This window comes from Schistocerca gregaria, chromosome 1 (genome assembly GCF_023897955.1).
Source record: "Schistocerca gregaria isolate iqSchGreg1 chromosome 1, iqSchGreg1.2, whole genome shotgun sequence".
Taxonomy (NCBI): Eukaryota; Metazoa; Arthropoda; class Insecta; order Orthoptera; family Acrididae; genus Schistocerca; species Schistocerca gregaria.
This window is the reverse complement of record NC_064920.1, coordinates 809,260,433-809,548,790: the sequence shown is the minus strand read 5'-3', so window position 1 is coordinate 809,548,790 and position 288,358 is coordinate 809,260,433. Positions and strand designations below refer to the sequence as shown.

Genomic DNA, 288,358 nt, shown 5'->3' with positions numbered 1-288,358 from the left:
GGGATAGGCTACAACCCTGTCTCACTCCTTTCCCAACCACTGCTTCCCTTTCGTGCCTCTCGACTCTTATAACTGCCATCTGGTTTCTATACAAATTGTAAATAGCCTTTCGCTACCTGTATTTTACCCCTGCCACCTTCAGAATTTCAGAGAGAGTATTCCAGTCAACATTGTCAAAAGCTTTCTCTAAGTCTACAAATGCTAGGAACGTAGGTTTGCCGTTTCTTAATCTTTCTTCTAAGATAAGTCGTAAGGTCAGTATTGCCTCACGTGTTCCAACATTTCTACGGAATCCAAACTGATCTTCCCCGAGGTCGGCTTCTACCATTTTTTTCCATTCGTCTGTAAAGAATTCGCGTTAGTATTTTGCAGCTGTGTCTTATTAAACTGATAGTTCCATAATTTTCACATCTGTCAACATCTGCTTTCTTTGGGATTGGAATTATTATATTCTTCTTGAAATCTGAGGGTATTTCGCCTGTCTCATACATCCTGGTCACCAGGTGGTAGAGTTTTGTCATGACTGGCTTTCCCAAGGCCGTCTGTAGTTCTAATGGAATGTTGTCTACTCCCAAGGCCGAAATAGCGCACATAAACCAACAATCGAAATCTAATACGCGTGAAATGCACGTCTGAACGGCAAATTGTGCAAGCAGTAGAGGAAATCAAGGAGAATGTGGAAAGTAATTAAAGCTCAAGAAGAAGAAACTGAAGCTATAAATACGGGAACGCAGCTGCGAATATGAACCGTCATCGGTTGTATATCGGAATTACAATATTGAAAATCGGTGCTAGATAGGGTTCGAACCTAGATTTCCAGCTTTGCGCGAGCGGTCTCCTTAATCGTTTCGGCTATCAGTGCACGAACGACGGCCAGACCTGAAATTCCATATTTCGTTGTCCATGTGGCACAACCTGCACTCGTATGTTACACATGTTACCGTCCATGAGAGTCGGCGTCCTGGCACTGGCGAATAAACACGAAATAGCAGTGCCTGTGTTATTAAGAAGTACGAAGCAATGTTACTTGGACACACATGCATGTTTGTCCGCAGGAACAGTGCTTTGTATTTCTATATAACAAAGTCTCATTTTATTTCATATCAAAAGTTAAGGTTTGCTGCCGATACTGCAATTTTGTCAGAGACAAAAAAGGACGTGGGAGATCAGTCGAACGGAATGTAGAGTGTCTTGAAACGAGGTTATAAGATGAACAATAACAAACGTAGAACGAAGGTTGTTGAATTAAATCAAGCGATTCTTAGAGAATTATATTAGAAAATAAGGCGCTAGAAGCACTAGAAAAGTTTAGCTACAGTATTTGGGCAGTTAAAATAACTTACGGTGGTCGTGTTAGACAGGATACGTAAGGTGTAGCTAAATAAAAAAAAGACAGACGGGAAAAAGTAAGTAAGCTGTTTATTATTTGAAAAGTAATCGCCATAACTGTTAATACACTAGTGACCATTAAAATTGCTGCATCACGAAGATGACGTGCTACAGACGCGAAATTCAACCGGCAGGAAAAAGATGCTGTGATATGCAAATGATTAGCTTTTCATAGCATTCACACAAGGTTGGCGCCGGTGGCGACACCTACAAGGTGCTGACATGGGGAAAGTTTCCAACCGATTTCTCATACACAAACGTTGTTGAGACGCCTCGTGTAAGGAGGAGAAATGCGTACCACCACGTTTACCGAGCGAGGTGGCGCAGTGGTTAGACACTGGACTCGCATTCGGGAGGACGACGGTTCAATCCCGCGTCCGGCCATCCTGATTAGGTTTTCCGTGATTTCCCTAAATCGCTCCAGGCAAATGCCGGGATGGTTCCTTTGAAAGGGCACGGCCGACTTCCATCCCCGTCCTTCCCTAATCCGATGAGACCGATGACCTCGCTGTCTGGTCTCCTTCCCCAAAAACCAACCAACCAACCAACCATCACATTTCCGACTTCGATAAAGGTCGGATTGTAGCCTATCGCGATTGCGGTTTATCGTATCGCGACACTGCTGCTTGCGTTGGTCGAGATCCAATGACTGTTAGCAGAATATGGAATCGGTGGGTTCAGGAGGGTAATACGGAACGCCGTGCTCGATCCCAACGGCCTCGTATCACTAGCAGTCGAGATGGCAGGCATCTTATCCGCATGGCTGTAACGGATCTTGCTGGCACGTCTCGATCCCTGAGTCAACAAATGGGGACGTTTGCAAGACAACAACCATCTGCACGAACAGTTCGACGACGTTTGCAGCAGCATGGACCATCAGCTTAGTTACCCTTGACGCTGCATCACAGATAGGAGCGCCGGCGATGGTGTACTCAACGAGGAACCTGGGTGCACGAATGGCAAAACGTTATTTTTCGGATGAATCCAGGTTCTGTTTACAGCATCATGATGGTCGCATCCGTGTTTGCCGACATCACGGTGAACGCACATTGGATGCGTGTATCCGTCATCGCCATACTGGCGTATCACCCGGCGTGATGGTATGCGGTGCCACTGGTTACACGTCTCGGTCACTTCTTGTTCGCATTGACGGCATTTTGAACATTTCAGATGTATTACGACCAGTGGCTCTACCTTTCATTCGATCCCTGCGATACCCTACATTTCAGCAGGATAATGCACGACTGCATGTTGCAGGTCCTGTACGGGCCTTTCTGGATACAGAAAATGTTAGACTGCTGCCCTGGCCACCACATTCTCCAGATGTCTCACCAACTGAAAACGTCTGGTCAATGGTGGCCGATCAACTTGCTCGTCACAATACGCCAGTCACTACTCTTGATGAACTGTGGTGTCGTGTTGAAGCTGCATGGGCAACTGTACCTGTACACGCCATCCAAGCCCTGTTTGACTCAATGCCCAGGCGTATCAAAGTTATAGTGTAATGTATTTGTCCAATGGATACCCGTTTATCATCTGCATTTCTTCTTGGTGTAGTAATTTTACTGGCCAGTAGCGTACATTTAACCCACTGTGAGACAAGGCGGTCAGTGCCTTCTTGGTAAAATGTATGCGGTTGCCAACGGAACCAAGATTGTGCCCAGGGGTGCATCTCTTCATCCGAAGCAAATCGATGGGCATTAACGTCTTTCTTGAGAGCTCCAAAACTATGGAAATCGCATTGGGAGAGATGGGGACTGTGCGGAGGGCGTGTAAGGGCTCCCGGCGGATGCTGCGTCGTAATCCAAACAACTTTGGCGACATGTGGGATGGCATTTCCTGCAACAGATGCCGCTGTCCGTCAAGATTCGTGAGTTTAGACTTCATCGCGAGCTTTAATTTTCAAGAAGTGTCCACGTATCGCTGTGCGTTAATCGAGGCGCGCCATGACGTCCACATGCCCAGGGATGTTGACGCATGGTATCATTCTGTTGTGGGATAACGCCCGTCCAATGTTGCCAAGGCTGTTTCGACAAAGCTGCAGAACTTTCGTTGCAATGTCCTTACACGTCCTCCACACAGTTCCGTCTACCTTTGCGATTTCCATATTTTTGAAGTCCTAAAGAAAGACATTCGCGGCCGTCGATTTGCTTTGGTCCAAGAGGTGCACGCTTGGGTAAAATAGAACCACAAACATTTTCCCGTGAAGGCATTCACCGTTTTGTTTCACAGTGGGATAAATGAATTCATAGGTATGGCGATTACTTTTGAAGTAATAAACAGCTTACTTACTTTTCCCCATCCGTCTCCTCTTCATTTGACTACCCCTTATAAAATCTAGACTGGCAATGACAAGAGAAGCGTTTATGAGAAAAGAGCAATTTGTCAACATCTAATATTAGTATGATTGTCTGGAATGTAGACTTTTACGGAAGTGAAACGTGGGCAATCAACACTTCAGCACTTCAGACTAGACTACAATAGAAGTTTTTGATATGTGCTATACAAGAACGTTAAAGATTAGATGGGAAGATTGGATAACTAATGAAGTAGTACTGAGCTGTTTTGGGAAAGAAACGAATGCCATGACTAAAAGAAGGGACTGGTTGATGGGACACACATCCAGGGGCGTTAAAGAAACTCAAGGAGACCAAAGTTACAAAGTTATAGCATGCAGGTTAAAATGGATGTATATTGCAGTAGGTATGCAGAGATGAAGACGCTTGCACAAAATAGGCTAGTGCGAAGATCTGCATTAAACCATCATTATTCTGATTGACGACGAAATTCAATAACAGGTACTCCATCCTATAACATAACTTTTTAACCTAACCTAGGTATCTGGTTTCGCTGCAGCCAATGTCACCACACGCACAAGATTCCAAACAATAGAAGCAAAATGATTATTGCCAGTGTTCTCTCTCTCTCTCTCTCTCTCTCTCTCTCTCTCTCTCTCTCTCTCTCCCCCACAACCCCTCACCATTACGTCACGGATTACAACCGAATCCTGATATCGATAGGTTCACTCCTTGTATTCTTGAAATTCCGCACTCAATTGCAGTAACACCCTCAGAAACATTGTTTTTTGTTAGTGGAGGTGTTGCGTGACACAGAAGCACCACCCTACTGAGCAAATGACCGACTATTAATTATTACATTGTCCATTTGGTGATTAAAACAATTTTATGTAAGTACATGAGCGGCACATAGTAAACACCAGATCCTAAAAATATGTCATAGTAACAGGCAAGGTCACTGTGAAGAAAAAGGTTAAGAACAGTCTGATGCAGTAATTTTTTCTGGGGTGATATTCCGAAATAATGTGTTGAACGAGGGCTTTTGTGAAGTAATTATGAAGCAAGAGGGTGGAGCAATAGAGAAAAAAAATGTGAAAGTGCTAAACACTCGAAAGTATGTTACAGAAGCTCTTAGAGGGAACAGGCATTCAGTTATATATTCAAGGTTCAAGCTATAATCTATTGAAATGTTCATGAAAGTTCTGCAAGCTGTAACATTATTTGATGAAAGGATACGGTACTGGTGCGAAATTGATGTATCGACGTCGGCTATATGCTGATGCTATAGGAGTCACAAGGATAGAATATGTGAATTGAATCACTTGATGATTTTGAGTTGCGCGAACAAGTTGAAGAGTCTCTAAAGTCTATTCTGTGAACGTAATTGTAGACGTTCAGATGATGGAAAGGAATCCTTACACTGAAAGATAGGTGTCGTCCACAACATGTAGCTTCCATCATTACTGTGTCATTAGCGAGAATTGTGTCATGTAAGATCGACAAAACATATAAATTCTGACAATGTTGTCAATTGCTGTCGATCTTCGGGCCTCAACTGCTGTATTAGCGGGGAGTGTTTGTCCCTGCTGTCATCCTTCCCAGCCAGGGTCGAAACCAGTTAAGTAGTGTGTAAGTCACGGGGTCAGTGACCTCAGCAGTTTGGTCCCTTAGGAATACACACACATTTTAACATTTTATGAGTAGACTGCAGCTTCAGGGTAACATCAACTTATGCACTCAGCGACGTAACCAACGTAAAAAAGGCGATATTTAGGAATATTGGGACACTGGGCAGTCTTACGCGTAAGATGTATAGTGTAATGGTGCTAATGAAATATTGACTGTTCCACTCTAGTACGCAAGGGGCATTGGAGCAGACTTGGGTACGACATGTATGACGTGTAATACTGGCTTTAAGGTTTCGGGGAATTGATGGGATGTACTGAATTCGGAGATATTTAAGTGTGTCTTACGTGCTACGTCCTTTGCGGCGTGTCGATTTTTAAAAGATACTGACTGTCAAACTGAGAGTGAAAGATTTGCATCATGATGCTAACGTGTGTGTTTCGAATCTTGCCTCGGGCATGGATGTGTGTGATGTCCTTAGGTTACTTAGGTTTAAGTAGTTGTAAGTAGTTCTAAGTTCTAGCGGAATGATGACCTCAGAAGTTAAGTCCCATAGTGCTCAGAGCCATTTGAACCATTTTTGAAAAAGTCCGCACTGACAAAGAGGCGTTGTTGCATTGCTGCCAACCTTTTTTGGGGCGTTTTTCTGTTTCTCGTACCGATCATCCCGTGAGCTAAATCTGACTTCGCGTGGCGGAGAAAAATGTTATGCACAACAGGTGCGAAACTGCTTCTTCGAGGATCAATCTTGGAACAAGAAAATACTAATGCATGGATTTTCAAAAAATCCATCAAACTATTATTTTATGTGCATTTGCTAAGCCATCCTCCGATAACTGAGTGCGATGATTTAAATTCAGCATTTTTAACAGTGATATTAATCAGCTGTGGGGAGCAACATGATACTGTAAAGGAATGCATGCTGGAATTTAGTGTCGTCGTCATCGTCGATAGACTAAGCGCTGTGGTAAACGTAAGAGGACGACGGACGGGGGCAGAGGTAGCCCGTTTTATGAAACGGCCCGTTGTGCGTTTGGCATGTTTGAGGACAACGGCGGGAGAAAAATACGACTGTGAGGGGCAGACTCCACTTCCTTTAGAATACGTGTCCGTGTCTTGGACACTGAGTCGTATTACGTGGGTCTAGTCGTGGAAGGTAAAGGACTGTATTTGACCCCAGTAATCGGGAGTAGTACAACAGGAGCACAGCAGTTCAGCACAGGTTAGTAGTGAAGGAGTGCGAGAGTAGCGCAGTGGACCTGCCGTGTGGGCTGAAGCTGTTCAGAAGGTGAGCATAATGAAACAGTGGGGGTTAGCGGTGGAAATCGGCTTCAGGAATGTAAAAGCTGGTAGTACAAGCCGGGGAAAAAGGAGGATAATGCGAGGAGGAGATGGCTTGGTAGCCGGGAGTGACGGGTAGAGTGCGTCCCAGCAGGGAGCCGGCAGTCCGTGGTGGCTGTGGCTGAGGCTGGGGGCTCGCTCCATAAATTAAAAAACCGGCCGGCTGGCGGCCGGGCGGAATGCGGCCAGCAGCCGCGGCGGACCGCCGGCGCCGTAAATCCGCGCCCGCACGCGACCATCGCGTGGCCGGCTCTCCCCAGCGTGCCTCGCGTCTCACCTTACAGTGCAGCGCACTTATCGTGCACCAGCCATTAACCCGATAATGATCGGGATCTACCGAGGGCGCGCCACAATCTTAACGTAAACAGTCGCGACACCACTGATCTGGCCCAATGCCCGCTGGGGTGCGTAAACTTGCGACAAAGCGTCGCACGATTTTTGACGTCATTGCGTGGATAAAACAAACACGTGCGGAGGAATGGGGGCACTACCACTGCAGACGATCCGATTGTCCGTTGTCGACCGACCGTGCACAAGCTTCAAATCAGTATGAATTTTCCTAGCCAGTCATGTGACATGGTGATGCGATATGTGAGACCATAAGCAGCCCCGGTATCACATGAGCAAGTTGTGGGAGGAGGTAGCACTGGAATTCGAACGAAAAAGTAATTTTCTTTGCTCTCGTGTGTTTAGTGCCTGACGGAGGTTTTATGAAATGGTTTGCTCCAAATTCATAAAAGCGTTTTGAATTATATTTAGAGAATTATTACGGTAGCAATTCTTCATGATGTTGAGGTGGTGGTGTAGTCTGAGTCCTTCCCCGTGTCCTATAAACTGTTGTTGTTGTGGTCTTCAGTCCTGAAACTGGTTTGATGCAGCTCTCCATGCTACTCTATCCTGTGCAAGCTTCTTCATCTCCCAGTACCTACTGCAACCTACATCCTTCTGAATCTGCTTAGTGTATTCATCTCTTGGTCTCCCTCTACGATTTTTACCCTCCACGCTGCCCTCCAATACTAAATTGGTGATCCCTTGATGCCTCAAAACATGTCCTACCAACCGATCCCTTCTTCTGGTCAAGTTGTGCCACAAACTTCTCTTCTCCCCAATCCGATTCAATACTTCCTCATTAGTTATGTGATCTACCCATCTAATCTTCAGCATTCTTCTGTAGCACCACATTTCGAAAGCTTCTATTCTCTTCTTGTCCAAACTATTTATCGTCCATGATTCACTTCCATACATGGCTACACTCTATACAAATACTTTCAGAAATGACTTCCTGACACTTAAATCTATACTCCATGTTAACAAACTTCTCTTCTTCAGAAACACTTTCCTTGTAATTGCCAGTCTACATTTTATATCCTCTCTACTTCGACCATCATCAGTTATTTTGCTCCCCAAATAGCAAAACTCCTTTACTACTTTAAGTGTCTCACTTCCTAATCTAACTCCCTCAGCATCACCCGACTTAATTCGACTACATTCCATTATCCTCGTTTTGCTTTTCTTGATGGTCGTCTTATATCCTCCTTTCAAGACACTATCCATTCCGTTCAACTGCTCTTCCAAGTCCTTTGCTGTCTCTGACAGAATTACGATGTCATCGGCGAACCTCAAAGTTTTTATTTCTACTCCATGGATTTTAATACCTACTCCGAATTTTTCTTTTGTTTCCTTTAGTTCTTGCTCAGTATACAGATTGAATAACATCGGGGATAGGCTACAACCCTGTCTTACTCCCTTCCCCACCACTGCTTCCCTTTCATGTCCCTCGACTCTTATAACTGCCATCTGGTTTCTGTACAAATTGTAAATAGCCTTTCGCTCCCTGTATTTTACCCCTGCCACCTTCAGAATTTGAAAGAGAGTATTCCAGTCAACATTGTCAAAAGCTTTCTCTAAGTCTACAAATGCTAGAAACGTAGGTTTGCCTTTTCTTAATCTAGCTTCTAAGATAAGCCGTAGGGTCAATATTGCCTCACGTGTTCCAACATTTCTACGGAATCCAAACTGATCTTCCCCGAGGTCGGCTTCTACCAGTTTTTCCATTCCTCTGTAAAGAACTCGCGTAAGTATTTTACAGCTGTGACTTATTAAACTGATACTTCGGTAATTTTCACATCTGTCAACACCTGCTTTCTTTGGGATTGGAATTATTACATTCTTCCTGAAGTCTGAGGGTATTTCGCGTGTCTCATACATCTTGCTCACCAGCTGGTAGAGTTTTGTCAGGACTGGCTCTCCCAAGGCCGTCAGTAGTTCCAATGGAATGTTGTCGACTCCGGGGGCCTTGTTTCGACTCAGGTCTTTCAGTGCTCTGTCAAACTCTTCACGCAATATCGTATCTCTCATTTCATCTTCATCTACATCCTCTTCCATTTCCATAATATTGTCCTCAAGTACATCGCCCTTGTATAGACCCTCTATATACTCCTTCCACCTTTCTGCTTTCCCTTCTTTGGTTAGAACTGGGTTTCCATCTGAGCTCTTAATATTCATACAAGTGGTCCTCTTTTCTCCAAAGGTCTCTTTAATTTTCCTGTAGGCAGTATGTATCTTACCTCTAGTGAGATAAGCCTCTACATCCTTACATTTGTCCTCTAACCATCCCTGCTTAGCCATTTTGCACTTCCTGTCGATATCCTCAGTAAAAATTAACTAAGGGTGTTGGGATTTGCTAGCGTCACATGTCAAAACTGAAGGTGAATACGCGGGTAGAGCCTCATTGTCCGGTAGTTTCTTAGACAGCTTCTGAAGGAATCTGATAAGTTTATGTTAAATTACGTTTGTTTCTAAACAATAAAATGCGAGAGGAATTTTTAATAATGTAATAACAAAAATGAACACACGAAAAACAAGATTTTATCCTTAGATAGTTTACATAAGCAGTCTACTTGCTAATTTCAGCTTTTAGGGGAATTCACTGTCTTGTAAAATCATTGCAAATGTCCTCTGCAGTGTCTCACCGCAGTATTTTGTTCCACGTATCGACAAATAAGTTCCATTTTACAGTACCATACGTATTTAAATGATTATTTAATAACAATAAATGGTTAATAATATACTTCGGAGTATAATCTTATTTATTCGTTACATACCTTTCTCGACAGAAAGTGCTGGAAGCTTTTCTCTCACGTGCGATGTCACAGCAGTACTTCTATTATGCAGTCAACAAAGTTGTTAATGTCTGTACGCGTTGATACCGTTAGATGTCAGGCGAGCCTTCTTTGTATATCTCTGTGTTGTATACCAGAGTAATACATTGTACAATGTAACAATAATACATCTTGCAAGGAAGCGAATACGTCTGAATAGTGGCCTTTTTCACTTACTTGGTCTTCCTGACGGACGCCATCAATCCAAACACCACTCGAAGAAGCATTAACGATGAAACGCAAAGTCTGCTTCTGATCACGAGGAAACAAGGAATAATGAGATTGACTCAAATGCATCTTGTCGTAGTGAAGAGCAGTTTACTGATAATGGAGATCATTTAGATGAAATAGATGATACTCTAAATACAGGAGTTCCAATCTGAAACTCGGGCAAAACGTACAATACAAGAAAAAAGTTTACGTGCTCGTGCAGAAATAACATTCAGAAGATTATGATGAGAAACTACTTGAAATTGAAAATAACAAGCTTTTTTTTTTTTCCTCAGGAAAAGGCTTCAGAAAGTGAAGATAGTTAATACCGATTTTTGATGAGTACGTTGCTACATTTCTGTGAGGTTTCTTCGTCTAGCAAGCCATAGTGTGCCCAACACATATATAGATAGTAAATCGTATGTCTATGGAAACCTGACTCACAAAAATGCCGACTGTACTGATTCGCTCCGACGACGTCGCCGGCAAAGTACGCGGTGTTGTCGCACGATACGATAACGCACGACAAGGGCGCGTGTTTACGCTTGCGGTGGACACACAGTTACCGTTTTGTTGTACTCTGCGACAGCAGCGCTCTAAGCGACCATCAGGCTAAATTTCTCAATACGATATCGGATGAGCGCGAATAATATCGTTTATATTGATTTGTAACATATCTACATTGGCGAGCGGATGTAATGCCATAAAAAATCGAAAGTTATATGATATCTGTCCCAAATTTCGGTTATCCCAAGGGTCCTCGTAGATCTTGATTTGTTATAACTTAAACTCTGTCAATGTAGCGGGACAGGATTAGACTTCGGTTCGTGAAGATCATTCCTTTTTCCAGAGGTGTAGATGGCGGTTGCGCCCCTCTGGGTACATCCATGAGGTCTGCAGATAGCCCGAAATAATGAAAAGTCAGAGGACGCGTCATACTGCTCGAAACCAGAATACTTGCGCATTTGCTGACACTAACTAGCAGGAAAGCAAACGATGAACTTTGCAGGGTGACCGTTTCATGTTCACCAGGTGTTATGCTGGAGTTTTAGCACTGTAACTAGTTTTTTTAAAGGTGCATATTGCTCAGAGAGTAATCGGTATTTAAGCGCTTTTTAAGAATTGCAGCTGGCATATGTGAGATCTCCAATTTGGCGATATCATTTCTTCAGATAACGTTCTGTATTCTTATTTAGGTTGTTAGGAAAATGTCATATTAACATTTCGAATCCTCCGGGTTCGAACTTCGGTTGCAGGCGGATTTTTTGTGTGACTAATGCCGGATAATGAAGTGTTTTGGATTATACGCAATGCTGAAGTTCTCCACATAAAGGTTGCACGAGCGCATTCGCTTTTCAAAAAAAAAAAAAAAAAAAAAAAAAAAAAAAAAAAAAAAAAAAAAAAAAAAAAAAAAGAATAGTATAATATATTCCATAGACCCGTGGCTGGTAAAACACTGTGGAGATTAAGCGTAATCGTATCTGTGGCTGCTTAATTTATGCGTATTTATTTACCTTACTTCGAATCTATTTACGAAACACAGAATACACAGCAGAAAACAAACTGCAAATGACAAACTGTTTCATGGATGTATTACATTGCAGAACTGAGCGGCCGTAGAGCAGAAGAAGCAGATTTTCTCTAGGGTCTTCTCGATGGAACAACGTTCGATTTGATATCAGTTTTAGGGCCTTCCGGGTTTCGTGAAATCGTACTGTTATAGTCGTGACGAAAAATTGCGAAAAATGATTTATGTATCGTATTCATAGGCAAAAGAAATACATGTGTAGTGGCGATGGCTATTTTCAGATTGTCAGTCAAGTCCATTCAGAGAATATTTCGTTCAGCTTCAACAGTAACAAATATTAAAAGTTATATAAAGCGGACTGAATGCCTCCTTTGGTGGAAATGTAGGCACAAACTTTTGGTCTTCGATAAGAGAGGAGAATAATAGAACGGTTTACCCTGTGAAACTACGTAATCTTTTTCTAGAGGAGTGTATTTGGTAGACTATTGTAATCAAAATTTTGTAAAATGAGCCGTCAACCACGTGGATCCCACGACGCTGAGAATGTGTGTAGTAATATGTCCTGACAGAAGATACGGTATAGGAAGCCTCAACTACACAGACTGGTAGTGTGGCCCCCTCGTCGTAACTCTTTAAGAGCTTTCAGAGCTTATCGCCAAAACAGGCGGGGGAAGGTCGCTTCTGGCGCGACAGGCTGTTCCGTAGGAGCGCGCTGTCAACTCGTGGCCCAATGTATCAACCGCTCTTATTTTGTAATTCCGTTTGCGGCAGAAAATCGTGCGTATCTGAGAGGATGAATGATGGGGAAATAGGAACAAGAAGCTAGACCAGAGGATACACATAACCTCAGCATAGCTCCATTTTTACTTCGACAATTTAGCCCCAGTTTTGCTATAGCAATCAGAAGCAGCTGTCACCTGCGTCTAACTTGTAGAGTTCGGAAACACCAAACTATCGTATTTCCAGCGGATACAGATATGGCCATTGTTTGAATATTTGCCAGGGGTACACGCAATTAAAATAACCTGGGCAGTGCGAGACAAATATACGAAATCGTGCAACAAAGTTATTAGAGCATATAACAACATTCATCTCTTCGGTTTAAATGAGAAATGAAAGAATTAATTTGAGACTCAGAATGCTGTTACTTGATGAGAGCATGAAAGGAACTGCCGAGAACTTAAGCGAAGTTTATATATAACTAAAAATTTGACGGCGCGTCCGCAAGGAGAAGGGGTGAGGGGGAGAGGAGGGGGGCAGTAACGAGACGATACCTTGCCACTTCTTGGTATCTGGAACACAGAATTTTCTTTTCTTCCCCACAGAATTCTCATACATACCTAGATATTGTTGTCGTTGACTCTACTAAACTGCAGCTTCAGTCTGGTCTGGTATTACAGTGCAGAAACAAATCAGAAACGCTGTGTCTGCTTTCACAGCAATTTATGCACGTTCCTTTGGCTCGGCGATGGTTTACACGTTGTCCTACATTGTAACAAATTTAAACTTTTGCAGGACAGTACCAAAATAGAATCCCTACAGTTTTTATCGTTGCTTAATTGTACCCATCCTTTTTGAACAACTGAAAAGGACGTGTGCAACATACACAGTACGTTACCAATTTCCGCGGGATTTCCCTCTTCACCTTTCTAAAACAAGCATGACTGTGATATGAGCATGGCTGGCTAATAATTTTCACCATCTCCAACCCGCCTCCCCCCCACAAACTTGTAGTACACACTGCAAACCGTGGCCGTTTTATTCCTTTCCTATGCTTCACCTGTGGATGAGGATGCATCAGTTGGTAATAAAGTATGCAATTTTCTGCACTTGTAGTACAGTTTTTATCAAGTTTGTAGAAGTGTGACCTCCGGGAGTTATCTAAACCAAGAGCGTGCCAATACCCCACAATATGTAGGGTTGAAATGACAAATGTCTGACAGCAAATGACCATATTATCCTTCACTTGTATGTATACTTGCATAGACTCGTTGAACCATAGACATCTACAAGCTTTCCACACTTTGGTTAAGTGTTTGTGCATTAGGTAATATCAATGACGAGTACAAATTGTGTTACATGGTCCCACATACAACAATCAGATGGACAGAGTTCAGCTGAGCACGCAGATCGTAGAACTGGTCCTCCACAACCCATCCATATATCATCACAGAAGTCGCCCTCTACACCCCCAACAATGTGACTGAAATGTACTGAAAACCCCAAAATGCATAAGCAACTTGCTTCCTCTTATGGTTAGGTGCTCATATGGTTGAAAGTCTGGAAGAGTACCTGGGGTAAAGTTCTTGTAGAAAGCAACTGTTAGGTGTGTTGGGGGAATACATTAACCTACCAGAACGTTACCTATAATTCCAATCCACATATTAATACTAAACTGCTACTCATTTATAACCTCAATTGCAGCATGAGAATTTTCATCGCCTTCTAATAATTATTTGTGAAAGTTTGGGTATGTTACACTGAGCCACTGTTGGTGATGCTATCACGGATTCTATCACAGCAATGCAACGATAACTGTGAGCTACTAGTTTCTATTTGGAAACATATTTTCATACAGCCCAATGCCTATTAATTATTCTGCCGCATCACATAAAAATTTTGTATTACAGTTATGGGTACAATTTTTTGATATATAGTACTTACTTACACTATATGTATAAAATGTTAAAAACAATATGTATTTAAAATATACAGAGAGATGATTATTATTAAAGCCCTAGTTTCAAAACACTGAAGGGGAACAAACCACTGCTCTGGATGATGTCAAATTTGAATGGAATGTAATTGAAGAAGGGGAAAACATAACGGAAACAAAAAAAGTATAATGGAAAAGTTTACCACTGGAGCAGTGGAATGTGTAAAATGAGACACAGGGTACGCTGTTCCTAAGTTTACATCTGACACAATGACACACGTGACTGTCCCCAATGGAGGATAGTACGCTGGTGGTATAGCTCTTTTACAAAAATAGTGACTGTGCGCCAGTAGCTCTCCAGAATTTTCAAGGGTATAAAAAAAAGACATCTGATGTCTGCAGAGGGCCTGGAGGAAGTGAATACCAAGAAACATGTCTCTTGGAGCACAATTTGGCAGGGGGAGGAAAACAGTTGAGGAGATATCAATAGAAGATGTGGCTCCATCATTGCAGGTGGATTCGAGCGGTGGTGTGTAAACATGCAGTGCAAGGGAATTGCCCAGATGTTGGACATTGCATTGCTATCTGTACAAAATTACCCATGTTAAAGAGCCACTTCATGCTGACCTGTTGGCAAGACAAACATTGAAACTTCCTGGAAGATTAAAACTGTGTGCCAGACCAAGACTTGAAAATGGGACCTTTACATTTTGCGGGCATGTGCTCTACCAACTGAGCACCCAAGCATGACTCAAGACCTGCCCTCACAGCTTTATTTCTGCCAGTATGTCATCTCCTGCCTTCCAAGTTTCATATAAGCACACATTCTGACAAAGTGTAAATTTCACCCAAGACAAATTTTTGCTCTACAATTTCTTGTTTGCGTGGAAGTGGATGATGAATGCCAACGAAACATTCTGTGCACAGACAAAACCCATTTCCACCTCAAAGGACATGCCAATACAAAGAATTGTAGAATATGGGCAGCAAAAAAATCTGCTTGCACATCAAGTGGTACTACTACATTCTGCAGAGATATAGATTGGGTTGACAACATCGTTTATTGTAAAGCCATATCTTTTTGAGGGGTTAAGTCCTGTGGATCCTTCTACCTGTACCATCGCTGGTAAATAGTGTGTGAGTCTGTTGCACATCTACGTCATTTCAACCCTTCTACAGCATGGAACTGAGTGAGGTTCTGCAGTGGCTAGCACGCTGGACTGGCATTCAGGATGATGACAGTTCAAACTTGCATCTGGCTGTCCTGATTTAGGTTTTCCACGATTTCCCTAAAGCACTTCAGGCAAATGCTGAGATGCTTCCTTTGAAATGACACAGCCGATTTCCTACTCCATCCTTCTCTAACCCGATGGGAATCATGGCATCACTGTTGGTCCTCTCCCCCCCCTCCCCCCAACCAACCAGGCTATAGCTTGGGTTTGATGGTAGGATCATTTTTATGCGAGATTGCACCCCTGCACACATTACACAGCCAGTGAAGCAGCTGCTACAGAGGCTTTTTGGAAATGTTAGAATTATGTCATTGTTTCCCTACAGGCTGCTATCCTGATAACCTGATCTTAATCCATGTGACTTCCAGCTGTGAAAGATTCTGTGTTCAGTGCACTGATTACAAATGTAGGTGAACTGAAGGCACGCATTGCACAACACATTTTGAAAGTGACTCCTGAGACACTGTGACATGTCATGGAATATGCTGTTTCTCTATTTCAGCCAACAGCAGAGAGCAATGGACAGCATGTCTTGTTCCAGTCTCATAGCAAAAACAAAATTTCATTCTTGCTTTAGCAATACACTATCATTTAGTCTGAAACAATGCTGCCTAGTATTGATGTTATAACAAAATACTATGTTATTTATGGTAATATACTTCATTGGTTAATTTATTAAATTGAACATATTGATCCTACCTTGTAATTATAACTAAAAAACAGCGAATTTTTGGAAGCACATTTATCTGGCCTAGTTTGTGTTTTGATAAGAGGAATAAGCCACCAAAAACTGATAATGTATTTCAGGAATATTCTGTAGATAGCATTAAACTGTGCAGTAGTAGTTCTAATGTAACATAGTACTTTACCTATGATAGCTAATGAGAAGGAACTCTCAATAATTTTGGTTGTAATTAGTTTTGTGTACTTCTTGTAAGCTCTATTTCTTGGGGCATGACATGTCATCGGCCTAATCGACTCAGTTACACACACACAAAAAAAAAGCCAATTTTAGAACACATCTCACTTGGCGAGTGAGCAAATGTAGCCAGACCATGTTTTTTGAACAGTAGAATGTTTATTGTGTTTAAAATTTTATGATCAAATGTAACAATACCAGACAATTGATACTAATTTTCTTATATTTCAGTGGTGGCAAATTCATTAGTATTGGTGAGAAGATTAGATTGCCAGATGATGTAACTATGGGTTACATAATTGGTGAGTAGTACTCCTACCACACATTTGTAAGCAGTTATATAACTGTTTGAATGTTGTTAATTCTCACTATGTTGCTGAGTTTGTTTGTTATATTTATTTACACAAAGATTCATAATATCTCATGTTAAAGTACTCAATAAATAGTTCTCATCCACAGCAGTTTGCACTGGTTTTTAGAATCTTCTAAAACATTTAATAAGCAACATACCGGTACACCACTACAAAACTTTTATTGCAGTTTTCAAAAGTTTAACATCCTTTTCTTTGGAGTGGGATCTAAAACATTGTTGTTGAAATATATTTTAAATTTTTTGCGTGTATGTACTATAAAAAGAAGCAACTAATATTAACACAGATGTGCAGAACAGTTTTTTGGGAAGATTTTGCGAATTATTTGGGTGTATTAAAACTGGCAAATTTCACTCCAGTAATCAGCTACTCAAATATTATAATTTTAGAGACCAAAATCCAAAACATAAAATTTATTAGTATTATTTCTTGGAAGGCTTGAATTTTGTGAAATGCTCAAGATTACTGTTCACTGCAGTCAAAATATAAACTTGAGTAACAAATTATTATTTTCTATCAAATGTCACTGTTGACATCTGTCTGTTTGCCATTCACATTTCTGCTGATAGTATTGTCACGCATGCATGTCAACAGTATTATTCCAGTGTGTTACTGGTAATTTTATAAGTGATGGAAAGTGAAACATATGAAAATCTATGACTGAAGGAAAAAAATTTGATCATTTGCGCAAAAGTAGTCTGGATCAGACATAACTCCAAATCTTCAATCCCTTTTATATTATTTGCATGGAGGTAGGCAAGAAACTACTGCAAATTCAGTTCAAAGTTCAATGTGTAGTTTACATTGCAGTAAGGCAAACTATCCTAGCAAGAAAAAAATATTCATATACACATTTTGCCTGTGTGTCCTTACACATATTCATTTTGAAATGTACTGTAAAACTATGAAATTAATGATGTTTTGTTATGTCTTTTATACATCACCTATTATGTATTTTAAATGGCACTACATGTGTCAAGACTGCCAATCTTTGTTATTTGATAAGTGATGATGGTCATTCCACCGTACAATTATAGAGCAAAATATAAACTGTAGTTCTTATCACAATAATTATTCTTTACTTTCAGAGCATATGCTTCAAAAACCATTGACTGTAATAGAGCAATTTCATTCTCATCTTGAGCCTATGAAATTCTTGAGACCTGACACAATACAGGATCAGGTGAGTAGATACAATGTACAATATATCTTTGTATTTTAGTTTTAACATGTTCTTCTTCCCTTGTTGTTCAGCTCCAGCAGTAATTCTAAATTTGGTAGTCTAAGCTCTAGCAGATATTAGCCAAGGTCCAATGTTTAAGGCATACAGGTAGTAATGACATTATAAGTCATTTTTATAAAACGTAATGCAATGAAGTATAGATTGTACTCCCTCCTTACCTCAGTAATACTGAGGGCATGGTGAGATATGACCCCACAAGGGTGCAAACACAGGGAGGTGGAAAATTGTCTGGAGATCAAAATTAAGTATTAACAAGTAGAGAAACGCAAGTTGTTCTACCCATCATGTTCCTACAGTCTGCCCAAGACAAGAAACCTTATCCTCAGCTCATGACTGTAAGTGCACACTGTTGTCTTTTATCCAAGTAGTATCGTAAAGAAATGATTGTTACCAGACACATAGCTATTGATAACATCACTGCATTTGGCGCACACAGTAGCTGCACATGGTCCACAAGTTCAACAATGGGGTTCCTGCTGCCACTTCGCTACAGTATTCTAGGATCTAAATGGTCTGTAAGTGGGTGCCAAAGCAAATCTGCTGTTTCAATTAACGCTTCTGATGTTGCCCTGATTTCTGCCAACTGATGACTTGTGCGAGGACCAATAATGGAGGAAACAAGAAGAAAAGGTGGAGAATACATCTAGTAAACTAGATCCTCCTGCCAGTACTTTTACTCTAAAACTTGATCTTCTCCCATTGTGCTGAATGTTAAAAAAACTTACGGGAATACAAACCGATAATGTCCTTGACAACCACTGATATTTTAACACGCGATCACTCCATTGTTTCCAAGACACAAATGAAATAAGAGTTTGCTATGCATGGCAGCTGATGCCAGAGTACTTTCCAAATAATGCTTCATCTTTGTTAAAGCTATTTACAAAATAAAATTTTGTAGATCTGTAGGAAATATTACCGAAAGGTAGTTTTGCAAGGGAGGAGGGAACAGCTTTGTCATTTCAGCCAAAGGTACTAGATGACCTTGCTATGGCTCTGCCTCCTTTTCCCCAGGGAGGAGGCAGGGAGGGGAGGGGAATTTAATTTTCTGTAACACTTGAAGATACTCTTGAGAGCTACCATAAATGTTAAAATTTATTAAAGTCGTAATGCATTGATTCATTATACTGTACTAAAATAGAGGGTGCACATTTTACTTCTTTTCACATTCTAGAGACTAGTTTTCATGGAAATTGCCATGAAATTTGCCAATGACTTTTACTGTATTCATAATTGTATTTGCTAAATACCACATTTTTAATTCTAGAGCTGACTTAGAATGTTGTTACAAGAAATTCAACTTGCCCTTCAGGTTTTTTTTTTACTGACATTTTCTTGTGTCTATCACTATGACAATTGGTGTTTAAGTCCAAAACTGGATTTAGAGATTGAAGATACACAATAATAACAATAAAAGGGAAACTGAAGTATTCAACAAAATTTGCTAGGACACAGTATTGTTAAGGCTAAGCATAGGAGGGTAATAAATAAAGAAATTTGGAACTGTAATTTTGTATTGTATGGACAGAAGAAGACCAAGAGAACAAAACAAATAATTCAGAATATAACTATAAGAATTCCACACGTTAGTCTCTTTTCTTTCATGAACACAAACAACTTGTAGTATGAAATTTTACACAAGGTTTCTATAATCATTCTACAGCTATTTGTCTACTGATCATAAAAAAGTCATAGACATGTGAGAGGATAAATTACACTTCATGGTGACATGTTTTTAAAATGTTCCTTCTATGATTGAGAAGAGAGTTGTACAACAGGTTTTAATTTCTTTCTCATCATTTGACTTCATTTCAGTATGTTCTTAAAACAAAGGAAGTTAAAAATTCTGTGACTTATTTTGTTTATACTCTGCTGTTTGAATTCCTCTTCCTGTTGCCATTACTGTGATAGTCATACCTCCCATACATGACAAATTTTTAATGTTGTCTTCATTTCTGTCCAATATTAACATATTAATTTCCAGATAGGACAAACATTTGAATTACTCTTGATTATCTGCTACATTCTAATAGATCATGTTGAAGTGATACTGTAGTGATATTCTTACTGTAAAATTCAAGCAGTTTCTGTAAAGAATTTGCTGCCAACATGAAAGTATATTATAATGTATTCTGATGTAAAAGAAGTAAGTACCTTAAAACAAGATCTTGTGCACAAACATAGTATTTGGTAGGATATGAGTAAGTTACTCACTGGGACCAATGACCTCAGCTGTTTGGTCCCATAGGAATTCACAAATTCACACACACACACACACACACACACACACACACACACACACACACACACACACACACACACACACACACACCATAGTGCACTTTAAACTGTAGATCGCCCTATAACTGGGTGTGCAAGTAATTTCTGAAGTCAGAGGAAGACACCTCCAATAAGACCATGACTAGTAAAGCATTTCAGTTCGATGGACTATTCAATAAGTTCACTCTGTGTATTGTGTAGTTGCTGGAATTTCAAAGTACATACAACATAACAGCTGATGTTCAGGTGAAAACAAAAGAAACTGTAGAAAATGGTGAATGCAAGAAAATGTCAAGGACCTGTAGTGAAATTTATCAGAAGTTTATATTATAATCCATTTAGATGGTCATTAATCAAGACTGTAGGCATGTTTACACTTGGTGTTCAGATAGCATGGGAATGTAAAGCCCTGGAAATAATGCCGTTGTAGTTGTACCAGATTATTTAATAAAAGAAAACTTGTTAATGTAATGTGTGGTTATTGTTTATTGTTCCATTTACAAAATGTAGTTCATGACACAATTTAATGATGTATGAATTTAGAAATTTCAACATAAATTTCAACTTGCAATTCTATCGTTTGATTATGAATAATTCTACCTCTTCAACTTAAGATGTCATTTGTCAATGCCTACATCCAATTTATTTTTTCCATTACTACTAATAATGACTGTATTAGTTTGACGGATTCCAAAAGAGTTAACTTTTGTCATTATTTTTTTACAGATCACATTTAGCTACTCACATTATAGCAAAGATGAAATGAATGTTGTGAAAATTGATGGGTTTGACAAAAGGATAGACCCAACCAGGTATGTGAACTAAATACTATGTAAATGCCTGTGCAGTAGCGTAGATTCTTATTAGAAGACAATGTTTCATACTAATAACCATTAAAAAATTGCTGAGACTATAAATTACTTTTGGTACTGAAAGTTTGTCACAGTGAGTGGTTCCCAAATCATCTGGATTGGCTAACTACCATTTCTGCTAATACTAGCTGAGATAGTACTGCTGACAACCTGCATAATATCTATTGTAATTATGTAGTTTGAATAGACAGAAAATATACTCACTAAAATGAATAAAATTTAATTTATTTATAATTGTACACTAAACTGTGGACAATAACACTTCATTCTGTAAAGAGTTCCGGTAAATGTTAAAATGACATCAAATACTTCTTTTGAGGCAACTTTTTTTCCAGTTACGTTATTCAGATTCCATTCATTATGTTATATTGTCAAAAAGGATAGACCCAACTAGCCAACTAGCCTACAGCTGATTTATGATAGTTTAAATTTCACTCTCAAAGAATCATTTTGAGCAGTTTGGAACAAATAAAACCAAGCAAGAGGTTCAGTTTGGCAGATTTTCCACTTTGAAGTGTGGTCTGTCCATTGCTTTGAATACCAGGGTACTTTTTTCTTCTTCGCAGTTTCATTCTGCATTATCTTCTGGTTGAAAGTCTCAACAGATCCCAGCTTAAAGGTAATATTTTACAGTAAAATGTTCACGGGCACAAGGAATTTATAGAAAGGATGTAGAAGAAATGACGAAGAAAAGCAATGATAGGTTCACTGAAGGAAATCACAATCTATGCAAGGCAGCCTTGGACACGATGAATGCACACAGAAAGAAACCTTTCCCTTCTTTAAGTTTATGTGGTTCAGATGACTTTGAAAAATATTTTTTTGACATTGTGAAAAAAATTACAGGTACAGTCCTAGAGCTGAATGTAGATTCAAATGATTTAAGGCTCTCTTGGACAGTTCTTGCAATTTGCAGATAATTTTGTACTTGAATGGCATCAGTGTTAGCAAGGCTAAACAAATAGCCAGAAGTTTCGTATGATGTGATAAAGGAGTGATTTGTTATAAATAAGATAAGTCAATGAAGAAAAATGCAAAAATTGGTGAGAAAGGAGACTGGGACTACATAGGGACTGTGAAACTTGTGAGTTTTGCGGTGGAAAGCAAATTTATTTGGCATGAACACACAGCACATGTGATGAACTGAAACTGATTGGTATCTGCTAATGGCACTGTTTCGTAACCAGGTGAGTTATGGCCTCTTACTATCGGATAAGTGTACAGGCTGCAAGACCTTACTATTACTAAAAAAACAATAATGATCATAACATCTAGCAGGAAACTGAACAACTGAAAACTCATCTTCACGTCTAGGAGTGATCACAATTTACAGTCTATCTTCAGCTGTCTCATATACATGAAGGAAAACTATGAAACAGTCAGTAACAGAAGTGATATACACTATTATAACATGCATAATAAGGAAAACATAGAAATGCTGATCTGTCAAATCTTGATGGCAGCAAATAGTTTTCCAGTAGTGGTTATTAAATCATTGTCATCTACAGATCAAAATGTAGTCCTTAGAACCAGTGGAATTCTGAGGAAAGGTATCACACAATCTATGCCAAAAACCACGGTACAGATTGAATGAATTTAACAGTAAAACAGCAAGTCGAACTGCATAAACAATGCACTACTGCGCAAAAGTGATTGCTGGTTAATGAAGACATACTTAAAAAATTGTCACTTTATATGTTACTATTCTATCACACATCACTGATTTGTTGTTGTTGTAATCTACATGTTTGAGTGGTCTTAACTTTGTAATACTGATCTAATCTGTCCAATCATGGCTACCAAATGATGTAGCCATGGTAATAATGGTAAATACTATTGAAAGTGAGCACTCTGCTGTGTAAGCAGCACCTTTTGCAGAAGCCAGTCCAAAGATCCTCGAATTCATTACTCCCTAATGGTATTTTTTGCTAATGATGATGGGCGCTTCAGTTAAATTATGATTTCCCAAACCAAAATAAAAGTGAGAGAAATTACCCACAGGCTTTTGGTCCCTTTCCTAGGCTCAAAATGTGTGTGTTTATTCTTGTGCAAAAATCTTTAAGCTACTCTCATCGGACATTATCTATGCATTGAAAAATATAGTAGTAGCCACACTTTCTAGAAATTATCTGCTCATCTGGAATTAAGGTCTGAAGATGCATTTTAGCTTCACAACAGAAAAATGCTCATTGTAAAAGAGTCATGCAGTGAATATTAATGTGCCCGTGTAGATATTAAGTAGCAATAGTAGATAAACTATAGCTATTGAATATAAATAAGGAAGTAGCAGCTTCCATACCACATTTTGCAATATGATGTTCAGCATGAAAATTAGTAAAAACCAATTAGTGCTTCACTTTAATGTACACCATAATTTTTTCTACACCCTAGAAGATTCTCCTTAAAGATGGAATCTATTGCATGTCATGAATGATTTGTTCTTCATGTTCTGTAGATCCATTCTGAAGGGAAACCTTCAGGGATAGAACAAGTCAAGGTACATAAAAACAAAGAATAGTGAACTGACATATTTCATTAGTGAATTAAACTGTGATAAATACACATTGTTGCTTTTGTGTGCACTGGTAACAAATTTATTTGTTTCCTTTTCCAGGTTCCTATCAATACACTGCTTTTTATTTCCATACTTCAGTTTCTGCCCAAGGTAGCAGAAGAATGGGCAAAAAATCCGTGATACGACATTTATGGAAAGACTGTGTTCAATGAACAGCTTCTTTATAGGTCAACATTATTAAACCTTATCAAGTGCAATGTATTTTCAAAGCAAATTTGTCAGCATTACATATTATTTTGCATTCTGAGAGAGAATTAAAGTCATATTTTATCTGTTCACACTACTTAGTAGTTATTAAAAAAAGATGATTTATTAAGGCAGTGTTATTAATAATAGATCTGATATTTTTGAGAGCCTATGTACAATTTTGCAAGTGTTGGTGCTGAGTCCATTACTCTGAACTGCGACACAATGGCTGATTTAACTGTTGGAAGTCTTTCTTGAGGCTTGAGGTGCTGTGATGGAAATTGTATAAAATTCTATAAATATATAAATTTATGTGATGTTGTATTAGATGTATATAGATATATTTATTGAAGTCGGTGTTCATATATGGTAAAAGTTATATTTTGATGCAACATTTGTTTGTCATCAAAGTAATAGCATGTTTTAAAATTCATAGCAATTGCTAAATGTGCATCATTATTCATTAAGTGGATGATCTCAGTGCCAGAGTATTCTGTTGGAGTCTGCTGATACAAGTTTTGTTTTATGGTAGTTGTGACCTCCAAAATTAAATTTTAGTATGTCTTCAAGTTGCCTATGAATTCAAATTTAGGACATACTGCATTGTGTATCCTGATTATCTCTAATACAGTTACAGGTTCTGGAAAACATGTGATAAGGGCCCACATTAGCATAGTTTTTTATGCATTTTAATAGTGTACCATTTAGGCATGCTCAGTATAATCTGTATTCGAAAAATCTATTACATTTCATAAGAGAATAATGGAAGAGTGTAATTTGTGTCATTTTATAAAATTTCTTTTCACTCTGTATGTTCCAATCAGCATCTTGTTTTACATTGTGAAAAGTATCAATGCTGCTGCTGTGTCAGAAGAAATGTGAATTGTTGATTTGAAAAAGATTTACTAGTTATAGAAATGCAATGTTCGAATATAATGAGAATCCGCTATTAAAGTCATAAAATTAGAGCATACTGATGGTTAAAATAGACAAAACAAATTTTTGGTAAAATGGGAAATACTCAAGTACATTATACGTAATGATATCTGACTTAAAATACCATATCTTAGACAACATTTATTGATAAGTCCAGCAGAAATATGGGCTTCAATTTAGGTTGCCATTGCAGACTATTAATTTTTTTAAAAATGTGTGAACTTAATTTTTGAACATTGAACTTAACAGTTAAAATACTGAAAAAGTAAACTCTGTCTTGTATGCATGATTTTTATCTTCAGTATTTGTACACACCTTTACATTAAAATTAGCAGTTCGTGCTTTTCATTTCTCCTTGCATATAAATATTGTTGTAAATTGAAATTTGATTGTTTTATTTTTCTATTAATAAATGCTGAAATTATGTGAGAAACAAATGAAATCTTTTGATGGAATTGTCATGAGCTGTACATAAAATATTGTGTAATATTTTGTAAATAATGGTTTGTACATTCATTTTTATTTTGGTGATCCAATAGTAGAATTCGCCATAAGGTTTCATGTGAACCATGGAAATACTGAAAATTATTAAACAAATTTTCTTTGTTTACAATAGAAGTCTGCTCTGATATGCATACAGATGTTTCATTCACTCTAGTATTATTTTTGTAAAAATATGTTGCTCATAAAGATCTATATATGGAAGTTACAAATAAAAATGTTTTGTTACCTTTCCCTGACTTTTTATTTCAAATTGTTCATATGGAATGAAAAAATTATTTTGCAGAAATTCAGCATGCAGATACCATTAAGAAATACAGATCTCTTATAAATAGTCTAAAATGGTGGAAGAAGAACACAAGTTAATGAAGATAATTAGTTAGTAAATAATGCCTGTCGTAACACTGTTTCAAACAACATAAACTCCAGGTAGGAATATCAACAATGTAGGAAAAGACAGATTGCTATGTACCATAAACAAGACACACAGAGTTGCAGACTGGCATAATTAAGACAGACCCATATGGCTTTCGGCCACACAGGCTTCATCAGTAAACACACACACACACACACACACACACACACACACACACACACACACACACACACACACACACACACACACACGTGCGATCTGCTGATGAAGGCTGTGGTCGAAAGTTATATGTGAGTTGACATGTCTTCTTTACAGTAAGTAGCAATCTGCCTTTTCCTATATTGTTGGTACTCGTATATCTTTGTTTCGTGGCTAAGTTCAGAGAAAGCTTGTTTGAGAAGAATGAGTGTACACACAATCACATTACATTACTTGTCTGGACTTTTTAAACAAACGGCAAAACAGAAGTTTCAGTGAAGCTGGTTAGTGAAAAAAGAATAGAGTACTTCATAGAAAGTTTTATTAATAAATAAGGCAATAAGTATGATACTTGTAACCAGTGATAACTACTGGTCTTGGTCCATCTCAGAAATAAAAAAAGGGGTAAAACATAATAGAATAAGAATGAGCAATGGTCTCAAGATACTTTTTAAGTGTGAACACTAATGAAACTTGTATTAGAAATTCAAGCACACACGTCACCTTCACAAAAACAATACTCAAATCAATTAACTGCCACAACCAATTCCTATCTTCGTGTTTTTGGTTGTATAATAAGGTTGAAGTCCCCCAAAAACCTGTGTCCAGACGCAAGATGTTGATGCAATACTCAAAATGGATAAATAAAAAAATGAAAGCTGAAATTTTTAATTGCAACATCAAATATTCCTTCAAAAAAGAACTTGGCAATTTTGCCATCGTACAAATGCTGTTCCATAACCAGGATGAATAAGAAAAATATCATTATTAGTGGCATTAAAAAGTAGCTAAAAGCCATTAAAATTCAAAAGAGACTGATAGACTCTAAACAGAATGCACAATTTTATCTGTTGTTAAGTATAACTTATCGAGGTCTTTTAACATGTTGACTGCCACACAGTTAGGGATGGACCTAGGCCAGGTGCGGAGCATGAGGCATGAGGCTCCACTGTGACAGCTGGCAGCAACACAGCAGTCAACATGCTAAGCAGCCAATGTTTCCCAGTAAATGGAACAGAGCATGTGTTACACCAGTCTGCAAACTGGCAACCAAATTAAGCAATAAAATACTGTGCTATAACATATCTCCACATGCAGTATAATTTTAGAACATAATTTGAATTCAAACACAGTGACTGATCTGAGGGGGAAAAAAGGTAGCTGCTACATGAAAACCAGGATGGAATCACAAGTTATATAAAACTCAGCTCCTACTATTCACATGTAATATCCAGTGGGTTATCACCCTCTCCGTCTATGTGAATTCTGCATTTCTAAATATCAGAAAAGCATTTGATATGGTACCATACCAACTCCTACTAAATAAAAGTCACAGGGTGTAGATAAACAGTGTGAGAGTTGAATGTCTTGTTCTGTCAGTTGTAGTTTTGGCTATTTACACTTCTGTACAGCCAGTTTAAATGCTGAAAAATGTGCAATATTTATAAAAAATGCCTTGTAAGGTCCATCAAGAAGATATTTGGTTTGAACGAGGCAGACTGGATGCTTCAAGAGGATAATGATCCAAAACATCACAGCCATCTCTGTACAGTGTGGGAAAAAGACAATGGATGTCCACCATGGATTGGCTTTTAATGTCTCTGGATGGAAATCTGACCATAAAGGTTTGGTTGTGTTCTAAGATGAAGCTTAAAGGAAAGCCAGTATATACTTTGAAGCAGCTGTCATATAAAATCAGGGTGTTGTGGAGATCGTTATTGGGAGAAAATGCACAAAATCAGGTGAAAAGCATGCTAAAAAGATACAAAGGTGTAATTGATAATGGCAATGATTGGAGTAGCAATTAGTAATAACGCATGGCTCTGTAAACTTTAAGGGGTGTCCTTTATCCTTTAAATGAGAGTTGGCACCCTGTTCTGTTAAAACATTAAGAAACAACAGTCCTTGTCTCAGTCTTCAAAAACTGTCAATAATGTTTGTAAGCGATTTATCATTTCCATGAGCTTTTACCACTGGTGCGCTGTTGTGCATATCACTGGAGAGCAGTTATGTTTGCACACGCGCGGTGGACCCATGGTTGTTGTATGAAGGAGCCGCCGTGGCATGTTTGATTCAGTTCCGGGGAGATAGTGTGATGGCCTACTCACCTGAAGTTGGCTGCCAGGTGGACTGCCAAAATAGTGTGTCTAGATGACGAGATGTTCCAGCTGGAGACCTGATATGCATACGACCAGTACTAACATGTATTTTCATGTAAACATATATTTAAAATAGTGTCTTTATTTCATACAGATAACAATGGACACTTTCTTGTGGGACTGACTGGAAACTAAGATTAAAAAGTCTGCAATGAAACTTGTACATTTTATTCCATACAACCAATATAGCCAACTGATAGTCATACATTAGGCTCTCTTTTGACAGTTTCCATACTGATTTAAGTACTTGGAATGAGTTTGAAATACCCTCTGGTAAAATTCCTGTCCTCACATATTTAAGGCATTGTTATGAAGTGCTTCATCTCCTTCTTCAAAACAAATCATTGCTAGATTCTCCTTCAAGTGATCCTCTGGTTGTTCTGAATCAGCTCCTTCACTGTGATCCCTTTGACATCCTTCTGTGACATGCTGGGCAGGTGAATTTCAGCTATGGTTAAACATTTTACCCAAAGAAATTGAATAACTGAGCAGATTTCTTCATAAAACCAGTTTTCCAAACAAGCTGCCATTTGTATTTACGTAAACCTATGCTAAAGGTGACAGGTGGCCAAAATTCTACATAATTGCCAACCACAGGTATTAAAATTACTGCACATTACTAATTCCTTTTTAACAGATGAAACTCTTCAGGCTTGTAATCTTATTTTCTGATCACCCCTTGTACATTTGCAGATCATTTCTGATTCCATTTGTGAATGCTGCATAGGAAGAATGACTCTTGAAAATCCTCCAACTGAGATCCCATTTCTCTCATATTATAATAATAGTGTCTTGGCAAGATGTATATGGTGGAAATTAATGTGTTGGCTCTTCAAAAAAGTTCGCTTTCATAATTTTATCAAATTCAGCAAATCTTTTGCAGTGTGGACCATTGGATTTGAATGAGTATCTCTGAGACATTGGTTTTACTAAGTTAATCTGACACAAAGCTCTCACCTTTTCCTTGCAATTTCCTTTATCATCTTAATTAGTCCCCTTTGGTAAGGGTCCCAGACTGACAAGCAGTATTTGAGAATCAGTTTTCTTTCTTTATTTCCTTTCATTGTTCTTACTGGTATTTGTCCATTGTCCTAGGGTTGAACAGCACATTTAATGATAAAAAACCCTCAGGTTTCCTACCAGGTAGCAGCATTAAGATGCCATGACATTTTGACAATTTCTGTGTTCCACTCCTTCTGGCAAAGAGTTGAGATACTGTGGATGTCTGTCTTCATACTTAAGCTTGGTCCAATGAGGCCAGTGAATGAGAAGGGGTGGGGAGCAGGTGCACTGATGGGGTTGGTGGGTGGATCAGAGCCTGTGCCCTTATCTCTGCATGGGTATTTTGGATGTGTGTTGTGTATTGGACTGTGCAGGGTACACTCCTTTCATATTGCCTCTAATATGAGATCCATGCCAGAACATGTTGAAGAGGCACATTGTTGGTATTCTCAGTATTAGGTTTGAGCCGTTCCTGTGAAGAGTTCTTCAACAACTTGAAAGATACATTATCATGTATTCTGATGTAAAAGAAATACTGTCCTCAGCATGTATGTCTAAATATTCAAACAATTCAAGCCGTGACTGCACCCCCTCATACTTCTCCATTATCTTTGGCACTGTTATAGCGTTTCACGTTGAATTTTGTTGCAAAAATTAACAACAGCATGAGGCTTGCTTTCACCACCAAGCGTGTCGCAATTGGTTTCTTTCTTAGGACTTTGTCCATCAGGGAGAGCTAGTGGTGGGGAGCTACAGCAGAAGCAGCAGTTACAATGACTTCGAATTACAAGCCCAAGGATAACCAGATCAGGTACTTACCTCTTAGATGCTCTGTGCTGATGCGGCTAGCTGCATCTATGTACTGCTTTGATGGAACTCGTCACTGCTGTTTCACCAGTGGCTGTCTGCCACTGCACTTTCTTCATTGAATGCATCATGATGTGGCCCAGAAGGGGCCAAAATGTTTACATCCACAGAAGAAAATGGAAATTGCAAATGTTACCAGAGAACTATGAATTTAGAAGGATTGTATAATGTTTCAGATCCATTCAGATTATAATGAATGAAGATAGGTGTAAGAGTATCTCTTACTCTTCACATAAGTTAACACTGACAAATAAAAATATATATGATGCCCTTGGAGGGGTAGCTTGCTGACTATTTTTTTGACCCTCAGGTACAAAGGACTCAAGAGAGGGCAGCACCTTCCAGTAAATCAGTTAAAGGCAGTGATCGAACAGATTGTATGTAGCTGGTCGCAGATGCTACACACCAATTTGGTTAGCCATTTGGTTGCCATTTTCCCCCAATGATTTTAGAGATTCCAATGGAATGTTATCTATCTCATCAAATCTTCCATAGCTCTTTTAAGTTCTGACTCTAATACCAGATCCTGTATTTCTTCCATTTTGACTGCAGTTCCTTCTTTTATCACATTTCAGACAATTCCTCCTCTTTGCAGAGGCCCTCGGTGTGCTGTTTTCACACATCTGCTCTGTGTTCAACAGTGGAATTCTCATTGCCCTCTGAATGTTGTTGCCTTTGCATTTTATTTCACTGAAGATTGCTTTGAGTTTTCTATATGCTGAATCAGTTCTTCTGATGGTCATTTCTTTTCCAATTTCTTAATATTTTTCCTGCAGTGATTTCACCTTGGCTCCGTGCACTTTGTAATTATTTTGTTCTGAGTGATGTATGTTGCTATATTCCTGCTTTTCTGTGAACATTTTTGTACTTTTCTCTTTTGTAAATCAATTGAAGTATTTCAGCAGTATGTTGTTGCAATGCCTGTGTTGTTAAGAACAATATTGGTATGTTCCTTTAGACATGCATATGTATCTGAAAGAAAATGCACTATGGCAACTACAGCAATGAAACTACATACACAAAATGTATTAGAATTTGTGAATATGAACAACAATCAGCTGGATAAGAGGATGGCAACAATAAAAATTTATGCCAGACCCACATTATTGTCATTTCCTTTCTTATGATGGTTGCTTGTATTCAAAACTGTGAATACATTTCATGTACTTCATAATGGCTGCTGTCACCACTGTGACTGATCATTTGAACATGCAAAACAACACAGGTACTGCAATATATCATATTTATCCTCCAATACTGGGTAACAAATTTCAATTAAAAATGTCTTCCCCCGTACAGGCACTACATAATGTGTATATGAGTACAGCTCCTGAATCAGGGAAGATAACCTACAGAAGTTTGGGCCTGATTGTGAATTGTGCACAGACAGCCAAAGCGGTTAAAGTGACTGCTCCTGTAAAGTGGGAAATCCGGGCCCGTGTCCTTGTCTAGGACATATTTTCTTTGTCATTGTTCCCTTATACAATTGATGGTTGCTTGTATTCACAAGTGTGAATACATTTTATATATTTCATCTGTTAGCCAAGGTTTTTTCGCCGTTACCTTCCTAGTCCTTGAATTTGTCTTTCCAACATCTGTGAGTGCTCTATTCAGATATGTCCATTCCTCATCAACTGAACTGCTTACTGTAATATTTGTTATCCCAGGACCCACATCCTTAGCAAACTTCAAACTCATCTCTGTATTCCTCAGTACTTCTGTATCCCAGTTTCTTTCCCAGTGATTCTTCCACACATTCTACTCTTCATCAGTACTAAATTGTGATCTGAGTCTATATCTGTGCCTGGGTACATCTTACAATCAAATACCTGATTTTGGAATCTTTGTCTTTGTGACAGCAGAAATGCAGCCAATGTTAACAGGCCAAAAACTACTTTAATCAAGTCGCAGATGAAGATGATTGTTGTATCTTTCTTCATTGCAGGAAATTCATAATGGAGATTCTTTCTATCCTATACAGAACAGGCAAAATGGAAATTTGCCACAATTTAATTGCATACACATAATTGCTGCTGCCTTCTATTTCAAGTGGTAACTTATGGAGATATACTATTTTAGGTTGCAGCTTGCCGTTGTACACTATACTTGAGATATTCATCTAATCCAATTGCATCTCCCAGTCATCATTTCACCCTTTGTTATTGGTTAAACTCAGCGTTTCATGGTAACAAAGTCGGTCATTTATGATTTTGACTAATTTGTTGCTCATTTGGCTGAGCTGTCCCGTGTGTCATTATGAAAGATGCCACTGTCAGATGGAACCCACAAAAACTTTTTACCATTTCTGTTGGTTCCTTGCAGTAAACTCTTTAATGATACAGGGTGTACATAAGGTCCGGGAACACTTTCAATTATTTATTGCACAAGAACTGAACACTGTACAGATATCATACATATGTCATTTTGAAGCGAAACCCTGAAAGTTGTTTTCATGTATACTGCCACAGCACAGTTTGGTAATTTGCTGATAGTCAGCACTAGTCGCAAACATGGCGAGTGGAGGTGCCGTGCTACAGAAGGGGACAGTTGTTTCATGAAATGGCCTCCCCGAGCACCAGATCTCACTCCATGTGACTTTCTTCTGTGGGTACACATTAAAGATCTGGTGTGTGTACCACCTCTAGCATGTGATGTAGCATAGCTCTGGGAGATAATACAGGAAGTGACTGCCACAGTCGACAATGCCCTGCTGGGACGGGTACATCAAGAATTCAATTACCGTATGGACATCTGCTGAGTCACTCATGGTTCGCATATCGAATTTTGTAAAAAACATTTTCAGAGTGTTGCTTCAAAATGCAATATGTATGACATCTGTACAATGTTTAATTCTTGCGCAATAAATAATTTAAAATGGTCCTGATCTTTATGTACACTCTGTATATATATTTGCAGCTGTCATTATTTTTTTAGGGTCATCTGTATGCTCAGAAAATTGATTAAAATTATGTGTGGGAGATTTCACATCTTGTACTGCCTTCCTAAGCCGACCATCGCTTTCTTAGTCAAAGAGTATAGGGCAAGAAAATTTTCAGCAAAGTTGTCAACATTAGTGGTCTTCCATAAATCTGCATCAAATGCAAGAAGATGGCATTAAGCAAAATGGATATTTCAGTCTTCAAGTTTGGAGCACCTTTAAATTGGATGATGTTATTGAGGACTAATATATTTACCTCTTGGTAACTAAAAGGGCTATGGTTTCTGGTAAGATTTTGTGCTCCATTTTATTTTCATACCAATTCCATCATACAAGCGATTTTATAATCGGTGACCTTCTTATATGTATTTCGTATTTGAGATTTGTTTAAACAGGGATTTGATTGCAGGTTTTTCCCTCCTGAGACTCAGTGATACTCCTGTCTCAACAAGAAGTTTATGTGAATCACAAGGCTCTACTGCATATTTGAATACAGCGATCTTGAAGTCTGTTCAGTTTGGCTGTCAAATTTCTTGCTTTGTCATTAGAAAATGATCATTATCTTGTGTGTTCATAATCTAAGGCTAATCTCACTATGGTCTTATTCAAGGTGAGCAGAGTTTCTGATCTCAGTGCGTTCGTCCTTGATCTTACTAGAAATACTTTTTCCACACACAAGTCAGTTTTCATTCCTAAAATCAGCTTGACTCCTGAATGGGACAATCATTCCACCAGCTTCTTCTTGGAGTAGGTTCTTCTTTCTGACAATGAAGGTTTCAAGCTACAGGTAGAAAATGTAAATGTTGTGTGACTATGGCCTCCCACTGGGTAGACCATTCGCCGGATGCAAGTCTTTCGATTTGACGCCTCATCGGCGAGTTGCGCTTCGATGGGGATGAAATAATGATGATTAGGACAACACAACACCCAGTCCCTCAGCGGAGAAAAACTCTGACCCAGCCAGGAATCGAACCCGGGCCTTTAGGATTCATTCTGTCACACTGACCACTCAGCTACCAGGGGCGGATGCCACAGGTAAGTTTAAGTGATAATCTGGTTAAATCAAGGCTTCTATGTATAATTTTGCTTTCTCACAATGTCAGAGGATAAATCGATGGTTTCTGTTACTGAGTTTTCAACAGCATCATCCATCCAAAACAGTACTCACAGAATGCAAACATCCTAAAGTGACAGTTTATGAATAGGTGAAGTCATTATTAAAATACCTGACTTGGTAAGTCAGTTGAGAGGTCCGAAGTAGGCAAGGACATGCCACATCCAACAAGACCTTGTACAAACCAACTTTTGGCTTGATGGCAGTTATAATTTACTTGCAAAAGTGGGAGTGATACTATATGGGTTTTGTTATATCTGTCACCAGAAGTGACCCTCTTTGAACTACTGGCAGAACAGTACCTTTTTGGCTGTGGGAACTAATTGTATACTCTCATAATTCATGTAATAAATTGAAGACCATAATATAAATCCAGTTGTTGAGCTGGAAGACTCTCTGTTAAAGAGTACAACCCAAGCTGGAATGTAAATTGGCACCCAAAGAAAGTATTTGCGTTACCCATTCAGCTACAAAGTATATCAACAGAAAATTTTGTATTTAGTTACTATGTATTACAACAATAGATAATAACAGTATATTCCATTTGCAGAATAGTATTTGTATTTTTTGAAAAACGACTTGAATACTAATGAGGACAATTTATGTAATTTTTTAAATAATTTTCCTCTTCTCATGCTAATGGAATGTTAATGGAAAAATTGACATATTGCATTTCACTAGTTGCAATCGAATTCTTTATAGCAATAAATATGCCTCCATAATTGGCTCTCCACCAACTATTACAATATAAATTCCAATCAAAATTTAACTGCTTCTAATTTCTTGTTAGGTGCAAGGCCTGTCCAATCTACCTACCTTGAACTTCCTATTCCATTTCTGTCACAGGCTTATCCTACCCCATAAGAAGACAGGCCACCTGTGAAAGCAGCTATGTCATATACCAGCTCTCCTGCAATCATTGCACTTTTTATATTGGCCTGACTACCAACCAATTGTTCAGCAGGATGAATGGCCACTGCCAAATTGTGGCCAAGAGCAGAGTGGACAATGTGGCACAACATGCAGCTAAACAAGATATAAATGATTGCAATGGCTGTTTCACTACTCCGGCCATCTGGATCCTTCCCCCCAACATCGTCTTTTCTGAAGGTGGTAGTTATCCTTCAACACATTCTCTACTCCTGAAATTATCCCAGTGTACCATCCACACATCCTCCACCAATCAGTTTCCACACCCTCTGTCCTATCATCCCCTCCCAATTCACATCCCTTCACCTTCATCGCGTGCCACTCTCTTCCAACGCACCCACCAGTCTTCTCCCCTCTCTGCTCCTCTCATATTCCTCCTCCCCCCCCCTCCCCCTCAAATCTCCCAATGCCGCATCTGGCAGCCCTGCCCTGGCCTGCTCCATTCCATATTGCTGCTTTCATTTAATGCAAAAGTTGCTATCTGGACAGAGCACTCACAGTTAATGGTCATGTATGCGTAAGGTGTGACTGCTTGTGTGAATGTGTGTGCGTTTTCTCTTTTCTTTTCTGATGAAGGCTATGTCTGAGAGCTCAGTGTGTGATAGTCTTTTCATTGTGTCTGTCTTAAATGCAGTATGTCATCTGTATGGTGAATAGCATTCTATCCTTTTCCTAATTGTTGACAAATTATATTAAATAGTCACACTGTTCAAATGATCATTTCATCATTGATAAATTCCTTCATTGTGTAGTAGCACTTTTCCACCAGGACATCATGTAGTTTTCTCTTCAGTGAACCTATCTCCACGCTCAGTACATTTCTGCCCTTGAGTTTATGGTAGATTTTTATTGCCCTGTTTCAGATACTCCCGTGGGCATCGTTCTCATTAATGAGTGAGCCTAATTTTGGGGTCTTACCATGAACACTCCTGCATTTAGCTAATACCATATGGAAATTTTTACCTAGTATATTGCAAGAATGAATGTTGGCTTCTGTACTTAATGTTGCTAGTACTTTTCACTCTGAATGGGGCACTTCATTCATAGTGGGTGTGCAAGGGGGTTTTCTAACATAAAAATCCATATGTAGATACCACATGACCCTGCTACCTGTGTTGCTGCTTCTGTTTTGCGTAAGGACAAACCTGCCTCAGAGTGCCTGACTATTCTCCACCTGACTCTAAACCAGACATCCATGCTTGGCCCATCATGTGCCACTTTCTTTCAACACACCCACCAGTCTTCTGCCCCCCCTCCCTCCCCCCTCTCTCTCTTTTTCTTTTTCTTAGTTTTTGTTTCTGATTGGTTCAATGTGGCCTACCAGTTATTCTTATCCTGCGCCATCACTTTCATTTTAGAGTAGCACCTGGTGCATCCAAAGACCTCAGTTATTTGTTGGATATATTTCAATCTCTGTCTTCCCCTGCAGTCTGTGCCCTCTACAGCTCCCTCTAATTCTATGGGAGTTATGTCTTAATACATGTCAGGAATTGTGAAGATGATGCCTTTCAAATCTCCTGTCTCACACAGTCTACAAACCATCTTAAACAGTCATTTGGTTGCCATTTCTCGCATAATATTATAAATTACAAAATAATGCTATCTTTGCCATCCACCATATTTGACCTCAAGTCTTCCAAAGCTTTGTTAAACTCCAACTCTTATAAAGATCACCTATATCTCCATATTGATTTCCATTTCTTCATCTATCATGTCATCAGACAGTTCCTCCTTGTAGAGGCCTTCATTGTACTCTTTCCTCCTGACCATTCTTTCCACTGAGGTAAGAGTGGACTGCTTCTTGCACTAAAGTCAATGTCATTGTTTTTAATTCTGTATTTATCTTATTTGTAAGTTACTTATATTACTTTATTACTCTCTTATTCCTAAAATTTTTGTATTTCTATTGTTTGTGAAGAAGCAAGCTGGGATATTTTTACTTCCCCACTTGTTTTGCACTCTGCCTCCTTAAATTCATTTTTCATTTTTTGACTAATACTGTTAACATATGGGAGTACAATATGCATGTCCATAAAAGAGAAAGGTTGTTCCTCAGTTTTAAAGAATATAACACCAGATCTAATTTGGTGCTTACTTTTATGTATGTAATTGATTTTCTAATTTATTTCGATGATGCCCAGTTAGTATCTTTCGTTATAGGGTGAAATCAGTAATTACTTCGTAACTTCAATTCTATTGTTGACTTTAAACAAATATAAATTCTATAATAATTATAAACATTTGGAAGATGAAACAGTAGCATTCTTTAAGTATTTATTTGGCACTATTCAAAAACATGTTAGCAAAGCCATCCCTTAATTAATTCCAAAGTAATTAACAGTTTTGTCAAAAGTATATATGTTAATTTCACGATTTCAACAAATAATTCGGCTTAACCTGCGTAGTAGAAGAAACTGCTAAAAAGAACAAATTTTTCGGTGTATTCAGTTAATGTAATGAGTTAAGTTTTGTAATTTCTGTAAAATAACTTGGAACAATGTGTAGTTTCAGTATCTATTATTGTGAGAATATATAAGGGCCCGATTTTTGATCCCGAGACAGTCAGTCCACAGACGAGTTTCAGACGAGAAACCTGTGTTGGTTAGAACAACAACAATGCTTCAACTTAACTGTGAAATAAGTGTTACAGAATTATGCCATGTGTTAAAACAATGACAGTGTCTGCTCCATATGTAGCTTTCTATTCTTCAAGAACTGTGAACTTTGTGGTTAGGTTTTTAATGCTCGCAGATGTTCAATAGTAAATTATTGTAGCAGTATGTGGATGTTTGCCTGCAAAGTATTAATGAGGCTTATGGAAAGTTAAGAAATAGTGCACTGGCCATATAAATGTGTATATGGGGGGTTTTGAACAGTTAATGGTGAAAGTAAACAACTGTGAAACACAAATGCGTGCCTGTCAGCTAGATAATTTAAAGTAGTCCGTGTTTGACTTCCACCCCTCATTTTTCATCCAGTATAGCAATGCAGTACATCAACAACAAATGAAGAAATAAAGAAGGCGAACATCACATGAATTGAAGTATTTCTTCTGTTACCCGAGGCTTCTTTGCAGTTACCTTCTTTCTATCTATAATTGTATCTCCAACTCCTCTGATTGCCCATTTTAGAGATTCCCATTCCTCTTCAACTGAACTTTTTGTTGTGGTATTCATCTACAGCTTAGAGAACATCAAATGCACCTCATCACTCCTCAGGACTTCAGTGTCCCATTTCTTCAAAAATTGTTCAAATGGCTCTGAGCACTATGGGACTTAACATCTATGGTCATCAGTCCCCTAGACCTTAGAACTACTTAAACCTAACTAACCTAAGGACATCACACAACACCCAGCCATCACGAGCCAGAGAAAATCCCTGACCTGCCGGGAATGAAACCCGGGAACTCGGGCGTGAGAAGCGAGAACGCTACCACACGACGACGAGATGCGGGCCATTTCTTCCCACACTGATTTTTCTGGGCTACTCTTTTGACTTTGTCAACTCTTCATCTACTAAATTGTGATCTGTATCTATATCTGTTCCTGGGGACACCTTATGATCCACTATGTCATTTCAGAATCTCTGTATCATTATGTCGTAATCCAGCAGGAATCTTCCCCTTTTCTCAAGGTTTTTTTTTTTTTTTTTCATGTATATTTCCTCCTCCTTGTGATTCTTGAACAGCCTATTCACTATTACTAGCTGAAATTTACAGCAGAATCCCAATTCTTGTTAGATTTTCATCTCAATACTGTACTGTTGTTGTTGGAATTGGTTTTCTGCCAATTCTGATGAAAGCAACCCTATCACTGAACTGTTTGCAGTAACTCATTCTTTTCTCAACCTTTCTATTCATAATAAAATGTACTCCCCTTTAATGATTTACTGCTGCTGCTATTATGACCCTGTACTCGCCTGACCTGAAATCCCCATCTCCTTTCCATTTCACTCTGATGACCTCCACTACATCTAGACAGAGCCTTTGAATTTACTTTTGAGATTTTCTACCATCCCTACTGAATCCAGACTTCTGTTAAATCTTTTTTCTTTTAGAATCTTTTTCTTTCAAAACTTTTTGTTTCAGTTATCTCACCTTTGGCAGTCCCACCCTGGAGATGCAGCTGGGGCTTAAACTGGAATCTTCTGCCAATGGAGAGGTCATCATGGTTCTTTTTTTCCACTTACATCCCTCTGTCACATAATCATAATTAACTAATACTTAAGGTCAAATAAACTGCTAGCACATAACATGCAATCAATAATCAATAAGTGTTATCGCATTCTGCGACATTACGAAGCTTAACATACAAGTAAAACTGAGACACAATAATAGAAAATATCTGGAATTAGCAAATTTAGTAAATTACTACTTCTCAGGCATTGCAGACAAGTTGCAACAGAATCTTTCTAAAACATACGTAGCACCCATGATGACTTACACAGCTTCCCACAACAGAGTTTGAAGTCGGCGAGGAAGACAATACAGAAATTAAAAAATTAAGAAGTTGGCAGATATTGATGCTGTTCCACTCTCTATACTGAAGGCAAGCGTAGATTAGATTACATTAGGTTAATACTTGTTCCATAGATCATGAATATGACACTTCATAATGGTGTAGAACATGTCAGTTTAACAAAAAATGACATAATTCAGTTTTTTAAAAAGTTGTAAAATTATTAATTTATATCTAAAAATTTATTTTTTAGTAGAAAGAGTTGTCATTCAAAAATTCTTTTAATTTGTTTTTAGAATGTTGGTTGACCTTCCTCGTTGTGTTGTAGGTATGCACATTGCTATTGCTTTTGCACTGGGATGAGTTATTAATAGCAAATTTCACAAGTGTGTGTATATGCATCTTTGTCAATAGAGAATGGCAAGAGATTAATGTATATTACGAACGATAAGGGCCCCAAGACTGAACCCTGTTGGATCCCATTCTTGATACCTCCCCAGTTTGAGGAATCTGCTGATTTTTATGGATTACATGAACTGCTTCTTCTTTCCAGTCTTCTGCACTCTTACAGTTAAATATGAATTATGCCATTTGTGTATTGTCCTGCCCATATCACACTACTTAAGCTTATCTAGAAGAATCCCATGATTTACTCAATCAGAAGCCTTTTAGAGATCACAAATAAAATTAATATTTGACCAGTGAAAGCAAATATAGCATTTTATGTTAAATAGCCTTTCTGAAAACCGTACTGACATTTTGTTAGTTCTTTATTTTTACGTATGTGTTAATCTACTCATGAATACATTAATTTTTCAATAATTTTTGATAAACCTGTCAGAAGTGAGGTTGGGTTGTAGTTGTTGGCAAGGACCTATCCCCCTTTTTATGCAGTGGTTTAGCAATAGGATATTTCAGGAAAAGTATCCCATTTCAGTGAGAAATTACATAACTGTCTGAGAATCCCACTTATTTGGTGGGAACGAGCTTTTAGTACTCTTTTGGAAATGCCATCAATTCCATGTAAGCTCTCTTTTGCTTTTGAGTGAGTTTATTACACACTTCAAAATAAAGTTTTGCATCACCTTGGTTCTGAGAGTTCTGGAATCTGTACAGAAAATTGGAACAGAGATCAACATAAACATCATTTCTGCCCTTTTTATTGCTAATGAAAACCACACATTGCATGTTGTACCACCATACAGCAGGACCTTCAGAGGTGTTGGTCCAGATTGCTGTACACACCGGTACCTCTAATACCCAGTAGCATGTCCTCTTGTATAGATGCATGCCTGTATTTGTCATGGCATACTATCCACAAGTTCAAAAAGGCACTGTTGGAACAGATTGTCCCACTCCTCAATAGCGATTCAGCGTAGATCCCTCAGAGTGGCTGGTGGGTTATGTCATCCATAAACAGCCTTTTACAATCTATCCTAGGCATGTTCAATAGGGTTCTGTCTGGAGAACATGCTGGCCACTCTAGTTGAGTGACGTCGTTATCCTGAAGGAAGTCATTCACAAGATGTGCAAGATGGGAGCGCTGGGAGCACGAATTTTCATTCACGAAGACCAATGCCTCACCAATATGCAGCCGATATGGATGAACTATCAGTCGGATGCTGGCATTCACATATCGAACAGCCACTACAGCGCCTTGCATGACCACCAGTGGCATACATTGGCCACACATAATGCCACCCAAAAAAAAGCAGGGAACCTCCACCTTGCAGCACTCAGTGGACAGTGTGTGTAAGGCATTCAGCCTGACCGAGTTGCCTCCAAACACATTGCCGAATATTGTCTGGTTGAAGGCATATGTGACACTCATTGATGAAGAGAACTTTATGCCAATCCTGAGCGGTCCATTTGGCATGTTGTTGGACCCATCTGTTTGCGCTGCATGATGTCATGGTTGCAAAGATGGATCTCATCATGGACATTGGAAGTGAAGTTGTGCATCATGCAGGCTATTGCACACAATTTGAGTCGTAACATGACATCCTATGGCTACACAAAAAGCATTATTCAACATGGTGGCATTGCTGTCAGCATTCCTCTGAGCCATATTTCACAGGTAGCGATCATCCACTGCAGTAGTAGCCCTTGGGCAGCCTGAGCGAGGCATGTCATTGACAGTTCCTGTCTCTCTGTATCTCCTCCAAGTCCGAACAACATCGCTTTGGTTCACTCCGAGACGCGTGGACACTTCACTTTTAGAGAGCCTTTCCTGGCACACAGTAACAATGCGGGTGCAATCTAACTGCGGTACTGACCATCTAGGCATTGTTGAATTGCAGACAACATGAGCAGTGTACCTCCTTCCTGGAGGAATGACTGTAACTGCTTGGCTGTCGGACCCCATCCATCCAATAGGTGCTGCATGGTTGTTTACATATATGGGTGGGTTTAGTGACATCTCTGAACAGTCAAAGGGTCTGTGTCTGTGAAACAAAGGGACTGTGTCTGTGATACAGTATCCACAGCCAACATTTATATTCAGGAGTTCAGGGAACTCTTATAACTGCCATCTGGTTTCTGTACAAATTGTAAATAGCCTTTCACTCCCTGTATTTTACCCCTGCCAACTTCAGAATTTGAAAGAGAGTATTCCAATCAAGAGTGTAAAAAGCTTTCTCTAAATCTACAAATGCTAGAAATGTTGGTTTGCCTTTCCTTAATCTTTCTTCTAAGATAAGTCATACGGTCAGTATTGCCTCACGTGTTCCAACATTTCTATGGAATCCAAACTGATCTTCCCCGAGGTCAGCTTCTATCAGTTTTTCCATTTGCCTGTAAAGAATTCACGTTAGTATTTTGCAGCTGTGACTTATTAAACTGATAGTTTGGTGATTTTCACATCTGTCCAGACCTGCTTTCTTTGGGGTTGGAATTATTATATTCTTCTTGAAGTCTGAGGGTATTTTGCCTGTCGTATACATCTTGCTCACCAGATAGTAGAGTTTTGTCAGGACTGACTCTCCCAAGGCTGTAAATAGTTCTAATGGAATGTTGTCTACTCCGGGGACCTTGTTTCAACTCAGGTCTTTCAGTGCTCTTTCAAACGCTTCACGCAGTATCATATCTCCCATCTCTTCTTCATCTACCTCCTCTTCCATTTCCATAATATTGTCCTCAAGTACATCGCCCTTGTATAGACCCTCTATATACTCCATCTACCTTTCTGCTTTCCCTTATTTGCTTAGAACTGGGTTTCCATCTGTGCTCTTGATATTCATACAAGTGGTTCTCTTTTCTCCAAAGGTCTCTTTAATTTTCCTGTATGCAGTATCTATCTTACCACTCGTGAGATAAGCCTCTACATCCTTATATTTGTCCTCTAGCCATCCCTGCTTAGCCATTTTGCACTTACTGTCGATCTCATTTTTGAGACGTTTGTATTCCTTTCTGTCTCCTTCACTTACTGCAGCGGAGTGTGCGCTCACTTACAGAAGTAAAGCTGTGAGGACGGGGTGTGAGTCATGTTTGGGTAGCTCTGTTGGTAGAGCACTTGTCCGCGAAAGGCAAGGCCCCGAGTCTCGGTCCGGCACACAGTTTTAATCTGCCAGGAAGTTTCATATTCAATCTGTCCTTTGAACAAGCAGTAGAGAAATTCCACCTTTCTGCTTTTCCTTCTTTGCTTAGAACTGGGTTTCCACCAAAGCTCTTGATATTCATGCAAGTGGTTCTCCTTTCTCCAAAGGTCTCTTTAATTTTCCTGTAGGCAGTATCTATCTTACCCCTAGTGAGATAAGCCCCTACATTCTTACATTTGTTCTCTAGCCATCCCTGCTTAGCCATTTTGCACTTCCTGTCGATATCATTTTTGAGATGTTTGTTTTCCTTTTTGCCTGCTTCATTTACTGCATTTTTATATTTTCTCCTTTGATCAGTTAAATTCAATATTTCTTCTGTTACCCAAGGGTTTCTACTAGCCTTCGTCTTTTTACCTATTTGATCCTCTGCTGCCTCCACTATTTCATCCATCAAAGCTACCCATTCTTATTCTACTGTATTTCTTTCCCCCATTCCTGTCCATTGTTCCCTTATGATCTCCCTGAAACTCTGTACAACCTCTGGTTCTTTCAGTTTATCCAGGTCCCACCTTTCTAAATTCCCACCTTTTTGAAGTTTCTTCAGTTTTAATCTACAGTTCATAACCAATAAATTGTGGTCTGAGTCCACATCTGCCCCTGGAAATGTCTTAAAATTTAAAACCTGGTTCCTAAATCTCTGTCTTACCATTATATAATCTATCTGATACTGAAAGGTATCTCCAGGGTTCTTCCATGTACACAACCTTCTTTCATGATTCTTGAACCAAGTGTTAGCTATGATTAAGTTATGCCCTGCACAAAATTCTACCAGGCAGCTTCCTCTTTCATTTCTTAGCCCCAATTCATATCCACCTACTATGTTTCCTTCTCTCCCTTTTCCTACTCTCAAATTTCAGTCACCCATTACTATTAAATTTTTGTCTCCCTTCACTACTTGAATAATTTCTTTTATCTCATCATACATTTCATCAATTTCTTCGTCATCTGCAGAGCTAGCTGGCATATAAATGTGTACTACTGTAGTAGGCGTGGGCTTCGTGTCTATCTTGGCCACAATAATGCATTCACTATGCTGTTTGTAGTAGCTTGCTCGTACTCCTATTTTCTTATTCATTATTAAACCTACTCCAGTATTACCCCTATTTGATTTTGTATTTATAACCCTGTATTCACTTGACCAAAAGTCTTGTTCCTCCTGCCACCGAACTTCACTAATTCCCACTATATCTAACTTTAACCTATCCATTTCCCTTTTTAAATTTTCTAACGTACCTGCCCAATTAAGGGATCTGACATTCCACATTCCGATCCCTAGAACGCCAGTTTTCTTTCTCCTGATAACGACGTCCTCTTGAGTAGTCTCCACCCAGAGATCCGAATGGGGGACTATTTTACTTCCGGAATATTTTACCCAAGAAGACGCCATCATCATTTAATCATACAGTAATACATTTCCCTCTTCTGGATACAATATATTTTTATCCCTTTAGTAAGCCATGGCTTTTTGCATGGTTTCTTACAATTATATTTCACTGTGTTCCTACGGAAACTGTTTTCAAATATGTTTTTAAATGTATCACAAAATAATTAGCATCAGGTTCTCAGTACACCCCATCCCAATCTGATACAAGCTTTCCCTAAAATTTGCAGTTATTATATTGGTAATAGTATGTACCATTTTGGACCACTGTTTTATGTTACTGTATGGAGCTATGTCATATACTACAATTAGCTGCACATCATAATCAGGACAATTCTTAACAGAATAATTGTTTATTTGATTAAATTTATCTTGATCTATGAAAATATTATCTATCAGTGCACTTATTTCATTTACTGCCCATGTAGGAAAATCAATAACCGACGTCAAATTGAAAAAAAAAAAAGAAAAACTGAGTAATAGTTCAAGGTCATTCTCCCTATCAGACCTTTTTCAGAAAATCTACATTGAAATCCCCATAAACAATAGTTTGCTCTCTGCTGTCTGACACAGAGCAACAAACAAGCCAAACTTTTCAGAAATAGTTGAAAATTTCCCAGATTGAAATGTATTGGATCCAGTTCTGTCCTTAATGTCTATCAATGACTTTCGAGACAGTATGATGTAATACATTAACACTGAACATAAAGGAAACAAACAGTATGCACATCAGCATAAAGAGGGAGAAAATTCTGTTGCATTAAGAATAGATGACAAATTTGTGGGTGGTGTAACAAGTGCAGGGGTTTTACAGATGAATATTGATTGCCAGTTAAGATGGAATGAACATACAAAGATGCTGGCATAGAGACTGTCACCAGCATGGTTTGCTCTTGGGGAGTTCTGTCATCTGTTTGTAACAGCCAGTGTCTTTTGGGTACATACTATTCTTCACACACTTGATTCTCAGTTATGGTATTATTTCCTGTGGATAAAACAAAGATACAATTGTTAAACTGCCCAAGGGCCATAAGGATAGTAGCTATGACTAATAGTGGGTTTACTGCACAAAACTTTTTAGAACAATGAGTGCTCTTACTGCACCAAGTGAGTACATCTACCACTCTGCTGTTCATATGAAGGAAGACATTCCAAAGTATTTCCACTAACAGTTCTACACATAATCATGAAACAAGTGCCCGTTTGGACATAAATTTACAAATTTAATCTCACAGGTTTCAGTTCTGGGTCCACACCTATTTCTTGAATACATACATGTGAATAACCTTCCACTTAACATTCAATGAGTAGTACTACAACTTTTTGCCGACAATAGCAGTCTTGTAATAAATCCTGTAGAGAGCCCAGAAAGGATTGTTTATCATGGTTTTCAAAAAATTATTTAGCTAGTTTCGTAAACAAATGAGTTAACTTCCTAACATGTTTTGCATATTGTACTCTGTAATGTCTTAGAGAATAATTTTGAGGGTAACTCATCACTTACAAAACAAAATACCGACTGCCCAAAACTGAGCAGTAAGAATAATGTGGTGTTTACCCACAGTTGTCATGTAGGTACCTCTCCATTGAGTTAGACATTTTAACTGCACCATTGCAATACATATACTCACCAATGTGTACCACACTAGAGGAAAAAAAAGATCTTTATTCCCATTACTAAAGCTGTCAGCTGCTCAGTAAGGAACTCAATATATAGCAACAAAACTTATTGATCATTTGTGCAATACCATAAAATGTCTGACAGGTAGCGAAACAAATTTTAAATCCAGTCTAAAATATTTTCTTTTGGTCAACTCTTATTCCACAGATAAATTTCTATTTATTTATTTATTTACATTTTCTTTGCGTGGAGCCATCGTAATGATGGCTTTTGCAAACATCAGACGTAATACTATGGTTATATTTATGCTTATAAAATATACTATATTCTGTAGCTGTTGCTTCTTATGTCTATTTTTTACATTTATCACATTACAACTGATATGCTAATGCCTCATGTTATAATCAATATCTTAAAATTCATTGAAAGAATATGGACATTTTTCTATTAGAAAAGATTTTAATTTTGTTTTAAAAACATTTCCCATGTACGTTACTAGAGAGTTTGGTAGCTTGTTATACCAAATCAAACCACTGATATATGGACTTATATCAGTCATTTTTAAAGTTGTTCTGTTACGGAAATAGTTACACTTTGTTCTAGTGTTGTGATCGTGTACATCACTGCCCTTGATAGCTTCTGTTGGTTGACTTATAAAAAATACAACTATTTTGAAGATGTACAGAGAATATATTGTCAGATATTCGTGCTGCACAAACACTTCATGACATGAATCTCTGTGTCCCATCCCATGTATAAGTCTTATTGCTCTTTTCAGTAGTAGTAGTATTCTTTTCGAATGTACATCAGCTGCACAGCCCCATAGTTCAATTCCGCAATTGAGAAAGGGGTAAAGTGTTCCATAATATACTAATTTCAGTGCTTGGCTAGGAACTATCTTTGCGAGCTGGCTGAGGAGATATATGGCACTACTGACTTTTCCGCATACGAAATTAATGTGGTATGTCCACCGCAAATTTTCATCAACATATACACCCAGGAATTTAAAAACTGGTTGCCTGAAAAAAAAAACCTTGATTGTAGTGTACTTACATGAGTAGAACTAAAAAAATAGTGCATTCATTAATATTAACACTAACTGTGTATACATATTTTGCAAAATGATTCATTCCCCATCATTCTGACAAGATAATCATTTAAATGATCTATGGAACATGTCAAAAGTTAACAAACATTTATCAAGGAAAAATGAACAAAAAGTTTGAACCAGCACTTTCTCTCAGGGAATAAAATTGTATAATTAATTGCCCACAGAGATGAAAAAATTACTTCAATAATTATGTTTAAAAAGGCAACTGAAATGTGCTTCATATGCAATGCATACCACACAATCAAAGACTGCTTAGATGATTGAGATCAATGGTTAATATTGACAAGGAATAATTACAATACTTCCTCACATTACAGTATTGAAAGAAAACCCGTATGTTGCCAAGTTTGTTTCAACTATGCTGCATAAGTTTTGCAGGGAAGCCCTTACAGATGCTTCATACAGACCTGATTTCTACCACATGTGATTTTCATATTTTTATTGCCCTGAAGAAAGATATTTGTGGCTGTCAGTCTGCTCCAGATGAAGAAGAGCAGGCCTAGATACAGTCATGGTTCCATAGGCAACCCCAGACATTTTTCCATGAAGGCATTACCTAACTTGTTTAATAAACGTATTAACAGTTATTGTGATTATTTTTGATGAGGTGAAACTCTGAAATATAGTAAGATCTTGATCACACAATTTTTTTATTAAGCATTAAGTGTTTCAAAATTTCATCGTCAGAATGAAGCTGTGGAATGAAGTGTAAATGAAATTCCCCCCCCCCCCCCTCTCTCTCTCTCTCTTTCTCTCTCTCTCTCTATCTCTCTCTCTTTTTCTCTCTCTCTCTCCCTCGCTCCCCCCCCTCTGCATCCTAACAGTCCTACCCCCAACCCGCTGTTGATGATCAATGCTCAAGAACAGGTCAAACAAGCACCTTCATAGATGAATTACATTTCCTTAAGGTTCTTTCAAGGACCTACAAACCTCATTCTGTCATCTGCTTCTCCTACTATTTGTTTTATGTGGTCATTCTACTTAAAGTCCCTCTGGATAGTTACTACTAGATATTTCCCAGTAGATATTGTTTCCAACAATTTCTCACTGGTAGTGTAGTTGTACAGTAGTAGTTTTTGTTTCCTGTCTATGCACAGTATCTCACATTTATTTATGTTTAGGGTCAACTGCCAGAGCCTGCACCATTCATCAATCTTCTGCAGGTTATTCCACAAATATATACTACCTTCTAGCACAGCTACTTTGCTACAGACAACTGCATCATCTATACACAGTATTGAAGAGCATCCAATATGTTGTCTACCAGATCATTTGTACATGTTGTAAACAATAATGGTAGTATCGCACTTCCTTGGTGTACCCCAGAAATTACCTTTATGTTTGTCAATTTTGTTTGATTTAGAGTGGCACGTTGAGTTCTGTCTGCAAAGAAGTCTTGAATACAGTTGAAAATATGATCTGATACTCAATAAGCTACACAGCAGTACAGGATGGTGTCAAATGTCTCCTGAAGTCAAGGAACATAGCATCAACCTGAGCACTGTTGCCTTCAGTGCTATGGGTCTTAAAGAGGAACAGAACAAACGGAGTTTTCCAAGATCTCTGTTTGTGGAATCCACATTGGTTTTTACAGAGAAGATTTTCATTCTCCAAGAAGTCATAGTTCATGAGCATAAAACAATTTCAATAATTCTACAATAAGCTGACATCAATGATATAGGTCTGAAATTGTGTGCATCTGTCATATGGCTCTGCTTGAAAACAAGAATGACCTGCACTTTTTCCCACTCTTTCGATTCTGTTCAATGCTCGAGGGATCTGTTGTAAACTACTGCTAAAAGAGGAGCAAGTTCTTTTGCATAATCTTTGTAGAATCTTATAAGTACCTCATCTCATCCTGATGCTTTTACTAATAAACAATTGTAGATAATTTTCTACTCTGTGATAGGTTATCTCAGTATCTGCCATTTCAACATTCATATGGTGACTGAAAGAAAGGACTGTTTTATGATCTTCTGTGGTGAAACTATTTTGGAAGACAAAATTCAGTATTTCATCCCTCTCTCGATTATCTTCCACTATGAATAGTTGATTTCAAACGGCTTACCAATTTTACATAAGACCAAAAACTCTTAGGGTTTTTACTCATATTGCTTGACAAGATTTTATTTTCAAAGTCATTGAACAATTCTCTCATTGCTCTTCTTAAATGCTCATTTTTCCTTTGGTCAATTTTTGACTGTCTGTTAGGTTTTGATTTTGAACTGGGCCACAGCGCAGGGTGATGGATCTATGAGGATTGCAAAATGTTACATTTTAATATGGCCCATAAGGATGAATTAACCAAGACAATCAAAGCTTTGCATAAATGAAGAAATGTGAGAATAAGTTGGAATCACAAAGTATTCATAAAATCTAGTGCCTGGAAATTATCAATGGTGTTGAAATGCTGGAGTCGGTCACCTTCAGTGCATCTTTCAAAACATCAAAACTTGCTAGTCACAGTGTCACCAACTCAGTCTCTACCATGTGACTGCACAACACTGAAACATACCTATATCAGCATAAAAGGCCCTACAGAAGCAAAAACCTTTCTAATGAACAAATAAAGATGACTGTCAGAGTAGATGACCTAACAGTTCCTATAAGCAATCTTAAACACCTACAGCAGTATTACTGAGAAAAATACTTTGTACCAAATAAGTAATCAATAAGCAAAAAATGCTCTGCCCATCACGCAGCATAGAGTTTTCAGTTTGGACATTGTGATTAAGTGGTGTTTACGCATGGAAAAGGTAGGAATTTAAGGAGATGGTACCTGGATAAACTGTCAGAACCAAGGGCTGGTGGAGTTTCAGGGAGAGCATTAGGGAATGATTGACAAGAAGGGGGGAAAGAAATGCAGTAGATGAAGAATGGGTAGCTTTGAAAGAAGGGGGGAAAGAAATACAGTAGATGAAGAATGGGTAGCTTTGAGAGATGAAATAGTGAAGGCAGCAGAGGATCACCTAGGTAGAAAGACGAGGGCTAGTAGAAATCCTTGGATAACAGAAGAAACATTAAATTTAATTGATGAAAGGAGAAAATATAAAAATGCATTAATTGAAGCATGCAAAAAGGAATAAAAATCTCTCAGAAATCAGATCGACAGGAAGTGCAAAATAGTTAAGCAGGGTTTGTTAGAGGATAAATGTAAGGATGTAGAGGCATATATCACTAGGGGGTAAGATAGGTACAGCCTAAAGGAAAATTAAAGAGACCTTTGGAGAAAAGAGGACCACTTGAATGAATATCAAGAGCTCAGATGGAAACTCAGGTCTAAGCAAAGAAGGGACAGCAGAAAGGTGGAAGGAGTATGCGGAGGGTGTATACAACGGTGATGTACTTGAGGACAATATTATGGAAATGGAAGAGCATGTAGATGAAGAAGAAATGGGAGATATGATACTGCGTGAAGAGTTTGACAGAGCACTGAAAGATCTAAGTTGCAACAAGGCCCCGGGAGTAGGTAACATTCCATTAGAACTACTGATAGCCTTGAGAGAGCCAACCCTGACAAAACTCTACCATCTAGTGAGCAAGATGTATGAGACAGACGAAATACCCTCAGACTTCAAGAAGAATATAATAATTCCAATCCCAAAGAAATCAGCTGTTGACAGATCTGAAAATTACTGAACTATCAGTTTAATAAGTCACAGCTGCAAAATACTAACACGAATTCTTTACAGATGAATGGACAAACTGGTAGAAGCCGACCCAAGGGAAGATCAGTTTGGATTCCGTAGAAATGTTGGAACACATGAGACAATAATGACACTACGACTTATCTTATAAGATAGATTAAGGAAAGGCAAACCTACATTTATAGCATTTGTAGACATAGAGAAAGCTTATGACAATGTTGACTGGAATACTGTCTTTCAAATTCTGACAGGGGTAAAATATAGGGAGCGAAAGGCTATTTACAATTTGTATAGAAACCAGATGGCAGTTTCAAGAGTCGAGGAGCATGAAAGGGAAGCAGTGGTTGGGAACGGAGTGAGACAGGGTTGTAGCCTATCCCTTATGTTATTCAATCCGTATATTGAGCAAGCAGTAAAGGAAAAAAAAAAAGAAAAATTTGGAGTAGTTGTTAAAGTTCATGGAGAAGAAATAAAAACTTTGAGGTTTGCCAATAACATAGTAATTTTGTCAGAGACAGCAAAGGACTTCGAAGAGCAGTTGAATGGAATGGAGAGTGATAGAAGGTTGTGTTCAAAAAATGAACAGCATAGAGAGAGAAGTGATGACACTTTCTGCAGGACCTGACCATCATTTTGCAGGACATACAGTGCAAGCTGTTACTGATTTGTTTGACTGATGGGACTGCTAAGTGCTGTACCACCTACTGCACTCCCCTGACTTAAGCCCTCGTAAGTTAAATTTGATTTCTAAACTGAAAGAAACACTTCACGGCATTTGCTTCAGAACTGCTACAAATTCATTGGGCAGTAGACCATGCCGCTCAAACTGTCAACACAATTGGTACTGCTAAGAGTATCCTACGACTTCCACATCACTGGTAACAGGTTATACACAATGCTGGTGACAACTTTGAAGGTCAGTAAAACTTTGAAACACGTATCTGTTTTGTACAAGCTGTAAACAAATAGTTGCCACTATTAAAGTTCCAACCCTTGTATAAAGTGCGGACTGTCACAGACAAAGACGGAATTCTTTGCAAAATAAGGTCTATTAGTATCAAACACAGGCATTTAGTTAAGGAACACATTTCCGGGAATGTACGTCTGGAGCGCAGCATTGTATGGTAGTGAAACATGGACTGTAGGGAAACCAGATAAGAAGACAGTCGAAGAGATTGAGGCATGGCCTACAGAAGGATGTTGCAAATTAGGTGGACTGATAAATGAGGAGGTTCTCCGTAGAATGGGCGAGGACAGAAATACGTAGAAAATATTAACAAGAAGAAGGGCCAGAATGATGCGCATGTGTTAAGACATGAAGGAATAACTTCCATGGTATTTGAGGGAGCTGTATAGGGTAAAAACTGTTGGGGAAGACAGATTGTGATATATACAACAAATAATGAAGGAAAACTTTTTCCAATTCATAGCGGGGATGGTATACCAAACAGTAATTTACGATGGAGAAACGAACGGTCTTGGTTGGAGGGATGTAATTATTTACAAATTACAATTCTGTAACTGAGATAGTTTTTTTAAAAGAACTTTTCACCACTTGAGTGTTCATTTATTATGTACACTAATGATTTCAGTTTTATAGCTATGTGAAATGTGAAAATATATCTGACCTGTCTATGACATGTCATCGTCAAAAATACATGTTTCTTATCTTATAGACCAGTTGTCGTATTATGGGATATGAATACAAATCGAAGATACACAATATGGCTGACATTGTGCACCATGAATAACTTAACAAACAGTATGGCGTATTTAACAGTCAATATATATTGATGTGACAAGTGACATGAAATAGTGATATTCAAATATGCAGAAGGTGGTAGTATCGTGTGCACTATATACAAAAGGACAGTGTCGTGGTGGAGCTCTCATTTGTACTCAGGTGATTCATGTGGAAAGGTGTCGGACGTAACTGGCCGCATAACGGGAATTACAAGACTTTGAGCGCGGAATGGTGGTTGGAGCTAGAGGCATGGGAGATTCCATTCGGAAATCATTAGAGAATTCAGTATTCAAGATCCACAGTGTCAAGAGCGAGTCAAGAATAACAAATTTCAGGCATTACCTCTAAGCACAGACAACCAAGTGGCCAGCAGCCTTCACTTGGCGACCCAGAGCAGCGGCGTTTACTTAGAGTTGTCAGTGGTAAGAGGCAAGCAACACTGCGGGAAATAACCAAAGAAATCAATGAGGGATGTGTGACAAACCTATCTGTTAGAACTTTGCAGCGAAATTTAGCGTTAATGGGCTACGGCAGCAGACACATAACGCGAATGCCTTTGCTAACACCAACATCACATGCAGCGACTCTCCTAGGCTCATGACTGTATCGGTTGGACCCTAAACGACTGGCAAATCATAGCTTGTTCAGACGAGTCCAAATTTCAGTTGGTAAGAGCTGATGATAGTGTTAGAATGGCGCAGACCCCACGAAGCCGACATGTACTCTTCCCGTGTAATAAGACACCTGGTCTGTAAGACTAGAAATGGGTTTTTCGACGATGGCATGTCACAGACAGGTCAGACATATTTTAACATTTCAACATGCACTTGAAAATACCTAAAAAGCCAAAATCTTATTTGTGTAAAATAAATTAACAATTAACAGCCAAATATCGGAAACTTATTTCAAAAAATTCTACCTGACTAGTTCTCCATAAAGGAGAGATCAGTAGTGGTCTCTGTAAAATTACACAAGGCTTTGTTTGAAGTATTAGATAAAAGTAGCAGTGAGTGGTAGAATGAGAAAAGCATTAGATCTTTTTGGAAGTAGTTCTCTTTCCTAATGGGTGAGGTGTGTTCAATTTATTCACCTGCATCAATTTTATCTCCTCCAGACGAGTCTCCATTAGAATTTATACACATAAGCTAGCGGATTTTCCGATTCCACAGGCACTTCTGGAACGCGATCTTTGAGAATAATCTTAGTTCACTAAGTGGTGTGTTTTTCTTTAATTTTTTTGTTTTTAAAATGGCGGCTGTTGCTTTATTTTTGGGAACATCAAGTCACAGTGACCATGACTACCGAAGATGTAGGCTTGTGAACTATTAAGTTATTGTACTTGGCCAAAAATTCGCGAACACACACCGAGCTGCGTTATCGTGATAGAAAAGCCATGAATTGTTTCGCCACGAATCCAGGCTTTATTTCGGAGTTTTTCACACAAACGACATTGAACTTGGAAGTAGAACTCTTTATTGACAGTCCCATCTTTTGTCAAGAACTCTTTGAGCATTATGAGTTAAAATCGAAGAATACAATTGATCGCATTTGTCGAGCTTTATCTTGGCGATTCAGAATGCTTCCACTGGGACGACTGAGCCTTAGTTTCGACATTTCACTACCTTTTATGATAGGTTTCAGTGGTTCTACATCGCTGACTTCATCTAGCTATACCTGAACAACTTGCACTAGCCGCTGTTTTTGTTCTTAATTTAACAGTTTTGAAACAAAGTTAACTGCAAAGTTTCAAATGCAAAACGTGTGAAAAAATTGATGTTATGAGCCAATCGATACGTCAACATACTTCTCTGACTATGAGTCAACGATCGTTCATAATCACTTCTTTCATTTTTTCACGATTCCATCGGTCGATGATGTGCTCAGCCGTCCAAGGAGCTCGTTATCTTCAACATTTTCACGGCCTTCTTCGAAATGCTTATGTCACTCAAATCCTAGTTTTACTCATAGTACAGGGTGTTTCAAAAAGAATGAACTGATTTTTGACAGTAATAATTACGAAACATAGGATGTGCCGCCAAGGAAATGTGTGTTTACATGGACGTGACCCAGAGATCCAGAAAATCGCCGTTAGATGTCAGTCAATGCGTATTCTCAGTTTGCAATCATTCAGAACTTCAGAAGAGGGCGATGCAGTTTGTAAAGAGTCAGTCAACGATTTCGGCCCAAAACATTCGTCGTTGTTATCGCCATTCTGAAGAGACAGAATGCTTGTGCAAAGGTAAGACTCCAGGTAGACATCGTATTTGTGATGACTTGGTGTAAAGAAGTCGGCAAACATTTGAGCGGAGTTCACTAAAGTCTACTCGCCGTGCAAGCAGGGAACTGGCAATGCCTCATACGAATGTCTGGAGCTTAACTACACGTCACAACGTACGTTACTTCCGCAATGGCACGCTGCCTCAAAGGTGGATAGGGTGCACGGTGTCCCTAAGCCTTGTCCTGCTTCTTGGCCCCCAAGAACTCCCCATTCTATTTTTTGTGAGGATATGGGACGGAAAGTGTGTTCACCTCACCTTTACCTAGTGATATAGAAAAAGGTGAAGCACAGAATAGCAGTCGTCATAACTTCTGCAAAAGCGGATATTGTGTTAACTTTATGACGAATTTAGCAACCGACTAGATGTTTTCTGTGCTGCTGCTGGTGGACAAAACATTTGTAATAGCACAGGAAAAACTAATATTTTGTGAGTATTTTGTAATTAGTCCATGTTTATAGCATGTTTTTATCAATAAACTTGGAGTTTTGAAATGAGGCCATTCTTTTTGAACACCCTGTAGATTCAGCAAAAACCATATTTGGTATTTATAATACTCCTCTGTATATTGTTCTGATATTGCAGCAAAATTTTAATACAAATTAATCCTTTTTCTACAAAATACTACAAAAGCACTTATAGCCTTTTTGACAGCTGACAAGACTATATATCTTATATGAACAGCAGTATAGAGATACTTTTTAGGCATGTTTACCAGCACAATAATCAAAAAATAGTACGAGTCTAATAGGACATGCGATATTATGTAATCCCATTACTTAAAAAAAAGAACCTTGTAGAAGAATTCCGCATTCTGGCTCAAGACGTTTTGAAATGTAATGAACATGTAGGGATTGTAGGGATGGCAAATGGTCGATTTTGGCTTATTGGGGGAAGAGCGTGTGGTTCTTGTGCAGAGGAGGCCACCTACAGGACATTACTGTGACCCACTGGTGAGAATTGTTCGAGTGTCCAGGATCCGTAACAGATCGGATTAATGGAAGCAACTCAGACACGGGCTGCTAGATTTGTTACCAGTAGGTCCGAACAATATGCAAGTATTACGTAGAAGCTTCGGGAACTCAAATGGGGATCATTGGACGGAAGGCGACATTCTTGTCGAGGAGCATTGTTGAGAAAAGTTTAAGCAATCGGTATTAGAGGCTGACTGCAGAACGATTCCACTGTCGCCAACTTACGTTTCTTGTAAAGAACACGAAGATAACAGAGATTAGGGCTCGTGTGGAGGCAATTTAGGCAGTCATTTTTCCCTTGCCCTATTTGCGAATGGAACATGAAGAGATATGACGTTGTGGTTCCACTGTCGCCTGCGCCACGTGCTATGTGGTGGCTTGGGGAGTATGTTTGTAGATGTAAACGTGCCACATCGTTAATTTACAACTGTCTCTGTGACTTCATTAAGTTCTTGGTTCTTTCTTATTTACTAGCTGACAAACTCGGCATTGTCGGATTATTTATATCGCTAGTTTTCTATTAGAAATGAAAACAGAAAGAACTGCTTTTGCAATCAAGCTTCGAAAAAATTTCATTTCCGTGCATTCTCGAAAACACCTTTGAGATTACGAAAAATTTGTACAAAGAAATATACATCACACCTTTCCCCATTGGTATTAACGTCAACAGCCGGCCGGGGTGGCCGAGCGGTTCTAGGCGCTACAGTCTGGACGACCGCTACAGTCGCAAGTTCGAATCCTGCCTCGGGCATGGGTGTGTGTGATGTTCTTAGGTTAGTTAGGTTTAAGTAGTTCTAAGTTCTAGGGGACTGATGACCTCAGAAGTTAAGTCCCATTGTGCCCAGAGCCATTTGAACCATTTGATTAACGTCGACACCTTGCTCCTGGTCCCCTCAATGAAGAAGCAGCATTTACTGTTGCAGGGCCCCCATCCTGAAATTTTTGTACTATGGGCAATGCTCAAGGGTTTTTAGTATCACTACTTATAACGCGAATTCTGTTTGCTAGATGGCCTGACAGAGCTCGAACCTGACTTACTTGATTTTTAGGTGGGGGGGGGGGGGGGGGGGGTGGTAACTTCGAAAGCTGATATGTCATCCTGAAGACCACCCAACAACTCCTTACAAAATTCAACAGCTTCACTCACCTCACCTCACCTCCCTGACGGATTCGATGGTAATTTTTAGCAGAATCGTCAAAGCAACATGTAAGCACTGGAAAAATTCAGCCATGCTGTCCTCTTCGCTATGTGCGCATATGCGGAGCTCATACTGTGGACAGGGTTTTCTGAGGTCTGCCACGCCAGTGACCTTCCTAACCTTTTGAGTATCCACGCTGTAACGCTACCACCCCCACAACAACAACACGGTATTCCACTAAGGTGCCACCAACACAAAAATCACAAAAAAATCAATATGCTAATTGAATCACTGATTGGAAAAAGGAAGTAAGTCCGATCACCTCTGTTTGGAGAAAACTAAAAAAAAAGCGCATTAACACTTCACGATACTGTTCGTACAGTTTTGTCATCCATTACAGACTGATAGAACTTGGTTATCTGAACACAGTGATGAGTCGTTCCAGCGTATTCGATAAATATTTTTGAAGCTATCCTCTTTGGAAATTGGTGGACATTCGTCCCTTTCCACATAAATGATCTTCTTGTGGGGAGTTTGCAAAGAATGTCATAGTAACATAGGTTTACACAGCTATTTATTTTTATTTATGTTATTAACCATTTGAAAACATTGATATTTATTTAGTGAAACAGCTTGAGAACAACAATATACTGCGACACAATATAAAAAATTCTCATTAACAATATTCTTTAACACTTTTTAATCTTCATCAGATTGTACTATGTTGTCTTTTTCGAAGTCCTCATCTTCTCCATTGGACTGGAAATCATTATTTCCTGTGGGCCACTGAAGAATGTTGTTAAAAATCTCTCGATACTCTAATGGAATGTACTTTACTATTTTATTAAGATGTCGCAGCTTCTTCGTATTTATAGGAATCTTATTGTTGTATGCCATAGTCCTGGGATAATCAGGTATTTGTTTTCCTCTAAAAAACCTGTATGTATTGCGAAGCACTCCAACAATCCTTTCTGAATAAACAACATACCATACATTCTGATGGTTATAGGTCAAATGCCGAAATTTAGCAACCGAAAATACACTCCTGGAAATGGAAAAAAGAACACATTGACACCGGTGTGTCAGACCCACCATACTTGCTCCGGACACTGCGAGAGGGCTGTACAAGCAATGATCACACGCACGGCACAGCGGACACACCAGGAACCGCGGTGTTGGCCGTCGAATGGCGCTAGCTGCGCAGCATTTGTGCACCGCCGCCGTCAGTGTCAGCCAGTTTGCCGTGGCATACGGAGCTCCATCGCAGACTTTAACACTGGTAGCATGCCGCGACAGCGTGGACGTGAACCGTATGTGCAGTTGACGGACTTTGAGCGAGGGCGTATAGTGGGCATGCGGGAGGCCGGGTGGACGTACCGCCGAATTGCTCAACAGGTGGGGCGTGAGGTCTCCACAGTACATCGACGTTGTCGCCAGTGGTCGGCGGAAGGTGCACGTGCCCGTCGACGTGGGACCGGACCGCAGCGACGCACGGATGCACGCCAAGACCGTATGATCCTACGCAGTGCCGTAGGGGACCGCACCGCCACTTCCCAGCAAATTAGGGACACTGTTGCTCCTGGGGTATCGGCGAGGACCATTCGCAACCGTCTCCGTGAAGCTGGGCTACGGTCCCGCACACCGTTAGGCCGTCTTCCGCTCACGCCCCAACATCGGGCAGCCCGCCTCCAGTGGTGTCGCGACAGGCGTGAATGGAGGGACGAATGGAGACGTGTCGTCTTCAGCGATAAGAGTCGCTTCTGCCTTGGTGCCAATGATGGTCGTATGCGTGTTTGGCGCCGTGCAGGTGAGCGCCACAATCAGGACTGCATACGACCGAGGCACACAGGGCCAACACCCGGCATCATGGTGTGGGGAGCGATCTCCTACACTGGCCGTACACCTCTGGTGATCGTCGAGGGGACACTGAATAGTGCACGGTACATCCAAACCGTCATCGAACCCATCGTTCTACCATTCCTAGACCGGCAAGGGAACTTGCTGTTCCAACAGGACAATGCACGTCCGCATGTATCCCGTGCCACCCAACGTGCTCTACAAGGTGTAAGTCAACTACCCTGGCCAGCAAGATCTCCGGATCTGTCCCCCATTGAGCATGTTTGGGACTGGATGAAGCGTCGTCTCACGTGGTCTGCACGTCCAGCACGAACGCTGGTCCAACTGAGGCGCCAGGTGGAAATGGCATGGCAAGCCGTTCCACAGGACTACATCCAGCATCTCTACGATCGTCTCCATGGGAGAATAGCAGCCTGAATTGCTGCGAAAGGTGGATATACACTGTACTATTGCCGACATTGTGCATGCTCTGTTGCCTGTGTGTATGTGCCTGTGGTTCTGTCAGTGTGATCATGTGATGTATCTGACCCCAGGAATGTGTCAATAAAGTTTCCCCTTCCTCGGACAATGAATTCACGGTGTTCTTATTTCAATTTCCAGAAGTGTATTTCCTTTGATTAACAATTTTTGGCAAATGAAGATTTTTTTAGGGTGGCGTGGCCACCATTCCTTGAAGTCAGTAATATCTTTACGTTCAATAATCTTGAAACGAAGTCAGTGTTTTTCTTGAATCTCAACATACTGTTTGACAGAGTAGATTCTATCTTGTTGTCGTATGACTCTTTATTAGCTACGCAACAATCCCTATCACATGGGAGGAAGGAGTGACCTCGAACAGGAAAATAATACTGAATTATTTGAAATTTCCCAGTCCCTGTGAGATACATCAGGTACGATACAACATCGTTGTTTTCATTTTGCCCACCACAAGAATCACTGAACACATGTAGTTCTTTCACTGAGTCAAGTAGTCCACTTACGTAGTCACTGAGAAATGTGTACACTTCATTGGGACCTCGATTGCCCTGCCCTTCATGGTAGCAATAAAACTGTGCTGTATTGTCTTTTAGATTATGGATTCCATATACAAAAAGCCATAGTTATCGTAAGTAGAACATTTCCTATACAGGAAGACAAGGAAGAGGAACATTTTGCATATAAATCAAACACCAGGCCGAGTACACCACTCCTTTCAGCACACAGTTTTATCCCGCTCGTTGTGTTTAATAAAGCTTAGATGCTCGTGGCCCGTGAACCATCAATTCTGCCACAGCCACTCGTTTTGCAACTTCATTCAGGAACGGAGAATTTTAGCTAGAAGCTCCTCACAGTAAGAACATAATCTACTTGTGGGCGCCCGAATCTATGATGAAAATTTTCACTTAATTATTTCAGATAATATTCATACTTCACTGCCAATTCTGGGGTTTTATCACAAAACAAGTCACGTTTAAGTTGGAATCAAAATATACAACACTCTGGCCACTGTAGTGTGACTGGTGGGCTAGGAAAGATCGAATATGAGCATCAGTCTTGGCAATGACATCAGATCGAACTGTATTTTCCTCTCTGGGTCATCGGGAGGCTGGCCATTAACAAGGGGCGATGTTAGGTGTACAACAGCCTTATCACTCACAACATGCAAACTACAAAACGCTTTGTGACATACCTGTATCCTTTGTCTGTTTCATAACAAAGAATCTGTATGTACCTTTCTTCACAAATGTCGGATTTTCTTTTCTGCTCCTTCTCCTTTGTACAGGAGAATGTGTATCAGTCCCATTCAATATAGATCTTTTTCCCTCTGTTATACCATCGTTCAATCTCCTAATTATTGCCATTTGATCCTCATCTTTGAAATGTTCAAAACACATTTTGGAACAACTGCAATAAAACAGAATTTTGGAGCAAGATACAATATACTGGTACTTCATTTAAACATTTAGCAGTAAAATGTAGGCAAATTTCACATGAAAACGTTTACATAAAACTTACTTGCATGGTGTACCAGACCGTTTTGCTGGCACAACTAATCCTTTAGAGGTTATGTATTCCTGCCCAAGTTATCTACATCTCTTGCGTTTTTCTTTGGTATAGTCACCTACATTTCTTATACCTTTTCTTCTCCCGTGCACTTTTGCAATTTCAGAGTCACTTTCACTCATTATGCTATGAGTTTACAAACGGCAACTTACGTAAACACACTGGCAATAATGTGCGACAGTAAAACTGAAACAATATTTTTAAATTCCACTTAGTAGCATTGTTGTAACATTATTTGCTTGACATCTGGTGATGATGCTTACACTAGTGAATGGAAAACAGATGATGTCCGAACATTCTTCTCTATTCCACTAATTACGGTATTTCCGTGTTATTACTGGTTTTGGCCTGCAGCTCGTGGTCGTGCGGTAGCGTTTTCGCTTCCCACGCCCGGGTTCGATTCCCGGCGGGGTCAGGGATTTTCTCTGCCTCGTGATGGCTGGGTGTTGTGTGATGTCCTTAGGTTAGTTAGGTTTAAGTAGTTCTAAGTTCTAGGGGACTGATGACCATAGATGTTAAGTCCCATAGTGCTCAAAGCCATTTGATTTTTATTACTGGTTTTTTCTTCCTGTTTCCACTCTTCAGTGAGTGGACAGCTCCAAAATTAAATTATTATTATTTTCGAAAAAAATGGACTTTCTCCCTTTTCCCAATGAGTGATTCAATTACTAATGACGTTACCAGTGTTCTAAACGTCACACCCATAAATATCGCAACCATGGACTGATATGTTGTTAGCAGGTCTCAAGGCTGTGGGGAATGAAAGGACCAACCATAGAGGATTCTCAACAACAAAGCTTATTTACCACAACAAAATAGCGTAGCATAGACATTCAGACTACAGTAACTGATTCTTAGCTGGCGAACTTTATTTAAATAAAATATAACAAAAGGAAGAACTAAAACTGACAATATATTGAATTTATAGATCGGAGCCACCGGCGATTAGCCCGTGAAATATAACACAGGGAGTAATTGAAATCGTAAATTCTTAAGAAAAAAATAGAATGTCTATGAATGCCTCAGTGTAAAACAAAATCAATACTAGGCACGGGTAGTGAAATTTTATCTCAACTTAATTTAAACTTCAGAATCAAATATCGCAATTCCAATATTAGTTATCACAACGATACAACCAGTCCCTTGTAAAGGGACTTCAAGCAAGAAAATTTTGTAGCACATAAACTTATTTTAGAGACAAATAGAAAAATACCGAATCCTTCAAACAGCAATTTTAGTTTGTCTATTCTGCACCCTGATGAGCCCAGTAGAATCAGATACCCTCTACTTCCTCTTACTTAAAATGGCATGATTTGCAACTAAAATTTATTTTTTAAAGAAAGCAGTTCCGGATCGTTGTGTTGTTTGTTACAGCACAGTATCCTTGAGAGAGCGTAGACCCGACGGTGGCAGCGCGTAAGGTAGCCCAAGATGACACATACAACACATGGAAAACCAATAAATTTATAGCCAAGCGTAGTGACTCTTGTGAAGCCGTGGGTCTTTTACATAACACTAAATTAAGGTAGCAAACACTGAATTAACAGATCAGAGCAGTCAATTATTCGGTAAATACCACACATTTCATTGTGTGACTCATAAATACCAACTTTTAGACAAGAAATTGTGTTAAGGTATTATGGGAACAAACTACTGAGGTCATCTGTCCCTAAGCTTACACACTACTTAATCTAACTTACGCTAAGGACGACACACACACACACACACACACACACACACACACACACACACACACACACACACCCATGTCCGAGAGAGGACTCGAACCTCCGACGTGGTCCGTGACAAGACACCCCAGACCACGCGGCTAAAGTTAATTATGACTAATCCGATTCTATCTATACTCTTTGGCTAATCACAGTGAAAACTGCCAGCGTATTAGTATTTAATTACACAATACAAGTTATGGAACCACTGGGCGATTAGAAGGCTTAACTAACCTAGGTAACACCGAATACCAGTAACGTTCAGTAGAAAGATTTGAAAATTTCAATGTTTATAATGACAATCCAAATTCAATGTAAAAGTTTCTCTTCATCTTTTTGACCGAACAAAACCTATTGCTTTCAAGGAATTAGGTTCCAGACATAATACTGAAAATGATATTGCAAATTTAGTTGAGATAGTTTGGAATTGGTGGGATGTAACTAATGTTCGAACTTCGATAGAAGATCAGAGGTTGTTAAATGGCTTTCAAGAACCAGCAACCTGGAATTCTAAAGGCACACTAGAGTTCCTATGCCAGTTCGCAAACTGGTTAATGATGAAAAATTCTGAGGATATACCTTTAATTAGTGTTAGCAGACAAGCTCATTTAGCTCGTAGACGTACGACTCTTCGCTTGGTGGATCTGACTGTACACTGGCTCAGAGACAGTACTTCCTAACAGGTAAGATGCAAACTAATGGCTTGGGAAGCAGGTTTGGAAAGTGTCGTCAGTTGAGTGGTGGTAATTACCACGTCTCAATCGGATAGATTTTTGAGACAGAAAGTAAATTGAGGTTACAAAGCAATGTGTCATAAATATTAAAGTCACAAAAAATGGTTGATGATGCAGTATCCAAGGATGATATTTTGTTTAATGAGTCAGATATAAATGACCTTTCACAAGTGATATTTAATGAAGAGTTAAATTTAATTGCAGACGATGCTGACATACAGGAGGTAGATAAGAACATGTCGCCTGTATCACATTACATAAGTGGCTACTGCCCATATCGTGTGTTTAAGAAAAATAAATATATATAAAATGTTTCTGACAGCAGATGTTGAGGACGGGAAAGACTATCGACATCTGTTAACAGCTGTTACCAGTAGAGGTGGTCTGTGTTATCCTAGTCAGGGTGTCGTAACATGTACAGCATACGCATATGTTAGTTGCAGAGAAATTGATTACTGAAAAAGAAGAACTGCTTCGTCGGGAAAGCTGCCAAAGAAATATATTGTTTTGTGTATGTTGTAGCAACTTGCCTGTTATCGTATTTGTTGTGTTTGACTATACTGCAAATCACACTGTGCATGAAATCTTGACAGTATACTTGGTCCTGCAGACAATATTCTTTTGAAAAATTATACCAAAGGGGCCAATGACATTGTAAATACAAATAGTGTTAAAACAGTCAAGAGAAACACATATGTGTACTGAAAATTTGGTTCTGTGAAAGTTTCTGTATTTTTAAGCGCAAGTAAAAAATAAATACTTATCTAAACATAAGTGCTAATTCATTGTTATCGATTGCCAAACCTTTCCTTGATTCCCCGAAAAAAGTATTGGTACAGATAACTCAAAATTTCACTTAACTTCAAATTAAGTTTCAATGTGATTTTACGAAAAACAGGCAGTGCATCACAAAATTTAGGCAGCAAATATTCATTATTTAAAGTATCAGAATTATTTATTTTAGTTACAAATTTGATGAACGTAGAGTTCAGTATAGGCCGGCAGCTGAAAGCATCTCGCATAGTAGTATGACGCCTATTGATGACACCGTGCACGGACTGTTGCGGTCTTATTTCTGGGTGGATCTGGTTAGACTCACTATCGCCTTTGCTGATACGGCTTTTACTGTTTATCCCCTGTTGCTATGCAAGGTCGTCTGAAAGATCTATTATCGTGAAAATCGCCTGTAGATTTGAATCGTTTTATTAAACGGCCAATGATTACGGGTTCGTTGGTTTCGATGTCGCCCGTGGCATTCTGCTGCAGCTTCCGGTTGACTCATGGCTGCTGCCTGGATGAGAACCATTTCCGCCTTCTCCTCGTGTTTGTACATTGCACCAATGCAGAACAGACCACACTACAGAGCTGTGGTAACTGGTGCACCTTCATTACCCTTCAGTCGAACAACCTTATTCAATTGCCTCACAGAAAAACCAACCATGTGGCGCTACGCATTGCACGCGATTAATCGTTACGTCAGTGTGGTCGTTGTGGTGGGTCGTTCCTTTCGTTGTAGTTTTCGTTACCTCCAATAATGCCAAATTTACCCTACGGGACATGTCTTTTCTATTCTTTTGTATTATAACTATTAGACTTAAAGAAAACAGAGATTCGATAGGGAAAATTCTACTACGTTTTCAAGTATTTCACGTCTTTATTGATAATATGCAGTACATTATAGGATATTACAGAAAAGTGTGCGATATATGGTTACAATTGATAAAACCAGAATAAATAAGTAAATTATTAAATACAAAGAATATCACACAACCTCAAACAATGAATTTAAAATTTTGATGTATGAGGAAAATATATGTTTCTTTTTTATTCTAATGTCTGACAACTGCAGAAGTTCATTTTAAGTAAATTGTCTTTAGTGTTTTCCCTTAAGACAGTATGCCTAGCCTGCGTTATTTTAAGTAATTCTGAAGACATTTGCAATAACCCACAGCCTTCAAAAGCTATCACTTGACTCATTTTCTTTGAAGAATACTAAACTGTGGATTCACGGCATCAAAATTTTATAACAACAACCATCAACAACGTATTCAACTAAATAATGAAAATAAATATTATATAAGCTTAACTGTATCACTGGTTCTAAATTAATTTTCCCCTCGATAACAAATCATTAGTAGTTATATCTAACCTCATACGCCAGTTTTTACACAAATCATATTGTACACACGTGTGTCAACAAAACACACACACACACACACACACACACACACACACATTGAAGTACTGGTATATATAAAATGAGCCATGATAGAAGCTGCTACAACTAGCGTGTACTAATGAGTTGTGATCTCCGCTTCACTTAAATAATGAAATTATCTTAAGTAGTTCTTAGACTCTAGCAGAATCACAAAATATGTTTATCCATCGTTTTTATTTGTACTAGAGACTATATTTTTATTACAGCACTTAGAGTCACCAGATGGAACTGTATTAATATATGGAATATTTTCATTACACTTGTACGTCTTTTTAAGTTTCTTGATATCCTTCTCACTAAGCCCTTTCCGTTGACCAATGGTAGCATTTTTGTCCTGTCAACAAAAATCTGTGGTTATTAGAACGACAGTTATTGTTTCGCATAACAACGAGTTTTGTGAGTAAGAAAAATTATTACATATATTACAACTGTTTCTTGGAAATCAGGTGACTTCTGTGTGCAGATATGGTGCCAACTCCCTCCAGCGACCTACCAAGGCTTCATTGCTTTCATGCCACAGCGTGCCGCCGCTGTTATCTGTGCGAAAAGTGGACATACCGGCTATTGGGTAGATGGTCATAATTTGTGTATATTGAGAGGAAATTCTGGTACAGCAAAGTTATGTACGTTGAGCCGAAATTCTGGTACAGCAAAGTTATGATTCGCTTATGGACTCTGAGCATACATTTCCCCATAAATCTATTTGTTGGGCCATATCCTCCACATTTTCTCTTTTGCTTACATTAATAACGGAACATTCCAAACACACAACAAATGCCCGCTCTGTAAGAAAGAAATGAAAGATTATGTCACTGGCGTACACAGATCTGTTACTACAAAAGTGGGAAACTTTGTGGCTTAGATACTACTAGGTGACAACAGCTCACTATAACTTTTTATTCTTAAATTCTGCAACCCGGGTCAACACTTGACATGTAGTTCTAATGCAGCGTTTTATTGTATAGTGCTGCCGTTAGTGAATGAAGTTACAAATACATGCATTACCCTTGAGCTGGTCACAATGCTATTTTGTTCGCGGGCGGAAGAACGCATTTGCAGGTTTCTTGGAAACAATAATTTTTAAGAACTAACTACCTTAAGGTAAGCTAATATAAATAAGTCGCATATGTTGACCATTCTGTACAAGAGCTAAATCTTACATAAAATTTTCTCTAGCAAGTGGAAAGCGAAAAGAAATTATCTACCTATAAGGCAGAAGAAAGTGGATGCAGAAAGCAATGCAAACCACTACATGAAAGACACATAATGTATATCGATAGGAAATGTGGCCGGTAATTTAAAAGTGTAATGATGATCTCTCCTTTGACAAAAGATTATTGGTAAGTCCCGCATTCGTATCTTCGGGAGGGGAATGTGAAGGGGGAGGGAACCACGAGAAAAAGATTCAGTAACCAACGAAAGCATAACATTGTACGAGACAGAGTGCGGGATATCAGAAGTTTGAACATGCTAGGGAACCAAGAAAACAACTGAAGAGAAGTGAAAACGCTCGCTCTAGAAATAATGTGATTTAGCGAAGTACGATGGGAACAATATAAGGATTTTTGGTAATAAGAATATAGAGTAATATCAATAGCAGCAGAAATTGGTTTAACTGGAGTACTGTTCGTTAGGAATAAGAAAGTAGGGCAGATAGTGAGATACTATGAACGGTTCAGTGATAGGCTTGTTCTCATCAGAATTGATGACATGCTACGCCAACGTATGCAATTCAGGTATACATGCCGACGTCACAAGCAGAAGATGAAGAAGTAGCGGAAGTATATGAGCTTATTAAACATGTGATTCAATATATATGAGGAGCATATAATCCAATTATCATGGGGATTGGATTGCAGTAGTGCGAGAAAGAACAGAAGATCGAGACAGAGTAGAATACCGGCTCGGAAGTAGGAATGAGAGAGGAGAAAGACTGAATGAGTTGTGCAAAAATTTTGTTAGTAGTAGCGAAGACACGGTCGATTCCACTTGGATTACGCCATGGCCCGACAGACGTTCTGCTCTGGGGAACATTCACGTGGGCATCCATGGGTCCAATGGAGCTCGGGTAAGGGCGTAACTATAAGCAGATGTAGACTCGGATCACAACGAATTTAGTAATGAAGAACAGACTGAAGTTTAAGAGATTCGTCCAGAAGACTCAATGTGGAAAGACGTGGGATACTGAAATGCTGAGGATTAGTGACGTACGTTTGAAGTTCTCTAAGGCTGTAAATATTTCGATAATGAACACCACAGTAGATATTTCAGATGAAGAAGAAATGACATCTCTAAAAACGACTGTCACAAAAAGTTGAAATGACGAAGATAAGTACAAGGAAGGCAGCTGCAAAGAAATTTTGGTTAACGGAAGAAATACTTCAATTAATCGACGAAAGGAGGATGTACAAAAATGTTTAGTGGAAGACAACGATAAAGCAATGGAAGACAACAGTCAAGCAATATATGTTATTTGGGAATAAAAAAGTGCTGAGAAGCCAAGGCGAAATGCTCTGGGGAAAATGCAAAAACGTGAAGAAACTGTAAAAGTAATCGTCGTCGGAAAAAGTGATTCAGCATACAGAAAAGCAGATAGAAAAGTCCAAACAGCCTTCGATAACATTAAGAACAAGAGCTGCAACATTAAGAACCCCACGTGAATTCCATAATTAAACACAGAGGAGGAGCGAATACGCGGAACGAGTAAATTGATCTACGCGGCAGAGGACTTGTCTGCTGATGTGATGAAATAAGAAACTGCAGTCGATATGGAAGACATGGGGCATCCAGTATTAGAGCCAGACTTTAACAGAGTTTTGGAAGATTTGCAATCAAGTGAGGCTGGAGGGACAGGCAACATACCTTCGGAATTTTTAAAATCATCAGAGGAAGTGGCAACCAAAGGGCTATTCAAGTTAGTGTGTAGAATTTTTGAGACTGGAGACATATCATTACTCGGCAAAATAGCATCCACACAATCTCGAAGATGGCAAGGGGAGATAAGTGCAAGAACTGTCGCACAATCAGCTTAACGACTCATGCATCCAAGTTGCTCACGAGAACACTATACAGAAGAATGGAAAAGGAAACTGAGAATCTGTTAGATGAGGACCAGTTAGGCTTTCGGAAAGGTAAGGGCACCAGAGGAGCAGTTCCGACGATGAGGTTGATAATGGAAGCGAGACTTAAGAAAAATCAAGACACGTTGATAGGATTTGTAATCTTGGAAAAAGCGCTCGACAGTGTAAAATGGTGCAACATGTCTAAAATGCTGAGAGAAGACGAGTAATATACAATATGTACAAGAATCAAGAGGGAACGATAAGAGAAGTCAGGGATGCCGTCTTTCGCCCCTATCGTTCAGCCTATACATTGAAAAACAGTGACGGTAATAAAGGAAAAATCCAGGAGTGGGATTAAAACTCATGGTGAAAGGATATCAAGGTAAGATTCGCTGATGGCATTTCTATTCTCAATAAAAGTGAGGAAGAATTACAGGAACATGTTGAATGGAATGAACAGTCGATGAATACATGACATGGATTGAGAGTAAACCGAAGAAAGACGAAAGTAATGAGGAGAAGCAGGAATGAGATTAGTGATAGATTTAACACCAAAAGTGATGAATTAAGAATAACTTAATGAATGATTTGAAAGAAAATTACGCTATGGATTCTTGTCCGAATTTTCAGAGACAAACAGAGAGAGGGAAACGGACAAATGGGATATCAAACTGACCAACGTATGTAAATGAAGTGTCGAATAGGTGATCTCTTCAAGGCCTAGACATTTTGCACATAAAAAAGTTGCAGCTGTGTGATATTTAACTGTCAAAGTGGGTTCCTTCGAACAAAGTACTGACTTCAGGGCGTTACAAGAACAAAAGATGGTATGTAAAAGTATCTAAATTTTGTCTGAGATTGTACTGATCTCCTGGTGTCGAAGTACATGATAGAATCGAGATACAAATTTCAAGGTTTTCAGGCTACTAGACAACACAAGAAAAAGAGACAATAACCCCGTCCCAACCAAAAAAGAAGAAAAAGGAAGAAAAAATATCAATGGTGGAGAGAGAGGCAGGAACACAAAAACCTGGAAGAATGACACGTGTCAAAAAACTAGGTTTCTGAGCTGTAGTCTCCTTTGTGAGAAATATATGGTTATCACGTGAATGGAAAAAGATTTTTTTGTAGTGTCAAATGCAAACTACTTGTAAAAGAGTGACAAAGTTTCATCATTATAGTTGAATCAGAATTACCAGCTAATTTCGATTGTTCCCTGTTAGAAACATTTCATTATAGTTTACTGAAAAAACTGGTATGCATGTTCGCATAGCTGTCTATTAATAACTTTTATGCTGCGTTTAGGAGCTTTGTAAGCATAGGTTGATAATACTTACTTTTGGCACAATTGTAGGCTCACGATTTTTAGAGAATGCTCTCTTGCTGTAATGCATTACGCTATCGTAGTCGTAACCAATTCCATAATCCGTTACGATCGTCTCATTGTATTTCTTAAAATTGTTTTCGTGACCTGATTAGAAAAGAACCAGAAAGATATTTTTTAATCTTAAGAAAAGTCATTCTATTGTAACAGGTGACATACTAAAACATCTCGTGCAAGCAGACAAAGGGAGACAAGCAAATGAATATTTTATTGCTTTGCATAATATCCCTCGCGTTACTGAAGGACAATTCTCTTAGCTCCCACCTAAACTATGTTAATCTGTATTGGCATTTTCCACAGAAATCTTTTGTGGATACTAGTTGACGCGTGAGAATAATGCCCACTCTGTCCTGATCAGTCACCGGTAGGTAATATAGTAATGGAGAAATAAGTAAGTGCAAGCATTTATTAATAAAAGGTGTTGTTATTTTGAGTAGGGGTAACAGATATTAGTCTCACTGTAAAAAATCGATACCATTATATACAATATGTTTAATTGTAAAACCTATAAAAGTCAGATATTGTCTTGGTCATATTGATTTCCTTTTTTTAAAAAAAACTCTGTATTTTACAAAACTTCTTTGAAAACAATGTTGAAAGTTATAACAGCACAAATATAAATATCAATAAATGCGTGGACTCGTGAAAAAGCCAAAACCTCTGTATTTTACAAAACTTCTTTGAAAACAATTTTGAAAGTTATAATAGCACAAATATAAATATCAATAAATGCGTGGACTCGTGAAAAAGCCATGCAAAAAAAAAAATTAAAAATATTCTGATAAATGCAATCCAGCCCTTTGAAGCGCCTGCCCTTGTGCTATTATTAACGGTCATAGCGAAAACCACTTTTATTGGGAGTAGTTTTCTTATCTTTTGGAAAGGCATGGTGGATCAATGGTATGAGTTTAATGCATGGTGTTAACACAGTTTTATCGGAATCAGTGAATTTGGCAGTGATGATGTACTTGCCTAAATGAGTTATAACTAATCTTGCACCACTAATTAATACCTGATTAGTGTTATGACTTATAATTAACATAATAATAACATTTTAAAGCACCTGATGAAATGGTAAACTGGGCGCATTTAGTTAAAGAGTTCAAGAATTCTACAGGAGGAAATTTTCTGAGAGCATAGCACGCGCGAATAAATCGTGTACCAAACTTCTACAACAACTGGCGTCAATGATACAGACCTGTAGTTATGTGCAATTGTTCGACCGATCTGGTTCGTTCACATGGCAATCTACGACAGTTTGCTGCCAAAAGAGGAGCAGGTTCCTTCTAACACACAAGGGACTCGTTGGTTCAAATTACGAAACTCTTACAGGATCATTCTGTTGTTCGTCTGTCTGTCTATTTGTCTCTCCCACTGTTAAAACCATTTTTCTCAAGAACGACTGGACGTATAAAGTTTAAATTTATGTCTCACATCAATGTCTACGGTCCACTGGCGGTTCAAAAAAGTGAAGCTTCTAAGTAAATCCAATCAAAAGCTACAGCCACTTAAGTCACATATTTTGATACTTGAAAATTCTCATCGGAACTTGTAGCGTACTTCCATTGAACTAGGTCATGAAATTTGTCAAGAAGCAAAGTTTCACAGTACAAGTAAAGGGAAAAATCCTAAAGTTGTGAATCTTGAAATATACCATGGGAAAAAAATGTGTTTTGTTATCCGACTGCCTGTACGTCCGTCCGTCTATTAATATTCCTTTTCCTCAAGAACGGGTAAACGTCTCCAGTTACAATTTGTCACATACTAAGTCTATAGTCCCTTGGCGGTGTAATAATGTAAGTTCCAAAGTCAATGCAGTTATTTATATCACACATTTTGATATTCGCAAGCTCACTCATTAAAACCTGTAGGATGATCTAGAATCGTGAAATTTGGCAAGGAGCAATGTTTCACAGTATGAGTAAATGGGAAAAAAACAGAAAACTGTTAGTTTTCAATTATATCACACAAAAAAATATTTTTTTTCTCTTTTGTTATCCGACTTCAAACTTAGAATCAAAGCATTCCCGAAAGTCTTGGTATTCCCGGGCCCGTTATCTTGCCATTATCGATGTCGATAGCATGCAAAAAATTGTCGAGATTCTCCGTTCCCGGGATAGATGAACTGTCTTTATGGCAAAAAATTAGGTTTGTACGGAACCCTCGGAGCGTGAGCCCTATTCGCACCTGGCCAATTCTTTCCAGTTCCGGCTTTTATGTTACAATGTCCCGAAAAACCTGGTCAGAAGCGGGGAATGGAAACTATTTTTGGTTTTCCTTCGGGCAGCTGCCACAGCCTTATGAAACTTCTGAAATGAAAAAAATTTCCGCTTTCGACTGTGATTATAATTTACTTTGAGCTATTCGCCAGTTGCGGCTGTTATACCATTTCCGAGTAGTTGCTGACGAGCAAGAGTACAGCCACTAAGCTGTCTACTTTGTGGGCAAGCATAAAACGCGGTAGTAGTCATGCCCAGCCTTTATGTTTGTCCGCTGTATGCTGCTGGCTGAATAGCTTCGTGGGCTGTGCTCGTGCATGTCAGATACCACTTGGGGATACCAGAAGAGTGAAGCCTGTCGAATAACTAAAAGTAAATAATAACTACAGTCGAAAGCGAAAAATGTCATTCACCGTGAGCCCAAAAAGTTTCGAGAATGGATTAATAAAAACTGCAGAAAGTTAAGATGTTGGTTTTAATGCTTTAGGTGTTTTACAAAGTCTCCTCCCTGTCAGAAAAGGCCTTCTTTGAGATGTTCTTCAAATGACACGTCATGGTGGATTGAACGTCGGTTATATCGTCGTAGCGTTGACCCTTAGTGTGAATTTCCACGCTCTGTCGTTTTATGGTAGGTTTGTATAACACCAAGGCTCCATAATCGTGGTAGTTTTTTTTTTTCAGGAAATAATTGTTTGCATTTTGTATTTCAATCCAGTTGCGGCAGGAGACCATGCCTCGTTCTTTTTGTTGATGTGGGAGAATCTTTGTACATACTTTATCTTCTTTAAAACATTCTGGAGAATGTCTCGGTCACTTGATTTAGAGACTATGCTCCATTGTGATTTGTGGCACAAAGATGTTGACACACTGCGGCCGCTCGCCGACTACTTCACACTGCCTGCTCACAATTCACTGGTCGAATGCAGATATGTTGTTTACAGTTGGTAGTGTGAGCTGCCACCCTACTAAGTGCGCTAGCCGGGAATAAAAACCTTCCTTGGCATTTTTGGGGGCGGTGTATTTTTAATTTAATTCTGGCACAAAGGGTACCACGCAAAAATATGAAGCCTAGTGTATGTGCAAGTGTACTTGTCTTTGTGTGAACGAAGTAAAGCCGATCACTTGCTAATACGTCTTCCCGGATGGGTAGAGCTAGCTGTTCGATATCCGATCCAGCGCGGTTCTTTACAAATAAATACCAGATCACCTGAAAGAGGTGCAGAGGACGCCCCAATTGGAAATATTTTGGAGGGATTTTCCAGCTACGTCATTTGACTCACATACAAGGAAAACAGTTCAACAGTGTGGTCCGATCCGTGGTGCCTCAACTACTTTTAATCAATTTTGAGACGACGCATCTGAGGCAAAATAGACTCTAAGACGGAATCAAACTTCGCACCACGAACGAATTATCCGAATGGGACGAAAATTTGAACCAAGATAATGCCCACCTTCACACGGTGAGAGTTTCTACAGCTTGTCTTTGTGTTTGCCAAACCCTACCTTGTCCAGCTAGGTTACTGGATTCTCCCCAATTGAGAACGTTTGGAGCGATCTTTGCTGTTATTTCTGTGATACATTCATCGATTTCCGCATATTCATGGCTGCTTCGTCTGCACAGTGTATCTACCTGTGATCTTTGAGGCGTGCGTGGATTTGGCCGACGTCTAGTGAGGGCGTGACAACCATATTCATGGCTGCTTCGTCTGCACAGTGTATCTACCTGTGATCTTTGAGGCGTGCGTGGATTTGGCCGACGTCTAGTGAGGGCGTGACAACCATACACGGCTTGCTTGCCTTGAAGGAAAACAAGACGGTCTGCTACAGTCTATTCCGTTTGAGCTGCTCTATACTTTGTAGGAATGGTATGTTTTGCTCGTCTCGTATGGTGAAACTTGGTACTTCCACCAATGCGTTAATGTTGAACCGATTTACGTTGGAAAAAATTAGTTTTTCTTTCAGCCACTACGTGCGAAGATGGCGTTGTACATCATCTCGAAGAATTCTCATGTGCTCATAATGAATAAATTATGTAAGTGACGATTAATAATGAAATCAACATTATGCCTTTGTCACTTGTTTGACCCATTCTGACCACTTCCTGTTCCTAGCTTATTACATACGGAAACATTTCTGTAGGTCTTTCTAGCATTCACAGCGCCAGATGTGCACCTGGTGACCAAAATTGGAACGATTTTTTTCGCTGCGCGAATCGGGTCAGCATTGTTACATTAGAGCATCTACCAAGTTTCGGTACCATACGATAACTACTGACCTTTGTGAGTAGCTACTCTTTAATCCATTATAAACACACATCATATATACAGCTCCGTTCTATGCATGTATTCTGGAACATAAGGTACGGCATTTCTTCACTACACGACATGCTGAGCTGCACCGAAGTGACAAATGTCATGGGATAGCGATATGCACATGTACTGTAAGGTGGCAACGGTCTTGCACCTTACATGAGTCCATTTAACGTGACTGTAGTCACTTTTCGAGCACTTTAGGTCAATAAAAACGACTGACAGCGGCGAAATCGCTTTGTAGATAAATAGTTGTTGTTAGTTGGAGTAATACTCTAAATTACGGCGTAGAAAATCTATGTGGAAATGCATTGGCCCGCTGACTAGGTAATACAGCGAGAATTACGCAATTTTGTAATTATAAGATTTTGCGGAGATGCAGAATGCGAGACAGAGCTCGGCTACCTCCCCGGCTCGCCGCCGAAGGCCACAGCCTGTCGGCATGAATGGGGAACTGGGGAAGTTCTGTAATCCGTTTAGAGAGGCTACAGCGGCTGACAGCCTCTGGGGGACGCGCGGCTGCAGGCGTTCGAGTGTTTACCAAAACAGCGCAGTGGATAGCTGGACGGGCTTTCCTGTGCATGCTCTCGCCTATGTCCCGCTAATTTTACACCTTCGAGTAACTCAAGTGGGGCAGGCCAGGAGTTCCGAATAACGAAACTTTCAATGAAAGAGTCTGTGTTTGCTACATCGTGGAATCTTGCCTGGAAAATCTCGAGTGATCTCTTAGGAGAAAAATTCCAGTATACGTGTTATTGCCCACAGCTGTGGTTCTTCCCAGCCGGCGTGGACGGAGTTTACTTGTGAAATTTTGTAGAAAGGGAAGAATTGTGGAAAAGAGTTCTATTTCCAGACCGTGCATTGGTCAGCACTGGCAAACTAAGTATTTTGAGAGCTTCTAGTGATGTGATTCTGTCGGTAAAAGTTGAGATGGGAAAACAGAGGTGAAGAGCGATCTTGCTCGACTCTCTGTAGAGGTCTTCCTTTCTGGGATCTCGTACCGAGAGAACGTTAGCCAACTCGTCTCCCGTCTTGGTCTTTCGCTCTGTGAGGACGTTAGCCGCGCCAGCTCTTTGCTGCCGGGAAGATCGTTGCAATTAGAGAAGTTTACGGACAGCGGTCTGTTGTACGAGTATTGTAGGAATGTACTTTCCGAGACGCCACACGCCAACCGCACAGCCGCGCTGTCGCCGTCAGAGACCGCCTCTGGAACAGGAATATTACGGTGAGGTCGCTGCCACTTCGGCCTGTGTTAGGAGTAACGTTAAATAGTTGGATCACGTGCAAGTGCTGTTTCCACAGAGGTTTCACGATAAATTGGGGTGTAGTGGTTCTTCGTATTTTACGTTTTGTGTCGATGTCAGTCGGTCAGCCAAGTTACAAGAGACCGCGTTTTGGACCAATTTTAACACAGTTCACAGCCAATGCAAGTTAGGAGGGTAGTGTGTGAATTGTTCATTGTGTTTTATTGAGCATTGATTTGAAGGTTATAGTAAAATTATTGTGATTCAGTAGAGCCTTTACATTCAGTACTTGATCCTGAATTCAGCCTTATGCTTATTTTTTTATTTTTGTGTATATGTTTGATGTCACTGAACACCCTAAGTGTTCGTGATCGTTCATATTCGGAAGTAAAAATAAGTGTGATTCTTCGTCAACACTACCACCGTCGATTAATTACGGGTGACAGGGCCACATTTAAATCTAGCGTTGTCCATTTTTGCGCACAGTTCCACTCCCTATTTCTCTGTAAGTTGTTTGTCAGGAGCGGACACACGCAAAATCCAGACAAGCAACGGGTGGGGTGTTACAATACAAATGACAATACAAAAGGCGCCAGTATTGCGTACACAAGGTATAAAAGGACAGTGCATTGGTATTGTCATTTGTACTCAGGTGATTGATGTGAGAAGGTTTCCCACGCGAATATGGCCGCACGACGGGAATTAAACAGAATTTGAACGCAGAACGCTTGAGACATTTCATTTCTGAAATCGTTAGGGAATCAAATATTCTGAGATCCATAGAGTCAAGAGCGTGCCGAGAATACCAAACTTCAGACATTCTCTCTCACGGACAACGCAGTTTGCGTCGAGATGTCAGTACTAATAGACAACAAGCACTGCGTGAAATAACCACAGAAATCAATGTGGGACGTACGACGAACGTATTCGTTAGGACAGTGCGGCGAAATATGGCGATAATGGGCTATGGCAGCAGACGACCGATGCGTGTGTCTTTCATAGCAGCACGACATCGCCTGCAGTGCCTCTCCTAAGACTCGTGACCATATCGGTTGGATTGGAAACAGTGGCCAGATCAGATGAGTCCCGATTTCAGTTGGTAAGAACTGGCGGTAGTGTGTTGAAGATCCCACGAAGCATGTGACACAAGTTATCAACAAGGTACTATGCAAGCTGGTGGTGGTTCCATGATGGTATGGGATGTGTTTACATGGATGACAAGGCGCCATATCACCGGGTCGTTTGCGGTTGGTTGGAAGAACATTCAGGACAATTCGAGCGAATGGTCTGGCCGCCCACTTCTCCCGACGTGAATTCTGTTTTCCCTGAAATACTAAACACCTTTTTTCAAAGTTGTTTCACAGAGGAAGACCGCACTGCAGTTCCTTCTCTAAATCCTCGCACAAACGAAAAAATGGCTGACATCGAAATAAGTGTCCAAGGAATAGAAAATCAACTGGAATCACTCAACAGAGGAAAGTCCACTGGACCTGACGGGATACCAATTCGATTCTACACAGAGTACGCGAATGAACTTGCCCCCCTTCTAACAGCCGTGTACAGCAAGTCTCTAGAGGAACGGAAGGTTCCAAATGATTGGAAAAGAGCACAGGTAGTCCCAGTCTTCAAGAAGGGTCGTCGAGCAGATGCGCAAAACTATAAACCTATATCTCCGACGTCGATCTGTTGTAGAATTTTAGAACATGTTTTTTGCTCGAGTATCATGTCGTTTTTGGAAACCCAGAATCTACTCTGTAGGAATCAACATGGATTCCGGAAACAGCGATCGTGTGAGACCCAACACGCTTTATTTGTTCATGAGACCCAGAAAATATTAGATACAGGCTCTCAGGTAGATGCTATTTTTCTTGACTTCCGGAAGGCGTTCGATACAGTTCCGCACTGTCGCCTGATAAACAAAGTAAGGGCCTACGGAATATCAGACCAGCTGTGTGGCTGGATTGAAGAGTTTTTAGCAAACAGAACACAGCATGTTGTTATCAATGAAGAGACGTCTACAGACGTCAAAGTAACCTCTGGCGTGCCACAGGGGAGTGTTATGGGACCATTGTTTTTCACAATATATATAAATGACCTAGTAGATAGTGTCGGAAGTTACATGTGGCTTTTCGCGGATGATGCTGTAGTATACAGAGAAGTTGCAGCATTAGAAAATTGTAGCGAAATGCAGGAAGATCTGCAGCGGATAGGCACTTGGTGCAAGGAGTGGCAACTGACCCTTAACATAGACAAATGTAATGTATTGCGAATACATAGAAAGAAGGATCCTTTATTGTATGATTATATGATAGTGGAACAAACACTGGTAGCAGTTACTTCTGTAAAATGTCTGGGAGTATGCGTGCGGAACGATTTGAAGTGAAATGATCATATAAACTTAATTGTTGGTAAGGCGGGTGCCAGATTGAGATTCATTGGGAGAGTCCTTAGAAAACGTAGTCCATCAACAAAGGAGGTGGCTTACAAAACACTCGTTCGACCTATACTCGAGTATTGCTCATCAGTGTGGGATCCGCACCAGATCGGGTGACGGAGGAGATAGAGAAGATCCAAAGAAGAGCGGCGCGTTTCGTCGCAGGGTTATTTGGTAAGCGTGATAGCGTTACGGAGATGTTTAGCAGACTCTGCAAGAGAGCCGCTCTGCATCGCTTTGTAGTTTGCTGTCCAGGTTTCGAGAGGGTGCGTTTCTGGATGAGGTATCGAATATATTGCTTCCCCATAGTTATACTTCCCGACGAGATCACGAATATAAAATTAGAGAGATTAGAGCGCGGACGGAGGCTTTCAGACAGTCGTTCTTCCCGCGAACCATACGCGACTGGAACAGGAAAGGGAGGTAATGACAGTGGCACGTAAAGTGCCCTCCGCCACACACCGTTGCGTGGCTTGCGGAGTATAAATGTAGATGTAGAATCGAGAGGTCTGTTCGTGCACAAAATCCTTCACTGGCAACAAATTCGCAATTGCGGATAGTTATAGAGGCAGCATGGATCAATAGCCGGCCGCTGTGGCCGAGCGGTTCTTGGCGCTTCAGTCCGGAACCGAGCTGCTGCTGCGGTCGCTGGTTTCGAATCCTGCCTCGGGCATGGATGTGTGTGATGTCCTTAGGTTAGTTAGGTTTCAATAGTTCTAAGTTCTGGGGGACTGATGACCTCGGTTGTAAAGTCCCAAAGTGCTCAGAGCCATTTGAACCATGGCTCAACATTTCTGCAGGAGACATCCAGGGACTTGTTGAGTCCATGCCATGCCGACCTGCTGCACTATGCTAGGCAAAAACAAAAGCAGTTCCGTTGCGACAATAGGCGGTACCCCGTGGCTTTTGTCGCCTCGGTGTATGATGGAACGGTGTGGTCGCTCACTACATTTTATCGAATAAGTATCAGGATGAAGCTTGCGATTACGATCTCTGTGAGACACGTTCCGTTTTGGTGTGTTGTTCCTGATTCGTAATCGGGTTTACCATGCCACTGTCTCATTCACCAAATAGTTTTCACATTTTCTATTCCTTTTCAAACGTAGGTTAACGAACTAGTCTTTGCATTACTGCGTTGAGAGTAGTAAGTGTTTTGAGCAACCTTAATCGATTTGCGCTATGTAATACTTCACTAATTTTGAAACACAATAATAATGATGAAGTTAATGCAAATGTCGTACCCTTATTTCAAATTCGCACCTTTGATAAATTTAGTTAGTTAACGTACTGTTTTTATCAGATAGTAGAATCGGGCACCCAGAGGGCGAAGCACACTGCCTGTGTGTAAGTTACTAACTAAATGTTCTGGTGTCTAATCCAAATCAGCTTTTTCAGTCAGAACCATTGCTGCTCGTAGTAGATATTAACAAAGACGGCAAGTTTACTCGACAGTTAATATACTAACTTTGCAATACTGTGGTGCTACAAGACCATTTGAGTGAAATATAGCAACTTAATATTTGAAAGCATTAATTTAAGTTTCTGTATTGCCTGCTATGTAAATATTGAACATCGTCAGGAAATCTTCTGGAAGAAAAAATAAACAGCCTGTCGGTTGGAAAATTGAAGGTTTATTTAAACCCCTTGACCATGGTTTCAATGTTTATAGAAACGCTTTCTTCATAAGGACATGGTGACAAAAGGATTACATGTTGTGGCGGAGGTACATTAAAATATAGCCGAAAGGCTTCGAAAAATATAAAATTTCACCTCCATAATGATTAAAACATGAACAACGTGGTGGCTGTCGTTTAGTATTATCTTGCCGCTATACAACTACGGCAATTTTATATTTTACAAAGCTTTTCGGTTATATTTTAACGTACCTGCGCCTTATCATGAAATACACTTGTCATTATGTTCTCCTGAAGAAGACTTTTTTTTTTATAAACGTTGAAACAATGGTCAAGGGGTTAACATAAATCTTCCATTTTGCAACTGACTGAGTTTTTATTATTTCTTCGACAAGTTTCATCTCACAGTTGCTGCTCTAGCCGTGTACAAAATTTTGCCATCGTTAGGAGCATTCAAGTTGGATTCAGCAATGGGAAGGTTAACCAATATAACACTAAAGTCTTACAGATACTGGAATGATGTTACGTTGCGTTGTATAGATGCCTGCAAAACCATAACAGAGAATAGGAAGAGTGAATTTTTTAAAATTTGGGCCTTATTCATTTTTGAAGGAAAATGGGACTTAGTACCATAAAGCGTTGCAGTTAAGATAATAAGTAATATCCATTCACTATGACGACACCATACAAGGTGCATACTTTCTCACCTGGTCTAATATTTTCCCAGTGTATGTCTATGAAGGAGTCGCGGTCGTGGGAGCTATGCTGATGGTGGAATCCAAGGACGTGAAGAAACTCGTGAATGACAGTGCCCTTGCGAAGACACGCAGGAGCTTGCAGGTTGACTACCTGGCCACCACGTTTCCTTCCTATGTAAGACCAGCAGCCTGTAGCATTTCCTTTTATTTTAACGAAGTCCTCGTCACCTTTTTGAAATTCACGAATGACTACGCAGGTACTGTCGCTGATTTCTTTTAAGGCACTGCGAATTCGACTTGTTTCTTCTTCCGCTATAATATAAGAATAATGAAACAGAACTTATTAATTTTGTGTAATAGTAGACATTGTAGAAAGTTAAGATATTTGAATATAATGACTGATTACAGTGCTGCATACCAACAGTAACGATATTCCCCATGATTTCAGGCGTTCCCCAAAGTAGTGTTATAGGCCCTTTGCTGTTCCTTACCTACATAAATACATAAACGATTTGGGAGACAATCTGAGCAGCCGTCTTCGGTTGTTTGCAAATGACGCTGTCGTTTATCGATTAATAAAGTCATCAGAAGATCAAAACAAACTGCAAAACGGTTTAGAAAAAATATCTGAATGGTGCGAAAAGTGGCAGTTGACCCTAAATAACGAAAAGTGTGAGATCATCCACATGAGTGCTAAAAGGAACTCGTTAAACTTCGCTTACCCGATAAATCAGTCTAATCTAAAATCCGTAAATTCAACTAAATACCTAGATATTACAATTACGAACAACTTAAATTGGAAAGAACACATAGAACATGTTGTGGGGAAGGCTAACCAAAGGCTGCGTTTTATTGGCAGGACACTTAGAAAATGTAAGATCTACGAAGGAGACTGCCTACAGTACGCTTGTCCGTCCTCTTTTAGAATACTGCTGCGCGGTGTGGGATCCTTACCAGATAGGAATGAGGAGTACATCGAAAAAGTACAAAGAAAGGCAGCACGTTTTGTACTATCGTGAAATATGCGAGAGAGTGTTACAGAAATGATGCAGGATTTGGGCTGGAAATCATTAAGAGAAAGGCGTTTTTCGTTGCGACGGAATCTTCTCACGAAATTCCAATCACTAACTTTCTCCTCCGAAAATATTTTGACACCGATCTACATAGGGAGAAACGATCACCATGATAAAATAAGCGAAATCAGAGCTCTTACGGAAAGATGTAGGTGTTCATTATTTCCGCGCGCTACACGAGATTGGAATAATAGAGAATGTGAAGGTGGCTCGATTAACTCTCTGCCAGGCACTTAAAAGTGATTTGCAGAGTATCCATGTAGATGTAGATGTAGATGATAACAGCCACAAGATGAAATATGGGCAGCCTAAAGTTAGAAATATTTTAATCCTTAGACAGTTAAACTGGAGCGCACCCAATATCTATACTGAGGAAGGAGCGTAAGAAACGGAAAAAAATCGTGACACCAAAAAACAGAGTAATGAAATTTCGGTAATACGTTTGTCTAGGTGATTTATTTAAGTGATTAACATGGCAAGACCACACTTTAATTTAAGCGCGAGATAAGTCATTCAAATGTGAAATGCTGGTACAGTAATAACCGACGTAACAGCCAGAACGTTGTATGCAAACTTGTAAACGTGCCGTGCATGCATTGTGTCGTACAGGTGCCGGATGTCAGTTTGCTAGATGGAGTTCCACGCTGTTTCACTTGTTCGGACAATACACGGACAGTTAATGCTGGCTGTGATGACACTGCACTCGTCGTCCGATGCTGTCCCATATGTGCAGACATACATGCTGACACTCTGTGGAGCATATTGCGCTACAATAGCGGCATGTGAGCGAGCGTTATCCTGTTGGAAAATACTCTCTGGAATGATGCTGTTCATTCTTCTTCTAATAATTTCCGGGTATGCAGCCGGATACCGTCGACATTCTGCCACGATATTTCGGCCCAGAGACGTCCGGCCATCATCAGGTGAGTACACAACTACTGAAGAGCCCAGGTGCAGTCGCGGTATTTATGCCGATTCTCGCGCACGTGTTGACATGCGCGGCATAGCCGAGTTGTACGTGCTGCCCTCGGTGGTGAAAGTAAAAGATCATCTAGTCATTGAGTATCGAATGACGCTGTCTATTCCGCTGTGAATCTATAATTTTAATAACAGGATTCCAATTTTTATCCAGTTGAAAGCCGTTGTCACGATTTATAAGATTATCGGCAAGACGTATTTCCACGGGATACATGCGGACGTGCATTGTCCTGTTGGAACAGCAAGTTCCCTTGCCGGTCTAGGAATGGTAGAACGATGGGTTCGATGACGGTTTGGATGTACCGTGCACTATTCAGTGTCCCCTCGACGATCACCAGAGGTGTACGGCCAGTGTAGGAGATCGCTCCCCACACCATGATGCCGGGTGTTGGCCCTGTGTGCCTCGGTCGTATGCAGTCCTGATTGTGGCGCTCACCTGCACGGCGCCAAACACGCATACGACCATCATTGGCACCAAGGCAGAAGCGACTCTCATCGCTGAAGACGACACGTCTCCTTTCGTCCCTCCATCACGCCTGTCGCGACACCACTGGAGGCGGGCTGCACGATGTTGGGGCGTGAGCGGAAGACGGCCTAACGGTGTGCGGGACCGTAGCCCAGCTTCATGGAGACGGTTGCGAATGGTCCTCGCCGATATCCCAGGAACAACAGTGTCCCTAATTTGCTGGGAAGTGGCGGTGCGGTCCCCTACGGCACTGCGTAGGATCCTACGGTCTTGGCGTGCATCCGTGCGTCGCTGCGGTCCGGTCCCAGGTCGACGGGCACGTGCACCTTCCGCCGACCACTGGCGACAACATCGATGTACTGTGGAGACCTCACGCCCCACGTGTTGAGCAATTCGGCGGTACGTCCACCCGGCCTCCCGCATGCCCACTATACGCCCTCGCTCAAAGTCCGTCAACTGCACATACGGTTCACGTCCACGCTGTCGCGGCATGCTACCAGTGTTAAAGACTGCGATGGAGCTCCGTATGCCACGGCAAACTGGCTGACACTGACGGCGGCGGTGCACAAATGCTGCGCAGCTAGCGCCATTCGACGGCCAACACCGCGGTTCCTGGTGTGTCCGCTGTGCCGTGCGTGTGATCATTGCTTGTACAGCCCTCTCGCAGTGTCCGGAGCAAGTATGGTGGGTCTGACACACCGGTGTCAATGTGTTCTTTTTTCCATTTCCAGGAGTGTATTTTAAAAAATGCCATTCCTGGGAAATCAAGTTTAAACATTTTATTTGATATTATCTTACATACGGAGCCATGCCAGCTCCCTTAAACGTTGTCATATCATCAAAAAAGCCAAGCGTAGAGTTTTCATGCCTAAAAAGACATTTTTAAATTTTTTTTTTTTGGATACGAGCCCGACGACTGATTTGAAGGCCTTCGAGTCACCATCCCTCAAGACTCAGTGTAGCACACACCTCGTTCCTGCTGTGAGCGTCTAAACATAGAAACAACTGTGCGGCACCATAACCCCACTAGTTCCCTCATAATTCTTGGCACAATTTGTTTTATGACTTTCACTTGTTTCATTGTCAACTGATTTACACTGATGGCAGTCCTTAGTTAGTAACTTCGATGTCTAAAATTTTACCTGTGTCTACACCAGTGGCAGTTGCAGCTGTGGCCTCTCTTCTGCCGTGTACCATCAACTGCCACATAAGTCCGTCGTGTTATTTAATTCTACTGCCTCTTTAGCAGCGGCTTGCATAGAAGCAACAACAACAGGAGGAGATTTGAGTTTAACGTCCCGTCGACAACGAGGTCATTAGAGACGGAGCGCAAGCTCGGGTGAGGGAAGGATGGTGAAGGAAATCGGCCGTGCCCTTTCAAAGGAACCATCCCGGCATTTGCCTGAAGCGATTTAGGGAAATCACGGAAAACCTAAATCAGGATGGCCGGAGACGGGATTGAACCGTCGTCCTCCCGAATGCGAGTCCAGTGTGCTAGCCACTGCGCCAACAGATTTGACACATTCACCAATTACTTCGGTGCACTTATTTGACCTGGTTTGTGGTTCTGACAAGTTCAGCATCGCACATAATACTTGACTTGCAGTCAATCCTTTACCTATTCATCTCATTCCACACAAGAATCTAACATTGCTCTCAAACAATTCATTCTTGTGCCTTTGAGAAGTCAAAAATGACGTAGAGAGCCTGTAGATTTGCACTGAGTAACAAGTTTGTTAGCTAGTCCAGTCCTTGCAGATGTTTCCCCAAAGATGCTAATTTGCCCACCACAAACCTTATATGATACAGCATATTGTAAAACGTATCCTAACACACTCAAATCTAATAAAAGATAACCCAAACTATTTACATGATCCCCTTTGTCAATAAATAAATCCTCATGGTTTCCCAGTTTCCTCCTCCAAGCACTAGTAGACGTGTCCTATTTGTGTGTCTGTGAAACATCTGTTTCAGGATCAGCATTGTATTCAGATCCAGTAGTATCCTGGTTTCCACGGAAACGTCGCTTCTTAAAAGAACTCTTTCTTTTCGTCATGTTGAAAAGAGGTATAAGAACGTGTACTCCAAACCACTACGTTTACAGTTCAACCCTTATAAAACACTACACTCACAAAGTAAATCCACAAGATGCATGTGCAATGCTGTCATTTCTGTTTACACAGTGCATCCACCCTTTTAACATGAATGCAAGGAATAAATAGCTGAAAATCACAGGCTTGTAGGTGGAATAGTTCCAGAGATAGCAAGTCAATTCAGAAAGACCAGATGCTTTTACTCTTGCACTATTAACTTTGAAATGATAAAAAGTGTATTTCTAATTGGAATTAATCGACAAATGACGCATCAAATTATTCAGGAGAGATCAAATACTACTAAGAGATAATAATCAGAAAATGTCACTGTTTGACCAATTTCACCATACGTACTCCCCTTAAATCTTTCCGTGCAAGCTCTGATTTCTCTTATATTATCATGGCGATCATTTCTCGCTAAGTAGGTGGGAGCCAACAGAATATTTTCGGATTCGGAGGAGGAAAGTGGTGCCGGCCGCTTTAGACGAGCGGTTCTAGGTGCTTCCGTCCGGAACCGCGCTGCTGCTACAGTCACAGGTTCGAATCCTGCCTCGGTAATGGATGTGTGTGATGTCCTTAGGTTAGTTAGGTTTAAGTAGTTCTAAGTCTAGGGGACTGATGACCTCAGATGTTAAGTCCCATAGTGCTCAGAGCCATTTGAACCATCCGGACGGCCACGTGGCACTACCGAAACGGAAGACCACTGTGTTGGGCGTATGGCTCTGGCGCATCGTACTGCACCTGCAGCAGCAATTTGTGCAGCAGTTGGAACTCCAGCGACACAACGATCTGTTACAAATCCGATGCTTCAAATACAGCTCCTAGCCAGCCGCCCTGTAGCGCTCATTTCACTGACCACAAACCACCGCCATATGCGACTTCAGCGGTGTCAAGCGACGAATTATTGGAAGGCAGGGTGGAAGTCTATTGTGTTTTCTGATGAAAGCTGGTTCTGCCTCGGTGCCAGTGATGGGTTAGGAGGAAGCCAGTTCCATAGTGCTTAGAGCCGTTTTGAGAAAGTTGGTGATGAAATTTCACGGCAAGATTCTGCCGCAACGAAAAACGCCTTTGTTTTAATGACTGCCACCGTAATTCACGCATCACGTCCGTTACATTCTCTCTCCTGTTCCACGGTAATACAAAACGAACTGCCCTTCTTTGGACTTTTTCGATATCCTCCGTCAGTCCCATTCGGTGCAGATCTCGCAAAGCACAACATTACTCCAGAAGAGGGCCGACGAGCGTGGTTTAGGCAGTCTCCAGTCGATCTGGTGCATTTTATAAGTGTTCTACCAATAAATTGCAGTCTTTGGTTTGCTTTACCCACAACATTATCTATGTGATCGTTTCAATTGAAGTTATTCGTACTTGAAATCTCTAAGTATTTAGTTGAATTTACAGCCTTTAGATTTGTGTGATTTATCGTGTAACCGAAATTTAGCGGATTTCTTTTAGTACTCGTGTGGAGAACTTCGCACTTTTCGTCATTTAGAGTCAATTGCCACTTTTTGCACCATAGATACATTGTCTCTAAATCATTTTGCAGTTGGTTTTGATCATCTGATAACTTTATAAGACTGTAAATGACAGCATCATCTGCAAACAATCTAAGAGGGCTACTTAGATTGCATCGTATGTCGTTAATATAGATCAGGAACAATAGAGGGCCTATATAGCACTTCCTTGTGGAACGCGGGACATTACTTCTGTTTCACTCGATGACTTTCCGTCAATTACTACGAAATGTATCATACCTGACAGGAACTCACGAATCCAGTCGCACGACTGAGACGATACTCCATTGGCATGTAATTTGATTAAAATGGTTCAAATTGCTCTGAGCACTATGGGACTTAGCTTCTGAGGTCATCAGTCCCCTAGAACTTAGAACTACTTAAACCTAACTAATCTAAGGACATCACACACATCCATGCCCGAGGCAGGATTCGAACCTGCGACCGTAGCGGTCGCGCGGTTCCAGACTGTAGCGCCTAGAACCGCTCGGCCACTCCGGCTGGCGCAATTTGATTAGAAGACGCTTGAGAAGAACGGTGTCGCAAGCCTTCTGTAAATCTAAAAATACTGAATCAATATGACAACACCTGTCAATAGCACTCATTACTTCGTGAGAATAGAGAGGTATTTGTATTTTGCAAGAACGATTTTTCCTGAATTCGTGGTGACTATTTGCCAATAAATCTTTTTCTTCGAGAAGATTCATTATGTTCGAACATAGAATATGTCCCAAAACACTACTGCAAATCGACGTTAGTGGTATGGGTTAGTAATTCTGCGGATTGCTCCTATTTCCTTTCTTGGATACTGGTGTGACTTGTGCCACCTTCCAGGCCTTAGGTACAGATCTTTCGATGAGCGATCGGTTCTATATCTTTGTTAGATATGGAGCTATTGTGTCAGCATACTCTGAAAGGAACCTGACTTGTATGCATTCTGGACCGGAAGTCATGCCTTTATTAACTGATATAAGCTACACTGAGGAAATCTACTTCTAAGTTTCTAATGTTGTCAGTCCTTCTAGATTCGAATTCTGAAATATTTACCTGGTCCTATTTGGTGAATTAGTTTCGAAAAACCGTGTTTATTTACTCTGATTTAGTGGCACTGTCATCAGTGACATAACCATTGTTATCGCATCTGAAGGTATTGGTTGCGTCTTGCCGCAGGTGTGCTTTAAATATGACCAGAATCTCCTTGGGTTTTCTGCCAGATTTCGATAGAGAGTTTTGTTGTGGAAACTGTTAGAAGCATCTCGTATTGACGTTCGCGTTAAATTTCGGGTTTATTTACTGAAGTCTGTAAACTACTAGGTCTCAGGGAGTGTAACTGTAAATAGTGAGTCGAAGCGTCCGTGAAAGCTAACTTACAAGGTAGCACATCTGCCGTACATGGCTCATCAGATTGAAAACATTTGGGTACACCTGAAGATGTGGCAGAGTCCCTGAATAACTGTACAACTGCAAGCGGATGTTTTAATCGCGAACAAACTTTACACTGAAGAAAAAAATCGCAACACCAGGAAGGAGTTGTGCGATGTAAGCGAAGTTGGCAGGCATTTTCCAATAACTGAAAGATGATGTCTATTGAAATTTCGCACTAGTCGCTTAAGAATGGTTCTAGTCGCGCCACTATGAGGATACAAATCAGGTATGCTACAAAATACAGGGCGTAACGGTCGTGAGAGCAAGTTACCTTTGAGATTGGACGTGGGAGTTAATGTCAGTCAAGAATGCCTTTAAGGCGACATAGACACTATTACCAGAACCTCACTGACTTTGAAGGAGGTCGTGTAATAGGGCTACGAGAAGCTGGATGTCCCATCTGAGATACTGCAGAAACACTTGGCAGGAATGCAGCCACTGCAAATGACTGCTTGCACCGGTGGTCACGAGAATATACGGTCGCAAGAAGACAGGTCTCCGGACGGCCACGTGGCACTACCGAGAGGGAAGACCATCGTGTTCGGTGTAAGTTTCTGTTGCATCATACTGCAACTGCAGCGGCAACTTGAGTAACAGTTGGCACCACAGTGACACAACGAACTGTTACAAATTGGTTGCTTCAACGACAGCTCCAAGCCACACGCCTTGTAACATGCATTCCACTGACCCCAAACTACAGCCATTTGCGACTTCAGTGGTGTCAAGCGAGAGCTCATTGAAAGGTGGGGTGGAGGTCTGTTGTGTTTTCTGATGAAAGCTGATTCTGCCTTGGTGCCAGTGATGGCCGTGTGTTGGTTAGCAGGAGGCCCATTGAGGGTCTGCAATCAACCTGTCTGTGTGCTGGACACACCCAGAGTCATGGAGCGGGGCGCGATTTCGTATAATGGTAGGAGCTCTCTTATGGCTGTTCCACGTACCTCGACTACGAATTTCCTCGAGCTGTTTTGCTACCAATAATGAACAGCAAAGGAAAGGCAAACCTACGTTTCTAGCACTTGTAGACTCAGAGAAAGCTTTTGCAAAGTTAACTGGAATACTCTCTTTCAAATTCTGAAGGTGGCAGGGGTAAAGTACAGGGAGCGAAAGGCTGTTTACAGTTTGTACAGAAACCAGGTGACAGTTATAAGAGTCGAGGGACATGAGAGGGAGGCAGTAATTGGGAAGGGAATGAGACAGGGTTGTAGACTCTCCCCGATGTTATTCAATCTGTATACTGAGCAAGCACTAAAGGAAACAAAATGAAAATTCGGAGTTGGTATTAAAATCCACGGAGAAGAAATAAAAACTTTGAGGCTCGCCGATGACATTGTAATTCTGTCAGAGACAGCAAAGGACTTGGAAGAGCAGTTGAATGGAATTGACAGTGTCTTGAAAGGAGGATATAAGATGAACATCAACAAAAGCAAAAAGAGGATAATGGAATGTAGTCAAATTAAGTCGGGTGATGCTGAGGGAATTAGATTAGGAAATGAGACGCTCAAAGTAGTAAAGGAGTTTTGCTATTTGGGGAGCAAAATAACTGATGATGGTCCTGTCACAGGTTCGAATCCTGCTTCGGGCATGGATGTGTGTGAAGTCCTTAGGTTAGTTAGGTTTAAGTAGTTCTAAGTTCTAGGGGACTGATGACCTCCGATGTTATGTCCCATTGTGCTCAGAGCCATTTGAAGACAGAGATTGGAATACATCCATCAAATAACTGAGGACGTAGATTAAGTCGAGATTGTTCTATAATGGTCTCGAGGTTTTACGAATATTCTCGAATGTTAACTGTTGTAAAATATTCTCGAATGCTGTAGAACGCAACATGGAAACGGCCCATATCGCACTGATCCGCACTCCGACAAAATCATGTTAACCGATGAGTTTCACTGAAAAGTGTATACGCCTGTAGAGAGATACTCGTATAGTATGACTACGAAGCTCTAGAGCAAGCATTCCAATGGTGGTCAGTGAATTTAAAAGAATCGTGTATCTTGCACGAAGAACTGTCTGTATGTAGCGTGTTCACATGTTGGACAACCACAAAACTTATTCATGTTTGTACCCGAAAGCAAAACATCAGTGTAATTTACAACAATATACAAAGAACAAGTTAGATGTTACACAAATGTGCGAAAGACCAAGTGAAGCGGGTCGTTTTGAGCCAGTACTTGATAAAGGCAGAGTCAGTAAGTAACTTTCACTTGACTATTAAGAAGATGGTACTGTATGTAACGATTCTGTGCTATGCACATATTAAAGCTACAAAGGTACAACCTTGAGCTATACCCTGAACTTCATAGTGGTGGACAAGCTAATGGTTGATCTCGTTGATCTCGGTTGCTGCCGTAATTCAATGGCGTCTTGAAGCTCATCATCATTTTCTTCGTGTAGGGGAGGAAGTGGCTATCTTTGGGAGCCTAAAAAAATCTATAGCCGTCTTTTGGAGCCTAAAAAAATCTATAAGATACAGAAGAGGGTCAAACTACTCCATCTGAAACTTATCAAGAGTTCGTGAATTTTGATAACAGTAAATGAACAAGCGTTGTCGTGCACCAGGACCATTCAGAAACTATAGTTAAGTGTACAATGTTGCTTATTATAATTAATCTTAATAATGCGCCTTATATACTCAAAGGCGAGTACGGCTGTCTGCTGATATATATAGTTCTGTAAAGAGTCATTAGGCACCGTTAGAAGCAAAAATCCAGCAGCAAACATGCATTAACAAACATAAAACTCTTCTAAAATATTTCATGTTAGCTTTTTATTCTCTTTAAGCACGGCTGCTGGCATTTTATTTCTGGTGGTGGCTAACGGCATAGAAGCTTTAAGTATCTGATAACGTGATAACGTAGCCCCAAAACATGTTGTGCTAAAAATACCACACATTTGACAACTGTTAGCGTAACATTCTTGGTACCGACACGAAACAGTTGTAAGAGGGCTGCACAACAGATAAGATAAGAATTAAATAATTTGTGAAACGCCTGTTGTCCAAAGAAAAAGGCTGACAATGGTACGATCTATGGAACAAGGGAAAAAAGACAGGGAAGGAGGAGGTAGCACATGTAGAAGTGAATAATCTCATGGAGCCGAAAAAGGAAATGCATTTTAAAATCAGTGGAAGTTCAGCACTACAGCACAACTGCTTTGGCCTTTTTATGATACCACGTATAATTATTTTCAGAGATGGAGAAGTGTTGCTAAGTAATTATTCGATTGTTTCAGTGGAGAGTAAAACTGTGGGAGGAGGTGAGACTTTATAATAACAGCGTAGCATTTGTTATTTGCCAAATACTAATGTTGTGGGGATTAATGTTTCCCTATACATTACAGTTTCCACTAAATGTAACGAGCCATCTTCGAATTCATTTCTAAGTTTTTAATTACCCTTTTCCTAGCCTTAATTTGATTGGCATGCTTGTTCAGAATAGGTATGAATTGTATGTATCTAACTGGAGTGGGACTGCGAAATAGTTTGATATTCAGAATGCTCCCGAAATCATAACAATTAATAGTCTGAATTAAGGTCAGAGATTATAATCTAGCTTACGAAATGTTGTCGAGAAATCTTGTTTTATGTTCTTTTCAGTAATTTTGTGTTCAAGCACAGTGATTTTTAAAGTATTTTTCTCTGTCACTTTCAATGCATTTCTAGCCAGTTCTCAAATATCATCACTATTACCCTTAACTACGTGCGCAGTAATTCTTCGCTTCTGGGAGCAGCTTAAGGCCGGCAGCGCTCCCAAATACATGACTGTCTTTCAACCAGAGCCGATTTTCTCCGCTTTTGGCAGCACTAGTAAAACAGTCAAGTTATTATGAACAAACAGTACACTAGTGTGCTCTTCTGTCTCGCTGAGTGTCACACAAAAGGCTGTAGACGTATGCCCCCGGCAAGGGCGCAGACACTTAGAGGTCGCAAATAATTATCGAAGAAAGCAAGGCTGTTTTAACAGAGAGGACAGAATAAAGTATAAATTTTTTGCATTTTTTTTTAGTTGACAGTGAGTCTTATAGTTCTATAATTTACAAATCATTTCGCTTTCCACTGGAAGAAGTGCGGAAAAGCAAAACAAATGTCATAGTTTTTTATTTAAATAAATGAAAGACACTGTTTAACTGTGTAAGCTGTGTGTTAGGTCTGAGGAAAACTCACCAATAAGTAGTTATATTTTAGAAAATTTCTCATGAAAGTGGTTGACAGTTGATAAACATGTTCAAAATATTTATGTCTACAACAGTAAAGGAAAACGCAGATTTATCTGTGACACGAAAGATAAATATTTTATAAATTAAGTTATGCATAACTTTGCAGTTTTTAAGAATATATACGTTGCTGACTTACATTCCCTGAAATACTATATTGAAAATACTGTATCGAAATTTTAATCGTAACTTTCTCAGCGGGACAAAATCAACATATGTAAAAATAATTAGGCTACAATATTTCGTGATGAATCAATGTTAGAAGACTGAATTTAATATTTTGCTGTGGACAAAGGCATCCATTTTGATGCCACGTTCATTGAAATTTGGAAAGCATTCAAACAGTTTTATTTAGTCACTGGATTTAGGATACCTAGGAATTTAATTCTTTCCTGAAAATATTACTAAATTTCAAATACATTTGTATTGAGGACAATAGTTCATACTGAAGTCAGTGTTGGCTCCTAACCATACATTCTTAATTTTCTTGCAAAACAGTTTGTTTGCAAACTTTTGTTTACTGGCATGTTCTTACTTTCGTATACTTAACTCGTGTCAGTATTTTACACTAATTCTGATATGCCCTGTATGTAAATTTTGCGTATGGGCCCCTCTGGCGCTCTTCTTAGCAAGGTGCTCCAGTTGGTCGCTTGCGTCAATTGGGCCTAAACCAACCCTGGATATTCTTCAGCCCCTTTATATATTACTTCCTTAAGGACTGCAGGATTAGATTGATTACAACACACACAGAGGACCATTAATTGATGGATAAATAGGGCCATGGTAGAGGCATACGACCATGAATGACAAAACTTTGAAATATGGAAAGGTCGTGATTGCACAATTCTATATAAAGCATTAATCATTTCAAAGCTTCATCGTCAGACCGAAGCCGCAGCATAAAGTATACAAAGAAGTTAATGACAACAAATATATAGCTTACATACTAACATAAGTACCAGTATGCATAATAGTGAATAATATTCAGAATTTTCAGTTAACGTCATACTTACATTTAAAGGTTCAAGAATGTGAGCTCTAGACTGAATATAACACAAAACCTTAACTCATAGGGATGTTTGACTGTGTGCTGTTGTCTGTTTGAAAAGGACCAGTGCCAATCTGGCTGTAGCTATCTATGGTTCTGTTGTGTGTCATTTATTATATGTTGAAAAATTGTGATATGAGTACATTTGATCATATTTGTGTAACATTTTAGCTTGTTATGGTTGGAAACTCATTCTATCACAATTTATTTTTTATTTTTTGGCTATGTTTGTTTTATATTTAAGTTACATTGTACTACAACGCTTTAATTGTTGCAACTATGTCTTCCGGTTTGATTGTTAACTGACTATTTCTGTTAAGTTGTTCATGATGTAATCTTTTAACACACATTTTATTTATTTATTTATTTATTTATTTATTCAGCCATCCTTGGACATTTTAAGATGTATGGATGTTGTCAGTTTGTGTACATTCATATATTTATACAGTTTGCTGTTACATGTAGTTAAACATTGTTACATGTAGTTAAACATTGTGACATATAAGTTACTTACAATCCTTATAGTTAAATATTATGAAATAAAAGTTATTTACAATCATTTTGCACTAAGGAATTCACTTATAGTGTAAAAGCAGTGTTCCTGCAAAAACAGTTAAAGATTTTTCCTAAAATGGTACATGTTACCTGTTTCTTTTATTTTCTGTGGCAGTTTATTATACAGTTTTACACCTTCATATAAGAAGCTATTTTGAGTCTTACATTTATTTTTCCTGTCTAAGTGAAGACTATAGTTATGAAAACTGCTATTTGTGCTATAATTTTCTATGTTTTTCTTGATGTACACTATGGTTTGGAATATAAATTCACAAGGAACAGTTAGAATGTCTAACATTTTGAAAAGTTCTCTGCAATGGGCTTTGTTATAATTCTTACTGCCCTCTCTTTGCATTTTAAATACTGTTTGTAAATTCTGAGCACTGTTTCCCCAGAAAATAATACCATAACTGATCACTGAATGAACATAACTAAAGTATACAGTTCTCAAACATTCATTACTGCATGCGGATACAAGGACTCGTAAGTACATAACATATTGTGGATATCTTTTTCAAGAGTTTCATAGCATGTTCATTCCACTTCATTTGGTTGTTAGTTTGCAAGCCTAAGAATTTCGTTGTAGGTACATCATCTATGGAGATGTTATCGAGTTTTAAATTTAAGGGACTCTGTTTTCTGTTCATTCTAAAGCATATTGTATTTGTTTTCTTTATGTTGAGAGTTACTTTATTTTCCTGAGACCACTTGTGATCATGCCTCAGCACTTCAGTAGAATTTTCCAGCATTTGTGCTGTTGTCTTACTGATGATTACTATGTTGCTGTCATCAGCAAACAATATCTTTTCTCCATGGCTGATATGTTGTGGGAAATCATTTACATACACCAGAAACAATACTGGCCCCAGTACACTTCCTTGTGGGATCCCAATATTGATATATTGTGGATCAGATGTATATTTCTCAATGTAATTTGACCCACTGGCATAGTGTGATCTCTACTGACTGTACACTGTTTTCTAGATATGAATGAAACCATTTGAGAACCACTCCCCTTGCTTCTAGTGCCTCTAACTTATGTGAGAGCTTCTGGTGGTCAACTGTATCAAATGCCATAGACAGGTCTAGGAAAAGGCCACTTACATAGCTGTTCTCATCTAGTGCTTCTAAAACTGTTTTTATAAATTGTGCTATTGCAGATTCTGTAAATCTACCAGGCCTCAAACCATGCTGGTCATTGCAGAGGAGGTTGAATTTACTTAGATAGCTTTCATTATTGTTTCTGTCAGTTTGGAAAAGCATGACAGTAGGGCTATTGGTCTGTATCCTCAACATTTTCTATGTCACCTTTATTGTGAACTGGTAAAATTTTGGCTTGCTTCAAATAGTCAGGGAAGCAACCAGGATTCACTTTAGATTTCTGTTAGTGGAGTTTTGATACCATTTATCCATTTTTTTCAGCAGACACATTGGGATTTCCTCAGTAGTTGGAAGCAATACCATTGAGTTTGCTATATGCTTCTGTATTGGTTGATTAGCACTTGGAAAATTTTTCTGTAACTTCGTTGCAATGCTGCTAAAGTAGATATTCACATAAGTTGCTAATTCTTTCAGGTTACTTTCCAAGTTTTCCTAGTTCTTGATTTGTGTGTTTGTACCTCTCTGCTTCACAGTCCCAGTTTCCTGTTTCCCTACAGCCCATGTAGTTTTACTTTTATTTTTGGCTAAATTTATGAACCTATCGTTGGCTGATTTTCTTGCAGTGTTGAGTACCTTACTGTAAATCCTTTTGTAGTTTTTGTAGTAGTGCAAAAAACTAGATCACTATAGCCCTTTTTAATGGAGTTTAGGTATTTACAAGTTTGAGCACATGTTCTAATTCCTTTTAATTATCCATTTATTGTTGGTGGTTGTTCAAATAGGAATTAATGCTTTGGGGAATGTTTCTTCAAATTTTAATTTAAACAAAAACATAAAATTGGAGAATTTGCTAATCACTTTAGTTTCTATATATACTCCTTCCCAACTTTCATGTGTTAACTTTAAGGAAAACTCTTGCAAAGCTGATGGAGAAAGACTCTTTTTATATACAGGCAATTTTGATTTTTTTTTTTTTTTCACAAGATTTTACTTTTATAATGTGACATAGATGGTCAGACAGTCCCATATTTTTAACAAGTGCATCAAAAAACTTCCTGGCAGATTAAAACTGTGTGCTGGACCGAGACTCGAACTCCCCCAGGCTGTGGCTAAGCCATAATTCGTCTAATTGCTGTCCCGTGGATGGTTGTTTCCATGTCTGCTGCTGCTCCTGCTATTGCTGGGATTTCTGCTGTTACTCTTGTCTGTGATGCTGCTGTTACTCTTGTCTGTGATGCTGCTGTTGATGGTGATGCTGTTGTTGGCATTTCTGCTCTGATTATTGTTTCTACTGCTGCATTTTGTGTAACTGCTGTTGGTCGTGTTTGTTCTGCTGCTTTTTTTTTTTATTGCTAGTAGCATCTGTGATGAGATGGCTTCTCTGTTTTGAGTTGATACAATAATAGGCATGATGTTGTTATCTGTGTACATCATCTCAGCCATCTCATTTATTCTAGAACCTCTGAACTTTTTTCCATGAATATTTAAATACTTCGTGAAGTGTTTCCTCATCAAGAATTTCACGTCTAGGAAGTTTGTGTTTCTTTATGCTTTGCATATTTTGCGAAATTGCCTGTTGGCCTTAATAATTTCCTGGTTGACACATGACTTTCTATTAGGTCATATCTGTGTGGTATTCCAGTCACTATTACACTTTCACTTTTCAGTGTATCTAGGATTTTCCATAAGTCATGGACAGTACTTTTTAGTTCATTGCAGTAGGCATCGTTTGCACCACCAATTATAACCAAAACCTGAGTTTCTTGTGTAGTGTTATCACACTGTATGTTTCTTATAACTTCATGCATAGGGGGCCCAGGTTTTACATAGCTGGTAGCTCTAAGATTTTTGTGAGATCGTGACCATTACTATCTGAGCAAACAACTAACTTGGATTTCCTAAGATACATATTTCTGCCTTTACTGCTTTTGGGACAATGCTATTGCTATATTTTCATATATCAGCATCGTCTGTTAGATGGCAATCAGTATCATTAAAGTCTTCCTTGTTTGCTTTTTCACTGTCTAGAATGATGAAATTGTTCTGTAGTTTTTAAGGTCTAGGCCTGCTGTAAACACTTTCTGTTTCACAGTTTTTGTTTTCAAGAGGATTCCTCAATACTTACTTTAAATACTCCAGAAATTCTACATATTTTCTAGTTGCATTTATATCACAATAAAGCTCATGCAACACATTTAGTTTGATTCCGGCACTGGAAATTTCCGTTGTTACTTGGAGACCATTACACAGTTGACCACAATCGCATGAGATTCTGTCAGAGTTTAATTTCACAGAACACCTTGTGTGCTACCATTTATGTGTTAGTGAGCATGCTCTAATACCTTTTTCCACTATAATATTACATGAACAACACATTACTGATGATAATAACTCAAAATTTAAAGAGCAATTTACCACAGTTTGTATACACACCACCATCTTTACACAGAGGCATGCCATGTAAATTTTTATATAAGTAGCATAACTGTATGTTCATTAAGTTGTCCATGGCGTTCCAACTTGTGCTTCCTCCTTATGTATGGTTTCTTTGTATTACTTTTTGATTTAATTTTTATGGTCAATGCTGGTGCCACCTACCAGCCTTCACTTGCGTTTTAGATATCTTGATCAGCACAGTCACTTTGGCACTGGTTCTTTTTGAATAGACAACAGCACTGTCAAATATGCCTATATAAGGTGAGTCTGTATTTTATTCAGTCTATGTGCTCGCTTTTGTGAGCCTTTTACTAAAGTTTGAATGATTGAAAATTCTGTGTATGGATCACTAATACGTCTAGTTATGTTAGTATGTATAAGAATGTTCGAAAATTTTCATTACAAATTTCTAGGACTTGTAGAGGTGAGTGAGCACATAATATTTTGAATAGGAACCCATGCCCAGAAACATACCATTTCTGTGCTACAGCTGTTTGAAAACATATTTGCTTGGTGGGTATGCAACAGGGTAGTCATTGTGGGGGGTGGTTACATTGGATCGGCTAATCTCATTTGAAATCTGTCCTACCTCTCTGATCTGGTTTGAGCCTCATTCATGTGTTTGTGAGTGTCTGAGCAACATAGTTGACTACACGTATGCAGAATACACCGAGATAGTCTTTCCGAATGGCGAAGCTCACAGCAATGAAAGAGCTGTTCATTGCCTTTGTCCAGATTGTTCTCTGCAAGGTCTGACTCCACTGCATACCCTGTATGCTACAGTTATGCAATGACATCGAGAAAGTTACCTTCACTGTCACAAGATCCTGCACACCTGAATTGGAAGAGGCCATACTGCACCACATTGAAGAGAACTTGCCATTGAGTACTTGAGCAGTTTCTTTGGCTATTAATTAATGGAAGTGTAGAACAAGTGATGTACTGGGTTATGTCTAATCAGTTATTTGTGAAAGTGCTTGTCTTATCAGCATGTATTCAAATGGTTGTAGCATGGAAAACATTGAGTTCCAATTCAAAACATTAAATACTCACTCTCCTCTACAAGTACTAGAGGCTTGTAATGGAAATTTCCGAACACACTGTATAGTTGTTATCATCAATTACATAGTACATGTTATCCCACATATTCTGTCTGATGCTGAAATTTTGAAATCCGTAATGCTTAATAAAGAACTGTGCGATCAAGACCTTTCCATATTTCAAAGTTGTGACATGAAGACATTTATGTGGTCATTCTTCCCATGCACCATTTGCAATTGGAAAGAAACTCTTAACATGTGGTACTGTGCCATGCACATCACTGTGCTATGCACATCACAGTGGTTTGCAGAGTTTGTGTCAGGATGTAGACCAAAGCGCTTACATCATAATCACATTATTACTCATTAACAAGCTACTGGAGACCATAGGTCACTTATACAAAAATATTTAAAAATAGTATCACTGTCTCCCATGTGAAAGCATGAGTTTTTAAAACCTTTGGAAAATATTTGTATATTTTATAAATACCAAATTGCAGCCTGATTTATAGTATATGCTAAACTGTAAGTCTCATATACACTGTCCAGTCACATTACTGTGACCATCTGTCAAAATCCCAAATAACCACCTTGGGCAGTGCACATGACTTTGAGACATGCAGAAACAGCTGCTGAAGTTCTTAAAGGTATAGATAGTGGTGTGGAGCCATACCGAATCCAATGCTGTGGCCAGCTGTGCTAAGTTTTGAGGCTGAGGATCCATGATTTGGAGATGTTCACATAAGTTCTCGATTGGGTTTGGCCAGGTGAGTATGGTAAACTCATCCTGGTGCTGTTCAAACCATGCACATACACTGTGAGCTGTGTGACAGGTTACATCATTCTCCCAGAAGATGCCATTCCACTGAGGGAAAACAACTTGCATGTAGGGGCATATATGACCACAAGGATAGATGCATACTTGTGTTGATCCATTGAGTCTTCCAGAATTATGAGATTAGCTAGGGAATGCCACGAAAACATTCCCCCAACCATAACACTCTCTCCTCTGGCCTGCACCCTTTAGACGATTATTACAAAGCATTAGCTTTAAGAAGTTTCGCACTGTACATGCCAATGGCCATCTGTATGATGGGATGTAAAAGGTGATTCATCTGAAAACAGCCTCTGTTGCACTCAGTGGATGGGTGAAAAATTACAATCTTTGTCACCAATGAACAGCAGTCAGATAGGGTGCATGAACCAGTTGCCTGCTGCAGAGCCCCCTATGCAGCAGTGTTCACTGAATGGTCATTTAGGAGATGTTTGTAGACCTCAGTTCATCTGGGTGGTCAGTTGCTCAACCATTGCATGTCTATTCACCTGAATCGTCAGTCATCCCTGTCATCTACCATATCTCTGCTGATCGATTATGGATGCAGGACAGTGACTGGCCCAATATTTAACAAGGAAAATTGCTGCACAGCCATGCAATTTGAGAAGTTATTTTATTTTCACAACTAGTTTTGGCAATTCAGTATGCTACTTCAGGCCCTCTATGCACCTCATCTATAGATACTCAAGCCTATCAATATTGGCATACTGGAGTCATCAGTTTCTGGATGTCATGAATTTGTGTTTCAACTGCTTCCTTCGAAAACTTGACATCTCAAACAGCTGTTATGAAGTCTTTGAAGGAAGCACTTGAAATACAAATTTATGACATTCAGAAACTGATGGCTCCAGTGTGCCAATATCGATACATTTGAGTGTCTACACATGAGGTTTATATGGTGTCTGAATATGGCATATCGAATTGCCGAAACTGCCTGTGAAAAAAAAAAAAAAAAAAACTTTTCAAATTCCACAGTTGTTTCACAGTTTTCCATGTTAAAAGCCTGTCATCTATGGTCTGTGGTCCACCACAGCTGCCTCAGTGCTGGTTTTGGATAGTGCCATTTTGCCATCCACAGTAGACATTAATCACGGTGGTATGTGAACAGTTTACAAATGTAGCCATTTCTGTTTATAAATGTAGCCCTTGGCCCAAAATGCAATGACCATGCCATTTTGGACATCAGATAAATTGCTCTGCTTTCTGTACACCCTTCACTGCTAGTGTTGCCACCTGATATTAGCGAGTAGTTACTGCATGTTGACATCAAACAGAGGCAGTGGTCACATTAGTATGACTTAACCATGTAATTAACTGACTCAGTTGAAAGATTAGAGGAAGACCAAGATGTATCATCTCCAGCTGAAACGTGCATTGTTCAAAAGAACCTCTCTTTTCAGTGTGAAATATAGCACAAACTACCAGAGGATCAACAATCTAATATGTGTGAAGTCAAACAACTAAAATTATTCTTGAGGTGAAATCTTAAGGATTAAAAATTAGTAAGTACTTATCGGTGGAAATACATGTAAAAGCAACTTTCAAAGAAAGTAAAAATGTAAGAAAAGATAGAGTACCACTTAATGTAAAGAAGGCGCATCAAGTTACAGGCAAACACAATTAAAAGACACTTACATAAAGCTTTCAGCCACTGCCTTCATCTGTAAGAGAGAGAGACACGTGCGATTCACACACAGGCAAGCACATATCCTGCACACACAACTGTCAATTCTGATATCTCGGGCCACTATGCAACTATCATGTGGGATGCAAGCAGCAGATGTAACCATCCCTGCAATGGAAGCACTTTTTTGCTGCCAATCTCTCCAACCTAAACACCCAAATTCCAACACTAAACCCTGCCTCTTCCTTTTCATATCAACATCTAACTGTTACCCTTCCCCCTCATGCCTAGCCACATGCTAGTCGCCTTCCATGAATTCGTTACCTCCAACTTAGCCTTGCAGTCCTTCCCCAGGTCCCTTCCTCAGAATCTCAATCTTTCAGTAGAAGAAAGAACAGTCATGCTTTAACTCAGAACAAATGCTGAACTAATCATCCTACTTGCAGACAAACGTTCCACCACTGTTGTTATTAATCACAGTGGCTATCTGGCAGAAGGCCTCTGCCAGTTATCTGGCTGCTCCACCTACAAACTCTGCCAGTGATCCCATTCCAGAAATTCAGTACAAAGTCCAATCTCTGCTTAAGGCCTTAGGATCTTTCCAGAACATCTCCCCTGAATCCATTTCCCTTCTCACCTCTATGACATCCCACACACCCAACCTCTACATGCTCCCCAAAAACCACAAACCCAACAATTCTGTTGCTCAGAATCTAGCCTCCCATGTCAAAGACACCAACCACTTCCTTCACCAACTCTCCACCATGCCCACTCTTTACCTCCTGGATCCCTACTTGTCACCATTAATGCCACTTCCCTATACACCAACGTCCCTCATGCCGATGGTCTTATTGCTATTGAACACTATCTTTCCCAACATCCTTCAGACTCTAAACCAATTACCTAATTCCTCATACACTGTACTAACTTTATCCTAACCCACAACTACTTTTCATTTGAAGGGAGGCTTTATCAAAAAATAAAATGACAAATTTCAGTCTTGTTTCATGTTTATTAATGATATCTTCATTATCTGGACTCAGGAGCAAGAAACCTTATCTTCATTTCTTCATAACGACCACCTTCTTTCCCATCTGATTCATGTAGTCCTCCTCAACCCAGAGTGCCACCTTCCTGGAGGTTGACCTCCTCATCTCTGATGGCTCCATCTGCACCTCTGACCACATTCAACCCACCAACCACCAACAGCACCTGTATTTTGACAGATGTCATCCCTTTCATGCCCAAAAATCCCTCCCATACAGCCTTGCCACCTGAGGACAGCATATCTGCAGTGACAAAAACTCACTTGCTCATTGTCCTGAGGGTCTCACCAAGGCCTTTGCAGACAGGCACCGTCCCCCAGACCTTGTTCGTAAACAGATATCCCATGCCATTTCCCCTCACACCCCCAATCCTTTCACTATCCCCAAGAACCAGCCACAAAGACCAGTACAACCTTTGATTACCTTTCACCATGCCCTGAAATGGGGGACATCCTGCCCGAGATGTTTCCAGCGCTCCTAAAGTGGTGTTCCATCACCCACCCAATCTCCACAACATTTTAGTCCACCCCTACACCGCTCCTAGTCCCATGCCACAAGGATCATATCCCTGTGGAAGAACCAGGAGCAAAACCTGCCCAATCCACCCACCCAGCACTCCCTACTCCATTCCTGTCACAGGTTAAACCTACCCCATCAGGGGCTGGGCTACATGTGAAAGCAGTCATGTCATTTACTACCTCTGCTGCAATTATTGCACAGCTTTTTATATTGGTGTGATTACCAACTAGCTGTCCACCAGGATAAACAACCACCTTCAAACTGTAGCCAGGAGCAAACTAGACCACCCTGTAGTGCAACATGCAGCTTAACATAACATACTTTATATCCATAGCCTTTTTCATTACCTGAACCTTATGGATTCTTCCCTCCAACTATGGTAACATACTGTCCCTACACCCTGAACCTAACAGTTTCCACTCCCTCTGTCCTATGATCACTTCCCCATTCTTATCTCCCACCTCGTTCATTTGCAGGCCTCTTCCAATGTATCCAACCCCCCTTTCCACACTCCTCCCCTTTTTCCCCAAACTTTCTGCCCCACAGCCTCCTGACGCAGCGCTTGTTGGCAGTCTAGACCTGCACACACCACCAGCTAGCGTTCCTCTCAGTCCCCACCTGTATACTACTACCCCTTCCTGTTACCTGCCCCCTTCCGATAGATGCATTCCGGCCCGAGGTGTGTGTGTGTGTGTGTGTGTGTGTGTGTGTGTGTGTGTGTGTGTGTGTGTGTGTGTGTGTGTCTTCTTTATGGTAAGTAGCAACCTGTCTTTTGCTACATTGTTGATATTACAACCTGGAGTTTCCATTGTTTGATTCCTAAGAAAGTAGCTACATTTGCACATCCAATCGATATGCAAAACCAGTATATTGAGTTGCCAGGATCTACCACTGGTAAAATTAGGCAAAAATAAAACAAATTCGACAGTTTGTCTCTGAGAACCATGTGATGCCAACTGGTTGTTGTTAGGGGATGCAAAATGGGGTTATGTTGTCAACACACTGCTCTTCTAGCCTTTGCAGGTTTCCACACTTTAAAAATGGTTCTCAATTTGCTTAATGAGACTGAGTACACTGTGTTCTAGTCTCCCTATCAAGGAGAAATCCCTGGCAGTACCAGGTGTTCAACCTGGTTTCTCAACATCACATTCAGAAACACTGTAAATAATTTAGAAGTAAAGGAGACCAATTGACAAATAGCAGAAGCATTGACTCATCGACAGCATACACAAAAAGGAGGAAAACTTACGAGGTTTTGGTGTAAATCCTTTCTCGAGATAGTGTGCAAATACATGTAAAAAGCACACATGCACACATACGTGAGCTCCTACAGCTGTTTCTTGTGTGTATTTACACTCTAGCTCAAAAAAGGATTTATTCCAAAAGCTGGCAAGTTTTCCTTCTCCTTTGCCTGTTAACTACTGATTGCTTCTGCTGTTTGGTAAGGGGTAATCTTTACAGCTAAATTATTTACATCCTACCAGAACTTTCAAACTATAGTCAAAAGCACTGACCACTTACGAGGGGACCATTGGACATATTAAACCCATTTTTTGATGGTCTTAGGCATCAGTTCGATATACACGTAGCTGAGAAAATGGGTAATTAGTGAAATAAATGATGTTTCCCATTGATTAGCTACTCCATAGCAAGCAGCAGTTGTGGTGTTTCAGTTTATTTTAGCCTGACAACATGGAAACGTTTGCTAGATAATGTTTTAATTGTATTAGTGTCTGCGTCTATCTCTTTAGCTGTCAAGGGACCATCAGGCCTGTTAACTGTGAATTTTGATGAGCCATAGGTATGTTGCAGGAGTACCTGGTTAGCAGCTTTCCATGACAGCTCTCATTTTTTTGAGAAAACTGATGTGAAGTTTTATGCATGCTTTCCATACCAGTAATGTTAGCCATGTATCAAGTAAGGTAATATAGCACATAAGCTAGGATTCACCATACTGTTGGTAAGGGTTTAAATCATACCAGTATATGCTTTCTTTTGTATGTCATGCAAAATTATTCAAAATTACTCATTTTCACCACAGTAATTTTGTTAATAAATCAATCATTACATCATACTTTTATCAAATGTATATTCCGTTAGAGGTTGATAGATAAAATTCTAAATGTTTGGACAATGTTTGCTTCCTGAATCTTTTATACATGACCTCAACTCTTGCTGTCCTCTCTCCCTCACAGATGTGACCTATGATATTTAATGATTTTCTGGATGATGAAATTAAAAAAAATGTTCACATGTGATTTGAATCCTTACTGCCAGCATGGTAGACTTGAACCTTAGCTACTATGCTACACTACCTTGCTCAGAATATGGCTAACATTACAGGTATATAAATTAGTTATGAAACTTCAACATTGATTTTCTCAGAAAATATGGGCTCTTGCATGAAAATCCAGTAGCCAGGTACTCAGGTCAGATCCCTCTGCAACTATCTAGTTTCATCAAAATCCATGATTAATAGACCGAATGTCTCCTTATCAGCTACAGAGGTAGACAGCAATGCGATTAAAACACTATTTAACCAAAAGTTTTCTTGCTGTTAAAATTAAAATGAACTACTGCAACTGTTATTTGCTATGGAATAACTATTCAAGGGGAAACACTATTTATTTCAGTAATGAACAGTTTTTCCAGCTGCACATGTTGAAACTGATTCCTTTTCTCGTTAGTTTGATCATTTGATTTATTTTGTCTTAGATATTCTGGAGAGATTTAATATTAACAGAACAGTAGTAGCAATTTCAACTCACGATAAAAATATCAATTATGGTTAGAAGAAATGGAAAATTCACACTCTTTCTTACAAATCACTAAGGTGCAATGCTAAAGGTTGCTTGCAAAATGCTGTTCAAATGACAGCAGACTGCTGCCCCATTGCTATAGAGCTGCTAATAGGCCTAGTGGATATCTACCAACATTTCCCACATTTATGTTGAATGTTTTGTGAAATTAAAATTAACTTTTTAATTTGCAGAAACAAAATGCACTTGTAAAATCAGATAATTATATGCCTTACTGGCTCATTAAACTGTTATTAATATACTTCAATTTTTAAAATATTTTGTTCTCTCTGATAACAAGTGCCATGTTATGCTGAAGAAATTTTTTCAGAAGTCCTTTCTTCTTTACTAAATACCAATTCCTTTCGAGTTAGTTAGGTATGTTCCGACAATATTATCTGTGTAACTCTTCAGGCTTTCCCGGCGAGATCTTGAGATGTGGAATAATCGGGTCTATTGCCGGATGTTTGTGTTGCTCTGGCACAATATTTGGGCCACGTAACTCGTTGCCTTCTTCAGGTGCTAGCTGAGTCTCAGGTAGCACCTTAAGAAGGCAACGAGTTACGTGGCCGAAATATTGTGCCAGAGCAACACAAACATTCGGCAGTAGACCCGATTATTCCACATGTCAATATTATCTGTATTTAAATGATGAATTAAGTACATATTTTAGTAAATATTTTGTTGGACAAATTATGTCAGAAAATATTAAGCTTTTTTTACATTCTGCAAAACAGCAATTACAGAAGTTAGAAATCGATTCTATTCAACAGTTCTGCTATAAATTCACATGAAATCAGCTTTAAATATACCTGTGAATGATGTGAGCCATTTCAGAAATCTTCTCAATCAACAGAACGGGTTGTCATAAATAAAACTATCTTGTGGTGATTTTCTTCTGAAAACTCACATTTTCTGTTTATGTTTTCTGTCATTTTTCACTCATAAAACAGTTATTTATTGTAAATCTTTTTCAAACAATCAATAATAGTCTGCATTTTGAGGAGTACACCTTCAGCAAGAAACAGTTTGTCCTTGTTTACTACTTCCCATGCAAAGTTTTGTTGTTTTTCCACCTATATTGGTGGGGATTCTTTATTTTACTGTGTTTGGTTGTTCACATGCCTTTTTCAGCATGGGTGTTCTTATACACAGTTGATCTGCAGTACTACTAATTTAACTAATTAATGGAAAATCTCATATAAAGATGTGAAACAATTACTAACAAAGAGATAGAGGAGCTGGCCAGTACTTACCTCAGCTCAGTACAGCCGATAGAAACACAAAAAACCGTGACAACCATGCCTCCATCCTTGCTACACTCCCTGTTTTCCTTTCCCTGTTGCTTCATAACCTGGGTTGTGAGTAACTAAATCCACTTTCCCTTCTTCCCTTTCTTTCCCCTCTCTCCTCCCTGATGAAGGAACATTTATTCCGAAAGCTAGGAACTTAAATTTTCGGTTGTTTTTTGTGTTTCTATCGGCTGTACTGAGCTGAGGTAAGTACTGGCCAGCCCCTCTATCTCTTTGTTAGTAATTGTACTACTAATTTACTTGCTTATACTTTTGCCAGATTGCTCCTATTCTGCTTAGTACTATTTTTCTCATTTGTTCTAAGACTTATGTGACTGCTTGTGAGAATGTGCTTCTATTGTTGTTTGGGTCCATAGCTTGAGGTCTCGCAGTCGCGTTCTCACTTCCCAAGCACGGAGTTCCGGGTTCGATTCCCAGCGGGGCCAGGGACTTTCACCTGCCGCGAGATGACTGGGTGTTTGTGTTGTCCTCATCATTTCATCATTCATGAAAGTAGTGAGATAGGGCTGAGCAAAGGTTGGGAATTTGTACGGGCACTGATAACCGCGCAGTTGAGAGCCCCACAAACCAATCATATTGTTGTTTGTAGTGGTTGTAACAACTCTTATCAACTGTTTGCTCAACAGCTGTTGTTACATTGTGTAATAAAATACAAATTAGACTTATGTAGTTTTAGTGACAGTAGCTTTCAGTAATTTTCCTTTAATGGCCTTACGTACATTGTTTTAAACTATATCAATATTAAAGCTCATCACCATTACAAAATAACAAATGACAAAAACTGATTCTTGTGTGAGTAAGTGTTGTGAAGACATATCATTGTACTGAGAACAAATTAGCTGTTATTGTCAATGAAATGACACAGGAAACATTTTTCACAATGGTTGGTTGACTTCCTGTAAAATTCGAGTTTCAGTGCACGTGCAGAGAGAGTGTTTAAGTAATAATTAATTATTGTTGCTTTGTTCACAGATTAAAACAAATATATAAATTTAGGAACATTGACAGTTCTCACAATATTAAATTTTTTTTAATGCTTGCTTGTATTTCAACTCATACATAAGGAATGGAATTAAACTTTGAGAGCCTACTATATGAACTTCAGAAGAAACATTGTAGCACTTGTGTTACTATCTGAGCTGTATGCTATCCTCAGTGATGTTATTAATCTATTTTATTGTAATAAATTACTGAAATGTGTGTATGCCCAAAACTGAATCATTTTTACTTGTTGGGAATCTTTTATTTTAATTTTGTTTGTCTATTTTGCTTCTTCAGTAAGTTAGTAATTACTAGTTTGAATATGTAAGAAAAAATTCTAAATAAAGTATTAATAGTAAGAATTCAGAAAACTGAAATCATATGTGCTTGACAATTTCTTCTGCCAGAGAAAGAAAAGAGTGAGAGAGAAAGGGGGGGGGGTTGAAAGGCAGAATGAATATAGTTAAATATAAATTGCTGCTGTATGTAAAAGGCAAAGCAAACCAAGAGAGATTAAACATAGTTATCTATAAAACGCTGTATGCAGGTTTTGTCATGTTTTCCACAGAGAAACTGTGGTATAATTGTAAAACTGACTCATTCCACATCATAGGGAGAAGTCAAATTATGAACAAACTTCATTGTATGTATGAAAACTAGAAGATTGAAACTCTAAGACTAATGTGATTTTCTGATCTTTATCATGTTCATATATGCTACACATCATATATCTGTAGATGAATGATTACCAGTTATTATTTTGATATGTTGTTACCACCTTGGTGTGCTGTTTTATGTTCTTTTTAACAAAGGGACAGCATGGGAAGGTGTTCATCAACTCCTGACTGATTCGATGTTGCCTACCATGATTTTCTTTCTTGTGCAATCTCTCCACCTCAGAGTAGCACATATAGCGCTACTAGGATTCCTCAATTTTTTGTTGCATGTATTCCATCTTCTGGCTTCCCCTACAGTTTTTGTCCTCAGTGGATTTCTGTAGTACTTCTCTAGTAGTTCTGTGGTCTCTTTACATGTTATCTATCATGCTGTCCCTTCTTCAAATTCATGTTTTGGCAGTATCTTTTTCCTACCCAATTTCATGGATAATCTTATTTCTTTTCTTATTGATGTATTAAATTTTCATCATCCTTCTCTAAGACTGCATGTAAAATGACAGTTTTCTTCTTTTCTTCTTTTCCAGTCTTCCAGAAGACCATAATTCACATTAGACAATACTGTGGACTCGTAGAGTCTAACCTTGAGGAAAGTAAGTTTGGGTTGCAGGGCAATGTAGGAACATGAGGGATAGTTTGCACTGACCATCTGACATGTCTTAGAAGATAGAATGAAGACAGACGAAGCAACTGTGCATTTAGAGCAAGTTTTTGACAATGTTGACTGAAATTCTGAATGTAGCAGGGACCAAATACAAGGAGTGAAATGTTATCTACTGCTTGTACAGAAACTGGATTTCAGTTATAAGAATGGAAGGACATGAAATGGAGACAATAGTTGAGAGGGGAGTGAAACAGGGGTGTAGCCTCTCCAACCTATAATTCAGTCTGCACATGGAGCAAACAACAAAGAAACCAAAGGGAAATTTGGTAATAGTTTTGAAGTTGAGGGAGATGTTACAAAAAGTTTGCTAATGCTATCAGAGATAGCAGTGGCCTTACAAGATCAGATGAAAAGAAAGGATAGTGCCTTGAAAACACTTTATAAGATGGTCAACAAAAGAGCTTCAGGGCAATGAAATGTAGGAAATGAGACACAACAAGTTGTAGAAGAGCTTTGCTATTTGGGATTTGCAGACTGGCAATACCAAGAAAAGTGTTTTTGAAAAAAAAAAAAAAAGAAATTTGCTAATACCCAATATTAATTTAAGTAATAGGAGTCTTTTCTGGAAGGCAGCCTTAAATGAATGTGAAGTACAGATGATAAGTAAAATATACAAGAAGAGAACAGCAGCTTTGAAAATGTTAGTGAAGGCTGTTGAAGATTAAATGGTTAGGTCAGATAACTAATGAATAAGTACTGAATCAAAGTGAGGACAAAAGAGCATTATGGCACAGCTTGTGTAAAATGAAGTATCTGTTAATAGGAATACTCGATTTGGTTACAGGGGGCAGTCTGGGATGAATGGTAGTGTGGGAGGTAAACACTGCAGAAGGAGACCTAGTCTTGACTACAGGAAGTGGGTTCAAGTGGATGTAGATGCAGCAGCTATGCTGAGACGAAGAGGCTAGCACAAAATAGGTAGCATTTGGGCTGAAGATGACAAGAACAACAACAACAAATGACAGCAACAATTATAATGATGTGCTCCAGACCTACATCCTCTGAAATTTATTTGCCAAATTAAAGGCTGTGTTTGATACTAGTGGACTTTATTATGTCGCACTAGCCAGCATCTTATATCAATGCATCATTTTGCTCCTGTGGTAATAGATTTTCTTCACTTTTCTACTAATTCTGCTTGTCATTAACCTTTTTATTTCATATTAAGTGGTCAACAGCCTGTTCATTCCATTCAGCAGATCCCATAAATTTTTCCTCAGCTTCATAGAGGATAGCAATGTCATCAGTGAATTTTATAATTGGTTTCCTTTCATCCTGGTAGTTAATCCTATGTCTCAATTTTTTAAAATCTTTTCATTACTTCTTTGATATAAAGAGTAAAAATAGAGGAGAATGGTTTTGTCCGTGACCTATGCTGTATTTAATCAGATTGTTTCTCTGTAACTTGTCCATTTGTATTTTTCCCTTTTACTCTATGACTGTATTACACATTACCCATTATTTCTTAAGGCACAGACATATACCTTGTTCCCATGGATTTCAAACACTTTGCAACACTGTATGTGATTGTCATTTTTTCTGTTTTCTGTCTTTCCTTAGTTGCTTTAAAATTGATGGAGGTATGTCTTGTCTAAGCAACTAATTGAAGGCAGTTTATTTATTGTCATATGCATTTTGCATCTTTTATTTGTGGTGCATCTTCAGTGGCCTGTAATACATGTTTCTTTTTATATATATAATAAGTGTATTATGTGGTAGTTACACTATATTGTTACAAAATTTAACATAGCTATATATTCTAACTACAACATAATACATTTATTATATGCATAAAAAGAACCATGAACCATGGACCTTGCCATTGGTGGGGCGGCTTGCGTGCCTCAAAGATACAGATAGCCGTCCCATAGGTGCAACCACAATGGAGGGGTATCTGTTGAGAGGCCAGACAAACGTGTGGTTCCTGAAGAGGGGCAGCAGCCTTTTCAGTAGTTGCAGGGGCAACAGTCTGGATGATTGACTGATCTGGCCTTGTAACACTAACCAAAATGGCCTTGCTGTTCTGGTACTGCGAACGGCTGAAAGCAAGGGGAAACTACAGCCGTAATTTTTCCCAAGGGCATGCATCTGTACTGTATGATTAAATGATGATGGCATCCTCTTGGATAAAATATTCCGGAGGTAAAATAGTCCCCCATTCAGATCTTCGGGCAGGGACTACTCAAGAGGACGTCATTATCAGGAGAAAGAAAACTGGCGTTCTACGGATTAGAGTGTGGAGTGTCAGATCCCTTAATCGGGCATATAGGTTAGAAAATTTAAAAAGGGAAATGGATAGGTTAAAGTTAGATAGAGTGGTAATTAGTGAAGGTCGCTGGCAGGAGGAACAAGACTTTTGGTCAGGCGAATACAGGGTTATAAATACAAAGTCAAATAGGGGTAATGCAGGAGTAGGTTTAATAATGAATAAAAAAATAGGAATGCGGGTAAGTTACTATAAACAGCATAGTGAACGCATTATTGTGGCCAAGATAGACATGAAGCCCACGCCTACTACAATAGTACAAGTTTACATGCCAACTAGTTCTGCAGATGACGAAGAAATTGATGAAATGTATGATGAGATAAAAGAAATTATTCAGGTAGTGAAAGGAGTCGAAAATTTAATAGTCATGGGTGACTGGAATTCGTCAGTAGGAAAAGGGAAAGAAGGAAACATAGTAGGTGAATATGGATTGGGGCTAAGAAGTGAAAGAGGAAGCCGCCTGGTAGAATTTTGCACAGAGCATAACTTAATCGTAGCTAACACTTGGTTCAATAATCATGAAAGAAGGTTGTATACATGGAAGAACCCTGGAGATACTAGAAGGTATCAGATAGATTATATAATGGTAAGACAGAGATTTAGGAACCAGGTTTTAAATTGTAAGACATTTCCAGGGGCAGATGTGGACTCTGACCACAATCTATTAGTTATGAACTAAAGATTAAAACTGAAGAAACTGCAAAAAGGTGGGAATTTAAGGAGATGGGACCTGGATAAACTGAAAGAACCAGAGGTTGTACAGAGTTTCAGAGAGAGTATAAGGGAACAATTGACAGTAATGAGGGAAAGAAATACAGTAGAAGAAGAATGGGTAACTTTGAGGGATGAAATAATGAAGGCAGCAGAGGATCAAATAGGTAAAAAGATAAGGGCTAGTAGAAACCCTTGGATAGCAAAAGAAATAGTGAATTTAATCGATGAAAGGAGAAAATATAAAAATGCATTAATTGAAGCAGGCGAAAAGGAATAAAAATGTCTCAGAAATGAGATTGACAGGAAGTGCAAAATCCCTAAGCAGGGATGGCTAGAGGACAAATGTAAGGATGTAGAGGCGTATCTCACTAGGGCTAAGATACAGGGTGTTTCAAAAAATGACCGGCATATTTGAAACTGCAATAAAAACTAAATGAGCAGCGATAGAAATACACCGTTTGTTGCAATATGCTTGGGACAACAGTACATTTTCAGGCGGACAAACTTTCGAAATTACAGTAGTTATAATTTTCAACAACAGATGGCGCTGCAAGTGATGTGAAAGATATAGAAGACAATGCAGTCTGTGGGTGCGCCATTCTGTACGTCGTCTTTCTGCTGTAAGCGTGTGCTGTTCACAACGTGCAAGTGTGCTGTGGACAACATGGTTTTCAACAGAGGTTTAATGTAACCAAAGGACCGAAAAGCGATACAATAAAGGATCTGTTTGAAAAATTTCAACGGACGGGGAACATGACGGATGAACGTGCTGGAAAGGTAGGGCGACCGCGTACAGCAACCAAAGAGGGCAACCCGCAGCTAGTGCAGCAGGTGATCCAACAGCGGCCTCGGGTTTCCGTTCGCCGTGTGCAGCTGTGGTACAAATGACGCCAACGTCCACGTATCGTCTCATGCGCCAGAGTTTACACCTCTATCCATACAAAATTCAAATGCGGCAACCCCTCAGCGCCGCTACCATTGCTGCACGAGAGACATTCGCTAACGATATAGTGCACAGGATTGATGACGGCGATATGCATGTGGGCAGCATTTGGTTTACTGACGAAGCTTATTTTTACCTGGACGGCTTCATCAATAAACAGAACTGGCGCATATGGGGAACCGAAAAGCCCCATGTTGCAGTCCCATCGTCCCTGCATCCTCAAAAAGTACTGGTCTGGGCCGCCATTTCTTCCAAAGGAATCATTGGCCCATTTTTCAGATCCGAAACGATTACTGCATCACGCTATCTGGACATTCTTCGTGAATTTGTGGTGGTACAAACTGCCTTAGACGACACTGTGAACACCTCGTGGTTTATGCAAGATGGTGCCTGGCCACATCGCACGGCCGTCGTCTTTAATTTCCTGAATGAATATTTCGATGATCGTGTGATTGCTTTGGGCTATCCGAAACATACAAGAGGCAGCATGGAGTAGCCTCCCTATTCGCCAGACATGAACCCCTGTGACTTCTTTCTGTGGGGACACTTGAAAGACCAGGTGTACCGCCAGAATCCAGAAACAATTGAACAGCTGAAGCAGTACATCTCATCTGCATGTGAAGCCATTCCGCCAGACACGTTGTCAAAGGTTTCAGGTAATTTCATTCACAGACTACACCATATTATTGCTACACATGGTGGATATGTGGAAAATATCGTACTATAGAGTTTCCCAGACCGCAGCGCCATCTGTTGTTGACAATTGTAACTACTGTAATTTCGAAAGTTTGTCTGCCTGAAAATGTACTGTTGTCCCAAGCATATTGCAACAAACGGTGTATTTCTATCACTGCTCGTTTAGTTTGTATTGCCGTTTCAAATATACCGGTCATTTTTGAAACACCCTGTAGATACTGCTTACAGGAAAATTAAAGAGACCTTTGGAGAAAGGAGAACCACTTGCATGAATATCAAGAGCTTTGATGGAATCCCAGTTCTAAGCAAAGAAGGGAAAGCAGAAAGGTGGAAGGAGTATATAGAGGGTCTATACAAGAGCGATGTACTTGAGGACAATATTATGGAAATGGAAGATGATGTAGATGAAGATGAAATGGGAGATATGATACTGCGTAAAGAGTTTGGCAGAGCACTGAAAGACTTGAGTCAAAAAAAGGCCCCAGGAGCAGACAACATTCCATTAGAACTACTGACAGCCTTGGGAGAGCCAGTCTTGACAAAACTCAACCATCTGGTGAGCAAGATGTATGAGACAGGTGAAATACCCTCAGACTTCAAGAAGAATATAATAATTCCAATACCAAAGAAAGCAGATGTTGACAGATGTGAAAATTACAGAACTATCAGTTTAATAAGTCACAGCTGCAAAATACTAACGCAAATTCTTTACAGACGAATGGAAAAACTGATAGAAGCTGACCTCGGGGAAGATCAGTTTGGATTCCGTAGAAATGTTGGAACACGTGAGGCAATACTGACCCTACGACTTATCTTAGAAGAAAGATTAAGGAAAGGCAAACCTACGTTTCTTTCATTTGTACACTTAGAGAAAGCTTTTGACAATGTTGATAGGAATATTCTCTTTCAAATTCTGTAGAGGTCAGGGGTAAAATACAGGGAGCAAAAGGCTATTTACAATTTGTACAGAAACCAGATGGCAGCTATAAGAGTCGAGGGGTATGAAAGGGAAGCAGTGGTTGTGAAGGGAGTGAGACAGAGTTGTAGCCTATCCCCGATGTTATTAAATCTGTTTATTGAGCAAGCAATAAAGAAAACAATAGAAAAGTTCGAAGTAGGTATTAAAATCCATGGAGAAGAAATAAAAACTTTGAGGTTCGCTGATGACATTGTAATTTTGTCAGAGACAGCAAAGAACTTGGAAGAGCAGCTGAACGGAATGGACAGTGTCTTGAAAGGAGGGTACAAGATGAACATCAACAAAAGCAAAACGAGGATAATGGAATGTAGTCGAACTAAATTGGGTGATGCTGAGGGTATTAGTTTAGGAAGTGAGACACTTAAGGTAGTAAAGGAGTTTTGCTATTTGGGGAGCAAAATAACTGATGATGGTCGAAGTAGAGAGGATATAAAATGTAGACTGGCAATGACAAGGAAAGTGTTTCTGAAGAAGAGAAATTTGTTAATATTGAGTATAGATTTAAGTGTCAGGAAGTCGTTTCTGAAAGTATTTGTATGGAGTGTAGCCATGTATGGAAGTGAAACATGGGTGATAAATAGTTTGGACAAGAAGAGAACAGAAGCTTTCGAAATGTGGTGCTACAGAAGAATGCTGAAAATTAGATGGGTAGATCACATAACTAATGACGAGGTATTGAATAGAATTGGGGAGAAGAGAAGCTTGTGTCACAACTTGACTAGAAGAAGGGATCAGTTGGTAGGACATGTTCTGAGACATCGAGCGATCACCAATTTGGTATTGGAGGGCAGCGTGGAGGGTAAAAATCGTAGAGGGAGACCAAGAGATGAATACACTAAGCAGATTCAGAAGGATGTAGGCTGCAGTAGGTATTGGGAGATGAAGAAGCTTGCACAGGATAGAGTAGCATGGAGAGCTGCATCAAACCAGTCTCAGGACTGAGGACCACAACAACAACAACAACATAAAAAGAAACATGTGTTACTGGCCACTGAAGATGCTTCAAAGATAAAAGAATCGAAAAGCATATGGCAATAAACAAACTGCCTTCAATTAGTTGCATAGATGGAACATACGTCCATGAAGTTTATGTTAGGTAATATTTTTTCTGGACCAATGAATCCTATGAGATTGTCTAGATTTCTGATGAATCTTGCTTCCATTATCAAGTGTAATACCAGAACTGCCCCTTTAGTATCTTTACCATTTCTAAAGCCAAATTTATTTTCATGTAATAAGTATTTAGTTTTCATTTTCTTTCCACTGTATATTATTCTAGTCACAACTTGGATGCATGAGCTGTCAAGCTGATTTATGTGTCCTTGCTATTTTTGGTATTGCGTGGTTGTTGTTCATCTTGCTGGTATGTCTCTGTTGTAACTTGGACACACACACAACTAAGAATGTTAGTATGACTTTAATAGACAGTGGCATGTATACTAATCATCATAATATACACTGAAGATAAGAAGATAAGGCAAATGTATGCAAGCAGTTATAACATAATAACTGAGTGCAAACATAATGCGGCAGGGTGTAAAAAGGCACTCGTGGGCTCTTTCGGAAGTTCACATGATTGCCCTTTCATGGCTCACTCTTATGGATGACAACATACTGCTAATGCACTCGGCTTTCAAATGTGTGCACATTACTGCAGTCCCCTGTCACAGATTCAACACACAAACTTGAATGCTCATTTACTTGATGCTTCTCCTAACAAGTTTAGAAGTTTTGAGGCAATGTTTAGCTAATAATAATAGTAGTAGTAAGAAAGTGATAATTATCACTGGAGAATATGTCTCCTATTAAAAAGTGGGTGTATGTGTGTTCGTAATATTCATTTACTATTCCAGTACAACTCGAGTCAGAATTTTTATGACCTGTCTCTTTCTTACAGAAATTGTAGTTTTGAAATGCCTGGCAATCAGTAAACTTGCCATGTGCCATAACCATGACTTAATTAATGTGGATGTTTGTCCTTGTCCCACTTGCTCCATCTCTAGCAATCTAATCAATTATGTGTCATTGCATTCTGATCTTCCATATATTCTTGTACTTCATTGCCTTGTGTACTGTTAGTGCCTACAGTTATTTTGTGATATGACCTATTTCCAAGTGTGTCTCACTGTTTCTTTACTGCCTCTTTATATTTTATAAAATCTAAATTTCTCTGCTTTTAGATACAGTGAATCTAGAAAACAACATATTCATAAATATGATGAGGGAAGTTCTGGCACAATGTAAATAATTCAGTAGTAAAGGAGATTACTCACTGAATATTAGCAGTGTTAAGTTATCAACATGCACACAAAAAAGAATGAAAACTTTGCTAGCTTTTCAGTTGAACATATATTGCTGAGACCGAAGTTTGGCAGGTACACTATGGTGAGGGGTTGTATAAGCTGAGGTTGGTGGTGGGAGAAATAGAGTAGGAAGTGGGGGAAGGGATTGGGGAGGGGTAACTGTCAGCTTGGAAGGAGGCAACAGATGTGCAGTACATGATTGTGGTGTGGTGGTGATGATGATGGAGATGTAGACTGGGAGAGGGTAACAGGGCAGAGGAAGGGGTGGTCAACTCTTGTACTGGCTACAGTTTGATAGTGGACATTCATTCTGTTGATTGGTGGTTGTGCTGATATAAAATGCTGTGCAGAAATTGCAGTGGAGCTGGTATATGGCATTGCTATTTTGCCAGGTGGCCCTGTGTCTGATGTGACAGGACTAGAGTAGGATGTCCTGGTAGATGAGTAGGGGAGGTCTTGCATCTGGATCATCCACAGGTGTATGATCTCTGTGACAAGGACTTGAGAATATGTGTGAGTTAGGGACCAGGATGCTGTATGGGTTGGGTGGGTGACAGAATTCCACTGTAGGAGCATGGGACAGATCAGGGATAGGATGTACCTCATTTCTGGGTATGATCTTGGATAGTCAGGACATGGTTCAGTTGCTCCAGCCCAGGATGATATTGGGAGACAAGAAGGTTTTCCTTTGCAGCTGTTTTTCTGGAACTAATGGGAGGGTTAGGGGTGTGTGAGGATATGGCACAAGAAATCTATTTTTTAGGGTTTTGAGAGATAGTGACTGTCTATGAAAGCCTTTGTGATGCCTTCAGCATACTGGGCAAGGGAATTCTTGCCACTGAAAATATGCAATCCATGGATGGAATCTGTCCTTGCAATACATTCTTCACTCCTGTATTCCTCCTGACCGCAATCTCCACTTACCCACTGCCCTCACATCCTCTACCCAACACTTTCCCCTTACCCTGTCCTGTCACCCACTTCCAGTCCATCACTCCATATCATCGTCATTGTGTGTTGCACAAACTCACAGGCATCCTGTACATTGTCATATTCCTATCTTGTGCACCAGCTGCCTCTCCTTCCCTCAATCCAATTCTGAACACCTGATGCCTCATATTAAACAAATATGAATTAAAATTTTGTTTGATTCTTGTTGTAATGTTCAGCTTTTTTATCCTGTTTTCATTCTTTGATAGATAAATAGTTCTAGCACATTCTAAACTGGTGATCATATATGTCCCAAGACATCGTACATACATTGTGGATTCCTAACTACATTGACCTATCCAGTTGACTAAGTCATGCCACTGAGCGAGTTGGCGCAGTGGTTAGACACTGGACTCGCATTCAGGAGGACGACGGTTCAATCCCGCATCCGGCCATCCTGATTTAGGTTTTCCGTGATTTCCCTAAATCACCCCAGGCAAATGCCGGGATGCTTCCTCTGAAAGGGCACGGCCCACTTCCTACCCCATCCTTCCCTAATCCGATGAGACCGATGACCACACCGTCTGGTCTCCTTCCTCAAACAACCAACCAACCAACTAAGTCATGCCAGCAACCACTATTGACACAACATACAACAATTAGCAGACTTTGGTGAAGTAGAAGACAATTTCATGTGTTACTGAGATGTGCTATAACATTTATATTAGTTTGTAGATGGCAATCAGTCAGTATCACATGTGCTGTGTGATTTGCTGTCACTTTAATCTGAAGTGTTAGGAACATTTATTTCAGAATCTGGTGTTTCACTGCTTCTTGTAGGAGCTTTGAGAAGCTTAAAACATAATTTACATATGTTATATGTATTCATTCTTGCAGCTAACTGGATCCTAGTTTCTTTGAATCAATCACATAAAGCATAAACACCCATTCATTTGCCTATCAACTACTGAAAGAAGAAGGGAAAAATTTCTTATGATTTGTAATAATCACCCACTTCACATTGTATGTATTCATTGGTTAGAAAGTAGTCCATATATCCTACAGCACATTGTGCTGATGTGTTTATAGATGTAGTGTATACAAATTGACAGAAATTTCTGACTTACAGAAGTGGTCTTTGTCTATATAGTATGGAACAACTCCATTGGGCCAGTATTTGTCTTCATCCCGAATGACATTTCTCAAATCATCTACCTTTGCTATCATGATATCACCTTCGAGCAGCCCACTTGCTTCCCAGGGATTTTCTTCATTATCTGGTGACCATAATGACAGGTCTGCACCTGAAAGAAATTAAAAAATATCATTGATATTAAATAATATGGATACGTAGTAGTAGCTGTATCTGAAGTGAACTAACATAGGAGAAATATATCATCATTCTTACTGTCTACTTGTATCAAAACAAAAAATACTCTAACATGAGAAATGACTGATCAACTCATTCATAAGCTGGATTAATACCTATTTAATTCATTTCATACAGAAGTAAATCAAAGGAATACCATTTCTATAACTTGATCTCATGCTAAAGCAGAGATTATTGTCTTAATTTTTTTCATGCACATGAAATTGTGACAGTCTACTTATATTTTATTTCTCTACAGATTACAAGATACAGTGGCTCAGCAATAGTTCATAAAATGTAATCAAACAAAAATGAGGATGTTAATTTTTGGTAACAGCTGAACTTTGATGTATAAAAGTGAAAATGCTATGGCTGAAGATCAGAACCATTAGTGATTTGTGATGACTGCTGCGTAAATACTTTGTTGTTGGGCAGGATGGTAATAACACTTTTTTGTGTGTCATACATTTAAAAAAGTGAGGATAATATCTTCCTAAATGTGATAATAAAAACTTGTAGATGCAGTACAAACAAGGGAAAGAATAAAGATTACCACCTGCCATACAGGTGAGCCATGAACTTGCAGTTAGACTTCCAAACAGTTTCCTCCTTCAGAGCTAAGAAGCAAACAAAACGCATATACACATACCTTCCTATTTGTGAACCGGTCTTTGGAAACTGGGGGATTTTCTAACAGATTATTACATGCTACAGTTGTGCCAATATGCAGAGATGGGGAGAGACCTGTAATATCTAACTATTGGTCTATCTCTCTGTTACCAGTTATTTAAAAAATGTTTGAGGTGATAGCCTACAACGAGCTATGTGATCACCTAACACAAAATGGCTCACTGAAAAACTTACAGTTCAGATTTTGGAAAGGGCTCTCCTCAGAGCGTACTACATTTATCCTCACAAAAGAAATTGTAGATGAACTGAACTGTAGAAGGCATCCTGTAGGGATTTTATGCGATCTCACTAAAGCTCTTGACCTTGTAAAACAGAACATATTAATACAGAAACTACCACACTGTGGCATTTATTTATTTATTTATTCTGTATTGGTCTTGCAACAACTTGTAAAAATATAGGACAAGTCAATAACAAATACAGAAAGATAAAGATTATATCTAATGACAATAATTAACAGAATTTATTCAAAGTTGACTGCTTTGGACAAGTGGATGAGTTTAATGTAAATGCAAATGGATGTGCTAGTACAACAACATCACACATACAGTTAGTGCAACTTATCATACACCTGATTGCTATAATGTGTCTGGTTATTGGATATTATAAGATTCCACTTAAATGGGTGAGAGATTCATTTGCAAGTAGAAGCTATGGCCCATCTGAAATGACTTCATCTCTTTTTGAACAAGCTTTCTTCCTTAAGTAATTTGTGGTTGTTAGGGGGGTGGGTGGTTATATGAATGTGTGCTTCTACGAAAATTATTTTTGTGATAGGTTGAATGTCCTGGCATAGGAGACATAACTGTTATTGCCCTTTCTTGTTCTCTGACTGTGCACTGAGATATTTTGCTGATATGCATAGGAGGTTCCTAAATATTCTCTCATAAAGATTATTGTTTTAGATACATACTGGCATGGAAAGTTCAGCATTTTTTAGGATACAGTGTACTTTTTCGGGTCTAAATTATGTAAAAATCAACACCTATTTCTTTCAGGCACTGTTTATAATGTATATGTTTTACAGATTTTTTGTTGATATCAAGTAAGGCAGCACACTTTCTAAACAAATTAGAAGTATTTTGAATATTTTTGAACGTGCTTAGGAGTATTTAAAAAAAATTACAAAGAAATTGATACATTTTTTTTCCAAAATGCTTCCTCAAATTGAGGTGCCATTTAATCCAACGTTGCATTTGATGGAGACAAAATTTTTACCTGATATGCATGACATGATAGCTGAGGTACTAGACCTATTTAATTCCACCTATTATGTATATTACAAGGATAAAAAAATATCACATGTTACATTTTCATTTTTTTTTCCTAATACAAATGTTATTTTTTCTATAATTTAGTTGATTCTGTAATAAAGCTTAGGTCTACTACATAAGTATGTACTATTGTAAGTTACAGAAAAAATTTGTGCAATGCTTTATAAACTTAGGAAATATTTGTACCTGAATTCTGAAAAATACAACTTGCGAGAGATTGTGAATGAAGATATGACTCCAATTAAGCTGTGCCTCAGAACATTCCTGTAGCATAGTATTCATCCTGCAGCATTTATTCATCTTCAAGCTCCCTCTTGGCATTCCTTTTAGCACTTCTTGCTTCTTTGGTAACATGAAGAGCGAATCTTTTAGGTTCATGCACCCATTGTGTGTCACACGCAAGCAATTGATCTTCCGTATTAGAGCCATATTTTATGCCTAAATTTCTCGGGACTTCCAACCTTCCTATCACTCCATCATTGAAACATATCACTGCATCTATTACACCAACTTTTAATGTATTTATTCCTACAAAACATTCGTTGGCAATCTTTTGCATATGCAATGGCTGAAACTTTCATTTGTTTTCTGGATGCCCCCATGAAGCAAAACAGGGTCACTCAGGTCTCTAAAGATCGGTTTTATTTCATTCATAACAGGCTCAGGAAGAGAATGATAATGACCACTTTCTTTTGCTTTATGGTAGCCCCACCAAGAATCTGCTCCTTTAGGGCAAAGTCCATGAACAGAGTGGTCATCTGCGGACAACTTATGAAAGTAGGTGCCTCATACAGCTTTTCTCATTGCTGTAACATCATTCAGAGGCGCAGTTCATCTAATGGACAGTTCATAATAACTCTGAAGAAGGTCTATTTCAGTTTCTGTCAATCTGCCTTCTCCAGACAGAGATTTTCCATCAGATAGCAACTTTAATTTCTCTTCGTAGCTTCCTCAATCTAGCACCTATCCTCTTTTGCACATGTCCATAACACTCCAGTTTTGTTACCAAGGTATCACCATAAACATTGAACTCATTAATTTTATCATAAGCTTTAGAGTCCCCATCGCCTAGGTACTTCGTATATCTAACATTATGAACGGGCACCGACCTCTGAAATATTTTTAGGCCTCCATCACACTCCATACCTCCACTGTAACCATCATAATTCTTAGATCACTGCTGTTCAATATGTTCTTCAGTGTTACCATGGCAGGTGTGGTAGTACTTAGGTAAGCACTCAACATCCACAACTTTTCTGTTCTCCAGAGAAGTAGCACTTACAACATCATTCAAGGAATGATGTCCTCGATGTTGCCTTGTCCCATCAAGTGCAACAGCACTGTCCCTGGTTCCACAAATATTTACAGTTTCTTCCACTGCACATTTTATAGATGCTTTAGATACAACTGTCAAGGTACCTAAAAGTATTTTTATGTACTTACTGAATGTACTGGGAGGAGGAGGAAGGTCCATCAATACACAAAACGTTTGAGTAGCTTTTTTTTGCTTTTCCTGTTGTGTGCATTGCATACACTAACTTAAAAATTCACATCATATGAATTATGCACAATGTTTGAAGTCATTTTCGAGGTAGATTTATTGCAGGATCTAGACAGAACAACTAATTTTGACACTAAACCCTTCCTGCTACTTTGTTGTTTAGTTATTTCCAGACAGCCTACACCATCACATTGTTTACATTTTGCCACTTCCTTTATCAACGAGGATAAGATGCCCACATCAACAACAACAAATCTGCTACAAACAGTGTCAATGTTAACACAAAAACTCGAATCACCAGGAGGCATGTCATATGGTACTTTCTTCCCTGAAGAACTGATACATAGGTTACTTTCAACAGTGTGGCTTGCTTTGTTTGTAAAACTGGTTACCAAGGAATTTCCTTTTATTGAATTTCTCGATGCATGGCATAGTTCGTATTTTTGCACACTAAAGGATATGTACTTCCCCAAATATATGTAGCACTTGGGCAACAAACATTCAGTAACACATGAAGAAACTACTTCAGCAGAACAAAAGTAAATACTAGCAAATTTAATCATTTACAGACGCTGGAAACCTGCATTATAACCAACATATACAATGTGCCATACATATAATTGCTGTTAACAGAAAGTTCATAGCTCTTTTTGAAATAATACTGCTTTCTGTACCAGAAATAAAGGGAGCATGGTGGAATACACGACCATGACTTTAAAATTTGGTAAATATAGGTCATTTTTCATTTGAAACCCTATAGTGTATATATCAATGTAATTAGGAAAGACTATAGAACACAATAAAGTCATAAAAAAGATTTCGATTTTTCCACCATTTATAAGTACCCTGTATCCTTAATGTCAGGAAGAGAGGGGTGAAACAAATATTGTCTCTTTATGTTGCGTATGATTCTGACTGCTTGTTTTTGGGTTTTGAAAACACAAACAGTCAACGTGAATGCCCCTGGAATATTATGATGAGATGCCTGCATTTCTGTATCTTTGTATTCATTGCATATAACAGATTGATGGCACTTTAGGCGTAAAAACTTTATATGTGTGTTCCATTTTAAATCTTCTATAGACACATTGCTTGCACTTTCACATAATTAACAAATTTTAAACTTTCGTTATTTATTTTCAGTGAGTGGTCATTTTGTTCTTAGGATGGGATCTATGAAAGTTCGTGGCTGCTATTTTTTCTATGTTTATTAGAAGTTTACTTCTGTCCAATTAGTGTATTACCTCCAGCAATCGTATGCCTGCAGTTGACTGAAGGTCTTTTTGGTTTAACCACATAACAACAATACTGGTGTCTTCATCAAATAATGTTTCCTGTTTGGCATGAACTGTTTCATTCAGGTCATCTACATACAAAAGATGAGGATCAGATGCAATTTTTACCCTTGTGGCACACCATATTTCATTGTACCCTTTTTAAATGAGTATCAAAGACCAACCACTAGCTTGGCTAGAATCCTTCTTACTTAACAGGAAACAAACAGTTGCCTTAGCAAGTGCAGGTAAATCAATGAAATCAGAGTGGGGAACTATTAAATAAGGTGTTCCTCAAGGCTCGATCTTTGAATCACTGATCTTCTTAGTGTACATTAATGATCTATCAGTATCTGTAAATAACAATGCAAATATAGCTCTGCTTGCTGATGATGCAAGTACCTGGAAGAAGGGCATGAATTCCTCAATGTAGATTACAACTGGAACAATAGCACAAGTATACAAATAGTTCGCAGCCAATAGTCTATCATTAAACATTTAAAAAAGAAATTTAATGCAGTTTCAGGCAGAAAAGAACAAGATACAAGCTCTTGAAATACATATGGATGGTCAGAAAATAAACGAAATGTAACATTTAAGATTTCTAGGAATACAAATGGATAATAAATTAAAATAGAATGAGCATGTAGATCATCTGCTCTATTCACACTATGTTGACAGGGAAATAATAATGTTGTACTATTTCACGTATTACTACCTTCTGAGCCCATAAGTAATAATTATCCTTGGTAAATGCTGCAAAAGTGGAAAAAGTTTTTAAACTACAAAAAACAAATTGTGAAGTTGATCTGTTATGTTGCATATGAGACGTCATGTAGGCAGCTGTGGGATGTTGACACTCACCAATCAGTGCGTCTACTCACTGATAATATTTGAAATATTTGTGTGATATTTTGTAATATTTGTAACTTTGATGACATTGATTTCATGCAAATATGCTCAAAGGTGAAATAAAACATTTATATTTGTTGTGCATAACATTAAAACTTTTTTCACAATGTAATAAAAAATAATAATAAAAAAAGAAGTCTGTCAGTCAGATCATAGTGCTGCTGTCTACATTTGATTTTTTCTTTTCTTTTTTTAACTCTAAGGGAGGATATTGTTTGAAATCTTAGCTGCATTATCTTATTTACATGTCTGTCTACCTCTCAGTGACTCAACTACATGTTCAATGGTTACCTTTGCTTTTTCCATGATATATCCATTGGTACTTTTCACACCTGTTTGCACATGAATAGTAGAGAAAATAGTAGCAGGTTGCTTTACTAGTTATACACTCCTGGAAATGGAAAAAAGAACACATTGACACCGGTGTGTCAGACCCACCATACTTGCTCCGGACACTGCGAGAGGGCTGTACAAGCAATGATCACACGCACGGCACAGCGGACACACCAGGAACCGCGGTGTTGGCCGTCGAATGGCGCTAGCTGTGCAGCATTTGTGCACCACCGCCGTCAGTGTCAGCCACTTTGCCGTGGCATATGGAGCTCCATCGCAGTCTTTAACACTGGTAGCATGCCCCGGCAGCGTGGACGTGAACAGTATGTGCAGTTGACGGACTTTGAGTGAGGGCGTATAGTGGGCATGCGGGAGGCCGGGTGGACGTACCGCCGAATTGCTCAACAGGGGGGGCGTGAGATCTCCACAGTACATCAATGTTGTCGCCAGTGGTCGGCGGAAGGTGCACGTGCCCGTCGACCTGGGACCGGACCGCAGTGACGCACGGATGCACGCCAAGACCGTAGGATCCTACGCAGTGCCGTAGGGGACCGCACCACCACTTCCCAGCAAATTAGGGACACTGTTGCTCCTGGGGTATAGGCGAGGACCATTCGCAACCGTCTCCATGAAGCTGGGCTATGGTCCCGCACACCGTTAGGCCGTCTTCAGCTCACGCCCCAACATCGTGCAGCCCGCCTCCAGTGGTATCGCGACAGGCGTGAATGGAGGGACAAATGGAGACGTGTCGTCTTCAGCGATGAGAGTCGCTTCTGCCTTGGTGCCAATGATGGTCGTATGCGTGTTTGGTGCCGTGCAGGTGAGCGCCACAATCAGGACTGCATACGACCGAGGCACACAGGACCAACACCCGGCATCATGGTGTGGGGAGCGATCTCCTACACTGGCCGTACACCTCTGGTGATCGTCGAGGGGACACTGAATAGTGCACGGTACATCCAAACCGTCATCGAACCCATCGTTCTACCATTCCTAGACCAGCAAGGGAACTTGCTGTTCCAACAGGACAATACACGTTTGCATGTATCCCGTGCCACCCAACATGCTCTAGAAGGTGTAAGTCAACTACCCTGGCCAGCAAGATCTCCGGATCTGTCCCCCATTGAGCATGTTTGGGACTGGATGAAGCGTCGTCTCACGCGGTCTGCACGTCCAGCACGAACGCTGGTCCAACTGAGGCGCCAGGTGGAAATGGCATGGCAAGCCGTTCCACAGAACTACATCCAGCATCTCTACGATCGTCTCCATGGGGGAATAGCAGCCTGCATTGCTGCGAAAGTTGGATATACACTGTACTAGTGCCGACATTGTGCATGCTCTGTTGCCTGTGTCTATGTGCCTGTGGTTCTGTCAGTGTGATCATGTGATGTATCTGACCCCAGGACTGTGTCAATAAAGTTTCCCCTTCCTGGGACAATGAATTCACGGTGTTCTTATTTCAATTTCCAGGAGTGTATTTCTACAGATGATTTCAAGGACACTTTGCCTATCCTTGTCATCTCTCACTTTCTAGACTGTGAAATGTTGTTCATGTTCTACAGACAAGTGCACAGAGTGAAAGAGAGTGAAAAATCGAGAGGAAGGGTGTTGTTGCATATGTAAGTAATAGCACATATATCCTATATTTGCTGCTGTTATCTTGTTGTTGTCTTCAGTCCTGAGACTGGTTTGATGCAGCTCTCCATGCTATTCTATCCTGTGCAAGCTTCTTCATCTCCCAGTACTTACTGCAACCTACGTCCTTTTGAATCTGCTTAGTGTATTCATCTCTTGGTCTCCCTCTATGATTTTTACCCTCCACGCTGCCCTCCAATGCTAAATTTGTGATCCCTTGATGCCTCAGAACATGTCCTACCAACTGGTCCCTTCTTCTTGTCAAGTTGTGCCACAAACTTCTCTTCTCTCCAATTGTATTCAATACCTCCTCATTAGTTATGTGATCTACCCATCTAATCTTCAGCATTGTTCTGTAGCACCACATTTCGAAAGCTTCTATTCTCTTCTTGTCCAAACTATTTATCACCCATGTTTCACTTCCATACATGGCTACACTCCATACAAATACTTTCAGAAATGACTCCCTGACACTTAAATCTATACTCGATGTTAACAAATTTCTCTTCTTCAGAAACGCTTTCCTTGCCGTTGCCAGTCTACATTTTATATCCTCTCTACTTCAGCCATCATCAGTTATTTTGGTCCCCAAATAGCAAAAATCCCTTACTACTTTAAGTGTCTCATTTCCTAATCTAATTCCCTCAGCAACACCCGCCTTAATTCGACTACATTCCATTATCCTCGTTTTGCTTTTGTTGATGTTCATCTTATATGCTCCTTTCAAGATACTGTCCGTTCCGTTCAACTGCTCTTCCAAGTCCTTTGCTGTCTCTGACAGTATTACAATGTCATCGGCGAACCTCAACGTTTTTATATCTTTTCCATGGACTTTAATACCTACACTGAATTTTTCTTTTGTTTTGTTTACTGCTTGCTCAATATACAGATTAAATAACATCGGGGACAGGCTACAACCCTGTCTCACTCCCTTTCCAACCACTGCGTCCCTTTCATGCCCCTCGACTCTTATAACTGCCATCTGGTTTCTGTACAAATTGTAAATAGCCTTTTGCTCCCTGTATTTTACCCTACCTTCTACAGAATTTGAAAGAGAGTATTCCTATCAATATTGTCAAAAGCTTTCTCTAAATCTACAAATGCTAGAAACATAGGTTTGCCTTTCCTTAATCTTTCTTCTAAGATAAGTCGTAGGGTCAGTATTGCCTCACATGTTCCCACATTTCTACGGAATCCAAACTGATCTTCCCCGAGGTCAGCTTCTACCAGTTTTTCCATTCATCTGTAAAGAATTGACGTTAGTATTTTGCAGCTGTGACTTATTAAACTGATATTTCTGTAATTTTCACATCTGTCAACATCTGCTTTCTTTGGTATTGGAATTATTATATTCTTCTTGAAGTCTGAGGGTATTTCACCTGTCTCATACATCTTGCTCACCAGATGGTTGAGTTTTGTCAGGACTGGCTCTCCCAAGGCTGTCAGTAGTTCTAATGGAATGTTGTCTGCTCCTGGGGCCTTGTTTCGACTCAGGTCTTTCAGTGCTCTGCCAAACTCTTTACGCAGTATCATATCTCCCATTTCATCTTCATCTACATCATCTTCCATTTCCACAATATTGTCCTCAAGTACATCACCCTTGTATAGACCCTCTATATACTCCTTCCATCTTTTTGCTTTCTCTTCTTTGCTTAGAACTGGGTTTCCATCAAAGCTCTTGATATTCATGCAAGTGGCTCTCTTTTCTCCAAAGGTCTCTTTAATTTTCCTGTAGGCAGTATCTATCTTACCCCTAGTGAGATAAGCCTCTACATCCTTACATTTGTCCTCTAGCCATCCCTGCTTAGCCATTTTGCACTTCCTGTCGACCATATTTTTGAGGCGTTTGTATTCCTTTTTGCCTGCTTCATTTACTGGTTATTCTGCTATTACAGAGTTTAATATTTGGACTAAGCTATCAATTAAGTTTTTATACAGTTAATGTAAAACTGCTTTCCATTTTTAAGAAGCTTCACAGCTAATTCTTGCCAAGTTTTTAGATAAATTAATCTGTTATGCTGTTGGTGCTCAAACTTACCCAGAATTGTTTGGTTGGGTACATGTTCACTCCAGACTAGAAATATACGGAGGTTTCTTTGCATTATGATGTAGTGGGCTTTCTATTATGGACAGGAACATTAAATTGCTATTACACAAAATATATGTTTCTAAATTGTTATAATTGTGTGAAGTATGCTATTATCTAAAATGCATTCACAAACATTGAAGTGCCTTTTGTCATCAGCTGTAATGAACGACTTGAGTGTACACATAGAAAAGTAGTCATAATGTCAAGTAACCCCACAACTTCTGCCATATTTCATCTTCAGCGTAATAAACCTGGATACACACTGTTCACTAGTAACTGCCAATGCACATTTACCCATCTTAATTCCACATCATTCAGTATTACTCTTTGTTTCATAAAATCATTTTACCCCACTCTGCAGACCAATGGGAGCATTGCCTGAGATACTACTAGTCACACATACAAACTTGTTATCAGAGGCATCTAGGTAACAGCAGAAATATGAAAATTGGGAGATCACTTCACAGGTTATTCTGTCAATACCAGACTAAAGTATGTAGTAGTGAAATACAGCTGTATAAACAGAACTAAGCAAATTACTTCTAATGACATACTGTTTAACATTTTTTCCACTTTTTAAAGAATTGAAACCATTGAACATAGCAGAATAATGAGAAACCTTTTTCAAACATTAGCATAGTCAAATGGTGGTTTTCCCGCAAGAAAACTGCAGAAGTGTTTTTTTTGCAGAGGCTCTATATGTTTATATTTTGGTGTGATTAATCTGAATTTCATGCTTGCTATCTTGTAGGAGATTTACTTCACAATTAAAAAAAAAAAAATGCAAGAAACCTCAAAATTATCACACTTTTTTCAGTTTTTCATTTACACCTACAAAACTGAGTGTTTTTCAAAGACGATCAGTCTGTACAAAGTTAAAGTACACCAAATTTCCTATAAAATTTGTTAGTGATGTTTGATTTTCTGTCGATTGGTAATGGTGCTACAGAGTGCTGACAAGCAGTGATTTTTTTTTTTTTTGACCTGCTACAAAAATGCCAGAAATGCCAAATCCCACCCTCTACAATTCAAAAAATATATATGTTATCACAAAAACACCTTTACAATGTGAAATTACATTAAATTTCCTATGAAAGATGTCCATAAGATCAGATTTGTAAGGAACAAAGAAAAATTACAAAAAAATGCCTTCTATAGACAAATAAAACCTTCGATCTGGCCACCTCTTATTGGCACTATTCTTTACATGTATTTTTATGCTTAAAATATATTGTTTTGATGTAATTGAAGGGAAATCGTTTTTACGAAAATATTGACAAATTGTATTTACAAAATACTGTGTACATGAGATCAAATAGAAAGATGACTGTGAAATCTTTATGTTGTAATGCACATGTGTTACAAAATGAGTGAACATCAAGCCCAGGATTGGGTCATCACTTGAAGTAAGTTCTCTATCTGGAATAGAAAGAAGGTATTTACTGATATAATGTGGATACAAAAGACAGATATGGATACAAAAGACAGATGAGTTGAAGCTCAACAGTAGTATTAAAATTCGAGGTGGAAGGATATCATTGATAAGGTTTTCTGATGACATTCCTATCCTCAGTGAAAGTGAAGAAGAATTACAGGATCTGTTGAATAGAATGAACAGTCTAATGAAGAGAGAATATGGATTGAGAGTAAATCAGATAAAGATAATAGTAATGAAAGTAGCAGAAATGAGAACATTGAGAAACCTAACAGAACACGGAGAAACTTAACATCGGAACTCGGGATCACAAAGTAGAGAAATGCTACCTAGGGAGCAAAATAACATATGATGGACAGAGCAAGGAGGATGTAACAGGCAAACTAGCCCTGGCAAAATGGATATTCCTGGCCAAGAGAGATCTGCTAGTACTTAACATAGGCCTTAATTTGAGGAAGAAATTTATAAGAAAGTAACTCTGTAGCACAGCATTGTATGATAGTGAAATATGGATTGTGGGACAACCGCAATGCAGGAGAATTGAAACATTTGAGATGTGGTGCTACAGAAGATTGTGGAAAATGAGTTGAACTGATAGGGTAAGGAATGAGGAGGTTCTCTGCTGTGGACAGGGTGATAGGACATTTGTTAAGACATAAGGGAATAACTTCCAGGGAGGTAAAAACTGTAGAGGAATAAAGAGATTATAATACACCCATAAAATAATTGAGAACATCGGTTGCTCCAGCAAATAATTGCAACTGATATGCTGAAATGGAAAAGGTTGGTACGGGAGAGAAATTCATGGTGTGGCTGCACCATACCAGTCAGAAGACTGATTAAATTAATTATTTATTTATTATAATGACAAGTGTAAGTAAACAGCATGCAGCTATGAAGTTTTGCTTCTTGCTCAGGGAAGAAACTGCAGAAACTGTTGTGAGTAAAACAGCTTACAAAGCTAATGGTATGGGAAAAACTCAAGTCTAAAAGTAGTTTTCTTGTCTCAAAAATGGTGACATGTGTACTGATGAGAACTGTCATTCTGCACATCCATCAACTGTCCAAATAGACAAAATACGTTCACAAAAATTTGTGAATTTGGTCTTGAAGTCTGACAACAGACAACTGAACATGTCATAGAGTTATCTGGATTCTCTTGGAGCTGGGCTCTGCAAATTTGTCAGAAGGGGATCTGATTGCTCCACCAAGATAATGCTCCCGCTCTCACAGATATGTATGTGTACCAGTTTTTTGAGCACAGTTGTAAGATTCTATTTTAAGACTACATAATTCTTAAAATCATTTCCCAGTATGTGTACCCCTTCATAGTGTGTTTGTTTGTACAATGGAGCAATGGTCAGTGCAGTGATACAGGTATTACAAACTGCTCATTTAGGCTTAATTTATTACAGTTTAGCTCATTACTGAAAGCACTGCTTTGTATGCATTGATGGCCATTAGTCAGAAGCAGTTATTCATTGCAAAACTGGTTTACATATTTCTTACAATAGCAGATTTTTGTTAAATCTATTATGTTAAACGTATCCCATGAAAGCATCAGGAGGTGCACAGTATAAAGCACTGCACCAATTTACACATATGATGATTAGCATACTTTAATGCTCCATATATGTTTAATTAGAAAATTGGCTTTTGGTCTTGAAACTGAGCAGCTTAGGAAATACCCCACGACAGTCATGTGCTTAATGAAACTTGTAGATAGATGCATTTGAACAGTTGCTGATTTTGTATGGATGAGATGTGTCTGTGCTGCTGCTACATTACCCTTTTGTTGCTGGACATGGTCACACTTGAATGTTTACAAGAAAATTAACAATTTGAACCTGATGTGCATTACTTCTAAAGCTCATTGGTGAACACAGTGACTTATTCCAGTCACTCATCTAGCAAACTGCTGTTAACAGTGAATTTTCAGTATTTAAATGCTATCTGAGGCTGCATCTGTAATCATTTGAAAGTATTTGTACATGTGAATGAATGTTCAACACCAAACAAACAAGGTGAGGTATATATTTGTTTTTAAATGGTAATGCAACATCTAGCACATCAATATTTTTGGCTGAGTAATTGTTGAGCTTCTGTTTCCAGATGTTGTCCACTGCTGCATCTTCACATCCCTCACAATGGTTCACTGTTGTAAGGAAAGTTTGCCTGTGTCCAATGTGAAATTTACTTTCTAGTTCTTTTTTCCCCCAATGAGTTCTTTTCTTTACCAGCAGTAGAGTAGTTTGGCAAAACGTCCAAAAATTGCATGCAATCTTAACCAAAGCTGCAGGTAAGCAAGCTGCTTTTAACCAAGTTCTCTATCTAGCATTGATACAGAAGGTGCTAAAGGAGCTTATTTGGGTTAAACATTAAAAATAGAGTAGTTATTGGTGGAGAAAGTCCTGTGATTCTGACATGCTTCATTAATTCATTGCAATTTTTTGTTTTCATGATTTTCTTAACAAAAGATACAAATTCATTCAAATACGAGTAACCATATTTTAGTCTCAGAAACCTGAAAAGTGTGCACAATGCATGTTGCATGTTTTAAATTACAGTAAATAGACTTCAGATTGGAAAATAACAGTAGTATGTAAAATATTTGACCTTCAAGATCTTTCCATGTTTTGTTTTGTGAGACTACAATGAAATACATGCATCAGTCAAATATTATGCCTTGTTTGCTTTGTCAAGAAAGCAAGCTAACTAAAGTCTGCATTTCATTTGTTCTCCACTTTGGGATTTCACTAAGATATGTAACAAAGTATCAGTATAATAAAATACTAATGTCTCACTGTTGCCACATGTAGTTACTTACTCATGATGTGCTTTCAGCTTTCAACATGCCAATGGACAAGATTATTTTGGTAGTATTCATCTCTTGTAATTGAGATATAACAAATCACTCCCAACTCGCATGAATTATGGACCTTTCCGAGGTTGTATGGTTGCTTGTCTTGATAATACAGATAGCCATACCATAGCAGCAACCACAAGGGAGTGGTTTATGTGGAGAGGACTGTAGTACCTGGAAAGGGGCAGCACCTTTTCAGTAATTGCAGAAGCAACAGTTTGGATGACTGCTTGAAATGGCCCTGCATCACTAGCCAAGATGACATTGCTCTGATGGCACTGCAGATTTCTCTGAATGTGGGTAAGCTACAGCCATTATTTTCTGCAATGGCATGCAGGTTTACTGTAGATTTTAATGATGATGGCATCCTCTTGTATAAAACATACCACATGTTAACTAGTGCCCATTTGATTGCTTGGGAGGGAATGCTCAGGAGGTTGTTGGGGAAAAAATATGGCATTCAGATGGGTCAGAATGTGGAACCTTATATCTCTTAATCACATAGGTAGATTAGAGAACTTAAAAGGGGGACTGAATAGGTTGAAGTTAGATACAATGGGAATTAGTGAAGTGCAATGATATGGACAACAATACTTCAGGTCAGCTCAGTTCCACGTCATAAGCACAAAATCAAGTAGGAGTAATGCAGGAGAAGGTCTAACAGTGAATAAGAAACTAGGAACGCAGTAAGCTACTGAAAGCATCATGGTGAATACATTATCATAGTTATGATAGACACAAAGCCAACAACCACCACAGCTGTACCAATTTATATGTCCACTAGCTCCATAGATAATGATGAGATGGAAGAAATTATTCATATAATTACAGGAGATGAAAATTTAATTGTGGTTGGAGGTGGAAACCGATAGTCAGGAAAGGATGAGAACAAACAATAGTTGGATTACATTCACTGTGGGAAAGGAGTGAAAGAGAAAGCTGTGTGGTAGAGTTTTGCATGGAGCATAACTTGATCATTACTAACACTTGGTTTAAGAATCATGTAAGAAGGTTGTATACATATGAGAGTCCTGGAGACACTGGAAGATCTCAGATAAATTATACCATATACTAGTAAGAAAGATTTCAAAACTAGGTTTTAAACTGTACTGAATGTAGCAGCATTACATATGGGGAACAAAAGGGTATTTAAAACTTGTACAGTAAATATATTGCTGTTATAAGAGACTAATGACATGACAGTGAAATAGTGGTTGAGAAGGGAGGGAGACAGGGTGGTCACCCATCCCTGTGTTATTCAGTATGTATTTTGAACAAACAGTAAATGAAATCAAGGAGAAATTTGGAAGGGAAATTAAAGTTCAGGGAAAAGAATTGAAAATTTGATGTTTGATGATGACTTTCTAATTCTGTTAGAAATGGCAAAAGACTTGGAAAAGCAGTTGAGTGGAATGGAATAGATAGTGTCTTGAAAGTAATAAAAGGGTAATGGAATGTAGTCAACTACAATCAGGCAGTGCTGAGGGCATAAGTGTAGAAAATGAGACTCTAAAGGTAGTATATGATTTTTGCTATTTGAGCAACATATTAACTGTTGACAGCCAAAGTAGGAAGGATATACAATGCAGACAGTCAATAGCAAGAAAAGCATTTTTGAAAAAAGATGAATTTGTTAACACTGATTATAAATTTAGGTGTTAGCAATCTTTTTTGAAGGTATTTCTCTGGAGTGTAGCCTTGTATGGAAGTACGTTGTGGTCAGTATGCAGTTAAGACAAGAAGATAACAGTAGTTTGTGATATGTAATGCTACAGAAGAATGCCGAACACAGTGTGGGTAGATTGATAATATTTGAAGGCATCAAAGAATCATCAATTTGACAATGGAAGGAAAATTGGGGAGGGGGGGTGTAAAGAGAGTCTAAGGAATGAATACAGGAAGCTGATTCAAAGGGATGTAGGTTGCGGTAATAATGTAGAGGTGAAGAGGCTTGCACAGGATGGATTAGTATGGAGAGCTGCGTAAAACCAGTCTTTGGACTGAAGACCACACCAGCAACAGCGCACAGTGTTCAACATTGTCACACGTTCTTCTTGTATTAGTTTTGTATTATGAAGCAAAGACAGCAAAGAAAAACTGTACAAATGCAAGAGCACAAAAGTGCCACACAAACCCCATCGCCACAGTCTATGACATTCATCACTCAAATTGCCCTTCAACTTCTATGATGTCTGTCAATAATAAATGGAATACTTTTGAGCAAGCAGCATAATAGCTGCAATTTCTGTCCCCTTTTTCAGGATGACTAAATGATATTATAGCACAAGATCAGTGCTGTTGTTTTGTTGAAGACTTTTCTCTATTTCACTGTTGAAAGTTCCTAATATTTTATGTAAAAAATGGGTCACTTTTTACTACTATTTCAGTTTTGACCACACAAAGCACTGAAGTGTCTCTTCAGAATTTTTTATCATATTTAACAATGATGGATGCCAGTTCCATGCAAAGAACACTGGTAGGCAACACCAGCTGTGGGAGCATGTCTTCTCTCAAATTCCTTTGTTGTACAGTCAAAATATCACTATTCCTTTCCAGATATACTTATGTCAAATACGTTCATAGTCCTTAATTTCTAGCTGTAGAATTTTCCAGTCCATTATGTTATTGCTATCCTTGTAAAGATTCAGAAAATGAGAAAGGAGAAAGAATTGTAGAAGGTGCTTGCGCTGAAATTACCACTCTTTTAATGAAACTTTCTGCACTGCTTTTCAGAAAATGGTAGCAAAAAGCTTCAGTTAAAAGCCAAGTATGTGTATTTCATGTTCACTTTTCTTGAGAAATCAATCAAGGCTATTTCAGTATAAGAAGTTTTTGCCATATAAAACTTAAAATAACCAATTCCATTTGTTTGATACTAAACATGAAGTTTGTGTTTAACTGGTTTGTTTACCGGCATGTGAGTATTTTACAAAAAAAATATTTGGAACTTCCTAACAGGTTACTTTTGTGTGCCAGGCCAGTACTCTAAGCTGGGATCTCTTCCTTTTGCAGGCAAATACCCTACTAATTGAGAAGTCAAGCATGACTTACAACCCATACCCCCTTCTGCCCCTCACATATTCACTTCTGGCAGCACCTCTCTCGTGCCTTCCAAACTTCTCAGAAGTTCTTCTGTATACTTTGCAGGATTAACATTTGTTTTTCTTCCACAAGGCAAGCAGGAGAACTTCTGTGAAGTTTGGAAAGTAGTGAGAGGTACCTGTGAGGGCAGATCATGAGTCATGGTTGGTACAACGGTTGTTGCAGAAGGTAGATATCCCAGGTTTAGTCCTAGTCTGGCACATAGTTGTAATCTGCCACAGAATTTCAAATCAGTTCACACTCTACTGCAGAGTGACAATTCATTCTGGAAGCAGAATATTTATTTTCAATGATGACATAGGAATATTGGCAAAAGTTGGCTTGCACTGATGATTCTTTGGACAAACCACTGTGTATTTAATCAATAGCATGTACATTTACGTCTACACTCAGACTCTGAAAATATTTGTGACATTCATGTAGCAGGGTGCTTCCCATTGTACCACGTAACAGAATTTCTTCTGGTTCCATTCACATATGGAGTCTTGAACACTAAGTGCTGAAAGGCTTTTGTGCACACTGTAACTTGCTGTTCTTTGAGCAGAAGGGTATTGGCCCAGAAGTTGGAAAAGTTTGATTGCATTATGCTCTTTCAGGGAACAGTGACGACTTTATTTGAGCAAAATGGTATAAGGCTACTTTGAATACTTTAACTACATGGATTTTTGCATTCATGGCTACATTCACAAATATAAATAACCTTCAGGCAGAAGGATTAAGGCCTACCATTAAATCATGTAAATTGTTTTATACCTTTCTGCCCAAAGAAGCATGACTGAGTTTAATTTTCTCTCTCTGGTTGCTGTAGGGGAATTCATAGAGGGTGATAGTATGTTCCTACAATCCTTGCTTAATATTGATTCTTGAGACTTTGTAAGTAAGGATTCTCAGGACAGTGGTGTCTATCTTCAGATGTCAATTCAATTTTTTCAGAGTTTCCACGACATTTTTCTGTCAGATAAATTGTGACATATGTGCTATGCTGCTCTGTATATGTTGTGTCCCCTGGTAGCCCTGTTCTATGTACACTAGTGATTTTAAGCATTCTCTGTTGCAGTTTGAGTGCATTTTCTCAGTCTCCTTTGTTCGCTGACTAGACTGATGCAGCTATAAAAAGATCGATGCATAAAGCCTACAACTTCCACTGTCATACTGTAGTGAGAGATCTTGCTGAGAACCCAAAAAATTCTGGTCCTCTGTAAAATCACTACCAGGGCAAAGGCTTCTACCCAATCACTTGATGACCAGTTGTGGTGTGTCAGTAGAAGAGAAAAAAAAATTGCAGTAAAAAAAGTCATTCACTCAGGAGGATATACAGTCAAGCTTTTTTTCTGGCCATCACAAAGGTTCCCATATGGAGGACATTGTAAAAGGCATCCTTGCCATAGATAAACAATTGAAAGAGTTGAAAACAAATATGTCACTAAGTCCCGATGAAATCCCAGTTTGAGTTTACAGAGAATGCTCTATTGGCACTGGCACCATACTTAGCTTGCAATTGTCACGAGCCTCTCATGAAGTCCCAAGCAACTGAAAAAAGACACAGGTGATTCTGGTACAAGAACAGTAAAAGAATGGACCCACAAAATTAAAGAATTCTTGATCACATTCTATGTTCAAATATAATAAATTCCTTTGGGACAGAAAAGCTGATGTCCACAAGTCAGCATGGATTTAGAAAGCACTGTTCATGTGAAACTCAGCTTGCCTTTTCTCACACAATATTTGTGAACCCTGAATGAATGATGACAGTAGATTCCATATTCCTAGATTTCCAAAAAGGGCAGTAGATTCTATATTCCTAGATTTCCAAAAAGGGTTTGACACAAGTGCGCCATTGAACACTGTTAATGAAGGTCAGAGCATACAGAATACATTCCCAGTGAGTGGCTTGAAGACTTCTGAAGTAAAAGAACAAAGTATGTTGTCCTTGGTGGTGCATGTTCATCAGAGGTAAGGGTATCATCAGGAATGCCCGAGGGAAGTATGAAAGGGTCACTCTTGATCCATATATATATAAAAGGGTCATTTGTAAAGTAAGAACTGAGTTGTAATTGAGTAAGAGAAACTTTATGTATGAATGTAAATTGTATTAGAAAATGCAATACGCACATTTTTTTCACTTTTTGATATAGTAACTATGAACATTTAAATATCTGTCAAGCCGTGCCACCAGCTTTTGGATACCAGCATCAAATAACTCCACTGCCTTACCATTAAACCATTTAGTAACAGTTTATTTCAACATGTCATCATTTTCTAAGAAACACTTTCCACTAAGAAATTCCTTCAGTTTGGGAAACAGATGAAAGTCCGATGGCACTAAGTCAGGGCTGTATTGTGGATAATCCAGTAATTCCCAATGAAACTTGTCCAGTTGTGTCTTTGTTCTTCCACAGTGTGAGGCCTAGCAATGCTGTGAAGCAGAAATGATGCTGCTGGACAGCAGTCCCCACTGGTGATTTTGAATAGTGTGTTTCAGTTTTAATAATATTTCACAGTACCTCTCAGCATTTCTTTCCATTCCTCTTGGCAAAAAATCTTACAGAAGAAGCCCTTTCCAGTCCCAAAAAATGGTGGCTGTGATTTTCCATGTTGAAGGTTCTTATTTGAATGTTCTTGGTTTCTCTAGGAGTTTGAATAGTGCTGTTCACTGAACTGATGTATATTTTCTGGAGTGTAGCACACAACCCATGCTGCATCACCAGTTACAGTGTGACTCAAGAACTCGTCACTATCCTCATGATAGCACTCCAAAATGGGCAAAGAAGATGCCATTCACTTTGTTTATTTTTTTCTGTCATCATTTTTGGCACCCGTCTCACACATTTTTTAAAGTGAATTTTGTCAGTAACAATGTGAAAAACTACTGATTTTGAAACTTGTGGAAATTTTTCATACAGCTCAATAGTGAAGCACCTGCTTTGGCGAATTGCCTCCTCATCTTTCTGTGTCAAGTCTCCATTCATGGCAGTAGGCCCTTCAGATCGTTATTCATCATGAGAATTTGTTCTTCCTTCATTAAACAGCCTATACCATTTATGCACATTTCCATCATTCATTACACCTACTGTTGGTGAATTTCAGCAGGATGAACTTTTTTCGCATTTAAGAACTGAATAACTGAGCGCACTTCACAATTGGTAGGATTACTGATTGACATGGTGACAAATGAAGCAGTGTAACCAGATAACCAGCACTGGCAGAGAAGTGAAACGTAATGGCGGTGTAGTGAGTGACTGGCCAAGAGAGACTGACCATGAATGGATGTCACATGGCAGGATGTATGGACAAGATGGGCTATTTGTTCTTACTTTTAAAATGATCCTCGTAAATGATCTGAAGTATGGGGTGAGCAGCAATCTTTGACTGTTTGCTGATGGCATTGTAGTATATTGGAAAGTGTTATTGTTGGAGTGAGTGTTGAAAGATACAGGGTGACTTAGACAGAATTACAGTTTGACATGATGAATGCAGCTAGCTTTAAACATAGAAAAAAATCTAAGTCAATGCAGATATGTAGGAAAAACAATCCTGTATTGTTTGAATACAGTATTAGTGATGTACTGATTGACAAAGTCATGTCAAATGTATAGATGTAAAGTTGCAAAGCAATATGAAATAACAATGGTAGTAGAGAAAGCGAATGGTCACCTTTGGTATATTGGGAGAATTTTAGGAAAGTGTAGCTCATCTATAAATGAGATCATGTATAGAACACCCGTGTGACCCGTTCTTGAGTCCTACTCAGGGACAATTAAAAGGTAGGCATTGGAGCAATTCTGATGTATGCTGCATTATGACCGGTAGGTTGATCAGTGTGCAAGTTTTATGGATATGCTCACAAACTCAAATGGGAATCCCTGAAGGAAAGACAACAGTCTTTTGTGAGATGCAGGGTGTCTCACAAAAGATGCCCTGGACAGGTCTGCAGGTTGTGCAGCACAGCCACCAGCTGCAACCACCACGTATGCCAGCTGCTGCCATGCCTGACTCGACACAGATCTGCCGGTAGTTGGCTGTGCATGCTCTTCCCCTGAGTTAAGCATAAACAACAGTGCCATCTGATTAACTTAAGCTTACTTTTATTTACAGTAGGTGCTCAAAATGATGTCCCTCTGTGGTAAGAGCAGGCCGATGTCTGAACACATTAGTAAACATTTGGCTGTTGAAATATGGGAAATGACTAGCCAAATTATGTTTACCAACTCCTTAAGCATGTGGGGATTGTTTGCACACACCTCCCCCAAAGATAAAAATCACACAGATTCAGATCTGAAGAATGAGGAGGCCAGTCAACTATTCTGTCATCAAAAACAGGTCATAGAAGCATTGGGAATATGTGGTCTTGCATTGTCTGGCATGACACAACTGTACAGCTTTTTGTTAGGTATTAGTTCTCAAAAAAAGGATGCAGCATATTGTTCACATATCGTTTTGTGGAAAAAGATTGGTCCAATAATTCGTCTTGCTCTTATGGCACACCACACTCCTGTTTTCACATTATGCAGAGGGTTGTTGTTGTAATTCATGAGGATTTTCGGATCTCCAATGTTGATTGTTCTGACAATTTTGCCGGCCAGTGTGGCCGAGTGGTTCTAGGTGCTTCAGTCTGCAACCACGCAACTGCTATGGTCACAGGCTCAAATCCTGCCTCAGGTGTGGATGTGTGTGATGTCCTTAGGTTAGTTAGGTTTAAGTAGTTCTAAGTTCTAGGGGACTCATGACCTCAGATGTTAAGTCCCATAGTGCTCAGAGCCATTTGATCCATTTTTTTCTGACAGTTTACATACCCTGACAAATGCAGCCATGCTTCATCAGAAGAAAAAGGATCTCAGAATCAGCTTCCCCATCATGCATAGACTGTAACAGCCAGCTGCAATAATGATGTAAAGTAACAGTATCTGAGTTCCTCAGTAAATGCACTACCATTATTTTGTACTGTTTCAATTTCAGTTTGTGCACAGGTTCCATGAGCAGATGCTCTTGACACACCAGTCTGAAGTGCCAAATGGCGTAGAGATTTTCTCGGACTTCTTTCCAAGACCTCCCCTGTCCCATCTAATTTATTTTCAGTTAAAACACTAGGTTCTCTAGGCCTTGAAATTTCTTCACTAATCTGCATATCATCAAATCATTGGGAACATGCCTACTGGAAAATTTTTGTATGAATTCAAACCGATATTCCATATATGATTTTGTTTTTGCATAGTTCAACACAAGAAACACGTATTGATTCCTCATGTGTACCATACCAAATGGAAACTCGACAGGAAACTCAAAACACAACACTTGAACACTCACTTGCATAATATAGAAGACACGTGCACAGTGTTTCTGTCCCAGGACCGGGCCCAGCAACATGCTGGCAGGGAAAGCCCCAGACTTGGCGTAGTTGCAATAATGACATCTAGCAACAATATCTGAAGCAATTAAACTTGACAAAAAGCTCAAAAGAAAACATCAGTACAGCAGTCACACAGTGTAGTGAGCACACGCAAAGTATTGGTGTCAGAGAACTACACATAGTGAGAGTCGGCAGACACAGCAGCAACTGCTGGCAAATGTGCCACATGACCCATGGACCCCTCCTGGGCGTCTTTCATGAAACACCCAGTATTATGAAGAAAATCAGAAAACAGGCATTTTTAGATGACTGCAGAGATTTTGGAAATTTGTGGTAAGTTCCTATGGGACCAAACTGCTGAGGTCATCGGGCCATAGGCTTACATACTGCTTAATCTAACTTGAACTAACTTACGCTAAGGACAATGCACACACCCACGCCCCAGGGAGGACTTGAACCTCCAATGGGGGGAGCTGCACAAACTGTGGCAAGGGGCCTTAGACCACTTGGCTACCTTGCACGACTGACTCTCATTCAAAGCTTAACACTTTGAGGAACAGCTACATAGAAAAATTTTGGACCCAGAAGACTAAACATTTTCACCATTATTTAGAATTTGATGAGCACATTTATGTTTGATGTATCTTAAAGGGTAGCACATGCTAAAAAACGATCAATATTATTGGTGAAAGCTTAGCTTTCCTTCTAGTTATACTGTATGTATATCAATTTAAACCATTAATTTTTCCTATTTGTGTGTTCCTGTTGCTTAACAGTGATTTTGCCATTGGATGATTGCATCATGTGTCCTATGCTCTGAATTCTGCATTCATTGACTTGCAAGATCATGTGACTTGAGCTATGACTGGCTGATGAAAGTATATTGCAATCTCAATTTCAGTGCTTTGGGAGCTACCACACTGTATTAAGTGGAATCTGTATTTATACTTTCATAATACAAAAATATGCAGTGTACATGTCACCATGCATCAAAATTCCTTCTGAAACACATTTTTTTTTTGCTGTGTTTAGTTTCCTAAAGTGCCGGGAAGTTCTACATGAGTATATAAAACTCTCACCATTGAAAGGATTGATAAGTTTTACAGCTCTGAGGGAGAGTATATTACTGCTTAACATAGAAAAAATGTACTTTTATTTGGGAAAAAATGTATTTTCATCTAGGAAATCCAGGAAAATGTATGACTTTTTTTTCTTGTGCATTTATACACCCTGTGGCAATGTCCTGTTCACTCCAGCAAGAAGATGGCAGTGCTGGCAGTAAGTCGTTCAAGTCAGCTCCATCTGTAGTCAAGTGTTGTGCTGGATGTTGACAGTGATACATTGAACGAAGTTTTGAACTATGTATTTTGTGGTATTTTACATGAAAATCTCAGGAAAAACACTGTCTGCTGATAGCACTTCACGTACTTTTGGTTTTGTGTGATTGGTGGTCATCATAACCTGACATCACCTCTTCTTCTTCTGGGATGGGTGACATTTCTTCATAAAAGTTTCTCTAAATATGAGTGAGAACAGGTAGGTGTAATTCATAGTTTTGGTGAGTTGTTTGAGATTTTCTGTACAGTATTTGAAGCCTACAATTGGCTGTGATTGTGTTCGTGTGAAAAGGTGGTTCATAGAAAGAACTTTGACTGTGGTACAGAGAATGTATTTTGATTGTGGCACAGAGAACATGCTTTGATTGTGGTACAGTGAATGAACAAGGATTATGACATAACTTTTAGTGGTACACAGATTGAAGATTGTTTATCATATAAACATAGAATTTTGTTTGTCGTACATAGAATGGACTAAGATTGCACCATAACATTGGAGGTTCAGCAGCCAACAAACATCTTGTTGTGAAGTAGCATAGCTGCCATTAGACTTTTAAGTCTGCATGTATTCATGTTGCTTCCATTAACAAAGTAACTGGGTTGCCAGTGCATCACCTTTGGCTGTGTACTGCTCTACTCTCACACTTAAGTGTGATACCTGGAGAAATAAATGCAGCCCCAACCTGCGGCAACTGCGTCTTCTGCTCCATTTAGGGCAGATCAAGTCAGTGGCAGAAATACCATCAACACAACCACTTGAGACACTCGCAAGATTTACATGCTCTGTATTGCAGATAGGTGGTCAGAAAATGGAGGAGGAGTGCAGTAGCCACCAGAAAGATTGCGGGAGGCGCACATCGACACGGCGCGTCACGGACAGTAGTTGCCGCAAATAGAGTCCCGTCCACCAGAGGGCACACGAGAATTCGGCCGTGACCTCTGCCAGCGGAACAACAACAACAACAACTCAGGCAGCACGGGCCGTGCCCAGTCAGTTCACATCAAGCATGCCTATGAGACAGTTCCCCGTCTACTCTGAAGTGCGACGGATACGTGAAATGTGTTATTACAAGGAGCAGCTTCTGAGCACTGAGTTTGCTACCCTAGATGTGAAACTACAAGCCATAGATGAAATAGTCAATTAACTTTCCCAGAAATTGGGGGCTAAGCAATTGCTACTGGCATATGCAAAAGAATTGAAATGCAGATTACTCATATTCACTCTCACCCTGCCGCAACTGAAAGGGAGTTCCAGGCACTAAATAATGAGAACACCAGACAGCGTGCAAGTTTAGAGGTACAGATTGGGGCCACAGCATAACAGGAGGTTGAGTCCTTGGATGCCCTAGGATGAGCGTGTCTAGAGGGACAGATTGACATCCTAAAAAGAGAGAACAACAAACTCAAAAAGAGAACAAGGTAAAACAGAATACAACTCTCTTTATTAAATCATCAGAGAACAAAGACACAAATGAAATGTTAAACAAACTGATGACAGGCATAGTTCCAGAACAAAAAATAAAAGCTGAAGATAATATGAATTAGGAAAGCACAATCCATTGTCATAGAGGAAACACAGATGCAAGAACATTGTAAAGGAGTTTTGGAGAAAAGTCATAACATTTCAGAAAATAAGTGTGAGACCATAAAAAAGAGAAGACCACAAGTGGCAATCTATCAGATACCAAAAATTAACAAGGATGATGAGTTCCTGGATGAACTATATGAGCTAAATTTATCAGAACGCATACCCAGAGAAAAATTGGCAAATGAAGTGAAACTGGGCTTTAAAACAGGGCTACAAGATACAGGTCTTGAAAATAACATTGTAGAGCTACGTTCCAGAGTAGGAAACCAGTTATTGAGTCAAAGCAGAGTTTGTAGTTTCCAATGTCTAGGAGTCAAAGATTCCAATGTTATTGCAAAATGTTTTAGGTATTGCAGTCTGGGACACATTGTGAAGGGTTGCAGAGCTCACCAAATTATTTGCGGAACATGTGGTGAAGACGGAAATAAAAAGTGGAATGCCCATCATTGGAGCATAAAATAGGATGCAACCCTGTAAGAAACAATGCAAGACCTGCACCAAAGATGGAACAACTGAGTGCCTAATTTACAAACTCATACAATCGACAAATTGAGAAGACTGAATATAGCCTCTAACTATAATATGAATTCGAAACAACAAATACGGTACTTTTTAAATCCAGAGTTGGACATTTTTACATCGAGGATGAAACAATCTGCATCAACAAGATCTAGAAGCTGGCACCTTGCTGTAGAATAGTGATGGTAGCATGGTTTGTTGCAGCAGAAAACAATAACAGTGAAAATGAAATAACTTCATTAATGTACACACTGGCCATCCAAAATACATTTCTTGATAATACAGATTATCCAGATGAAATGTGTAAGGTAGATCCGATAGTTGAATGTATGTTAAAACATGAACTCTTACAATGGACGTCATTTCAGGCTGCATTAATTTTAAGGATGGGAGAACTGGAACATGAACTAATTGAGAGAGAGACTCAAAACATCATACATACACAAGCAGATCACTCACGAAATATAGAGTGTGAAAATGCATCTTGCAATAGCATCTAAAAAATGCAACAAAACATAAAATAAGCAATTATATCTCACAGGCAAATCCCAAACAAGCAGATCAGTACGACACAACAAAATGTAAACAATACATAAAACCTGTTATACTGGAGGAGGGATAACAAAACCCAGGGGAAACCACGTCTGTCATCAATGAGAAGCCATCACATCCACCCAGCAATGCCCATAGAGTGAGACCAACAGTTTATCATGTAAAGAAACTAAAAATGATGTAGCGAGTAATTGTGTAGGGATACCTTCATATAATAATATGGCATGTAAAGGAGGAGGAAAACCTCCACCAATCCCCAAAGACATGGCACAAGATGAAATAGGAGTACCACCATCAATCCCCAAAGATGTGGTGTGTGACAAAGTAGTGGTACCACTACTGATTCCCAAAGATGTGCTGTGTGATGAAATAAGAACAACACCAACAATCCCCTCTGATATGGCATATAGTAAAATAGTAACATCCGGGTCAACCATTAATAATGTAAACATAAATCAGGAGAAAAAGGGCAAAGCCACTACAGGCAGTGACAAGATCAGTGATAAAATGTAAAGCAATGAAAACCAAGTAGGGGTACAAAGTTAACTCTCATAATAATGAATGTAAAAAGATACACAGGTGGAGGTGCATAAACAAGTGGTGAATGACATAAAGGATGATCAAGTATGTATTCTTAACCAGAAAGTAACTAATTACATTACACCTGAACTGAAAAACACACAGAATGGACAAGTACACCCCATAATCAAGAACCAGCAAACTAAAGTGCATTTGAATTGAACTTGAAGCTCAGTAGGCTTGAGCAAAGGAATATCCTGTAAAATGAACAAAGGTTAGTTATATGATTAACACATGAGAAGGTTTATTCCATTTGCTTCCCTACAATTGAGAAGATGGAAAGGATGATCCTTCAAATGGAAGGCTTGCCCACTGATGGGAGTAAACTTGCTGATCTCCTGATACAGCTCTGCAGACAGCATTCAGAAGGTTTCAACATTAAGAAAATCTACAAAATGTTGGTGTGTAGAATACATGAGTCTGGCGACATACCATCTGACTTTCGGAAAAGCATCATCCACACAATTCCGACGACGGCAAGAGCTGACAAGTGCGAGAATTATCGCACAATCAGCTTAACAGCTCATGCATTGAAGCTGCTTACAAGAATAATATACAGAAGAATGGAAAAGAAAATTGAGAATGCGCTAGGTGATGATCAGTTTGGCTTTAGGAAAAGTAAAGGCACGAGAGAGAGGCAATTATGACGTTACAGCTAATAATGGAAGCAAGGCTAAAGAAAAATCAAGACACATTCATAGGATTTGTCAATCTGGAAAAAGCGTTCGACAATATAAAATGGTGCAAGCTGTTCGAGATTCTGAAAAAAGTAGGGGTAAGCTATAGAGAGAGACGGGTCATATACAATATGTACAACAACCAAGAGGGAATAATGAGAGTGGACGATCAAGAACGAAGTGCTCGTATTAAGAATGGTGTAAGACAAGGCTGTAGGCTTTCACCCCTACTCTTCAATCTGTACATCGAGGAAGCAATGATGGAAATAAAAGAAAGGTTCAGGAGTGGAATTAAAATACAAGGTGAAAGGATATCAATGATACGATTCGCTGATGACATTGCTATCCTGAGTGAAAGTGAAGAAGAATTAAATGATCTGCTGAACGGAATGAATAGTCTAATCAGTACACAGTATGGTGTGAGAGTAAATCGGAGAAAGACAAAGGTATTGAGAAGTTGTAGAAATGAGAACAGCGAGAAACTTAACATCAGGATTGATGGTAACAAAGTCAATGTAGTTAAGGAATTCTGCTACCTAGGCAGTAAAATAACCAATGAGGGATGGAGCAGATATCAAAAGCAGACTAGCTATGGCAAAAAAGGCATTTCTGGCCCAGAGAAGTCTACTAATATCAAATACCGGCCTTAATTTGAGGAAGAAATTTCTGAGGATGTATGTCTGGAGTACAGCATTGTATGGTAGTGAAACATGGACTGTGGACAAACCGGAACAGAAAAGAATTGAAGCATTTGAGATGTGGTGCTATAGACGAATGTTGAAAATTAGGTGGACTGATAAGGTAAGGAATGAGGACTTTCTACGCAGAATCAGAGAGGAAAGGAATATGTGGAAAACACTGATAAGGAGAAGGGATAGGATGATAGGACATCTGCTAAGACATGAGGGAATGACTTCCATGGTACTAGAGGGAGCTGTAGAGGGCAAAAACTGTAGAGGAAGACAGAGATTGGAATATGTCAAGCAAATAATTGAGGACGTAGGTTGCAAGTGCTACTCTGAGATGAAGAGGTTAGCACAGGGGAGGAATTTGTGGTGGGCCGCATCAAACCAGTCAGTAGACTGATGACCCAAAAAAAAAAAAAAAGACATTGTCAGGGCTCATGGGAGAGTGCACTTTGACTCAGAGTAGATGGGTGTGAAGTGCTGTGTGTGTTGTGTGGAACTTACCAGGCTGGCTCAAGAGTTAAACGTTGATGTCGTGTGCATTCAAAACGCATACAGTAGAAATGGGAAATTAACATGTTTGCCCCCTGAACAACTCAGATAATGGGAGGCACAGAGGCTATGGCTGCTTTAGTGATAATGGACACCGATGCCAGACTATAAAAATTGGACAATTGTGCAACAGACGTGTTGTAACAATAGAGGTCACAAACGGCACGAACACATGGGTACTGGCATCATTATATGCCCAGTACTCCCATACAATTCATCCATACACAAACGTGATCCAGCAGACAGCATTTTACTCAGGGGGGAAGAAGATGATCATTGCAGCTGACATCAGTGCCAGATCCATGTTGTGGCTTTGTGATCAGATTACTGACATCAGATCATCAGTGTCATCCTAAGTGCGAATAATCTGTACATTATCGACAAAGGAGGACAACCACCTACATATATATGACATGCTGGTGGCACTAACAATATAGACATAACTATAAATAACCATTTAGCTGTAAATTTAGAAATAGATGGCATGTGTATCTGAACGTAATGGCAAGTGATCATAATGCAGTCATCATTGACACAAAGACTACAGCACATAATACACCATCATCAAACAAATAGATGTTAATCAGGGCAAATTGGGAGGGGGTTCAAAACTATATAAGAGATAAACTGGTGGAAAATGTAGATGAAGGTGTAGACCTAATGGCATATAGACTTCCGCAAATATTACAAACTTCCCAGTGAAAATACATACCAAATGTCACTAAGTAGCATAAGAGCTCCAAGCTATCTAGACTAAGTCTGGATGTGAGACGCCAGAAGAGGCTCCTGCATATTACTAGAAGGCAATTATCACTAGGGACAGACAAATTCAATTACAGGAATACAGAAACGCAGAAACTGCATTTAAAACCATACTAATCATGACTAGACAAGAACATTGGGAACACTATGTCACAACATATCTACAATAGAACACAAGGGAATACCATACAAACTGATAACTGAGAAAATTAAGTCCCTTCTTGCCCGGGCTACACTAAAGCAGGACGCCAAAACTATGACATGGAGATTGAGATACACAGCCCAATATCAGCTCGACAAACTCCTCTCCAGTGATGATCCACGAACAGGCACACATACACCTTAGGGAGATAATGAATAGGGATTACGCTAGAAAAACTGTAACTGGCCTGTTTGCTTGAGAGGAAGTTGGGCTAGCAATTGCTGGCCTGAAAAACAAGAAAGCACCAGGACCAGACCATATCCATTCAGAAACATTGCACCAGGTCTCACCACAGATAACCTCATATTTAACAAATTTAATAAATGATGCCCTGAGTCTGGAACAGGTGACCCTAGTCTGGAAAAGAGCTAACAAAGTAATTATTAAAAAAGCTGCAGATAGGGATCCATCAGAACCAAAATCATACCGACAAATTTGCTTGTTAAATATATCGGCTAAGGTCCATAAGAGGCTCCTGCATACCCGCCTCCAAGCTCACAGGGAATTTTATGGCCTTAACCATAACCAATTTTGCTATAGACCAGGAAAATCTACTGATGATGTGATTAATCGGGTCTTCCAAATTGTAGAACAGATGTTACATAAGTACACTGTTACTTGCAACATTACTGGTGCCTTTGACAATCTTTGGTGGCCAGCAATGCTTGCATGATTTTGCGAACTTTGGGTACCCATATCCCTGTGTAATAGTCTTTGAGACTATTGGAGGAACAGAGTGGCTGAGTGACAAGAAGGCAACCACAAGGTTGTAAAAAGGATTACCAAATGATGTCATCAATGGTCTACCTGTGGACCCATCTTCTGAGGTATCACAACTGAACTGCTCTTGAATTTAGATTAGATTAGATTCAGTTTTAATTCCATAGACCCAAAAAATGAGATGATTCTCGTGGGCGTGAAAGTGTCAGAAAGTATAACATAAAAAACATAAAACATTTGAATGTAATACCTACTACCCTGGTCATTTGTGCAGTAAACTGGAACTACGAATATTTACAGAATTAAAAAGCTGTCAGAATGAAACATTGTTATGCACTTTTAATGAATTTATCATACACAAAATATCTAATTTTGACTTGTGACTGAGTACTGTCTAAACTGAAATCTAACAGACATTTTTAGTTAAGCTGGTCTAACAGTCCCTGTAAAGGTATTCATCTATTGTAGAAGGAGTTGTCTATCAAAAAGTCTTTCAAACTCTCTTTAAACCGTGCTTTATATGAAACCAAGTTTTTAATGGTTGCTGGCAGTTTATTGAAAATGTGTGTTCCTGAACACTGGACCCCTTTTTGGACCAAGGTAAGTGATTTTAGGTCTTTATGTAGATTGTTCTTATTCCTAGTATTGATACTGTGTATTGAGCTATTGCTTGGAAATAAAGATTTTTACTTGCAACAAATTTCATTAAGAAGTAAATTTATTGAGAATCAAAGGTTAGAATACAAAGTTCCTAGAACAACTTTCATAAATTTACACCACAAATGATTCTTATTACAAGCTTTTGCACACTAAAAATTTTTGCTCGGTTTGATTGAGTTACCCCTGTATATGATCCCATATGCCATAATACAATGAAAGTAGGCAAAATGTGCAAGCTTGTTTATATTTATATCTCCTACATCTAACATCATTTTCACTGCAAATACAGACTTGTTTAGGCACTTACGCAATTCTGTGGTATGCCCTTCCCAACTGAATTTATTATCAAGCTGTAATTCCAGAGATTTAACACTGTCAGCCTCTTCAATCTGCATGTCTTCATATAAATCTCTTACAGGTTCTGAACAGCATATGGTGGGGCTTTTCAAAGTTTAATGATAGTGCGTTAGCTTTAAACCATTTATTAATGTGAGTGAAAATTTGATTACCAGCTATTTTTAAATCTGTACTTGACTTGCTACTTATTGCAATGTTTGTATCATCTGCAAACAAAACAAAATTAGCATTTGGCAATGTAACAGATGAGATGTCATTAATGGACACAAGAAAAAGCAATGGAACACTGAGGAACACCATATGTAATTAATTCCCAATCAGATGAGGACTGACTGCTTACTGCACAGGTATTTTGCAACAACACCATTTGTGTGCTGTTAATTAGATAAGGCTCAAGCCATTTTGCAGCATTGCCAGTGAATCCATAATATTCTAATTTACCTAAGAGAATGCTGTGGTTCACATAATCAAAGGCTTTTGACAGATCACAGAAAATACCAGTAGCCTCTAATTTATTATGTAATGAATTGAGTACATTCCCACTGTAAGTGTAAATAGCTTTCTCTGTATCAGAACACTTAAGAAACTCAAACAGTGACTTGGGCAGTATATTATTTGCAGTCAGATGCTTAAGGAGACACTTGAATACAACCTTTTCATATATTTTTGAGAAAGCTGGCAAAAGCAAAATTGGTTGAAAAGTTTGATGGTATCTTTTTATCCCCCTTCTTGTAAAGAGGCTTAACTTTGCCATATTTTAGCCAGTCTGGAAGTATTCTGCTGATAAGAAATTGATTACACAAATAACTTAAGATAAACTCAGCTTGCATGATCACTCTTTGATTAACTTCATTGATATGTTATCATACCTACTAGGATACTTAGATTTTAAGAGTTTTATGGTGGATGCTACTACTTTGGGAGACATGAGTGTTATTTCTGCTTTACTGAAGTTATTTTTAAAGACTGGTCTCAGATACTCCGTTGCACTGTTCACTGAACCTGATAACCCCAAGCTGTCCATAACAGAAATGAAGTACTTGCTTAAGAGGTTTGCAACACTACATGCGCTTGTTGCCAAAAGCTTTTTTTAATCTATCTCTTCCTCTTCCTGTTTGGCCCACCTGTCTCTATTTTCACTATATCACATGCAGTTTCTATTTTGTTGCCCGATGTAATTATCTTTTTTTCATAGTAAAGCTAGTTCGATTTCTAAATTACTTGCTTCAATATTTTACAGTGTTCTCTGTAATGCATTACAATGCAAACATCAGAGCTGTTCCTAGGCAGTAGATACAGTCTCCTTTTTGTCCCACATGATGTCTTTATTTCTTGTATAATCCATGGTTTATTTTTTTTGACTTCTGTGTCATTACCTTTAAGGGAAAACAGTTTTCAAAAGTGGATGTAACTTTATTAACGAATGCTTTGTATTTTCGATTTGAGTCAGAAGTATTTTAAACATCTGTCCAGATCATGTCTTTGGGCATCTTCCTGAATTTCTCAATTTTTGACTGATTTATTACCCTCCTATACTCAGATTTAATAGATTTTTTAATCCTGATAAGTTCCAAATTTAATACAAGATGCTGCATATCATGATCAGATAGCCCATTTACTATTGGTTTTGTGATATGACTTTTTCCCTAGATTTGTCTATGAAGATATTATCAATAGCAGTCTCAGACCATTTGCATATCCTAGCTGCAAATTTCATAGTTGGAACTGAATTGAATGATGGTGTTACTGATTGCAATAATTGTTCACTGACAGAGCTTTTCAATAAATCCACATTAAAATCACCACTCGCCATCATTTTCTTGTTTTTTACTGTGACATGGGACAACAGAGATTCCAGATTTTTTATAAATAGGTTAAAATTACCTGAAGATGAAGTGTATATACTTGTTATTATAACGAATGTATTATGAAATACTACTTCTGTTGCACAAGCTTCTAAGTGCTGTTCTGAGCAAAATTTATTAATATCAATATTCTTAAAATCAACACAGTTTCTGACAAATGTGGCAACTCCTCCTTTCTCCATATTTTCTCTCCAGAAGTAAGAAGCTAACTTGAATCCTGTAACATTTAACCTATTTATACCAGTGGTCAAATGATGTTCAGAGAGGCAGATTATATCATCTGGTTTGCTCAACTAATTCTTCGACAAAATAAGCAACTCATTAAGCTTACCCCTTAGTCCTCAGATATGCTGATGCAATAAAGATAACTGATTTTCTGCACTGGCTGAACTGAAACTTGATGAACCTAATTTTCCAGTTAGTTTTTGAGTATCTATACTTTCAATCAGAGGTTGTATAGATCAATTGTGTACATTAAAATTTGCTTTCTGGCGCCTGTTTTATCAATGTGAATGTAATTTTCAACCCGTCTCTGAGCATCTTTTGTTTCTGTCTGCCCTACCCTTAAAAACTGCTGTTAATCAAGGGAGATGAATCTTCAGATGGGATCGTTGCATATGCTGATGCTGTTAGTTGTGAATCAGCCAGTGCAAGAGAAATATTGGAAGACAAGGTCAGTGGTATGTTACACACAATACAACAAAGGTGCAACCAAAGCAAATTATCCATAGCAGCACAAAAAAACAGCGTACACAACACTTAAGGGATCACTACAAAGACACCTGGCAATTAAAATAAACAACATGCATGTAAAACATGAAATAGTAGCTAGATGTCTTGGGGTACACATTGAAGAATGTCATAGCTTCAATGAACACATTTACATCTACATTTATACTCTGCAACCCACCCAACAGTGTGTGGCAGAGGGCACTTTACGTGCCACTGTCATTACCTCTCTTTCCTGTTCAAGTCGCGTATGGTTCGTGGGAAGAACGACTGCTGGAAAGCCTCCGTGTGCACTCGAATCTCTCTAAGTTTACATTCGTGATCTCCTTGGGAGGTATAAGTAGGGGGAAGCGATATATTCTATACCTCATCCAGAAACGGACCCTCTCGAACCTGGACAGCAGGCAACACTGCAGATGCAGAGCATCTCTCTTGCTAAACAGCTCCATTATGCTATCACTTGCTAAACATCTCCATAATGCTATCACACTTACCAAATAACCCTGTGATGAAATGCACCACTCTTCTTTGGATCTTCTCTATCTCCTCTGTCAACCCGACCTGGTACAAATCCCACACTGATGAGCAATACTCAAGTATAGGTCGAACGAGTGTTTTGTAAGCCACCTCCTTTGTTGATAGACTACATTTTCTAAGGACTCTCTCAACCTGGCACCCACCTTACCAACAATTAATTTTATATGATCATTCCACTTCAAATCGTTCCGTACGCATACTCCCAGATAATTTACAGAAGTAGCTGCTACCAGTGTTTGTTCCACTATCATATAATCATACAATAAAGGATCATTCTTTCTATGCATTCTCAATACATTACATTTGTCTATGTTAAGGGTCAGTTGCCACTCCCTGCACCAAGTGCCTATCCGCTACAGATCTTCCTGCATTTCACTGCAATTTTCTAATGCTACAACTTCTCTGTATACTACAGCATCATCCCCAAAAAGCCGCATGGAACTTCCGACACTATCTACTAGGTCATTTATATATATTGTGAAAAGCAGTGGTCCCATAACACTCCCCTGTGGCACGCCAGAGGTTACTTTAATGTCTGTAGATGTCTTTCCGTTGAGAACAACATGCTGTGTTATGTTTGCTAAAAACACTTCAATCCAGCCACACAGCTGGTCTAATATTCCGTAGGCTCTTAGTTTATCTATCAGGCGACAGTGCAGAACTGTATCGAATGCCTTCTGGAAGTCAAGGAAAATGACATATTGCAACCAAAGCCGAAAGTGTACTACGCAAACTAGTGACATTAAAATTGACACGATACAGACAACCACTCACACATATAAGAATGTATCACTGTGCACTTTTTGAGTTGGTATTGAGATTTGCAGCTAGTACATGGCACATGGACTTGCTCTCTCCACGAATAGGATCACTGTTAGGTGGGGGCAAAGGAGTGTGCTACTTAGACTATTTGTGGTTTCCAGCACCACACAACGATTCACTATATGTGGTGCTTGGAATATACCAGATCGAAATAGCCCTTAGTTATCAGCCTGCAACATAATGGATGAAGATGGGTAGACCTGAGAGAGTGTTGCAGATCGCTGGGCAGCACATAGAAGATAGGCACCAAATAAAAAATTGACAAGTGGACAGTTAGCAAAAAGAGTGGGACAAGAATGATAAGCACTGCCAAGTCTATTCATTTTGCCCAATATCAGGGAGCAGTTATGGTTGCACCATGTTAACCCCAGCTGAGGCATGGTTTATTTTGTGACTGAACATAGCCCTTATCAGATGAATTGGTTCCCAAGAACACTTCCTTTTGAAATGTGTTAAACAGAGGCACTTCAGTAATAACATAGAACACATAACAGAAACAACATTATATGATGCACTGAGGAAAGATACACAGTTCCACTTGAACGCGATTGCAAACAACATCTCAAAAGCAGAACATGAAATATACAAACAGACTCATCACTACAGGAGGCACAGGAGATGAAGACAGGCCAACATGGATAGCTCGAGTAGCTCCAGTACTGATGATGATATGAGTGACAGTGACAGTACTGACATAACGTACACACACAGAATATACATAACATAAAACATGTATATCCTGTGCAACTACTCACATAAAAATTAATCAAAGATTGCAATTTATATCTTATTATGAATGAATCTAATTAAAAGTAGGAGTACTAAGAATAGTCCATGGATAGATATTATTCTGGAATCCATATTAAACTTGCACCCAACATTGTTAAGTAGTTACATAAATGAACACTTCATTGTAAATGTAATAATATGAATGTAATATAAATTTAATATAAATCAAGCAAGCAAAATCAAAGAGTGCCAATACATATCAGAAACAGATTATGCATATTACACAATTATACAAAATTGATGGATCAATTACTTAAAAAAGTCTAGTTTTATTCTATAAAAATGTATTTAAAAATTAATAATAGGTTAGTGATGGCTTGTTATATCTCCTACAGCTATGCAGGAATATAAATAACTTAATTAGATTACACTGAGGCAGGATATTGTTCCAAAGCCATGCGGAATTTGTTTACTAACTAACCTAGTGGTAGTAATTGTTATGTAACCTAATGAACATCAACTCACACAGAACTCTAACAATATCAACATAGATTAGATCTGCATGGACTGAATAAATTGTTGTCCTAAAGAGGGATGTTCATGTGGACAGAACATGTAGATGCTGCACTTGAAGTTCAATAGCAAGTCCCCTTGCCTGGGTGGGGCTGGTGAAGGGATATCTATGTCTACTCTTTCCTGTCTTCTTCTATTCTCTTCTTAAATTATACCATAAATTTATAATTTCCTGCTTCAAAATTCCTGTATTTTTCTTTTAAAAAAGTGTAATTGCTGTAAGTAAATAAATGATAACACCAAAATATAGACAAAAGAACTCCATGCAGCCCCATCTCCACTTGGTGTTACATGGGCAACAGTGCCTATGGCCTCAGTTGGAATTCTGTTGTGTGGTGGTGGTCATGGGTACTGGATAAGATGTCTGTATGGAGTACTATGGCCTGCATAAAGTAATAAGATGGTAGGCCCTCATAGTCATAATGCAGCTTGGAAAAAAAAATTGCAGCTTTTCCGCTCCAACTACACTCCTGGAAATGGAAAAAAGAACACATTGACACCGGTGTGTCAGACCGACCATACTTGCTCCGGACACTGCGAGAGGGCTGTACAAGCAATGATCACACGCACGGCACAGCGGACACACCAGGAACCGCGGTGTTGGCCGTCGAATGGCGCTAGCTGCGCAGCATTTGTGCACCGCCGCCGTCAGTGTCAGCCAGTTTGCCGTGGCATACGGAGCTCCATCGCAGTCTTTAACACTGGTAGCATGCCGCGACAGCGTGGACGTAAACCGTATGTGCAGTTGACGGACTTTGAGCGAGAGCGTATAGTGGGCATGCGGGAGGCCGGGTGGACGTACCGCCGAATTGCTCAACACGTGGGGCGTGAGGTCTCCATAGTACATCGATGTTGTCACCAGTGGTCGGCGGAAGGTGCATGTGCCCGTCGACCTGGGACCGGACCGCAGCGACGCACGGATGCACGCCAAGAACGTAGGATCCTACGCAGTGCCGTAGGGGATCACACCGCCACTTCCCACCAAATTAGGAACACTGTTGCTCCTGGGGTATCGGCGAGGACCATTCGCAACCGTCTCCATGAAGCTGGGCTATGGTCCCGCACACCGTTAGGCCGTCTTCCGCTCACGCCCCAACATCGTGCAGCCCGCCTCCAGTGGTGTCTCGCGACAGGCGTGAATGGAGGGACGAATGGAGACGTGTCGTCTTCAGCAATGAGACTCGCTTCTGCCGTGGTGCCAATGATGGTCGTATGCGTGTTTGGCGCCGTGCAGGTGAGCGCCACAATCAGGACTGCATACGACCGAGACACACAGGGCCAACACCCGGCATCATGGTGTGGGGAGCGATCTCCTACACTGGCCGTACACCTCTGGTGGAACTTGCTGTTCCAACTGGACAATGCACGTCCGCAGGTATCCCGTGCCACCCAACGTGCTCTAGAAGGTGTAAGTCAACTACCCTGGCCAGCAAGATCTCCAGATCAGTCCCCCATTGAGCATGTTTGGGACTGGATGAAGCGTCGTCTCACGCGGTCTGCACGTCCAGCACGAACGCTGGTCCAACAGAGGCGCCAGGTGGAAATGGCATGGCAAGCCATTCCACAGGACTACATCCAGCATCTCTACAATTGTCTCCATGGGAGAATAGCAGCCTGCATTGCTGCGAAAGGTGGATATACACTGTACTAGTGCCGACATTGTGCATGCTCTGTTGCCTGTGTCTATGTGCCTGTGGTTCTGTCAGTGTGATCATGTGATGTATCTGACCCCAGGAATGTGTCAATAAAGTTTCCCCTTCCTGGGACAATGAATTCACGGTGTTCTTATTTCAATTTCCAGGAGTGTATTACTGCTATGTGGTGCTGGTTTCATTGCGCACCGCTAGCCTGCCTCGCAATCTTTTTGAGTACATGTTGCTGTAACCTAAATGTCACCATGCTATGCTTCTAGGTGGTGGTAGCTAATGCAATACTCTACAGCATCTTTCTTTCACATTCCTATAAGTTTTACTTTAAACTAGGTAGTGCTGCTACATTTCCTCCTTCTGTGGGAAAGACTTTGTCCCTCAGGTCTTGCTCAGGAGTGGTTCTCCACCATAACTACCTCCCCTGTTGATTCATAAAATAAGTGGCACACTTCCAAGATTATGCTAGACTCACAATTTTGTACATTATACATTTACTACATTAAATTTTATGACTGCTTCCTTGCAATTCCTTCAGTATTTCTATCATCTATTGTGTCTGTGTAGTGGGCACATCCTTGCTCCTATATGGCTTTCTCCATGCTTCCAGTGTTCCTTAAACAATAACAAATTTATTTTTTCCAGATATTTACACTACGGTACTTCTCACACAGTTACTATGGCTCTCGTCACCTTGGAGTCTCTCCTTGTACTGTTTTATCTCATAATATCCTCAAATACTTTGAAACATATTTCATTACTGTGCCTATTTCCACGCCTTTGCAAAATTACTGCTAATTCTCCATTCCCCAGTTACAAACTAAAAATGACACTTTTTCTTTCTTAATAAATTATCCTTAACCCATCAACTTCAAGGAAACGTGGTCTGGTTCCCTTTAACACTTGTGCTTGGCATCTAATCTGTCTATCTGGTCGTTTTAACCCTTTGTTTTGGGACAGCTTTTAGAGTTTCTCCTTGCAACAACAGTTCCCCCTATGCTTTCCCAGCAAATATACTTCCAGAACTATCCTCACAAGAAAGCCACATACACCACTACCATTCACAACACTTCAAGAGGCAGTCCCACTTATTCCTCACAGTGCAGCACTCTTTACAGACTGAATTACCCTTGAAATGCTTGGTTTTCCAGTACTTATGCTCACCCAAAACAACTTTCTAGTGCCTGGCAGCAGCATGCCATTTGAATCATGCCTTTTTGTATTTGTACACAGTTTAACTGGTGTATTCCATATGTTAGATGCACATTGTGATAGCTTTACATTGGCAACATCTTTCTGTTGCCAAAGGATAACATTAGCTTGATATTCAGTGAGGACATTTAGTTTCTTGCCTGTGTTGTACCCTTCACCCACCTCATACTTATAGTGTACATCAGACTTCAGCGGTGCTGTAAACAGCCTGCCTGCACACATCAGCTGCTTGCCCTGCAAGTCCATGATCCAGTACTTGTGCTCATGCTACATTCTGAACCTGTGGTGTGCACTTTACAACAGATTCAGCCCTGTTGACTTGATAATCTGCTCCATCTCTTTCTTTTCCTCCCTCCACTCTGATTCTGAAGAAATGTATGTGCCTGAACCATTTCTGCCACAACTTCTTGTGCATTTCCTGTAGAACCTAAAACAATGTCACCATCCGCAGTTCCATTCTGCATGATGCAAAAATAATGTCCACCTGGTCCAGGCTCTTTTGCGCAATGAAACACCTACTGTCACCCACTGGGGCAGAAAACACTACACTTATGTCACCTATGTTTCTATCCCAGCAATTAATCACTTTGGTACAGCCCATACCCATTCCTGCACTACATACTCCACTATTTCTCTTGGATCAGAGCTGGTACTTCTACATTACTCATCTTAACTTCAACAATATCATTACTCTGTCTTGCTTAAATTCCCAGGAACTTTTATTATGATACCATCTATAATTAATTTAATCTTCCGACTCAAAAGATTGTCCATCTATTGATGACGTTCCACCTTTACACTTCACAGGATCAACTGGTTTAACTACATTAATAACTGTCAGATGCCCTGCAGGTACAAGTAAACTATCTAAAAGCCTGCACCTCTCCCATCCAGCTTCCTACTCCTCCCTCCTCTCTGCTTCCTCTCTTTCCCTTCTTTTCATTCCCTACATAATCAACATTTTTCTCCCACCCTGAGACCGATTTTCAATCAATCAGTCATTGTGCTCTCCCCACAGCTTGTCTCTATACCCTGAAGTTTTGTGATCAGCTGTTTCCTTCTCCTCAGCATCAGGTGCTTCTAATCTCTTAGATGCTCAACCTTGTCCACTCGCAACTTACCTACTTCACCTATTAAAATTTTAAGCACTTCTCTTGAAGTAGCTCTTTTGGTATTGACAACCCTGGTGCTCCCTGTGGTACTGGTGACATTATTACCTCTTATCAGTGACACAAAAACAAAGGAAAAAGAAATTGAAATATACCACTACCCCAACACTTCTCACTTCTTTACATCCTTAAGTACCATTTAGCTTCACCTCCTGAATCACTGCTCATGATTAACAGCTTATATACTCTAGACTCTTGCTGAGGTGGACATTTCTGGTACATATGGGTGCTGGATTAGCAGAAGTGCTGGATTATTGAGAGAGTCTTAAATTTAATGTAAACATGTAAGGATTGTATTTTATTAAATCTAAAGATGCATTCATTTTCACAGAAAACTTAGTCCTTGTGTATGTACATATAAAGTAGCATTACTAGCTATGAAACATGTCCCAAATTTTTAGTGATCTTGATGATGATAGACGAGAACAGTATGCTCTATTACAAATGGCTTTTCAAGCGTTACATCAATACTGCATGATTCTGATTGTGCTTAATGTACTCCAAGAGGATGTCTGCAGCTTCAGAACAAGCACTGTGAGGTATCTTCAAGTTCTCTCCTCCTATTCCTCTTATTCATCACTTTCATCATAATTTTCCTGTATGCTTTTAATTAGCTCTTTATTTGTTAAATTTTGGTCATAATTAGTTCCTCTTCCAACATTGCACTCTGCAGCAATTTTCTGTGAAGAATCTCAGTTCAGCTTATCTCTATTTTCAAGTTTCTACTTGAGACCTAACATAACGTGTTTCCTTTTAAAAGTCATTATACTGAAAGCTACAATTTCAAACATGTATAGCATTATTTAACATTATAATTAACTAACAACATTGTTGCACACGAGCATTCATTATTGTATGCATCATTTATGCTTGAGTGACTAGAGCTGGATGTGGACCAGATTACTGAGGGGCCAGACAACTGAAGGCCAGATTAGTGAGAGTTTAGTGAACTGCTACACAATGAGCCACACCTCTTGTTTTTGACACCCATACTACCTGTATCAATCAGGTGAGAACTAACGCTTACGTTTAAGTCTCCCCAAAATATGTCTGTGGTCACCTGTTATATACTGAACTTACAAGCACAACTAAACTCATGGAAAACCCACTGACTTGCCATGACCTTGCAGTCAAATAAAAGTAAAACTCCGCCATGTGTTGATGAAACACTACCCCTGTAATGTCGAGTCATCTACTTCATCCATAGGTGGCGGTTGTAGGCTACGGTTCAGATGTCATGCTGTTGGCACATGATCTGGAAAACTTAAGTTTCTGATTTTGATGGCCTTTTTTCTGCACTTCTGGTTATGGCCACTGCTAAGAAGAATTGATTGAACTTTGGAGTCAGTGATTTTGACTTACATCCTCTCGAAGGCACTTCCTAATAGTTTTGTGTAAGTCAGCATATTCCACAGAATCTATAGGTCATAATTCTGTTTAACATTTGATTGAAACTCTTCCCTTCTCTTTACTAACTACCTTGTTTCTGCTATCTTGCACATTTTTCATACTTGCAAGCTCTTTAGCTGTTTATTAAATAATTATACACCTCTTCTATGTCTCTGCTGTCTTCATTTTCTAAGATGCTGCATGTGTTGTGCAATTTAACCTGTGTATCAACTTCTTATTAAATGAATTCTCAAAATCTACATTTCTTTGGTCATGCCTGATGCACCTGCTTTCTTCTAGTTTTATATCTATTTTTACTCTGTACATTATGTGTCTATGAACACTTTCCATTCAAAAATGGTGTATTACTACAGTTTTTTTTAATTCTTTGATAAAACATAGAGAATTTCAGTTTTAGTTTCAGTTGTATGTTGCCAAGTACCTTGCCAATTCCATTTTCTATTTGTTCTTGTCTGGAAGTCTGGGAGTATGTGTTGAGAAGGAACATATTACTCTTCTCAGAAATTCTACTGATATATGACCTATTAGATTTCTGGAATCATATCCAAAGTTCAACACTGAGTTATTATTTTTTAGTTTTGTGCTACTTTCACATTAAAATCATCTTGTAGTTCAATATTACATGTCTAAAACTTTCTAGTGAGATCTTCTACCTTATTGTTTCCATGGAAACAATTTTTCAAAACAAGTGCTGCTATTGCCTGTCATTCCTTCGGTGTCTAATGTTGTTGTTAATTTTCTGATCAACAGTAAATTTCTATAGCTGAACTTTCCCTGCTTTTTTCTCTGTTGTAGAACACATGGCCACATTTTAAGTACAGTATATTTTATCTCTGTCTTTTTGTTACTCTTCCAATAGCCCCTGCATTTCCTATTTTATTAAGTTATTTAAGTTCTCTTGTAACTAGATTAATTTTGATTTTGTCCTAGAGTTCTGCAATTTATAGTTTATAAATAAAGCATTGAAGAAGTTGTTGGATTTGTAAGGTTCACGTTATTGCCTATTTAGTCAGACTTCATGTAATTCGGTGTGGGTGCTGAAGCAGTGTGACATGCTTCTTGGTTTGAAGCCATTATGTGATGTCTCTCAGTCTACCACTCCCATACACCTCCTCACTCAGATGACCCAAGAAGGGCTGTTACCAAAGAATGGAGCAGTCTTGAGGAACAACATCAAAATCACCATGTAGATAGCATGCCAAGAGGATCTAAGCACATTGAAATATTTGTGATGGAGCAATACTGAGTTGAATGTTATGAATTAGCAGTTTTTAAATCCAAATATGAACAAAGATATGCAGTTTTGAATGGCTGTCTATATCTGGATTATTGTTTTGTTGTTATCTCACAGTAAAGTAAATTTTTATTTCTATTGTGCATTTCTTTAATTTTTGTGCTTCCCTTGAATCTAAGCCCACACACAGATATGAAGGAGGTGCAAAACCTTTTTTGAACAGTTTTGACACATTTGGCCTATGTGACTAAAACAAGAAAATGAGGTTGACAATGTTGTCATCGAGGTTTGGTCTCCTTCGAAGGATGACTATGTGTAGTAAAAGTGTTACTGTTTCAATTGAATAACAAAACTTGTGTTTTGGAACTTATTGCAGAGGCTTTCAATGGTTCTCATTATTCACCAAGCAATATTTTTGTCATTCTCAGGGCTGGAACCTTAAATACTGCCTCAATAGCAGCTCTCTTTTTGCTTTTTCAGATACCTACTAGCGTAATATGTGTGCATTCCCTTTTAAAACAGAGTATCTTGTGTGTGTGTGATGAACTACACTTGTTCTCTTGAAATCAGTATAGGAAACTTAATGTGAAAAAATAAGACAGTGGATGAATTATACCTGATTGTTTGATTACATCTAGGTCAAAGTAGAGTCCTTTGTGGACAGGTTCAGGAGGCTCAATTTCTGCAGCCATCAGTGATGCTGTGACCAGTGCCATTATGGACGTTAATGTTGATGTCATCCTCCTATTAAAAAAAAGGACAAGAGAATTTGACTAATATACAATCTACTGCATGAAAAATATTACTCTTTCACAATTATAGTAGAACTAATTTTGTAATATTACTGTTGTTTCAGTAATCATAAAGAAACAGATATCAAATTTACGTTACAAAATTTTGTGTATTGTGTATGAAATTATAATAGAAAATTTGAAAAGACAATGACTCACCTATAGCTCAATGATTTGTGTTGCATAGAAACACCTAAGTGTGTAGACTGTAGAATGTAGACACATTACTAACATCTGAACTATTGCACTTCTTTTAGTACACACACTCCTATGAAAGCCTCCTTTAGTGAGGAATATATGAATGTACTACAGCCCCCTGTATATTGCTCCCATGGCAATTGAAAAGGCAAGTTTAGATTAATTTTAGTGCACACAGAACACTTAAGTAGTCATTCTTCCTGTCTTCATATGCAATTGGATAGTGCAGAAATTTCAACATATGAAACATTGGGTTGCACCTTTTGGATGTAGATGCAGACTCTGACACACACTGACACACAAGTTAACCAAGCATGGCCACGAGTAAGTGTAGGGGTGTATATACTTAAAATAGAAAACGTCAGTAGCTTGAAAGAAAGTAATGTTCTATGCTGACATGTACAGTACATGGTCAAAAGTATCCTGACACCCCCACAAACATATATTTTTCATATTAGGAGCATTTTACTGCCACCTACTGCCAGGTACTCCATATCAGTGATCTAGGTAGTCATTAGATGTTGTGAGAGAGCAGAATGGAGCACTCTGCGGAACTCGCGGTCTTTGAATGTGGCCAGGTGATTGGGTGTCACTTGTGTCATTTGTCTGTACACAAGATTTCCACATTCCTAAACATCCCTAGGTCCACTGTTTCTGATGTGATAGTGAAGTGGAAACAGGAAGGGACATGCACAGCACAAAAGCGTACATGCTGACCTCGTCTGTTGACTGACAGAGACCGCCAACAGTCAAAGAGGGTCGTAATGTGTAATAGGCAGACCATCACACAGGAATTCCCAACTGCATCAGGATCCACTGCAATTACTATGACAGTTAGACAGGAGGTGAGAAAACTTTGATTTCATGGTCAAGCGGCCGCTCATAAGCCACACATCAAGCCGGTAAATGCCAATCAACGCCTCGCTTGGTGTAAAGAGCATAAACATTGGATGATTGAACATTGGAAAAATGATGTGTGGAGTGAGAATCATGGTGCACAATGTGGCGATCTGATGGAAGGGTGTGGATATGGTGAATGCCCGGTGAATGTCATCTGCCAACATCTGTAGTGCCAACAGTAAAATCTGGAGGCGGTGTTTTTCATGAAGGGGGCTTGCACCCCTTGTTGTTTTGCATGGCACTATCACAGCACAAGCCTACATAGATGTTTTAAGCACCTTCTCACTTCCCACTGTTGATCAATTTGGGGATGGCAATTGCATCTTTCAGCATGATTGAGCATCTGTTCATAATGAACGGCCTGTGGTAAAGTGGTTACATGACAATAACATCCCTGTAATGGACTGACCTAAACAGAGTCCTGACCTGAATCCTATAGAACACCTTTGGGATGTTTTGGAATGCTGACTTCATGCCAGGCCTCACCGACAGACATTGATACCTCTCCTCAGTGCAGCACTCCATGAAGAGTGGGCTGCCATTCCCCAAAAAACCTTCCAGCACCTGATTAAACGTATGCCTGCGAGAGTGGAAGATGTCATCAAAGCTAGGGGTGGGCCATCACCATATTGAATTCCAGCGTGACTTGTAAGTCATTTTCAGCCAGGTGTCCAGATACTTTTGATCAAATAGTGTATTTTTTGCATACACAACCAATCAGGAATACATGATGATTATCTTTCCTCAATTTTATATACTTTTTCTGCCTGGAATTTTTGTATTTTAATGTAGATAGGAACAAATACACTGCCCAGACACAAAAAAGAAAAAGTATCCAGATTTGTGGGGCATTTAAATTTGACAGATTTAAGAAGATTTAACAAAACATAAAAGATTGCAACATAAAATACAATGAATAATGTGTTAACAAACAGAGAAATGTAATATACTGAAATTATACCACTTACTTATCCTTCTCTATGGAATGTTGGCAGGTGCATTAAAATGATTTTATAGTCTGGCAAAAAGTGAAAACAATAGGAATGGCTGCAAGACATTTTTCTGGCACCGTGTTGCAATTCAGTTGGAACATTGGAAGCAAGATCACAATAGGCAGATGTTCTGAGATGACCCACATGTTCATTTTTCAGAATTAAGTAGGCTGTTGAAGAATTTACAGTTAACATAAAATGCCCCTTGAGGATGCAGTAAATACTGAAAGGATGTGTGATCAACTGCTGGTAACTGGTACCTCTGTATAACTACTACCAAAAATCAAATAAATTGTATGTAGCCATTGTGGCTGTCACTGACCAGCATTTACTCACAAGTATGTTTTGCATAAGTGTTTGTGAAGATAGCCTCTGTGTTAGCAATGAGTGATATGTGTAGCTGTTACTTAACAACACAGACTGAGTGAGTTGGTACAGTGATAAGACGGTGGATTTTCATTTGGGAGAATGGTGGCCGAACTTCACATCTGGCAAATCTGCAGTTATTTCCATAACTCAACTAAGATAAATGCTGTGATGGTTCTTTTGATAAACATGTGACCAATTTCCTTCCATTATCTGAGCTGTGCTCCATCTTTATTGACCATGTTGTTGATGGTACATTAAACCCTAATCTTCCTTGCTTCTAGCAGTACAGACATTGGCATTTGAAATGTGATTCAGAACATGATGGGATGGATTTCACCAGTCACTATCATCTGAAGGCGTTCAGGGGCATTTTATTATCTATCCAGTGACAATGAAAAGGAGTAATACAACACAAAACAAATGAGGCTTTTAAATTATTATCATTAGTAACTGCTGAGCTGTTAGTCGATATCACAGAAGTTCCATGTCAGAGAAGCCATAGGCATTATTTAAATTCTTGATAATATTATTATAAAACCTACCATCTCATTGATTGAGGACTTCCTTGCAACTGATGCGGGTGGTAAAGAATAATGCTCTATTCAGGGGTTTGTCAGTGGTGAACAGATTAAGTGACTCTTTTCATAATAAAACAATATGTAGACACACAACACAACTACACAGACTTACAAATGATTTACTGTTCTTTTATTTGTATTTATTTATATTCAGCATTTCCTATTACAATGTTTGTAATACTACATACTACTGAGGCAGTGTTTTAGATAAAAGTAATAAGTTACGTAGTAAAATGCACATGTTGTTAGGTCAACTCCAAAGGACCTTCCTTATTTTCCAAGATGGCGTTTGGAAAATGTAGACAGTAGCCGTGTACATTTTTTTCCTGTGTTGGTCTGCTGTACCACTTACTGTGGTGTAGTGACCCTTTATTTATATGTACTACAGCCAGATGAGGTGGCTCACTGTTTAAGACCTAGCATTCATATTCAGTATTCCCAACTACTTGCACGGACTTTAGTTTTACATAGTTTTCCTAAATCATTTGATGAGAATTACCAGATTACTTCTTCAACATGTAAATATTCAATGTCAGGCGTTTGGGTGAACAGCAATCACCTACAGTGTATCAGGAACACAAAAGATTAATAAAGGTAGACATCATTACAGCCCTATTTGCCTCCATAGCTGAGTGATCAGGGTGGCAGAATGTCACATGAGGGTCCTGTGTTCTATTTCCGACTGGGTCAGAAATTTCCTCTGTTCAGAGAATGGGTGTTGTGTTGTCTTCATCATCATATCATCCCCATCATAATCAAGTTACTGAAGTGGTGTCAGTTAAAAAGACTTGTACCAGGTGACCGGTCTATCCAATGGGCAGTTCTCACAACACAACATTTCATTAGGCTCATAGAGAGTAATAAGGTAGCAAAATTCACATGATGTGTGAGAGCACTATGGAAGGATGTATTGGGGTTTTCTAATGTGTTCAAGGTAAACTGTATGTGTATCTGTGATCATCTTCATTCCCATCAATTCATTTCACATACTTGGGTAATTGGTATTGCTGCACAGATGCTCTGTATCCGTGTGCACTAATAAATTTTTGAAGCTGTTGCTCAACACAGATGGTGAAAGAAACAAGTTCAACTTATACCATGTGTCGCAACTGTAACTAGAGCACGTGAAGACTGCCAGTATTTCAAAAGCAGAGCAATGCCTGTACCTCATTGCTACACAGCACACACAGCTATAGCAAGGAGTGTAATGGCACAGTATGATGGCACCCAGAACGTCATTCTGCAAACTATACAATATCGATTAATAATGTGCAGTATCTGAGCTCCACCATGCCAAGGCATGCCAATACTGATGAGAAGTGCAGAGGCAGGGAAAACTCTCTGTACTTGAGACATCATGTCGCAGACAGGATCATTGACACGTCTGTTTGAATGTGGTCAAGTGGCCACTTAACCTGCTACAATGACATTTTGGCTTTAAATACCCTTGTTTTGGACAGCTCATCCTCACTGTGTCTGATCATTCCATCTGCATCAGGCAGTCTAGCCTGTTTCCTGAGCATGAGAGAAGACAATATTCACTGTAGAAAACACATTGGTAAAATGTTATTTCAGAAACTGCTGTTGCTCTGGCACCTTTGGGCATAAGACAGAAACACTCAGCAGCCCTTGGAGCTCAGCCTCTAACACGCTGTAATGTCATGCCTCACATGTCCAATTTCAACACCCACTGACCTCCTGAGCCAAGGGTGAGCGTTACAGTATTATCAATACATACAAAACACCAACTGAAATTTAGGAGTTGGCTGACAATGTTAGCAAGAATAAAAAGGGTCGCAGAACGTACTGAAGAACTGTACTAAAGCAGATAAAGTGATTATTAGCAGAAGTTAGCATGTAGAATATTGTATAAAGCAGATGACCAGACATGTTACAGAAGCCTTTTAAAAATCTTGTAACTCACACGCTTACATCCTAACACATTGTACTTCTTAATCGTTTTTGTTACTGATATTAAAAAATCAATTACAGCTGAACTGTGATTCATAAGTCACAATACAAGACACACAGATAATGTTCATGTACTCTTTACTTCTGGCTGTGGTTGAGAATGGCATCAATGTTCTCTCCCCACCAGTTCAAAAGAATCCTAAAAACATCTCATTAGTCACTCTTTCTGGAAATTATATGAATATTTTAATTCTGAAATTGAAAATGCTTGTTAGCTATTTGCCAAGTAGCAGTGCTTGTTGTAAAATTGCATGATGAGTAATAACATGTATATGAGACTCAGTGTTTACAGATGTAGGTACATATTTTCTGTCATGAATACCACTGTAATCAATTAAATATTAAACTATTAATGACAAATAAACAAGGAGATACATAGTATAACTGAGGAGGCAACAGCTTTTTCCTGAAACAGCAGTTTTCTTTCTAATTTACTTGGTTTAATTTAATTGGTAGAAGCCTGAATAGCATTACACAGTATAATGATGATTTATTGTTAATATTCTGTACAGTTTAAGTTTCTGTGATTTTCTTGTTATTTGTTAATACCTTGACAAGTTCCACATCCCTGAGTGTTCTTCCTCTTGATGGGATCTATGGAACATGATGGATTGATGGATGAATGAATAAATTACTTAATGGAAATGTGCAGTACCCCTCAATTAGCTTACCGGCATTTGTATTTAGTAGCAAGTGTGAACAATTTTTTCACCTTGATAGACATTTCAGTGTAAGAGGAACTATGTTGGGCTGTTTTCTGAAAAGTTTTTGGTGGATGTTCTTATTTTTATATTCATTATTATATTGATTATGATGATTGTGATATTGCAGTTTTTGCATAACGGTTTGTGTCACTGGCTGTTGTGCTGTGGGTTACCAATTCAGTTATTTGTTATTTAGTATTTATCATTCTTGGAAGATTCACAGAAATTCTTGTGTATGTATATTCTAGAATACTTGATGTTTGTACAAATAGCAGTAGTTCTTTCTGTTCTGGCTGTACAGTGGTGTTTGTAATAAACATGTTTTCAGTGGTAAATGCTGTACTTCACTGATGAACCTGCTTTAAGATTTGGACTTGATTGTATTTATGATGTGACAATATTTACCTTTGACTTCTGTCTGTGCCCTAGTCGGCAAGTAATTAATGGCAGCTTCAAAAAAACACTAATTTGCTGCAGCTGCAGGGAGAGACATCTAGCTAGTGGTACACTGAATCTGATAGCCACAATGCAAATGTAGTAGTTGATTTTAATTAACTGTATCTGACCAATTATGATTAAAACAGCTGGCAGAAGCTTAACCTAAACCCACAAATTGACAGACTCAAGATAAGGTGCTTTGAATTAGAAAACAATTTTTTATATAAGTCATGTCAGCTTATGTTTTCAGCTATTTAATTTGGATACGTTTTTGTATCATATTAATACAACTGTTTGCACATTCTAAAGAAACTAGCAGTATGCTTTATGGTTTTGTTCATTGCCTTGTGTAATTCTTTAAAATAACAAAACTGTAACTTTCAGTGGTATGATAAAATGACCTATGTGCAGAAGACTCACTCTCTAAGTGTTCGCTGAATCCATCACTTTTTTCCTCAAAGTGGCAGCAGCTTTAGTTGCATGTTGACTGTTGGCCAGTGCACTTCAAGTCTTCTTTTTACTATCTATCCTACTCAGTGAGGCACTGGCATCTCAGAGTGCAAGTAGTTAGTTACTTTTATCCTAAGTTTTCTTGTTAACGTAATAAAAAATTTGTTTTGCATTCAATACTAATTGCTTCAGTTTTTAAAGGGAATTAGTAATACTTGTAGCTTAACACATGCAGAAATTAAAAGAGAATCAACAGGCTCATTTTAAAGTTATTTGTTTACTGCTCCATAAAACATTGCACTAGCCACAATGCAAACCCACTGTGAAGGTTGTTTTCGAACATGGCATGAGTTAGCTGACATTTGCAAGCAGCTGGAAATCGCCCAGACTACTGTCAAATGATTGGAAGCTACTGTGAATGGGTGTGTTGGTGGAGCTCATGAGAGTAGTATTTGAAGATACCAAAGGTACCTCAAGTACTATCCTCTCCTTTGGACTCTGTCTCCTCTACAGGAGTAATGGTTCTATCATTACTCATTCATTTAAGTGTGAGTGCTGTGCCAGTGGTAGGGATGGGTGCCCTGTACAGAAGAGACAGGAAACAGGGAGAACTTGGTGTTATACTGATCCCCTAATCAACAAGTTCAAGATGCTGTCTGCCACTGAAATTGAAACTGAAACTAGGCCAGTGAGCTTCATTTCATTCTGTATGAAGATGAGGCCAGCACAAAAGGATAGTGTCTGTTAATCACATGCAATTCAAATGTATGGTGAATAATGGTATCCCTTAAGGAAAAGGCAGCAAAGGGAAGAAACACAAGATGCTGTCAGTGTGCATGCCTGGGGGAGTTGTTCAACATGTCAAAGATGCTATTATAACAGCCATTGCAGGCACAGGGTGAAACCAAGTGCAAACAGTGGTACATGTTGAAACGAACAATGCCAGTTGTCTGGGCTCCGAGGTCATGCTTGGATCACTTCAGAAGCTGGCAGACTGTTGAGGTGACCAGCCTTGCACATGGAGGTTCAGTGAAGTTCACAATTTGTAGCATTGTCCCCAAAATTGATTGTGTCCCCCTTCTTCTGAATTGAGTGAAAAGACCAAACCAGAGACTTTCAAGGTTTTGTGAATAGCTGACTGTGACTTTGTGGACTTCTACTGTAGGGTTGAGAGCTGTAGAGTTTTCAGGTGTCCAGTTGTGCTGTAGAATGTCCAGGTGTGCTTTAGAGTGGCCATGTGTGCACTACACATCACAGGCTGCTATCTAGCACTGCTAGCTAACTATATGTGGGATGCACAATAGAGTTTTTTTAGATTAGGTGACTCTCGACTCAGTATAAGTAATGATAGTTGGTGGGAACATGGAAGTGTCAGTATAAGATCCAAAAAAGTCCCCTACAGAGAGTGTATGGGAGTCCTAGTGACTTAGTGCTCAAACATTCACAAGAAAAGGACAATATGAATCGTCCATTAAAAAATGTAGAGCTTTAAGGTACAAAAAGCTGCTTAAAACCCAAGTTTGACAACAGTGAGACATGTTAAGTGTATAACTAAAGGTCGGGCTAATGGTAAATGGAAGTGGTTTATTTGTTGCAGTAGCCAAGAAAAGGTATCAAATCTGGGCATAAACTTATAATCTCATCCTTCTATCAACAACCAGACTCACTTCCACATGTGCATTGATATGAAACTTCCTGGCAGATTAAATCTTCGTACCAGATCAGGACTCAAACTTGGGACATTTGACTTTCATGGGCAAGTGTTCTACCAAGAGAGTTACCTAAGAATGACTCACAACTCATCCTCACAGCTTTGCTTCCACTGTTGTCTCATCTCCTACCTCCCAAACTCCACACAAGTTTTCCTGCCTAACTTGCCAGACTAGTACTCCTCAATGAAAGGATATTGTGGTGACATACACACATCAAGAAAAGTTTTGCAGTGTCTCGGTTCCATGATTTCTGAAACTTGTACAGAAAATTCAAATACAGATCAACATAAACATCATTTCCACCATTTTTATTGCTTATGAAAACAACACCTTCAGAGGTGGTCGTCCAGATTGCTGTAAACACCAGCACCTCTAACACCCAGTAGCACGTCCTCTTGCATTGATGCATGCCTGTATTCATCATGGCATACTTTCCACAGGTTTATCAAGGCACTGTTGGTCCAGATTGTTCCACTCCTCAATGGCGATTCAGCGTAGATCCCTCAGAGTAGTTGGTGGGTCACGTCATCCATAAACAGCCCTTTTCAATCTATCCCAGGCATGTTTGATAGGGTTCAAGCCTGGAGAACATGCTGGCCACTCTAGTCAAGCGATGTCATTATCTTAAAGAAAGTCATTCACAAGATGTGCACCATGGGGTGCAAATCGTCATCCCTGAAGACGAGTGCGTCGCCAATATGCTGCCAATATCATTGCACTATCAGTTGGAGGATGGCATTCACGTATTGCACAGCCATTTTGGTGATATCCATTATCACCAATGGTGTACATCAGCCCTACATAATGTCACCCCAAAACAACAGGTAACCTCCACCTTGCTGCACTTGCTGGACAGTGTGTCCAAGGCATTCAGCCTGACCGGGTTGCCTCCAAACATGTCTTGGTTCAAATGGCTCTGAGCACTATGGGACTCAACTGCTGTAGTCATCAGTCCCCTAGAACTTAGAACTACTTAAACCTAACTAACCTAAGGACATCACACACATCCATGCCCGAGGCAGGATTCGAACCTGTGACCGTAGCAGTCGCACGGTTCCAGACTGCGCGCCTAGAACCGCGAGACCACCGTGGCCAGCTCCAAACATGTCTTGTTGAAGGCATGTGTGACTCTCATTGGTGAAGAGAATGTGATGCCAATCCTGAGCGGTCGATTTGGCATGTTGTTGGACCCATCTGTACCATGCTGCATGGTGTCGTGATTGCAAAGATGGATCTTGCCATGGGTATTGGGAGTGAAGTTGCGCATCATGCAGTTTGAGTCATAACACGACGCCCTGTGGCTGCATGAAAAGCATTATTCAACATGGTGGCATTGCTGTCAGGGTTCCTCCGAGCCCTAATCCATAAGGAGCGGTTATCCACTGCAGTAGTAGCCCTTGGGCGGCCTGAGTGAGACATGTCATTGTCAGCTCCTGTCTCTCTGTATCTCCTACATGTCCAAACAACATTGCTTTGGTTCACTCCGAGATGCCTGGACACTTCCCTTCCTGGGACAAAGTAACTATGCTGACATGATCGAACTGTGGTATTGACCATCTAGGCATGGTTGAACTACAGACAACATGAGCCGTGTTCCTCCTTCCTGGTGGAATGACAGTAACTGATTGGCTGGCGGACCTCCTGCGTCTAATAGGCGCTGCTCATGCATGGTTGTCTACATCTTTGGGTGGGTTTAGTGACATCCCTGAACAGTCAAAGGGACTGTGTCTTTTCTGGGAACTGTGTTGATGCAAAACTTTTTTTGATGTTTGTATCTTAGCCATAGCAGTGGAGAATATTTTCCAAAATGGATTTTCACTTTTCAGTGAAGTGTACATTGATATGAAACTTTCTGTCAGATTAAAACTGTGTACCAGACTGGGACTTGAACCTGGACATTTGCCTTTTATGGACAGGTGCTCTAGCGCAGTTTTAATCTGGCAGAAAGTCTCATATCAGTGCACATTCCACTGCAGATTGAAAATCCATTATGTCCTTCAATTATACACTTAAATTTTACCAAAATATCTCACTGCTATCAATTTTGGATTTTAACAAGCTTTCTGTACCTAAAAGCTCTATGGTTTTTTATGAACAACTCATATTCTGGCACTTTCTTGTGAATGTTTTGGCAGTTAATCACTAGGATTTTAGTACACCCCATGTAGAGGAAAGCCCTTGCCCATGAAAGGCAAAGATCCCAGGTTCAAATCCTGGCCCAGCACACAGGTTTAATCTGCCAAGAAGTTTCAAGGTCTAAGTCCATTCATACAAAAGTTCTCCAATCATACTGTCATAATTGTGACAGACATCAATCATCCAACAATCTGTTAGGAAAATTACGGTTTTGTAAGTGGTGTTCATGTCAAAAAGTCCTGTGAAACATTACTAAATGTGTTCCCTGAAAAATTCCTATAGAATGATGTTCAGAAGCTCATTCATTATGGAAACATATTGGATCTAGTAACAAGAAATACACTTATTTTCTTTGAGAGTGTCCACATTGACACTGGTATCAATGACCATGAGACAGTTGTAGCAATAATGATAATGAATGTACAAAGAGAAACTAAAACCAGTAGGAGGATGTATATTTTCAGCAAACTAGATAAAGAAGCTGACTAAGGAATTCAAAACATTTACCTCTGGGGAGGAGCATGTAGAAAAACAGTGGCTCATGTTTAGAAGAATAGTTGATAATACAGTTGATAGATACATATCTAGCAGTAGAATTTCTGAAAAGAGGTATACAGTCACTGTACATAAACATCTAAAGAAACAGAGATTACAGCATAATAGCTGTAAAACCAAGCTTAGGGGCTTAAGTACTGAGTGAAATGCATTTGGCTGTTAAGCGGGCAATGCATGAAGCCTTGAATAACTATGTGGCAGAATATTGTCAAAGGACCTCTCACAAAACACAAAGAATTCTGGACCTATGTAAAGCCAGTAAGTGGTACCAAAGTTTGTGTCCAGATGGTCATGGACAAGGAAGGAACTGAAACAGAGTATCAGAGCAAAAACAGACTCAGTTTTCATATGTTCCTTTACAAATGAAAATCCATATGTGTTGCTCCATTTTAATTTTCACATGACTACAAAGATATGTGACACAGATATTAGAGTCAGTGGTGTTAATAAACAGCTGAAACTGCTAAAACAGAATCAAGTGCCAGTACCCAATGTAATCCTTGTTAGAACCCATACCTAATTTGTGGCTGAGTCAGCCCCTGTTTTAATTATAATCTTGTGCAATCCATTGAACAAACAGCATATGTTACCCATCTACAAAAAGTGTAGCACAAGTGACCCACAAACCTCTCATCACATATCTTTGACATCCATTTGATGTAGAATCTTATATACTGAGCTCAAACATAATGAGGTATCTTGGACAGAATGACTTCCTCCATGCCAAACAAAATGGATTCTGGAAACATCAGTCACATTAAACCCAACTCGCATTATTCTCACATGACATTTTGAAACACATGGATCAGTGCAATCAGGTAGATGCAGTATTTATCGATTTATGAAAAGCAATTGACTTAATATTACATCTACAATTATTACCAAAAGTACAATCAATGGGATATCATTTGAAATTTGTGACCTGCTTTGAGGATTTTTGGTGAGGAGGAAGAGCATGATATCTTGGATTGTGATTCATTGACAGATGTAGAAGCAACATTGGGTGTGAATCAGTAAAGTTGGTTTGGATCCTTGCTGTTCATATGATATATTAATGACTTACCGAAAATATTAATAATAAATTGGGACTTTTTGCAGATGATGTAGTTACCTGTAATCAAGAACTGTCTGAAAAAACTTTCATAACTATTGAGTCAGATACTGATAATATTTTAAAGTGGTGCAAAAATTGACAACTTTCTTTAAATTCTCAAAAATATAAAATTGTGCACTTAACAAAATGAAAAAAAAAACATAGTATCCTTTGAATATAGTATTAAAGTGTCACAGTTAGAATCAGTCAACTCATATAAGTTTCTGGGTTCAACACTTTGTTGGCATATTAATGCAACAATCACATAGGTTCAGCTGGACATGAAGCAGATAGCAGACTTTGGTTTTTTGGTAGAATACTAGGAGAAATGTAGTCACTTTACAAGTGACATTGCTTAGAAGTAATTTGTGTGACCCATTCTAGAATATTGCTTCGATGTGTGAGATCTGAACAAATAGGAATAATAGGGGACACTGAACATATACAGAGAAGGGTAGTGTATATACTCACAGCTTTGTTTGATGTGTGGGACAGTGTCACAGAGATGCTGAAAAAACTGACCTAGCTGACTCTTGCAGATAGAGCCAAACCAATCTGAGAATGCCTGCTTAGAAAGTTTCAAGAACCAGCTTTAAATAATGATTCTAGGACTTTACTACAACCTCCTATGTATTGCTCCTACAGAAATCATGAGGACGGGATTAGATTAATTACAGCCATGCACAGAATCATTTAAACAGTCATTCTTCCCATGCTTCACATGTGAATGGAATGGAAAAAGGCCCAAGCAACTAGTACAATGGGGTGTACCTTCTGCCATGCACTTGACAGTGGTTTGTAATATACAGATGTCAATGTAGTTATTGATGTAAGATTAAATAAGTCAGGTTGTGTGTGATGTCATTAAACTGATGTAAATGACTGATGAATACACAACTACTGCCGGTACTTAAATTGTGGTAACTTGCAAATGTTTATCCATCAGAAATTATATTAAATACCATGTAAAATAAACTGAGATGACAAAAGTCATGGGATACCTCCTGATATTATGTTGGACTTCCTTTTGCATGGCATAGTCCAGCAGCTCAACACGGCATGACCTCAACAATTCATTGAAAGCCCCTGCAGAAATATTGAGCCATGCTACCTCTCTAGCCATCCATAATTGTGAAGCTGTTTCCAGTGCAGGATTTTGTGCACAAACTGACGTCTCAGCTATATCCATAAATGTTCAGTGGAAGTCATGGATGCTCTGGGTGGCTGAATTATTCACTCAAATTGTCCAGAATGTTCTCCAAAACACCATGAACAGTTGTGATGTGGCACATCATTGTCTGGAAATGTTAAGTCCATGAATGGCTGCAAATGGCCAAGTAGCTGAACGTAATCATTTCCAGTTAATGATCAGTTCAGTTGAACAAGAGGACCCAGACCATTCCACGTAAACACAGCGTACACCATTATGGAGCCACCACTAGCTTACACAGTGCCTAGTTGGCACCTCGGATCCATGGCTTCGTAGGGTCTGCGCCCACTCAAACCCTACCACCAGCTGTTGCCAACTGAAATTGGAACTCATGTGACCAGCCCATAGTTTCCCACCATCTAGGGTCCAACAGATATGGTCACAAGCTGAGGAGAGATGCTGCAGGCAGTATTGTGCTGTTAGCAAAGGTAATCACATCGGTCATCTGCTGCTATAGCCCATTAATCCAAATTTCGCCACACTGTCCTAACAGATATGTTCTTTGTACATCACACATTCATTTCTGTGGTTATTTTATGCAGTGTTGGTTGTCTGTTTGCACTAACAACTTGACAGAAATGCCACTGCTGTTGGTTGATAAGTGGTCATTGGTCACTGTGTTATCTGTGGTGAGAAGTAATACTGAAATTCGGTATTCTCAGTGCACTCTTTAGATTGTGCATCTGTGAATATTGAATTTCCTAATGATTTACGAAATGGAGTGTCCCATGTGTGTAACTCCAACTACCATTCTGTATTGTAAGTCTGTTAATTCCTGTCCTGAGGGCGTAAACATGTTGGAAATCTTTTGGCATTAGTCACCTTAGTGCAAATGATGGCTGGGTCAGTGCGTTGCCATCTTATACCTTATTTACATGATACTGCTACCATCTCTATATGTGTATATCACTATCCAATTACTTTTGTCACCACAGTGTATATCTGTGTGTAAAACAAGTTGATACCATCAAAGACATGAAGGTGATACATAGCAGATTTGTATAAAGTTGAACCACCGCTTACAAAAAAGAAAACTATTCAAGGAAGTTGTAACGAATGTAAGGGCAACTATGGGAAAATCATCTTTGAATTTGAAAATAAGATCTTACCTGCTGTGTTCTCACAAGCCCTAAAGGTTTTGATTCTAGATAAAATCTGTCAATGGAACAAAGACTCAATGTACATGATTACAGCAATATAACAGATGATAAAATGAGGATGAAATCCTAATTTTGATCTTCTGTAACTGAAGACAATCACAAGAACTTTCCATGTTTGATCAGAAATATGTGACTGCATGATTAAAAAGAGCTCACAATTGTGGAAAGGCGATATGAACTGATTATGAATCTTTCAGATTTTATACTGAACTTGCAAAAGAACTATCCTTTACTCTAATACTAGTTTACTTTAGATCACTGAGCATGTCACATGACTGAAAAGGCACAGTTAATTTTAATTTATAAAAAGGTTGAAAAACAGACACTCAAAGCTGTAACATCAGTTTTTTACAGAATTATAAAACATATTCTGTGCTTATGTAATTGTATAGGCTGCTGTGGCCAAAATCAGGAGATATAAAAGTTTTCTGAGTCATAATGTAAAAAATTATACTGGAGAAGCAAACAGTACCATTCACATGCTCTTTCTATTACCCATATACTTGTACTCTTTCATCTTTGACAAACTTTTTCCTGTGTTTCATAAAAATAAATTTCTGGAGTTATTGTTAATATTTTGGCTTTGTTGCAAACAATAAAGGGCTATCTCTTGTTTTCAGTGATCTTCTCTAGTTTTTCAAGCTCTCAGATCTATATGTTAACTGAATTGTTCCCACACTTAACAATGTGTTCTTTTTTGCTGAAAGTCTTTCTTTCATTTACAACAGCAGATTTGCCAGAATTTTGGTTTAATCTGCACTACTTTCTCATTTTGACTCTGTATACCAAAGGTTTACTTTAATGTGTGTGCACTTCATTTCATTGTATCTTGTGCTTGCTTTATCGTCTATTTGCAGCTCACACTTTGCCATTATCAAGTCTCTGTCTGAATCTGAGAATTCTCCAAGACTCTCCAAGGATGAATAGTCTCCGGACACCCAAAAGAAAGAAAGCAAAAAGTCAAGAAACATGAAAATGCAAAAGAAATATGAAAATGACATGTTAGACACATGCTCTCAAATATCCATAATTGTTGGTGGTCAACATTTGTGTTTCCAGTAAACAGATATAAGCCATACAGACTTAATGGAACTTAAGGCACTTTATAACACATACTTACCATTAAAGAAATGGAGGGCAATAAAGGAAGGTAAACGGGTTTCCAAATAATTTAGTATACTACATTTTGGCACACTATACTCTGCTGATGAAGCCATGGCTCCACTTCAAAAAATGTTATAATACTTGTAAGTGGAGTAATGTACCATACCCACATGAATTGCTGCAACAAAGAGCTGAATCATTAAATCTCTTTATAGAAAGAGTGATACAAAGTGGAAGTAACTAATTACTGTATGAATGCAGACTCTCGCGGTGATAACATTGAATAAAATGTTCTCGGGTTTCCAACCGCATCAATTGGTTAAAACTACACGAGATTTCGGCCAAGCACTCCTTGACAATGGCCAAGGAGTGCTTGGCCGAAAACTCATGTAGTTTTAACCAATTGATGTGGCTGGAAACCCGAGAACATTTTATTTGACTAATTACTGTCTGGTATCCCTTTTATTATGCTTCTCAAAAATTCTACAAAATCATGTTCAGATTGGTTAATCATCAAAATGACTACACTATTGAACAAAAGCCAGTTTGTCCTCCATCCTGTTCCCTGAATTGGACAGACCATACTTTTATCTTAGAATTCATTAATAATAGAATGTCTCCAATTGGAATCTTCAGTGATATATTGAAAGCCTTTGACTTTGTCATCCATCAAATTGTTTCAGGAAAGGCAGAATTTAATTGGTTAGATATAGGTATGAATTAATGTTACAATATTTGAGTAGTGATCAAGACCTAATGAATGTGTAACATTCCGAGTTCCTGTATGTACGTATTGACTGTAATATTAAGTGAATTGATCGTATTCTTTACCTTAAAACAAAGCTTAGTTCAGCCTCTTATGCTGTCCATATTAATGCTTCTATTTATGATACTGATACTATTGAAACTACAAACTTCACCTACTTCCATTTACTGATATCTTAAGGTATTACAATCTGGGGGAACCAGCCAGGACAACAGAAAGAGAATAATTAGGGTCATGTAAAAAGTTCACCCTAGACATTCAGGTAAAAACTGCCTTGAAAAATAGGAATTCTGACAACACTATATCTGTACTACTTCTCAACCAATAGCTCCTCAATTAATCTCACAAGGGCTGAGTGCACCCCACTTGCCAACATCACTCGGCAACCTGGATGGTCATCCATCCAGGTGCTAGGCATGCCCAACAGAGCTTAACTTCGGTGATCTGATGGAAGCCGTTGTTACCACTGTGGCAAGACCATTGGCATACAATGCAAACAACTCATATAATAGTTGAAGTACAAGGAGAAAGCTTTATTTACATTGTGAACTAAAAACCATAGCATGGTTTTGAAATGTGCGCATTACATTAGCATTAACATAAAATCTGGTGTCAATGAGGTGTCAAAGTTTCAACAGCTTCTTAAGCAGTCCCTAATAGGAAAATCCATGTTTGCTTTAGATGAATATCTGAAACAACAAGAATAATTTATCAGTTGCTGTTAGGAGCAACACAATACCCATGAACTTTTGTTTCCTGATTTGGAAGGGAATATGAGAACAACTTGATGACAGCTCATTTTTGACTGCTACCCATGTAACTGCTTAATAAAACATAATCTAATGTTCTTCAATAGAATCTATTAATTATCAGTTAGATATTTATGTCTAGTGATTGTTCGTTATTTTTACAAAGTCTCTATTTTATTTTAAATATCTGTTGACCTTGTCACTTTTGGTGATCTTGCATTCATAATTTTACTAGCATTGTGTTAATTACATTCTGTACTGCAATTTTGTTGACCATGCTGTTCTTTATTTTGTATTTCTTACAGTCCATGTACCTTTTAACAACATTAAAATCATTTTTGCTCTATATCCAAGAAAATAACTCGCTAACTTAGTGTACAGGATTTGAAATAAATAAACTTCATTTATTATTTATTCAGTAGCCCATAAGAAAGCTTTGAAGGTGCATAAGGCAACATATAGTTACATCCATATATGTTATATGTTTTTGAAATACAGGTTGGATTTCACAGTGTGAAATTGGAAAATTTTATAATTACATTATGTTAAGTTTGGTTACACTACCTACACAGAGTTGTTCTGCTCAAACTCTGAAGAATAATAAGGGCTGAAGCTGTTTGTTTATGATTAAATTAATGGTTAATAAGGAGAGCAGTAATTTGTTTATAACTAAATTGCTAGATCACTTATGTAACTGTTTACAAATTCATCAACAGTGTAGAAAGCTTTCTCTTTCAGTCAGGATTCCATAATGTGTCTGAACTTTTTTGTATTTAACTCCCTCATCCGACTTGGTAGTTTGTTACAAAGAGACCTTTCTGTGTGCAGAAAGTTTTTTGGATTTTTATAAGCCTGGTCCAGGGAATATTCAAAGAGAACCTGCTCCTAGTTCTGAAAGAGTGAATTTTCAATCTTGTGTTGCTTAATCTAAATTGTTGCATAAGGGTGTGAAATATGTGTAGACTTGGGGCAATCATTATTTTGTTATCAGTGAGATACATTTTGCATGGAGTGTTTGTTGGTTCTTAGACCATACATACATCTAATTGCCAATTTTTTTCCAAATAAAGACTCTTCTGGCTACTGCAGAACTACACCACATCATTATTCCATAGATATATGTGTGTAGGAAAAGGCATAGTAGGCAAGAAGTAAATATTGTGCATTAACACAGGTTTTTAATTTCCTAAAGAAGTACAACACACTGGATAGTTTGTTGAATAAATTATCTGTGTGTGTGTGTGAGTGTGTGTGTGTGTGTTCCAGTTCAGTTTTGTATTAAAATGGATACGTTGTTTGACAGAGCTATTGCCATGGCATTCATTATCTGTAAAGAAGAATATTATACTCTTGGTTTTGCTAATGTTTCATTTTTAATTCATTTGCCTTAAACCAGCAAGATGCCTCATCCATCATAAGTTTATTCATTCCTGCATAGTATTTTTGTCACTATGGGAAGTAATAAATGTAGTATCATCTGCATGCACTGTTGCTTTGAAAGACAGCAGGCTAGATAGATTATCAAACAATGAACAAAAATTGTCCAATCATTGATCCCTGAGGCACTTCTCTTATGAATTTCAGGAAGCCTGACTTCTCTTTGAATCTGTTAGGACCATTTGCTTCATCTCAGACGCCGTCGCAATCTGTTCCACCGCGAGACCGTGGCACGGGGCGCGGACGGCGGAGGGAGCGCGCCGCGGGCGGAGGGTATTTAAATCGGCCGCCGCCGCGACCGAACCCAGTTCCCCCTGAGCAGCCATAGCGTACGGATCTCCGTGCCGGCACGTTCACAGGAGCTCAGTCCGTCAGTTCACCTGATGATGGCGACATGTTTGATCGCCGAAATATTGTGCCCGTTGGACACTATAGACCGGCAGTACACCCGTGGATATTTTGATTATCAAATACGCCGGGAGAAACTCAAGAATCAGACAGATAGTTGTTGAGAATGACTTTTTGGTGGAAATGTCTGTTGTTCCTAATACATCCCGCATGAATATTAAAATCGTAAATTTTCTTTAGTGTAGTTCTGTGTATTATTATTATTATTATTATTATTATTATTATTATTATTATCATTATGATCATTAGCAACATATTGTAATATAACAACTGTTGATGGCTTATAACTGTCTGAGAAATTTGTGTGAGTAGAAGTTTTTTAAAGCATTTTTTTATGTCACGTCATACTGACCCAAATAGTACATTTGTTTTCCTCCCATGAACCATGGGCTTTGCTGTTGGTGAGGAGATTTGCGTGCCTCATCAATACAGATAGCTGTACTATAGGTGCAACCACAATGGAGGGGTATCTGTTGAGAGGCCAGAAATAAGTATGGTTCCTGAAGAGGGGCAGCAGCCTTTTCAGTAATTGCAGGGGCAACTGTCTGGATGATTGACTGATCTGGCTTTGTAACATTAACCAAAATGGCCTTGATGTGCTGGTACTGAAAGCACGGGGAAACTACATCTGTAATTTTCCCGAGGGCATGCAGCTTTACTGTATCATTAAACGATGATGGCGTCCTCTTGGGTAAAATATTCTGGAGGTAAAATAGTCCCCTATTTGGATCTCCGGGCAGGGACTATTCAGGATGACATCATTATCAGGAGAAAGAAAACTGGTGTTCTACAAATTTTGCAGTTCATAAGAGCAACTATACAACTTCACATATTGGAAGATCAAAATTTTATGCACTACCACCTAAGTGGATAGTTCCACATCCACCAAGAGATGTCTGTTTATGTGTGTATTGTGCGAATTTTGAACTTTGTGTGGTAACTTTGTAGAATTTACTGGAGCATGTGAGATATGACACCTTAGTTGGGCATGTGAAGTCATTAGAAGTCTGTGACATAAAGCAAGAGGCTTGTTCATTTCAAGAATGTGGTGACTGCCCTGGAAAGGAAGGGCTGTCTGTAAAGACCTGAAAGACATAGCAGATAATTCTGCAGAAATGACATATGCGACATGGGAGGAAAATAAACTAATTAAGAAAACTGTTGCCTTTGACAGTTTCATTGATGAACTTGATAAATGGTCAGTGAAAGCAGTAACCATCAACATCTGAAAAAATTGCAACAACACATTACAGAAGTGAAAGGGTGCGTACAGGCTGAAGAATTATGTGTAGTGCTTCACTGTGATTTTGCTGAGAACTGGTCTGTAATTCTCCCACAAGAAGTACAAGGGTATCATTGGAGTGATGACCAGGTTTAAATTTTTACAAGAGTGACATATTTTCAAAACAAGGCCGCAAATGTTGCAGTTATAAGTGATGACACAGGACATGACTCAGCACATGCTTTGCTAGCAATACACAAAATTCTTCAACTGCAAACATGGGCAGAGAATATCATCATTATTTCTGATGGTCCTCCTAGTCATTTTAAAAATCATTACCAGCTGTTTGAATTGAGTAAGTCACTTCTGCCAGCTGACTGGTTATACAGTGCTACTGGTCACAGCAAGGGGCCTTATGATAGTGTAGGAGGCCTACTGATGTACCATGCTACAAAACATAATATTTCCATACCAAATACAGCTGTGATTCAGAATGCTGAGGATTTTACGAGAGTCGTGAAATCTTACACATCCACAGCCCTCATTCTTTTGTCCAAAGAGGAAATCAAAGAATTCAGTGAGCAGAAAAAAGAAGAATGGTCCAAACAAACTACTTCTGTGAAAGGAATTCAGAAGACACATTTTTGGACTCAAAGTGATGGGCGAACTCATATTGCACACACTTTAAAGAGCAAGAAAGAAGAAATTTTGTTCGTTCGGCCAACACATCAGAAATACCTGGATAATATTCAGTTCACAGCCTGAGAAAGGGGATGTTTGTGGCATATGTGTGTGTGACTGTGACTGGTGGATTGCAGAGGTTATAGACATCAGTTATGAATGAGGTTTTCACTCGGCAGCAGAGTGTGCGCTGATATGAAACTTCCTGGCAGATTAAAACTGTGTGCCTGACTGAGACTTGAACTTGGGACCTTTGCCTTTTGCGGGCAAGTGCTCTACCATCGAGCTACCAAAGCACGACTCATACCCGGGCCTCACAGCTTTACTCGTCACTTCCATCCAAACTTGTCCGCGAAAGGCAAAGGTCCCGAGTTCGAGTCTTTTGAAGATTGTAAGTGCTCTGGTTGCTATTGGTTCAAAAGGAAGGTATCACTCTATATAAAAGGAAGATACTGAAGCAGTGGAACACATTTATGGTTCACTGACTGGCTAATTTCAGTACAAAACAGAGCACACAGAAGTTGTATAAATTGAAACCTTTAAGTTTTGGACCTTTCACATACATTTTGGGACCATTTAAAATGGTTGAAAAATGAGTCTCTTACTCATATTTCAAAACTAAAATTATGTTAAATAAGGCTAGGTTTAGATTTTTATGAACCTCTTATGTGATAATGTGGTAATAAAACCGTTTTTATGTATGGTAAAAATTTAAATTGTTTAGAAAACCTGTTCAACCTAAAAGTGAAAGAGCTCCTTTTCAGAGAATGTAGAGTTAAATGGTACTAATCAATAGGAAAAAATCAAAATTTTATGGATTAGCATTTTTGAAAAAAAAATTTTTTTCCATAAATTATGAAAAAAGTTCAGAACACTACAATAAAAGAACTTTGACAGGTAAGTCCAAATGGAGGATTTCTTTTAACCATAAATCATTTACCTTTCAAATAAAAAAACCAACAAAATATCTAGAACTGTTCCAGAGATACAGCATTTTAAAAATTTTTCCAAAATTAGCATCTTCAAAATGGTATGCTCTGTGTCATCTTTGGAGGGCTATATCTTAGAGCAGAAAACGAAAAAAATAAGTGTTCCTTACTTTGTCCTTCATTTTAACATATGATAAATTCAATAATATTCGAGACTATGATGGTAAGATTTTTTCCTAGGCTGCCTGAATTGATATGGACTATGACTAGACCTATTCACAAAAGATATTTCTGTTCATACACAAATAATGTTAGTTTGCTCCTGAAAACAGAAATTCTGATATCCTGGAAAATTGAAAAAATGGTATTGGTTCCTAACAAAAACAAGAAGCTAAATTCATAGTTCTATAACAGCATATTGAGCTGTATTGTAATCCATGGAGTCTGAGATGGTCCCAAGTTCTGGAGTAGAGAACTTATCTACCTGGAAATATCTAATTTTTTCCTCTCTTCTAATGCAGAAAATGGTACTTTCTCCTTTAGATTTATGGGTCCATGATATTGCAGTATCATGCTTTTCAGAGTTCACTACAATTTCTCTGTGATTGTGAAATAAGAATGAGGTAACATTGAGCTGTGAAGGGTCTTCTTTGATGATAAACAAATTGTGAACCACTGTCATGATTATGATATGCAGTAGCAGGACAGGGGAGGGGGCTGGAGACAGATGCTGGGCAGGTATACTGCAACCATATTTACTTAAGGCTGAGAATAGATTCTTTAATCTGCACATCACCATGTTGGAATAATACCATTTTGCAGCTCAATAAGGGCTGAACAAGGAAGTTGTAGAGAAAACGATGTTGACAAGGTCGTGCAAATTTTCACATTTACCATTACTGCAGGACAGTGCTGAAAAAACTATCACACAAAGGAAAAGAGTCAATTTGTCTTGAATAGTCTAATGACCAAACATACCCAAATTGTAAAGTTAATTGGCAATTGGGAGGAAAGGGAGGCATCAGCTAAAGCGGAACACACTTTGAAGTGAGGAATCTGTAAGACTGTTTGACACATCTAGGTCTGGAACCCATGAGCAGATACTGTGATAAGCTGTACAGAGAGGTGACAAAGGTTTCTACACATGCCATTAATTTTAATTAGAAAGAAAAGGGTGTAAAGCTTAATGCTATCCAGTTCATGGTCACAAAAAGAGTCAGCAATGACCAGTCTTCCATCAATGGGTGGCACTGACAGTGTTGACAATGACCAACAATTGCCAAATTTCATTCAAAATTAAAAATTACTTGATGTCAAACCTCTGCAATGAGGTGCTAGGCACTGAATTTTAACTTCGCCATGTAGGCGGATGCATATCTAAAACTCAGTCCCTGCTGAAGATGTCCTCCACAGACAGGAACAAAAAGCTGTGTTCTTGAAAAATCCATGGGACTTTTGCACAAAAAACTGGAGAATTTTAATGACTGTAGCAGCACTGGTCAAATAAGTTTTCATATTAGAATTTTTCCATTTTTTAAACCCACTTGTTGTTTGCTGTTATTTTCTTCATGCACGTACTACTCTTGTGGAAATAATAACAAAACATGTCATCTATTAATGTCACAATAATCAGACACAAGATTAATAAAATAAATGTTTACATTTGTACTATTCATATATCTGTTTCCAATGTTTGACTGTCTTCATCCTGGGCCTAGACTCCTTTTAAATATCATCTCCCCCCCCCCCCCCCCCCCCTCCTGTGTGTGTGTGTGATATATATATAAACCTAACTGGTTACTACAGATCACAGAAGATGAAGGTTGGTGGTGTAACAACATTAGTTAACTAACCCTGGTGTTCTGTTCACTTTTACTTTAGAAATGTACTGTTGTTGTAGTTGTTGTGGTCTTCAGTCCAGAGACTGGTTTGATGCAGCTCTCCAAGCTACTCTATCCTGTGCAAACTTCTTCATTTCTGAGTAGCTAATGCAACCTACATCCTTCTGAATCTGTTTAGTGTATTTATGACTTGGTCTCCCTGTTCGATTTTTACTCTCTGCACATCCCTCCAGTATTAAACTGATGATCCCTTGATGCCTCAGAATGTGTCCTACCAATTGATACCTTCTTCAAGTCAAGTTGTGCCACAAATTCCTCTTCTCCGCAATTCTATGCAGTACCTCATCATTAGTTATGTGATCTATTCAGCATTCTTCTGTAGCACCACATTTCTAAAGTTTCTACTCTGTTCTTTTCTAAACTATTTATTGCCCATGTTTCACTTCCATACAAATACTTTAATAAATGACTTCCTGACACTTAAATCTATATTCGATGTTAACAAATTTCTCTTCCTCAGAAACACTTTCCTTGCCATTGCCAGTCTACGTTTTATATCCTCTCTGATTCAATCATCATCATTTATTTTGCCCCGCCCCCCTCCAAAAAGTGTCCCATTTCCTAATCTAATACCCTCAAAATCACCTGATTTAATCTGACTATATTCAGTTATCCTCATATTGCTTTTGTTGATGTTCATCATGTATCCTTCTCTCAAGATACAGTCCATTCTGCTCAACTGCTCTTCCAGGTCCTTTGCTGTCTCTGACAGAATTGCAGTGTTGTCAGTAAACTTCAAAGTTTTTATTTCTTCTCCATGGATTTTAATTCCTACTGCAAAGTTTTCTTTTGTTTGCTTAACTGCTTGCTCAATATACAGACTGAATAGCATTGGAGATAGGCTGCAACCCTGTCTCACTCCCTTCCCAACCACTGCTTCCCTTTCATGCCCCTCGACTCTCATAACTGCCATCTGGTTTCTGTACAAACTGTAAATAGCCTTTTTGCTCCCAGTATTTGGCCCATGCCACCTTCGGAATTTGAAAGAGAGTATTCCAGTTAACATTGTCAAAAGCTTTCTCCAAGTCTACAATTGCTAGAAACATAAGTTTGCCTTTTGTTAATCTTTCTTCTAAGATAAGTCGTACGGTTAGTATTGCCTCATGTATTCCAACATTTCTATGGAATCCAAACTGATCTTCCCTGCGGTCAGCTTCTACCAGTTTCTCCATTTGTCTGTAAAGAATTTATGTTAGTATTTTGCAACCATGACTTATGAAACGGATAGTTCAGTAATTTGCACACCTGTCAACACTTGCTTTCTTTTGGATTGGAATTATTATATTCTTCTTGAAGTCTGAGGGTATTTTGCCTGTCTCATACATCTTGCTCACCAGATTGTAGAGCTTTGTCAGGGCTGGCTTTCCCAAGGCTATTAGTTCTAATGGAATGTTGTCTATTCCTGGGGCCTTGTTTCGACTTAGGTCTTTCAGCGCTCTGTCAAACTCTTCACGCAGTATCATATCTCCCATTTCATCTTCATCTACATCCTTTTCCATTTCTATAATGTTGCACTCAATTACGTTGCCCTTGTATAGACCCTCTATATACTCCTTCTACCTTTCTGCCTTCCCTTAGAACTGATCTCTTGATATTCATACAAGTGGTTCTATTCCCTCCAAAGGTCTCTTTAATTTTACTGTAGGCAGTGATATATGCCTCCACATCCCTACATTTGTCCTGTAGCCATCCCTGCTCAGCCATTTTGCACTTCCTGTTAATCTCATTTTTGAGACGTTTGTATCCCTCTTTGCCTGCTTCGTTTACTGCATTTTTATATTTTCTCGTTTCGTCAATTAAATCCAATATCTCTTCTTTTACCCAAGGATTTCTACTAGCCCTATTCTTTTTACCTACTTGATCCTCTGCTGCCTTTACCATTTCATCTCTCAAAGATATCCATTCTTCTTCCCTGAACATCTTTCCCCCATTCTTGTCATTCTTGTCAGTCATTCCCTAATGCTCTCTCTGAAACTATTTACAACCTCTGGTTCTTTCTGTTTATCCAGATCCCATCTACTTAAACTCCCACCTTTTTGGAGTTTCTTCAGTTTTAATCTGCAGTTCATAACCAATAGATTGTGGTCAGAGTCCATATTTGCCCCTGGAAATGTCTGACAATTTAAAAGCTTATTCCTAAATCTCTATCTTATCATTATACAATCTATCTGAAACCTTCCAGTATCTCCAGGCCTCTTCCATGTGTACAGTGTTATTTCTTGATTCTTAAACCTAGTGGTAGCTATGATTAAGTTATGCTCTGTGCAAAATTCTACCAGGCGGCTTCCTCTTTCATTCCTTACCCCCAGTTCATATTCACGTACTAGTTTTCCTATTCTTCCTTTTCCTACTATTGAATTCCAGTCCTCCATGAGTAGTAAATTTACATCTCCCTTCATTATCTGAATAATTTATTTTATCTCATCATACATTTCTTCAATCTCTTCATCATCTGCAGAACTAGTTGGAATATAAACTTGTACTACTGTGGTACATGTGGACTTCATGTTTATCTTTGCTACAATAATGTGTTCACTATGCTGTTCATTATTAAACCTACACCTGCATTACCCATAGTTGATTTTGTATTTATAACCCTGTATTCCCTGACCAGAAGTCTTGTTCCTCCTGCCACTGAACTTCACTAATTCCCACTATATCTAGCTTTAACCTATCCATTTCCCTTTTAAAATTTTCTGATCTACCTGTCCCACTAAGGGATCTGACATTCCACACTCCAAACAACGTTTTGACCTTCAACTGTTACAAATATAGTTTTTGTTGGTACTCTGGCGAGAACAGTCCCATTTATCTTCCAGATAAAATGACTGCAGTATTTGAACTTGAGCTGCTTCTACAGAATGACCATAATAGGGATCTGGTCTTCCAAAGACTCCTTTTACAGACCTTACATTTCTTGATTTATCTACCATGTACTTTGATACTGATGGAACGTGGTTCAAAATTGTTTTCTTTGAAAATGTCTCTGGAATAATAGTTAAAATTTGCACCATTTCACAGTAGGATACACAATATTAAACAGCTGAATTGATATTAGTGAAAAATTCCTGGCAAGTGGTGCAAGAGGGCTGTGGTTAATTTTCTTCTGAAGATGGAATTTCTACACTGAAGAGTGTGGTCAGTTTTGCTGTAGTGTATTCATCCATAGCTTAGGAATTTCTTTGCACTTTCTTGGTGCATAGAGCTTATGACTTGACTTCACTGACACGGTTTCTTAATAGGATTAACACCTACCTCTGTAGTTGACTGATTCATGATATTTAATATTTTCTCTGTTGATGCAAAATCTGCGTCATTTATACCATGGGAGGCTTCACCTTGCACAGATACTATCATTGTTGCTATTCAGTTGAAACATTTAGAACACAAAAAGACGTCACTGGAAACATCTTCACTTTGGAACAGGGTCTTCAGATGAGAACACTTATTCCCAATCTGAACTAAGTCTGTTTTTTCTGTCTTATATATAACTCTTTTATGGGTATGCGAATAGTTAGCACACTTCACTCCCCTGTGGCCTCAGTCAGAAGGCATTTCAAACAGTCCTTTTCACACAACACACTGCAACTGTGTTAACTGGAAAATTCCTCATGAAAACACAGAACTCACTGGGTGGTCTCAGATTTCTTAGAAGCCTCTTAAGTAAACAAATCAGGGTTGAACAACTACAATACAGAAACCTGCAATGAGAAATCATGACAAATAAACTGACAAGAAAGTACAAGCAAGTGCAATAAATATCTGCAACAATGAAGGTGAAAAGAAATAACTGCAACAGTGAAAGTGATAAGAAATAACTGCAACAAAGGCAATAGAAATAAACACTCTAACAAAGAAATTAGTAAGAAACAACTTCAGTGAAGACATACATTACACTTAAACTTGTCCAACTAAAGTGGAAGCTCTACTTTACGGAGAATATAGTATTACACGGTATTAATCAGCAGAAAAAATCTAACCTTTCTGAATTGGCATTTTAGGGGAATAAAATTCTGTAAATTATAAAAAAATTCAAAGGGCAACAGTAAAAGAACTTTGACAGATATTTCCAAACGGTGATACCATTGTAATCATAAAGCAATAATCTTTCAAATAAAAACACTCTAACAAAATATCTAGAACTGTTACAGAGATACAGCATTTTTAAAAAATTTCTGAAATAAATTCAGTAACATCCGAGATTATGGAGGTACCCCCCCCCCCCCCCCCCCCACCCCTGCCTGAAGTGCTACAGATTATACCTCTAGATTTACTTCCTAACTCTTTGGATGCACTAGGTTTGATCATACAGCAAATGCAATTTCATATTGTTTAATTGAAAAAGATGAATCTTTATAATATTGATAACACAAAAAGCTTAACTTTACATAGTCCTATATTAATGTAGTATGCTTAACTCTTATGTTCCAAAGTAATCTACCTTGAAAAAATATTGAGTTGAAACTGTGAATAATCTGCATGCAATACCTTTAGTACACTCACTGAATCAATTATATCATAAGTGACAATTTTCAAATCTTGCACTTCTTGGATAAATTTCTGCAGACACCTATGAGCATGTCTATTTGGGTTCATGTCAGCAGATACTGCACATTACTCCACTTGGTTAATTCTGCCTCTTGTGTAAAAGTGATCACTGAGACAGTTATATTTTGTGTGGGGTGATGCTTCTTCCTAGGTGCCTCCAATAAGCGGCATGCAATTCTGTTCTGTTCTTTTTGGGATACTTACAAGTCAGAACTGGTCTGGTATTGTTGACTGCAGATAACCATATCTTCAATGTTTCATGCCTTACAGTACTGTTTGAGTTTTTAAATAACATAGCTACAATGTATGTCTATTAGGTTGGCAGCTTCTTGTACTGACAACACTTCTGACTATAAAATGACAATGTGTGCACTGTTGGAACTTGAAAGCACTCTTTGAAGCATGTTGGCAGAATGAACAGTGTACTCCAGCCCCATTGTTCTGATTGTGACGGAGAAACAGTTCACTCTATGGAACTATGTTATGAATACTGGTTTACTCATATATCTGTTGTACAGATGGCTGTCTGTAGCAACTGCCTTTGATCAGATGAGTATTTAGAGAAATGTTGCTGGAAGTAGAAAGCTATACAAGATGATACAAAGTTTACTTTCCAGTTGGGGTTCATTGTTGAAAGAAGCTACAGAAACAACATGCCTCGCAAATGTACCAATGGCCCCTGCCTCAAAGCTGTATAATTCGAAACATCCAGTGGGCTCAATATTTTTCTGTTCTATATAATATGAGGAAAGATATTAGTGTAGTCAGTAAGGTAATGGAAGTTTTTCACTATTTAAACATAACCAAAGATGATTCTCAAAATTGTTCAGAGTTAAGGATGTGTAAACCCTTTACTTTGTTTATTGAAGTCAAATATCAACCTGCTTTAGAACACAAACATCGAATAACTGATCAGTAGAATGAAATGAACTACATCTGAGTAAATTCCACAACCAAGGTTAAGACAGTGTATACATCATGAATGGCATACATAATGATGCGGGAAAACAAATCAAGAAATTTATGGCTCATGCCTGTTTTATCAGTTGCACAGGTCACAAATTCAACCCTTAAAACCACTGTAAGGGCTAAAAAAACTGCCCTTTTTTATAAATAAAGAACACCAGATAAGAATATCTACAATTCATTACAAATGATCTCATAATTCTAATTGGGCAAACAAATTCCTGAAAAAGTGTCTTCAGTAGACTTGGTATACATCTCTGTCTTTATGTGCACAGCTGTTGGTGCCATGTCTCTGCTGCCATGTCAAGGAAGCCGCAACAATGGTCATAATGTTGACAGCTTGTGGTGCTCCATATGCTAAACCACTGCTCATATGGATATTTGTCTTACTGTAAACAAGCCTATTTCCTGATTTAAAATACTTCATATGGCTCCAAACACTTTGACCGGCCTCTCAGGTGCTAGTCATGCTGGGCAGCTGATATCCTGCATGGCTTCCAGATTTGCATAACAGTCGTGGAATTCCAACCAGTACAAGCAGCAACATCATAGACTGACAAACGACAGCCTCAATAGGCTACAGTTATGTTGCTATTGAATTTCACGGAATCCTGGCAATGTATCTCTTGATTATATAAGCATAATGAAATCTTTTCAAAAACATTCAAGTGTGATTTCTGAGTGATAATAATGACAGTCTTTCCTTATAGACTACTGATGATTATAATTAAAGTGCAGCTTTTCACAGAAGTCCAGTGTGCACTTTAATTATCACATAGCAGCAGAGCTTGGTAGAAATGCTAATGCATTAATTTAGAACTGATTTAAGCTGGGAAAATATTAGTTCCAATTTTGAACACCAGATGCAAGTCTGGCACTGTGGATGTAAGTGTTTCTAGACTTATAGAAACGTTTTCATATATAATGCATTAGAAATAGGATGTGGGGAGAAAGACCAAACATGTAAGAAAGTTTTAATATTAATTTTATTATAAACTGCTGCTTGCATAATTTGCTTACTATGAGAACCAGAGACATCGACGAGATGCTGTGCAGCGCAAGATTTGCACCTGGTAGTGAAAATTGAAACCAATTTTTTCAGGTTAAATCTGTCATTTGGAACACTGTCGTCAACTCTTCACTAGGCTTAAAATACTTACTGTTCTAAATCTTTATATATGTGTTGCAGGACTTCACATTAAAAATAATATGACAAAACTTGTTGTCAGGGGGAAGTTCATGGCCACAATATTAGGGCTAAGTCAAAGTTGGTTATACCTAGGCACAGGTTAGGAATGACTGGAAGTTCTCACAAAGTAAACCCACTCTGAATTGTCTGTAAGTTACCAGTCTCTGCTTGGACAATGGATGTAATTAGTTTTAAACATAAGTGGTACAACTGGTTAACAGATCACCCTTTTATAATATTAAAGAATACCATGATTTACCAGATTATTACATTAACTTTTAAAAACTATTACTTTTAATTGTATTATTATGTGCTGCATAAACTTTGTAGAACTAATATTTAATGCTACACATTGTACTACTGTGCATTGTATATACTTTATCTTGTATCAAATTGACAAAACCCATATCATTATGAAATGATTTATGGTGAATAAAAATTCTTGATTCTCTTGGTTCTGCAGTAATGCATTAGCATATCTACCAATTTTCGCTGCCATTCCATAATTACTGTCCATTCTGGACCTCCATGAGTGGCAGCACTTTAATTTTAACCACCCAGTACGTACAATGTAGATAGCATTATGCCTACCTACTCTGTGCACTTGACATTCTCATATCCAAATGCGCTATACACTTTAGTCTAATTTGATGTTTGTTGCATTCTTTATTCATAGTGATGAAAATTTAATTGCATTCTGTATTTATAGTGTTGCAAATTTAATGGCCAGCAGCGTATTTTAATTAATGGATCCTTTTTCCAGTGGTGTCGTAATTTTAAATTAGTGCAAAATCCCTCTGGACAACTGTGCTCCAGTAACAACAAATGACGGAGTACGTAGCACCTTGAGGATACAATTTCGTGTGAGGGATCGTCGGGCGGTTCCAGCGGGGACGGCGATTTCTAAACGCAGGTTACTGTGTCGCTGCGGGCGCTCCGGTTTACCGGGAGCTTTCTTCCCGCGGCCGTGCGGATTCATCTTGCATGGCGGAGGTCGGCAACCCGCAGCTGCGAGGTAACTCGGGAAGGGAAACTCGATGATTTTAACTGCCGCCCGCTGCCCTACTAACCTTATTCTGCCTTTGCGCCGTACAGTCATTCTGTGCCCTCGTAGACAGAGATCTCGGTGAGAAATTTAAGACCAGGAGGATAGTTGCTAAAAATCTGGTATGGGGCGTCGGGCTCATCAAACGAAAAGAAGGTAATGAAATAACAGTTTAATACTCTACCTAAAAATTAGGACGATCAGCAGTGCAATGTAATATGTAAAATCAAGTTTGCAATACAAGCGCCACCTGTAACCACTTATGCACCCAGCATGGTGATTGTGACCTCATACTTCCTAGCTTATTTTCTTTATTTTAGCGTTTGAGTACAGACTCACGTCACGTAGCAAACAATACAAATATACTTGAACCAAATCTACGTATTGTAAATACACAAATTCATAGCTGTAACCCCACCTGTGTTACCTGTTTCTCTCTCTCTCTCTCTCTCTCTCTCTCTCTCTCTCTCTCTTTCTCTCTCTCTCTCTCTGTCACATACACACACACACACACACACACACACACACACACACACACACACACACACACACGCACGCATTCTTGAGGTTCCGGTATTGTCACCTTCCGCGGAGTATTTTTTTCAATTTTAACGCCAGAGGTACCGGTACACCGTATCAGCGCGTAGTACCATAACAAAACAAGCAGTGCAATATGTAAAAAAAAAAAAAAAAGGTCTCGGCACTGTTCCTTTGGTGGGAGAGAGTGTTTTTGAAATTTAGACTTCTTAAAACGTTATTTTAGCGCTTTTCTGAGGATTTTAAAAGTGCGAATGTATCATTTGTACTGATAAAAAATAAAAGTTGTGTTGTGTCACATCTCAAAATTTGCCGTTTTGATTTCTTTCTTTTTTTTCCATCAGAGGTAACGCTACAGAATACCGTGCGTACGTTCACAAAACAAACACTATATATCGTCTCCATGTATAAAAAGCTATGTCCTGACTGTCGGACTGGCTGACTTATCCTCGTCCAGCACAAACCGCTAAGGGAAGAAACTTGAAATTTGGAGAAGTTGTGGGTGTAATACAGTAGGTGTCGTGTAAGAAACGGTTTTTCGAAATTCCTAGCCTAAGAGGGTGAAAACGGGATTAATAGTTTCTTGAAAAATGTCGCTATTAAGGCAATTTTGAAGCTAGACCTACGAAAAATGGCATTTGCTTTCCCGGTCAGAAATAAAGAAATACGTATTTAAATAGAGACATTCGTATTTCAGCACTTTTGTAAACTTAACCCTAGTGGGGTGAAACAGTGGGTGAATGCTTTTTGAGAAAACATGTCAGCATTACAGAACTACTAAAGTATTTCTAAAGCTACATCTATTAACTTGACTTTTCGGTTACAAATAAAAAAAACTTTTCCAGTGTTTGTGGAAACTGAACACCTAAGACGTGAAATATGGGATGAGATTTTTATGAAAATATTTTATTATCAAAGCATTTTCAAAGGTAATCTGTGAAAATTTAGATTTGGCTTCTCAGTTAGAAATAAAAAATTCCTGTTTCTCTGCTTTGGGAAATTCAGTCCCGAAGCTGGTGAAACGGGGGGAAAAAGTTTTTATGGAAATGTTTCTTTGTGCAAGCATTTTTGAAGCTAAATCTTTGAAAATTGGTATTTGGCTTCTCGGTTGGAGATGAAAAAATACGTGTTTCACTGTTTTTGGAAATTCAACCCCCAAGGGGGTGAAATAGGGTCAGACTGATTCACTGACTCATCATCGCCCAGCCCCAACCGCCAAGGACAGAAACTTAAAGTTTGGAGGGGGTGTGGATGTTAAAATGTAGGCATCGTTTAAGAAGGGATTGTCCGAAATTGCACTCCTGGGAGGGTGAGATAGGGGATGAAAGGCGTTTTAAAAGTATGTCGCTATTAAGGGAATTTTGAAGCTAGAACTACGAAAACTGATATATGGTTTCTCAGTCAGAAAATAAAAAAAAATACGTGTTTCAGCGTTTTTGGAAATTCAACCACTATGGGGGTAAAATGGTGGCAGAAAGTTTTTTGAAAATAAGTAATTACTAACGAACTACTAAAGTATATTAGGGCTATATAAAACTCGTATTTGAGTTCTAGATTAGAAGTAAAAAAAAAAAAAAAACCTGTTTCTTGTTTCCGAAAATTCAACCGCTAAGGGAGCGCAATAGAGAACGGATATTTTTAATATTTTTAAGAAAGTATTTCATTACATTAAAAAAGAAATTAAAGCTAAATTTATGAAAATTGGTATGTCACTTCTCGGTTGGATAAACAGTAATATTAGTTAGTGTATGAAAGTTGCTCCGGAAATATCTCCACAAGAAAGCAAAACGCGCGATTAACAAAAATTTTGGACTCCAGTTACCAGAATCGCTGTTTGGTCAGAATTTCATTCGGAAAAGACCATGCTCATATTGTCTTTATTAGCGTGAAAAGCTTAGAAGGGTGTTGCAATTTGTGAACAACATAAAAATTCGATCAAATGAAAAAAAAAAATCTCTGCAGGCTATACAGTCTACGCGAGCGAAGCAACGGGTTGGTGTGTAGAGTCGTCAAACACATTTTCTCTTTTTTTCAGGTACTTGAAACTTGGCTTTCGCAATGTGTAGCTAGAGATACCCAAACAGTTGTTGCTCATTACGTCTTTCATGGGAATTCCAGTGTCGTCGGGAAACATCGATTTAATTCCAGTTGCTAGCAAAATGAATTTTAAAGCATTTGATAGACCGGTCCCAGATTAGTCCGCTGCAATATTGATATGTATCAAAAGGAGCAATAAAACGCAAAGAATAACCAGCACTCGAGCAGTGACTGAGCAGCGCGCTACATGGCGTTAGCTATCAGCGTGGGTCTAGTCGCTGTGGAGTAGTGGTTATTCTTCCTGTTTTACTGTTCCTGTTTTCTAAGTAGAACGAACTGATGCGTATATGTTACTCACAATATCAAATAATGCGAGTATTAGTACAATCTTCTCGCTTCTGCACAAATTCAGAGCAGTAATGCGATCATCGTAAATAAGTGTTACAAAATAATTCCTGTTTGATAGTACAAAGCCTAAGAATTATACGCCTCAGTGTGGTTTGCATGTTTCGTGACAAATTATTTATTACTGTTTAAATGAAACCATGTTTGGGACATTTTTGCCTTATTCCACATCCATGAGGACCATTTCACTTGGGATCCGTGGAAGGTACATTAGTATATTTGTTTTCTTTGTAAATATTATTTGTATTCATGTTTTTCTGACACGTTCTACATCCTGGAGGATCTCACTAAGCATCTAGTGGGAGGGAAAGTACATCTGATTCTAATCTAATCGCATATCGATAAAGCGAACATTGCCCTAAACTAATTTGGGACCCAGCCGTCGAATGGGCACGTAAAATCCGCTTTAAAAATCGTTTTGTTTGTAACGGGACACAAACCTGCGCTTTCCGTCAACAGCGGGCATCTCATGAAAGACGTGATAAGCAGTATTTATTGAGGTTACTCCAGCTACACATTGCAAAAACGCTATTGGAAATGTTTGCCGATACATTAGAGAAAATGCACTTGACGACTATTAGGAGAAGCATTCGTTTTATAAAGAGGGTTTCATAATTCTTACCACAGATTTGTAGGTTTTGTAGAGGGGGCTAAGTAGATATAATTTTGGTAAGCATCACATGTCCGAAAACGTACTGTCGGGATAAAAAAAAAAGAAACAAGTGAAATTCGGACTGCTTTCAAATCTTGCTCTGCACGCTGCGTACACAGCAGAGAGGGTTCAAATGGTTCTGAACACTATGGGACTTAACATCTGAGGTCATCAGTCCCCTAGAACTACTTAAACCTAACCTAACCTAAGGACATCACACACATCCATGCCCGAGGCAGGATTCGAACCTGCTACGTAGCAGTCGCGCGGTTCCGGACTGAAGCGCCTAGAACCGCTCGGGCATCGCAGCCGGCCACAGCAGAGACAATGAGGTCTGACCTGTGTGCTCTACTAGTGTCCATGGATTGGGGAATGTTTCTAGAACTCGTCATTGAGTGACGAAGGACGTCCTCTTCAAATTCGAGAGTGAGGCGCATTCGTGGAGCAGCGCAGTCAACCCTCCAAGTTGCAAACGTATATTTCTCCCAGGCGTTGTTGGGATGGGACGAAAATGGTGTATAATATCATAATTAGAACAGGAACTGACGACGGCCTTTCTTCTCAGTTTTTTGTGCGTGCCATGAAACTGGAGGGTTGAAAGTTATTCGATCTTCAAACTTATTTGATATCCGTTTCCGGACTTGGCTCAGTTAAGCTCTGTCGGGATGGGCTAACTCCTGGATGGGTGCCCATCCGGTCTGCCGAGCGGTGTTGGCAAGCGGGGTGCACTCAGCCCTTGTGAGGCAAACTGGGAAGCTATTTGACTGAGAAGTAGCGGCTCCGGCCTCGGAAACTGAAATACGGCCGGGAGAGCGTTGTGCTGACCACATGCCCGTATCTGCATCCAGTGACGCCTATGGACTGAGAATGGCTTGGCGGCCGGTCGGTACCGTTGGGCTTTCATGACCTGTTCGAGAGAAGTTTTTAGTTTTATTAATCGTATTTACCAAGAAGAGCATCCCCTACCAGAAGTAACTCCTGAGTTACCGATTATTACTTTTTTTTAATGAATGGAGAAATGCGCCTCTCTCCACGCAAGGTTTGCTTACTTCATTGTTTTAATGAATGGAGAAATGCGCCTCTCTCCACACAAGGTTTGCTTACTTAATTTTTGAAGGAGAAAGGAGAGTTTGACGTCACTCTCTCCATGTTTATCACAACAGTGGCTCAAACCGACGCTTTGTGTGTATCTTGACTTTATTCTCTTATTTTAAGAGAAGCATGTTCTTCTTTCTCATTTGAAATGCCATATTTAACCACTGCGTATACTGCTGCATGGGCAACGAGGAAGTACGCATGCGATTATATCTTGAGGAAAAGCTATGAGGTCCCTTTTCTGTTTATTCAGTCACGTGTCATATTCCACGTTTCGAATGTAATAATGAAGAATGTTATTTTCACTCATGTCGTCAGTGTTTTTCTAACCTCTTGAATGTTAAATAAACGGTTTATCTTTCCCAAAATAAATTTTTCTGTCACCCAACCATTAGTGAAAATTAGGCTATAATGATATATTTGGGTAAAATGACGTAGCAAGCTTTTGAACTAAACTAGTTTGTTGGCGCCACTTGCATTATGCTGTTTGGCCTATTGGCAACAATTTTCCCATGTATATGGTGACAAACTGCCGGCATCCGGCTTGTTGCTGGAACGTAAAACATACAGGGCAGCCTTCGACTTTTCGTCTTTATTCGTATGTATTCATTCAGTAGTATTTTAGGTAATTTCGTGTCTGAGGAAAGTATAAGTTACCTTGTAAAGCACACTTTTAGCTTGTTTTAAGAGGTAAGAGGTTCAGCTAGAGCATGCGGTAATTGGAAGTATCTTGAAGGATCACAGATGGCGTTTAAGGCTGAAATGACATACCATATGTCTGGCTAAAATGACACAGTATGTCTTTTAACACTAATGTGGATTCCAGTTTTATTTTGTGTGATATTTGATATTAATTATGCTATTTATTTTATGTATTCTTTTAATAACAATAGCAATTAAGTCTCTCTATAATAAAATAAATTAAATGGAACATTAAAAGCGAATTGTTAAATGTTTTAGTCACAAAAAATGCAGTGGGATTTCATAGGTCTGATATGGTACTGGAATTTCCTCTCACAGATGGCAGGCAGTAAAGTAACGAAATCAGCAAAACAATTTTGGGATGCGGTGCAGATGCAGCAGGCTATTGATGGTGTTACCACTTTTACCAGAGGTGAGATGGGATGGATGTTGGCATCGAAGGCGTTCAGAGTTTCCCATGCTAAACTTAGAAGATGAGCTAGAAATACGAACAAAATTTTCAGTGTGTTCAAAAGGATTGGTGTAGATTACAGCCAGTTCTCAACAGAGCATTGGAGTACGAACTGATACAACACCGGATACTGTTGGAGCTGTGAGTGTTTGGTATGACTATCAGGGAGGTAAGACAACTTGCATTTCAAATAGCCGAGAAAAATTGTACTGAGCAAGGAAAAGAACATGGCTGGGACAAACTGGATTGCTGGAATTATAATGCGAAATCTAGACATTAGCTAACGTAAACCTGAGGCAACATCTGCAGCTAGGGCAACAGGTTTTAACAAAATTGTTGTCAAATAATAATAATAATAATAATAATAATAACTGAGATTTGGTGAAGAAATGAACAGTGAAGGTATTTCACCAAGTAACAAAAACTGAAAGTGTTTGCAGGTAGGAGAATTAACCAGTGCAGGAAGAAGTGCTCTTGCCAGTGTAGTTGATGTTGATATACTCTAGAAAAACTTGAAAAAAGAACTAACAGACACGGCTCTATTAGGAGCTGTTGGAGTTGCCAAGGAAATAGACTGGATGACAAGAGACATTTTTTTGCAATGGGTCAAGCATTTTTTTTTTAAAGCCCTCTGTAGACAATAAAAGGTATTCTTCCTGCTAGATGGATGTACGAGTCACAAGAATGTTGAAGCTGTCAGCTCTGGTAAGGTGAATGGTATTGTTACATTCTGTTTTCCTGCACACTGCACACATAGGCTCCAGCTACTAGTCTAAGCTACGACGATGATGGTTCGCGTAGCTCGAGACACGGACGGGCATTATTACATCGTTGCTGAGCGCTTGAAGAAAGCGTGTAAACTGCAAATTACATCTCTCACTTGACAGAGCAGAATTTATCGTTTACCATCACCATCACCCGTGACAACTCGCAAAAAATGGAATAAAAGTTCACTATTAACTCGCTAGGATTATGTTTAATGTTCGCATTGGCTGCAACATTTACAGCAGAGCGCTGACGGCTCATTGGCTGTCGGAGCATGCGTGACGTAACTAAACTCGACCGCAATCGACTGCAACTATAGATGTCTCATCTTTTGGCCCACTAAAAGCTTACTTTGATCAAGAGGTGACAAAGACGCTTAAGTGTAATCCAAGAAGAACATTTTCCCAGTAACAGGCATGTCCTGTATTTAATAAAGACTATGGGAAAGCAGGAACCCTTGCTAATGCTTCTAGTGGTTTTCAACACTATGGACTCTGGCCTTGTTATTGTGACATATTCCCCGAACGCCAGCTCCAGCAGCAACTACAGACGTTCCAGACTGTGAAACTTAAAACTCATCTAAAGTGTCTAATAAGCCGACCACGTCTCTTTGTGAAACTGTTGTTGTTGTTGTGGTCTTCCGTCCTGAGACTGGTTTGATGCAGCACTCCATGCTACTCTATCCTGTGCAAGCTGCTTCATCTCCCAGTACGTACTGCAGCCTACATCCTTCTGAATCTGATTAGTGTATTCATCTCTTGGTCTCCATCTACGATTTTTACCCTCCACGATGCCCTCCAATACTAAATTGGTGATCCCTTGATGCCTCAGAACATGTCCTACAAACCGATCTCTTCTTCTAGTCAAGTTGTGCCACAAACTTCTCTTCTCCCCAGTTCTATTCAATACCTCCTCATTAGTTATGTGATCTACCCATTATGAAACTAAAGACAAGAAATCAAATAAAACTGTTGAAGCTGAGAAATTGAATGTAACTCCCATGCAAGGGCAGACATAATTCCCATTCCTATCATCTCGTTCAAAATGGATTTTCTAAATTTAATTTAATTTTTTTTGAACAGATCTTTTCGACGATAACAATTATGCTTCTGAGATTGTCACTGTTTGTACTGCACTCAACTATACTCACATTCAAAACCTGGAGAAAACTGGTTAATGCGTCAGAAGTGTAATTTGTGGTCACACAATGAATGTGCTGAAGTAAGCTATAGAACAAAAAACTTCGTGATGTCTGCGAATAGAAACGATTACTGTGAACTATTTTTCAATAGTTGAAGTTAGGTCTTTTCTTTAATGGATTACCATAATTAATTCTGTTTTAAGTCTTAGTTTTTTGTAAAATTTAACTCGTAAACTTATTCTGCTAGGGCTTCACAAAACAGAAATAAAAGCAGGGGCGGTAATTAAAATCATGAGGGTCCCGGGGCATGTTCCCCCTCAATGCCTTCACCTGCTCTCTTTCCAAAGTCACCAAAACATCTTCTACACCTCGTCTCCCACAGCCACACACCGTGCCATCCACAACAAACCTTGTTTCTCGCAGCCAGATAAACATCAGAAAAAAAATAACAAAAGCTTGTTAAGAAATGGGCTGTATATCTGTAAAATGAGGTATAATCTTAATAATATATTTTGTGATATACCAAACCACGAAGCAGCAATTGGCCCTAAATTTTTGTACACAACAGTTATTGCACATTATACAAAGTAAACTTTTATGATGCAAAGAATACCAAACAGATATTTTACGAAAATCTGTATTTAGCTACGAAGGCATCGTTATTACATAGGGAATAATAAAAAACATTATAAATTAATTATCTAACGACAGAATAATAAAGTAAAAACGTGGAATAATGCCTACTGCAGTATTGTTACTGACGTCAGTGACGACTCGTAATCACACATTCGCAATTATCTCGAAAACGGCTTGTGTGTTTGCTGGAAAGTTTTTGCCTCCGTTATCGTATACTTTCACACGTCTCAGTTTTGCTGTTGTGATTCACCCTGTATGTATAATAACAACGTTATTAGGAAACCTTTCCTCTAGTCTCCTACTTTGCTTTGACCATACTATCAGGTTGTTGTCTCTTCTTTATATGTTACTGGAAGTGACAATAAGTCTATACATATCCGTTTACCTACTTGAATCCAACGTAAAAGATATTTCAATGACAAAAGCCCATTGAGTTAACACTAGTCTATTGGGTATGAAACTACTGTACCGTAATGGTGCTAGTTTGTGGTTTGATTTCAAGTGAGGGACTGTTTTTATGAGAAGAGTATAAAAATGACTATGCAGATTGCATCATCATTGTCATAGGAGGTTTTATACATAACTGAATTGTTATGTATGTCTGTCTGGGCGCTGCGTTTTGTGCCTTGACTGGTATGTTTTTGTAACGTGTTACTTGTCTTCCATCTGGAGACACAGGCTGTTAAAAATTTTTCCTCCTCTGTATGTCAGTTCTGTCCGAGTGCTGTTGTATGCAATTTTTGTGAAAATTTTATTTCCACATATTTGTATTTTTTCTTATTTTTATGCTAGGTGTGGATACGAATGTCTGTTATAAGTTCATAGCCACTGTCAATCTAAATGAATTCATTTTGGGTGACAGGGCATTTCGTTTTGTGGTAACTATATCACAAAACTGACATTTCGACCATCTTCGTAGAGGTACTCTTCAGGGAGACAAAACTGCTGGTTTCTGATGATGGTCTTTCCTGTGTACTACCATGTTTCGGTTATTACATGACAACGGACTTTACGGTTGTTGAGTCAAAGGTCAAGATGCCTCTGGAGGGATGATTGTACTTATTGCTTGTACTGCTGTAGCATGTGACATCGACTCCGTTGTCGTACAGGGAGAGGTCGATGCTGCATAATACAACTATTGTAGTCGCTTGTTTGCAGTGCTGATGACCTCGGAGGTTCAAATGGCTCTGAGCACTATGGGACTTAACATCAGAGGTCATCAGTCCCCTAGAACTTAGAACTACTTAAACCTAACTAACCCAAGGACGACACACACATCAATGCCCGAGGCAGGATTTGAACCTGCGGATGTAGCGGTCGCGCGGTTCCAGACTGAAGCGCCTAGAACCGCTCGGCCACTCTGGCCGGCCCGCCGCGGAGGTATTAAACCATTTGTTAGAGCAGCCGCAAGATCTGAGATCTGTTCAGGCCCACGAAGGATTCCGTAGAAGTATGAAAGCGGCGATGGCTATGTTGGCGAAACTAGGAGACAGATTAACACTCGCTTTTCGGAACATGGGCGTTATTTGCATCTGGGGCAACATAATAAACTAGCGGTATTTGAACACTATCTGGAATTGACCGATTTTTAATTTTCAAGAATCCTTCGTGCTGTACAATGCAGCTGCAGAAAATAAGAGAGGCTATTGAAATAATTAAACACTCCCAATAGCGTGATTGTGGTGGAGAGGGTGGGGGGCTGCTAGAACTACGTTTCGGTAGTTTTGGTACACTACATAAAAGAAACATAAATCAATGTGTAAGAGAGAAAATGGAGCCGACGACTTCTCTTTGTTTTTGTTTGTTTGTTTGTTTTGCTGTTTGTTTTGCACATAAGTAGAACCGCACATCATTCAGTGTTAGTCCACTGTGAATTTTACATCCTTAAAGAAGACAACCTCCTCCCATGAACCATAGACCTTGCCGTTGGTGGGGAGGCTTGCGTGCCTCAGCGATACAGATAGCCGTACCGTAAGTGCAACCACAACGGAGGGGTATCCGTTGAGAGGCCAGACAAACATATGGTTCCTGAAGAGGGGCAGCAGCCTTTTCAGTAGTTGCAGGGGCAACAGTCTGGATGATTGACTGATCTGGCCTTGTAACACTAACCAAAGTCCGCAGCTCGTGGTCGTGCGGGACCGTTCTCGCTTCCCGCGCCCGGGTTCCCGGGTTCGATTCCTGGCGGGGTCAGGGATTTTCTCTGCCTCGTGATGACTGGGTGTTGTGTGATGTCCTTAGGTTAGTTAGGTTTAAGTAGTTCTAAGTTATAGGGGATTCATGACCATAGCTGTTAAGTCCCACAGTGCTCAGAGCCATTTGAACCACTAACCAAAACGGCCTTTCTGTGCTGGTACTGCGAACGGCTGAAAGCAAGGGGAAACTACAGGCGTGATTTTTTCCCGAGGGCATGCAGCTTTACTGTATGGATAAATGATGATGGTGTCCTCTTGGGCAAAATATTCCGGAGGTAAAATAGTCCCCAATTCGGATCTCCGGGCGGGGACTACTCAGGAGGACGTCGTTATCAGGAGAAGGAAACTGGCGTTCTACGGATCGGAGCGTGGAATGTCAGATCCCTTAATCGAGCAGGTAGGTTAGAAAATTTAAAATGGGAAATGGATAGGTTAAAGTTGGATATAGTGGGAATTAGTGAAGTTCGGTGGCAGGAGGAACAAGAATTTTGGTCAGGTGAATACAGGGTTATAAATACAAAATCAAATAGGGGTAATGCAGCAGTAGGTTTAATAATGAATAAAGCAATAGGAATGCGGGTAAGCTACTACAAACAGCACAGCGAACGCATTGTTGAGACCAAGATAGACACGAAGCCCACGCCTACGACGGTAGCACAAGTCTATATGCCTACTAGCTCTGCAGATGACGAAGAAATTGAGGAAATGTATGATGAAATGAACGAAATTATTCAGTTAGTGAAGGGAGACGAAAATTTAATAGTCTTGAGTGGTTGGAATTCGATAGTAGGAAAAGGAAGAGAAGGAAACGTAGTAGGTGAATATGCATTGGGGTTAAGAAATGAAAGAGGAAGCCGCCTGTTAGAATTTTGCACAGAGCACAACTTAATCATAGCTAACACTTGGTTCAAGACTCATAAATGAAAGTTGTGTACATGGAAAAAGTCTGGAGATACTGACAGGTTTCAGATAATTTATATAATTGTAAGACAAAGATTTAGGAACCAGGTTTTAAATTGTTAAGGCATTTCCAGGGGCAGATGTGGACTCTGACCACAATCTATTGGTTATGAACTGCAGATTAAAACTGAAGAAACTGCAAAAAGGTGGGAATCTAAGGAGATGGGACCTGGATAAACGGACTAAACCAGAGGTTGTACAGAGTTTCAGGGAGAGCATAAGGGAACAATTGACAAGAATGGGGAAGAGCAATACAGTAGAAGAAGAATGGGTAGAGGGATGAAGTAGTGAAGGCAGCAGAGGATCAAGTAGGTAAAAAGACGAGGGCTAGTAGAAATCCTTGGGTGACAGAAGAAATATTGAATTTAATTGATGCAAGGAGAAAATATAAAAATGCAGCAAATGAAGCAGCAAAAAGGAATACAAACGTCTCAAAAATAAGATAGACAGGAAGTGCAAAATGGCTAAGCAGGGATGGCTAGAGGACAAATGTAAGGATATGGAGGCTTATCTCACTAGGGGTAAGATAGATTGTGCCTATAGGAACATTAAAGAGAGCTTTGGAGAAAATAGAACCACTTGTACGTACATCAAGGCTATGTACAATTTGTACAGAAACCAGATGGCAGTTATAAGAGTCGAGGAACATGAAAGGGAAGCAGTGGTTGGGAAGGGAGTGAGACAGGGATGTAGCCTCTCTCCGATGTTGTTCAATCTGTATATTGAGCAAGCAGTAAAAGAAACAGTAGAAAAATTCGGAGTAGGTATTACAATCCATGGACAAAAAATAAAAACAATAAGATTCGCCGATGACACTGTAATTCTGTGAGAGACAGCAAAGGACTTGGAAGAGCAGTTGAACGGAATGGACAGTGTCTTGAAAGGAGGATATAAGATGAACATCAACAAAAGCAAAACGAGGATAATGGAATGTAGCGAATTAAGTCGGGTGATGCTGAGGGAATCAGATTAGGAAATTAGACGCTTAAGGTAGTAAGGGAGTATTGCTATTTGGGGAGCAAAATAACTGATGATGGTCGAAGTAGAGAGGATATAAAATGTAGACTGGCAATGGCAAGGAAAGTGTTTCTGAAGAAGAGAAATTTATTAACTTCAAGTATAGATTTAAGTGCCAGGAAGTCGTTTTTGAAAGTATTTGTGTGGAGTGTAGCCATGTATGGAAGTGAAACATGGACGATAAATAGTTTGGACAAGAAGAGAATAGAAGCTTTCGAAATGTGGTGCAACAGAAGAATGCTGAAAATTAGATGGGTAGATCACATAACTAATGAGGAGGTACTGAATAGAATTGGGGAGAAGAGGAGTTTGTGGCACAACTTGACTAGAAGAAGGGATCGGTTGGTAGGACATGTTCTGAGGCATCAAGGGATCACCAATTTAGTACTGGAGGGCAGGGTGGAGGGTAAAAATGGTAGAGGGAGACCAAGAGATGAATGCACTAAGCAGATTCAGAAGGACGTATTCTGCCGTACGTACTGGGAGATGAAGAAGGTTGCACAGGATAGAGTAGCATGGAGAGCAGCATCAAGCCAGTCTCAGGTTGAAGACCACCACAACAACAACAACAACAACATAAGACAAATTGCAATTTGTAAGTAATAAAAATTAGTTGATCGCATAACGTCAGGACTTTTATGGAACCAAAGCAATTGTGGTAGTTATTTTGCACTCAGCAGAACGTTCTTCATTATGATCAGTGTGAAAGTTGTTTATGCATAAAAGAAACATGTTCGATAAAGTACTGAAGCGATGTTTGATATATTTTTGTTTTGCGTTTTTTTTATTTCGCCTTTTTGTTGAGGAAGTTGTGTTTTCTAGCGCCATGTGATGAACAACATCGCACTGTTTCGTGTTACAAATTAACAATTTTTGATTAAAACCGGACTTAAACATTGACCGTTTCAGTTTTGCTACAAGTAGTGTTTATTTCTCAATAACAGACAGGAAGATAACTACGGAGAACAAAAATGTTCTCTAGGTTATCCAGCACTTTATATGTCCTGAGCTTCTAGATGGTTCATCACTTCCGGTTTACAGGGGAATCTAATAAGACATTGATCGCACGTGTATGGAAAGCGATCGTTATGAGGTAACGCCCTATAAGTATGCAACACACCTAACGTACAGGTCACGCGGATACGACCTTAATTGACCAAATCTATTAGGAAAACTACAGCCGACGCATAGTTATTGTAGTCTACGGTAGCATGCGGTAGTTTTGCAACTCTACATATGTTATATTCACCAGACATGATTAACAGTAAAAACAAGCGACCGCAAGAGTATAGCTGTGCGATATTAATGTCTTGCTCTAGGAAGACGCTGTCCGTGAGTACACGCTGCTGATTCGGTATTCTCTGCCAATCATTTGCTGAAGTAGTTTTAGTACACTCACCCCTCCATAGGCAACTGCTTGGACTGTCCTATGATTAAAGTATAGTGACGTGGATTGTCATGTGACACCCGAAATAGGATTATGTATTGGGAAGACCATCGACAGAACACAGCAGTTTTACTATCCTGAGGAGGACCGATGCAAATACGGCCGATAAGTCAGTTTTGTTACATACTTGTTTTAGTGTTACCAAATGACACAGAGTAGTATCCAAAACGGTTTTATTCAAGTATATTCTGCATTTATTGCTGTGTAAGTGTTGCAGACAGTGCTAATCTCATTGTTTTACGTGTGTGGCTTTTTTTATTCTCTAGTTCAGGTTTTCCATCTACGTTCCTAGTTGCGATTGTGTCCACTCACATTTTACAAAAACACAGAAAGCATTTTTTCACTAATATTGAATGAAAATGATCATGACCTAGTGTATTACGTCTTAGATTACTGATGTCTTACAACAAAGTCTAACGAAGACAACTTTAGGTACCTTGAACTCGCGCTAGTTTCCTATGTAAGATACATTACCGACAAACGACTGCATGATCACATTACCTTTCGGTTCACAGATCAACCCTGACTACAAGATTAGTACATGTTCTATTTGCTTTATCAGTTCTTCAGTAATCATAAACCCACATAGCTGTCCTCAGTTACATTACTCTTACATTAATGGCACAGAACAAGATAGAGGAGTTGGTTTTGGATTCGAGAGTGCGGTTATCAGAAACCCATCTCAACATCCAGATTTAGATTTTCTGTAATTTCCCTAAATCCATTGAGGAAAATACCGAATGATTCCTTTGAAAAGATACGGTCGATTTCCTTTACCATACCTACCCAGTCCGTACTTGAGCTCTGTCTTTAGTGATATCGTCGTCTCTAACTGTTCTTTTCTTCCATTTACATCAATACCACTATCGAACCAGGTGACATTCGAACTTACATTAATTCTCTCAGAAAGAATATGTGGTTACGTCAAGTTCTATGTCGTGGGTGCTCTGTTGTGAATAAAACTACTCCACAACATCAGTGAATTGATACATTTCCCCAGTTTCGAAAATAAACTATTTTTCTCTTCAAATATTGTAGCTCCTATCTCAACTCATACACAGTGCAATCTGCATTGTTGTTACCCTTCCCACTTCTTCATTTTCCTTACTTCTTTAATTTGTTTTTTCTCTCTTGTTATGATTGATTTTGTATTATAATTATTCTAAGTAAGTTAGTGTAGTGTGAAACAAGTATGAATCAAATAAATACATGGTAAAGTAACATTAATGTGACCACCGCCGTTGTTCGACATTAACGTGGGTACCGTTTGTCAATGGCTATTCATGGAGGCATATGGCTTGTTAATGGTAGTTCCCACGTAGAATGCAGCATAGTGGTTGCGTCTTTGTTAGTAGATCACATTGCTGCTTTCGCAGCTGGCCCTGCCTTTGGTGGGGAAGGAGATGCTTGTGACAAGGCAGAGTAGTAGGAAGATGTATACTGCAGTGATGTGTGTCAGGGAGCAAGTCACTGGGAGCAGGAGTGGAATAGAGATGGATAAGGATGTTGCATGGGTTGGGTAGATGACAGAATACTGTGGTAGGGATGGAGGGAGTAGTGGGGAGGATATTCTCATTTCAAAGAACGACAAGGGATAGTCAAAAAGTCTGGCAGAGGATGTAATTCATTTGGTGCATTCCTGAGTTGTACTGAGTTAGGAGAGGGTGCTGTTCTGTGGCCAGACAGTGGGCATGTGGGTATAGTAGATGACTGGGAAGACATGTCACGAGGGATCTGCTCCTGGAGCACATACAGCAGACGGCGGTACTAGCAGTGGAGGATATATAAAGCGTGTCGGTGGGACGCGAAAACAGTGGAACACTTGTCGTAATGCGAAAACGGAGCGATTTACTTTACGCCGAAAAGGGTATGACCATTGGCTTTTGGGCGAAGGGTGGAGTATTTCCGAAATGGGTAAGTTTGTGAACTGTTCGCATGTCGTCGTTGATAAAGTATACCGTGCCTGATAAAATGACGCTAACCAAAAACCGGCGCCGAAGCCACTGTTGTGCAGCACGGGCCCTAGATGTGGCCCATAGCAGGGAACTGACGTACAACTATTGAGCAACTGCCCACTCAGATGAACCAACGGTCTATCAGCAGTGTCTTCTCAACCACCTTTAAGTGTACGTTGCTGCGCATGCGCCTCTGCAGCAGTCGCCTGGTTCGTGTGCCCGTGTTGACTGCTGTTCATTGGCGACGAGGGCTTCAATCTGCACGTCGTTACCGCGACTGAGCGTCCACTGAGTGGCGACAAGTGGTCTTTTCAAATGAATAACGTTTTATGCTCCACGGAAGAGCCGGCCATTGGCTTGTACGGCGTGAAACGTCTGAAAGCCAACAGCCTGCAACAATCGTGGGAAGGGTCCAGACCGGAGGGCATTTATGGGAGATCTAATCATTCTGGAAGGCAGCTTGGATCGACACAAGTATGCGTCTTTCATACATGCAGTTTGTTTTTCCTCGGCACGACGGCGTCTACAAGCAGGACAGTGCAACGTGCCACACAGATCGCAGTGCTTCGAAGAGCACCTGGATGAGTTTACTTCTCTGGCCACCAAACTCCCCAGATTTAAACGCAGTCGAGAATATGTGGGACCACCTCAATCGGGCTGTTCGCACCATGGGTCATCAACCGAGGAACCTGGTGCAGCTGGCCAGAGCACTGGAGTCTGCATGGCTCCACAGCCGTGTTGGTACTTAACAGAACCTCACTGACTTCCTGAACAGCTCGCAGCAGTCCGCATTGAATAATGTGGTTATTCAGGCTTTTGACAAGTGGTCACATAATGTGACTGCACAGTGATAGCCTTCAATTCTTACGCTAAAATGCAAATGTCTTCAACGTATGTGGTCTGCTGTTAGAGAGTAGTTCTTCTGATTTGAATTATTCGTAGCTATTGCGTTCAGCTGATTTTTTATATTAATTTGGTAATATGACATCTGTCCACCTCAATAGCTGAAAAGTTAGCGCTTCTGACAGCAGTGGTTTTGCCCCTTAAGAACTCACACCCATTTGATAGCAATGTGGAGAACCCGATTTCAATTTCCGGTACTGCTAGGGATTTTTCTTTGGTAAGAGAACTGGAAAAGGATTCACTCGCCCTCGTGATGCCAATAGATGATATAGTTGAATGAGAAATTGTGGCTTCGAGATTTGAAAAAGTCGACAACGGCCGGGAACATGGTGTGTCGACCCGATGTCCCTCCCTACCTCATCCGGATGACACTGTATACTGAATGATGATGAAGCGGTCGATCTAGAGCTCGCGGTCCTCCGGGCCTGCTCGTGGGGTTAGTTTGGTATGAAATTTACAACTTGTATAGAAACGAGGCTGCAGTTACTAAAGTAGAAGGGCTCGAAAGAGAAGTATTGGCTGAGAAGGAAGTGAGACAAAGTTGTAGCCTATCCTCAAGTAATTCAGTCGGTACCGTGTAAGCAGGAAAAGAAACTAAGGAGAAATTTGCAAAGATAGTTAAAACTCAAGTATAAAAAATAAAAACTTTGAAGTTTTCTGATCACATTGTAATTCTGTCAGAGACGGCAAAGGGCTCGGATGATCAGCTGAATGGAATGGATAGTGTTTCGAAAAGAGTTTATTAGATGAATATCAGCAAAAGTAAAATAAGGTTGACGCAGTGTAGTCGAATTAATTAAGGAAATGCAGAGGGAATTAGAAAATGAGGCACTGCAAGTAGCAGACAGAATAGAAAATGCGGGCAGCTAAAGATTTCCTGAAAGAGGGACATCTGTTAGCATCGAACGTAACATTAATTTTTAGAAAGCCTATTCTGAAAGTGTTTTTCTGGAGTGTAGAGTTGTACGGAACTGAAACGTGACTGATAAACGGCTCAGACGGGAAGAGCTTTTAAAATGGGTGCTGCAGTAAGGGTGAAGAATATTAAATAGATAGATCGAAGAACTAATGAAGAGGTACTGAATTGATTTAGGCAGAAAAGAATGTAATAGCAAAACTGGATTAGCAGGTTCAGTGGTTGTAGTTTACAGCGAAGGGAGTTGTATCAGTCTAGGCTTCGGACTGAAAACAGCAGCCGGCCGGTATGGCCGCGCGGTTCTAGGCGCTTCAAATGGTTCAAATGGCTCTGATCACTATGGGACTTAACTTCTGTGGTCATCAGTCCCCTAGAACTTAGAACTACTTAAACCTAACTAACCTAAGGACATCACACACATCCATGCCTGAGGCAGGATTCTAACCTGCGACCGTAGCGGTCGCGCGGTTCCAGACTGAAGCGCCTAGAACCGCTCGTAGGCGCTTCAGTCTGGAACTACGTGACCGCTACGGTCGCAGGTTCGAATCCTGCCTCGAGCGTGGATGTGTGTGATGTCCTTTGGTTAGTTAGGTTTAAGTAGTTCTAAGTTCTAGGGGACTTATGACCTCAGATGTTAAGTCCCATAGTACTCAGAGCCATTTGAACCATTTATGAAAATAGCAACAGGATGACTGCTGCAACTGCTAAAACGAGTGCTGCCCAAAAGTATCCGTATTTGTTACTGTTTCAACCAACAACGCTATAGGGGCGCGCGCCGTCTGTGTTTTTAGGCTTAGGTAGTGCGCTTCCTTGATCTTTTTTTTTTCGCGACTGCAGAAACAACCAGTCGGTGTCTAGCTGTTGACAAGTGAACGCGTGTAAGTGGTATTCGTGAGATTTTGTGTTGTGGACAAACTGACAGAAAAGTTGAACAATGTTATTGCATCAAATTTGAAACGGTGCGTAAGATTTGAAAAGTGTTTTGGAACGTAGCGATGGGCACCACACAAATAAAAAAGGAATGGTATAACCGCTTCGAAGGTGGCCGCTCATCAGTGAAGAGTGAAACACATTCAGGTAAGCACTCAACATATGCAAATGAGGTTATTAATGGTAACTTTAAGACGCTGGTGATGCAGGTTAAGTGAATCACGATCGGAGACCTTGCAGACGATTTTAAAATTAGTATTAGATCGATTCATTCATTTTTACGAAACTTTTGGCCCTCAGGAGGATCTCGCAAAACTTGTGCCAAAGTTGTTAACAACTGAGCAGAAGCAACTTCGTTCAGAGATCCCACAGGCCATACTGGATACTAGCAACAGTAATCCCAATTTTCATAACGTAGTGATCACCGGTGATAAGTCCTGGTTTTATGGATGCGATACGGAAACAAGTTCCAGTCATCGCAATGGGAGCATCCATCATCCTCAAGAGCCGAAGAAACGAGGCAGGTCCACAGCAATTTGAAAGTTATGTTGACAGTCTTTTTTGACTAGATTAGCCTTCTCCATCACGAGTGTGCCCCAGAGGTAGTAATGTCAGTAAGTACTGGCAAGAGGTTCTGCATAACCTTCGTGCAGCAGTGAGACGCAAATGGCCGACTTGCGAGCAGTGGGCAGTTGGCACCTTCACCACGATTATGCACTTGCTCATAGTTCTCAATTAATTCCGAGATTTTTGGCCGAACAGAATAAAGTTGTGGTTTGTCAGACTCTTATTCCCCTGACCTAGCATCGAGTGGCTTCTGACTTTTCCCTAAACTGAAAAAAGACTCTGACAGATGTCAGATTTCAGGACTGGAAGACATTATGTAGAATTCGATGTGTAGCTCCACGCCGTACAGGAAGAGGCTTTCTAGCGATGCTTCCAGCTTTGGGAGAGATCTGTAGAAGCTGAAGGGGAATGGTTTGAAAATGACTAGCGTCAAACTATTATATCTGAGTAAAGATTGATTTTACAAATAAAAGTCGGATGCTTTCTGAACAACCCTCGTAATTATATACATGACGCCAAGGAACCTTCCTTTAACTTGGTGTAATGGTAACCGTTCTTTTTGGTCGGGTAATCGAGACACGTCGTCCGTTTAAAAAATAAATATTATGGCAGCTTTTGGTAGTGTCAGCTTCTGGTAGTGACCATCAAGGGGTCACCAATTTAGTATTGGACGGCAGCGTGGAGGGCAAAAATCGTAGAGCGAGGCCAAGAGATGAATACACTAAGCAGATTCAGAAGGATGTAGGCTACAGTACGTACTGGGAGATGAAGCAGCTTGCACAGGATAGAGCAGCATGGAGAGCTGCATCAAACCAGTCTCAGGACTGAAGACCACAACAGCCGGCCGCGGTGGTCTCGCGGTTCTAGGCGCGCAGTCCGGAACCGTGAGACTGCTACGGTCGCAGGTTCGAATCCTGCCTCGGGCATGGATGTGTGTGATGTCGTTAGGTTAGTTAGGTTTAAGTAGTTCTAAGTTCTAGGGGACTAATGACCACAGCAGTTGAGTCCCATAGTGCTCAGAGCCATTTTTTTTTGAAGACCACAACAACAACAACAACATTGGTAGTGTCGTGATATTATTCTTTAAATAAATTGAAACCGCGAAGCACAGTTTACAGAAAATACACTGGAAATATTACTCGACCTTTTGTCATTACTGTAAATGAAAGAAGAATTACCTGTTGACAGTTCTCCTAATACAATCATTTGCTGTCAGTTTGGACTGACATACAGAGTGATTTTTATTAACTTTTAAAAACACCTGAAGCGAAATAGACGCCGCTACGAACAGTAATTAATATAAGACACAAGCTCGCCTCATGTGCAGCGGTTGAACTTAACGATCCTACACTTGCCGGTAGGGGGCAGTGCTACAGTTTGCTGCACGGTGGCACAAATTTTGAGCACCTGTCGTAAAAGTGATCTGCTGTAACCAAAAACGTTACAAAACTCGCTGTAGCCAAAGAAAGCTGTTCTTCTTTTGTGTGTCATTACTTTTGTGCCTTCTTTTTCTGTTTATAGACATTATTTAATAAACAAAACGTATGTCATTTACTGCTAGCTACGAAATTCGTAAGCTTATACTGGTTATACTCATCTACTTGTGACGCAATTCGGTAGGTTTTTGTTGTATTGTACTTTGCAATAAACCAGCGGAGACCGTGAAGTCGGTAAATAAAATAATAAATCTTACTGCAATGTGAACACATAATTGTCTAACGCAATGAAAAAAATACTGCCTGCCAAACGCAAGCCTCGACTCCTGATCCCCGTGTTTTGATGATCGACTGGGAGAGACCGCAGCACAAGCGGCGACGCTCGTCATCAGGCGACGTCACATGTTCAACATCTGTCATCCACTTTCGGAGTATTTCCCGACATTTGTGGCCCCATGTGTCTTATATAATTATACTTCGGAGGTTTTTAAACGTTAATAAGAATCACTGTGTATAATGAAGTGTCCCTCTTCTTTGTACGGCACTGATGGTAAGATAATAGCAGTGCAGAATCCAGTCTTGCAAATTTTATTTAATAAACGTTGCACGTGTAGCAGACAGTGGGACTGCAAAGGGAAACAGAAGGCATATAGAGAAGGAAAGAAAGGAAGCGTGATAGGCGTACAAGCGCCTAAGGAAAGAGCGCTGTAAAGGAGCGCCTTCGCAGGTGCGGACGACGCGATTTGGGAGGCTGCTGGCAGCAAACTGATTGGAGCAGCGCTGCCGTTGCCAGGGGAGAAAGCGACCTTGTGGGTGAACGACCTGCCGCTGGTCACGTGGATGGCCGAGTGCGCCTGCACCTGGAGCAGCTGCCGCCCGGTCACAGCTGATGGCCGGCCAACGCGCCGCGCGGCCAAATCCACACAGTCCGGGAGCCGCCGCCAAATTTCTGGCCGACGCCCTTGCACATTTCGAGGCCGTCAAACACACAAGGCATTCGAAAAAGATTAATCCGATTTTACGAGATTATGCGCAGAGGTGGCTCAAATGGTTCAAATGGCTCTAAGCACTATGGGACTTAACATCTGAGGCCATCAGTCCCCTGGACTTATACTTAAATCTAACTAATCTAAGGACATGACACACATCCATGCCCGAGGGAGGATTCGAACATGCGACCGTAGCAGCAGCGCGATTCCGGACTGAAGCGCCTAGAACCTCTCGGCTACAGCGGCCGGCCGCAGATGTGGCAAAAAGTTGTGGGAAGGCAGTATGCACATAGAGAGATGGCGGTAGAATCACTTACAATAAATATAAAACGCCAGTGTATGGTCGGAGTTCTCCATTTGTACTTAGGTGATTCAAATGAAAAGGTATTCGACGCGATTATGGCGGCACGACGAGAATACGACTTTGAACACGGAATGGTAGTTTGAGCTAGAAGCACGGGACATTCCATTTCGGAATTTGTTAGGAAATTCAATATTACGAGATCAACATCGTCAAGAGTGTGCCGAGAATACCAAATTTTGGACATTACCTCTCACCACGGATAACGCCGTGCCTGACGGCCTTCACTTACCGACAGAGACAGCGCCGTTTGTGCAGAGTTGTCAGGGCGAACATACAAGCAACTCTGCGTGGAATAACTGCAGAAATGAATGTGGGACCAAGACGAACCTACCCGTTTGGACAGTGCGGCAAAACTTGGCGTTAATGGGCTATGACAGCAGACGACCGGAGTGAGTGCCTGTGCTAACAGCGCGTCTTCCTCTGCTGCGCCCTCTTCTGGTCTTGTAGCCATATCGGTTGGACCCTACACGACTGGAAAACCGTGGCCTGCTCAGACAAGTCTCGATTTCAGTTGGTAAGAACTGATATTAGGGTTCGAATGAGGCGCAGACCCCATGAAGCCACGGTCCCAAGTTTCAACAAAGCACTGTGGAAGTTAGTGGTGGCACCATAATGGCTTGGGCTATGTTTGTATGGAATGGACTGGATTCACGATCATTGACCGGAAATGGTTTGTTCGGCTATTTGCAGACCATTTGTAGCCATCCATGGACTTCATGTTCCCGAACACGTCACTGGGCCACAATTCTTTGCGACTGGTACGAAGAACGTTCTGGACAATTCGAGCTAATTATTTGGCCAACGCCGGCTGCTGTGACCGAGCGGTTCTAGGCGCTTTAGTCCAGAACCACGCTGCTGCTACGATCGCATATTCAAATCCTGCCTCGGGCATGGATGTGTGTGATGTACTTAGGTTAGTTAAGTTTAAGTAGTTCTAAGTCTAAGGGACTGGTGACATCAGATGTTAAGTGCCATAGTGCTCAGAGCCATTTGAACCAATTTGGCCAGCCAAATCGCCCGACGCGAATCCCATCGAATATTTATGTGACATAATCGAGAGGTCAGTTTGTGTACAAAATCCTGCACCTGTTACACTTCCGCAGCTTTGGACTGCTGTAGAGGCAACATGACTCAATATTTCTGCAGGGGACTTGCAGCGACTTCTTGTGTCCGGGCCACGTCGAACTGCTGCGCTACGCCGGGAAAAAGGAGATCCGACACGATATTAAGAGGTGTCCCATGACTTTTGTCACCTTAGTGTACGCAGCCTACCTGTCACGTTAATAAAATTCACCCAAAAATACAGTTTGCCATGGAAATAGAAAAGGATAACAGAATATATTTCTTGGATGTCTTAGTTATGAGACGGTCCGATAGAAGCTTGGCATATAAAATTTTTCGGAAGACAACACATACGGACAGATATTTACATAAAAATTCTAATCATCATCCACAGCAAAAAAGGGGTGTCATAAAAAGTCTTGTCGATCGAGCGGAACGGATATGTACACCGGAACATTTGGATGCTGAAGTGAAACATCTGAAGAAGGCTTTTGAAAAAAAGAGAGGTAAATAGAATTTTGCGTCCAAGGAACAGAAGACCAAAAGATAAGAATGAACCACAACGACAGAAAAATACAGTAGTTCTCCCTTTTATTAAAAATGTAACAGATCGGATCGGTAAGATTTTACGGAAACATGACATAAAAACCAACAAAAAAAATAAGTCAAGTACTACGATCTGTGAAGGATAAACGCCCTCCCCTGTCGACATGTGGTGTGTATAAAATTCCATGTACCTGTGGTAAAGTTTATATTGGTACTACCAAAAGAAGAGTAAATATGCGACTGAAAGAGCATAAAAGTCTCTGTCGACTTGGGAAAATAGAAAAATCAGCTGTAGCTGAACATGCTCTTCAACCAGGCAACCACCAAGTGAAGTTTTCGGATACCGAAGTTTTATCTACAACGTTAAATTACTACCCACGGTTATATAGAGAAGCTATTGAAATTTATAATCATCACTATAATTTTAATAGGAAAGAGAAGGCTATGAAACTTAGCGATATATGGACAGTGGCTCTACAAAATTGCTAACAATTTTTATTTTTGACAAGGTGGTAATCGATAGTCAACCTTATCTTTGCTATGGATTATCACTGCTCATCACGTGTCTCCTGAACCACGCCCCCCTTTCTCACAATATATAAGTCGCTCTCAGACACCCGACCAGTCAGTCGGCAAGACTCAGCGGAGCAGCGCCTCTGAGGAAGTCCAGCGCAGTCCTGGACGAAACGTAAGGAGCAGAAAAGTTATTGGACCACGACCACACATCACGGAAAGTATATTAACAGTCATCATAGTCGGTCAGAAGTTGAAACACGCCTACCAACTTTCGTTTATGTTGCACAGCTCTTTGGTGTTTCAATTTTTTTTCCGTCGGTGTATATGGTCGATCTAACATATAGTTTGCTCTGCCACAGCAGATTTCTTCATGATTCCAGCCTGCAATACAATTTATGTTCGATGATCCTGGCCCCTAAACGTTGTCGTCATAGGTATGTAAAATCTCCGGCCACGGGGTCGACTTGATTCCGCTAACAGTAACGTCCGGTGCATCTTAGACGGTACTAGACACTATTCTGGCGAAACGCCAGGAAAGTCATTAAACAAAGGTCGGCCGAAGGTCCCAAGATGAAAGCCGCAGGCAGTACCTCTACAAGTGACCGCGAAAGCCTTTACAACTTTTTACTTATTATAATCTTCCCCAGAAGAATAAAAATCTGCTTCTGAAAACGCGAGAGAAGAACACGTAAACACTTTCTTGACCTATTTAGTCAATATCACAAGACATAGATATTTAGGCCAAACTTTATTTGGATCAAATCTCATCTCGACACTAAGTGAAATGAACCAGTACATCAATAAATCAAAGATACAGTTAGGAGTAGAACATATGTGGACGTAATAATTCTGTAGACAAACTGCATCCTAAGATTGTCATGATTACAAAGTTCAGAAAATCAAGGGAAATAGTAGCGTATAGTGTCTGAATGTATCTGGATTGAGGATCAGCCCCAGCCCACTTTTATAAACTCTACGTTTCTGGCAGTGTAATGTCTGTCAGTTATTAAACGATATTTCTATTCAGTACAAACCTTAAGGCAAAACTTTTTTTTTTTTGAGGAAGGCATGAAAATTTGTTAGTGCCTACACCTTTGCACCTATTACACCACAGCCTGATTTATAAAAAGAAATTATGAGAAAATCTTTTCCGGCAGGAAAAATGAATGTTGACTTAGCAAAAAAACTACATTAAAGACATTGCACGTATAGTCATATGCCTGTGTACCCATAATAGCGTTAATTAGTAAAATGTTCGTTAATCGTGATCTATACTGTCCCACTTACATTTATTTATATTTCATTGCGTAGATATGTAACTGTGTAATAGTTTCACAGGAACACCGCTATTTTATCTGACAATAAATACTAAAGTATAAGTATCTTGTATCTGCTTGAGTACATAAGTATCTAAAAGTGTTAGTTTTAGTCACATTCCGGATTTTATTTATTATACACACATCAAAAAAAGTTTTGCATTACCCTGGTTCCGAGATTTCCGGAACCTGTACAGAACATTGGAATAGAGATCAACATGAGCACCATTTCCGCCCTTTTTATTGCTCACGAAAACCACACACTGCATGTTGTACCACCATACAGCGAGACCTTCAGAGGGGGTGGCCCAGATTGCTGTACACGCTGGTACCTCTAATACCCAGAAGCACGTCCTCCTGCATTGATGCATGCCTGTATTCGTCGTGGCATACTATCCACAAGTTCGTCAAGGCACTGTTGGTCCAGATTGTCCCACTCCTCAACGGCGATTCGGAGTAGATCCCTCAGAGCGGTTGATGAGTCACGTCGTCCATAAACAGCCCTTTTCAATGAATCCCAGGCATGTTCAATTGGGTTCATGTCTGGAGAAAATGCTGGCCACTCTAGTCGAGCGATGTCGTTATCCTTAAAGAAGTCATTTACAAGATGTACACGATGGCGGTGCGAATTGTCGTCCATGAAGACGAATGCCTCGCCAATATGCTGCCGATATGGTTGCACTATTGGTCGGAGGATGGCATTCATGTAACGTACAGCCGTTGCGGCGCCTTCCATGACCACCAGTGGCATACGTCGGCCCCACATAATGCCACCCCAAAACAGCAGGGAACCTCCACCTTGCTGCACTCGCTGGACAGTGTGTCTAAGGCGTTCAGCCTGACCGGGTTGCCTCCAAACACGTCTCCGACGACTGTCTGGTTGAAGGCATATGCGACACTGATCGGTGAAGAGAACATGATGCCAATCCTGAGTGGTCTATTCGGCATGTTGTTGGGCCCATCTGTAACGCGCTGCCTGATGTCGTGGTTGCAAAAATGGACCACGCCATGGAGGTCGGGAATGAAGCTGCACATCATGTAGCCTATTGCGCACAGTTTGAGCCGTAACACGACGTCCTGTGGCTGCACGAAAAGCATTATTCAACACGGTGGCGTTGCTGTCAGGGTTCCTCCGAGCCATAATCCGTAGGCAGTCGTCATCCACTGCAGTAGTATCCCTTGGGCGGCCTGAGCGTGGCATGTCATCGACAGTTCCTGTCTGTCTGTACCTCCTTCATGTCCGAACAACACCGCTTTGAGAGAATAAGATTTTCACTCTGCAGCGGAGTGTGCGCTGTTATGAAACTTCCTGGCAGATTAAAACTGTGTGCCGGACCGAGACTCGAACTCGGAATTTCTGCCTTCCGCGGGCAAGTGCTCTGTTGGTAGAGCACTTGCCCGAGAAAGGCAGAGGTCCCGAGTTCGAGTCTCGGTCCGGCACACAGTTTTAATCTGCCAGGAAGTTTCAACATCGCTTTGGTTCACTTCGAGACGCCTGGACACTTCCCTTGTTGAGAGCCCTTCCTGGCACAAAGTAACAATGCGGACGCGATCGAACGTCGGTATTGGCATGGTTGAACTATAGATGACACAAGCCGTGTACCTACTTCCTGGTGGAATGACTGGAACTGATCGGCTGTCGAATCCTCTTAGTGTGACAGTCGTTGCTCATGTGTGGTTGTTTACATCTTTCGGCGGGTTTAGTGACATCTCTGAACAGTCAAAGGGACTGTGTCTGTGATATAATATCCACAGACGACGTCTATCTTCAGGAGTTCTAGGAAATGGGGTGATACAATACTTTCTTTTTTATGTTTGCGTTTATAGAAGCTTTTAATTTCTTACGGCTAAATAGTATGTAAGTTAAGACCTTGGTTCTAATCTGGTTACTGCTAACCACCGGTTCTTGTGCTCATTGATGCATCTATTCATATGTAAAAAATTGTCGCATTTGTAAAAATCATACATATTCATCATCAGTCTTCTGAAGTGCCTAGGAACAAACTAGACATGTTTGGGACGCTCTGTCCCTTTAGTTTGATTCAATAGTCTAACAGAAATGTTTCCGTCGTTACAGCCTGCTGAGGTCGGACTACCCAGCTGCAAATAGAGATGGGTGACGATTTCTTTGGGCTTTAACTATTTGACTGTAGAGTACAAGCAACGGAAAATAGAAGATGCAATAATGACCATATTACGAAAAGGTTAGATCGCTATTCACCATATAGCGGAGGTGTTGAGTCGCAGATAGCGCAACAAAAAGGCTGCTAAACAAGTAAGCTTTCGGCCAAAATGGCCTTCATTGAAATCAGACAACACACGCACACACACTCACGCAGACGCAGCTAACACACAACTAACACACACATGACTATAGTGTGGCCTCGACAGGCAGAAACTGGGGTCTTGTGTGTGTTAGCTGTGTGTTAGTTGCGCTTGCGTGAGTGTATTTATGTTATCTAATTCCGATGAAGGCCTTTTTGGCCGAAATCTTACTTTTTAGCCAGTCTTTTGTTGTAACTATCTGCGACTCAACACCTGGGCTTTATGTGAGTAGCAGTCTATCCGTTTCGTAATATTGACTGTAGAATCCTATGACTCTGTCTTCATTTGCGTGCACTCTACCAGTATATAGCTCTTTACGGCGTTACTAATTTTGGAATCATAAATTTATCGCACTGCACGTTGGTACTGATATGATGTGTACCCATATCCGTAGCTTAAGAAATCTTTGAGATACACGGAAGAAACTATGTTATGGCGATTCTGCATAGAATAAACTGACGCTGGGCAACACAGAAACGTACGGCGTATGGACCGCGAGTACGACATCGTTTAGTGTGGCTGCAACAGCCTGTACGGGATATGATACTCGTTATAGTGGTTCTGTGTGTTGTGTACGTTGGCTCTCAGTATATGAGTCGTTGGAAAATACATCTGAACGACAGTGTGTGTTGACATATAACTCGCATATCAGAGACGAGAATCAGTTCACACGAGATGTGTCGGGCGATGAATAATAATCGGACCGTCGGTATATGACTGTGAGGAAGATTTTAGTAAACTCAGTCATGTGCTACAACCCATGACAGTCTCGTTATCTTGCCTACTTTCCGAAGGCGTCCAATCAGCTCAGCAAATGGCCTTGCTAGAGGCTTCATGGTAAACTATAGTGTCACAAGTCTTAGTGAGGTTATTTAACATCGGCATAGACAGGTTGTTCTATACGCTCCGCGACTTGACACATGCCCATGTAGCTCGGCGCATATTGTGTCTTGCTCACAGTGAGTGTACCCAGAAACAATGGCGTTAGTCATATATGGTTCGTGTTTTATCCTAGAGTGCGATTCTCGTCGTTATTTCATCGGATCTACCCCAGAGCAATGTTAAAAATGACCGGTAGTCGACTCCCGTGTTGTTTAGTGGGGAAACATCATCTTACAATCATGTACACGGCAGGTTGTTTCCTAGGGAGGCTGTACCACAGCAGTTTATATAGGAGATGTCCTGGAACGACGTATTTACTATTTTAGTCGTTTATATGGAACTTAGTTCTATCTGGCGGATGATATCGACTATCTGTATCGAGCTGGAATGAATATGATTGTGGCAGTTTTTAAGTCGAAAGTTGCAGCCGTGTCATTGCCACCGTAATCTATTATATTTCTATAATTTTTAGAATATTTATCGTGGAGAAACAGCGGTCAGGGTCAAAATACTTTAAAATGGATTAAAAACTTTTGCCACTGCAATAAAATATGTATTTACAGCTGGCTTAGCGTCCGCTGTTTCGCTAGCGCGAACTGTAGGACCTGCATAGATGTTTTTGTTTTTATTTTATTTAATTTTTATGTTGTTCACAGATTGCAACACTTTCCAAACTTTTCAAGCTAATCAAGGTAATATAAACATAAATCCTTTCCGAATGAAGTTCTCACCAAAAAGAGATTCTAGTAGCTGGAGCCCAGAGTTTTTGTTAATCATGCCTTGCGTTCTTGTGGAACTATTTCCTTAGAAACTTTCATCCCCTAACAAATATTTATTTATATCTACGCAAGAAGTAAAATAACAATTTTCATAGATTTAGTTATAAAATTTTTTTAATCTAACAAAACATTTTCTAAAAAATTTTCATCCCCCATTCATCTGGTTAGGGGTTGAGTTTCCAAAAACACTGAAACAAGTATGAATATCGAAAAATCGTTTCGCAAATGACGTCTACAGTATATGATCAACACCCTGTGTTCCTCTTCAAATTTCAAATTTCAAGTTTCTATCCTTAGTGGTTTGGGCTGGGCGACGATGAGTCAGTATGTGAGTCAATCAGTTCGGACATCGCCCTTTATTTATAGATATGGTTGCCGGTTTCGATCCGACTATGACCATCTTCAGACAATTTTGAGCAGTTGACGTTCGTGGAGTCACAGCACCTACTACCATCATGGGATAAATGGTCGGAAGATGGTCACATTCTGGCCGAAACCGGTATCCATTGTAAATAAATAATTTATTGCTGTCAATACTGTTTTTATTCCATTTTAAAATATTATATTTCTTTTTCGTCCACCAATGGAAGACATTACTGCCAAATATGGTGGAGGGCTTGATCAACAGTAAGGGGAGTATTTATGTATCCTGCACATAAAATAAAAATCCTTTATTGTTCCACGAGGCCATCACAGCTTATACCGACAATCGGTATTCTACTGGGGTAAGGTAACCACTAACGGAAAGAGCCGCCAACGACCCGTGGCCGAGTTTCTTTTATTTCATCAGCCCTCGTAGTGTGATATTCTCTGATTTAAGTAAAGAGGATTTGACAAATGTCTAAAAATATCAGAGAAAAGAACAGCCACCGAGGCTGGATTTAGAAGTGACTGCATGGAAGAACGACTACAACAGTGAAACAGACCAAAGGGTACTCCAAATTTTTCCTAATATTCGCCAACGCATAGCCTCTGGCCACATAAACCCTAGCCAGGGCATGATACATTATCAGGACACTGAGCGTAACCTGTCTACCTATACAGATTCAACAAGAAAGAAAATGATACCTGTCATTGTGGTCATACGGGAACCCCACTCATACTATTTTTAACTGTGAAGTGTGGAACGTGATTAGGGAACCATTTGAGACAAATCAACCCGTATATGAAATCAGAAATGATGGACGACACGAGACAATGTTGGTAAGAATTTTGCCGATATAAAAAGATAAAACTGAAATGACGTATGGTATTATTGTCCGGGAGACCCCATTAGGGAATGTTCCGCTGCCTATTGCGACTCTCTTTTTGACGCGACTTCGGCGAATTGCGGGTCGATGATGATGATGAAATGATGAGGGGAGTAAACAATTTTCTGTCTGTCGGTCGGGGAGGAAAGCGAAGATTAGAGTTTAACGTCCCTTAGAAGACGAGGTCATTAGAGACAGTCCTTAGGTAGATACCTTCCGTGACACCAGATATGAAACGACGTACTAGAGTCCCCGGAAAGCAACGGGGAAGTCTGGTGAGAGAGGTTCTTAAAATAAACAGCCCACCTGTACTTCAAATAATGACTTAATGCTGTTGAATTCTCTTTTATGCTTTGACCACTGCAATTACGTTTGGATGTTTTTGTTTTGTCTTCGCTCTGATATGTGCATGAAGTGATTAAAATACGTCCAATTTATCATATCTACAATACTCTGAATCCCACGGAGCAGAGATTAACTCAGTCCATTACAACGAAATGCATAATAGTTAATGGTTCAGTATTAGTAAGAAGGAAGTACGAAATACTCTGCCAATAAAAATTCACATGGTATCCTCTATTTTGATAGCAACAGATAAAGAACTGTTCCTTATTTAAGTAACTTAAATACCATGTAAAAAAACAACAAAAAAACAATGGCTCTGAGCACCATGGGACTTAACATCTATGGTCATCAGTCCCCTAGAACATAGAACTACTTAAACCTAACTAACCTAAGGACATCACCATTACAGTCATGCCCCTTCCGCTGCATTTATACCTTACTGAGCTGTGATACAGGCTTCCCTCTCACGTCATCTACAAAAAATAAGAATTCCTCCCGAAACAACTGCCAAATAGCTCAACCTCTGTCAGACATATCTACCTACTCCAGTTTATGAAGTACGTCACTTGCACACCATACAGACAGGTATCTGTTTCCCACGGATAAAAAAATAATTTTATAATTGGAAGTTCTTCGTTCGTGACAATGTAAATTAATATATTTTATAATGAATTTCTCTGAGAAATTGCCGCAGTCGTGGTTCAAATGGCTCTGAGCACTATGGGACTCAACTGCTGTGGTCATCAGTCCCCTAGAACTTAGAACTACTTACACCTAACTAACCTAAGGACATCACACACATCCATGCCCGAGGTAGGATTCGAACCTGCGACCGTAGCAGTCGCACGGTTTCCGGACTGCGCGCCTAGAACCGCGAGACCACCGCGGCCGGCCCCGCAGTCGTGGCGTACACCTCTATAATAAGCACATTCACTGCTTCCCTTTTACAGAAGTTTCACGGTCGACAAAATTTATGTCACTACACTCATTTCACAGCCACTAGATTCACTTTAGATATGTAATTCTGCGTTTCTTTAAAAAATATATTTGCTTCAATATACCGAAAGATGGAACAGTTTCGGGTGTTATTGATAAAGCAAATTTCCCTCAGCTTTACGCTTTGTCAGCTGCTGAAAAGTGGTGGTAACTGGAATCATTCGTGAAATATGAGAGGTATGCACATTAAATACGTGAACGTATTCAAAGTAAAATAAAGAAAATGTTTCATAGTGGCATCGTACGACTTTAGATCCCGTTTTTTGCAGAAAGAATTTTACAAGTTTAAATTCTTCGTCATCTAGAAAGATTTTGTGCACGTGAAACGAAGTCACATTTGCATTGCTGTGGAATTCAGAACGCGAATGCCCACTATTATAGCAACGGACGAAACATTAGAGCAGTGTCATTTAGTGCAATGAAAGTATTTGATGCAAGGTGATGCGGAGAAATTATTCTCTGACTAAATTAGCTTGCCATGCGCTCTCGGTTCTGGAATGGAAAGCTCTCTTTACATCGGCCTATTGTTATGATATCTTGTATGTCGATACAAGCCTCCGTAACCAAGGTTGCTTATATCCACTAGCGACGCGTCGATTGCGCCGTCGGTGGCTGATTAAAACCCCAGTGGAGGAAGAAATTCCCACAGCTAATATTGAGTCAACAAGGACAGAAAGGTGTTGACATGAAGTTCCTAGTAACCCTACTATGCGCCGAAGTCCTATGTTAAATACCACGTCTTTCGACGAAGAATCACGGTGTGGCCGGCCGCGGTGGTCTCGCGGTTCTAGGCGCGCAGTCCGGAACCGTGAGACTGCTACGGTCGCAGGTTCGAATCCTGCCTCGGGCATGGATGTGTGTGATGTCCTTAGGTTAGCTAGGTTTAAGTAGTTCTAAGTTCTAGGGGACTAATGACCACAGCTGTTGAGTCCCATAGTGCTCAGAGCCATTTGAACCATTTTTGAATCAGAGTGTGAGGGCTAACGACACTGCTGATAGTAAACTATACGTCGAATTGAACTGAGAAACTTTATGGCTCCCCTTGGAGCCATTCGAAAACACACACTTTTTGCCACCAGATTTGACCTGATCTTTGTAACCGTCATCAGTGGCACAAACAGGACACTCATGCCAGTAACATACAGGAAACAGTTAAGCTCAAGATGTGAATCACATTCTGGAACGGGACAACGCCCAATATGTGCTTAATCTTCCTTTCTTCGTAAGCTAAATCCTATTTCCTTCAGTACGCCTAAGTCTAGCGTGGGCATGACAATTCAGCCTTTCTTGGGACGTACTATATTTCTTTTACTAGCTGGTGATTTATTTCCTCTGATTTTCAAATCATCCTTTCATTCATCCTGTCTCTATTATTGTTCCATTTATGCTTTCTCTCATTTACCCACTCATTAATGGAGTCGAATTTAATTTTTCTTTCAATGCTTTACCTTCTCTGTATCTCTCTCTCTCTCTCTCTCTCTCTCTCTCTCTCTCTCTCTCTCTCTCAACGTTTTCCCTGCAATCCTCTGCAGAATTTACATTTTCGTGATCTCCAAAAGTCTTTTGGAGTTCGCTGTTTCGGGTCTTATCTGAGACAGGTATGACGTAATTGGTGTCACTATTGTTTTGTATATTCCTGCATTTTTCCTATATGTTTGTTTTTACAAATTGACTAACTGAAACGCCCTACCTACCTATTAAGAAAGAATGAAGAAAATGTCTTGGGGACTTAAGAGGCAACAGAAACTTACCTTTAAATTTATATCTTTCGATTATTCACGTTAACACGGCAATCTTAATCTAACGTGAACTGAAGTAAGTAAGCTTCGTTCTACATCATTTATGAAACCAGTGATTTCTGAAACACAGCATCGACACAATGCAGACATAGGGTGTTGAGAACCATTAGTATTTCGCTCCACAATATTAAAACAAGAAAACTTTATTTTTACCGCTTAGTCATCGCGCATATGGAAGAGGCATTTTATAAAAGCGAGGTGTAGAAATTACTGAAGCAGTACGACTCGTAGATATACGACGTCTCTGAGTGAGAAAGTCTTAGGCGACAGCAATAGAATTCACTCGATTCGCGCAATATTTGTTTATGTACTAAGATCATTTGACGAATGTATCACCTAAATAGCAGCAGGTGAATCATGTTCGACACAAGCGCACAATATGCAAGAGCTGGCGCCTTACCTGTGAGTTGCAGCCGTCGGGAGGTAACCTCTAGTCGTCTGGACAGAGCAGAAGCTTATATACTACACCGAAGACGCGCCTATCTCAAGAAAACCTTCCGTGTCGCAGTACGTTAACGTCAGCTCTACAGCGCTGAGAATACCATGGCAGCCGGTTCAACCTGTGGGCTAACGGCTAGGGAGTAGCCTCCTGACCTCTGCTGGACGGCCACTAAAATGTCTGAGCTACATTCGACATCTACTGTTACTACTGTTTTCAATAAACGTAAGAGACTTGCTCCACACGACACTGACAACAACTTTAAGATGTACATTTCCTCCCATTTAACTGCCCTTAGCGGACGTCTATCAGCAGTAGTTTGTCGCGTCAAAGGAAGAAGTCTATAGTGCATAAAGATGGCATTAAATCACTAAACTGAGGCAACGGAGCTGTTTCAAACAAGTTAAAGTGTGCTTAATTTGTTTCGATAAAACTGATCACGAAATGGGAAAAAACAGTACGAACGAGCTCTTATGGCCGTGTTTTCTATGGTATGAGACATTAGCTATAGTGCAGCATAATAAATATTGATCTGAAAACAAGAGAGGACATACATGTATTTTGGTGTGATTCGTCTTCGTGGATGGAACCTTAGAAACGCTCGGAGGTATTTCATTAATATGCTATTGTTGCATACTCTGTTCAGCTCTTTTATTGGTATATTTTATTCCCAGAAGTTTTATTTGGGCAGGCATGAAACCTCAGTTACTCTATGTTTGGCCTTCATATTGGGTGCCCACAAATTCTGGCATGTTTACTGCCACAGAGTAGAACTAATGATTTTCTGTGCAGTTATGTTCTAAATCACTTTATACAGTTCATCGTTTGCGTTGAGTTGGACTACCACAAGCACGTCTGAAGATGAAATTCTACAATTTTGAGATCGATCATGTGAATTAAATTCCACGAAGAAAATAAATGAATGGATCAATCGTAACAGTGTATTAATGGTATAAATGTACATTTCGATGACTTTTCATTTACGCGCGAGCTAACCCAAAGCACTGAATGCAGTTCCGTAGAAGCTGTGTAAGACAGGTTAAACAGGGAGTGCTACAAAGGAAACAATAGAAAGTACGATAAACATCTTTTGTATGTTTTCTATTTCTAAAGTACGTAAGGGCGACTGAATAAAATTTTCTTTCGTTGCATCTTTAGTGGCTATATTTTATGATCACTTTATTTATTTCCATAATGCGTCTCGAAGGTTTAAATCTCCATCATCGTAATAGTACTCGTGATATTCAGTGTGATTGTCTTTAAACACTTCATCAAGTACATTTATGTGGGTTAATACATATATGTGTTGTATTGCGGCTTTCAGTAACCTGTGGCACTTACCCCAGCCTTCACACGCAGACGATGCTACTGCTTACTCTATAGTCGTAATACAATACATATGTGTCATATTAATCCACATGAATCCTTCTGATAATGGAGATTTAAGCCTTCGAAACCCGTTGTGGAAGTAAATAATCAGTGATTGGTACAAAAATGATGTTTTATTCGACATCAGTAACAATCACTGTAAAGCCTAACCGAAAATGTTCAGATTTGATGTGATCAGAGTACTATATGTGTTGTGCTATATCTATTTCGCAGTTGAAGATACATTACTTAGGTTTGTGTGGATTTTATTCATTGCTGGAGTTGTTTACCAGACAGATAGTCCACAAAAATTAATTGACTTCTTGTCAAGAAACAAAGAAAAAGGGAAAAAATGTGGTTTGGAGTAAATTTGACTGCCCTCAGCAGATGAGCACGATGGGTTCAAAATGGTTCAAATGGCTCTAAGCACTATGGGACTGAACATCTGAGGCCATCAATCCCCTAGACTTAGAACTACTTAAACCTAACTAAACTAAGGACATCACACACATCCATACCCGAGGCAGGATTCGAATCTGCGACCGTAGCAGTCGCGTGGTTCCGGACTGAAGCGCCTAAAACCGCTCGGCCACAGCGGCCGGCTGTGCGATAAGTGTATGTAGCCTCTTTTTCATGCCATTGGTGCTTCGCAGCCCGAAAGTATTTAAAGAAAATGGTTTTTATGTAACACCAAGAACTACCGTCGTAACAAATGTTTATTTCCTGCCAGCTTTGGTCGAGATGATCATCATAGGGCATCCTTTATAGCAGTGGAGAGCAGTATAGTTCAGTGTTTCTGCTGTTTGTGACGAAGTTAGGTATACGGCAGATACTTGGAGATTGAGCCAGTACAGGACATGCGGAAGTAAAAGCAAAATACATTAAAGAAACTCTTTGGAAAGATTTCATGTACCACATAGGAAGGAATCAGAAACGCATGCATGGATAAAAAAGCTGCTTTTCAGCACAGAGGGTAACGGACACCCAAAAAGAAGATACGGAAACGAAAACCTCGAGTGAAGTGATGATAATTACTGATAGGAGAGAAAAAGGTATCCTATTTCTTCGATCCTATTTCTTCGACAGCCCAATAAAAGAACTCTTCTGAAACGTTGGAATAGAAACCGACAGTATCGCTTCGCGGATGCGGAAATCTAGGTACTGGAAGATCATTTACACGGAATCAAAAGTTCATGAGTCTTCGTACGATCAAGATATTCAGTAAGGGCGTTCCTTCATGTTTGCCAAGTTCCAAGGGGTGCCTCCTAAGGACTCGTACTCCTTATACGAGTCATGTTTCTCAAAGGAGAGAGTCCAAAACAGAAGCGAAGAATAAATTTCTAATAAAAACTTCATATGACTCAATGGCCTACTGTAAGTCTTTCCACTGGATACCACTTCGGCGACTTACGTGCCCCTTAAGCTACTCCAGTTATGCAGCCGGGGAAGGGGACTTAGAGCTTAACGTGAAATCCGAACCAAGTGTCGTTTCTGGCAACTCCTCACATCGTTGAGAGAGGAAGGCTAGGTGAAAACTCAGAGGTCTGACTAGGATTCGACTCCGCGACCTTTTTCGGTTCCCAGTAACGATTTACCGTTTTATTTTTAAAACTTTTTTCCATTTTGTTCGTTGTTGTTCTCGAGACTAGGTCTCGGCAGACGTCACATGACACCCTTAATGTTCATCGTTGAATATTTCACTCAATTTTTTGTAATTATTATAGAGGACAGCCAGTTTTCAGACCGAACACGCTGAACTACCGTGCTTGCGTCCGGGAGACCCCTAGGTCCGACTTCTACTTAAGTGATTAAGTTCTAATTCTTTAAGCTGCTATTCTTAGTAGGAAGAAGTTCTCAAATTAGTCCTGTACAAAAACACATTAACCGTCATTACTGCTACCACCCCTAGCAAACACGATAGCAGAATGGCTATCATTACAGGCTTATACGACGGCGTGTCAGTCCAGATGAACGGCCACCATTTCAGGCTCTAGCTGGCCGGTGGGAAACATAGAGAGGACAAGAAGCCTAGCAAAGCGACTACAGAAGAAACGTGTGGAAAAAAGAACGGGGAAATAGAAGAGGTAATTTATGCGCATATATTAACAAAGAAGAGTGGTTGTAAGGTTCTATAAATAATTTATAAATGAGTTATCTCCACTCTTAACCATAATTTATCACAGATTTATTAAGCAGAGCCGGCCGCGGTGGCCGTGCGGTTCTAGGCACTGCAGTCCGGAACCGCGGGACTGCTACGGTCGCAGGTTCGAATCCTGCCTCGGGCATGGATGTGTGTGATGTCCTTAGGTTAGTCAGGTTTACGTGGTTCTAAGTTCTAGGGGACTGATGACCTAAGAGGTTAAGTCCCATAGTGCTCAGAGCCATTTGAACCATTTATTAAGCAGAGCACTGTTTCCAGTAATTGGATAAGAGCACATGACGTTCACAGCTACAAAAACCAAGCAGAACACTGTTTCCAGTAATTAGTTAAAAGCACATGGCGTGTAGAGATTCAAAAAGGCAGCAGAACTGTCCATCATAACAACGGTTCTAAATTCCTCATCTGTACATATACTGAAATGCTAGCTCAATTTCTGAGTTCAGATATAATAGCTGATCTGGACAAACTACTTTCAACATGGCAAAATGCATGGATTTCGAGAAAAGTGACCGTAAGGAATTTATCTTCTATTCTTCATAAATGCTGTCCATTGTATGCGCCAGGGTTAGAAATAATTAGGTTGATCGAGAGGCGTTACACTTTCGTGAAGCCCCACACTTTCAGGAAGAACCACATTAACACCGACTAAAGAAAGTACGAGGGTGAGTCAAATGAAAACCTTAAATATTTTTTTAAATATTATTTTTTTTCAGAAGTGGTACAAAGCTGTATCACTTTTCAACATAATCTCTCCCACTCTCAATGCAAGTCCTCTGGCGCTTACAGACTGCATAAATCCCTTTAGAAAAAAATTATTTTGGTAGTCCGTGCAACCACTCATGCACCGTGTGGCGTACCTCTTCATCAGAACGGAACTTCTTTCCTCCCATTGCGTCTTTGAGTGGTCCAAACATATGGAAATGACTTGGTGATGAGGAATGGCGTCATTCCTTGTTCGCTCTCTTCGTTTCTGGTTGGTGGAAGTAAACCCAGGTTACGTCCCCAGCAACGATTCTTGCAAGGAAGCCATCACCTTCTCGTTCAAAGCGCCGAAGAAATTCTTCACAAGCATCAAGACGTCTTTCTCTCATTTCAGGAGTCAGCTGCCGTGTCACCCATCTTGAAGACACTTTGTGAAACTGGAGCATATCATGCACAATGTGGTGTGCTGACTCATGACTAATCTGTAAACATGCTGCAATGTCATTCAGTGTCACTCGGCGGTTTTCCTTCACTATGGCCTCAACTGCTGCAATGTTCTGTGGAGTCACAACTCATTGTGCCGGACCTGGACGAGGAAGTCACACCATTTGCAAACTTCCTACTCTATTCGTAGACTTGCTACTGTAACAAAATTGCATCACCGTACTGAACCTTCATTCGTCGATGAATTTCAATAGCTTTCACACCTTCACTATGCAAAAACCGATTAAAAAAATAAAAATAAAAAATGGTTCAAATAGCTCTGAGCACTATGGGACTTAACTTCTGAGAACTACTTAAACCTAACTAACCTAGGGACATCACACACATCCATGCCCGAGGTAGGATTCGAACCTGCGACCGTAGCGGTCACGCGGGTCCAGACTGCAGCGCCTAAAACCGCTCGGCCACCGCGGCCGACCAAACCGAATAACAGAACGCTGTTCTTCCCTGGTGCAATTCGCAGGTGGGGCGTCCATCATTATGCTGATACTGCGACGGTGTGTGTGCATCTGCACTATGCTTCCACCTACAGGCCTTTCTGCACGGTGTTTGTAGCACGCATACCAACTTAAAAGATAAGGACGAGAAATTTCGATTTGTTATTACAAATTTAATGTTTTCATTTGACTCATCCTCGTATGTTCGTACTGGATATCAATTCTACTTTGCGCCTGGAATGGAAAATTGTTGACAGCTAGAAAATAGCATGTCCTCGGAGTCTTCCGTAGTGGCCTGCTTCAGTTCCTAGCGTGTATAGTATCTTTCGCGAGTATGGTAGTATCTATAAACGACGAATTATTAGCTCTGTTGGTCAGCGCTGTGCAGAGCTCTCACGATATATTAAACAAAGGGAACTTGACAAGTCCGTGGTGCTGAACGCTGCATAGAAAACGGACATAAAATACAAGGAGAAAAAACGAAAGTTCGGCTCAAACGTTATCATATTGGGATTCGACTGTAAAAGAAGCGTCCGAAATTAGAACAAACAGTGCCAGACCGGTGGTACGCACTCAAAAGGGCAAGGGGGAGGATTTTGGACATCGAGCGAAAGGAAAGACGGAAGCTTGACGCTTGTGGGGAGGTGGGAGCGGCAGTTTCAAGTATGACGCAGGCTCATCGCGCCACCTGACGTCACATGGTCCCGCGCCAAGGCAGGCCGCGGCGCTTACGTCACGGAGGTAGTCCTGCACTCTCTCGCTCGCTCAGCTCAATAGACAAAATGCGTTTCTAAACCTGTTAACTCACAGCTGGTCGTGTAAGTACTAACGAGAATTGTATCTTCCATTCGAATCTGCTATTATGAAGTCTTTCTGATTAACAGTTCTACAGCAAAATTTAATTTAAGATCAATACTCGATATAAATGGTATGACGGCTTGTTTACAGCATTTAGTCTATTCTGCTTAACAGTACTCATTACGTGCTGGAAGTGGTGCCTTATGCAACTGATAATTATTTTAGCAAGATTTTAGTTTATTATACTCCTGTACGGCCGTAACAAATAATAAGTAGGCCCATGGACTTCCCATCATTATAGGACTAATAATAGTAAGATCCCCCCATGAACCACGGACCTTGCCGTTGGTGGGGAGGCTTGCGTGCCTCAGCGATACAGATGGCCGTACCGTAGGTGCAACCACAACGGAGGGGTATCTGTTGAGAGGCCAGACAAATGTGTGGTTCCTAAAGAGGGGCAGCAGCCTTTTCAGTAGTTGCAGGGGCAACATTCTGGATGATTGACTGATGTGGCCTTGTAACATTAACCAAAACGGCCTTGCTGTGCTGGTACTGCGAACGGCTGAAAGCAAGGGGAAACTACAGCCGTAATTTTTCCCGAGGGCATGCAGCTTTACTGTATGATTAAATGATGATGGCGTCCTCTTGGGTAAAATATTGCTGAGGTAAAATAGTACCCCATTCGGATCTCTGGGCTGGGACTACTCAAGAGGACGTCGTTACCAGGAGAAAGAAATCTAGCATTTTACGGATCGGAGCGTGGAATGTCAGATCCCTTAATCGGGAAGGTAGGTTAGAAAATTTAAAAAGGGAAATGGATAACTTAAAGTTAGATATAGTGGGAATTAGTGAAGTTCGGTGGCAGGAGGAACAAGACTTCTGGTCAGGTGACTACAGGGTTATAAAAACAAAATCAAATAGGGGTAATGCAGGAGTCGGTTTAATAATGAATAGGAAAATACGAATGCGGGTAAGCTACTACAAACAGCATAGTGAACGCATTATTGTGGCCAAGATAGATACGAAGCCCACACCTACTACAGTAGTACAAGTTTATATGCCAACTAGCTCTGCAGATGATGAAGAAATTGAAGAAATGTATGATGAGATAAAAGAAATTATTCAGGTAGTGAAGGGAGACGAAAATTTAATAGTCATGGGTGACTGGAATTCGACAGTAGGAAAAGGAAGAGAAGCAAACGTAGTAGGCAAATATGCATTGGGGGTAAGAAATGAACGACGAAGCCGCCTGTTAGAATTTTGCACAGAGCATAACTTAATCATAGCTAACACTTGGTTCAAGAATCATAAAAGAAGGTTGTGTACATGGAAGAATCCTGGTGATACTAAAAGGTATCATATGGATTACATAATGGTAAGACAAAGATTTAGGAAACAGGTTTAAAATTGTAAGACATTTCCAGGGGCAGATGTGGACTCTGACCACAATCTATTGGTTATGAGCTGTAGATTAAAACTGAAGAAACTACAAAAAGGTGCTAATTTAAGGAGATGGGACCTGGATAAAATGAATAAACCAGAGGTTGTAGAGAGTTTCAGGGAGAGCATAAGGGAACAATTCACTGGAATGGGGGAAAGAAATACAGTACAAGAAGAATGGGTAGCTCTGAGGGATGAAGTAGTGAAGGCAGCAGACTATCAAGTAGGTAAAAAAACGACGGCTAAAAGAAATCCTTGGGTAACAGAAGAAATATTGAATTTAATTGATGAAAGGAGAGAATATAAAAAAATGTAGTAAATGGAGCAGGCGAAAATGAGATCGATAGAAGTGCAAAATGGCTAAAAAGGGATGGCTAGAGGACAAATGTATGGATGTAGAGGTATATTTCACTAGGGGTAAGATGGATACCGCCTACAGGAAAATTAAAGAAACCTTTCTCAAAAAGAGAACCACTTGCATGAATACCAAGAGATCAGATGGAAACCCAGTTCTAAGCAAAGAAGGGAAAGCAGAAAGGTGGAAGGAGTATATAGATGGTTTATACAAGGGCGATGTGTTTGAGGACAATATTATGGAAATTGGAAGAGGATGTAGATGAAGCCGAAATGGGAGATAAGATACTGCGTGAAGAGTTTGACAGAGCACTGAAAGATCTGAGTCGAAACAAGGCCCCGGGAGTAGACAACATTATATTAGAACTACTGACGGCCTTGGGAGAGCGTCATGACAAAACTCTACCATCTGGTGAGCAAGATGTATGAGACAGGTGAAATACCCTCAGACTTCAAGAAGAATATAATAATTCCAATGGCAAAGAAAGCAGGTGCTGACAGATGTGAAAATTACCGAACTATCAGTTTAATAAGTCACAACTGCAAAATACTAACTCGAATTCTTTACAGACGAATGGAAAAACTGGTGGAAGCGGACCTCGGGGAAGATCAGTTTGGATTCCCTAGAAATGCTGGAACACGTGAGGCAATACTAACCTTACGACTTATCTTAGAAGAAAGAGTAAGAAAAGGCAAACTTACGTTTCTAGCATTTGTAGACTTGGAGAAACCTTTTGTCAATGTTAACTGGAATACTCTCTTCCAAATTTTGAAGGTGGCAGGGGTAAAATACAGGGAGCGAAAGGCTATTTACAATTTGTACAGAAACCAGATGGCAGTTATAAGAGTCGAGGGGTATGAAAGGGAAGCAGTGGTTGGGAAAGGAGTGAGACAGGGTTGTAGCCTCTCCCCGACGTTATTCAATATGTATATTGAGCAAGCAGTAAAGGAAACAAAAGAAAAATTTGGATTAGGTATTAAAATTCATGGAGAAGAAATAAAAACGTTAAGGTTCGCCAATGACATTGTAATTCTGTCAGAGACAGCAAAGGACTTGGAAGAACAGTTGAACAGAATGAACAGTGTCTTAAAAGGAGGATATAAGATGAACATCAACAAAAGCAAAATGAGGATAATGGAATGTAGTCAAATTAAATCGGGTGATTCTGAGGGAATTAGATTAGCAAATGAGACACATCAAGTAGTAAAGGATTTTTGCTATTTAGGAAGTAAAATAACTGATGATGGTCGAAGTAGAGAGGATATAAAATGTAGACTGGCAATGGCAAGGAAAGCGTTTCTGAAGAAGAGAAATTTGTTAACATCGAGTATAGATTGAAATGTCAGGAAGTCGTTTCTGAAAGTATTTGTATGGAGTGTAGCCATGTATGGAAGTGAAACATGGACGATAAATAGTTTGGACAAGAAGAGAATAGAAGCTTTCGAAATGTGGTGCTACAGAAGAATGCTGAAGATTAGTTGGGTAGATCACATAACTAACGAGGAGGTATTGAATACAATTGGGGAGAAGAGGAGTTTGTGGCACAACTTGACATAAAGAAGGACCGGTTGGTAGAACATGTTTTGAGGCATCAAGGGATCACAAATTTAGCATTGGAGGGCAGCGTGGAGGGTAAAAATCGTAGAGGGAGACCAAGAGATGAATACAGTAAGCTGATCCAGAAGGATGTAGGTATGGGAGATGAAGCAGCTTGCACAGGATAGATTAGCATGGAGAGCTGCATCAAACCTACATCCTTCTGAGTCTGCTTAGTGTATTCATCTCTTGGTCTTCCTTTACGATTTTTACCCTCCACGCTACCCTCCAACACTAAATTGGTGATCCCTTAATGCATCAGAACTTGTCCTACCAACCGATCCCTTCTTGTAGTCAAGTTGTGCCACAAATTTCTCTTCTCTCCAATTATATTCAGTACCACCTCATTAGTTATGTGATCTATCCATCTAATGTTCAGCATTCTTCTGTAGCACCACATTTCGAAAGTTTCTATTCTCTTCTTGTCCAAACTATTTATCGTCTACGTTTCACTTCCATACAAATACTTTCAGAAACGACTTCCTGGCACTTAAATTTATACTCGATGTTAACAAATTTCTCTTCTTCAGAAACGCTTTCCTTGCCATTGCCAGTCTACATTTTATATCCTCTCTACTTCGACCCTCATCAGCTATTTTTCTCCTCAAATAGCAAAACTCATATACTACTTTCTCATTTCCTAATCTAATTCCCTCAGCATCACCCGACTTAGTTCGACTACATTCCATTATCCTCATATTGATTTTGTTGATGTTCATCTTATATCCTCCTTTCAAGACACTGTTCATTCCGTTCAACTGCTCTTCCAGATCCTTTGGTGTCTCTGACAGCTGGTTTTCTTCACTGCTTGCTCAATATACAAATTGAATAACACTGGGGATAGGCTACAACCCTGTCTCACTCCTTTTCCAACCACTGCTTCCCTTTCCAGCCCCTTGACTCTTATGACTGCCGTCTGGTTTCTGTATAAATTGTAAATTGCCTTTCGCTCCCTGTATCTGACCCCTGCCACCTTCAGAATTTGAAAGAGAGTATTCAAGTCAACATTGTCAAAAGCTTTCTCTAAGTCTACAAATGCTAGAAACGTAGGTTTGCCTTACCTTAATCTATCTTCTAAGATAAGTCGTAGGGTCAGTTTTGTCTCACGTGTTCCAACATTTCTATGGAATCCAAACTGATCTTTCCCGAGGTCGGCTTCTACCAGTTTTTCCATTCGCTTGTAAAGAATTGGCGTTAGTATTTTGCAGCTGTGACTTATTAAACTGAAGTTCGGTAATTTTTACATCTGTCAACACCTGCTTTCTTTGGCATTGGAATTATTATATTCTTCTTGAAGTCTGAGGGTATTTCACCTGTCTCATACATATTGCTCACCAGATGGTTGAGTTTTGTCAGGGCTGGCTCTCTCCCAAGGCTGTCAGTAGTTCTAATGGAATGTTGTCTACTTCCGGGACCTTGTTTCGACTTAGGCCTTTCAGTGCTCTGTCAAACTCTTCACGTAGTATCATATTTCCCATTTCATCTTCATCACAATATTATCCTAAAGTATATTGCCCTTCTATAGTCCCTCTTTATACTCTTGCCACTAGTGAAATATACCTCTACATCCATAAATTTGTCCTCTAGCCATCCCTTTTTAGCCATTTTGCGCTTCCTGTCGATCTCATTTTTGAGACATTTATATTCCTTCTTTCCTCCTTCATTTACTGCACTTTTGTATTTTCTCCTTTCGTCAATTAAGTTCAGTATTTCTTCTGTTACCCAAGGATTTATATTAGCCCTTTTCTTTTTAACTACTTGATCCTCTGCTGCCTTCACTATTTCATCTCTTAAAGCTACCCATTCTTCTTCTGTTGCATTTGTTTCCCCCGTTCTTGTCAGTTGTTACGTAATGCTCGTAATGCTCTCTCTGAAACTCTCTACAACCTCTGGTTCTTATCCAGGTCCCATCCCCTTAAATTCCCATCTTTTTGCAGTTTCTTCAGTTTTAATCTACAGTTCATAGCCAATAGATTGTGGTCAAAGTCCACATCTTCCCCTAGAAATGTCTTACAATTTAAAACCTGGTTTCTAAATCTCTGTCTTACCATTATATAATCCATCTGAAATCTTCCAGCATCTCCAGGCCTCTTCCATGTATACCACCTTCTTTTGTCATTCGTGAACCAAGTGTTAGCTATGATTAAGTTGTGCTCTGTGCAGAATTCTACCAGGCGGCTTCCTCTTTCATTTCTTACCCTCATCCCATATTCACCCACTACGTTCTTTCCGTCCCTTTTCCTACTATCGAACTCCAGACGCCATTGACTATTAAATTTTCGCCTCACTTCACTATCTGAATAATTTCTTTTATCTCATCATACATTTCTACAATTTATTCGTCATCTGCGGTGGTAGTTGTCATATAAACTTGTACTACAGTGGTAGGCGTGAGATTCGTGTCTAACTTGGCCACAATAATGCGTTCACTATGATGTTTGTAGTTGCTTACCCGCACTCCTACGTTTTTATTCATTATTAAAACTACTCCTGCATTACCCATATTTGATTTTGTATTTATAACCCTGTATTCACATGACAAGAAGTCTTCTTCCTCGTGCCACCGAACTTCACTGATTCCCACTATATCTAACATTAAGCTATTAACATATTTAAGGACTGTATAATATATTAGACGTTAAAGCTGTTTGAAATATCTTGTTTTTTCATCGGTTACAAAATTTGATGGCAAGTGAAATATTGTTTGCTTTTAAAACCAGTTACACTGAGGGAAAGATAATCGCAACACCAAGAAGGAGTTATGTGACATAAACGAAAGTTGATAGCGTGTTTCTACTTCTGAAAAATAATTTCAGTCAAATTTCGCCCCAGTCGCATCAGAGAGATCCTATTAGCTGCAACGGTCGTGACTGTTAGTTAGTTACCTTCGAGACTGAACGTGATGAGTTGAAGATAGCCAAGAATGGCTTTAATGCGACGAAGACACCATTATCAACAACTCACTAAGTTTGAACGAGATCGTGTAATAGGACTACGATATTGCAGAAAAAATTTGCCGGAATGTAACTATTGTACATGACTGCTGGCAGCGGTGGTCACGAAAATGTACGGTCGTAAGAAGACCGGGCTTCGGACGGCCGCCGGCCGTGGTGGCCGTGCGGTTCTAGGCGCTCAGTCCGGAACCGCGCGACTGCTACGGTCGCAGGTTCGAATCCTGCCTCTGGCATGGATGTGTGTGATGTCCTTAGGTTAGTTAGGTTTAAGTAGTTCTAAGTTCTAGGGGACTGATGACCACAGGTGTTAAGTCCCATAGTGCTCAGAGCCATTTGAACCATCCGGACGGCCACGTGGCACTACCGAAACGGAAGACCACTGTGTTGGGCGTATGGCTCTGGCGCATCGTACTGCCCCTGCAGCAGCAATTTGTGCAGCAGTTGGCACTCCAGCGACACAACGATCTGTTACAAATCGGATGCTTCAAATACAGCTCCTAGCCAGCCGCCCTGTAGCGCTCATTTCACTGACCACAAACCACCGCCATATGCGACTTCAGCAGTGTCAAGCAACGAATTATTGGAAGGCAGGGTGGAAGTCTATTGTGTTTTCTGATGAAAGCTGGTTCTGCCTCGGTGCCAGTGATGAGTTAGGAGGAAGCCAGTTGAGGATCTGCAATCAACCTATCTGCGTGCTAGACGCATTTGATCGACACCTGGAATTATGACCTGGGGTGCGATTTAGTATGACAGCAGGAGCACTCTAGCGGCTATCTCGCTGCCATGACTGCAAATTCTTACGTCGAGCTCATGATCTGACCTGGTGTGCTGCCATTCATGAACAGCATTCCAAGGGCTGTTTTCCAAAGGATAATCCTCTCCCAGATACCGCTATTGTATCTCAATACGCTCTACAGAGTGTTGATATGTTGCTTTGGTCTGTTCGATCACCAGATATGTCTCCAATCGGGTACATATGGGACATCACCGGACGACAACTCCAGCATCATCCACAACCAGAATTAACTTTCCCTGTATTGACCGACCAAGTGCAACAGGCATGGAACTCCATCTCACAAACTGATATCCGGCACCTATACAACACAAAACATGCACGTTTGCATGCTTGATTTCAACACTCTGGCGGTTACACCGGTTATTAATGTACCAGCATTTCACATTTGCAGTGACTTATCTCGTGCTTATATTGGCCTGTGATCTTGCAATGTTAATCACTTACATATGTCACGCAGAAAAATGTATTCCGGAAATTTCATTTCTCTACATTAATTATTTCGTCAGAACACTTAAGAACGCTATTGCACGCATATTAACATTTTATAAATTGAAGCACAACAGGGGATCTGACACAGGCTATAGCATAAAAATGAGCGCCGATTTAACGTTAAGTTTGGTATTTCAGTAACGTAGATTATTTCTGAGTAAGTGCAACAAGCATCTGTTTTAACTCAATGTGATAATGACCAACACAGTAAACTCTCCGAAAAGACGTGCGATATAGCTATGAATACTGATGAGTGTGTCGAATGGAAGATATCTGTCACCTTAGCCAGCAAAATCTGTAGCATTCGAATAGAAAGTTTCGTTCTGAGCTAGAAAGTTCTTACATTAATTAACAAAACAAAATTCTGAGGACCTGCATTTGAGTCTATTTCCTCAGATAATATTAATAAATTAGATAAAGCTGCATTCTGTATCAACAAATCGATACCTGGAAATGGATATATTCTCCTTGAATTGCCATTCCTCAAGCCGCGATTTCTTAACAGGTTGGCTTATAATACAGTGATCTTCTGAGTTGTTGGAGACGGTGTTCTGGTCAGCTATCCCACCACTTTAGTCATTTGAATAAGATCAGTTTATAATTTATAATATGTCTAAGATATCTGTTAACATCATTTCCATTTTCTAACATACACCTCAAAAGAAATAATTACTGCGACACACAGCAACGCCGATAGATCTCCGTTCTTTCTTCTCCTCTTCCGTCATTCACTTTGCTTGCTGAAGAAATGCCTAGCATTGACATCGTGGATCCCCTTCTCAGAATGTGCGATATAAAAGCGTTAGATTTCTGAATGGGATAATTTGATTATTCTTGAACACTTTAACATTGGAGATGATGATGTGAGAAGTGGTATACCGGAAGTGGGTGATGTCTTACACCTTGACTTTGTAAGTAGGCTGTTTCGGTTTTTTTTTTATTGGTAACGCCGCCGCCACGTAGCGCTCTGTATGAAAATCACTGGCTGTGCCGTGTGCAGTCTGTGGCTGGTTTGCATTGTTGTCTGCCATTGTAGTGTTGGGCAGCGGCAGCTGGATGCTAACAGCGCGTAGCGTTGCGCAGTTGGAGGTGAGCCGCCAGCAGTGGTGGACGTGGGGAGAGAGATGGCGGAATTTTGAAATTTGTAAGAATTGGTGTCATGAACTGATATATATATTATGACTATAGAGGTAAATACATTGTTTGTTCTCTATTAAAATCTTTCATTTGCTAACTATGCCTATCAGTAGTTAGTGCCTTCAGTAGTTTGAATCTTTTATTTAGCTGGCAGTATTGGCGCTCGCTGTATTGCAGTAGCTTGAGTAACGAAGATTTTTGTGAGGTAAGTGATTTGTGAAACGTATAGGTTAATGTTAGTCAGGGCCACTCTTTCGTAGGGATTTTTGGAAGTCAGATTGCGTTGCGCCAAAAATATTGTGTTTCAGTTTAAGCACAGTCGTGTATAAATTTTTCTAAGGGGACGTTTCAACTTCGACCATAAAGAGCAGATGCAGCCAGTAAAACAAAGACAATCATCAAGCGATTGATAAAGCATTTCCGACCAAATGAAGAATCATTATGAACATGACCCTTCAGCTACGGACAGGGGTGAGGTACAGTCACTGACTGGTCGCGCGGGATAGACACACTTTGTCTCGGTCCGTGCGGCTCCCCCCGTCGGAGATTCGAGTCCTCCCTCGGGCATAGGTGTGTGTGTTGTCCTTAGCGTAAGTTAGGTTAAGTAGTGTGTAGGCTTAGGGACCGACGACCTCAGCAGTTTGGTCCCATAAGACTTTACCACAAATTTCAAAGTCAACGTACGCTGATGGTCATCGAGCTGTAAGAGACGAACCACTCAGCAGTGAGTTCAGTAAGGTGGGTGACCAAACAGCACATGTTGAGGTGCAAGCTATAGCGTAACTATCTCTGTTGACGCCCAACATGAAATTCTTTTTTATGCAGTGAGTGGGGTGAGGGGGAGGGGGGGGGGGGGGAGTGCAGATCCGCTCACATAGCCGCGCGTCTTAGCATGCCGCTTCCGGGATGCGGGCAATTGCGCCGGCCCCGCATCGAATGGGTGTGCCGGCCAGCCTGGTTGTGGTTTTTAGGCGGTTTCCTGCATCCGACAAGGTGAATACCAGGCTGGTGCCCAAGTCCCGCCTCAGTTACATGATTCGCAAACACTAAGCGCAGACAGTATGGAATATGTGTATTCCTTCCTGTGAGGTAGCGGGGTGGCTGGTGACGACAGGAAGGGCATCCAAACATGTCTTAAATTAACAACCCCAAATCCAGTAGAAAACATGCCGACTCCACATAGATGTGAGACAAAGGCACAAGAAAAAGAAGAAGAAACAGTGGCGCGCAGTGTGACTCAGCCTCTCAGTGGTAAATTACCAGACTATGGATCCAAAGGTCTTGGGTGAAATCCACAATCAGTTCCAGATTTTTATCTGTCATTTCCCACATTTTTGAACTATGGTAATGTTTGTTAGTGTGTGAAATGCCGAGTTGCCCTGTAGTTCGGAGACCATGTTACACAGTAGGCCCTACTATAACTGACTGAGAACATCAGCACAACGGTAGGACGAAGGCAACGACGTACCACCTGCAACAGTACCATATCTTCCAAAGCATCGTGATTTTCCTATTGCCGGAGAACTTTACCTTTATTGCAGTTGCAGGAAAGATAAATTTCTTGGTGGTCTTCATCGATATGTACAAGAAACAAATGGTTAAGAGGCAGCAAGAATTTGGATGAAACTGATGAATAAGTTCACGTTGAGCAATCTCATCTGACCTGATCCTAGTTATATGAACATTGTGGCCAGAATTCACGGCGTTGGAAGAAAATTCTGATATAGTGAGTAGGGCCATTTTTTTTCACAACTTATGGTACATGGTTATTACAAATGATTGAAGCGATTCCACAGAATTTCTGTAGCTGTATTATTTGACATATTGTCACAGGGCTTTGCACACACATCACTGTAAATGATTGAAGCGATTCCACAGATTTTCTGTAGCTGTATTATTTGACATATTGTCACAGGGCTTTGCACACACATAGGTACGGAAAGCTGGCCAAGCCAGAGATAAATTCTGCCGCAATTTTTACAAAGGCACAGACGGTGTTTAGAAAGGATAGATTGCATGCAACCGGTGGTGGCATGTTTGTCGCTGTTAGTAGTAGTTTATCCTGTAGTGACGTAGAAGTGGATAGTTCCTGTGAATTATTATGGGTGGAGGTTACACTGAACAACCGAGCTAGGTTAATAATTGGCTCCTTTAGCGACCTCCTGACTCAGCAGCATTAGTGTGGCAGAACAACTGAAAGAAAATCTGGAATACATTTCACATAAATTTTCTCAGCATGTTATAGTCTTAGGTGGAGATTTCAATTTACCAGATATAGTCTGCGACACTCAGATGTTTAGCACGGGTGGTAGGTACAGAGCATCGAGTGACATTACACTGAGTGCACTATCCGAAAATTACCTCGAGCAATTAAACAGAGAACCGACTCGTGGAGATAACATCTTGGACCTACTGATAACAAACAGACCCGAACTTTTCGACTCTCTAAGCGTAGAACAGGGAATAGTGATCACAAGGCCGTTGCAGCCTCTCTGAATATGGAAGTAAATAGGAATATAAAAAAAGGGAGGAAGGTTTATCTGTTTAGCAAGAGTAATAGAAGGCAGATTTCAGACTAACCAACAGATCAAAAGGAAATTTCTGTTCCGACACTGACAATGTTGAGTGTTTATGGAAAAAGTTCAAGGCAATCGTAAAATGCGTTTTAGACAGATACGTACCGAGTAAAACTGTGAGGGACGGGAAAAACCCACCGTGGTTCAACAACGAAGTTAGGAAACTACTGCGAAAGCAAAGAAAGCTTCACTGCAAGTTTAAACGCAGCCAAAACCTCTCAGACAAACAGAAGCTAAACGATGTCAAAGTTAGCGTAAGGAGGGCTATGCGTGAAGCGTTCAGCGAATTCGAAAGTAAAATTCTATGTACCGACTACACAGAAAATCCTAGGAAGTTCTGGTCTTACGTTAAATCAGTAAGTGGCTCGAAACAGCACATCCAGACACTCTGGGATGATGATGGCATTGAAACAGAGGATGACACGCGTAAAGCTGAAATACTAAACACCTTTTCTCAAAGCTGTTTCACAGAGGAAGACCGCACTGCAGTTCCTTCTCTAAATCCTCGCACAAACAAAAAAATGGCTGACATCGAAATAAGTGTCCAAGGAATAGAAAAGCAACTGAAATCGCTCAACAGAGGAAAGTCCATTGGACCCGACGAGGTACCAATTCGATTCTACACAGAGTACGCGAAAGAACTTGCCCCCCCCCCCCCCCCTTCTAACAGCCGTGTACCGCAAGTCTCTAAAGGAACGGAAGGTTCGAAATGAATGGAAAAGAGCACAGATAGTTCCCGTCTTCAGGAAGGGTCGTCGAGCAGATGCGCAAAACTATGGGCCTATATCTCTGACATCGATCTGTTGTAGAATTTTAGAACATGTTTTCTGCTCGCGTATCATGTCATTTCTGGAAACGCAGAATATACTCTGTAGGAATCAACATGGATTCCGGAAACAGCGATCGTGTGAGACCCAACTCGCTTTATTTGTTCATGATACCCAGATAATATTAGATACAGGCTCCCAGGTAGATGCCATTTTCCCTGACTTCCGGAAGGCGTTCGATACCGTTCCGCACTGTCGCCTGAGCAACAAAGTAAGAGCATACGGAATATCAGACCAGCTGTGTGGCTGGATTGAAGAGTTTTTAGCAAACAGAACAAAGCATGTTGTTATCAATGGAGAGAAGTCTACAGACGTTAAAGTAACCTCTGGCGTGCCACAGGGGAGTGTTATGGGACCACTACTTTTCACAATATATATAAATGACCTAGTAGATAGTGTCGGAAGTTCCATGCGGCTTTTCGCGGATGATGCTGTAGTATACAGAGACGTTGCAGCGAAATGCAGGAAGATCTGCAGCGGATAGGCACTTGGTGCAGGTAGTGGCAACTGACCCTTAACATAAACAAATGTAATGTATTGCGAATACATAGAAAGAAGCATCCTCTATTGTATGATTATATGAAAGCGGAACAAACACTGGTAACAGGTACTTCTGTAAAATATCTGGGAGTATGCGTACGGAACGATCTGAAGTGGAATTATCATATAAAATTAATTGCTGGTAAGGCGAGTGTCAGGATGAGATTCATTGGGAGAGTCCTTAGAAAATGTAGTCCATCAACAAAGGAGGTGGCTTACAAAACACTCGTTGATCTTTACTTGAGTATTGCTCATCAGTGTGGGATCTGTACCAGGTCGAGTTGACAGAGGAGATAGAGAAGACCCAAAGAAGAGCGGCGCGTTTCGTCACAGGATTATTTGATAAGCGTGATAGCGTTACGGATATGTTTAGAAAACTCAAGTGGCAGACTCTGCAAGAGAGGCGCTCTGCATCGCGATGTAGCTTGCTATCTAGGTTTCGAGAGGGTGCGTGTCTGGATGAGGTATCGAATATATTGCTTCCCCCTACTTATACCTCCCGAGGAGATCACGAACGTAAAATTAGAGAGATTCGAGCGCGCACGGAGGTTTTCCGGCAGTCGTTCTTCCCGCGAACCATACGCGACAGGAACAGGAGAGGGAGGTAATAACAGTGGCACGTAAAGTGCCCTCCGCCGCACACCGTTGGGTTGCTTGCGGGGTATAAATGCACATGTAGAACAACTCAAAAAGTTTTCTGACGTAGTACAAGTGCTCCAAATGTGCCTCCTACTGATTCTGAAGATACAAAGGCTATTCGGAAAGTAAGTTTCGATATGTGCGGAATGGAAACGATTGTGAAAATCAAAAATATTTTATTTGTAACAGTTAGCTACACATTCCATCCACTTTTCTACATAGTCACCACACACCACTCCGACTTCGACATTTGTCGTAGCGCTTTCCCGTACTCTCGTCAGAGAAGGCGGTCGCCTGTGCTTGCCACCAGTTCCTTACGCTTAACTACAGCTCGCTGTATGTGCCAAAACATTGTCTTAAAAGCCCGCAGTGCATGTGAGCAGAGAAGAAATTCAGCGGGAGCCAATTACGGGCCGTATTGTGGGCGATCAAACACTTCCCATGGAAAACGCTGCAGGAACATCTTCATTGACCCCGCAGAGTGCGGCCGAGAATTGCCATTGAGAAGGAACCGTATGACAATTATGTTGTGTGAGTTACGTGTCATCAGACGACATCTCTCACCAGGTCCTCATACTTGGCGGGAGACACTATTTTCTAGGCATCTTTGCAGGCTCACCGTGCGCTCAGAACTGAAAAGAGCGACATGTTGCGATTGACGGGTATTTTGGAGACTCTGCCCAACACATATGTGTAAAGCTTCAATGGATTTTCACGGTGGTTTCCATTTCGTGACCAGTCGGCACTTGGAGACACTACCCAACACATATCTGAAAAGCTTCATCGGATTTTCACAGTGGTTGCCATGTTGTGACCAGTCGGAACTTACTTTCCGAATAACCCTCGTATCAAGTGGATAATCAAGTCCTTCTCACGTTCGGCGCAGCATGTCCCCATCAATCTGTCCAAAAGCACTGTTGATGCGAGCTCGTGGTTGTGATAGGTTTGTTGGCAGAGGGAGCGCAAATAGTGAATATGTTTCACGTAACCCACACATAAAAAATTCATAGTTTAGGTCGGGAAAGCACAGTGGCCACGACATGAATTGTTGATGATCACGCCAACAAGCCCTGTGCATGAGTACCCCAATTTCCTTTTGCAACTGTGCCGAAAATCAAAAGCGTATGACTTTGTCATCGGGACTCAGGTCTTGTAGCAATTACAAGCGGTAAGAGTCTCAGCTTCGGTCGTTTCCTGAAGATCTTCCTAACGGTTGGTTGAGGTATGTTCAACTCTTTGCTTGCTCTGTTCGTCGACTTCTGTGAGCAACGTGCGAAACTCGCCCGCCCGTGGTAAACAGTTTCACCGTTCACTGTAGGCCGACCCGTTCATATCACCTTGAGGAGCCGCCCTGAACCTTTGAACTGCGCGTCCCTTGCCGAATAGCGTTGGCAGTTGGTGAATCTATTTCGAACTTTGTTCTGAAGTCTTGTTGTAGGCTGATGTGAATGCAATTCAAGCACAACATACGCTTTCTCGGTGTTTATGCCACCTTGCTAATCTTCTCACTGCTGCGACCTCGTGGCAGAAATATGAAGTGCGGCTGCAACAATACAAAACGTTTAGAGTTTTCTATTTGAGTGTTTAGTTTTGCTACAATATGTCACTTAATGTAGCGATGGTGAATTTATGAAATCGCTTCAATCATTTTAAATAACCTTGTATTATGCTTGTATCTTTGTCGCGTAGTCGATTTAAAATGAAAGAAGGTAGAAACCTCTTGGACCTGCGTAGTTAATAATTTATTATAGTACTAAAAGAGCCACCAAAATTTACTGACGGATTACAGGAAACAGTATCACATACACTCTCAATCCAATAGGCAGCGCAGTCAGTTTGAGACAGAACTCACATCACTGGCGCACGGTCTTGTGATCCAAGATACACGATCACCACTCATCCAACTGATGACCAGATATCGGAGATAAAAATAATTGTGCCGCTATCAGGATTTCAGTCTTCTACATCTTGAAACGTTCATTTCTTCCGTGCTTCGAAGCTTACGTTGCGTCTCATAAAGCTACACCCGAGGCTGCGGCAAGAGCGCACGATGTATTGGTGATGCGCTGCGCGCTCGGGAACTTAATTGGAAACGTTATTTGACGGACCCGGATTAATCCTCTGCACTGTGACACTGTTCAATCAATTTAAATAAGAGCCGCCAGGCTCGCTTTGATCGGCGAGACTTTTCACAGCTTAAAAGTCAATAATTAAAAACCCTGTTCCTATCCAGTTTCAGGAAATATTTCAAGATCTGACTAGGAAATGTTCAATATTAACAGTTCACACACCACCTCCAAAAGTCGACAAACAACTGCCGCTGATAATCTTCACAATATCAAAACAGGAATGCCATTCAAAGTTCATAGGGAAGAGTCACGCAAAAACATCAGTCTCAAATTTGCCAGAAACAAATGAAATTTATTGGTATCAATTCACCATTGTCAAGTCCGTCACTGTTACCTAAGAACGCCTCCAGCCAGTTAATAGCTCCACGCTCTGTTCTTAAGACTTTCTAGCGAACAAATCCACACTCACCAATCCGCTACACCTGCCGAGAAAAACAGGAAAGTGCCTAAGCCGAATTCGAAGTCGGCGCACAGGAATGCACTTTCGAATGCTTCGTAGGCTTTCCGTAACGAAAGAAGATCCTCGCTGATCAGGAACGATCAGTAACTCCACACTTTCAAATAATATGGAGGGATTGCATGCATTTTCCTGAAGGCTTATATGGTGACCAGTTTTCTGTACCCAAGCGGCTAATGCGGCCAGTACCATCGCATCTGGATCCCATCTTTGTTCTCCTGCTTTCCAGGCACGTTTCTAGGCGTCTTCAAGCCCCAGTACCTGAAAGAGAACCAAGCGGCTGCACCAGACTGTATTCAATCGCACTTTTTGTACTAGGCGTAACGTAACAGATCAGACGCGGTTTTAAATAATATAACTTTATGGACACAAAATTATCGCAAAGGGATAGAATGGCGGATGACAGCTTGACTTGAAGGGTGTAGAAGTCAGTTTCATCTGTTGTAATATGGATGTTTTTTGGAAGTAACTACTATGGGGGTAAATATCTTGGCCACTTTTCCTGATGAGTAGTGTGCCTACTTTTCCCGATCGGACACCATGTTGGCTTTAGTGATCCACAGTAGGACCTATCAGACTGGAAGATATAACAAGGAACTACATTTCCAGGTAAAAAGAATTTGTTTAAATATGGATATTATAAAATATTACTATTCTCCATCAAGTAAGATAAGAATAATATAAACGACCTACCTTACATCAGAAAACTTAAAATATCTTTACTAGAAACTAACGGAGCAACTTTCCTCTGTCACTTTCTCTAACAACAATAGCAGGGTATATTATTGCTATTGTGAGCACTTCTCGACAGGTAGCAGCACTGTTTAGAGCGAAAACTATGCAGTGAACACTTTTCACTCCAGTCAAATTGCAGATATACCTTGCAAAAGGCGGGGTAGAAGAGTCTATTTTTTCGACTAGTTCATATGGTTGGAAAGATTAGAAAACCGAGTTTTGCCAACAAAATTTCGCTTGAGAAAACTTTCTGCAACCAAAAAACTTGGAAAATTTCGGCCTTTTTTCAGTTTTTTCAAAATATCTCAGTTTCATTTGCTCCTATTGCTTTAACGTCTCGTTTCTTTTTTAAAGAGCACAAAATTCTCTACAAATTTGATTCTTGCCATTTTTTCTACTCCCAATATCTAAGGCGCTACAGCGACTGAAAAAATACCAATTTTTCAAATTTTGAGCATAGTGGCAAAATACCTTATCTTTGAACACTATTTTTCTGTTTCTGTTTGTGTAGTATAAATACATTATGCATCATGTTATATGTTGGAATTTACCACCTCACTTTCAGGTATTTAATTTCTCTTTATGGAACATGAGGATTGCTGGGCACCCAACTATTGTGATTCTTACATCACTACCTCAAGTTCACTATGGGGCACCTCTGCCCTGGTATTTGTAAAACTATAAATATAAAAATACATCATTAAGACACACACACACACACACACACACACACACACACACACACACACACACACACACACAAAATAATTTGTCTGAGGAAACTGAACTATTATTAGCTGCAATAGGCAACCTAATTAGGTAGGTGATTATTCTTGTGTATAAAAGCCACGCAGTTGACATTAAAAATAAGTAGCTTTATTACAATTAAAATGCATTGTCAGTTACTAAAAAATGTTGACAGTTCTGGGTGTGCAATGCTTGTAATATCGCACTTTAGCGCACTTGAGACAGATATGAGCATCACTTCCAACGTTTTGATGGGCCAGGTTCCTCAGTGTCACCAGAAATACCTTGAGTTACGGATTCAGCGTCTGTACATAGAGTTGACGCTCTTCTTTAAACAGCGAGTCAGCCTCAACAAGTTCGTTGATTTCGTCAGCGGTTTCCTCAACATCCTCCATAACATCTTCTTCACTGTATTCATATAAAAATTTTGGCTCGTTTTCACAGTTTACCCCAATGCATTTCTTACTAATTGAAGAACATTTCAAACCCGCTTTTCTGCAGGAGCAAACTCCACCACAGTTCAGCTTGCATGAGCATGAAACAATGTGAAGAAGTGCTTCAGGTGCTGGATCTTGGCTCATTATAACGGGTATTGGACCGTGGTCACTTTGATGCCAACCCCATTTCTCAGGAGGTTTCCAGTTTCCCATCCAACTTTGGACTTGTTGGTAAGTCCGCAACGAATGACGTGCAGCATATTGTGTAGGTGGCAACCGTGCAAGATTCAGTTTGCTTTTTGTGGCAGACTTGGCGAATAGCTGGTACCTCAAATGGTCTAGTGTGTGGGAAATGCTGGCACCTCCACTATAACCTGTTCTCCTGCTGTTATTATTTCTACACGGGTAGCATGTGGTTTATTGAACGTGCATAGGGCTGAGGTTAGCTGTTCATTTTTCGCAACAATACTGCAGCACTTAATTTTTCCTTGACCAAAAAAAGCGGATGTTGTATCACATCCTCTAAAGGCGTAAGTGAACAGAATATATTCACTGTCAAACTTGTAAGCTGTAGTGGAAAACCACTTGTCTTCTGCATTTCTTCTTCCTGGCTTTAAGAAAAATAAGTTTTCAGTGCCTTGCCCCAAACCGGTCATGAGCACAAGCAGGTCAACATCTTCTCCTACAACGACAACACTTCCAAAATCTTTGGTTCTCGAAATGGCAGATGTTACAATCATAACGTCGGTATCTTCTTGTGCCTGGAGCAATTCAATGCTACACTCCAGAAATTCCTTTTTAAGAAGTGTGATCAAACGCATCTTGTTTCGTTCGTTGTACAAGAACTTGTCCTGAGGGACTTGGTTCACCATCTCTGATTCAACCACAACGTCAACCGAAGAATGTTTTTTGGACCTACGAATCCTCTCAGCACTCTTTGTGCTACATTTGTCTCCCTTACATGGATACCCATCAAATACAATAGCAAATTGAGATCCAAAATGATGTTGCAGGTAAGAAACATAGCTTTGGGCTATTGACTTGAAGCAAACATTTCGAGCCCAAGTCACTTTGTGGATAGTGTACCCTCCATCAATGACAAAAAATTTACTCGGTCCACCTGACTTCACATCTTCCACTGGAACGAAGGCCAAAGAATAAATACGCTTTTGTCCGCTAAAGAACAATTCCTACATACTTTTTCTTATAACTGATCATTAACGTCAATCAACTGTAGAAAATGTACGCTACTAGCATGCAATCGTATTACATATTGTAACACAAATAAACATCACGCAGTCCGACGTGAATGTGTTCGTAGTTACTGAGTATGATGCTGTTTGTCCTGGCCCTGCAGCAGAGTGAGATGGTAAATTTCAATGAATAACATGATGAGTAATATGTTTATACTACACAAATAGAAACTGAAATAACAGTGTTCAAAAATTAGGTAATTTGCCACTTTGCTCCAAATTTGAAAAAAAATGGAATTTTTTGACGTGTTGTAGCGCCTTAGATACTGGGAGTAGAAAAAAATGGTAAGAATCAAATTTGTAGAGAATTATGTGCTCTTCAAAAAATAAAATAGACGTCAAAGCGATAGGAGCAAATAAAACTGAAATATTTTGAAAAAACTGAAAAAGTTCCGAAATTTTCGAAGTTTTTTGACTGCAGAAAGTTTTCCCAAGAGAAATTTTGTTGCAAAACTTCGTTTTCTAACCTTTCCAACAATATGAACGAGTTAAAAAAAATAAAATCTTCTACCCCACCTTTTGCAAGGTACAGGCTTTTTTTTCTGACAGTTTCACTGGACTATTTCCTGTCCTGACTACTTTACCACACCATCCCCTACCGATCTTATTATTGGTAGGTAACCTAAATAAACAAGTACCTTATACTAATTAAAAACAGTGATTGCAATTTTACACTCGATCACAGATGTTTAATAAATGTTTTGAATACTTTTTTTTTACTCATTGCTTTCTATTACAACAGCCTTAATTTGATTTCATATTACTTACTACAAAAATGTAGCACATTTGTGTATCTGCAACGCACATTTACGAATCCACGTTACCTCCGTCTGACATTTATACCGTAGCAGCTGATAGGTGCGAGTTGCACACTCTCGTGGTTGTCAGCACTGGAAGACAACAATAAAGTATTCCTCCTCTCGTTTCTGTTAACTCAACAGTGACAGCGCGACTTAACCACGCTGACCCTGAAGTAAGAAGCAAACTTTACTTAGTTCACGGTCGAATTCATCAACGCCACTTAAAATTAAGCAGATCTTCAAATATTACTGTGCTTGTAAGTAATTTCGTTTGTCACGGAGCAAGTGAAATTCACTCTTAAGAAGCTCTGAACGTTAACTGATCTTTCTGGATTCTGTTGTCAGGTTGTTGCTAGAAGCATATTATTATGAAATACGGCTGAGAAGCACGGGCTGCTGGAACACTTGATTCGAAACGTATGAGGCCCGCGTTGCGTTGTTTGACAACCACTGTGCTACAGAGTCCTTTTACACTTGTCCAAGCAGTCGCATTGAATGAAGAAATCAAATGTGACTGTGGTGCCCTGTCGAACGAAATTTATGAGAAACCAAAAATTTTAACGCCCCACATACCATGATCTACACAGCTAACACTGAACACTCTCCACTTCAGAGTGCTGCTCAATCGGCGGCTACGTTTGTTGAATTCGAGCGATTTTTTGGATTACTGATACTAGTAAAAGTGATAAGAGAAATCGTGATTCATTAAGCTCCTAATGTCGAATTTGTATCTTTCTGTGCCGGCCTTAGTGGCCGAGTGGTTCTAGGCACTACAGTCTGGAACCGCGCGACCGCAACGGTCGCAGGTTCGAATCCTGCCTCGGGCATTGCTGTGTGTGATGTCCTTAGGTTAGTTAGTTTTAAGTAGTTCTAAGTTCTAGGGGACTGATGACTTCAGCAGTTAAGTCCCATAGTCCTCAGTAATTTTTTTTTGTATCTTACTGTAAAGTATCAGATGGTACGTATCTATTATTGCGAAAGGTATTAAAACGCGTGCTGCATGTCACGTCCTTATTACAACAGGAGAAAAATTTACGTCTAGTTAGACCAGAAGTTGTTCTGTAGCAGTTCACTGGACTCGCATTCGGAAGGACGACGGTTCAATCCCGCGTCCGGCCATCCTGATTTAGGTTTTCCATGATTTCCCTAAATCACTCCAGGCAAATGCCGGGATGGTTCCTCTGAAAGGGCACTGCCGACTTCCTTCCCTAATTCGATGAGACCGATGACTACGCTGCCTGGTCTCCTTCCCCAAACAACCAAGCCAAACCAAACCAAGCAGTTCACTGAGACACCAGTGAAACAGTATGCTGCGAGACTAGGAAATGAAGATGGATACAGAATTGGTTTAATTTGTCATTGACGACAACATTATTGCAGATAGAGCCAAACACAGTTTGCGAAAGGAATGAGAGGAAGCCTAGGACAGCACAGTGATGATTCCTCAGTGTGACAGAAGTGCGGTGTTAATATCAATGATATTAATATTTTTTTAATCGACGTCAGGATGATTCCATCCTACCCTTTCTTACCCTAATCCATGTACAGACCTTGATTACTAACAGTCTCTGTTACTCGTCTCTGTCTCTTTGCTAACGGTGTATAAACCTCAGTTTACCTTTGTTCTACGGTAACCGCGACTAACCAAAATCAAAATCCTATAGTAGCATTCCAGTATCAAACTGCTTAGCCAACTCACTCGATCAGTGTACTATTCGTAACTTTGGGCAAGGGAGGAAAACGAGAGCTAGAGCGACACGACCAGGAATTGAACCGGTTTCCCTGAATGTGAGGCAGCACCTTATCAGTGCACCACATCTGGCGGGGAGAAAGTGCTGATAGGCGGAGATGCATGTGGCCAGGCGAGCACAATGGCGGAGCCCGGCCGCCTTCCGGAAGACGGACGGTGGGCGATCGGCAGGGCGCGCGCCGCGTCGCCGTAACGGTGTGTAACGGCGCGGCCGCCCTGGTCCGAGCTCTCACATCCGCCACGGAGCCGCGGCTGCTGCTGCCTTCTTTCCCTCAACAGAAAAGGCGCACGCCCGCTAACGGTCACTGACCCTGCTTTGTCGAAGCACCGCCCGACTCACGACGGCCGCCCACATTGGGGAGAACATCGCGGCAGAAGCGGCCGTCACGCGTCACTGCTCCCGCAGTGTGTCACGGGGCCTGCACCCGCCGCGCGCAGATATGTGCTCCCATATCCTACGTGTTGGTCCGTTGATACAATACTCGGATACGAATCACATTATTTACACGATTTTGCAAATATACAGGGTGTTACAAAAAGGTACGTCCAAAGTTTCAGGAAACATTCCTCACACACAAAGAAAGAAAATATGTTATGTGGACACGTGTCCGGAAACGCTTACTTTCCATGTTAGAGCTCATTTTATTACATCTCTTCAAATCACATTAATCATGGAATGGAAACACACAGCAACAGAACGTACCAGCGAGACTTCAAACACTTTGTTACAGGAAATGTTCAAAATGTCTTCCGTTAGCGAGGATACATCCATCCACCCTCCGTCGCACGGAATCCCTGACGCGCAGATGCAGCCCTGGAGAATGGCGTATTGTATCACAGCCGTCCACAGTACGAGCACGAAGAGTCTCTACATTTGGTACCGGGGTTGCGTAGACAAGAGCTTTCAAATGCCCCCATAAATGAAAGTCAAGAGAGTTGAGGTCAGGAGAGCGTGGAGGCCATGGAATTGGTCCGCCTCTACCAATCCATCGGTCACCGAATCTGTTGTTGAGAAGCGTACGAACACTTCGACTGAAATGTGCACGAGCTCCATCGTGCAAGAAACCCCATGTTGTGTCGTACTTGTAAAGGCACATGTTCTAGCAGCACAGGTAGAGTATCCCGTAAGAAATCATGATAAAGTGCTCCATTGAGCGTAGGTGGAAGAACATACTGACGAAACTAAAATGATCTCTAACATGGAAATTAAGCGTTTCCGGACACATGTCCACATAACATCTTTTCTTTATTTGTATGTGAGGAATGTTTCCTGAAAGTTTGGCCGTACCTTTTTGTAACACCCTGTAGAGGTCTAGAAATTATTTTGTAGATGAAATAGTGAACGCAGCAGGGGCCAAATAGTTAAAAGGCAAGGCATAGTAGAAATCTTTGGAGATACTGAATTTAACTCATGAAAGGACAAAATATAACAATGTAGCAAATGAAGAAGGTCAAGGGGAACAGAAGCGTCTAAAAAAATGAGACTGACATGAAGTGCAAAAAGACTAAGAAAGAGTGGCCAGGGATCAAATGTAAGTATATAGGAGCATATTTAACTATGGGAGAAATATATACCTTCAATAGCACAGATCTCTCATAAAGAAGATCGCAACACAAATCTTACACAACTTTATACTCAATGATTAAAAGTATACTAATATGTAAACCAAAAACGCCGTATTAATGAGCAATGCCACAGACTGTTATTCGGTTCGTTAAATCAAAATTTAATTACGATGTGGTCTGGAATTAGGTAGTAGTAAAAGGAAGAGACAGAAAAATAGTAGGAGAACTTAGACTGGGGGAAAGGTACGAAAAGGAAGCCCATCTGCTAGAATTTGGCACAGTCCGCAGTTTAATTATTGAGAATCGCGAAAGAAGGTTGTATACGTAGAGTTGACCTGGTCACACCGAAAGGTTTCAGACCCATACAGGTTATACAATGCTAAGATGGAGACTATCGAAACTAGATTTTGAACTGCAAAAAATTTCCTGAGATAGATGACAAACTGAACATAATTCGTTAGTTATGAACTACAGATGAAAAGTGAAGAAATTGCAGATTAAGGTGGGATATGAAGGAGATTGAACAGGGATAAATTAAAAGAACCACAAGTTGCCGGGAGTTCTAGAGGCAGTAATTGACTGAAACAGAGGAATCAGTACAACAAAACGCATTGCAGCCTTTAGAGATGAAAGAGTGAAGAATCGTAGAATCTATAGGCAAAACGACAAGGCTTAGTAGAAATTCTTGAATAACGGAAGATATATTAAATTTAATTCACGAAAGGAGAAACTATACTCATGTAGCAAATAAAGCAGGTAAAAGCGAAAGCGATTGTTTAAAAAAATTAGTTGACAGGAAGTGCAAAATGACGAAGCAGGAATGGCTATAGGAGAAATTCGAGGCTATAGAAGCATCTACGACTACGGGAAAGAGAGAGTCTGCCTATTAGGATACTAAATAAGCCATTGAAGAAAACTGAAGCATCCGTATGAATGAATATCAAGAGCTCAGATGGGAAACTAGTACTAAGCGAAGAAGAAAAAGCTGACAGATTGAAAGAATACGTAGAGGGGCTATGCATGGGAAATGAGCTTGAAGGCAATATTATACGAGTAGAAAGGTAAGAGAGACAGGATGAACATGAGATTGGGGGATATGGAACTGCGAGAAGAATATGACTAAGCACTGAAAAAGACCTTACCCGTAACAAGACGCCTGGAGTAGACCACATTTCCTCAGAACTGCTGATATCCTTGGGAGATCCAGCCACGATTAACTATTCCACGTGGTGTGAAAGATGTATGAGGGAGGAGATCAATACTCGTGCTTCAGGAAGAATTTAATAATTCTAGTCCCAAAGAAAGCAAACACTGGCATATTGATTAATACCGAACTAACATTTTAATAAGTCAAAATACCGAAACGAATTATTTATAGAATGGTGGAGAAACTCATAGAAAGCGACCTCGGGGAAAATAAACATGAGTTCCGGAGAAATGTAGGAACACACGAAGTAATTCTGACCCTACCACTTACGCCACAGAATAGATTAAGGAAAGGCAAATATACGTTTATAGCAATTATAGATGCCGAGAAAGTTTTTGACAATGTTGACTGGAATCTTAGTCATATCCAGCGATCACAGGCGTTACAGATCTACATCTACATCTACATCTACATGACTACTCTGCAATTCACATTTAAGTGCTTGGCAGAGGGTTCATCGAACCACAATCATACTATCTCTCTACTATTCCACTCCCGAACAGCGAGCGGGAAAAACGAACACCTAAACCTTTCTGTTCGAGCTCTGATTTCTCTTATTTTATTTTGATGATCATTCCTACCTATGTAGGTTGGGCTCAACAAAATATTTTCGCATTCGGAAGAGAAAGTTGGTGACTGAAATTTCGTAAAAAGGTCTCGCCGCGACGAAAAACGTCTATGCTGTAATGACTTCCATCCCAACTCGTGTATCATATCTGCCACACTCTCTCCCCTATAACGTGATAATACAAAACGAGCTGCCCTTTTTTGCACCCTTTCGATGTCCTCCGTCAATCCCACCTGGTAAGGATCCCACACCGCGCAGCAATATTCTAACAGAGGACGAACGAGTGTAGTGTAAGCTGTCTCTTTAGTGGACTTGTTGCATCTTCTAAGTGTCCTGCCAATGAAACGCAACCTTTGGCTCGCCTTCCCGACAATATTATCTATGTGGTCCTTCCAACTGAAGTTGTTCGTAATTTTAACACCCAGGTACTTAGTTTAATTGACGGCCTTGAGAATTGTACTATTTATCGAATAATCGAATTCCAACGGATTTCTTTTGGAACTCATGTGGATCATCTCACACTTTTCGTTATTTAGCGTCAACTGCCACCTGACACACCATACAGCAATCTTTTCTAAATCGCTTTGCAACTGATACTGGTCTTCGGATGACCTTACTAGACGGTAAATTACAGCATCATCTGCGAACAATCTAAGAGAACTGCTCAGATTGTCACCCAGGTCATTTATATAGATCAGGAACAGCAGAGGTCCCAGGACGCTTCCCTTGGGAACATCTGATATCACTTCAGTTTTACTCGATGATTTGCCGTCTATTACTACGAACTGCGATCTTCCTGACAGGAAATCACGAATCCAGTCGCACAACTGAGACGATACCCCATAGCTCCGCAGCTTGATTAGAAGTTGCTTGTGAGGAACGGTGTCAAAGGTTTCCGGAAATCTAGAAATACGGAATCAACTTGAGATCCCCTGTCGATAGCGGCCATTACTTCGTGCGATAAAGAGCTAGCTGCGTTGCACAAGAGCGATGTTTTCTGAAGCCATGCTGATTAGGTGTCAATAGATCGTTCCCTTCGAGGTGATTCATAATGTTTGAATACAGTATATGCTCCAAAAGCCTACTGCAAACCGACGTCAATGCTATAGGTCTGTAGTTAAATGGATTACTCCGCTTTAGCGGCACAGTCGTCGATAACAGTACCATCGGCACTGCGCAGCGAAGGTATTGACTGCGTCTTGCCGCTTGTGTACTTTACATACGACCAGAATTTCTTCGGATTTTCTACCAAATTTCGAGACAATGTTTCGTTGTGGAACCTATTAAAGGCATCTCGCATCGAAGTCCGTGCCAAATTTCGCGCGTCTGTAAATTTTAGCCCATCTTCGGGATTTTGCGTTCTTCTGAACTTTGCATGCTTTTTCCGTTGCCTCTGCAACAGCGTTCGGACCTTTTTTGTGTACCACGGGGGATCCGTTCCATCTCTTACCAATTTATGAGGTATGAATATCTCAATTGCTGTTGCTACTATATCTTTGAATTTGAGCCACATCTCGTCTACATTCGCATAGTCAGTTCGGAAGGAATGGAAATTGTCTTTTAGGAAGGCTTCTAGTGACACTTTATCCGCTTTTTTAAATAAAATTATTTTGCGTTTGTTTCTGATGGATTTGGAAGAAATGGTATTGAGCCTATCTACAACGACCTTGTGATCACTAATCCCTGTATCAGTCATGATGCTCTCTATCAGCTCTGGATTGTTTGTGGCTAAGAGGTCAAGTGTGTTTTCGCAACCATTTACAATTCGCGTGGGTTCGTGGACTAACTGCTCGAAATAATTTTCGGAGAAAGCATTTAGGACAATCTCGGAAGACGTTTTGTGCCTACCACCGGTTTTGAACAAGTATTTTTGCCAACATACCGAGGGTAGGTTGAAGCCCCAACAACTATAACCATATGAGTGGGGTATTTATTTGTTACGAGACTCAAACTTTCTCTGAACTGTTCCGCAACTGTATCATCGGAGTCTGGGGGTCGGTAGAAGGAGCCAATTATTAACTTAATTCGGCTGTTAAGTATAACCTCCACCCATACCAATTCGCACGGAGTATCTACTTCGACTTCACTACAAGATCACCCGCTGTTTCTTTCAAAAAACTGTCTCCACTCTTTTGTGTTTTGTGCTACGTTCCTCCAGGTTCTTCAATTTCGAGAGCTGCCGGGTCCTTCGCCAGGTCGCCTATCAAGCGCTGCCTTGGTCGTCCTGGGGGGTGTCTGGTGTTTAGTTTCCCCTCAGAAGCCTTCTTCACCTGTCTTTCTTCCGTCATACGGGCTACATGGCCTTCCCACTGGGTTCTTTTGCTCTCCAGCTTCTGTAATACTGTTGGCTGTTACATCAAGAGGTAGATTTTCTCATTTCTCCTCCTTCTCAGTTATCCTTTATCTAAGATTAGTCGCCATATCTTTCTCATTACTCTTCTTTCAGGCTCCAAGTTTCTCAACCATACAAGACTGCTGGGCAAATCACTCTTTTACAGATTCTTATCTTAGTATTCGCTGCAGTTGATTTGGAGCTGAGTGTCCCCGCGAGCGAATGCTGTATTTGACTCGCACTGCTATTATTTCCCTATTCTGTACTATTTGAACCTTAAAGTTTTTTTTTTTTTTGTATTTACAGATTTTAAGCCGTGTTTCGACACGTTGTTCATCTCTCGAAGTTCAGATGGAATCATTTCTATGTATACAACGATGTTTTTAGTTGAGGTCGATGGAAAAAAATATTCACTGACGAGCCAAAACTTGGCGGCCACAGCCTACCGCCTGAATGATTGCCCCCTGGAGGCGTTGTGGCAACGTGACACAGTTGTGCTTGTGCGACTTGTCTTAGAATATGACTTAAGTGTGTGGAAACTATGCTATATGGGATTGAGGAGATGTCGAACGTACACAATGAAGGGTAACACGAATGATCAGGTTTATTTGATCCACAGAAATGTTGAAAACCTCAACTGGCATACGGTAGAGAAAGACGTCGAAAGCTAGCTACAAAGTATGGAGAAACAGTGTTAAATGAGGACTCAAGGATTATATTACCAGCTCTTATGTATCGTTCCCACAGGGACCGAGAAAACAGGACTAATTGTAGCGAACGCAGAGGCAGTTAAGTAATCATTCTTCCAGCGCTCCATACGCGAGTGGAACAGGAAGCAACCCTAATATGTGGTACAATGGGAAGTATCCTCTGCAGTTCACTGTGGTTTTCAGAGTATTGTTGTAAAAAGATGAACAGTGGAAAGCCAAGAACACAGCAGTACGTTTTTTGGGAGTTTTTATATCCGAAATGAGAACGTATAAAGATGTTTCAGTGAGAACTTTTGCAGCCAGGTTTCCTGAGGTCAGTTAGTTGTTTTGTGTTACTTACGATTTTCAATGTTGTTAGTTCATATATGTCATCTTGGTGATTGAGATGGAGACCTAATAAACAAATCTCCAGAGTGACATACATAAGCCAATGACATTGGAAATCGTAAGTAACATCAAGCAATAAATTAACCTCACGAAACTTGATCTGCAAAAGTTGCTTCTACCCTGAAAAACAAGAGAGTGACATGAGAAAACGTAACATATTAACATATTGGTAACTAATGCATAATGTATTTATCATTATACGTAAAAACAAGTATGTATTACAAGAAGCGAAACGTGTATAGCAAAAAAAAGAAAAAAAAACTTCCTTTTTTTTTAGTAACATGACGGAACAAACCTCATTCAATTTTAAAGCAACTAAGGAACGACGGATAATGAAAGAAAATGACAATAATGAAATCTGGTTTCAGGTTTTAATAACAAAAAATATTCTATGATTGTCTCTTTAATTTTGTATTACGTTCCTATAACACCATCAAGAGTGGTAATGGGTTAATCTTCGCTTACATGTACATCTAAATATACGTTCCGCAAGCAACTGTACAGTGCAAGGCGGAGGTTGAATCGTACCAATATTATGGACTTTCTTTCCTTTCTATTCATCTGTTGGGTGAGGGAAAAATGACTGCATGTGTACCACTGTATGTGTTCTGGTGTCTCTTATTTTATTCTCGTGATCGCCACACGACATATACGATGGTGACAGAATACTGGTCGCACAGCCTAACAGTTCTCTAAATTACCTCCACAGGTTATCGCAAAACAACATGGGGTGGACAAAAACATGGAAACATCAGAATCATAACGCATTCCGTTCCTAATAGGGTGTAGGAAAACCGTTGGCATTCAGAACAACATCCAGTCGTCTCGGAATGGATAAACAGAAGTCCTGTCTGGTTTTGAAGGAACTCTTATAACATTCTTCTTGCAACATAGTGGTAAGTTCAGGTAATAGTGGTAGAGATGGATACCGATCACTCACCCTCTTTTCCAACATAGACCACAAAGGCTCAATAATATTGGGATCCGGTGACTGTCGTGGCCAGTGGAGATATGACAATTCATCCTCGTGTTCACAAAACCAGTTCTGGTGAGCTGTGTGGAAAGAGACTCTGCCGTCTTTGAACACAACGTCAGAATTGGGGAATAAACGCTGTACCAAGGGATGGTCTTGATCTGCCAGAATGGTAAATTAATCCTTGGCAATAACGCGACCTTACAGAGTAACGGTGGGGTCCATGGGACACAGCGTCATGGCTGTCCAAATCATCACCGAACCCTCGTCATGTTTCAGTCTTGGGACGTAAAACCACCAAGAAGCTGGGAACATTGTGAAACAAGACTCATCCGACCAAATTACTTTCTTGCTTTGCTCCAGTCCAGTCTTTATAGCTTTAGCACCACGTTTTCATGTTACGGATATCTGCATCACTAACGAGTGCTTTTGGAATTCCAGTTCACTTCACAGTTCCGTGCTTCTGGATCTCCCTTCGCGTTGCTTCGTTGGTAACTGGTGTTACGAGTTATACAGTGACTTTTGTCGTCTTTTTGTCACAATTCTTTTCAACGACCGTCCGTCATAGCTCAACTTACACTTTCGTCTGCATTGTGACTTAGCGAATGATGTTTCTCCACTGTCCCTGTATGAGGTATAAATCTTCGATACGGTGCCTCTTGAAACACCAAACATTTCGGCTACCTTGGCTGCGGAAACACCACCGATTTACCCACGAATGAGCTGAGGTCCTACATAATGCAACCACTGTTGTCGTTTGTGGTCACACACAACAGTACGTCCTGCAGGGTTAGCTAGCGTCTGGATTTATGTTCAAGCATGTATTTCTCTCCGTGATTCCACATTTTTGTCCACCACTGTAGGTCGTGTGTCTGCCAAAGTATCTCATATATATGAAGATGCAGCACGTTAGAAAGAAATTACAAAGAAATGAATACCCATAGCTGCCTACAGGCGTTGATATAAGCAACGGGGACAGTTGAAAATCTCCGAAAGAACAGATACCATCTTCATATACGAGATATAGTTAAGGCTCGCCGGCCATTTGACCATCTTCTTCTTCGCGGATACACAAACAGTGCCCGAACTCTTACTGGAATCGGCAGTAAAGCCGCGAGTAATAAGTGTATTGGGCAGGGGCACTATGAATATAGAGCGGGACAATAAGTTGCGAATGTGGGTCTCACGGGAGGCGTGCCAGAAATAAGACCCTGCAGTCGCGCTATCCTCTGTGTCCTCGGTGGCTCAGATAGGCTGCCGGCATGGTAGCTCAGCGTGTTCGGTCAGAGGGTTAACTGCCCTCTGTAATAAAAAGACTGAGTTAATCGACCAACGACGAACTTAAACGGGTGTCTTACGACGTCCGCCGCGAGCAGATGCAACGAACGAAAGCGAAAAAACTGAGATTTTTTTTTTTTTTAAAGAAGAAGATAAATACAGCATCTGCCATATAAGCAGGAGATTACAGGTTCGAGTCCCGGTCGGGGTACACATTTTCAGCTGTCCCCGTTGACTTATATCAACGCCTGTATGCAGCTAGGTGTATTCATTTCATTGTAATTTCAAAGTATCTCACTTAAATTCGGCGAAAATTTCTGTTAGATTTTCGTATGGGCTATCATGATGGTGGTGGTGTTATTACACTGAGTTTGACTAGTCGACCGTCGGAATTTTCCGGGGAGGGCACGAGATGCAGGTAGCACCTGCGGGGTCGCTGACCGCTGCCCCCAAAGCGTGGGTGGGCCGTCGTTACACGGTCGCAATTTTTCGGCTGTCGGAGGGTGGAGCGCGGGCCCGGTAGCCGCCCCTAGTCAGTGCCCTCAGCGACCGTTGTGTTCGGAATGCGACCTGGAGCGGCAAACCGCCCACAATGGCCGGCGAGGCTACCATTCAGCCCCGACACCCCCTGGCCGCATTAAATACCTCGGTGGCTCAGTCTTTTGACCTCTGCCGGAAACCTTGGGCCGGGACGTACGGTTGTATTGTTAGAAAGTTTTAAACGATAAACAACGTGCCAAAGAACACAAGATTAGTGTTCGTCATTTTTCTTGTTATTGTTGTTCTGTTATTTCTAGAGTTGAGAAACGTCAGCTGAAGCGTTCCTGATTACATATACTTTTTTGTGCTCTATACTTTTGGCGCTAAAAATAGTGGTGTTATAAAAGAGCATATAAAATTTTTTAATAAAATCTTTCTGGCGTTTTTATAGCCAAAGCAGATCATTTACTAGTGCCGATTAAGAGGCACAGACACACACACACACACACACACACACACACACACACACACACGACGAGGTTTGGTAACAAGGTCCGTGTGTCATTTTCTCTTTTACTATGCAACATTTTACATTATTGTTATAATATTTTCTCGCTTATGTACCGCTACGGCCAGACTGTAGGGATGTGAAACTTTTCTAGGCGAGTCATACGTTGTCATAAATAATTACAAATAGCCGGCCGGTGTGGCCGTGCGGTTCTAGGCGGTTCAGTCTGGAACCGCGTGACCGCTACGGTCGCAGGTTCGAATGCTGCCTCGGGCATGGATGTAGTTCTGAGTTCTAGGAGACTGATGTCCACAGTTGTTAAGTCCCATGTGCTCAGAGCCATTTGAACCAATTACAAATAGTTATACTAAAACAGTTAAAGTGTGTGGAATCACGGTTCTAAATCACGTGGGAGTGGTGGAGTATTACTTTTAGGTAATGAGCTGAGTTTGCTATGCAAAAGATTATTTACAGACATCGAGTTTAATGTGTGACATACTCACATTAGAGATGTGTTTGCTTTGTACAAAAATAGCTTTCGCTCTGTACCCAAAATATGGTAAGAATTTATTGAGTCTACAGTCACCTTTTCTTGCATCGAATGTAATTCTTTTAAATAATCCATACAAATTTTTGCTTTATAGAATAAAATTTTCGGCTTTACTAATTGTGTGTTATATTTTCCGGGCTGTATACAAAAATGTGACACCCAAAATATTTAATATATTATTTTATCTTCGATGATAATTTCACTTTTTACTAATGACGTACCTATTAATTCATTGTGTTTTTATTCTTCTAATCTTTCAAGGGCTTTAAACTGCGCCCATCATTCCCGTCCAGTTCTAAGACTTCCAGTACTTTTTCGACTTCTTGACTTGTAGTCTTGAGTTAATTGCGTTACTTCCCGTTCTGTTTACGTAGTCTTCCTCTTATTTCTGCTCTCTTTTATTTTATCAATGACTCTTCTGAACATTAAACTCTTCCCCGCCTCCGTTGTTTCTTATGTTACCCGATAATATAACCCCTCTGATTGACCTAAGCGGAGTTTCATCTCTCAGTCTCTGTAGGACTTCCGTCCTCTTAGCGTGCCCCGGGTGAGAGATGATAATAACGAGGTGGCACCAAAGTCTACGGCCATTTTTGCGTTACGCAGGTAGCATTTTCAATAGGATTGGTCGTATTGTGTGGAAATATGATGTGAAATGTGTGCTTCGATGATCATCTAAGATTAGAGCTCTTTTAGATTCCGTAAACTATAATCTTGGTTTGCGTGCGGCGGGTGTCTGCTGCATTCCTTGCAGTTGTGGCATGCCATAATGATCAGACCACCAGGAGTGTGGAGGACCGGAGAACAGAGAATAAGCGTCACACACGCTTACAACAGCGGAGAAAATTTACCAGTGCAGAACACTGTCTTGCCACCAGGCATCCTATGGAATGTGACAACAACGGAGATTATGACGTGCATTTCCAGCTTTTGGAATGGTTTTATTAAGGGAGCAGTTGAAATTAAATCAGCAAGTAACTTTGTAAATAGATATGATGGGTTTTGTTTAAACGCTGCGTGGAAGCCTATTCTGTGCCTTGACAAAAAAAAAAAAAAAAAAAAAAAAAAAAAAAAAAAAAAAAAAAACCAGAGCGGTTCTAGGCGCTTCAGTCCGGAACCGCACTGCTGCTACGGTCGCAGGTTCGAATCCTGCCTCGGGCATGGATGTGTGTGATGTCCTTAGGTTATTTAGGTTTAAGTAGTTCTAAGTTCTAGATGACTGATGACCTCAGGTGTTAAGTCCGATAGTGCTTAGAGCCATTTGAATTTGAGAGTTAATGTTACCTCACTCGTTGATTATTAATTTAACTATGGATACCCTATGATGTCGATCATCTGTGGTTTGTGACGGCGCTAGTGTTTACTGTGTATGTGTGTGTTTTAGTTATCTTTCCGGAGTTTCTCATGCAACCAAGGTTTTAAATTCCCTTGCACAGCACTTTGCTGCAGTTATGCATTGAAAAAGGCAGGGTGTGCCCCGTAGAAATATCGGCGGTTGTCGACTACGTCACCCGGCTGCGTTCCCATAAGTTATTTAAACATTGTACACGCCGGGGAAACTGAGGTAACAGAAGTTCCATCACATAAATAAACCTCTTTGTACCGTATAAAAAACATCTGCCCATATTGACGTGACTCATATGCACAAGCAACTTACCAAGTGAATAAATGGAAGTAACTGAGCTAATGAACTCGTCCCATTCTAAAGTGTCCCTAGATATATGTTGGCTGTGATGAATGAGTGGTGGTGTACACAAGCAATGTAAAGCCATTTCTTCTTTTCACGACCTTCAAACTATATTTTTGTTTAGGGGGGGCCTTTTCTAACTGAGTTGGTGTTTCCACCCGAGCGATCTAGCTATCGATGTCAGATTCATCACTCGCTATCTTTTCTTCCTAACAATTCCTGTTTAGTACATATTCAGAAGTAAATTTTGTTTTTAGTACACTTATTGAAAATTATTGTTCACAGTTTACAAGTTGCTTTCAGGAGTGACTAGCTTCCTCGTTGGCGAGATTTCATAGTTCATCAGTCTCTAGCAGTTCAGTTGGAATTCAATGCAATCGAGGAAACGTGACACGTGGTATCACGTGCGATATGTAGAAATGTCTCTAAGTAAAGAAATGCAAATTCTGCAGTAGACTTGTGTGCGTAACATGTGTAAAGAGGCAGCCTCCATGAAAAGCGGATGAGCCAGCTCTCGATCGGGTTACCGTGCGGGGGTATTCAACGAATTACATTTGCTTGAATAAGGTTGATCTGGTGGCAGAAAGGATATATGAGTAGGGAAGAAGTGCTAAATTCGCGAAAAGTATGGACCCATAACCTAAGACCCCTAGAATGAATGTGTAATGACGCTATGAAACTGAAATACGTTACTGTAGCGGAAGAATTTGGCTTCTCTTCCATCTAGCGCTATTCAGTGAAATACTCTTCTTCTGTTATGCGCCTGCATTTAACACTGAAAGCAAAAGAACTTAACTGGTAGTTGATATAGAGCGTTTTCCTTCTAATGGACAGTGCATTCACTTATTCCTTGATGTTGTAACTGATTTTACAATCGCGATTTGACATTCTTGTGTTTCTGATTATGCCTATTGATTAAACAGTTAATGTTTGCTCAAACAGAGGCGCTACGTAAACTTTCGTATGAGCAGTATGGTTCTCTTTCCACTCGAAAGCGGTTATCTGACCCTTAATACTGATACTAGTTGCCACTAACACGGCTTCTCATATAGAAAACCAACTGTGGTCCTTTATTATTCAGTGGTATTTAACAGATCTCCAGAGCTTAGATAACATTCAGTACGTTAACAAGTGATTTTTTAAAATCAACAAACGACTATAAATTTTAACAAACAAGCAGTTTTCTTGTTAACATCCACTTTTATCAGGTGAATTTTCGTCCATTTGTCATTATCAGCAATTTCTGTATAACGTTAGATTGTGATTATTTTTGTAGTGTTAGCAATAGTTCGAGTATAATGACTTCTCTGGAGACTAGAAATCTACTCTGTAGGAATCAGCATGGGTTTCGAAAAAGACGATCGTGTGAAACCTAGCTCACGTTATTCGTCCACGAGGCTCAGAGGGGTCATAGACACGGGTTCCCAGGTAGATGCCGTGTTTCTTGACTTCCGCAAAGCGTTCGATACAGTTTCCCACAGTCATTTAATGAACAAAGTAAGAGCATATGGACTATCAGACCAATTGTGTGATTGGATTGTAGAGTTCCTTGATTACAGGACGCACCATGTCATTCTCAATGGAGAGAAGTCTTCCGAAGTAAGAGTGATTTCAGGTGTGCCGCAGGGGTGTGTCGTAGGACCGTTGCTATTCACAATATACATAAATGACCTCGTGGATGACATCGGAAGTTCACTGAGGCTTTTTGCGGATGATGCTGTGGTATATTGAGAGGTTGTAACAATGGAAAATTGTACTGAAATGCAGGAGGATCTGCAGCGAATTGACGCATGGTGCAGTGAATGGCAATTGAATCTCAATGTAGACAAGTGTAATGTGCTGCGAATACATAGAAAGAAAGATCACTTATCATTTAGCTACAATATAGCAGGTCAGCAACTGGAAGCAATTAATTCCATAAATTATCTGGGAGTACGTATTAGGAGTGATTCAAAATGGAAGGATCATATAAAGTTGATCGTTGGTAAAGCATATGCCAGACTGAGATTCATTGGAAGAATCCTAAGGAAATGCAATCCGAAAACAAAGGAAGTAGGTTACAGTACGCTTGTTCGCCCACTGCTTGAATGCTGCTCAGCAGTGTGGGATCCGTACCAGATAGGGTTGATAGAAAAGATAAAGAAGGTCCAACGGAGAGCAGCGCGCTTCGTTACAGGATCATTTAGTAATCTTGAAAGCGTTATGGAGATGATAGATAAACTCCAATGGAAGACTCTGCAGGAGAGACGCTCAGTAGCTCGGTACGGGCCTTTGTTGAAGTTTCGAGAACATACCTTCACCGAGGAGTCAAGCAGTATATTGCTCCCTCCTACGTATATCTCTCGAAGAGACCATGAGGATAAAATCAGAGAGATTAGAGCCCACACAGAGGCATACTGACAATCCTTTCCACGAACAATACGAGACTGGAATAGAAGGGAGAACCGATAGAGGTACTGAAGGTACCCTCCGCCAAACACCGCCAGGTGGCTTGCGGAGTATGGATGTAGATGTAGATGTAGATAGTCCACTTTCTCCGAAATTGGTTAACATCACGGTTGTTATATGCTGAGGTCTAATTCGTAGGACGAAAAAGATTTAATGAACCACGAAAATTTACCTAAACACGCAGAAAAGTGCTTACGGAAATAAAATTCATATTTCGTCTTGTCCTAATTGCGACGATAACTTCACTTACCATATCCAAGGAATACTGTATGTGACCAGAAGTAGAAGGTACAGTTACTTTGGTTGCATTGTTAAACGCATATGTATCGTGGGATATGGCGTCCATCGCTGAGCAACGGTAAGTGAATGTGAACAGCAGTACAAAAGCTTCAAATGACGACCGCACAAACAGGGTGTTAGTGGAAACGGGACACGGAATGTGGAGGATCTCTCTCTTTGACAGTGGGACAATGTATAACGGGTGCCTGGCTAGGTCTCCCCCCGTATCCCGTGGGACAACCAGGTAGCAGCGCGCGTGAGCTAAATCCTGTGGCGACAACGGTTAGATGTGAGGACATAGGAAGCAAGCTTGGAGTAAGCCGACCCACTTTCTTATTCCGAACGAATGACTGTACGGCAGTATTCAGTTGGATGACAGAGGATGTAAGAGTAAGGGAAACAAAGAAAGAGGAAAGAAATGATATTTAAACGTAAATCTTAAATATCAGGATCATTTATATGGCGCTCCTTGTAAAACCTGCGGCAGTAGGAAATAATCATCCAAATGAATGACATTTCCTTGTCATATGACGTATAGCGATTCAAAAAATAAATAAAGATACAGAGTATTTATTGTTGTTATGGGCTCAGTATCAGCATTTGGTGAGTCTGTTACATACCGCAACAAGAGGCTATGGAAAACGTGACGTCGGATGAGAATGTATTCCTAAGGAAGACAACTACTAGAAATTTCTGTCGGACTCAAAACATTATCTGTATTGCAGTGGCTATTGGATCCCTGTTACTGGCCAATGAATAAAGACGACATTGTTTCCTCGAAACTGTAGTTTTGTTAAAAAGCTCTAGTTGGCCACTTATTCACCGCTAGTTTCAGCTTACAAGGCAACTATTTACCCGCAAATGGTCACGAATGGTAACATACCATGCATAGTTTTTTATCACCACGACTACAACTACTAGTTGAGACGTTGATTGCCTTGTACACTTATCGTTAGAGGTGTTCAGAAGTGCTATTCTTTATGGTTGTTGATGCCCATATCCACTTTTTAGTATGTTTGCACTTGAAAGTGGCATTGTGAACAGGACCTATTAGTTTATAATGTGAGCGACAAGAACTTCCTAGTAAAATTAGTCCCCGTAGAGCGATGTCACTTTTTTTATGAGTTTATGGCTATAGTCCCCTAAAAGAAGAATGTTTACAAGTCAATAGTCGACCGCCGAAATTCATGTTACGCCCAACAGCCCATTGAGGCAACTGATTAAAAAAAAGAGGTACATATCTGGAAGACTAGTTGTTTGAAACATTCTTTGCAACACACAGGTACAATTCCAGGCCGTGAAGGAAGTATACTAAAAAATAACAGTTCACACATACTGTGGTATCAAAATCAGTCTGAAAATTTTCAAAATGCTGAGCTACCTTGGTTGTCCATGTTTCATAACAATGCTTCAGACCATTACTAGAACTCCCTTTATAGATTACAAGTACGATGACGTGGGGAAAAGTAAAGCATCCGAATTTTTCATGTGAAAAGTCTTAAGCTTTTTAAATGAAACAATATTAACATCCTACATCTTTATTCTTCATGCCCACATATTTATTTCTCAACATAGTCATCCTGGCAACGAACAAATTTCTCCCACCGAGAGACCATTATGTTGATACCGTCACTGTAGAATGTTTGAATTTGTTAGTGGAGCCATAACCTCACCTCTGCATGCTCCGCTTCATCACTATCAAAGTGAAGACCTCGAAGGTGTTGTCTGAGATTGGAAACACATGAATATCGGATGGGGCCAAATTCGGACTGTGACGACAGTGAACCCAAGGCGTCCGATTGTTACAGATCTGTCGCAACGCTCATGTGTGAACCGGCATTGTCATGCTGAAGGAGAGGATTCTCCATGTGTGGACGAACTCATCGAATTCGTGTTTCAGTTTTTTGTACCGCAGTTCTGCAGTGATCACCGCTCTGAGAGCGGTGTCCGCGGCGGTTCTCTTTGACGAGTTCATCAACCCGATTCCGATGAGTCTCGTAGGTTGCCGTCCGTGGTCGTCCCCTGCGAGCTTTCAATCGGACGCACGTTTTCTAGGGTTAGAAAGTCGATTAAAGCACGCTATCTCTCACGTGCCGACATAGTTGCGTTATAAATTCCCTTGTTACACGTTACAATTCGGAACCTTCGAGCGGCAGGGGTTTGAAGGTCGAGTCATCGAAGTGGGAAAGATGACTGAGTAGTATGCATGACATGTAATACTTCAACCGATATTGAGAACAGATTAAGAAACTGTAACAGAAACTGTGAGATAGCTTTCATTCCCCATGTGTGATAAGCCTTACCGGCCGCTGTGGGTTACAGGTTCTAGGCGCTTCAGTCCGGAACAGCGCTGTTGCTATGGTCGCAGGTTCGAATCCTGCCTCGGCCATGGATGTGTGTGATGTCCGTAGGTTAGTTAGGTTTAAATAGTTCTAAGTCTAGGGGACTAATTACCTCAGATGTTAAGTCCACAGTGCTTAAAGCTATTTGAATCTTTTTTTTTGTGGTTAAGCCTTATTTGGCGTCCAAATCGAAGCAAAATTTATTAGGAAATTGGTTGTCTGCATAAATGTTCTGGATATGCCTTCGATTTTACGTCAGAGGTATGCTGAAAAAAGAATACGAGCACAGCGCATGCAGCTCTACAGACGACGAACTGTAAGGGCAGACTATAGTGCTCCTGTAACGATGCATCAATTTTGTGTCAAGACCCCAGCGTTGCGTAGCTCTGTATGTAGATGGTATTCATTTGGAGTTCACCTGGAACTGCAGGACTTGTTACTTGTCAAACTCTCATCGATTGACGTCTTCAACCCACGCGTAACTGTATTTGGATACGGTACAAGAAACAATGTCTCGAATGTCAATCGTCCCATTACGTTTCATCTCATTGACTTGCTCGTATGACGCCCGTCGGTGTCCCAAGGAGTAGTGATTTTCCGTGTCGCTTTTAACACACTTTTATTAGATAACTTTCTTGTCCATTTGTTTGTTCCTTACAAATTTTGCAACTGATTTCAAACTAACTTACTTGGCAGGTTATAACACTGCAACTGTATTTACGTAGCTTATGTAATCAAATACCAAATTTGGTTTATTACGTACCATGCCCCAACAGAACAAATGGTCCTATCACGGAAAAACCGCGTATAACTCTATCGTCCGCTACTACTATACCATAACCTCAAAGTTGGAGGCAGGTCATAAAACAATTATGGTATAAAGCAACAGAGCAGTGATACCCTCTGAGAGGAATTTTGTTATGTTGACCGTGTTGTACCTAACGGAGGTGGCTTATCGGAAGTGAAAGTCAGAATTACGTAAATATTTCACCTAGCTACACATTTTACAGAAAAAAAAACGGTCGCCAGCCTAATTAGGCAAGAGAATGATTAACATTCTTGTTTAAGAAAGTAGGTATGAGCAACTTTAACAGACAGACAGAACCTATATTTTGCTACACGCGAGTGCAATGAACTCTGACACCTACATATGTCCACGGTAAGATTGGAAGCTGACAGAGCAGAACAAGCTGTTTGCATAAATATAACAGATAACAATACACACTATTACTTTCAGGGCTTATTCAAATTGAATGGCCTTTATAACATTACTATTAATATACACTGTAGAATCCCCAATTGGGGCATAGGTTCAATATTACTTTTCAAACATTTTCCTAGCTGACATAAATTTGTAAATGTAGTTCACAGAAAAATTATGAACTGATCACAGGTTAAGCCTCTCCCAACTAAATATTATTCTATTTAGAATGAAAGTTAATTGGAATTCACTAACAGGTAACTTCTCACTGTCTTTTGAATAAAGAAATTATTGTTTTCATAAATAGTGATCTTTCTATTAATTGTTATTTATCATGAGCATAAAGGATAACCTGTGGATCCTATTACACTATTAATATGCACTTTCAATACCCAAAAGAAACAAGTGCTTAGCAAGCATGAATATATAACTTTCCACAGCTGCAGTTTTCCGCTTTTACTACAGTGAGACACAAAATTAACATATTTGTAAGATACTGACTCACCTACTGCGATTTACAACAGGCAGCAATGTGATCATTTACTAAGCAAAACTTTATAAGCCTCAGTCTTAAGAACATTTAATTTTGAAGTTAGCAACAACATATTGATAAGCAGTTTTAATAGGAAAATTATTTTCAGCAAGCATCATTTATTTTAACTCACTCTCTTGCCACATTAACTTTAACTTTCTTTTTACCATGTTCAAGAGACATTAATTAGCAAAACACTGGGCTTTAATGTGCTTTCAGTAAGGACACTCCGTGATCACTTTATTTCAAATGGAGAGGAACCTGAGAGGTGTTATGATAAGGAAAAAATAATCGAGGTAGGTACATAAATTCAGTTAAATTTTACCTTATATTTGAGCACACTAACACATCCAATAATCTGATCCTTCACTGTACATTAGTATAGTGCTCCATTACAGTGATCGTGCAATGTGGTGGCGATTGCATATTGGTAGGTGGATTTGCAGTTAGAATTGCTGGACTGTCATTTCTTGGTGGCAATGATAGATACCAATTTCAGAATATTTCCAGCTCTTTGTCCATCCATCCGAGGCATAGGAAAGCGCCAGGAAAAGCCTCTCTCGGAACCAGCACAATATACAACTTTTACATGGGCAGTTCACAGTTTGGTAGCTCGTCCCCGACTTACTCCCAATTCCACCTTTTCTACCTAGGCCAACCACAATTTGCGCGCGCTACGCAGTTCCGTTCCCGAGGGGAACCACAACACCTTTTTCATATGAAATAATTAAGAACCCTAAGTAAGGATCAGCAATTACATAACAACAGCCAAACATTTTAAATAAAACAGAACCTTTGCACATATTGACATTTCTATAAAAAATATTTAAACAAATTACAAATATATACAGAAAGTTTTGTCTCCCTCCAATTGGGACAAAGAATTTAAATGACAGATACACTACATTGCATAGAATCAAACCATGACATCAAAGTTTTAACAAAGAAAGGGGTATACAATTCTGTGTTATCGATTCAAACATATTTACGGAAGCTCAACGATGTAACATTAAATAAAACAAAAGGCAAAATAAATCAGTAGAGCATTAGAACTATAGTGTTACAAGGTAGAGACTTAAACTTCCGACATAGCTTTGAACCGATTGACATTGCAATATTAACTTGCTTTCTTATTTCATTTGTGGCGGAGGGTACGTTAAAATGTAGAAAATAACACTTTTTTAAAGCTGACTCAAAACTATAAAATAATTTTTAATAGCCCGATACAGGTTCCTAAACCCATACAGATAGTCTTTCAAATTTGTATTGTGAATTTTTAATATTTATGACAATAGAAGAAACGAAGAAAGTGGTGAGCATGGAGTAAGCGGTATAGAGAGGAGCAAATGTTGAAAAACAATCACACAACAGCTCATATGATTTGCGTCATTTATCTGTTGCACGCGTCCCATATTTTTCGTTTTAAATTGAACAAGTATTGTAACACTATCAAAAATTCACGAGAACACATTTTCCGGACTATTGTGGACTTGGAGGAATTATTTTATACTCTTTAGTCCATTTTAAAAACGAGTTGCATTAAAAAGTTATTTAATTTATATTATTATTCATCTTTCAGAACAGCGGTACACAACCCTGAAAGTTCCCCTGCAGCTTTTTATGCGTACGACCTATTCTGTTGTCCAGATGGCATTACTCTGACACCCATGTGTCATCGCTCTGTAACTCACTTACATGTCATGCCATGCTTTGACGATTCTACACGATTCCTATCACTTACATGCTTCTTTCAAGCTTCTACAGTTATCACAAGTGACAGTGTAGTGACAGCACTGAATGCCAATCAGCAGAACTTTAATTGTAATCGTAACGGATATCGTAGTATTAAGGGTATTAATAGTAACAATATCAACATCAGTGTCACAATATTTGGCTCTTGGCACTTAAGAACTAACTGAAGACATTGGTTACTACATAGTATGATGTTAATTATTACGTTTTGCAATCACGGTAATTTTAAAACTGAAGGAAAGACTAATTTTCTTTTAATGTTTAGAGGAGCATAAAGCTCTGTAAAGTATGGACGGATGAAAACACAGCGAGAATTATGTGGGAGTTTCCTCTCGTTATACGAAGCTACCTGATCAGAAAATAATCCCCTTGCGATTGCGCTAATGTAAATGTCTTGGGTTCCCCGTCAGTTGAGTTTCATTGAAGCGGCGCGACTTGCATAAGCTTATGGGGAAGTCCATATGGTGGGATTTACACTAATACAAACGTCACGCCTTTCCGACGAACGCTGCCGACTAACAGCCCGAGAACTTTAAATTTGAACAGTGGAGAATCCCAACGTGGAGGAAGCATATTATTTGTTGACATAATTGAACCAATATGTATTAAATATACTTTTGTAATGCATCCATAGCCAACGGAAAGTCAGGTATAACATGAGAAAGAGAAAAATTGAGAAATTCACTTACCTCTTCATTCAGTCCAGTAGCGGCGCATGCGTTACGTAGAAATTCGATGGGATGTCTCAAATAACATTATGTTGCAGCCAAACACTGCAAAGGAAGGAAGCTTAGGATTATAGGTACAGTGAAGAACAGGCTATTAGTTATGACGAGAGCGTCGTAATGACAAAAGCGAAAGAAATAAGTGTGTTACCTCGACACAAACAAATCAAAAACTCCACAAAATCAAAAACCGTAAGTAACACGCCAAATAACACGATACATAATGATTCTCGGTTGGAAATGTACACTACTGGCCATTAAAATTGCTACACCACGAAGATGACGTGCTACAGACGCGAAATTTAACGAGCAGGAAGAAGATGCTGTCCTATGAAAATGATTAGCTTTTCAGAGCATTCACACAAGGTTGGCGCCTGTGGCGACACCTACAACGTGCTGACATGAGGAAAATTTCCAACCAATTTCTCATACAAGCAGTTGACCGACGTTGCCTGATGAAACGTTGTTGTGATGCCTCGTGTAAGGAGAAGAAATGCGTACCATCACGTTTCCGACTTTGATAGAGGGCGGATTGTAGCCTATCGCGATTGCGGTTTATCGTATCGCAACATTGCTGCTCGTGTTGGTCGAGATCCAATGACTGTTAGCAGAACATGTAATCGGTGGGTTCAGCAGGGTAATACGGAACGCAGTGCTGGATCCCAACGGCCTCGTATCACAAGCAGTCGATATGACAGGCATCTTATCCGCACGGCTGTAACGGATCGTTCAGCCACGTTTCGATCCCTGAGTCAACAGAGGGGGACGTTTGCAAGACAACAACCATCTCCACGAACAGTTCGACGACGTTTGCAGCAACATGGACTATCAGCTCGGAGACCATGGCTGCGGTTACCCTTGACGCTGCATCACAGACAGGAGCGCCTGCGATGGTGTACTCAACGACGAACCTGGGTGCATGAATGGCAAAACGTCATTTTTTCGGACGAATCCAGGTTCTGTTTACAGCATCATGATGGTCGCATCCGTGTTTGGCGACATCGCTGTGAACGCACATTGGAAGCGTGTATTCGTCATCGCCATACTGGCGTATCACCCGGCGTGATGGTATGGGGTTCCATTGGTTACACGTCTCGGTCACCTCTTGTTCGCATTGACGGCACTTTGAACAGTGTTCGTTACATTTCAGATCTGTTACAACCCGTGGTTCTACCCTTGATTCGATCCCTGCGAAACCCTACATTTCAGCAGGATAATGCACGACCGCATGTTGCAGGTCCTGTACGGGCCTTTCTGGATACAGAAAATATTCGACTGCTGCCCTGGCCAGCACATTCTCCAAATCTCTCACGAACTGAAAATTTCTGGTCAAAGGTGGCCGAGCAACTGGCTCGTCACAATACGCCAGTCATTACCCTTGTAGAAGTGTGGTATCGTGTTTAAGCTGCATGGGCAGCTGTACCTGTACACGCCATCCAAGCTATTTTTGACTCAGTGCCGAGGTGTATCAAGGCCGTTATTACGGCTACAGGTGGTTGTTCTGGGTACTGATTTCTCAGGATCTATGCATCCAAATTGCGTGAAAATGTAATCACATGTCAGTTCCAGTACAATATATTTGTCCAATGAATACCCGTTTATCATCTGCATTTTTTTTGGTCTAGCAATTTTAATGGCAATTAGTGTATAATAAACAGAAAAATAAAATAACGTTTTGCTTTTTATAGATGACAAGCTGCAGATTGCATGGTAGACTTAAAGGTACTAGCCTAAACATACAGTAGCTTCGTGAGAGGTATGTAACAAATGCATACATCCACTTTACTTTTACATACAATATAAACGAAAGTAGAACCGTTAGACATATCGTAAACAACAACATAGAATGCCTCAACTAAATGATACATGCCTCACCTCTGTCCTGTTTGCAAATCACTGTAAAATATTTGACAATAACCAATCATTTAAGAAATTAAATATTTTGTACCAAATGTTTCTTTATAGGTTAACATGCAACAATTTTGTAGAAGGAAAATAAACAAATAAACCCACTGAAGATAGGACAGAAAGTGTTGAAACATATCTGGGTGTAAACAAAATTACCAGGGTAACTTGCATGAGGCGAAATTGCTGTTCAAAGTTCGTTGGCGTTAGGGAGCGATAAACGTTCGCTGTCTACAGCCTGTTAGCCAAATGTCAGACGAAAATCCGATAACGTGTGAGAAAGAGAAGTAAAAAGCAAACGCCACATCTGCAGTTTTACTCGGCAAGTCACCGAATATTGGGCGGAATAGGGTGCAGAGCGAAGCAATGTTGTAAGTAGGCTGTTTAGGTTTTCTTATTGGTAACGCCACATAGCGCTCTGTATGAAAAATCACTGGCTGTGCTGTGCGCAGTCTGTGGCTAGTTTGCATTGTTGTCTGCCATTGTAGTGTCGGGCAGCGGCAGCTGGATGCTAACAGCGCGTAGCGTTGCGCAGTTGGAGGTGAGCCGCCAGCAGTGGTGGACGTGGGGAGAGAGATGGCGGTTTTGAAATTTGTAAGAATTGGTGTCATGAACTGATATATATTTTATGACTTTTAAGGTAAATACATTGTTTTTTCTGTATTAAAATCTCTTATTTGCTAACTATGCCTATCAGTAGTTAGTGCCTTCAGTAGTTTGAATCTTTTATTTAGCTGGCAGTAGTGGCGCTCGCTGTATTCCAGTAGTTTGAGTAACGAAGATTTTTGTGAGGTAAGTGATTTGTGAAACGTATAGGTTAATTTAGTTAGGACCATTCTCTTGTAGGGATTATTGAAAGTCAGATTGCGTTGCGCCAAAAATATTGTGTCAGTTTAAGCACAGTCATGTATACATTTTTCAAAGGGGACGTTTCAATGTCTTTAACCTACTGTGGAATTTCAAATTTTTTCCATGTGACTGGTAGTCCGTTTTCGTGTTTTGCTCACAATTATTCTGAGCCTGACTCTGGTTACCCGAGCGACGATCTTATGTGTATTAGCTGTATTTACTCCAACCAGACTGAGTTTTGTTGACGTCGCGTTATTAATAGCCGAGGAAGACTCCCAACGACCGCTATCTTATTTAATGCGCATTTCTTTACTGCTCTCCTACAGTTATTCTCTGAATCGCAATGACTCTGATCGTTGAGATATCCAGCGAGATCTTAATAAATTGAATGTAGGATTTCCGCAACAGCTACTTTAATCGTTTGCTAAATTAGGCTGTCTCAGAACCTTTAGACAATGTTGCGATACTGGTCTTGTCGTACCTCATTTCGCGATTATATTCCAGCAGTGCTGGGCGAGAGATGATTTACTTACCTTTTGCACTTGGGTATGTCACTGATGCTCTTATCAACTCTGCTCAGCCATTCTGCTGATCTGTCGCACAAACGAAATTCCACAATTTTAAGAGTAAACCTCTCGGTGAGTTACTAGCCGTTAGTGTTAACGTCTACTTCTCGGATAGTGAATTTACATATTGTGTAAATTATTTAAGTTTATTTATGTGAATTATTTTTATAAAATGTGAGTATTATTGCAGCGAATTTCTGTGTGTCATCTGCATTTCTGGCAAGTGAATATCTAATCGATCTATATAAATTTGCGGCAGAAGCAATAACCCGGATATTTAACTGTTGTAATTTTCTCTAGTGACTTGTCATCGACGATGTCAAATAATGTGGGATTTTGCTACCTGTTTTTGTGCATACACAATTCGGACTAGTAGATAACATCTTACAGGTAGCAAAAGAAGCCTTACGTCTAAGGATATCATGGACGAGTACCTAACGTTTTGATTGTTTGAGGCTGAATATGGACCAGCAAAAATAGTGGAAATCTCGTGGCTGAATCATTAGAGAGCCGAACAGGCGTGGAGTAGTCAGACAGTGGTAAGCGATTCCCAGTTCTTAGAACTAATAGGCAACGCTGACGATGGCGCTATCCCACGGGTCATTTGTGTTCATTGTACAGGGTGTATATAAATTAATATCGGGGTTTTAACGCTTTATAATATTTATTACATTAAACTTGCAATTATAAATGATATGTCAAATGAAAGAGCAACTCAGACAGTTTTACCAAGAACCTTTTAAATGTTAAATAATAGCGAAGTATGCGATTGGTTGAACTTCACTGTACCCAAGCGCTGGATAGGCCGCAAGGGGTCCCATGACAAGGCTTGCTTTGCATGGCCTCCACGTTCACCCGACCTAACGCCATGCGATTTTTTCTTTTGGGGCTTCATCAAGGATCGTGTGTACGTGCCTCCGCTACCAGCAGACCTCCTTGAATTAAAAAACCGGGTTGAAGCAGCTGTTGCTACAATCACTGAATACACACTTATCAACGTTTGGGAAGAACTCTGCCATAGACTTGATGTGTGCCGTGTGACAAATGATGCTCACATTGAACATTTATAACGTTCTTGGTAAAACTGTTTGAGTTGCTCTTTTATTTGACATATAGTTTATAACTGCAAGTTTACTGTAATGAATATTACAAAGCATTAAATCCCAGATATCCATTCATAAACACCCTGTGGTTTTATTTTCAGCTATAATGGCTATGTTTCTGGACTGTGAATGTGTGAGATAATTATTTATTTCAATTTTCTGCTACCAGTCGCTTTTTTTGTTTTATGCTTAATCTAACATAATGCAACGCGTTTCAAACATGTTCTGTTCATTTTCACGCGTCAATACATACATACATAGAGAAACGTTACTTAAAAATGAACAGTCTTAAACTAGATTATTCTAGAACACTTTGTCAATTGTTTTTTAATTTTTTCAATGTAGCTGCTGGTGTGGAATTCTAAAAGTAAATGATAAGATCACAAGCAAAGTTAAATTCTGTAAGACATGTGTAGATGACACCCTCATTCTATTTGATGGCGCAGAAGATGAAGTGACAAACCTCTTTAACAAATTTAATATCCTACATAAAAATTTTCAGTTCACCCTTGAACAGGAAGAAGACAACACCATACGTTTTCTTGACATAAAAATATCAAAACAGAGCCAAAAGGTAGCTTTCCATGTTTACAGAAAACCTACTGGCACTGACACCAATATACCAAACTCCTCAACACATCCCTCCTCCCACAAAAAAGCTGCTTATAGATCAATGCTGTACAGAGCACACGAATTTCCACTTCAACATACAGAACTCCAACAAGAAATCGAAACCATAACATATACTGCAATAATCAATGGATATTATCCTTCTCTAATTAATACCATGTCACAACAGATAAAAAATAAACTGAACAAACAACATCAAACTACACTCACAACTGACAGTGCCCCAGCAGTCAAATATATAAAAATGGCATATCTTGGAATAGTATCTGACAAATTAGCAAGACTATTCAGAAACACAGAAGTAAAAATTAGATTCAGCGCCAACAAAATCTAAGTAGGAAGCTTATTCACAATATAAAACCACCAGATACTTGATGCATCTGGCATTTGCAAAATTACCTGCAGCCAATGTAATAAATATTATATCGGCCAAACAGGCAGAAATTTCAGAACCCGATTCGAAGAACATTTAGACTGCTACAGGCTTGATAAATGTAACAAATCAGCAGTAGCAACTCACATTGAACACACAGGCCACCATTTGAAAATCGAAGACAACCTCGAAATTTTACACAAAATAGGAAAAAGCAAAGGAATGATAACATGGAAGAAATGGAAATTTTAATACATAACACAAAGCATGAAGATAACATTCTTAATGAAATAACCGTATTCAAAACTTAAAAATTCTTCCACAATCTTAAGGCAGTACTAACTCAATAGATTCAAGAAATATACATTATACGAGGGCTATTCGGGAAGTAGGGAACAATCAGTCACCAAATGGAAATCACAGTGAAAATCAAAACTGTTTTATTTGCAACAGTTAGCTACACTATTCACCTACTTCTGTATATAGTCACCGCCCCAACTTAGAAAGCTGTGGTAGCGTTGTACCTACTTTTCAATAACCTCGTAATGATTTCCGATAATTTTCTACGCTGGATTGCAGCTCGTTGTCTGTACCAAAATGTCTTCATATCTGCAGGAGCGTCCTTCTGCCCCTGCAGTGTGCTCAGAGAACTGTCATGTAGAAAGAACTGCATGGCAGTTACGTTATGTGGGGTTGCAAGGAATCAGGCGAAATATATTAGCAGACATCCATACTTGGCGATAGATACTATTTTCTAGGCATCTTTATGCACCGACTCTACGCTCAGAACTGAGAAGAGCGACATGACGCTATCTGCCGGCATATTAGAGACAGTGCCCAACATATTTGTGCAAAGCTTCAGAGTTTCACTGTAGTTTCTAGTTCGCAACCGAGCATTCCTTACTTTCCGAATAGCCCACGTAGTTGCATTTAATTTCCTTGAATCACGTCACGCCATGCTTAAATTTTACTAATCGTCCCTTTCAGAAAATGATAATCCTAGGTTTTACAATATTACGTAACTTGCAGTTTCTAAAAGTAATCTGAGATTTAATGTCATTATTACCCATCCTATTTACAATCCCAAGGCCTCTTTTAGTTGGCTTTATGTCTTTAGAGCCTTAAGGTAAACTTGGCACATTGGAAGTCTGACGTACTTTCGTGGGTATTAATGACTTACACTTCCTACTGATGGAACCATCGGCTCTACGCAACAGGTACTCCCGGGGACGGCAGCTGCTGGGATGTGTCCTCTTGGTAGGATACGACTGGACCCGGTCTCGCCTCGCATCATTTCATCAGCGCTCACGTTTAGAACGTGGAACCAAGTTTACAGAAGAAGTCTTCATCATGAAACTTCACACAGACGAAGAAGAATGTCTTTTGTCGTCGGCTTAGTTTCCCCAAATCGGAACGTATGTTGCCGTCGATGTCTGACCTTCTGTGTTCAGTCACACCAGGTAAATTATTTGTCAAAATAACAGTCACGTTAGACTTCGTCTGTCTTCTTGACTCACACTTTTTTCTTCCTGCGAAAACTATTTATCTCAATTATTTTCCAGAGATAAACACACACTGACATAGACGCAGCATCGGAAATCATGAAATGTACAACCTGATTTAACAAGAAAATACTCCTATTTGTAATATCGAAAGCTTCATAACACTGGAAATCAACTATACAGGAATTCAGCATGCAAAATGTTTGCTGTTACTATGAAGTGAAGGTTTAAATACGAACATTTTGGTTAAGGCTAAACCGTGATTGTTATGAATATCACTTGAAAATACAAATTACTTTAACTAGTCACTAATAATATTTTTCCTCATTGTATTTCGGAGGATTATACTTCAATCACTTGGTGGGTTTATGTCAATTAATAAGATATGTAAGATTTGTAGGTGTGTCTTTTGTGGGCAGCCTGTGGTAATATCTGGCAACAGAAGACAAAAAACAGCATTAGTGCATGTCTGGAAGTTACTTGGCTACTATGATAACATACTTGAACAGTAACATACTTTCAGCTGCTCCCGGCCGAGGTTCGAGTCCTCCCTAGGGCATGGGTGTATGTATTTGTAATTAGGATAATTTAGGTTAAGTAATGTTTAAGCTTAGGGACTGATGACTTTACCATTTAAGTCCCATACGTTTTCACACACATTTTTTTGAGAAACATACTTTTCGATATCTTATTACCATTAGAAGCTAAGAAGTGAAACTGATTACAATAATAATACTGCCAGCAGTGGCGAATATTGCAAAGCATTTTTAAATATCATATTATATTTATCGTAATTATTATTTTATTATGGCAATAGGGTGTTAGTGCGCGCGCGGGTGTGAGCGTGTCAACCGATGTGAACTGGAAACTGCAGTAAGGCACTTAATTCTTAATGTTGTTATAGTCGTACATTAGTGAAAATCGGGTCCTGTTTATAGAAGGAGTATGATGTGGGATGTAACACCTATAAAGAAATGAAGAGAAAAGCTGAAAGACGCACAGAATGGAGACATGCTGCCATTGTAGCTGTTGCAAACCAATCCTTGGATTGACCACTACAGAAGAAGAAGAAGAAGAGAAGTTTATTTTATTGTGGCAATAGAGTGTTTGTGCGCTCACGCGGGTGTGAATGTGTCAACCGATGTGATCTGGAAACTGCAGTAAGGCACTTAATTCTTTATGTTGTTATACTCGCACATTAGTGAAAATCGGGTCCTGTTTATAGAAGGAGTATGAGACGCAAGTGTATTAGGTTAGCACTGGTGGCGAAGCCCAGAAGTGCGTCTTCTATACTTCCGCCAATTAAGTCTTCCTGCTGTAGAATTCTTTGATTCTTATCAGCGATAAGAGTAATATTCAGGCAGAATACGGGCTACATCTTTAATCAATCAAACCTTTAAGTAATATACAAAACTTTATTCATTAAGTAGTTTTACATAACTGTTTTGATTCTTTACGGACACAGAAATATACTAACTCTAATAAACCCCCACTATATTCTTAGGATTGTTTTTTGTCTAATTTTTCATATATCGTAACAATTAACTGTAGTCATGAAGATTTTATACTGATGCAAGTGAAGATACGTGGCTCATACTACTGTCTCCACTCCGAAATGCCCTTCGTTTCTGAGTAAATAGAAAAAACAAAGTTAATCGAGCCAGTGGGGGTTTGCTCCGAGTGTCTGGGTTGGCATTTGAGGCGCCTGTCGGTTATGCTAGACGTTTAACATAGCCGCTCGTTTGGTGGCATAAATTTCACATACGTATGTGAATCTTTGCGTTGCATTTAATTTGAGAAAGAGCTTACTCACTACCAAGAACATCAGTCTGAAAGTAAAGAAGGGATCATGAAAGGATTTGTTGAGGGTTTGGCCCTATGCGCGTGTGTAGCTTGGACAATAAGAAGACAAGAGAAAAGTCGGCTAGAAGGCGTGGAGATTTGTGCTATAGAAGGAAGATAGCTGGGGGACAGAGTCACCAATGAAGAGGTGCTGAGAAGAGTACATGAAACCCTGCCTCTGTGTAGGCACGTCCAGACAAGAAGAGACAAACACGTTTTAAGACACAACAACATCATTGGAACAATAGCACAGTGAGCTATTAAGGAACAAAATCGCCAGGGAAGACCAAGGATGTCATATGTGAAGCAGATTTTGTATGATGTGGGTTGCACTACATACGTGGAAATGGAGGGAAAGGCAGACAGAAGTGGGGAATGACTTACACTTCAAACCAACATCAAGGTTGAGCACTATATATGTATGTACAGCGTGAGTCACTAACTCAGGGTTGAGCATTATATATGTATGTACAGGGTGAGTCACTAACTGTTGCCATCAAGAATAACTCCGAAAGTATGATAGGAGCTGAAACGTTTGTGGGACAAAAGTTCCATGGGACAACGGCGGCCATAATATGACGTTGGTTTTTTTTGTTCCTAGATGGGGTCGCGTCAGAGGTATGAAGGTCAACTTTTTCTTTTAAACGGGATGTTACAGTTTGGTACTTATTTTCTGATAGCGGCTATCGAGATGTATCCAATAACTTGTAACAGTAAGGTCAACGAAGGTCACAAAGGTGGCATGAACGTCCATTTACAGAAGGTGTTCGAAGTGATGAGGGCTGGTATCAATGCTGTGTTGCAATCTTCTTATCATGGACTGAGTGGTATTCCTTATCATAGCGGCACTTATCGAAGCACATGCTCTGACAATTCTCTCTCGCACATCTTCAGGTGTAGTTGGAACGTCTTTACAAATAATGTCTTTTACGAATACCCACAAGAAAAAAATCCAGAGGCGTCAAGTCTGCCGAACGAGCCGGCGACATCTCCTCTGCGTCCAATCTAACGATTTGGAAATTGTCTCTGCAACTCGTTTCTAGCCATCAGCGAAAAATGTGCCGGACACCCATCGTGTTGGTACCACATTCTGTTCCTTGTTCCTAAAAGTATTACTTCGAATAACAGACCTAATGTTTCTTGCAGAAATGTGGTGTACTTCCTACCATTAAGATTTCCTTCGATGAAACAGGGGCCTATAATTCTGTCCTCCAGAATCCCACACCACACATTCACCGACCACTGTTTTTGGTGTGCAACTTGCCTCGGCGCGACGCGTACAATCCGTACCAATTAATT

The 288,358-nt window shown here is 39.9% G+C and overlaps 2 protein-coding genes across 3 annotated transcripts in view; one reads left to right on the top strand and one right to left on the bottom strand.

Annotated features, from left to right (window-relative positions):
* Positions 1-25,556, top strand: part of LOC126270700 (fringe glycosyltransferase) — a 570,474-nt gene extending 544,918 nt beyond the window's left edge. Inside the window, exons 8-11 of the mRNA XM_049974091.1 lie at positions 16,591-16,661; positions 17,819-17,913; positions 20,980-21,065; positions 23,740-25,556. Coding sequence (XP_049830048.1) covers positions 16,591-16,661; positions 17,819-17,913; positions 20,980-21,065; positions 23,740-23,794 — 307 coding nt within the window. The 3' untranslated portion in view covers positions 23,795-25,556. The remainder of the gene's footprint in view (positions 1-16,590; positions 16,662-17,818; positions 17,914-20,979; positions 21,066-23,739) is intronic.
* A 39,297-nt stretch (positions 25,557-64,853) lies between these two features.
* Positions 64,854-229,175, bottom strand: LOC126270673 (zinc metalloproteinase nas-14-like). Of its 2 annotated transcripts, none has more exons than XM_049974089.1 (6): positions 229,099-229,175; positions 163,200-163,327; positions 118,770-118,946; positions 80,426-80,728; positions 69,832-69,965; positions 64,854-65,780 (listed from the first exon to the last, which is right to left on the bottom strand). In XM_049974089.1, exons 2-6 carry the CDS (start codon positions 163,321-163,323, stop codon positions 65,622-65,624), a joined length of 897 nt encoding a protein of 298 aa, XP_049830046.1. In that variant the 5' UTR covers positions 163,324-163,327; positions 229,099-229,175; the 3' UTR covers positions 64,854-65,621. The 2 variants fall into 2 exon arrangements, with proteins under 2 accessions (XP_049830046.1, XP_049830045.1); XM_049974088.1 differs by having other exon boundaries at positions 64,854-65,766.
* Between the last annotated feature and the right edge of the window lie 59,183 nt (positions 229,176-288,358).

Bases quoted from the DNA above. Each gene is read 5' to 3' on its own strand.
- LOC126270673 (XM_049974088.1), bottom strand. From the start codon at position 163,323: ATGACATCAACATTAACGTCCATAATGGCACTGGTCACAGCATCACTG. The intron at 80,729-118,769 runs GTAAGTCAGAAA...CTTATATTATAG, and splicing joins TATAGACAAAGACCACTTCT to CGGAAGAAGAAACAAGTCGA. The intron at 65,767-69,831 runs GTAAGTATTATC...TTTTGTTGACAG, and splicing joins AGCCTACAATTGTGCCAAAA to GACAAAAATGCTACCATTGG.